General features: G+C 49.6%; 6 protein-coding genes and 1 long non-coding RNA gene across 25 annotated transcripts in view; 6 read left to right on the forward strand and 1 right to left on the reverse strand.

Moving 5' to 3' along the window:
* Nucleotides 1-2,135, forward strand: part of Aar2 (AAR2 splicing factor) — a 15,055-nt gene extending 12,920 nt beyond the window's left edge. For all 4 annotated transcript variants that reach the window (XM_075962760.1, XM_075962761.1, XM_075962763.1 and 1 more), the window contains one exon: nucleotides 878-2,135. In XM_075962760.1, coding sequence (XP_075818875.1) covers nucleotides 878-1,045 — 168 coding nt within the window. In that variant the 3' untranslated portion in view covers nucleotides 1,046-2,135. The remainder of the gene's footprint in view (nucleotides 1-877) is intronic.
* A 19,644-nt stretch (nucleotides 2,136-21,779) lies between these two features.
* On the forward strand, nucleotides 21,780-35,739 carry LOC142845151 (uncharacterized). The gene is made up of 3 exons (XR_012909805.1): nucleotides 21,780-21,822; nucleotides 34,199-34,430; nucleotides 35,590-35,739. It is a non-coding gene; the product is annotated as an uncharacterized LOC142845151 (long non-coding RNA).
* Nucleotides 35,740-44,018: 8,279 nt separating this feature from the next.
* Nucleotides 44,019-194,460, forward strand: Dlgap4 (DLG associated protein 4). Of its 13 annotated transcripts, XM_075962770.1 has the most exons (14): nucleotides 44,148-44,476; nucleotides 86,694-86,764; nucleotides 96,120-96,304; nucleotides 132,607-133,675; nucleotides 136,110-136,354; nucleotides 137,608-137,722; nucleotides 138,737-138,787; nucleotides 141,332-141,572; nucleotides 176,874-177,235; nucleotides 179,207-179,286; nucleotides 180,087-180,499; nucleotides 190,843-190,934; nucleotides 191,872-192,027; nucleotides 192,750-194,460. In XM_075962770.1, the coding sequence occupies exons 4-14, from the start codon at nucleotides 132,680-132,682 to the stop codon at nucleotides 192,966-192,968; spliced, it is 2,970 nt and encodes a 989-aa protein (XP_075818885.1). In that variant the 5' UTR covers nucleotides 44,148-44,476; nucleotides 86,694-86,764; nucleotides 96,120-96,304; nucleotides 132,607-132,679; the 3' UTR covers nucleotides 192,969-194,460. The 13 variants fall into 13 exon arrangements, with proteins under 13 accessions (XP_075818883.1, XP_075818886.1, XP_075818880.1 ...); XM_075962768.1 differs by lacking the exon at nucleotides 86,694-86,764 and having other exon boundaries at nucleotides 44,019-44,158; XM_075962771.1 differs by lacking the exons at nucleotides 86,694-86,764; nucleotides 179,207-179,286 and adding an exon at nucleotides 179,515-179,603 and having other exon boundaries at nucleotides 44,019-44,158; nucleotides 191,872-192,098.
* Nucleotides 194,461-220,942: 26,482 nt separating this feature from the next.
* Nucleotides 220,943-226,318, forward strand: Myl9 (myosin light chain 9). Its single transcript, XM_075962779.1, has 4 exons — nucleotides 220,943-221,080; nucleotides 223,568-223,776; nucleotides 225,089-225,250; nucleotides 225,683-226,318. The coding sequence occupies exons 2-4, from the start codon at nucleotides 223,593-223,595 to the stop codon at nucleotides 225,853-225,855; spliced, it is 519 nt and encodes a 172-aa protein (XP_075818894.1). The 5' UTR covers nucleotides 220,943-221,080; nucleotides 223,568-223,592; the 3' UTR covers nucleotides 225,856-226,318.
* Nucleotides 226,319-239,537: 13,219 nt separating this feature from the next.
* Nucleotides 239,538-258,422, reverse strand: LOC142844415 (uncharacterized). Its single transcript, XM_075962849.1, has 5 exons — nucleotides 258,108-258,422; nucleotides 257,672-258,040; nucleotides 255,822-255,903; nucleotides 247,452-247,497; nucleotides 239,538-245,139 (listed from the first exon to the last, which is right to left on the reverse strand). The coding sequence occupies exons 1-4, from the start codon at nucleotides 258,420-258,422 to the stop codon at nucleotides 247,469-247,471; spliced, it is 795 nt and encodes a 264-aa protein (XP_075818964.1). The 3' UTR covers nucleotides 239,538-245,139; nucleotides 247,452-247,468.
* Tgif2 (TGFB induced factor homeobox 2) lies at nucleotides 257,773-271,470 on the forward strand. Of its 4 annotated transcripts, XM_075962791.1 has the most exons (4): nucleotides 258,048-258,194; nucleotides 262,129-262,354; nucleotides 270,949-271,048; nucleotides 271,166-271,470. In XM_075962791.1, exons 2-4 carry the CDS (start codon nucleotides 262,163-262,165, stop codon nucleotides 271,468-271,470), a joined length of 597 nt encoding a protein of 198 aa, XP_075818906.1. In that variant the 5' UTR covers nucleotides 258,048-258,194; nucleotides 262,129-262,162. The 4 variants fall into 4 exon arrangements, with proteins under 4 accessions (XP_075818904.1, XP_075818906.1, XP_075818903.1 ...); XM_075962789.1 differs by lacking the exon at nucleotides 258,048-258,194 and adding an exon at nucleotides 257,773-257,855 and having other exon boundaries at nucleotides 270,949-271,470; XM_075962788.1 differs by having other exon boundaries at nucleotides 270,949-271,470.
* A 7,931-nt stretch (nucleotides 271,471-279,401) lies between these two features.
* The window catches only part of Rab5if (RAB5 interacting factor), a 9,743-nt gene continuing 4,685 nt past the window's right edge, over nucleotides 279,402-284,459 (forward strand). Inside the window, exons 1-2 of the mRNA XM_075962792.1 lie at nucleotides 279,402-279,702; nucleotides 281,137-281,240. Of these exons, the coding sequence (XP_075818907.1) occupies nucleotides 279,589-279,702; nucleotides 281,137-281,240 (218 nt within the window). The 5' untranslated portion in view covers nucleotides 279,402-279,588. The remainder of the gene's footprint in view (nucleotides 279,703-281,136; nucleotides 281,241-284,459) is intronic.

Here is a 284,459-nt window from a genome sequence, read left to right on the forward strand (position 1 = left end):
AATTTTCTTTGAGCTTGTGGTTGTCTTCATTCTCCTGTACATTAAATAAGTTCTGTTAGAATACCAGAAGTGCAGAATGCTAAAACATGGGTGAGCCTCAAAGACAGCCACAGAACAGATACTATATACTTCTTCTTCCGTGAAGTTCCTAGCCTAGTCAGATTCCTAGAGACAGGAAGTAGAAAGAGGAAAACAGAAAGAGTGTTGCTAAAAGCCATGGGAAGGGAATGTTAGGGAACTGGTGTTCATGGATAGTTTCCGCTGGAGAATATAAGAAGTTGGTGATGGTTGCACTATGGGAATGCACTTAGTACCACTGGCTAATCACTTAAAAGAGTTTAGACGGTAGCTGTATCTATTTTACCACAATTTCAACAATGGTAATGCTTTTTTAAATGAACATTAAAGACAGCTTTTAAGAGGAATAGAAGCCTCAAACTGGTATTCTGTGGCCCACTTAGAAGATGAGAGCAGCAATTCAGCCTTGTTGGCTGAGGGCCTGGGACTTTATGGGATTCAAGGGCTTATGTGTCTCCCCAAACTTATTTACACCACCTGGTATAACTGTCTTTTCTTCTGTGCTATTGCCCAGGTGCCTTGAAGATCTTAACACCTACCTCCCTGCCCGGGTGGGGCAGCAGTGATAACTCTGATGGCCTTACTTTCACAGGGCATCTGTGCCCAACATGGTAATTTTCCATTCCAGTCCCGTTCCAGTGTCTTCCTTCTTTGTTTTTGGGGGGTGCATAGCAGGTGTCTTGGGACTGTGCCAGCAGCAGCTGATCTACTACCTCAGAGAGCTGAACACTAGGAGGAAATTTCCACAGCTTTCTTGGCCCCCTGTTCTCAGGAGTAACTTACCCTCTGTTCTCTGCAGGTTTTCTTTTCTTCTGCCTGCAGCATTGCTGTAGATGCCACTCTGAGGAAGAAGGCAGAAAAGTTCCAAGCCCACCTGACTAAGAAGTTCCGGTGGGACTTTGCTTCAGAGCCAGAGGACTGTGCCCCAGTGGTGGTGGAGCTCCCTGAGGGCATCGAGACTGGCTAGCTGCAGATCTTCAACCAGGGAGACCCCTTCCCACATGGCTCCTCCCTGGTGTCTCTGCTCCTCCAGCCTAGTGGTTCGGTCAGGTCCTGCAGAGATGGAGCCAGGACTCCTCTTCACCAGTGAATACATTCCTTTGCTGCCAAAGCGAAGCACTGTGGTTCCCTTCAGCCTGGCCCTGGCGCTTAATTTCATAAAAAGGCCCTTGGAGAAGGTTCAGGTGAGACCTGCCCCAGCAACAGTCTAATTCCTTCTAGCAATGAGAAAATGAGCCCTAAGTCTAAAAGACTAGCTGCTTATTCAGCTGGTTAACAGGGGAAAGAAGAAACCTGGTCCATCCCCGTGGCCGAGGTGTTAGTGAATTTTTAAGTTAAATTTAGGTTTGAAGTTGAATGTGGTTTGTACAGGATTTTTGCCTGCTCCATGTGGAATGGAAGGAGATCCACCAGAAGATGGGCCGCTGAGCTCTCTGGAGCCAGCCTGGACAAGGGCAACAGGAAGATGATGCACTGAGTCTAACAAATGGTCAACTTCAGCTTCCTCCTGCCTAGAAGCCCTAGATCTCCCAGAATTGGCGCCTGGTCTTGGGGCTCCATTCTGAGACCTCTCACTCTCAAGTGGGAGATAGAAGCTTTCCACAGTCCCATTTTTCACTAAGGCCACCATGACTTTTTCTGGTAATGTGGAAATTCAACAGCAAAAAGAAAGGTTCTGTCCCAAGTTTGCCCCTTAGACCCTATTATCGGTGGGACCTTACTTCAGAGCCATGGAGATAGCTAGGTATTAACTTTCCCGGGCCTGTCGTGGGGCTGTCCTCAGTGCTGTCACATTTCTGGTGTTAGAGAGTCTTGGGGGCACACCCCTAGTGCTGTGTGGGCAGAGTTCTGCCTCAAGAAGAGCTCCCAGGCCCTCCATCCTGACCTCAGGCCATTTGCTGTGCCCTGGGATCCCAGTGACATCCTCTTCTGAGGCTCAAGCTCCCAGCAGGTCTATATGAGAGTCCTGCTGCTTAAGACTTTCGGTTCCTCTTGTTTCCTTGGAGATATTTTTCCAAGAGCAGAATGTACATTAAAGTCTTTGATTTGGGACTAATCCCCCTGTGTGAGTCTCTAATAACCAATCTGCCCAGTTTCCAAAGCAGCCAGCTACTGTCCATAGACAACACATGTACCTGCAGAGCTTGCCCAGGAGACCCGGCAGCCCGCGGTTTCTGGAGAAGGCAGGCAGACAGCTTTGCCTCTGTTTCCAGTGAGACAGACACACCCTGGAGCTCTGCATTAACCTCAAGTTTCACCTTGTGGGAAAGTGCTGTTCCCTGTCCTCAAATCCCACTCATCAGAACTACCTGGGAAGCATGTTCAGAGCACAGATCCCAAGAAGTGAAGTTCTGGTGCATGCTCAGCATGAATGAACCTGTGCCCAGGGCTGGGTAAATGTCTCTCTTGGTGGATAAGTGCTTGCTGTACACGCGTGAGGACCTTCATGTAAAACGCCAGGGGCAGCAGTGCACAGCAGTGATCCCAGTGCTGCAGAGGCAGGAGGAGCCTGGGGCTTTCTGAGCAGCCAGTCTAAGCAAATGGTAAACTCCAGGTTCAATGAGCGGGACTGTCTCGAAACCAAGTGGAGGGGCTGGAGAAATGGCACAGTGGTTAAGAGCACTGACTGCTCTTCCAGAGGACCCGGGTTCAATTCCCAGCACCCACATGGCAGCTCGCAACTGTCTGAAGATCCAGTTGCAGGGATCTGACATCTTCACACCAATGCACATAAAAAAAATAGAGTTAAACCATAAAAAATATTTAAAAAAAAAAACCAAGTGGAAAGTGATGGAAGACGACATCCAGTACCAGCCTCTGACCTACACACACTTGCGCACACACTACACATTCACAACCTCTGACCTACACACACTTGCGCACACACACCACACATTCACAAACACGGAAATGACACGTGTGGGGAAGGAGGCCCAACAACAAGCATTCTACATGGGCACAATACATAGCAGGCAAATCCACGGGGTGAAAGACGAGGAGCGGCGTGTACTCTGAAACAGCAGTTTTGGTGTGATGCTTGAGAAAGTTCAAATCCCCATCTTACTCCACGGGCAGTAGGGGCTTCAGTTCTCAGGGACACTCAGTTTCAAGTGATATTTTTAAACAGTAACACATACTTGATGCCTAGGGCACCTCTGGGGGAAAAATTGTCTCACATTGCCATTGTGAAGGTAGCACCTTGGAGTTGGATCGTTGCCCGAGTGTCCCTGTGTCTGTGTACAAGAGCAGCTGTTTAAGAAATACTGTTCTGTGCTCTCACTCCATCCTCGCGGCAGCGTGCAGCGCATCTGCAGTCGTCAGTTATCCCTGTTTGACTTGTGTGAAAACGAGCTCGAGAACATCACCTCTCCAAGGCCACACAGCAGTTAGTATTGGGGACAAGAGTCGAGCCCATGCTCGCTGGCACCCACAGCCCTCCATGGCTCTGATTTACCCGTGCTGCCCTTCTCTGTAGAATAGCCTTCCCTTCCACCCCTGACCTCAGGTCTAGGCCTTGGCTTTGCTAACTAGCTGCTGTGTGACCTTGGAGAAACTGGTTTGGGGGCCTAGGTCTCCTATAGAAGAGAGTTAACTTGAGTTTGGGGGTTCTGATACAAATTTTGCAGGGTCCTCCAAGTATTAAACGTTGGCCCTGTGTTATTTTACAAATTACTGAAGGGAAATTGCATTCATACAAGACAGCATGTCTGAGGCATGAAAAAAAACAGGTCTCTTGTTTGAAGCAGAAATGATTGGGTCTTTGCATGTCCTAATTGGCAATTCTCTGTGTTTGTCTCTGACTGTCTGTCATTCTTTCTCTTTCTTTGCACGTGTGTGTTTACATTTGTCTGGAGGTCAGAGGACCTTGAGGAGTCAGCTTTTTCTTAACCACCACGTTGGTCTAAGGGATCAAACTCATCCATCCTGTTTGAATAAAGAATCTGAAAACAAGTTAATTATTATTTAATGCTTGCGGTCTTTAGGGAAGAGAAGCTGATGGAGTAGAGTCACCATGGTTGGTCTCAGAGCTCTTTTCCAGTTTCAACACATCCAGAAGTGAAGCTGTTGGCAAGACCTGGCCTGGTTTTCAGGTCTCAGACATAGGCCTCCCAGGGTCTGGCTCTTATTTGCAAGGCTGGGTTATCCTATTAACAGAATCAGCAGCAGCAGTAACTTGCCAACCCCTCCTGCGAGCCTCATGACAAGCCCTTTCTCTGCTCCTCTCGATCTGATGTCTCACCACTTGCGCAAGGGAAGAGTCCCCTGCCATTGATGATTCTTACCATCAGTAATTACATCCCCGACGTCATCCTTGTGAATATTAATATTCCCAGGGCACTGTGACATGCTGGTCTCTAGCTAATCAGACATTGGCTTGCCTGAGGTACATCCCCTGCTGAATGACTGGAAACAGCTGAAGTCCAAACCAACACTAAATCAATCACACAAGCAGATTCAGAACAAAACATGATGGCAGTGCTCACCTGAGCTGCCAGGGAATCCTGGAGTCCTTCTAGTCCTTAATAGTCTCCATTTCCTGTTGACCACAGCCATCTCAGATCTCGTGTCTCCCTCCCCTGGGCAGGATTAGTCCATTGGACCTTGCTTGCTAGAAAGTAGCCAAGGTCTGGGTCCTGTGCTTTTCCCCAGACAAAGCCCTGGCTCCTGCTATGGACTGTGATATGGCATAAGAGCTAGAATCAAGCATGTCACTGGGGGCAGTTTGTTTACTGTCCTAGCCCTGCCTTTAGCCCCGTCCTTGCTGGCCAGGCCCTACTCCATCCTGGAACATTCTGGGTAGTTTGTGCAGTATTCTCTGACCCCAGGCTCCTGGGAGGTCAGACTCTATTAATAGGCAGCAGCTGCCCAATCCCTAGGACCTGTCCGAATCCTTGGGTCCCCTTTTCTTGGATCGTTGGCTTTTTCCTTCCCATCTGTCACTTCCACCAATGTTTACTGGATGCTGACAGAATTACATCTTGAAAGTTAAATCTGAAAGAATTGCAGGACCAAAGAGCAGGCGGGGGTGAGGACAATGTGGAAGAGGTGTGCCTACTGAGCATAGTGGGGCCCTGTGGAAGAGGCCAGAGAAACAGCCCACTCCTTATCCCGCCAACCCTTCACTGGTGTGTGCTACATCCCAGAGCATCCCCCCCAGTCTGGAGAGCAGAGAGGTAACAGTGTATATTAACAGTGAGACGTCTTTGGGCTGAGGGAGCAGGAGAAGAGAATTAAGGGTCCTAGCAGGGTGAGCAGAGATGCTATTTGAATGGGGTAATTTTGGAGCAAAGATTAGGAAGGAATAAGTGAGGTGGGAATGGTAGAAGGAATCAGGTTGCAGGGACTAGACTGCCCCTGGTTTAAAGGGCTGTTTGCTGTAGTTGAGGCATTTAGGTAGAAGAAAGACGTGATCTGACTTGTGTTTTGACAGCATTGCAAGCCCCTGTGTTGGACACACTGTGGTGGGAAAGGAATCAGGGAAATCTATGAGGAGATAGTGCCACCAGCCAGGTGAGAGGTGATCCTGGTGGCCCAATCAGTGCTGTTAGCACTCCGCCTGCTCTGTGTCTTGATTCAGTTACAGGAAGACTGGGCACCTTCAGAAGGCCAGTCACCCCCACTTCTCTGACGTCACAAGCTACAGCTTGTCTCTCTGCCCTCCCCGTCTCTCCATGGGCTCTGACAGCCCTTCTGATTCTCACTGATCCACGTGGGAAAGTGTCACAGCGAGGAAGTGTTGTGATGTCTATCCCAGGTCTGGGGGACAGGATGGTTCTGTTGAGAAGCACTAGGTAAGTCGGACCCCTGGAGGCTGTGGTCACACCTGTGTGGATATTCCTGAGGGGCGCTGAGGAAGGTCTCTTCAGGACGAACAGTTAAGAGTGGGTGCATGCTTCCTGGTCAGGAGCCACTCAGGTATTTCTAGCGACAGAGCTAGCGTGTGTTGGGACCCTGCTCACTGGACACTACACTGGGTCCTTTACCTGCTGTCCTCAGTCGAGAGACAGGGACAATGTCATCCTTTTGAGAGTCAAGCTTAAGTAACAAGGACATGTCCTCTCAGTCACCAGCCCTGATCACATGATCTGCGAGGTATCCACGGAGGTTCTGAGTCCACCAGCCTGATGATGTCTGTGTTGTCACTTGGAAAGGTGGTAGGCAGACCCATGGCTTCTTGCTCATGTTTCACACCAGACTCTATCCATATCTAGCCTGGTGGGCACACAGACTGTTGGAGGAGGCCGCTTGTTGGTTCCTGGCTGCTCAGTCCAGAAATAATCACACAGAAACTATATTATTTACATCACTGCTTGGCCCATTAGCTCTAACTTCTTATTGGCTAGCTCTTACATATTAATTTAACCCATCTCTATTAATCTGTGTATCGCCACATGGCAGTGGCTTACTGGGTAAAGTTCCATCTGGCTCCAGCGGGGCTACATGACTTCTCTCTGACTCCACCTCCTTTCTCCCAGCATTCAGTTTAGTTTTCCCCACCTAGCTCTGTTCCCCTATAGCTCTGCTATAGGCCCAAAGCAGTTCCTTTATTAACCAATGATATTCACAGCATAAGAGGGGAATCCCACATCACCAGACCAGACCCAAGAGGAGGGAACAGCATCAGACCCAGAGGAAGCACTGACTGCCCTGCTGCTGTGGACTTTGGGCTGCCAGGGGCTGCCTAGGCTAGAATGTCCTGGCACAGAAGCCTCTCCCTCAGACATTGTCCCAGAGTTGCTGGAGAGTTTCACAGAAGGCTTTTTCTTCGGAGAAAGATACTGCCTGATGAAGGAAGGATAAATTAGTTCTCTATTGCTGGGAGAAGACACTGTGAGCAAGGTGAAGGACGGGCTTACTTGGACTTGTGGTTCTAGATGGATGAGTCCATCACCATCACTCTGTAAGCAGGGAGGAGAGGGTGAACTGAGAATGACAGGTGGCTCTTGAAACCGCAAAACCCACCCCCAGTGACACACTTCCTCCTGCCACACCTCCTAAGCCTTCCCAAACAGTGCCACCGACTAGAGACCAGATATTCAAATGCTGGAGACCGTCAGGGACATCTCAGTCAAACCACCCCAAGGGGCTTCTGAGGGCTGAGCCAAAGGCCAGAGACCAGCCTCCACTGCCCCTCAACAAGGCAAGCACTGTATTCCAAGTGGAGCCGCCTGAGCTGGGAACAGGCTGTCGTGGTGACAGGCAGGAAGGGATTCTCTATCTGAAGAATGCTGTATGTTCTTCATCTTCTTGGAAAGGGACTATTTGTACATTTTTCTGCTGGTGCCTTTGCGTGGTTTTGAAAATACTCACCTTATAAATGCCCTTTTATTTATGTATTTATTTTTGAGACAGGGTCTCACTAAGTAGCCCTGTCTGGTCTAGAACTCATATGTAGACCAGGCTGGCCTCAAACTCACAGAGATCCCCCTGCCTCTGGCTCTGTCTGCCAAGTGCTGGGATTAAAGATCTACATCACCAAGCCCAGCATGGAATATCCTAATACTGTAAATATAAACACCAGTTACTTTGCAGTCTGTGACGTTTGTAAATACACGCTTTACCTCATGCCATGTCGAGCTTTCGCGTTTAATCTGATGTTTCCATCACTTTCGTGCCTACAAAGTTCATTCCTATCTCAAGATGAAAAGCACACTAACCTATATTTTGTTATAGCTTTCCCCAGTGTTCTTCTTTTTCTTTGCCACAGTGAAAACCCTGTCCCTACAGCCCTGCTCTATTCAGCCCAACTGCTGCCTCACACTCAGACCTCGTCTTCATTTTTCTTCTTCCTACATTTAGTGTCTCACATCTCCAGCCTGTCCTTTCCTCGGCCACCAAGGGCCTCTCACAAACCCCTGCCATCCCATTTATAGCCCAAGTCCACATGGCCAGCCCTTGGGACTGCAGCCTGGAGGTACACAGCCCTCCTGATGCTGTCTCACCTCTGAGCAGCTGCTCACATTCTGCTCTAAGTGGGTAACTACTCTACTGAGTGGAAGATCTAGCGCTCTCTCTTTCTCTCTCCTTCTCCCCTCTCCCTCCACCCATCTCCCCACTCCTTCTCCATTTCCCCTTCCCCTTCCCCCATGTTTCCATAAAGACCCTCAGAGTGTCCAGTATCCAGTGACTGCTGTTACTTCAGGCTTCCCAGCTCTCTTGACCAGATTAACTTGAATTGATTGTACAAGACCAGTTGGCCTCTTCCATGGGATGCTCCTTTTGGAAGGTGCAAAAAGACCTCAGCATCTCTTGGAGTTATGCCACTGAAAGCCTCCCAGCCTGTTATCTCCATAACAGAAAGCCCTGTACCTGAGCTGTGCTTGAGTCCTGCACAGAAGGAAGCTGAGCCAAGAGAGGGCCAGAAAGAGCTAACAACGTTGGAGCATCTGAATTCAGCCCTGTCCGCAGCCGACAAACCCAGACTCCCTTCTGAATGAGCCAATAGGATGCCTCTTAATTGAAGCCCCTTTGTATCAGGCTCCTGCTCACTGAACTCATCCCTATCTGTGTGGTGGAAGGATGGGGGCGATGTGGTGACGGGCACTCATCCAGCATGGCACTAAGAGGAAACTTCTCCCTCCAAGCAAAGGAACCTGACCTGAGAAGAGAGGTGAACAGGGATGAGGTGGGCAGCCTGAAGCAACAGTACCCACTGGCCATTCAGCGTGGAGAGAGAGCAAGAGTCCCAGCCGAGCCCCCCCGGAGGTTTGGCCTTCACTGCCTGCCCATCTGCAGAGTCTGAAGATGTCAAGAGTTGTAAGGCACCTGCAGCCAGTCTCACCCTATGCATGGTGAAACCGCAATCCCAAGAGGGGAAGCAACTTTGTTACGTGGTGACCATGAGTTATATTTCCTGCCCAAGCTCTCCCAGCCTGGACGGCTCTGCGCTGGCTCTGAGGGCTTAGTGGCTATTGATCTGCCGCTTTTGGCTATGCTATCCAGATGCTTTGTGTGCTGCCTGCCACACAGGTGCTGTGCAGCAAGGCAGCTGCTGCTGTTCCTGACCCCTGGAGGGAAGGCCTGTGGCAGGCCAGGCCAGGGTGGCCCTGGCAGAGTGCTCCCTCAATGCCAGCAGCAGACCCAGAGACACTAGCGAACTTTCCAGTGCTTGGGTGAGTCTGACTTCACTGCCCAAAGTGTTAGCCCTTGCAGCCAGGAACACAAATTTCGATGCCAACTGAGGTTCTGGGCAGGTGGGCAGAGGGCACTGTGAGGACAGGGAGGACACACTGCTGATCTCTATGCCACCCAGAACAGCCTGTTAAAGGTGAATACCTAAGAGCCTTTAGTTTTTCAAGAGAAGCTGGGAATCTGGGTTTTTATGTGAAACTTCTCTATTTTTAAATGTTGGCAATGAATTGAGATTTCTAAAAAAATTTAAAAAGCCCTGTACAAGCCAACCAAAACCTCATTTGTAAGGCAGTGGGTTGCTACTTTCTGCCTAACTCTATGCTCTTCCTGTAGCTTGTCCATCTGTCTGTCCTCCCTGTAGTGTCCTTGTTCTAGTTGGATCCACCCCTGGCTTGCCTAGATAGTCATTTGCTTCTGTGTGTGTTCTAGAGGCCTGCCAACACCACGGACAGTGGCCAGTGGTGGGGCGGGGCCTACGGGGCGGGGCCTTTGGGCGTGGCTAGGAGAGCAGGTTGTGTTCAATTTCTCAGGTAAGGAGGCTGGGAGCCAGAGAGGCGGCTCCACCCCCCAGTCCTCACAGAAGGATCTGTGGCACTCTATCCTATGCCTTGTTAAGCCATGGGCAAGCCCATCCTGCCACACTGGTGCTGCTCATCCCCATGTGACCTGAGAGAGGGAACAGGTGTTAGGATGTGAGCCCAGCCTTGTCCCGCTGATGAAGTGCCGGGGAAGTCCCTGAGCCTCTGAGGCTCGGCCTTCTCTGTACAACGGGAGTTGAAGCAGTTCTCAGGCAAAGCAGCAAGAGCCAGCCGAGTACAGAAAGTGAACCACGCATGAGGTTTACATATGGGTGACTAGGCTCGCTTCCGAAAGCCTGAACACAGGAGGCCTTGGTGGGGCTCCTAGGCTCAGCTCCTCAGCCTGTCTGTCTGTCTTCTTTTCTTCCTTTTTCCTCCCTCTTTCCCTCCCTTCTTCCCTACCTCCCTCTCTCTCGCTCTTTCTTTTTTGAGACAGAATCTCAATATGTAACTCTTACTGTCCTGGAACTCACAATGAGACCAGGCTGGCCTTGAAATCACAGAGGTCTGCCTGCCTCTGCCTCCTGAGTGCTGAGTTTAAAGGCATTCACAACCATGCCCAGTTCAGCCTGGTCACACTTTCTCAGGTCACACTGAACCTTAGGTACCTGTCTGAAGAGGATAGGAGAGGGCATGTTGAACTGGGCATTATAGTTCTGTGGGACCAAAGATAGACCAAGATGACAGACCCATCTCCCCTCAGTGGCCACTGGAGCAGCGCTGGCCATAGTGCAAGGGGCCAGGTCATGATTTGTCTCATCTGCTTCCTGTCCCCCATGGGGCAGATGGGGTCTCAAGGGCACTGTGTGAGAAGGGTGTGTACTGAAGCTCTCGGGATCACTGGGTGCCAGTGTGGGGAGGGCCCCATGACTCTCAGGATTCTCTGATGCAAGCAGTTGATCACAGAGCTCTTCCAGGGAGGTACCCAGACAGCCATGGCCAACAGAAGGAGTTGTCCAATAACCTGTTTCTCTTCCCTCATCTCAGAAATGGGGAGATGGACACAGACTTGGCACAGGCTATAGCTGAAGTCAGCCAGCAAACTTGTTCCAGGGCCAGAGTCCAAGCTATTCCCCATTCAGAGTGGATGCTGCTGCCAGGCTAGAACCCAGACCTACGAGGTAAGGCTGCCCTTGAGCTAGGACCTTCTGCTTTACCAGACGCTGCAGCCCTACAAGCATGTCAGAAACCTGAGCAATGAGAGCCTCCTTGCAGTGTCCCTAAAGGGGCTAGGGTTTCTTGATAAAACAGGAGCGTTAGCTCTGCCTCCACTCCCATCAACCTCCAGCTCCACTTTTAGAGCTACGTGTACCCCTTCCCCAGGAGCAGGAGACCCTTGTAGTGTGATGGGCAGAGTCAGGGTTATGCACCAGGATGCGCTGAGCTATGGCAATGAACACACCCTGAGTTGGCTCAGTACTACGGGGACGGGGCCTGGCTAGAATGAGGAGCTGTGCTTGTTTCATTTCTGTCCCACAGCCCCGAGATCTGTGCACAGATCAGAGGAGAATAAGCAAATGGTTGGCGAAATAACATCCTAGCGGCAGCTTCAGCCGAGCTCCTGTGTGTGCCAGACTCTTAGCATAGGCTGTCCGTCATTCCTGTAGCAGCCGTGTGCTATAGAGGGACCCACACCCTCCCATCACCTGCTCACCTCCCTGTGCAGCCTGTTTTTAAGATCTCTCTAGAGCCCAGGATTTCCCTCTGGTTTGAGACGGTTCCAGCCAGGATAGGCTTCCCCAGCATCCAAGACCAGGCCCCTAGCAGAATGGTTCTAACTCTGGGGGCTTCAGAGGGCAAGGCTGAGATGTGGGGTGAAGCCTTGGGAGTTCACCTAGAGCCTTCGGATGGTAAACACTGATGCCAAGACCGCCTCTCACAACAGATGAGCTCTGTGTTCTCAGAGCTGTGCATGTAAAACCCAGAGCCTAACGGACTTACAGACCTTCACTAGAAAAGCAGCCTATCTTGCCTGTGACTGGAAGTTGGTTTCCAGTTTTTAGATTGCAAACCTTTCTAGAACATTCTCCCCAAGTCATTCTCAGCAACAGTGTTAGCAGACCCAGTTCAAGACAGAGGAAAAGGGTGCCCAGAGATTGAAGGCCAATGGTTTGTGAGAACTCAGTAGACTTAGGAGCAGGGACCCAAGAACCAAGCTTCCTTCTTCAGAGGCTTCCATGGATCAAGGCCAAAGCTAGTATAAGACCTAATCCAGTCTGAGAGCTTCCTGGACGGGGGATTCAGCCCTGAACTGGAAGTGGGAGCTGTGGGAACTGGAGGTTACTAATTAACTCACCAAGAGCAGATACCTTTGCGAGGACTCTAGGACCTCCTGTGTCCTGGGCTCACGAGCACTCACGGCCATGTGCCGGGATCACAGGCACGTGCCACCATGTGCCGGGATCACAGACATGTGCCACCATGTGCCGGGATCACAGGCACGCGCCACCATGTGCCGGGATCACAGGCATGCGCCACCATGTGCCGGGATCACAGGCACGCGCCACCATGTGCCGGGATCACAGGCACGCACCACCATGTGCCGGGATCACAGGCACGCGCCACCATGTGCCGGGATCACAGGCATGCGCCACCATGTGCCGGGATCACAGGCATGCGCCACCATGTGCCGGGATCACAGGCATGCGCCACACAGGCACGCGCCACCATGTGCCGGGATCACAGGCATGCGCCACCATGTGCCGGGATCACAGGCATGCGCCACTGTACCGTTTTGTTGTTTTGTTTTCTTTTTCCATGACAGGTTTCTCCGTGTAGCCTAGGCTGTCCTGGAACTCCCTCTGTAGACCAGGCTGGCCTCAAACTCACAGAGATCCGCCTGTCTCTGCCTCCCAGTGCTGGGATTAAGGGTGTGCACCACCACTGCCTGGCCCACTATGCCCAGTTTTATGGGTTTGTTTTGAGACAGGGTCTCGGTACATAGAGAAGGCTGGCCTAAAATTGCCATGGCTCCTGTCTCAAACTCCCAAGTACTGGGATTTACAGGCTGTGCCTCGGGCAGCTCAGGCAAGCACAGGCAACAGCTGCTCACTAGCTCCAAATCCTAGCAGTTTCATGTTAGTGCATTCTCAAGCCACAGCATCCTGAAACCAGAAGCTCTTGGCAGCATATTTTAGACACCCTTCAGACCTCCAAGCACAAACCTTGGAATCTCGAGGCTGTGCAGAAGGCTTCGGAGACATCTGGTCCAGCTGCCTTTTTAAGATGGTCCAAGAAGCCAGGAGCTGCCAGGGGGAAGAGAATTTGGAGTTCATTCCCGTCCCATCTGAGAGAAGAGGAAAATGAGGCTCAGAGAGGGTGAGTGGATGGTGCAGGGATACACAGCAGGCCAGAGGGGGCAGTGAGTCTCTAGTCTTGGCCTCACAGGCTTAGACTTAGACTCAGCCTTTCTATAGAGGCCTGGAGGGAATGTGGGAGATGAAAGAGGAAGTATTTGGGCTAAAACAAGGACTTTCTGGAGAGTTGTTTTTGAAAAACCAAGCCCAAAAGAAAAACGGGAAAGCGGTGGCCTCCCTTGTTTTCTGCCCGCCTTCCTTTGGGCGCTCACTCTGCAGCTCTCACGGCCTCCAGCTCTGTTCGCAAGCTGCTGCCAGCCGCCCACGGGCTTCCTAAAAACGGTCTCTGCAAGCTAATTCCAGAGGGTGAATGGCAGAGAGTGCCCGTGGGGGGGGGGCGCCTCAGCTGGCGCAGGCGCAGGTGCAGGCCCCTCCCAGGGGCTCCAGCCTCCTCCAGCTGGAGGAGTACAAGGTCCTGCCTCTACCTCACAAGATCTGACCTCTTGATGTCGGTGATTTTCCTTCTTAAAAAAGTAACTTATGAAATAATTTTTAAGACATATTTATCATAAAATAAACAGAAAGGCAGAAAGTAAAGGAGCCTGCTGAATGAAGCAGCATCTAAACATCTCCAGGCTCTGGACCAAGCACATATACAGATGGGCGGATGCTGTACACGGATGCTGTACACGGATGCTGTACACGGTGTTCTAACGCCTGCTTTGCCTTGCAGTCACACATCGTGTACAGCTTTCCTGGTCAACAATTGCAGTTCGTCAACGTGACTTGCAGGGACTGTGGCATCCAGCATATGACTGTGCCTCTCTGTTCAACCAGTCTGCAGCACTGGAAGTGCCGGTGAGCGTCCTGGGATTGGAATTATGGGTCAGGGGATAGCTCCCCCGTGAATGTGCGCATGTGCGGCATAGCCTGTGAACTTCCCTTTTTATAGTGGCCATATAACGATTATGTAACGAAGAAAAGTCAGTCCGGCTCAGTGGTATCCACCTATTTGGGACACTGAGGCAGAAGGAATGTTTGAGCTCAGGAGTTCAAGCAGAGGTCAAACAACGTATTGAGACATTGTTGTTAAGAAAAAAAATGTTAGAAAATACCCATAAGGGAAAACCCATACATTTCTCTAAATCTTTTTTTTTTAATTTGATTTTTCAAGACAGTGTTTCTGTGTAGTCTTGGCCGTTCTAGAACTTGCTCTATAGAGCAGGCTGGCCTTGAACTCAGAGATCTGCCTGCCTCTGCCTCCAGACTCCTGGGATTTAAGGTATGCACTACCACTGCCTGGCTCATTTCTCCAAATATTTTTTTTAAGATTTACTTATTTATTAAGCATACAGTGTTATATCTGCATGCATGCCTGCTGGCCAGAAGAAAGCATCAAATCTCACTATAGATGGTTGTAAATCATCATGTGGTTGCTGGGAATTGAACTCAGGACCTCTGGAAGTAACAGACAATGCTCTCAACCTCTGAGCCATCTCTCCAGCCCCTTGTTTTTCCAAATCTTAATACTGAGATGTGGTTAATTATTCTGCTGTGAAAACTCCTCAGCATTTGTGTGTGTGTGTGCATGCGTGTGCATGCGTGTGTGTGTGTGCCCTTGTGCATGTGTGTGTGTGTGTGTGTGTGTGTGTGTGTGCAGGCACATGTAGCAGGATTGTACTATGCATACCTCATAAAACTTTGAACTTGAATGTGCTCAGGTCGGTAGATTGTGCTCCCGGCATCTTTATTGACTGCAGCATCTGTTGTGCCTTTACCCTGGCATGACCACCATCCTTGTTGAGAACTTGACTTCTTATTTTGCACAAGTATAAATAGTTCGCTAATGAACACGCTTGGAGAAACATCTTTGTTTTTGCCCACTCCTCTTCTTGGGCTCTATGCCTGTGATACAATGGATCAAGGAATATTTCTACTGAAGACCTTTCCTGAAGTCTGCCAGAAGTGTCCGTGACAGGCATTGGAACTGGGAGAACGAGGCTTCCGGCAGCTGCCACCCTCTGGCTGTGGCAGCCTGTTTGCAGTTCCCCCAGAACTCTCCCTTCTCGACCCGAGCGGCAAAGCTCAGGACAGCCCAGTGCCAAACGCTGTGCGCAGGTGTGATGACGAATGAGGCCAGGCAGATCCAGGCGCTGGCTGGAGACAGGCCCTGTGTTCATCAGACTTTGGCGCTTCTGTATCTTGGACTGTGTTCCTCCTGGCGTTCTTGTGTTTGCTGAGACCCTCTGGAGTCATCCAGCCAGTCCTCATGAGATGCAGGGATGGCAGCAAGATTGGAGCCCCCTTCCTTCTACCCCACACCTAGGGAGGCGTCTCTGAACAGCTCTCTGCTCCCCAGCCAGGTTTCCCCTCTGTCACTTGATTCCCCTCTGTCACTTGATTCAACCCGGTTCTCTCTCCTGGCCTATTTTCTTCCTGGACTCTGTTCTGGGGCTGGTGGTGATAGGGTGAGATGGGAGGACAATGGTGTGCTTCTCCCGCAGATGCCCACCCGAGCCCAGGTGTGACCACGGAGGCAGAGTAGCTTCATCAGGGAGTGTAGAGGGACTTAGAAAAAAGATTGAAAGACACCCTTGGGCCCTTGAGCCAGGGGTGGGCATGGAGAGCTTGGCACTTAACTGGGGAAGAATTAATAGTCAACACTTAAAAATCCCCAGTAGATGTGTGGTGCTGGTGTATTGAAATGTCCCTTGCTTTCAGTCCCAAGAGGCAGATGCTCCATTTCACAGATGACAGGCAGAGGGGAAAGTCACTAGTCCAATGTCTCAGCCAGCAGGTGGCAGAGCAGGATTTGGAGCCTGCGATTGTCACCTAGAACCACAATTTTATTCGGGCTTTCTATCTTTTGAGCCACCCTTGGCTTCCTAAAACCTCTCCTCTGGCCTGGATTGGGGCTCACCCTGTGTGAACTGAGAGACATAGCTCCCCCGTGAGCCACTGTCCGCATCCAGTCAAGCTCACTCCCCCAGGCCAGTGTCCCAGGAACTTTCTGTAATGAGTGTAAGCGCTTGCAAGGTGGTTCTGCAGGGTGAGTGGACAGGACAGTCCCCAGACAAAGGTGGAACACAGCTGAGCATAGCAGCCAGGAATGTGCTTCAGAGGGACCCGAAGTCAAGCTGGAGAGCCGGTGCCAGCTGCATGGCTCTGGGCAGGTCATCGCGTACCTCTAAGGAACCGTCTTCCCTGTGTGAGCACTGTGGATGCTGTCTGTGGTTACAACTGCTGACACCCAGGGGCACCATCGGGATCTGGCCCTTTCTGGTCAGAAGTGGCTCTCTCCCGGCTCCATGTCTCTGGATGCCATGGACAGACAGCCCGACAGTGTCTGTCCCCTCCAGGAGACCCAGGGAAAACCGTCCCTGGCCCCATTTTATCCCTGGCTGCTGTTCTAAGTCCCTCCCCTTATCACTCATCTCCAGGCTGGTTTTTCCCTCCTAAACTAGCTCTGTGTCTCCATAGGAACAGAGCAGGGGGATGGGGAGGGTCCTCCCCCACGGAAGGGAACTTCATCTGGGGGTGGCTGGGAGTGGCTGGCTGGCAGCGCCCGGTGGAGCTTCCCCCACTGCCCCCCCAGACCCCTCCATGAACAGCATGTTCCTCCGACTGTTATTTTTAATGCATTTATCCTGACGCTTAATTTATCCCGCATTGTGATCTGATTTAGCCAAGAGCACTCAGCACTGGGCCTGCATATTCATGAGCCAGTTCATTCATGCTACCCAGAGGATGTCAGGTAGGCAGCCATGGACAGAGGCCCGGGTCCAGGATCTCACTGCAACAAAGGCTATCGTGGGCTGGAGATTAAGTGCCCAAGCTGCAGCTAGGCATGCTATGAGTGCAAGGTACACTTCGTGTTTGGGAGTGCCGCTGTGCCCAGGCTCTGGAACCGAAGTGGTTTAAACCCTTTCCTTCCATGGTAGATGAGGATACATTGCCTCCAGCAGGAGAAGGGGTCAGTGTGCCCACTGGCCTTGAAGGATAAGAAGAGATCATTCGTGTGCAGGGCACACGGCTTCTTTTTTCTATGTTTACGGGGGTGTGTGTGGGTACAAGTATGTGCTCATGTATGTTCACATGCATGTGCAGGTCACAGGTCAACCTCAGGGCCACACACCTTGCTTTTTGACAGGGTCTCTCCTTGGCCTGAAAGCATGCAGGCTAGGCCAGGCCGGCCGGCTGGTGAACCTTAGGAATCTACCTTCCTCTGCCCCCCCACCCCCAGCATCAGGGTGGCACGGTGCGAGCATGCCCCGCTGTTTTCGCGTAGGTTCTGGAGAGTGCATGCAGAGCCTCACACTTGACAGCAAGCGCTTTGCTGGCTGAGTCATGTCCCAGCCCCACGGTGATTTGCTCGATACATTTCCCTGTCACCCCTACAGTTACTATTGAGCAGTGGTTCCTCGTGGGGTTTTGGCTTTACAAAGATAGAAGAAGATGGCATGAATACTTGGGAATCTGAGGGACTTGATGAACCCCAGGAGGAGAGAGCATCAGTTCCTCAGTCATCCCAAAGCGGATCCGAGGGCCCCACCTCTGTGTGCACACATAGCGGAAAGAAGAGAGCCCTTGCCTTGGCCTCCTGGTTACTGTATGGAAAGCGGCATGGGCTCTGCTAAGCTACCTCAGCACCAGAGGGCTGGCAAGAGCAGACAGTTTCTCCGTCTGGCATAATAGCCTTCAAGGGCTCAAGGCAGTAACAGGAGGTTAGATTTCCAAGCAGGAATAAGAAATCAGCAGCCACTCTTGGCCATTTACGGGGCTCCCATCCCTGTCAATCTTCATGACCATGGCATGAAAGAGCAGTTACTCAATTGTAGGTGGCGGGCCTGATATGCAGAGAGCCAAGGGCTGAGTTAGCCTGGCTAAGCCCATGGGCTTGTGAGTCAGAATACCTTTGCTACAACATTCTCAGGTGCCCTTTACCTGCCGTGTGTCCTCTGTGCCTCGGTGGCTTCACCCACATTTCAAGACCGCATCTTGTGACTTTTAAGTATGGCTCTAAGGTTTGCTGAGGCAGTCCGCACAACTTAGCCATGCTCACGGTGCTAAATGGTGCTCCTGAACCCACTTCCTCCTTCACATTCCGAGGAAACACTATCCTTCTAGACTTTCTTACGAGAACATGGGCTCCCTGAGGGCAGGGACCGTGTCTGTCTTGTTAATTGCTGTGACCGGGGTTACTTGGTAGTGTTGGCTGAGTATGACTGTCCGGGTAGTATTTGGGAAGCTACACAGTGCTAAATAGTAGATCTTATTCTCTGTCTTCAGCTTGGCTCATAAAGCATCCAAGAGACGAGTGTCCCCAATAGGTCTTAGTTGTCACTGCTGTGTGTCACGGTCCACCCTGCTGTGCAGACTTGGTCCTTAGGGAATTAGAGGAAGCTTCTGTTCACATGGATGCTAAGAGGTGAGGAGAGGAGGCAAGGAGGAGGCTGGGCTCCCGGAGCAGGTACCAGGACAGCTGCAGACTTTGCTTCCCCCAGCCTGGGGGGCCTAGAAAGCTCTTTGCTCTTATCACTTGGAAATCTTCAGCTCTTTAGAGACCAGGGGGCCTAGAATCTGCAGCCTGCCTAAAGTGGACTGGGACGAGAGGCTGCCACTGGAGACTCCCTTACACAGGACAGTGGTTCCCAACCTCACTCTCGTCCGGATCTGCAGTTTCTTGGAAGAGTTACTCAAGTGGTCCAAGAGTCTCCAAACGGCTGACCTCGAACACAGTGAGTCTGCTGCACCCAGCAGTCTCCATGACTGTCACCCCACCTCCTTGCTGGAGCTCACAGAGCTGCTGGAGCCTCTCTGGCCTGCACAAAGACACACAGGAGTAACTGATGAGCCAGTCACTCAGCTGAAGGCAGCCTGAGCACCAGCCACAGCCGCCCAGCCACAGCTGCCCCGCCCCGTGGTCCTCACCGTCTGCGTGGCTCAGTGTCTGGGACTCCACCCAGCTCTGCCTGAGTGCACTAGGGCTAGAGTATCCAGGACAGGGAACCCCCAACCTCCAACCCCCATCCCAGATGGCTGGCAGGACCGTCCCCTCTAGGTGGGACAACCATCTGTGGCAGTGGCTTCCACTTTTGCTTCCCTGCCTCTCCTGGCTTCCTCCTTCTCCCAAGTTCGTTAACCACTTGCACCAAACCCTCTCAGGGCCAGCATTTGGGAAGCCCAAGCTGAGGGCCTCCCCCAGACTCCACGCGCTGCCACTCCCACACACGTTCTTCTTCATTACATTTGTTTATTTATGTATATGGAGGGCACACACAGAGTGGCACTCAGGTAGAAGTCAGAGACCACGGGGAGCCAGCTGCACCTCCGCTCCTAGACAGGAGTCAGGCGCAGATCCTGAGCTGAGGACTCTATATTGAACCAGGGAGGTGCTGATTTCTCTTAGCAGTCACTGGGTAAGCACCTACTGTATACTGAAGTTGTTTTGTTATTTTATTTTGGTTTTGGTTTTTGAAGACAGGGTTTCTCTGTGTAGCCCTGGCTGTCCTGGAACTCACTCTGTAGACCAGGCTGACCACGAACTCACAGAGCTCTGCCTGCCTCTCCCTCCCAAATGCTGGGATTAAAGGTGTGTTCCAACACCACCCAGCTTGTATACTAAAGTTTTAAAACGTAAGTAAGAATAGGTGTACTGCCGGGCGATGGTGGCGCACGCCTTTAATCCCAGCACTCGGGAGGCAGAGGCAGGCGGATCTCTGTGAGTTCGAGACCAGCCTGGTCTACCGAGCTAGCTCCAGGACAGGCTCCAAAGCCACAGAGAAACCCTGTCTCAAAAAACCAAAAAAAAAAAAAAAAAAAAAAAAAAAAAGAATAGGTGTACTTGGCCTGGGGAGGTCAGAGCTTACAGAGGAAGAGAGATTTGTCAACCTGTAGGTGGAGGACTGAGGTGTGTTCAGGAGAACCTAGCAGGTGGAGCCATCCTTCAGACACATTGTTAAGCCCTTGCTGTATACAAAGCACTGTGTGGATGGAAGCAGTGAGCGGAAACATTTATTAAGCTCTGAGTGTGTGCCAGGCTGAGAAGATTCCTCCCATCTTTTACCTCAGGTCTTCTCATAAGAAGCCCATGAAGTGGGCGCCATTGGTGTCTCTACCACGTGGAAAAGGTCCAGAGGGTGACGTAACTTCTAAGATCACAGAGCTGGGAGTGGCGGTGCTGGGCTTTAAGAACCTGGATCTGTCACATTCCTAACCCCCAATACTATTTTTTCCCCTCAAATCAGACCAAGGTCTGTGGCTTTTGTCTTAGACACCCACTGAGTGAACCAGTTTTAAAGAGAGCAAGCCTTGGAAGCAAACCAGGCCAGGCTCCCAGCAGGCCTTCACCTGGGTCCAGCTCCTGTGGGGAAGCCCTGATCCTCAGCAGGGGCTGTGCCTGGCCTGTGACCTGCCTGCAGGAATACAGGACACCCAAAGTTGCCCCCATTTCACCCTGAAGGGTCAGAGAGGGGGCTGGACCAGAAGCCTCTTGTCTTTGTTCGTGGGTCTCAGATACGAACTGATTCAAGACTTGGTAAAAGCCCCTGGCTTGGACATGCCTCATGACCTAGCCAAAGGTCAAGAACGCAGGGCCTGACTGATGATAGGAGAGTGTTCTGTTCCTGTCAAAAATGGGGGACAGGCTGGGGCTTTGTTGGAAGGGTTCTTGCCTAGTGTACCCAAAACCCTGGGCTCTATCCCCAGCACTACCTAAAAACAGATATGGTAACACACACCTGAAACCCCGGCATTCAGGAGGTGGAGGCAGAAAGCTCAGAAGTTCGAGGTCATCCTTGGTTACATAAGTTAGATGCCAACCTGGGCAGTGTAAAACCCTGTCTCCAAGCAACGCAAGCACCTTGATGCTTAGTGGTAGAAACACACTATCCAGTGTGCTCACTGACTCAGTGGTCATACATTCGGGCAGGGCACAGTGGAAACCATGCTGTCATGGTTTCTGACCTGGGTAGACTCAGGGCCACAGTGACTTGATGCTGGAGTTAGTGTCTGACAGGTGAGACCTCAGCCGGGCTGCCAGTCCTAACGTCGCCATGGCCCTGAGGCTGTCTCTTTCTGAAGAGGGCTAGATTGAGCTTCACAGCGCGGTGCTTGGGTTACAAGCACCAGAGACCCAGGAGCACCGAACGGGAGCGGCATGGCCTCTATGACCTGATCTTGAAAATCACACGGCTACATTACTTCCACCATAGTCACGGCTCACACAAATGACGCAGATCTCCTCTTGGGGGGACAGCATGTAGAACTAGAGGTACCACTGCGGGCTTCTTTGGTCACGTTATTTTCCACAAATATAAACAACCACTGAAGTCAACAGGTGGCAGATGGCATCCAACTTGAACCATGTGGGTGAGCAGCTTCCTCAAGGGAGAGAGTAGCACCAGACAGGGCAGCAGTCTGGTTAGATGCAGTGTGGCTTACAGGTCACTTCCAAGATGTGGGCTACAGGACTTGAGGTGGCAAGGCACAGCTGCGCTGGCCGGAACAGAGCCTCGTGTGTTTGTCTGCCGGCTCCTCATCCACAGCCACCTACCTGACTACCCACCCACTCACTCATCTCGGCATCCTTTCCCTTACCCTGCCCCAGCTGCAGGCCTCGGTTAGTTCTGGTGTAGCTCGGTTGGCTCAGCTCTAAGCTGTCCCTCACAAACCTCACAGGATTACTTGAGTCAATCAGCCAGTGGATGGAAAGTTTGCAGAGCGGTCCCCAGGATACAGTAAGTACTCTGTGAGTATTAGCACCCGGAATGTTACTGCTCTGTGAACGTTTGCTATTCAGCAAATGTAATTTATTGTTATCATCACTGCTATTGTTATTCGTCTTCCATTTTGTTGTTTGTCAGGACGGGGTTTCTCCATGTGGCCCTGGCTGTCCGAGAATTCACTATGTACACACATTTCAGATCACACTTTGCTGTTCACTAAATGTGAGCCTTACCCGCTGTCTAACCTTTCCGGGTATTACATCACCAATTACAGTTTTTATTTCTGAAGCACGGCTTGCTCTTTGTGTAGTCTCCTGCTCCTTGCTCGTTGTGGCAGCTTCCTGTATTATTTCTTTAGACAGACTGACTGTATTTATTTTACACGCTGGTTCTCCAGGGCCCATACTAGAGATCTTGGGGGAATCTGACCCTTTGTCTTGTGTTTTTCTGTTTAGCTTAAGATGGCTTTTGTTTTTGGTATATGTATGTGTGGTGCTTTGAATTTAATTTTGCTTCCCAGTTAGACCTGTGCCTATGGGAACTCACTGAAAACCATGCTAGTATTTGGGGAGAGTTGATTTTGCTTCTGCTGGGCACCTGGGAATATCATGAACTTCATTTTCATGTTTCTCACACTTTCAACAATGGCACTGCATCTTACAAAAAGTTAAGGCCATAAGTCTCAGGCTAAGGAGTCAGCTCAGGTCTTAGCTGGAGAGATAGGATATTGGTGCAATGTTTGCCATGCAAGAGTGGAAAACTGAATTTGATCTCTCCCACTGATACCCTGACACCCCAGCACCAACGAAGCAAAGACAGGAGTATCCCTGTAGCTCACTGACCAGCTAACCTAACCTGTTTGGAGAGACTGGGTCTTAGGGAGGGACCCTGTCTCAAAAACAAAATAAACAACAAGAACAATAACAAAAATCCTGGGGCGACGTCTCGGTGGATGAGATCATTTGCTACCCAAAAACAAGGAGCTGAGTTCATATCCTCAGAACCCATGTAACAGGCTGAGGGTGATTTGTGCGCGCCTGTAATGCTTTCTTCTGGAATGGTGGGGTGGAGACAAGAGGTGGCTGGGGCTTGCTGGCTGCCAGCCTACTCCAGGATTTGTGAGAGAGCCTGTCTCAAAGAAACAATAGAGCAGGACACTCAGCGTTGTCCCCTGGCTTCTACACAAATGACATGTTAGACAAACAGGACTGTGTAGTATTGTCTGTGTGTGTTTCTGTGTGTATACGTGCATGAGTGCATGCACCTACGCACATATATAACATGCATACATGTGCACACACACAATGTGAACATCTTCTAGGAAATGACAGGTCAATCTCTTGTCTCCATATACCTGCACACATGCATACTCATTCATATACATGAACACATAAAGACATACATAATATATAAGACTTAAGAGCACAATTTGATGAATATTTGGCAAAGTATTTAAATTAGGCATCATTATGGGAAACATACATATCTCCTCCATCCAGAGAGGAAACCACTGTTCTAATGATTACTGGTTATGAAGTGGCATACAAATAGGACTGTGTAGCATTGTGTATATGTGTATTTGAGTGTGGACATGTGTGTATGTATATGTGTGTGAGTATGAGACCTGTACCAGCAGGTTATTCCGTGGCAGATTGCTGAGAGAGAGAGGATTAGAGAATGAGAAGAGAGGAACGCTGGGGTCAGGAGGCCTTGCCCACGTGATATCTTACGCCAAGCATGTTCCTGGTTTAAGACAAGGGGCTACGTTCCTTCTCCATACATCTGGGCCTCAAGGAGAGCCTCGGATGAATCTGGATCCCATGTGTTTATGTGGCATGTGACTATGTGTGTGTATGTGGATGTGTGTGTATATGTGCATGTACGTGTGTTTATGTGGCATGTGACTATGTGTGTGTGTATGTGGATGTGTGTGTATATGTGCATGTACGTGTGTTTATGTGGCATGTGACTATGTGTGTGTATGTGGATGTGTGTGTATATGTGCATGTACGTGTGTTTATGTGGCATGTGACTATGTGTGTATATGTGCATGTACGTATGTTTATGTGTCATGTGACTATGTGTGTGTATGTGGATGTGTGTGTATATGTGCATGTACGTGTGTTTATGTGGCATGTGACTATGTGTGTATATGTGGATGTGTGTGTATATGTGCATGTACGTGTGTTTATGTGGCATGTGACTATGTGTGTATATGTGCATGTACGTATGTTTATGTGTCATGTGACTATGTGTGTGTATGTGGATGTGTGTGTATATGTGCATGTACGTGTGTTTATGTGGCATGTGACTATGTGTGTGTGTATGTGGATGTGTGTGTATATGTGCATGTACGTGTGTTTATGTGGCATGTGACTATGTGTGTATATGTGCATGTACGTGTGTTTATGTGGCATGTGACTATGTGTGTGTATGTGGATGTGTGTGTATATGTGCATGTACGTGTGTTTATGTGGCATGTGACTATGTGTGTGTATGTGGATGTGTGTGTATATGTGCATGTACATGTGTTTATGTGGCATGTGACTATGTTTGTATATGTGGATGTGTGTGTATATGTGCATGTACGTGTGTTTATGTGGCATGTGACTATGTGTGTGTATGTGGATGTGTGTGTATATGTGCATGTACGTGTGTTTATGTGGCATGTGACTATGTGTGTATATGTAGATGTGTGTATATGTGCATGTACATGTGTTTATGTTGTATTTGAATGTGCTTGTTTATGAAAGTGTGTGGTGTGAAGGCCAGAGGTCAAGGTCAGGTATTTTCCTCAGTAGCTTCTCTACTTGGGTTTTTGAGACAAAGTCTTCTACTGAGATTGGAGCTCACTGATTTAGGTAGACAAGGGATTGTCTTTGCTCCTCAGGGCTGGGCTTACAGGCACACACACCCCAGCCTCTCGTGGGTGGTGGTCATCTGGATGTCGTCTGTCATGCTTGCGCAGTAAGCACTTTGTCTACCAGGCAGCATTCCTTATCCTGGCAATTGTCTGTGAGACTCACTCACGCATCTTCCATGGTGATAATTTGGCCTCCTCATTTCTGGGCACCGTTTGCTGCATGAGCATCCCACAGTTCATTCAAGCACTCTCCTGTTGATGGACATTTGGGTAGTCTCCAGGTTGTCACTATTACAAGTACAACTTCCATGAAATTCTGGTAAGACAATTTCTATGAGCATAGGACTTCCTCTTCTTGGGTAAATACCCAGGAAATCACCTGGAAATGGAGTCCCTGGGTGCTGGCTGGGATGATGCTGCCAATATTTTCTCAGGTGGCTGTGACATATTCCTGAGAATTTCAAGGGCTTTGTCCTCACTGGCACTTGGCATGGCCAACCTTTAATTCTTGCTATCCTGACGAGATTGTAATGGGATTTAACTGTGGTCCTGATTTGTATTTTCTGGTAATTAATGGCCCAGAACTGTTTTTTTACATAGGTCGGTGACACTGACAAATTTGATTTGCGCTCCCGTCTGTCCCCCTCCCCCTTTCCCTGAATTTGGAATTAATTGGAATTCCCTGAAAAAGTAAAGTAGCTCCCTTCCCCATCTATGACTCTCGCAGCTTTGCTGGGACAGTGGTGTGCTTCTCAGGCAATTAGAAGAAGGTCTGCTGTGTGGCATTGTCTCATTTCCAGAGCAGAAACCCCAACTGCAGCCGTGCCGAGCCGCTAACTGAACAGTTAATGGCATCTGCAAACATTTAACGAACGGCTCCTGCGAGCCCAGGAGGGGCAGCTCCAGGACACCACTGAGTCTGGGGCAGAGTCTCTAATGAAACTAATTGATATTTCTGCAGCAAAACACGTAAATATTCACACTAATTGGCATAAAATAGTTTCATAGTCATTGAGGTCAGATTTTTGCCCACATATGAATCAACCGCCAATTAACTGCAAAGGAACCTTCTGTCTACAGGGATCCTCGGGTTCCACGCTGCAGGGAAAGGATTGTGAGTCTGCATCAATGGCTTGTCCGTTCTGCAGACTCGGGATGACTTGGAAAATCCTGTCAAACTTTTGTGCATAGTGGTGACAATGATTTTGAACAAGATGGTCCCTTTGAGTTCTAGAAATCCATAGCCAAATTCAGAGAAATAAATGGCAGTGGCATGAGGGTCAGAGGTTGAAGGCCAGCCTCAGCTACTTGGTGAGTTCAAGTCAACCTAGGCCACATAAGACCTTATCTTAAAGACAAAACAAAATGACAGTTACAAGTGGCTAAGGGGTGTGGTTACTGATAAGTTGCAAACTGAGGTTATTGAAGAAATGGGGTTTCTGGTCCCTTCCCTGCTGGTGGTGGGGGTTTTGTCTTACCTGGGACCCTGTGTCTATATCTCTAAGCAGCCAGGAGTGGTTGATGTAGAGGGAGTTTGTAGTGGCACTGCGTGGTCCAAAATCACATGGCCGATTGCCAAGGTGGCTCCCCTCTTTCCACCTTGCTCATCCAAGCCCATCAGGTCACCACGCCTGACTTCTAAAACTCTCAGCGTTTGGGGTTTTGTATCTAGATTCACCATGAATTACCTTTTGTGTGGGAGGCCAGATTTCATTTTCTCGTATGGATATCTAGTTTGGCAGCTCTTACCCCCTCCCCCATTTCAGAGGAGCCAGGCTGCGGCTCTGGTCTGGGACTCTATTCTGCACCCTGACCTGTGGCTCTCTTTCTGGACTGTCACCTCACTCATCGACTTACTGTGGTTGGTTTCCTGTGTGCAAGTGTATGTGTGTGATGCACAGGTGTTTGCACATTCACATGCTTGTGCCAGAGTGTATAGAGACCACAAGTCTATGTTGTGTTAACTTCTGTTCACCACTTTATTTTTTGAGACAGGGTCTCTCTCTGAACCCGGAACTCATTGAGTGGCTGGATTGGCTGGCCAGTGAGCCCTTTTCTCTGCCTCCCAGCACTGGTATAACAGGCGTGTTTCATGCCTGGCATCCTAGGTGGATATTGCAGACCCAAACCCAGGTCCTCGGGCTTGCACAGCTGGCAATTTTGCCCTCTGAACCATCTCCCCAGCCTGCTGTGGGATGATCCTTCTGTACACTATGAATATGCATTATTCTCATTGGTTAATAATAAAACTGTTGGTCTATAGAAAGGCAGGATAAAGTTAGGCAGGACAATCAAACTGAGGACTCAGATGAAGAAGGGTGGAGTTGGGCAAGATGTCAGTGAGACAACCAAGAAGCAAGATGCTAGAGGATCGGGAAAGCCATGGGCCACGTAGCAATACATAGATTGATATAAAAAAAAGTTCATTTAAAACTAAGAGCTAGTTAGTAATAAGCCTGAGCTATTGGCCAAGCATTTTGTACTTAATATAAGCTTTTGTGTGTTTATTTGGGACTGGGCAGCTGGGACAGGAAAGCTCTGCTTCCGTCTACACCAGCCCTGACTGTATAGTTTGTTTGCATTTTAAACTTCATCTTGCAATGATAGTAGGCTGCATGTGAGCTGAGAGGGAAAACATACTGCTTCCATGTTTTCTTTACCAGCTGGCTCTCTAACATCCTATACACCCACAGCACGATATCACACCCAGGATGGGGACCGAATCCATCTACTGGCCTTACTCAGATGTGTCCAGCTTTACCTGTACTAGTTTGTCCCCAAGTATGCATGTGTGCTTCCTCCTGTTATCCCTAACCCCTGGCCATCACCAATCCATCCTCTGCTTCTATAATTTCAAAATTGCTACCTACGTGAGCATATAACATATGACTTTTGGGCACTGGCCTTTTTGAGACTGGCATAAATTCCCTTGAGTCACACGTGTGGTGGTGAGTGCATCTGTGTTTGCTCCTTTTTATTGCCAAGTAATATTTTTTCATTTTGTTTTGCCTTTTTTTTTGGAGTCAGGGTCTGATACTATAGCCCAGGATGACCTTGAATTTGTGGCCATTCTTCTGCTTCAGCCTCCTGAATGCTGGGATTACAGACACAAGGCAGTATTTGGCCACATATCCTAGACTTGCCTCAAGTGCTGTGTTCTATAGTAATTGTATGCTTACTTTTTTTTTTTTTTGGTTTTTTGAGACAGGTTTTCTCTGTATAACAGCCTTGACTGTCCTAGAACTCACAGAGATCCACCTGCCTCTGCCTCCCAACTGGTGGGATTAAAAGCATGTGCTACTACACCCGGCTTGCTTACTTATTTTTAAGAGATTTTTTATGTATGTGTGATGATGTATGTGTGTGTGATGATGTATGTGTGATGATGTATGTGTGTGTGATGATGTATGTGTGTGATGATGTATGTGTGTGTGATGATGTATGTGTGTGTGATGATGTATGTGTGTGTGATGATGTGTGTATGTGTGATGATGTATGTGTGATGATGTATGTATGTGTGATGATGTATGTGTGTGTGATGTGTGTGTGATGATGTGTGTGTGATGATGTATGTGTGTCCAGAGTCTCTTGCATGCCAACAAGCATGCTCGCAGACACTGAGCTGCAGTCCCAGCATAGGACTTGGTGGTTGGCTTTTTGTCTTTCTTTTCTTCCTTCTTCCCTCCCACCTCCCTCTTCTTCTTGTTTTTAAAGAGCTGTTTAGGTTCATAGAGAAGTTGAGCCAAAGATACAGTGTTTCCAATATTCAGTCCTTCCTGTGCCGATGGTCCCACTTTTTTTTTTTTTGAGACAGAGTTTCTCTGTGGTTTTGGAGCCTGTCCTGGAACTAGCTCTTGTAGACCAGGCTGTCTCGAACTCATAGAGATCCGCCTGCCTCTGCCTCCCGAGTGCTGGGATTAAAGGCGTGTGCCACCACCTCCCGGCTTTTTTTGTTTGTTTGTTTGTTTGTTTGTTTGTTTTTTGTTTTTCGAGACAGGGTTTCTCTGTGGTTTTGGAGCCTGTCCTCGAACTAGCTCTTGTAGACCAGGCTGGTGGTCCCACTTGTTACAACTGGACACTGATGCTTAGTTGACAGCCAGAACCCACTGTTTACTTGCCTGTCGCTGGGGTATGGTGCATTCTCTGAATCTGACAGATTCCTAATGACCTTCATCAACTATCAAATGAAGAATTTTCACTGCCCTAAAAGTACTCTGTGCTTGTCCAGTTCACCGCTCCCTCTCCCCCAGCTGCTGGCAACCATGGTTTTGCTTTCTCCAGGTTGGCATAGGGTTGGGAACATACAGCACAAAGCCTTCGCAGAGGGCACGCTTTCACTCGGTTATAGACATGCAGATTCATCTGAGTCCCCTTTTAGGGCTAGATCCCTTCCCTTCGGGCACTGAATACTGCGCCACTGATTGGCTGTGCTGTGTCTTTCTTACTCATCCCCCTCACTGAAAAACATCTTGTTTGCTTCCCAGTTTTGGCGGTCACGGGCTATCTGCAGTAACCATTCATGTACAACTTTCTCCGTGGATGTGTTCTTATCCCCTTGGGCTCATACCAAGGGCAGAGCTGGTATGAGTTGTGGGGTTACATCGTGCTCTGTTTTGTGAGAAGCCACCCAACTATCTTCCCAAAGTGACTTACTACTTGGCCTTCTCATCAGCTGTGAATGTTCCCGCTGCGTCACATCCTGCCAGCATCTGGCAGGAGTGTTTTTGATTTCTGTCACTCTAATAGACAGGTCTATAGAGGTAGACGACATTCTCATGGTGATTTGTAGTCACTGAACAAATACAGTGCTGAGCAGGTCTTGTGTACCCACTGCCTGCCATCTGTGTGTTTCGGGGGTGGGCAGTAACTGCTAAGATCTTTTTCTTGTTTAAAAACATCATGGGAGGGGGCCAGAATGGTGCACCAGGCATGAATCCTAATACTTGGGAGGCAGAGGCAGGTGGATCTCTGTGAGTTCAAGGCCACTCTGGTTTAGATGGTGAGACTCCACTCTCTACCCCACCCCACCCCCCAAAAAATAGGGGAAACAGTGAGATGACTCAGTGGGTAAAGGTACCTGCCCCCAAGTCTGACACCTGCGTTTGATCCTGGGAGCCAATGCGGTGGAAGGAGAGAACCAGATCCCTCGAGTTGTTTTCTGACAACCACATACTCACGGTAGTACACTACCCCGCCCTGTGCACATTAAATAAATAAATATAGGCCGGGCGATGGTGGCGCACGCCTTTAATCCCAGCACTCGGGAGGCAGAGGCAGGCGGATCTCTGTGAGTTCGAGACCAGCCTGGTCTACAAGAGCTAGTTCCAGGACAGGCTCCAAAACCACAGAGAAAACTTGTCTCGAAAAACCAAATAAATAAATAAATATAATCTTTAAAAAAAAATCAAGTTGGATTCAGCTAGGGGGTACTTGCTGTGAAAGCTTGGTGCCTTAACAGAGCCCTGGAATCTAACTGCTAATCTAATCTAAATTCACTTAAACTTTCATATGTATGTATGTGTGCCGAATGTCTCATACATCTGTGCATGCCTCTAAGTGTGAATGTTCATGTGTGAGTGTGAGCACACATGTTCCATGGGACACACATGGAAGTCAGAGGACAACCTTGGGTGTCAGTCCTTAACCTCCTACCTTATTTGAGTCAGGGTCTCCTGCTGTCCACCAATGCTAAGCCATAGCTGGCCCATAGGCTTCTGGGGATTCTCCTGCCTCTGCCACCAGTTTTTGTCATAGGCATCTTACGGTTACAGATATCCACTACCAAACCTGCATCTGGCTTTCCATGGGTTCCGCGGATGCAAACGCTGGTCCTGTTTCCTCAGCCCCTCAGTTCACCTTTATAATGTGAGTATTTTGCGAATTCTTTAAGACTTTCTCACCATACAACACCATCTTCGAAAACTTGTATTTTTGCTTCTTCTGTTCCGATTTGTGCATTCTCTTGTCTTATTTCATTGTCTGTTACGTAACACCGAGCACACATAATGACGGTAAGCTGTTAATCTAGAGGGAGAAGCATTCCATTTCCCGCTGAAAAGTATGATGTGGGCCATAGGGTTTCATAGATGCTCTTTATAAAATTCCTGGGATGCTAACAACTTTTAAATTATTAACAGGTGTTGAATTTTGCCAAATAAAAATTCCTACATTTCTTGAAATCATTACTTTTAGGCCATTCTGTTACAATGGTGAATCAGGGATGGTGAGCTGGCTCAGTGATTAACACTACCAGCCTCCAAGCCTGACAGCCTGGGCCCAGCATAACAGGAGGGAACTGACTCCAGCAAGTTGTCCTCTGACCGCCATGTCCCCTGAGTCACATCAATAAATACAAGTATAGCTCAGACTTTTTTTTTTTCAAGATACGGTCTCTCTGTACTGTAGCTTTGGTTGTTCTGGAACTCGCTCTGTGGATCAGGCTGGCATTGAACTCACAGAGATCCGCCTACCTCTGCCTCCTGAGTGTTGGGATTGAAGGTGTGCGCCACCACCACAGCCCGGCAACTTAAAAATTTTGAAGTGTGCCGGGCATGGTGGTGCATGCCGTTAATCCCAGCACTATGGAGGCAGAGTCAGGCAGATCTCTGAGTTCAAGGCTAACCTGGTCTACAGATCAAGATAATTTTATTATTTTAGAGTAGCTACTAAGGGTCCGTTCCCATCTTCTTGGGAAATGTTTTTCTTTAATCTCACCGAAGCCCAAGGCTGAGACAGATCTACCTCTGTGGGGCATAATTTCCAGAACATCTGCCCTTTCGATGGCATTATAGTCTTTCCTGAATCCATGATCTGTGTAGGGGGAATTGCTCACTTATTTGATTTTCTGCCCTCCGTGGTCCCAGACATGGTGTAGCCTCAGCATGGCATCCTTAACCTCAGTGGAGCTCCACTCTCTGCTCTCCTGGTTCTTCCTTGTGTCTGGCATGGATGGCAGCTTTATTTCTTTCTGCATAATTTTATGTATGTATGTATGTATGTATGTATACAATATTCTGTCTGTGTGTATGTTTGCAGGCCAGAAGAGGGCACCAGACATCATTACAGATGGTTGTGAGCCACCATGTGGTTGCTGGGAATTGAACTCAGAACCTTTGGAAGAGCAGGCAGTGCTCTTAACCACTGAGCCATCTCTCCAGCCCCGTTTCTGCATAATTTTAAAAACATTTTTCAGTGATTTTAGCCAGGCATAGTAGTGCAGGCCTTTAATCCCAGCACTTGGGTGGAAGAGGCAGGCAAATCTCAGAGTTCAAGGCCAGCCTAGTCTATAAATAATGAGTTTCAGGATAGCCAGAGCTACACAGTGAGACCCTGTCTCAAAAAAGAAAACAAAAAAGAAAAATTTATTTTATTTTTAATTGTGTGTGTGTGTGTTCACATGAGTGCAGGTACCCCAAGAGGGCAAAAGGGTGGTGGATAAACAGGCGCGGAGTTACACCCACCATACTGTGGGTGCTGAGAACTAAACCCAGATCCTCTGAAAGAACAGTCAGTGCTTTGCACCGCTAAGCTATCTCGCTAGACCTCTGTTAGGGGTTAGGGTTAGTTTGTTGTTTTTAATCTCGCATTTTACAATTCCGGGTTTCCCACCTTTGGACACTGTGCGTGGGTCAGTCCTTCCATCCGGGATGATTTTCACCCAGATACCAGCAAGGACATTCTTTTGTCCCCTTTACTCTTGTGCTTTGCAATGTTATTCATTTGTTCTGTTTTTGTTTTCATTTTGCTTGAGCTTGGTTGGATTTTTGGGAATGGTCTTTGAGATGGAAGTCTCGTGGAGTCCCAGCTAGCCTTGAATTGGCTATGTAGCTGAGGATGGCCTTGAACTCTTGATCCTCCTGCCTCAACTCCCCAAACTAGGATTCTAGGAATGCAGCAGCACAACTGGGCCCTTTGACTCTTTTCCTCAAACATTGCTTTCTCAAGGCCTTCTGCCTGATTAACCATCCAAGATTAATAATCGCCACGAACTCCAGCATCCACCACACCTCTACGTTTCTTTCTTTTTCTATTTATTTTACTTTTTGAGAATTTCATACATGTATACAATGAGATAAGACCAAATCCATTTCATTCCCCACTTTTGCAACAGGTCCCCCTCCAGCATATCTGTCTGTCTGTCTGTCTGTCTGTCTATTCTATCTATCTATCTATCTATCTATCTATCTATCTATCTATCTATCTATCTATCTATCTATCTATCTATTCTATCTATCATCTATCTATCTATTCTATCTATCTATCATCTATCTATCTATTCTATCTATCTATCTATCTATCTATCTATCTATCTATCTATCTATCCTATCTATCTATCTATCTATTCTATCTATCTATCTATTCTATCTATCTATTCTATCTATCTATCTATCTATCTATTCTATCTATCTATTCTATCTATCTATTCTATCTATCTATCTATCTATCTATCTATCTATCTATCTATCTATTCTATCTGTCTATCTATCTATTCTATCTATCTCCCTCTATCATCTATCTATCTATCTATCTATCTATCTATCTATCTATCTATCTATCTATTTATCTATCTATCTATCTATCTCCCACTGAGTCCAGTCAGTGCCGCTCATATGCACATGTCAGATCTAGTAAGCACATCACTCCCCACTTCCTGCTTTGTGTTTGCACTCACTTCCCTTTGCGAGATGCAAGCCAATGGGGACAGGTCCCTTATCTGCCCTGATTACTAAAGACTCCAAAATTCTTAGAACAGTGCCTGGCAAACAGTAGGTCCTCAATATTTCTCAAATTAGTTGAATAAATGAAACAGAATTTTCAGAAACTGGAGCCCTCCTATTGGACTGAGAGAGAAATAAGGATGTAGAAAAGGAAAGAGAGGTGCTCAGGGTCACTCGAAGAGGTGCTCAAGGTCACTCGGGGAGGTGCTCAAGGTCGCTCGGGGAGGCGCTCAAGGTCGCTCGGGGAGGTGCCAGTGCTGGGACCAGGACAACTGCTCTCTATCTCTGCCCAGCACTTCACAGTTGTTAGGACCAGGACAACTGCTCCCCATCTCTGCCCAGCACTTCACAGTTTTAAGCACACTTGTGTTTGTCTCCTTCAGGACCAGACATCAGCAAAGAAAGGAAATGTTCTTGGTGTCCAGGTGGGAAGGAAAGATGTGCAGTCCCAGCATGACTGACCACGTTCTGCTTCTGGAAGTGAGGTCCTCGCTGGCTTCCATCCCATGCCGCTCCCTGGCTGCCTCCTCCATCTCAGCTCACAGCCTTTCAGCCTCTTGCTTGGCCAAAAACTTGCCATTTTGTTGTTGTTTTGAGACAGGGTCTCTATGCATCTCTGGCTGTCCTGGAACTCACTCTGTAAACCAGGCTGGCCTTGAACTCACAGAGATCCCCTGCCTCTGCCTCCTGAGTGCTGGAACTAGATTTGCCACTTCTTAACTATCTACCCAGCGGTTTGCCAGGCTCTGTCCAGGGTCTCTTGGGTAACCTTGCCCACGCCATTGCCTTTGGTCATTTTTTTCTCCAGGCCCAGCCTTTCCCCCTCATTGCCCATTTTCTTGGCATTGTCTTACAAGGCTCTGGAGAGCGCGGAGACTCCTTGGGAACAGGAGAAAAACCTTGACTTTGAAGGCAGAGTACCAGCCTCACACGACTCCGAGCCTGACCTCCTGAGGAAAACCATCCCCTCTCATCCTGTCCTCACGCCCAGGAAAATCAGCTGACAGGTGACTCCAAGACACCTCTCACTGAAGTCCCAGGTGGGTTTTGAGGACCCCTTCCTGTGCCTAGACTTCCAGCCCTCAAAACCAGAGCCCCATTTCTGTCCTTTTCCCTTACCTCCTCACGGCTCCGACAGCGACTGTCGAGATGACTTCCTGGGCATCTCCCTGGCTTTGCCTTCCTCTCCCCACACCAGCCAGGTCTAGATCCTAGCAGCTCTCCTCAAGACACTCTCCATAGCCCTTCTCCCCAGGGCATCACCACCTCTCCACAACCTCACCCCCACCCACAGTCCCACCTCCTCTCCACAGCTCTCCTCAAGACACTCTCCATAGCCCTTCTCCCCACAGCCTAACCCCCCTACAGTCCCACCTCCTCTCCACAGCTCTCCTCCATCCTGGCCTGCTCACACCCTGTCTGTGTGCTGAGCCTCAGGCTGGCTCTGCTCTGATTCTGAGATGGATGCAAAGTCCTTTGCCTGCAGCAGAGAGGCTTTCCTGAGCCAAACTCCTCAGACACACTTGGACAGTGCCCCCCCCCATTCCCCATCCTCTTCTGTCTTGCCAGCCCTGGCCAGAAACCCTTCCCTTTTCTCCCTGCCTGCAGACCCCAGTAAGACCTGTCCTGCACAGTGTAGCCCAATAGCCCTCCATTATGAAAGAATGAAAGACAGGTACAATCTGGACCCACACAGTGCACGCCCATGTGGGCGTGGCTATAGAAATCTTTGTGAATTGCCTAGGTCTCCTCTAAAACCAAGATGTGTAGCTACTAGTAGGACCAACCAGAATGGGTGGCCCGGGATCCCCAGAGGACACACAGGTTCGGGCCGTGAGACTGTGGATGGGGCTCACAGGATGCTCAAGCAGGTGGGAGCTGAATGTCCCTCTACAGGTGTGTGTGTGTTGTGTGTTTCCCTGGTGACACTGACTTCAGGGCTAGCTTGAGAGTGCAGGGGCTAGAGAGGGCCTGTGATATATCTGTCCACAGCCTTTATTCTTCCATTTCCATTGCAAGGGTTAATGGCCTCCTGCACACCCACCCACACCCAGCCAGGTTTTTTATTTTTATTTTATTTTATTGGTTTCTTGAGACACATTTTGTGTTGTCCTGCGAATGGCAATTCAAGCAAGTGCTCTCTGCCCTTTGGAGCATAACTTGAGACAGTCTCCTGACTCTGCTACTTCCTCCGTTTAGGAGCAATTTCATGTTTACGAACCTTGGCTTTCTACTTGGACAATGGGATTTGTAAATCCAGCTGGGGCATTGGGAGGAGCAGCTGAAATGCCTCTCTGAAGCCTCATGGGAAATAAATAAATAGGCCTTCACTCTTTCCACTCCCCAACGTGTGAGCATCTCAAGGCAGGTAACCCCCTCCTCCTCCTCCTCCTCCTCCTCCTCCTCTTCTTCTTCTTTTCAAAGATTTATCTATTTGTTTTTATATATGCATTGGTGTTCTGTCCGCATGTATGTCTGTGTGAAGGTGACAGATCCCCTGGAACAGGACTTACAGACAATTGTGAGCTGCCATGTGAGTGCTGGGAATTGAACCCGGGTCCTCTGAAAGAGTACCCAGTTTTATTAAACATTGAGTCAACTCTCCAACCCCAAATATTTTTGTTCGTTTGGTTTTGAGACAGGGTTTCTCTGTGTTGCCTTGGCTGCTCTGGAACTTGCTCTGTAGACCAAGCTGGCCTCTTTGTTCTTTCTTTCTAAGATAGGGTCTCATGTAGCCTAGGCTGAGTTCAAACTCACTGATCCTTCTGCCTCTGCCTCCTTATGCTGGGATCATGGGTGTGTTCTACTATTCCTAGTTCATGTGGTGCTGTGGATTGAACCCAGGGCTTTGTGAATGCTAGGCAAATACTCTACCAATTGAGCTGTTCATGTTTCTGATGCCTGAGGAGACCTATTCTTATTTTAAACTGAGACTCCTCCCATCTCTACCAGCCTGGGCCTCCCCTATAATCAGGTCCACAAAGGTGTTTGGAATTACAAAGGAACTGGGGAGGGTGGCCGGGTCCTGGCCAGGACCTTAGGATTTGGGATGAGAGCTCTCTTCACAGTCTCAAACACATCTCTGCCTTTGGACACTGCAGATCCTGGGCCTGATTTGTGTGTGTTGAGACAGAAACAAGGACAGCAGGGTTACAAGGCTTTCTCTGCTTGCCAGGAGGTCTGGGCCCGAGCTCAGAAAGTGTGTGAAGGCCAGGCCAGCACACAGTAGGTGCTCAGAGTACAGGACTCAACCTCTCCTGCGGCTTCATTTCTCTCCTCCTGGTTCCCTTTCTTCTGTGTGAGAGATGTCTCCAAGGAAACCGTAGGAATTATTTTAAGAAAAGAGCTGAGGGCTTGGGTGGGAGCAGATGGTGGCTTGGGCATCTGGGAGACAGAGGCAGGCTGCTCTGGCCCTCGGAGGAGCCAAGGAGCCCCAGATGCCTCCGCATCCCGGAAAGTACCAGGGCAGAGTCTGGAGGCACATCTCTATTGGAGGGCAGAGGCCTTGACAGCGTGTTGGCCTCCCCAGGTGGCCCTGAAGAAGTGCCAGCCTTTAGCCCAGTGGCCTCTGTGTGAGCAGGAGGCCCAGGGCAAGGGATGGAACAGGAAGCGGGCGGCCTGAGGCTGAGTCCTGAATGCAGAGCAGCAGGTGTTCCTGTGCTGGGCAGAAGTTTATTAACTTGTTCACTTACTCATTCACCCTGCACCCTTCTTCCTCCCTGCCATCCTCTTCAGAGCATCCTTCTTGTGGGATTTTTGCCCCAGTCACACTGATGAGGAAAGTCAAGTATTGAGAAACAAAATGAATCCTGACAGTCACACAAAAATTTCTCTCCCAGCCTTGTCCTCATTTTTTTCTAGACCCCATCATCACCTTGAGCAGAGCCTTCCTACTCTTTGCAAGGACATGGAATCTGTCATGACTCATTCCCTGCTGACCTTCGCAACTTCTCCTTTATCTCCGTGATCTGTTGGCACTTGCCTCTTCACATGCCTTCAGGATGGAGCGTCCTCCCTGCCCTCCTCTGTGCCTCAGTTTACATCACTCCATGTCACATCTCTCCACACTGTGGGTGATGGGCTGGGGTCCCTCTGAGACAGCTATTCTCTCTCTAGTTTCCTCCAAAGACCACAAATGCCCGAGGCATCATCTGGATGGGTATCCGTGAAAATGCCGAATGAGCGAGCGAATGAATGAGAGGAAACACCGCGGAATTTCCATTCCGAGCTTCAGCTTGTTCTCCAAACATTTCTCAGGCACCTCCTCCATGCCAGGCCTGGTGCCAGCCCCAGGGACAGTGACAGTGACAGCTCAGCCTCAAAATCCACTCTGCAGTTTGCCATGTGCTTTGGCTGTACAAGTCGTAACCCCTGCCACGCAGATGTCTGTGCTCGTGTCCACCTTCCGCTCTTGGGAACTGAGGCCCAGTGAGGTGGGTTGCAGTCATAGCCAGTTGTACCATACCCAGGACTAGAGTCCAGGTCTGTTCCCGCCGTCCACACTCCTTCCGCAATGAGAAGATGGCAAGAGCAAGCAGAGGGATCCAGGCATATTGGGAAATGCTGGTGAACAGGAAGAGGATAGTCCTCGTCACCCGTGTGCTAAGAGAGATTTTACTCACGGTTTCAGAATCTCCTGTTGGTAGGCAGTTGAAGGTGCTCAGCAGGTAAAGTGCCTACCACCAAGCCTGATGTCCTCCCTTCCAACCTCAGAACTGACATGGTAAAGAACTGATTGCTGCAAGCTGTCCTCCAACCCCCCACATGCTGTGGTACACACACACATACACACGTACATGCACTCGCACACACACACACATACATGCAATTTAAGAAGAATCTCCTCCTTGCTTTGACTGAGCCAGTGGGCATGAAGTCACACAGATACAAGAGGTTTGATCCTGGTGGGTACCAAGTCTGACAAATTCTTCAATTTGAGAAGAACTTGCGGTAATCCTGAGCCTCAAGGAGCTATGTCCAGTTTCACTGTCGGCCTGAGTCCCCCTAAGCAGACCTCAAACCAGGCGCTTGAGTGTAGGTAGCTATCTGGGAGGTGATGGAGGTGGCCTGAGGGAGGGAAGAGGATGCGGAAGTGCAGGAGGGGTTAACAAATGTGCACTAGGGAGCAGGTGACCACTTCATTCCCAGAGCCACCTCTCCCAAAGACTAGAGGCTAGGTCTTTAGCTATGACTTTCCTGCAAGCTTTCAAAGCTTATTCCGAGGGGTGTTGAGCCCTCTGTACTCCCAGCTGTTCTGGGCTTGACCTGAGCAATCTAAACGCAGTCAACACGGCCAGGCAGAGAAGAGCGGTGATGTGGTCAGGCGCTGTCCACTGCCGCTGAAGCTGGAGTCCAGGGTTGGTGCTCGCCACAGTGTTCCAGACAAGTGTGTCTTTATTGTGTTTTCAGGTGAAGCAGGACCACCTCTGGGTGGGCGATGCTGAAGCCGTGGCTTGGAAGGTGAGCATGTGACGGGAAAGGAGGTAAAGGCGCGGGTGTCTCAGAAAGGAGCTGCAGTCTAGACCTGAGTCATGAGCTGTCACTAGGTCTGAGTGAGGGGAGCTCCAGGAGTTGCAGGGAGGAGCTGCCAATCCTGGGTTCCAAAGTTCAAGCTCTACTCTGGGTGCAGGGAGCTAGGCTGGGTTTCCAGCAGGGAAGCCAGAGACGTGCGCAGAACACTTTCTTGAGGGTTGACATGAAGGATGGATTGGAAAGGGGAGCCTGGGGCAGGAGATCTGGGAGGAGACTCCCTGCAGAAACCCGAGACCCAGGATATCCTGGGAGCTCCCCTCTTGTCATGTGATTGAATACCTGGTCCAGCCTGTGCTCTTGTGGGGCTCGCACTGGGCATTCTCCAGGACTATCTTGACCCATCTGGGCAAACCAGGCCTTGTTATTGTCTAGGAAGATCACCACTGAAGACTAGATGTTACCTTCCGCCAAGTGGGCTCCCTATTAGGGATATTTCCAATCTTGGGTCAGGCATCCTCCTCCAGAGTCCATTCTGAAGCCCATGGCTCTGGTGGGAGTTGGCAAGCTTGATGGCAGGAGTGGGGTGATCTTGGAGGGCTGGGGTGCCATCACCTGTTCTCTACCATGTTGGCTCCCTTCTGGTCTCTGGGCTAGGTCAGACAAATGTCCCCTTGTCTTGTAATTCCTGTACCTCTTGCTCGCAGACCCCTGGTTGCTCACAGTCGCCAGGCTGTATGGGGACTGAATAACCATCTCCCAAACAGGGCTGTATGGGGACTGAATCACCATCTCCTAAACAGGGCTCCATCTCCTCTCCTTACTTTGCATTTTCCTTAGACACGGTTTCATAGTGTAACATAGGCTAGCCTGGAAATTACTGTGTAGCCCAGGCTAGGCTAACTTTGAACTGCCTTGTTACTCCTACCTCATCCTCTCTAGTGTTGGGATGACAGATGTGTGTGTGTGAGAGAGAGAGAGAGAGAAAGAGAGAGAGAGAGAGAGAGAGAGAGAGAGAGAGAGAGAGAGAGAGGAAAGGAGGGAGGGAGGGGGGAGGAGAGAGATGTTATCTTGTTAGTGTGTAGGGGTGCGTGTGTACCTGTGTTGGATATCTTTCCTTAGTCATTCTCCACCTTCATTTGTTGAGATAAGGTCTCTCACTGGACTTAAAGCTAATCAGTCTGAGCGGGGCGGTGGTGGCGCACGCCTTTAATCCCAGCACTCGGGAGGCAGAGGCAGGCAGATCTCTATGAGTTTGAGACCAGCCTGGTCTACAAGAGCTAGTTCCAGGACAGGCTCCAAAAACCACAGAGAAACCCTGTCTCGAAAAACCAAAAGAAAAAGCTAATCAGTCTGTCTAGACTGGCTGACCAACAAGCCTCTGGGATCCTCCCATCCCTCTTCTTTCCCCCCACTTCTTACAGGGATCCCGGGGATCTGAACTCTGGTCCCCATGCTCACACAGCAGGCACTTCACCAGTGCACCCTCTCCCTGCCTTCTCAGATACACATGGAGCTAAGAGCCCTGCCTTCATGATGTGCGTTGGCGCAGGCATGGAGTTCAAATGGTCTAGAGCACCCCATATTACATGAGCTTCCTTCCCCGCGCCTCGTTTTCAATCTCATTAGTGTATGAGTATCCAAATAATATGCCTTTCTTTTCACTTGCTTATTGACTTTATGTTAACAGCTACCACATTGTGTAGGCTTTTGTCAGGACTGTTGATGAGAATCTGTTTATTGTGTGTGATTTTGATTCTGTCGTTCTACAGGCCGTGCGTATCTATACCGCTATTTATTTACTTATTGATTTACCCTCCCATTGGTTGCTAATTGGATTGCATTCAGGTCTTCTTCTGTATTACACACGGTGTCTGTGCACCTTCCTGGACACCTCCCACCTCCACTGCAGCCCTGGCTTCCCTAGGAAGTCATACAGACTCTCGGGTTCTGCATTTTTGAAAGACCCCTGAGGGGTCATGTTTGAGAAGTCATGCACATGGCACCAGAGAGTCTGTTGGGTCCCCATGGGTGTTCCAGCCTCCCCTCCTTCCAAGGGCATGTTAGGGCTGCCTCTGATCTTCATCCTCGCTAACTTTTGGGATTGTCTTAGTCATCTTTGCTTGTCCATGGGCAGCGACATCTGGTCATGACCTTGGTCCAGGATCCCGATATCTAACAAGGCATCATGTCCACCGAGTCCCTTTCGTGACCCCTCTGTTCTGTTTTCTTTCACTTAGCTCAACTCCGCCTTTGTGACTTCTGTCTTCTCAGCTGGAGGCAACCCCTCCCTGCAGGACTCCTTGTCACCGCCTCCAGGAAGCCCCCCTAGGCTGTTGCTCCTCAGCCTCACAGACAGGAAAACTCAGTGTCATTGTCCCTTCATTTCCCTCCTGGGAGCTTCACCTTCACCGAGGACCTTGTAGACCAGCATGACTCAGCCCTCCAGAGGTAAAAATATTCTAATTCACTTGCCATACTTTTCAGGAAATTTTTACATTTGTAAAGAGTCTGAATTGTTGATTATATATATAGAGAATGTGGTTTATACACAGGGGAGCTTCATCCAGTCATTAGGAGACGGAAATTATGTCCTTTGCAGGGAAGTAGGTGGAACTGGGGGCTAACATGGTAAGCAAAATAAGGCAGCCTTGGACAAGCAGCGTGTGTTTTCGCAGATACGGAGAATCTGCATTTCAATGCATGCATATTATACTCATGTGGCATGAAAACTGAAATGGAGAAGGGAGGCTGGTGAGGGAGGGAGAGGAGTGGGGGAAGGGAGGGGGAGGGGGTGGCGAGTACAGCGATGAAGTGTGTAAGATTTCAGCATGAGCCTATTATTTTGTATATTAACTAAAAATGAATTAAAATGTCTGCATTGCTGGTTTGTCTTAGAAAAATGAGAAGATCTGGCCTCATGGGGACATCTTTCCTCCATGGTGTAGAGTGTAGCAGACCCTACAGCTCACCCTCGCACCCTGTCCAGCCTCTGTGACCCCTCCCCAAGCATGGCTGTGATCTCCCTCAATCTCTCTCATCCTTCCCTGCCTCCCATAATCTCATTCCCACTCCTACTCAACCCCCCATCCCTCCCCTGCACAGCCTCAGCTGCCTCTCTGGCCTCTCCTGCCTCTTCCAGTCAGTGTCCATGTCATAAGCCTACTCAAGAACCAGCAACGACTCCCCACTCCCTTCTGAGACAGTGCTTGACTTCTAACAAGAAGTATTATCACAACATAAAAGAAATGGCTTACAAATGGGTAACAGCATAACAAACACTCATGCACACCCTCTCCAGCTTCAGAAATAAGTCATTTCAAGTACACTGAAGCCTCTATCACACTCCTGTCCCCTGACCCTCAGGCTACCACTTGCCAAAATTTGCTATTCATCATTCCAGTGAGTGTTTTTATACTTAGATTACATATGCATGTGTCCCCAAATAATACATTGCATTGTATTGTGTTACATGTTTTCCAACTATGTATCTGGCTCTTCCTGTCTGGAGCTTGCTTTTAAAAAAATTCATATATATATATATATATATATATATATACGATTGCATTGAACTTAGGCGAAGCTCACAAATCATAAAGTCCATCTCTGCATCTTCACAAGGCCAGTGTGGTTTTGTGACTCATTCTCACAGATGTTTGGAGGCTCATGGCATGGGGACAGCCTTTTGTGGTCACTGTTTGCCCAGGCTCCAGACAACGGCTGTTCGGGCTGTGTCCAGCTTTCCATCTATAGGCAGTGGTGCTGTGAGCGAGCATCGGTGAGCGAGCCTTTGGAGCCCCATTGGGAGGCCTACACCTGATGGGTTTAGCCAACTACTGCACAGCACACGGCCACTGTCCAGCCCCATCCGAGGACATCTCAGCCCCATGGAGCTCTTCCTAGTTACCGGGGCCCCTTGTTCTCTACCAACAGCTTTGTGAATCTACAGCCACCCCTCCAAACTGACCTCTCCTCTGCCCACCTTTGCCAGGAAGCCATCTCGGGCAACATGAGTCATGGTGTGTCTCCTCTGAGTCCTTAGCTGCAGTTTTTGGGAGTCCAAGTACACCTGAGCAACCCCGCCCCCAACCCCCACCCCAGGAGTGGGGAGGAAAGGGAGGCATGGGTGGACCAGTAGTGTGAGAAGCTGGTACATGAAATTGCTCTGGGTCTTGAGGGATGAGTAGGAGTTTGTCAGTGAGAGATGGTGGGAGGGCATTGTAGGCTCAGGGAAAGGGGGAAGGGTGGCTTCTAGGATAGGGATGTGAGGAGGGTGGGCAGGCAGGGAAAGAGAAGAAAGAGGGCAGCGAGGAACCTTGATTGCACACCTAGTATTCTCCAGAGACGGCTGTGTGGGAGCCAGGGGAGGAGGTGCATCCATTTGACACCTACTGAGAGCCATGATCCAGCAAGGAGAGCTTGTCTATATACTCATTGTCTTTTGGGTTTCTTAAGGAGCTAGATCCTGTGTTGTCCCCATTGTGCAGGTGGAAACACGGGCTCAGGGAGAGCCTCCAGGAGAGGTAGGACAGGTGCCCAGCCACGAATTCCATAGACGCGCGTTTAGCCAGGTACTGCTGCTCAAGACAAGGGTTCTGAAGGAAGCGGGTCACCGGGAGGGGGCACCCGATCCTAGAGGCAGGAATCTTATGGGGGAAAGGGGCGGTTAGAAGCCTGACTCCCGCGGGGCGACCCAAACCAGCCTCATCTTTTTCGAGTCTCAGTTTCCCTTCCTCACAGTGAGCGCAGCCACCGCCAACACACGTTCCTGCCGACCCACTCAACAACCCGGGTTTCCAAGTTCGCGCGCCACCGCGGCCCGCGCTGTGTACCCTCGCTCCGGTAGCCTGCCCTCTCTGGACGACCGGTCGCAGATTCCCAAGCGCTCGTTCAGCTACACACGCAGCGCTCGCAGCCGCGGCGCCCCTCCCCCATCTCGGGCCGGCGGCGGGGGCGGCGCGCCGGGCCCCGAGCGGCCCCCGCGGTCCCCCGCAGCCCAGGGCCCCCGGCCGGATCCGCGCCTGGTTTTGGGCGCAGCCGCGCGGCCCCCTCCCCCGCGCGCGTCTCCCCGCCCCCCGCCCCCTCCCCGGCGCTCTCGGGGAGCCGGGGCCGCGCGGCTCCTCCTCCCGCAGCCGCATCTGGGGCGCCGCGCCGGCCGGAGGAGAGGCATGGGGCGCCCGCGGGCCGGGACCAGGGCCGGGGCCAGGGCCTAGGCGAGCTACGCTAGAGAGAGCGAGCGGAGCGGAGCGGGCGCAGCGCAGAGGCCGAGCGGACCGAGGCGGCCGAGCGACGGGCGCAGGTGAGCGCGCGGGGGTGGCACGCGTCAAGACCATCCTCCGAGGCTAGACCCCGGGCAGCCCCGGGAACAGACGCACAGCGGTGGTGTCTCCTGGATTCTCCAACGGGCCAGGGCGCCGGGGCCTGGAGCACGATGCGGGCCGGCCCCTCCGATGCTGGGGTGCAGGAACCGCTCCCGGCCCTTCATCCGCAGGCGACTGGCCGCTGCAGCCCCCTCCCGGCCGCGTGTCGGTGCGGTATGGGCTCCCTTGCCTTCAGCCTGCCTCACGCTCGTGTCCCTTTCCCGGGCTCTCCTCTGGACCCGGCATCCGGGGAGGGGGTGAGCGACCCCGCGCCGCATCGCCCTCGCGCGCTCGCGTGTCCGGGAGGGGCCCGGCGACCCTGGCACCTGGGCTGGGGGGGGGGTGCTCACATGGCCACCAGAGTCCCCCACGTGCGGCGCCCCGCGGGAAAGAGGGCTCGCGTGCAGAGCGGGTGGAGGGTAGACCAGGTGGCTGCAGAGGCCAGCTGGGTCCAGATGTGCTGGGCCTGCTGGGAGGGGACATGTGTTACCTGGGCAAGTGATGGTCCCCGGGCCTCTTTGGGTAGAACCTGCCTTGTCGGATTCCCTATCCAGCCTTCATCCATCTCCTTTCTCGCGTTCTTCCACACTGCCCGTGTGGGGCTGTCACAGACTGTTGATGTTGTGTGTGTGTGGGGGGGGGGATGGAATGGGGGAAGGGTAGGTGGGTGGGTGAAGGCCAGTTTGTGGCGGAGGTACCCTGAGGATGGGGAACCCCACGCTTGGAGAGCTGCGCTGATGTGGGGGGTGTCCCAGCATCTCCACCTGCTTGAAAGTAGGAATGACAGAGGGGGAGGGGGCTGCAGTCCCCAGCCCTAAGGAGGCTGGACTGCCCCGCCTCTACTCCTGGCACCTCCAGTGAAGTGGGGGAGGGTCCGGGTCCTTCTGCCTCTGTGGTTTCACTTGGAGGAGGGCACTGTTTTCTGCAAGGCTAGAGGTGATGGCAAAGGCTGAACAGGGCCATGTCAGAATTCCTGTTGGAGGGGTCTGTAGAATTCTGTCCCTCAGGTGGCTACCTCTCTCTCCCCTACTCCTTTGGTATAGAGAACTGTGGGCTGCCTGGGCCAAGGGTGGCCCGAGGGGCCAGAGCCAGACTATTAAAGACAGCGGGACTGGGTGGGGCCGCAGAGCTCGTTTCCGGGCTGATGGCTGAGGCTCCAGTGTTAGGAACCGCTGTTGGGGGCCACCCTCCCCCTCAGCTGGGCTTCAGCGGCTGCTCAACAAGCTCCAAGTATGTTCCCAGTAGCTTCTGAAAGATGCTGTCAGTGCACGTGGGCCAAGCGTGTGTGCCTGTGTCTGTTGGGGTAGGGGTGGGATAGAGTGCGGGCATTCTCCTGGGGCTGGGGAATGCCCGGTGTGCCTGTAAGGGGTGTTCGTGAAGCCCTAGGCCAGGTGGAGCTGGGCTGGGCACTGGAGAGGTGGGCAGGGCCCAGACTCAAGAGAAAGTGACGGGTAGGCAGGGCCTGATGACTGAATTACAGAACCGGGAACCCAGGAAGCATCCTGCTGGTGTCAGACAGAGATGAGCTGCAGGTTTGAGGGCTGTGCCCCGGGCGCAGAGCTGCTTGGCAGCCGAGCTTGCTGATTTTGAAGGAAGCCTGCGCAGCACTTAGGAGCTGAGGGTGGAACGTGTACTTGGAGCTTCCAGAGGACTCAGTGACGTATCTAGTGTATCGGGGCACCCACTGGCATCTTGTTAGGATTTTGTGGCTCACAGGCGTCTGGCTTCATAAATGCCAGAGTATCTACACACTGAGGGATAGTGTCCGGTGCACTTGCTGCCTGCAGAGAGCAGGTGGTCCCTCCCTTCCCATACAGCTGTGATTGGTGGGGGTTCGTTTATTTGAAAAAGCCTTTAAAAATAGCCTTCTCGGACTCCAGTGCACTTCAGTATTTCCATTTAAACATTCCGAGATGCGAATGAATAAAATCTGAGTTCAGATTTTCTTTTTTGGGAAAGCGTATAGTTGGTACCCAATAAATGCCTGCAGCTCCCAGGATGAAGCCCATCCTCCTTTCCCCAGCAGCTACCTCTCAGCTGTCTCTTCTTCCCTCACCTCCCTCTCTCACTTTGGCTCTGGCCTCTCTGGCCTGCTTTCAGATCCTGGACTGAGTTCAAGTTGCCTTTAGCCTGAGGGTCCTTGAGCATGCTGAGTTCTCTGCACGCACCCCCACACCCACTTCACCTTCTTAACTACGCTCATCAGCCTAGCTTCATCCTAAACATTACTTTTAGAAGAAAGCATCCTCAATGCCCAGGCCAGTCTGTCTCATTCAACATCTCGGCAGCCCCAAGACCTCTGCTTTACTGCTCGTGTCTTGCACACCATTGGTGTGGGAGGGGCAGCGTCGCACTTCCTGCTAGCTTCCCTGTTTTTTATTTTTATGTCTTTGGTTTGAATGAGTGGGTGAGTATGAACTGGACCGTTCCAAGTGGAGGACTGGGCAATGGGCATGAAGGAGACTTAGCCAGGTCCAGTTGCCCACAAGACTGTTCCTATGAGTTCCTGCCTCCAGCTGGCTCTGTACACCCAGAGGCATTTGGCAGTCTTGTGGGAGTCATAGGTTTGTGGCCTCTAAAATCCCAGTGTGTCTGTGGGAGTCCAGAGGTTCTGGCAGAGGCTGAGGTCATGCTTGCATAGACCCTGCATCTTTGGGCATCCCTGTGACCCTGTTGTCTGGCATCTGTTCCTGTATCAGTTCATGTGTTCACATCAATTGCCTCCCTAGTTACCCCTTGTTGCAACTATGGGTCCTCTGGCTTGTCCCTCTGGTTTATCATCTGCCATTCCTTTTTTGGGCCACTAGTGTTTCCTGCTCCACTCAGTGCCCAGTGCTGTGTTAGGCTGGGGGACATAGAGTCAAGCCAGAGGAGGTCCAGTATGTAAGCTGCCTCTCGTCCTGTCCCAGGGACCCATGCTGTCCAGTGCTGGAAATACCCTAGAGGACATGTGCCGGTCTGGGTTTGGAGGATCAAGCCCCTGCCAACTGAATACCTCACTGGAATTCATAAAATCAGGAAGGCAGCCTGTGACCTGATAAGAGGTAACAGTGGTCCTAGGGGACACTGGTCGTGAAGGTTGACTGCTTCTGTGAGCAGTACAGGGTGCGGAGTGGGGCTTGGTCACTCTAGGAAATTTCAAGTACTGTGTCTGAACAGGCCCAGGGCTATGGTCCACAGAGTGATAGGCTTGGTGGTTTCTAGAGGTGAAGGGGTGAAGATGAGGGCTTAGGTAGAGACCAGACTGTTAGGTGAACTCTGACTGGGCACCTTTTGGGTAAGGCTGTTACCTAGCAGGGCTTCTTTTGGTGGAGGATGCCAAGTCAAATATACGCTCATTCCATTGGACTCTTGTGGCTGGCTGTTGAGCCACACTTGACTCCCTCTCTTTTGTATATGTGGTTCATGGTGCTGGTGGTGGGGTTGTTGCTGATTCTCTTTGTCCACCTACTCAGCAGTCTCCTGGCAACAACCTCAGGCCAAGACTGAAGCCTTTAGGGTATGCTGAGCACTCTGCGGTTTGCAGATGCATTTACTTTCCGCATTTTCTAGTTATCCCCTTAGTAGGAGCGGAGAGGAAATACCTTCACTTGACTGATGAAGAAACTGAGGTGCAGGGGCTGCCCATGGTCACTCACAGTGTGGAGAGTAGGCCCACAGTCCAGGAACCCCAATCAGTGGGCCCTAGGGGGTGGCCATTGTGTCAAGGCCTCCCTTGAGTAGATTGCACATCACTTCCTGAGCTGAGGAGCAGCCTGGATCCTTCTGTGCTGGGTTTCGCAATGCCGCCTCCTCCCCACCGAGCTAGCTGTCTGACGTGGCCTTTTCAAAAACCCAAAATGAATGGAAGCACATTTTGTTTGGAGAATTTTGCTACACCCCTCACCAGGGCTGGTTGCAAAACCAGGCTTGGGGATTCCTGCTAATGTTGACAATGATAATAATAATAACAGCCGTTATCAGCAGCTGACAGTTAAAAAAAAAACAAAACCAAAACAAAACAGCCATCCTCTTGACAGAACATCACTGACCACCTCCCAGAGCAAAGTATGGTTCTAAGCCCGCCGTATAGTAAGTACTGACTCCAGGCCCCCTGCGTCTGCCTCAGTCTCTACCACCCCCTAATCTTATTAGCCCCATTTTACAGGTGAGGAAACTGGACACGGAGAGCTTTAAGTGATCCAAGGCCGCATAAATGGCAAAGCCTTGATACTGCCGGTATTTGGATCTAAGTGAGTTTAGAGGTGTACCTTAGCCCATCATCTGGGGATCCTGAAGTTCCCATTCATTCGCCAGCAAGAGGTGGAGGTGGAGTGTCAGGTGTATGGGGATCAACTGTAGGAGGCTCCTTCCTGGCTTGGGGAATCCCATCATATACATTGGAGGTAGAAGCCCACCTGGTAGGCAAGCAGCCCCATGGCATCCCTGGAATTTGAAAGCATTAGCAGCTACCACTCTCAGTCTGACCATAGACTTGGTCTGAGCTCTGAATACTATGGTCACCATGACGTGGGGCTTACTGAAGGGGGCTGTGACCTGTCCTTAAAATTTCCAGAGGGTTAAGTAGGTTACATGATGAGAAGTGGCCACAACTACCAGCCACCGGGGAGAAGAAAGAAGCTATCAGCTATTTAGTTCGCAGGATCTTTCTGTTAAGAAGCAGACTTCCTCTGAAACAGAACAGCAGGCCCCTAGGGACAGGTCCAGAGACCCATCTCTAGGACTGGACTTCACACATGGTCAGAGGGCCATTTGGTGCTCTAGGGGGGTCATCATGAGAAAGCCCAGGATGGGGTGAGAGTCTGTGGTGTTACAGGAATGGAACAAGACCTACTGAGGCATAAATTGAGTGCCTACTGTGTACCCAGCATTGCATGGGGCCCCAGACATGATTAGGAAGCCATTCTGATTAGGAGGCACTGGGACACCATGCACCCCAAAGTTCTGGTCTTGGGGCTTTGAGCACTTGGCCTATTGGATTTAGGCATTTGTCTTTGTGGAGAGACAGGCTGCTGGTAGGTCATGGAGCCTTTTTCTTGACATCTGTATGGAGTGTGCTGTGTCCTTAGGGGACTGGGAGAACTTGTTGCTTTGTTGCTGTGTTTCCTGGCTCAGGACCTGGCACCTCTCTGGACTCCGTGGTCTCCATCTCTTTGGGGGGGAGGGCTAGGGTGTCATCTGAGTCTTTTTCAGCTCAACTCTCTGGCCCTGCAGGGGTGAACTAAGATGGACTTCTTTCCAGTAGGTACCAGGAGCCTGGTGTTATGTTCTCACCCTGACAGCTGCCTGGTTTCCCCGCCACCCTCTGTCCTCCAGCCCATGCGGGGTGGGGGCTCTTACTCCCACCTCCTGCAGGCCGACTGGGTGCTGTGATAGTGACGTGACCACGGACTGTGGAGCACAGCTTGGAAACGGGGATCAGGTTTGCTAAAAACGGGGGAAAGGTTCTTCCCACCACCCCAGCTGCCTGCCTGCCTCCCCCGGCTGTCGCAAAGCCCAACATTCTTAGCTCTGCTGGATCCCCTGGGTGCTGGAGCTCATTGGAGGCTCTGAGTGCCAGGTCTTGCTGGTCCCTAGGCTCCAGTGCCCTCCTTTGCTCAATAGCTTGTACTGTGTGGGGCTGGGCTCTGGATTCTGCAGCTTTGTAATGGCCCCTTTGGAGGCTGACCAGCTGAATGCAACCTGCCTGGGAGAGCGATGACTTCCAGGCCCTCAGCCACCAGTGTTTTCTATGTGTGAAGTCCATGTTGAGGGAACAGGGTGCTGTGCTCAACTCTGTTTTTGTCCAAGGAAACTGGGGCTCGGGGCTCGGGGCATTGAGTCAGTGGATGGTAGGGTAGGATTTGAACCCAGGTATGTATACCTGACAGTCCAGGCTGGAGAGGCCACCTGGCGACTGAGCTCCTTGGTCTTCTTTGGTCTTAGTTTCCTCTCTGTGTTTTGGGAGATGAGAGTGGTGTGGCTCGGCCTCACCCATCTCCAGGCCCCACGTGGTGCTGCTGTGGTCACAAGTACGGAGGTGTGAGCATCTCACATCTTGCCTTCTCCGGGACTTGCCACTTCTGGACTGCGAGGGATTCCTAGAGGACCGGGCACTTGTGAGACCTCCCAGGGACTGTGTGGAAATGGCAGAGGCAGCCAGCTCTGGGTGACCCTGGGGGGGGGGCAGTCCTGCTCAGGCCTGGGTCAAGCCTATTTCTGCCTGTGTGTGGATGTCAACAGACCTTCCAGGCACTCGGAGAGAGTTCGGTGTGATGGGGAGGTGCACAGGGAGGTAAATGGTGATCTGATGGGCTCTTGGCTGCTCCTGTTGGATGTCACATGTTCAGTGTGCTTGTACGTATATGTGTGGTATGTATATAGGCTGTTTGTGTGTAGTATGTGGTATGTTGGAGGTATGTGGGACGTGTATGGTAGTGTGCGTGTATCTGTAGCATATGTGTGATGTGAGGGGAGACGTGTTTGGCATGTATGTATGGTGCGTGTGTGAAGAGTGGAGAAGTATATGTAGTATGTATGTATAGTGTGTTTGTATGGGGGGAGTGTATATGGTGTGTGTGGAGGCATCTGCATGGTACATGTGGGCCATACGTGTATCTGTGACATATGTGGATGGGGTGTGCCAGCATATAGGGGATCTATATGTGTCGGGTGTGCATGAGAGACTGGCCCCACTCGGGCCAGGCTTTTTGTGTATTGCTGGATCCTTTCGATACCGAGACAGGGATAATGTAGGCACTGGCATCCCTTGGGGCTTACCTTCTCTACTCCTTTTCTTATTCCCAAGTATTCATTCAGTAAACACATGTCAAGTGCCTGCTCTCTGCCCTGAGCAGATGCTGGGCATACACAGTGAACAAGTGGCTTGTCCCTGCCCTGTGGAGCCATGATCCTCTTGGGAGGCCTGCAGTCATTACATAACCTGGATGAATGTAAACTCAAGGCAGTGACAGGCGCTGCTACCACGCAGAATACCATAGCTAGTGTTGGGCATCGGGGTGGGCTGCCCCTCCAGGAAGTGGAAAGCTGGGAAGGTTGGTACAGAGCCCTTAGGTGGGGTAGCATGGCATGCCGAGGATGTGGTCTGCAGAGCCCGAGGAGGAACTTGGTGTGAGTTTGTCAGCTGGACTTCACGGTCCTATTGACTGCAGGGAAGACTGTGGGCATGGAAAGAAAACGAGGTCCAGAGACGTAAAACCGCCTAAGTAGGACTGGAAACTTGACAGGATATGGGCTGGTATAGTCTCCCATGTCTGCCTCTGGCGCTCAGAGCCCTTGTCCACTGCCGAGTCTGCTCTCAGACACTTGAGTGACTCTCCTAAGGTGACCTGAGGTGTGGCAGCACCCTCTCTAGCCTTTTCTGTGTGGAGGCTTCTCCATGAAAGAAACTTGGGAGCCATAGATGTCTCCAGAGCAGGGCAGGCCCACAGTGCTCTCCTGGCCAGCGACTGCCAGGTTTCCCGGCACTGGCATGGGATGTTGGCTATCTGCCCACCTGCCAGGGCCAAGACCAAAACTGGCCAACCTCTGCTGACCCGGTCTGCACTTCCCTCTGCTGACGCCAGCTAGGGCAGGGGCACAAGCAGTGGGCAGCCTGGGAGTTGTCACCATGACCCACTGTGGCTCAAAATTTCCAGGAAGCATTTGCAAGACTGGGTTTGATGGATGGCGAGGCCATTCCCATAGGTGGCCAGAGAGGCAGCCTTCTCTTTGGGTCCCTCCTGGTGGGCCTAGGGTTCAACAATGAAGAGGAACTAGGGCTCTTCCTGCAGCCCACGGCAGCCAAATGCTTCCCAGACTTTCTTCAGGTCTACTCCCATGTCTCACACTCAGGCAATTTTGTCTGATTTAGGACCACACCCAGCCCCCACACGACAGTTGGCATGTTCTGTCACCTGTCTCTTGCAACCACCCTGCTCCTCCTCCATCTCTCCATGAGGACTAGGGTATTTTATAATATTCTGTGTCCCCTGCCTCCCAGCCTCAGCCTTTACTGTCCCTGTCACCCGGGAGGCCCTACACCTGTTATCTGAGGCTCAGCACAGGCCTCCTTTTCTAGGAACCCTACATTGTCTGTCCTCATGGGTCCCTGCACCCCACAGCAGGTTAGACTCTAGGGATCTCTGAGCATGCAGGGCCCTTGCAATCGGATGGTCAGTCTAAGCACCAGCAGGCACACAGAAGTGGTACCCGGGCACCGTGGAGCCTAGCAGTGTGCGCAGGTGCAGCTGCAGGGGAGAGGTGGAACGGTGGCACCTTAGTGGGTATACTGCGAGGTTGGCGTCACACAGCTGTCCATGCCCTTTGTAGTCTTAGGAACAGTACCCTTTCTGAGGTCAGCCCCTCTACCAGCCTAGCACCATAGTTCTTGAGGCTAGTGGGCTGGTCTCTGTCAGCTGGCCTAGAGGTCAGAGCTGTCTTTCCAACCTGGGAAAATCCAGAGTCTGAAGGTTTTTGCTTCTGGAAAACATATTTTCCAGAAGCAAAATATGTTTCTTCTTCCCTTTTTCCTTTTCTGTCTTGATTCCTTGAGTTAGTGACTTGCTATGAAGCCCAGACTGGCCTTGAAGTTGCTACATGACCCAGGCTGGCCTGGAACCCAAGGTCTTCCTGCCTCCGCCTCCTGGGTCTGGGATTACAGGCTTGTGCTCCCATACCTGGCTTCATCTCTTGTTCCTGTCCTGTAAGCCCGGCGTGTGGCCTGTCTGTTCCTGCAGCTGGTGTGTGCTCTCTGATGCAAACACCTGCTTGTGCCAAGGATTATTTTAGGCCTGGCAGGCATTCATCTTCAGCCCCAAAGGGTGACATGACAGTTAGGACCATTTGAAGCTGGACTCAGGGTACTAAGTTTGGTTCTGGGGAAGAGTGGTCTCTGAGGGTCAGATCTGCCTGTGTACTTGTCCACCATCACGAGGAGCAACCCAGGACCAATGAGGTGGGCAACAGTACTCCTTTGGTGGAGCAGGGGTCCTGGAAGCAGGACCTGTCCCATTCTGGGCCCAGGACCCAGTGTGCCCCCTTGGGAAGATGGATTCATTCATTCGTATGTATTTTCTCTGTCTCTCTCCTTCTCTCCCTCCCTCCTGCCCACCCCCTTCCCTCTCCCTTTCTCCTCCCTGCCTACCACCAGTCTCACTTCCTGGTTAGCTTTCTCTTCCTGAGGAGAGGGCTCTGAAGCTGGTGGTTGAAAGCCATGTTACACACGTGTTCTGTCCAGAACACCTCCAGGAGCCACCTGAGGAACTTAGTGGAGACCCCCCATGGCCAGGTCAGGAAGTGGCATGGCACCTGGACCAGAGCATGGCTTTGTTTGCCTCTTGACTGACTGGGCAAGGAGAACAGTGTCCCCTCAGGAGGAGAAACAAGGCAAAGGGAAAAGGTGGCATTCCTGAGGCCACCTAGCTGCTGCTGGTGGAGCTGGAGTTAGATCTGAGCCCATCCAGCCTCAGAACACTGCCCTTCCCAGGCTGAGAGTGGGTCGGGACATGGAGGCTGGCCAGGGAGACCATGGGCTTCTTCTGTGGGGTGCCCACAGCAGGCCACTTTTCCCCAACTGTTCTCATGAATAGGGGTTTTTGTTTGTTTTCTGGTTTTGTTTTAAGTAGAAAAAGCAAAAAGGAATGGAAAGGGGGTGTCGCCCAAGAAGCCTGGGAAACCATAGGCCGGGACTCCTGGAGGAAGCCACCAGAGCTTGCCCACCCGGAGGAAGTGAGGTGATGATGAGGATTTGTGGGCTCAAGTCTAGCTCAGCTCACCAGCTGCTTTACCTTGATCAGGTTACAGGAACAACTCTTAGAAAAAAAGGTCCTCTGTATATACCCCAAAGCCTTGAAGGCTTGATTCGTGAGTGAAGTGGGGTCCTGAATGCTGAGGTGCTGGGAACAGAACCTGCTGCATACAGGTGCATAAGAGACGGCTGATGTGCTCCTGTGCCCCTCCCCAGCCGTTGGCAGAAGGGCCTGGGCTGCCCTGAGAGACCAGCCTGAGAAAGAGAGCCAAGAGGTGAGCAGTGCAGGGTACTAGCAGAGAGAGAGAGACGGTGAGAATGAGCGCTGGTCAAGACGGGCTGGGGTCACAAGATTCCTGACTGGAGCCAGTACTCTGTACAGGGTATGATGTAGTGTGGGGCTCTGTAAGAGCTCCAAGAAGGAAGAGAATAAATTCTTGGAACCATCAGCGTCCCTACTAAGCATAGGAACCAGAATGCTTGTGCCTCCCCACCTCCAGGCCTCTCTGGGACCCTGCTGGAGTCCTTCCCTCCCCGAAATCCTCCTTTTTTGGACTGGCCTGGTTTGTGGATGGCCCACATTCCAGGTAGCAAGTTTGGGCAGGAGGGCAGACAGTGGGCCTCTGCTCGGAGGGTGTCTTCCAGGCCAGAGCTGTAAGTGATGGGGAGGTGGTCCCACTCTCCCACCACCCAGGCCTACCATGAGCCCCGTACTCTCTTTGGGCAGCCCACATTGGGGAGCAGATATATTCAGGCCACTTTCTCTGTTCTGTACAGCATCTGTGTCGACTGCACTTGACAGGGTAGGGGAGGCAGGGCTGGGAGCAGCCACACCTGGTACAGTGTCCCAGCTTTCCTGAGCTCTTAGCCAGGCTGCTGGAGGGGACACTGGTGGTGGCCAGTGTAACATGGTGATAGTTCCTCTGCCCATGGTGGGTGATCCTTTCCCCCGTCCCCTGAGGCTTCCTCTCTCTGACCCTTCGTATCTAGGTCACAAAGATGATCCAACTCTTTGCTCCCTGCCTGCTCTCCACCTCTGAGCTCCCCTGTCCTCTGTTCCATCTCAGAAAGCAAACACGCTCCCCTTCATGCGGCCTCATGGCCACTGTGGACCAAATGCTAGACACACTAAGGTAAGGTCCTCTGAGCTGATGAAATCTTAGTCCAGGAGAAGGCTGCCGCTCTCAGACTTCGAACCCAGGGACACCTGTTAAATAGGGGGAAGTCCTACAAGGGACACTAGGATGTGGTGGTGCCCAGGGTCCTTTCTTTGAGGAGTGGTCCTTGCTGAGACAGGGGAATTAAGCTGGGGTGAGCCGACACCTGGAGATGCAGCCTTTCTGACTGGAAGGACCTCAGGTGTGAAGACCCACGGTGGAGGAAGGGCTGGGCTGCTTGTCAGTGTGGCGAACTGGAAGACAGGCAGTGACTGGATCTTCTCAGATGCCAGGCTGAGGGGCTAGGTCACCTCACCTGGCCATGAGGAGCTGTGGGTGAGTTTTCAGCATGGTTATGGCCAGGTCAGGTGCAAGCGACTGGTCACTGCTTCCACCCGCTGCTCTCCGGGCTTCCCAGGCTCCCACAGCAGATGCCCTGGGCCAGGCTGTCCAGCTGGGAATCAGAAATAGCATGCACATGGCCTGCGAAGCGCTCCCCCTCCTCAGCGCCTTTCAGCTGTGCCTCCCGAGTCAAGGACGGCTCAGTGCTTGCAAGCTGGGTGACCTTCTCTCCCTCCCGTTTATTAATACACCACCCACTGGGGCTTAGGCAGAGTGAGGAGAGTGTGCGCTGGAGGATGGAGGACAGCAGGTTCTGGTCCCTGACAAGGGAAGTGCTGAGACTCAAATACTACCTGTCTACTAGACGGATGCCCAGGACGGATGGAGATAGAGTACCCACTGGCCGTCCCCTCCTCTTGCCACCCTTCATTGGTAGCAGCCTTCTAGACATCCCTACATCGGTCTGCTGGTGGGTGTATTCATTCTTGAGTTAGCTGTCCTGTGCCAGGCCCCATGGTAGACAGGAACCATGGACAATTAATGGCTGTTGGGAAACTCAAATTAGGCGAAGCCGTGATGAGGCTCAAGTTGGGTGGCAGTGGGAGCTGAGGGGTCAGCCTAGGGTCACAGAGGCTTCCTGGAGGAGGTAACATGGGATCAAGATGGCCACCCCTACAGAGGGGGCTCCATATGTACACATAGAAATGGGGGAAGCCCTGGTGTTGGGAGTAGGGGAAGATGGCGAGACCCAGTGAATTTTGGGCGGTGTCCGACAGTGGCATGCAGCCTTGAGGACAATTACCAGGGTTTCGGGTTTACGTGAGGCCTGCTGCCCAGATGCAAATCCAGATGTGCCACTTACCACCTGACTTCAAGTTACCTCAGCTCCGTGCCTCGGCTTCTCTGAGTGAGAGGCTCAGTGGCAGTCCCTGCTCAGGAGACCATTGTGAAGGTGGAAGGGCTTGGGGTGGCGCTGGGCTCGCGGCAGGTGCTCACGCGTGGGGTCGTGGATGATGTCGGCATTCTTTGTGGGTGAAGTGCAGATGTGCAAATGATTTTACATGGAGTGGGGTCATGTCGGCCCAGTTTCTCTGTAGCTGCTTTTGCCCCTGCATGAATGCTGTTTTTCAGTCCGAGATTCACTGGCATTTGTGAGTTGAGGCAGAGGCTGTGCGTTGTTTGCACTGACCCTGAGTGTCCTGTCCAGTGTGATGTGACCACCACACCCACTGGTTAAAGAGCCCCTGTCCTCTAAGCAACGAGGATTCTGTTCTAGACCTTGCAAGGGGAATGCTCCTTTTGTCCGGTGGCCTTTCCTGCTCTGTCAGGATAGTGGGTACCACACTGAGTGGATGTCTCTGCCTCACATCCGCTACTGCTGACAGGCTCTTGGATTACTTCCAGGTGTTGACTGTGTTCTTTGAATTTCCTCTGCATGCATTGAGTGTGCAGCCAGGACTGGGTTTCCCCATCACAGACTAACAGGCCAGCTTTGGTAGGTACCCCCATCACAGATGAACACATCAGCTTTGGTAGGTACCCCCATCACAGACGAACACACCGGCTTTGGTGGGTACAGCCACACAGTCCTCCCAAGCACCTGTACTGATACATTCCCTCCTGCAAAGTGACTTCTGCTTCCTTCATGCCCTCACCAACACTACTCTAGGTCTTTTCCCATCAGCTACTGACACACTCCTGTGTGGCTCGACCGCCTCATGCCAGGTCCCAAGTGATGGTCACAGTCAGTTGTTCCCATGTTAAAACAACAACAACAGAAAAGGAAACAAATAAGTAAAGGGTTTTATTTGTTTGTTTGTTTTTGTTATTGTTGTTTAGATAGGGTATTTCCATATAGCCCTGGCTGGCCCTCACTATGTAGACCAGGGTAGCCTCAAGCTCACAGAGATCCACCTGCCTCAGCCTCCCGAGTGCTGGGATTAAAGGCATGCGCCACCACTCCTGGCTAATAAGTAAAGTTTTGATAAGTTAATTAATGCATTTATTGATAAAAGAATAAAAAGTGAAAAAGCACCTCATAAAATAAACCTTAAAAAAATAAAGCAATGACAGTAAAGACACCCGGCAGTGGGTGAGTGGAAAACAAGCTGTGGAATATCTACATAATGGACTATTATTTGCTAGAAAACAAAGGTAAGTTACCAAGTTACCAAACTGGAAAAGGAAAAAAAAATGACAGGGAGAGACGTGTAACGTGATTGCTAAATGAAAGAAACCGATCTGAAGAGACTGTAACTTGTGACCACACTGTCTGTCTGTAGTTTTCTGGAAAAGACAGATATTTAGAGACAAGGCAAGATTAGTGGTTGTGGTTACTCTGGATGGAGACATGGGAGGGAGATTGAGGGAATGACACTCGGGAATTTCTAGGGTGGAGGGAGTGAAACTATTCAGAATGACGCTGCGGTGGAGGGGTCCACGCCACTCCACACTTGTCCAAACCTAGTGGCTGTGCCGCACAGAGGGCGTGGCCAGTTCCAAGGACTGTGAACTTGGGCTGTCAGCTGTAACAGCTACCGCACTGGTTCAGGGAGTGAGTTCTGAATGGGGGTGACTGTCAGGCTAGGGCATGAAACCTATGCTTTCTGCCTAGCACTTCTGTAAACTTAAATTTTCTAAAATACTGTTTATTTATTTAGGTCTTTTTGAGACCGTGTTTCTCTGTATAGCCCTGGCTGTCCTGGGATTCACTCTGTAGACCAGGCTGGCTTCAAACTCACAGAGATCCCCTTCCTTTGCCTCCCTAGTGCTGAGATTAAAGGTACCACCACCGCCTCATTTTAAACACTGTTTATTTAAAGATAGATAAAATGTCAGAAATAGTAAAAAGGAAAAAGACAAAACTGAAAATCAGTACAAGTGTCTGCTGTGACTCAGGGTTCCTGTGGGCTCATCCCTGTGGAGATTTTTTATCGCGTGTGTCTGTGCATGTGTGTGCATGCTGCAGCGAGCATGGAGAAGTCAGAGGACAACTGAGGAGAAGTGGATTCTCTCCTTCCACTTTGTGGATCCTGGGAATCGAACTCATACTGTCAGGCTTGGCAGCAAGCACCTTTCCTTGTTGAGCCATCTTGCCTGCCCGAGATCTTTCTTTTCCGTGGTGGAGGTGACTCTCTAGGAATACCGGTCTCACTTCTGTTTCCTCCTGCTGTGCTTGGTCTTCGTGGAAACACATCGCTCTTACTAAGCACGGCTTTTAGTGGCTCCACTCTTTCCTGGGGGAGGCGGTTTAATCCCGGTGATGGAGTAGGAGCTGTTGTGTTTGGGAACAAACCTGGAGATTGATAAAGCTACAGAGTCATGGGCTCGGGGCTCTGGGCATCACATCTGAGCAGAAGTGATTGAGAATGGCATCACCCTGCCGCGTGCGTGTCAGCAACTCAGTTTAGTTATCTCCAAACGGTGGCGAGAGGCTCTGCTGCATTCTGGAAATAAATGATTATGGATGTGTGAACAGATGAGTCTTCACATTTCAAGGCAATTTTAGAACCTTTAAGTTAAAAGAGCCTGTGAAGGTATGCAGTTTAATCTTTATTCCTAGCGTAACCTTGATTTATCCCTCTTTTAAAAAGCTTAGATTTAGGTATAATTGACATATACGTATTTAGAGATACAGAAAAGAAAGCTTAGATTGAGGTGTAACTGACGTATCATAGACCATACGTATTTAGAGATACAGAACTGAAAATACCAGCCACCACCCGAAGTTTCTTTGTCTCCCTGTGCAATCTTCCCCTTGCCCTCCTCCCACCCTTCTCCCGCCTGTCCCTCCCATCCCCCAAGCAAGGATTTGTTTGTATTTTCTAGAATTTTGTATGTGGAATGACACCCTATTGTGCTCTTCTTGACAGTCATCCTTCACTTGGGATCATGGCTGGAGATTAATTCATGCAGTGGCATCTGCTAGTAGTCCTTGCTTTTCTATAGCTCAGTAGTATTCCATTGTGAGATTATTAGAAACAAAACTTCTTATGGACAACTATAGCCACGTCTTCCTATGAATCTGTTTCATATCTAGAAATATTTCTGTTCTTAGGTAAATACCTAGAAAAGTGGCTAGACAACGTGGCAGGTGTGTGCTTAGCTTTTTAAGAAACTACCTAACTTTCCCAAAGTCACGTCTCCATTTTAGTTTCCCACCATCCGTGTGGGCAGGTCCCAGTTCCTCCTCACCCTCCTCAGCACTGGCTGAGGCTGACGAGGTCCTCAGCATAGCCTCACCAGCGGCATGGGCCACCTTTTCATCCACTGCGTCCTCTCAGTTGGATCTTTTCTCCCTCATTGCTTTCTTACGGAGGTCTGAGGGATCTTTTAGTATTCTGGGTGCAAGTCCTGTAAATGATACGTGAACACAGTATTTTCCCCTTCTGTGGCTTATCTGATCGTTTCTTTAAGAGCATCTTAAAGGAGAGGATTTTAATTTTGTTTGTTTATTAGTTTTTGTTGTTTTTTGTTTTGGTTGTTTGAGACAGGGTTTCTCTGTGTAGCCATGGCTGTCCTGGAATTCGCTCTGTAGACCAGGCTGGACTCGAACTCACAGAGATCAACTGCCTCTGCTTCCTGGGTGCTGGGATTAAAGACATATGCCACCACTGCTGATGGTTTTAATTTTGATGAAGCCCAATTTGTGAATTCATTTTCTGACGAATTGTATTCGATGTTGTTATGTCTAAGAATCCTTTGCCTAACCCAAGATTATTATGGTTTTCTCTACAGTTTTTTTTATAGTTTTAGAGTTTTTATTCATTTTTAAATTAATTTCATTTAAGCATATGGGTGTTTTGTCTGCATGTATGCCTATGCACTGTATGAATGTTTGGTATTCAGAGGCCAGAAGAGGGCATCAGATCCCCTGAGATTGAAGTTACAGATGGTGAACTGCCATGTGGGTGCTGGGAATAGAACTCAGGAACTGGAAGAGCAGGCAGTGCTCTTAATCCCTGAGCCAGTTTTAGATTTCATAACTATGGTCTTTATTTTAATTGTTCTGCGTACTGTGTAAATCTAGCTTCAGTTTCATGCGTTGCATAGAAATGTACCTTCAATCCAGTATTTGTAAAGTTCTCCTGGGGTTGCTGAGATGGCTCAGAGGATAAAGGAGCCTCCAGGCCTGACCACCGTGCAAGCTTGGCACTCACGTAGTGGAAGGAGAGAACCGGCTTCCTTATGTTGTCCCCGACCATCAAGCGCACACTCGGCACAGCATGCATGCATAAAATAAACAAATGTCTCTCCGATGCACCCTTTGTGATCTTTCCTCAAAGATAATATCCCCGGGGGGGGGGGGCTGGTGACTTAACTCAGGGGTAGAGGATCCTCTGCATGTACCAGACCTTTGGTGAAATTCCCAGCAAACAAATACAAATGAAACAAAACATGTTGGAGCGAGGAGGGGGGATTAAAAGTAAGTTATTTCCCCCTGGAGATGTTGATCATCTGGCAGAGCGCTTGCCTCGCTGGCACGAAGCTCTGAGTTTGATCCCTAAGCACCACATAAACCAGGCGTGGTGTCGCAAGAGTGATCCCAACATTTGGAAGGTAGAGGCAGGAGGATCAGAAGTTGAAGGTCATGGGCTCTAGAGACAGCTCAACAGGTGAGAAGCTTACTGTTCTTGCTGAGGACCCAAGTTCAGGTTGTGACACCCATGTTGCCTTGCAACCATCTCTAACTCCTGCTCCAGGGGCCTGATGCCCTCTTGTAGCCTACATAGGCAGATGCACACATGTGATCGTATACAGGCATACACATGTACACATTTTCTTTTAATTTCAAAAAAAATTCAAGGTCAGCCAGGTGGTGGTGGCACACGGCTTTAATTCCAGCACTCTGGAGGCAGAGGCAGGCGGCTCTCTGGGAGTTCAGGGCCAGCCTGGTCTACAAAGCAAGTTCCAGGACAGCCAGGACTGTTACGTAGAGAAACAAACAAACAAAAACATTAAAGGTCATCCTCAACTATGTAGTGAGTTAGAGGCCACACTGCGCTATATGGAATCCTGACTGAAACAAAAAACAAAAAAAAAACAGCTCTTCATGTGTATGTGAGCCTATGTCTGGCCTCTTGTGTTCCGTTGGTGTGTTGGTCTGTCTGTCTCAAGTGGTGTAGTTCTATTTGGACATCAAGCCCTCTGACTTTGCTGTGTTCTTTCTCTGTTGCTTCAACTCCTTTAGATCCTTTGCGTTTCCCTGTGAGTCTGAGAATTAATTTATCCGTTTCTACGAGTATCTGCTGAGATTATGGTTGGGACCAGTTTGACTCTTTGGATCTATTTGAGGAGAATGAGCTTGTAGCAGCTCAGAATTTTTTTTAAAAGTTTATTTTTATTTTATGTGTATGAATGTTTTGCCTGCATATTATTCTGTGCACTGCTATGTTCCTGTTCTCAAGAGGCCAGAAGATGGAGTTGAGTCCCCAGGAGCTGGAGTTGTGGACAGCTGTGGGCTGCTGTGTGGGTGCTGGGAACTGAACCCAAGTCCTCTATTGCTCTTACCTGCTGAGCCATCTGTCTATTCCAATACTGAATATTTTAACCCATGGGCAATATTTCTCACATTTTATTCAGATTTTATTTGGCCCATTTTGTTGGTGGGGAGGGTCAGACCCGGGCTTTTGCTTTGTTTTTAACTTCACGTATCTCAGTTTTCCACTGTTCTGTTCTTTCTCTCCTTTAGTTGTACTTTTGTGTGACTCTAGGTGGCACTCAGAGTTTTTTTTTTTATTTGCTAGTTCCTAGCCAGGATGGAAATAAAGCAAGTTTCGTGTTCTGCTCTTGTGTCTGGCTGAGTTCACAAGCTCTCTGTCTGCTGCAGCTTCTGTGCACGTGGGTCTGATTGCCTTTCCTCAAAGGCTGACCTTGTCGTCTGCAAGCCTCTGTCTTCCAGTTCAGTGGCTTTAGACTCAGTTACTCGCTCGATTCACTGGAACTTCCAGTGTGTTCTGAGCAGGAGAGGGGAGGGTGGCCATCCTTGCCTTGCTGCCTGTCTTAAGGGAAGAATCCGTTCTTCACCGTCCACTGGGACAGTGGCTGAGTGTTGGCACATACGCTTTAATTTTTTTTCTGTTCCTGGGCTGGAGAGATGATTCAGTGGTTAAGAGCACTTACACTCTTGCAGAGGACCTGGGTTTGGTTCCCAGCACCCTGGTGACTCAGAGCCATCCATAACTCCAGTTCCTGGGGATCTTATTCTTCAAGAGTGCTTCTGGGACTAAGTACATATGTGGTGCACAAACATACATGCAAGCAGAACGTACATACATATAAAATTTCAGATAGAAATATTTCCCAGGAGAGTATTATCAGCATTCCAGCAAGTTTGAGGCCAGCCTGGTCTACAAAAGTGAGTTCCAGGCCAACCATGGCTCCATAGTGAGTCTCTGTCTTAAAAAAAAAAAGAAAGAAAGAAAAAAGAAAAAAAAGAAAGGAAAAGAGAAGCTGGGCAGTGGTGATGCACGCCTTTAATCCCAGTGCTTGGGAGGCAGAAGTAGGTGGATCTTTGAGTTTGAATCCAGTCTGGTCTACAGAGTGAGTGCCAGGACAGCCATGGCTACACAGAGAAACCTTGCCTCAAAAGACAACCCTCCCCTCAAAAAAAAAAAACAAAAAAAAAAAACCAAAAACAGAAAACAAAAACAAAAGCAAAGCAAAACAGAAAAAAAAAAAACCAAGGCATTTGTTTGTTGGTGCGTTTGTTTTTATGAGATGGAAACTCATTCTGTACCCCAGCATGGCCTCAAACTCCATATCGACCCTCAAACTCCATATCGACCCTCCTGCTTCATCCTCAGAATGTTGGGGTTACAGGGCCACCACCCTCCTGCTTCATCCTCAGAGTGTTGGGGTTACAGGGCCACCACCCTCCTGCTTCATCCTCAGAGAGCTGGGGTTACAGGTGAGGGCCACCACCCTCCTACTTCATCCTCAGAATTCTAGGGTTACGGGTGAGGGCCACCACCCTCCTACTTCATCCTCAGAGAGCTGGGGTTACGGGCGAGGGCCACCACCCTCCTGCTTCATCCTCAGAGAGCTGGGGTTACGGGTGAGGGCCACCACCCTCCTGCTTCATCCTCAGAATTCTAGGGTTATGGGCGAGGGCCACCACCCTCAGTTCTGTGGCTCTCTCTGTGTGGAGCCATCCTCTTCTGAGTTTGCTGTGATGTTTGTCAAGTTGGAGCTTGCTGAAGGCATGTTCTGTGTCTACTGAGACGGTCTTATGGTTTTTCTCCTGGTGTCAGATGCTACCTTGCATCGCTTGATCCCCAAGCATGCAACCAACACTGCGTTCTTCACATGAACCCCATTTGATCACAATGCTATTCTTTTAGTAAAAGTTGAATTGAATTTACTGAAGCTTGGTTTGGAACTTTGGCATCGATGTTCATGGAGGATGTTGTTCTATTTTTATTTTTTATATTTGGAGATTTGAGGTCTGATCATTTATTTGTTGCTCTTAAAGACTTATTTTCAACTGGACTTGAAGTAGAAGCTCTCAGCGAGGACGGCCTACGTCTCCTGGCAATCTGTTCCGGTGTTTTTTTTCAGTTTCCTTCATTCTCTTGGCCAAGAGTTTATAGCACATTCAGCAGCCTCCTCGTTTTTCTTAGTACGTTGTTTCTCAGAGCATCGTGTCCAAGTGTGCTGTGCAGGATACATGGAGTAGGGAGGAACTGAGACGTAGGTGCTTTGGTCCTGGGCCTCTTACTGTCTTTAAGGACTTTGTAAACCATATTGACAGACGTCATCTTCTTTGAGAGCCTGAAGAGCTGTTGAATTCTGGTAGCTCTTTGGAGCCCCAACTTTGGAGGCACAAAAGTATCTGTCAGTCCAGGAATATCCTTCACTCCTTTTTTTTTTTTGTTTTGTTGTGTGTGTGTGTGTGTGTGTGTGTTGGTTTTTTTTTTTTTTTAAAAATAACCAAGTTGAACAGGGTGGTGGTGGCGCACAATCCCAGCACTCGGGAGGCAGAGGCAGGTGGTTCTCTGTAAGTTTGAGGCCAACCTGGTCTGCAAGAGCTAGTTCCAGGGCAGGCTCCAAAGCTACAGAGAAACCCTGTCTCCAAAAACAAAAGCAACTCCCCTCCCCGCAAAAACCAATAACACTCAGATTGGCGTCCATATTGCATGATGAGCAGGCTTGCACTTCCTCTCTCCAATTCCCCTGAATGTCCCTTACCCAGGGGTAAACTGACTCTGCCATGGGTCAAGACTCCTTGTTTGTTGTTCCTGCCCCTGATGGGGAGCACATAACCCTTCCATTCTTCGCCCCTAGCACCAACAGCTACTTCTGTGGCCATGGGTTTCTCAGAGAAATTATGAAGTTTATCACCTACTTTGTTGAGTGTGTGACATCCAACATCCGGAAAGGAGATATCCAGCGTCATCTTGACACAGCCCACAGTTTAGGAGGCACCCCAGAAAACCGGGAAGATGTTGCTCTTAATTTCCATTGATTGTGTTGCTTTTTTCAGTCTTGAGTATTGGGGCACCGTGCGATGAGGAAGAAGTGTTGTCCTTCACCCTTTTGAAAAATGCTTTCTTTATTTGTAGCTTATATGTGTGGGCATTTTCCTGTGTGTGTGTGTCTGTGTGCCACATGCATGCAGTGCCCACAAAAATCAGATGAGGCCATCCCACCCCCAGTGATGAGGTTATACACGGTTGTGAGTTCCATGTGGGTGCTGGGCACTGAATCTGGGTCCTCTCCGAGAGCAGTCATGCCTCTTGACTGAGCCTCTCTCCAGCCCCCTCTTTAATCTTTTACAAAAATCTACTATCTCTTTCAACAGTTGGGATTGAATGAGCTATGAGACCTCATTTTGGAGAACATTTTTCTTGAGTTTATTTATATACTGTTGTTTGTTTTTGAGGCAGAGTTTCACTGTGTTGCCCTGGCTGTCCTGGAACTCAGTCTGTAACCAGGCTGGTCTCAAACTCACAGAGATCTGCCTGACTCTGCCTCCCAGGTATTGTGAGTAAAGGCATTCACTACCCGTACTCGGTGGATTCTCTGATTTTTAAAATTAAAATATTTGAATTGATCCCTAAGATTGTACGTATGTATGAAGTGTAATGTGAAACCTCACTGTGTGTCCTTGTGCTGTATTCATGTAGGGATAAACACCTCTTTCTCCTTACACACAGGCCCTTCTGTAGGAGAGCATATTCTGCATCCTTTCTGGCCTTTGGAGACACATATGACTGTGACTGTAGACACCAGAGCTCCAGGGCATCATGAAGCTAACTCTATGGTGCACTTCTCCTCTAAAAATACAGTTCCCTTAACAAATACGAGACCACTTAGTTTATCAGCTTACAGGACCTTCAGTTGACTGTACCTTTGAAGAAAGGTATTCTGCTTAGGCCAGGTGTGGTGACCTTTAATCCCAGCACTGATCTACAGAGTGAGTTCCAGGACAGCCAGAGCTATATAGAGATCCTGTCTCAGATAAACAAACAACAACAATAACGAAAAACCAAAACAAAAAAGGGAGAAAAAAAGAAACTTGTCTTGCTCACTTGCTCATCTTTTTCAAAATATATCATCATAAAGTTGTTCATAATATTCCTTTGTTGTCATTATTTTTGGTGTGTGTGTGAGATGTGTGTGTGTTCATGAGTGGGTGCAGGTGCACTTGTACATGCATGTGGAGGTCGGAGGGCAGCCTTAGGTGTGGGTCCTCGCTTTCACTCCTGACTTAAGAGAGAATTTCTTCTCCGTGTTGTGAGCCAGGCCATTGACCTGTGAACTTCTGGAGCCGCCCCTGCTTCTGCCTCCGCCTCTCAGGGCTTGCAGGAATGCTAGAGTTACAGCCATTCGCTCTGCACAATCTGGAGTTACCCACCGAGCCATCTTCCCAGGCCTGGTTAAATAAAAGAACGCTGAATTCCTTTGCTTAGTGTCTGCACACGTGTGAGGTCGGTGGACAGCTTAAGAGAGCAGGTTTTCCTCCCACTGTCTGAGCTCTGCGGATTGAATGCAGGGTGTCTTGCTCAGCCATCATACAGGGGTGGGGAGTGGTATCATATTTAACACCTTACTGAGAGAATTTACATTAGCCGAGAATGAATGATGCTTGTCTGTAATCCTAGCACTGGGAAGGCAGAGGCAGGAGGATTGCTGTAAGTTCGAGGCCAGCCTGATCTACATTGTGAGTTTCAGGTCAACCATGGCTACGCAACAAGACTCCATCCAAATAGCGAAAAACAAATGAGAGATTGATTTGCATATCACGTGTATTCCTTCATCTTCTAATTACTCTGACATAATACTTGACCAAAGCAGTTGAGGAAGGAAGGGGTGGTTTGATTGTGTTGTGCTTTTGTCTACTGTGTGGGACAGGGCTCCTCTCATTGTTGTCCCCATGACTAAGAAGCTGTTCTGGCACTGTTTGCTGAAAAACTTCTCCTATTGAATTTCCTCAGCACCTTCTTTGAAAATTGATTGATCATAAATGTGAGGTTTGTTGTTTTCTCCTAGACTCTCAATTTTATTGCATTGATCGTCCTCCCGACGATCCACATGGGCTCGGTCACTGTGGTGCTGCAGTAAGTGTTCAGCTTTATTCCTCACTTAATATCTGCAGACTTTGTAGGCCGTCACCCGCTTCACTCCTTGTATTGGTAATTTGTGTTTAATCTCTTTCTCTTCCTCATTTTTAATTTCCCCTATCAGTCTAGCTATGTTTTAATGAATTTTATTGATCCTTTTGAAGAACCACCTTTTGGTTCCGCTGATTTTTCTCTATTGCTTTTATATTTTCTCTTTTATTGATTTCTATTCTGATGCCGGTTATTTCCTTTCTTTTGCGTAGTTCAGTTTGTTCTTTTTCTGCAATTTGAAGGGGACAGCTAGAGCCACTGATTTTAAATGTTTTTATATTCATGCACTGGGCATTTTGTGCTATAGCGCTTCCCCTAAGTACTGTTTGGATATTCTACACACACAATAGTGTATTTTAAAATTATGTGTACACATATGTTTTCTGTGTGTGAGGGTGCCCTTGGTGGCCAGAGGAGGCGGTTGTATTCTCCAGGAGCTGGAGTTACAGGTGGTTGTGAGCCATCTGCTGTGGGTGCTGGGACCCAAACTCTGGCCCTTCGGAAGAGCAGCATACACCCACAGCATGGAGCCGTCATCCCTGTCCACCCATTTTGATTTTTGATTTGTTCTGTTTCCATTTTATGCAATTCAAGATTTGTCATTTCCTAGCCGGGCGGTGGTGGTGCACGCCTTTAATCCCAGCTCTCGGGAGGCAGAGGCAGGCGGATCTCTGTGAGTTCAAGGCCAGCCTGGTCTACAAATGGAGTTCCAGGACAGGCTCCAAAGCTACAGAGAAACCCTGTTTCGAAAAACCAAAAAAAAAAAAAAAAAGGATTTGTCATTTCCTTTTGGTTTTCTGTTCGGCCCCTGGAGTGACTTAGAAGTATGATATTTAGTCCCCAAATATTTGAGGATTTCCAGGGATCTTTCTGTAGTAGCTTTAATTTAATTCCATTGTGACCAAATGCTGTATTGTGTGACTTGAATCTTTAAAAATATATTTTAAGACTTGTAATAGCACAGAATATGGCCTATTTCTGCAAATGCTCTATGAAAAGAATATGTAGTCTGCTGTTAGTGAACAAAATGTTCTAGAAATGTTACTTAGGCTAAGGTAGTTGAGAGAACTGTTAAAATCTTTTATCCTAGGGGCCGGAGAGATGGCTCAGTGGTTAAGAGCACTGTCTGCTCTTCCAGAGGACCCGGGTTCAATTCCCAGCACCCACATGGCAGCTCACAACTGTCTGAAGATTCAGTTGCAGGGGATCTGACACCTTCACACCAATGCACATAAAATAAAGTTTATTAAAAAAATATTTTATCCTACCCTTATTTATTTTCTGTTCACTTACTTTATTAATTATTGCAAAAAAGAAATAGAAATTTCCAACCCTTGTTGGGGATTTGCCTCCTTCTCTTGCATCCCAAGCCCCCCTTCCTCACTCTGTGTGTGTGTGTGCGTGTGTGTGCTTGTGCATATGCACGAATGCACTGCTGTGCATACCTATGTGTGCCCAGAGGCAGAGAAGGATGTTATTCCCTTGAGACAGGGACCTCACTGCTCATGGAACTCGGCTGGCAGCCAGCAAGCCCCAGTGATCCTCCTGTCTCCTCTCTCCACAGTGCTGAGGTTTTAGGCAGCCTTGTGCCTGTGCTCAGCCTTTTTAGGTGCAGTTTGGAACTCAGGTCCTCAAGCTTGCACAGCAAGTGCTCTTACTCCCCCCCCCCCCCAGCTGTCTCTTCAAACCCCAAGCACGTGTGGCTTGTGTATTTTGAAGCTTCGCTTTTAAATGCATAAATATTTGGAAACACTATTCCTCTTAATGAATTGACCTGTCGGTCATTATAAAATGACTTTGCCCTGAAAGATACCTTTTCTGATGTAACTGTAACCCACAGTGTTAACATGGTCTGTGGCTTCCCAGTATTCTTGTTTTGTTGTTGTTGTTAGTTATGTTTTGTTTTGAGACGATATCTAATTACTTAGCTCTGGCTGTCCTGGAACTTGGTGTTTAGACCAGGCTGAGATCTACCTGCCTCTGCCTCCCAAGTGCTGGGATTATAGGTGTGCGCCACCACTACCTGATTCAACTTGTTGTTGTTATTTTTAAAATATCTGTCTGTCTGTCTATCTATCTATCTATCTATCTATCTATCTATCTATCTATCTATCTATCTATCTATCTATCTATCTATCTATCTATCTATCCGTCCATGTATTATGCATGTAGTGCCCCTCCAGGCCAGAAGAGGACACCAGATCTCATTATGGGTGGTTGTGAGCCACCATGTGGTTGCTGGGAATTGTTCTTAACCGCTGAGCCATCTCTCTAGCCCCAACTTGTGTTTTTTAAATAAATCTCTCTTTCACTTTTTCTTACATTTGTGTGTATGTGTGCATCACGTGCATACATTTGTATGTGTGTGTAGTTTGTACACACACTCAGCACACACACACAAGTACATATACTTAGAGGTCAGAGGACAACCCAGGGGAGTCCATCAGTTCTTTCACACATGGGATCCAGGAATTGAACTCAAGTTTGGTCAGGGTTGGAGACAAGAGCCTTTACCCCCTGAGCCATCTCTTCTGGCCCATTTGTTGTTGTTTCTCTTCCTTCTCTTTCTCCCTTCCTTCCTCCCTCCCTCCCTCCCTCCCTTCCTCCCTCCCTCCCTCCCTCCCTCCCTCCCTCCCTCCCTCCTTTCCTCCCTCCTTTCCTCCCTCCCTTCCTTCCTTTCTTCCTTTCTCTATTTTTTTTTGAAATGGCCTTCTTACTGTGTAGTTCAGGCTGTCCCTGAACTCCCAATCCTCCTGCCCCACCCTCCTGAGTCCTGGGGTTACAAGTGTGCCTCACCACACACAGTTATAGTACATTTCTTATATGCAGTGTATAGCTGGATCTTTGGAACAACAGCAAAACTCTAATCTGAGAATCTTTGCCTTTTATTTGGAACGGTTAGACAATTTATATTTAATGTGATTGCCGATATAGTTAAGTATAAGTCTTTGATACAGTTCCTATTCCTCTGCCTTCTTTAGAGTTAATTAAATATTTTCATCATTCTGTTTATCTTTATGTGATTAGATATCACTCTTTTAGGGATTTGCTGTATGATGTGTGGCACACATTTTCCATGTCACAGCCTACTTTCAAGTCACATTATATTGCTTCGGATATCCTTGGAGAATGTTGAATAATCTTCCTCCGTCTCTCTCCTGATTGTGTTATCTTGTTATGCGTTTACTTTTATGTGTATTTTAATCACACTATATTGTTGTTGCTATCGTTACTATTACTATTGCTTTGGGTTTTTGGTGACTGTGTCTCGCATCCTAATCTAGACTGACCTGGAACTGCAGCTGTTGCTGCCTCAGCCCTGAGGACTGAAATTATAGGCATGAGCCACAATGCCTTGTATTGTTAATATTTTTGTCCAAACTTTCACTCATCTTTGACAAAGGGTTAGGTGATGATAATAATAATGCTCAGTAGTAGCTCATATGGCTGCCCCGCCCCTCCCTCTTCGTCTTACTGAGCCACATCTTCTCCAGCCCCTGCCTGTCAGCGTGAAGGGCTTTTAACATTCCTATCTGCGGACCTGCCGATGAAGGGGTGTCTCCATTTTTGTCTAGAAAGAGCCACTGTTTTGCTTCGCGTTTCAGTGTTATTTTCACTGGTCGGAGAAGTCTAAATTGGCAGGGGTTTCTCTTGCTGCGTTTATGTGTCTTCACGGGCCTTCTTCCTCGCACGGTTGGACAGGCATCCGCCGTCCTTATCTTTGCTCCTCACTGTGGCCCGGCTTCTTTCTCTGTCCACTTTCAAGGTTTTCTTGGTCACTGGATTTGAACAAGTGGATTATGGCTGATCCTGTATAATTTTCTTCATATTTCTTATATGATTATGTAATTCCATGAATTTAAAGGATTATAACACAATATTACAAATTAATTAAGTGTGACCCGAGAATAGAGAGACATGGTCAAGATCAAAGTTTGGTGGAGACACTTCTTGCCTCGGTTTCTCCGTCTCTCAGGTAGGCTCGGGGACACTGCACTCCGGGTCATTTCGTGTCCAGCTCCGACTTGTTACTAAGTCACTGGGCACAGTGGCAGAGTGGCCAAGGCGTCAGGTGGCTAGGTGGGTCATTTAACTTGGTCACTCAGCTCCTTCTAGGTCTCCTGTCCTGGCACAAGAGCAAGGCCTCCAGCTGGCAGGACATTGGACCCTAACAGATTGAGCCACAGATTCCTGTAGAGGTGAAACCCACACAGTGAAATGATGCTAATGCCCTTGGAGGGAGCCATTGTGCGCTTGCTAACCAGCATGCACAGCGGCATAGTCTAGCGCACCGAAGAATGCAGGAAATAGGCCTGCCTGACCCCGCGGGCAGGAGTATGAACTGAGGCTCTCCTGCTGTTGGTTTATTTATCTCAGAGCTTAAAACTCTGTGTTGGATTGGCTGGCCTGACATTTTCACCTCTAGGAACGCAGACACGAACCGATCCAGCTATTGGGGGCAAATAATTGTGAGTTGAAAATTGGTTGAGTCGTTAGCTCTGCCTGCGGAGTAGCCAGAGACTGGTACCCTTCTCTGTCTGAATGGTCTCTGTGTTTTGGGGGGCACTTTAATGTGTCACCGGCTTATGGTGAGGGTTCAAGGTGAGGCAGTTGTTGCAGACCAGATGCTCGGGCATGTGCAAAAGCAGCGTCTTCCCAGTGATCTTGGGTAGAAAATAAAAAAGGCTGGAAAGACGTATACCAGGATATAACAGGGACTCGCCCTTAGGGGGAATAATTTCATTTTCCAGGTGTCATTCTGTTTTTCTTCTCTGAGTATATATTGTTTTTGTAATAAGGAAAAAAATGACGAGAGCTGGTTGTGGTGACTTATGCTTATAATCTCAGCACTCAGAGCCTGTGTGGTCTGAGGATCATTGTGAGTTCAGCCTAGCCTGGGCTCCAAAGTTAGTTTCAGGTGAGCTTCTTTTCCAGAGCTCATCTTTAGAGAGGCTGAGGCGCCGTCAGAACAGGCAGGCCAATGGGTGATGTGGGAGGTCCTTCTGTATATGTGTTGCTTTTATTGGTAGATGAATAAAGCTGTTTTGGGTCAGTGGTTTAGCAGAATAAAGCCAGGTGGGAAATCTGAACAGAGATACATAGAGAGAGTAGGCGGAGTCAAGGATGTGCCACGTAGCTGCTGAAGGAGAAGGACCCAGAACCTTTCCAGTAAGCCACAGCATTGTGGCAATATACAGACTACCCCTAGGTCACATGGCAAAAGGCAAGAGATCCTTCCACCCCACCCCCAGGCATCCAGAGACTGCATTAGGATATGAGTGGAGAGGGCTGGGGTGTGTGGTGTCTGGCGGCAGAGTGGCTCGTCCACTGTGTGACCTCAGCCTGTCTTCTCTTCCTTACCTGCAAAATAGCCATGTAGTGGACCTACCCACTGGTGGCAGCCTCCGGACTCAACTTACTATCTTCCTGGACAGCAGTACTGGTTATTTATTTATTTATTTATTTATTTATTTATTTATTCATTCATTCATTCATTCATTCATTCATTCATTTATTATGTATACAATATTCTGTCTGTGTGTATGCCTGCAGGCCAGAAGAGGATACCAGACTCCATTACAGATGGTTGTGAGCCACCATGTGGTTGCTGGGAATTGAACTCAGGACCTTTGGAAGAGCAGGCAATGCTCTTAACATCTGAGCCATCTCTCCAGCCCAGTATTGGTTATTGTTACTGTCGTTAGATGACATTTCTATCATCGCTCACTATTGCTGTGATACAACCCAAGTTGGAGTGGGGGCAGGCCAGAGCCCGGCCCTGCTTCCCTCACAGGTGAGGCGTGTGGGAGAGCTAGCTTAGCTTGAGTGGGGAGTCCAACTCCCTGGCCCAGGTCCCCTTCCTGCCTGTGGGGGTGATCACATCTACCTCATGACTAGTAAGTGGGTCTGATATCCAACATACCAGTGCATCTGGCTACTGTCCACTCCCTGTCCTTTGTGGTTGAGCCATGGTGTTAGGGTTCAGGAGAATAGTCCAATAAGCCACCAGCTTGGTTCCCTAGCCTCTTCAAAGCCCTCCCCTGTAGCTCCATTCTCCCTTCCTCCAGCACTGGGAAGGCCAAGGAAGGCCGGGGGGGGGGGGCAGCATGGCAACATTAATGCCTCATTAAGTCCCTTTGCTCCAGAGTTGTAGTGATTAGACATACAGTCTGGGCAGCGGAGGAGCCAGGCAGGGGCACTTGGACTGCTGGACCCTGCCTGTCTGTCCCTGGGGAGAGGGATCAGGGAACGGGGTTTCCTTGGCAGCAGAGTTCCCCACATCAAGTGACGTGGCTGCAGAAACAAACTTGCTCTCCACTGCCCTAGCCATAGGCGTCCTTGGACGTTCACTGGACATCTACTCCACTGCCCTAGCCATAGGCGTCCTTGGACGTTCACTGGACATCTACTATGTGCCTTGGAGCCGGATGTTGTTCCTGTCCTTAGGGAGCCCTAAGAAAGGAAGTAACAAAAATAATTGGGAAATGGTTTAGTGGATAAAGTGCCATCAGGCAGGCGCGTGGACCTGGGTTGGATCCTTGGATTCATTTGAAATGCTAAGCACAGTGGTGTATCTGTCAAACAAAACAAAACAAACCTGGGGTGTGGGGTGGAGTCAGGCATTCCTTGACTAGTTAGCCTAGGCAAACCAATGAGCTCTAGGTTCTATGAGAGACCCTATCTCAAAAAACTAGATGGTAAACTAGTAAGGAAGGCACCCAGTGTCACCCTCTGACCGCCATGTGTACCAGGGCCCCCTCCTACACACACACACACACACTGATACTGTAAATACTGTGGCAGAGAACAGCAGGTTAGGAGGGATCTGCCTGGGGAAGGGGTGACATTTAAGCTGAAGTCTGAAGAGTTGACAGAGGAGCCGGTCTTTAAAGATCTGGACTCAGAGTGCAGGCAGAACAGGGACTGCCAAGGCCCTGAGCGGGGACGCTGGCCTGATTCTGACTGACATTTTCACAGGTGCTATCTTAGTTACTTTTCAATTGCTGTGACAAGACACCATGACCAAGGTGACTTACAAAAGACGGCATTTAATTGGGCTTGTGGTTTCAGAGGGATAGAGGCCATGATGGCAGAACAAAGGCATGGGGGCAGGAACCACAGAACTGCCATCTTGCTGTGCAAGTCTAAATCAGAGAGAACTCTGGGGCTGGTCTTTTGAAACCTCAAAGCCAGAGACACACCTCCTCCAGCACGACCACACCTCCCTAATCCTTCCCAAACAGTTCACCAACTGGGGACCAGGTATTCAGAACTATGAGCTTATGGGGCCCATTCTCCTTTAGACCACCATAGGTGCTAAGAAAGATTGAGCCTAGGAAATTAGGAAACAGAGAGCAGAAGGGAGAAGAAGAGGAACTTGGACACTGGAGCCAGTGGTGATGTCATCAATTTTGCTTTCCTGAGCCTTTTCATCCAGACAAGGTGGGTCCCCAAGGGGCTGGCCTGTCCCATTGTAAGTGTTGAAGTCAGTGGAGGTCTTCCCATCCTTTGAGCCTTTCCTTCTCCCATATGAGTAGGTCTCCAAGACCTTCCCCTAGACAGCTGAGCCCCGCCACCTGCAGCCCACTACCCTTTTATGCTCCTCCCACACACTCAGCTCATGCTTTCTTTCTTGCTATGCCAAGGATAGAACCCAGGGTCGTGTGCTAGGCGGAGGTGCTACCTCCCAGTCCGGCTCTCCCACTCAGGGCTCAGCTGTAGCAAGGACTATTTTTTTCATTGTCCATGGCTCTGTGTCATCTGAGAAAGAACTCCCTCGCTTCTGTACCTGAGGAAACAGAAGTGCAGAGGATACAAGCCAGAGTGGGCAAAGCAGACTGAGGTGGCCAAGCCCAGCCACCTGGGCTTCCTGAGCATCTGCAGGTATGCCGTGGCGTGTATTGAGTGCCTGCGTGTACCCTGTGCCCAACTGAAGACATGTCCAGGTGAGGAAGCTGAGGCTGGGAGGTCAGAGCTGAGCCACTGGGTCTCTAGTACCTTCTCTCCACTCCAGCCACTCCTCAGGTAGGGCCCCCAAAGCTGGTGACCCCAATTTCTCCAGCTAAGGCAGCTCGTTAGCATCTCAAAGCCTGCCTGCCACTATGTATATTCATGGAGCTTCAAAGAAGCCTCTCAGACAGGGCTCCCTTTTCCTGGAGCAAATTCCCGCCCTCTCGGAGGCAGAAACCGTGGTCAGACTGGACCCCACAATCCCCAAGAGGGATGCTACTTCTGGCTCTAAGGACTAAACATTTGTTCTGCCTGGTCAGTTGGGGAAGGCGTGGGGACTCTGAATGTATGGTCTTGTTCCATCCTGATCTCACCTTGGGGGCCATGGAGGATGAAGGTGGGGCCCCAAGGCATGGACATGCTAGGGTTCCCTGGCCACCGAGGCAGCCTGCTCTTCTGGTTCACAGTACTTGTGAGCGCCATGCCTGCTTTCTGAATGTTTGGAGCATTTTTAAATCAAGAAGTTAGGGGAGGGGTGGAGCCGGAGCCCAGTGCCTCATGGATGCTGAAGAAGCTCTCCACTGCTGAGCCACGGTGTTAGCCAGAGGGTTTCTAAAGAACAAGGGCTGAGGTAGTGAGTATGCTCTGCACCCACTTCTAGCCACCACACTGCTGGGAGCATCCCCCCTTCCTCTCTGCTCAGCCAGCTCCTTTGCTCCTCCTATTCTTCCAGGGATAGTCTCCTTTCAGGTAGCTCCTCTGGAAGGCCATACCCTCCTCTGTCCCTTTCCTGACACCACCAGCCCCCACCCCTGCACTTAGGAAACTGAGGCTCAGAGAGGTGGGTCTGTTGCCATGGCCACACAGTATGTACATGGTGAGGTGGGATTTGGTGCCTGTGTGGTTGTCACTCCCGGTCATCCCACTGCAGTTCCTGCGGGTTTCCCCCTGCTAGGGGCTGCAGAGGTATGGACAGGTGTCTGCCAAATAGGAAAAAACGCAGATAAAAATGCTAGGGACCAGCTTCTGACATCCTCACAGTATGGAGTTAAGGCATAGCCCCTGGGATCTACCTTTGGGGACCTGCCTTAGTGGGTATCCCCATCAGCATGCTCAAGAGTTGGGGGGCTACTGTCACAGGGAACTAGCTGTTTGGGAGTGGTGGCTGAGGGAGGAGGAACAGCAGGGAGAGCTTGTTGGCTGAGCAGTTCAGCAAGCACCACTTGAGAGCAGTTACTGTGTACCGGGCACTGTGCTAGGCCATGGGGCCACAGCTGTCAAAGCTCAGACCGGTTCTGCCCTCACAGGCTCCTACAGGGGTCAGAGAGCAAGCAGATAGGACTGCCTGAAATACTACAGTGTGGGAAGGGACCGGTGGGGCTTGGGAAAGGGGTGGGAGTTCTCAGAAGCTCTGGGGATGAGTTACTGAGCCTGGCCAAAACACAGGTGGGCTGTGCAGGTCTTTTCTGTGCAAAGGCCCTGGGTGAGGAGCTGGGCTCACTCAGAGGGTAGCAGGGAAGGTGGCATGCTGGAGGCCCTGAGGACTAAGGTCTTAGGGGTGGCGGTTGGGTTTGGTTTGTGCTGTGGTGAGGCTACTGTGGAGCACAGTTTGTGAGGGCCCAGGTGGACATGGAGACTCCACTAAGAGGGGAGCTATTTTTAGGGGTGGTAAAGGTGACCTAAATCAAAATCAGGGCTGGTGGAGGCGGAAAGGAGGTCCGCTGCACTCTCAGGGAGGAGGTGTTACTGGTTGGTGAGATGGTCTTGGGGGCTGGAGACATCTGGTGTCCACCTGCTGAAGAGACCCCAGCTCACCTCAGACTCCTGTCAGTCTGGGATTGACAGGTCTATTGGAGGTGAAAATCACACCTCCCTGAGAGCCAATAGCCCCCTGGGGGTATCGGAACACCAGGTACCCATTTTAATTCTCCCACAGTCTGCTGCTTTATCGGGTCCTATTTGGAGTTTTATTATTATTGCTGTTAATGGTTAGAAAAAGCCTTTTAATTAAAGCTGCAGGTTGGAGCTGCCACCTGAGCCCCTGGGGTGGGTGGGAAGGAGCCTTGCCTAGTCTTACAGAGCTGAGGCTTTGGAGCTGAGGTCCCAGGCTCCTGAGGGGAGACTGAGGTAGGGGGCCTCAGTCCTTCTCTCTGGGCAAACATCTTCCCAAAACAGATCATTTAACATTATTTCCTGATTTGAACCCTTAGCTGGGTCTTGGGTGCTCTGTCTGGTGAAAGCCATGAGCCTAGGGGTTGAGAGCTTGGATATAACTCACTGGCTGTAGGACCTGGGCAAGGGGCTTTGTGGCTGCTAACTCAGTTTTCTGTGCTTCCTAGAGCCATTAAAAACAATAAGGAGATAGCTTAAGGCTGAAGGCCGAGCACGCCACAGTGTCATGCCACTGTGCCCTGCCTGTTAGAAGTGCCCTGGGAATATTAGCTGCTGACCTGCGGCCTCCCTCCTTCTCCTCCTAGCCCAGAGCACTTTGGATCCTCTTCTCCCGTCTTTGAGCTGCCTCCACTGGAAAGCCCTCCCAGACTATCCCCAAGCCCTTCTTTCCCAGAGGAAATAAATTCCTACGTCGGACCTGAGCTGCCACCTCGAGTGACTGGCTAACTTAGGGGTGGGACACAAAAACTCAGGGCCTACAGGATCTGACAAGTGGGGTTGTGGGGTTGCTTGGCAAGCTCTTGTTTGCAGGAGCAACTCCTGCCCTGGGGCCAGGGCCATTCTCCTCCTCAAGGGGACAAGTGCTTTTCCAGGTCTTATCCTGAGTTCTGCCTATACCTACAGAACAACTTGTGTGTGTTACCCTGGGCTTCCTGGTGCTTCTGCTGCCTCATTCTCCCAGCCCCTACCCCCTTAACCCTCAGACATCTTTCTGTGCCCACTGATGCAGACGAGTGGCCGCCAAGATAACCCAGCTGACAGCTGTTGGCTCCCCATGCTGGGCCCTTCCACCTTCCAGGATATTTGCACTCTCTTGTCCCTCTGCCCTGGACTCACTGCTCCTCACATCCACAGGGATCTTTCCACACAGTGCTTGGCCTGAGTTCAAATGTCACTCACATGTATATTGCTTATGTCTTTACTCCAATGAGTAGAATACTGGCGATTATGCCGGTGTCCGGGGACAAGTGATTCTTAGCATGTGTCATATGGATGGGATTGCAGTAGAATTTGGTCCCACTGTCCCTGGGGAAGGAGAACAAGGGGCCTTTTTCTTCAAGGGAGGTCCCACCATCAACCTGCCTACTGCCTGCTGCCCTGGCTCTCGTTATGCCTAGCTCATCATCTAGTTATTCTGTGAGTTCATCAAGGCTTTTGTCTCACAGAAGCCAGCCTTGCTTGTGCTTCCTTCCCGCAGAGACACTTTCTTCTCCCTGGGACCCCTGAAGCATGAGCCCCCTATTCGTCTCCAGTGTCTATCTCTGCCCGCAATGCTTCCTCCTGACTGTTTAGTTACTGGAAGCTTCTGATCTTGGGAGTAAAAAGAGAAAAAGAGGGACTGGAGAGATGGCTCAGTTGGGAAAGGCTTGCCTTCTGCCTACAAGGACCTGAGTTTGAACCCCAGAACCCATTTAAAAATGTTGGGTGTGGGGCACACTTGGAACTCTGGTACTGGCGAGATTGGCAGGGAGATCCCTGGAGCTCACTGGCCAACTACTGTAGTCTGATTGGTGAGTTCCTCCTGGCCAATGAAAGACTGCCTCAAAGGAGGTGGGTGGTGTTCCTGCAGATAGCAACCAGGATTGTCTCCAGTCCCACCCCCATCCTCAAGCACATTTTTTTTTTAAGGAGGATTCATTCTAGGGGGCTGGAGAGTCTGAGATTGAGACTTAAAGTAGTACTTCCCCACCCCCTCCAGCCCTGGCTGATTGGGGACACCAAGTCCATTTTACAAGCTAGAAAATGATGCTTAGCAATGTGTTACTAGGGCAGGGGACAAAGTGCAGTGCAGACAGAACTCCAGGCTGGCTCATAAGCCCCCTGAGGCAGAGCTAGAACTGACAGGCATGACCACCCTAGCATCGTCCTGAAGAGGAGAGTAACTGTGGTGGGGACAGTGGTCACTGGATCAGGTGCCCACACAGCTGGGGAGGCGGGAACCCAGGGTCAGGTCAAATGGCGGTGGCTCTAAGGTGGCAGCAGCCAAGATGGGCCCCTCCATTTGCGTGGTCACCCCTGTCATGCTGGGTACTTAGGGTTCTATGCTGTCGCAGCTTTAAGAACTCTACTTAGCATGGGAACCCCCTTTCAAGATGTTTTAAGCCCAGACTTAGTGTGTGTCCCTGAGAGGGGGCCCTGGACCCTTGCCACCAGGCTGGTTGCTGTCTGCCACCTGGGCTAGGATTTAGAGGATGCTGACCCTGTTTAGTGGATTCCAGCCCCATCTCCCTTTATCTTCACCGTTATGTCAAGAACGAATGGGGCTTGGCTTGTCTGAAGAGGATGCTGAGGCCCTGAGAGGGGAGGGGAGGTAGGGAAGAAAGGGCTGGGAGTCTCGGTGGTCTGTAGCTGTGTGGACCAGCAGCTTATGTCCCTGATCCTCAGGGTCCCTGGCGGTCCAGGATGCTGTGGGGTGGGGCAGGGGCTGCAAGGGAAGCTCCTTAGGCTGTGTGACACACTGGAGCTGGACATATGTGGGGAGCCTTGTCTGCTGTGAGCTGGGTGCTGGCGGGGACCCAGCCATGAGTAACAGGGTGGCAGGGAGGCCCATCTGGAAGCTGCTAGAACGATAGTAAAAAACCACCAGTCATTCATTTAGTAAACATGTGTTGAATGTCAGCTGTGTGCAAGGCCCTGGGTAGCCTGACCTCTGCCCTCAGAAACCACCAGCCTAGGTGGAACCATCAAATAATTAAGTACAGCCAGGCAACAGAGGAATGCCCAACTTAGGCAGGGGGTGGGAAATCATCCTTGAGAAGAGTCATTTGAGCTAAACTTTGAAAAACACGTAACAACTACCCAGGTGAAGAGGAGGGATGGCCATTCTGGTCAGGGAGATAAGGTGGCAAAGATGCCAAGGCACAAGGAACATCCTGTGTGTGGTAGGAATGTGCCCCTAGCGGGGAACCTGAGGGGGAGGGTGGTACCTGCTGAAATGGCGGGGACTCAGCAGCCTCTGGAGGCTCTGCAGACTCCCCTAGAGTGGGAGCCCCATAGGGTCTGAGGTGTGTGTTTCAGGATGCTCTGCCCGACCCCTGCGTTAGGGAATGTAGCCAGCAGAGCCCTAAACGCAGCTGGGGACATCAGGGAGAACCATGTGTGTGGAGCTTGAGGAGAACCGCAGAGGAGCCTGCCTGGAGAGAGATGGGGCCCATTGATGGCTTTTGCCTGGGATCCGCAGTCCTGGCAAAGGTGTCAGGAGGTGACTAGTAAGAGGAACAGTCTCTGGAGTCCCCTCCTGCAGGAGATGCCTATTTCAAGCTGAGTGGAGGAGGAAGGGAGACAGTTGAGGACCAGAGCTGAGGAGGGGAATCTGGAGTAGCCAAGCATGTCCCATTTAGCATATTTGTGGTTGACTGCCATTGTGAATATATCTCCCCCCCCCCCCATAAACACAGGGAGCTCTAATTCCCAACCTTCTTCAGGAAATAGAGCCCCAGATTGGAGCCCTGATGTCACCTTACCCCTCTGGCTACCTATCAGTGTGTGCAGACTGCCCTGCCTCAGGAAACTTGCCTGCTTTGGAAGTGAAGACAAGACAAAAGTGGGGTGGGTGTCCCTGGAGCACCCACACACACTTGAGAGCTGGGTCGGGGCTACCCAACTGTCTTGTGATTCATTTCTCGTGGCTGTTCCCAGGGTGCAGGGGCTGTGTGATTCACCATCCCTGGGACATAAGGTGGTAGGATAGGGTGACTTTTGGAGGAAGCCGCTGGAGGTTCCTTAGAAGCCACCATACCTGTGTCTCTGACACACAGCAGCCTAGGCCAGGGCTCACTGGTTGGCACCTTGGCCATCCAAAGAAATGACTCCACCAGAGGTTGGTGTAAGCTGCCTGGCCAGGGCTGAGCAGAGAAGAGAGGGATTGCTTCTCAGAAAGCCTCCCTCTGCCCCTTCCAGTGGGAACCTGGGCTTCTGGGAGGACAGGCCCTTTTGGTAGCTGTCTGGAGGCTGGTGGGAAAGGGGCTGAGTACAAGACGAAGAGCTCCATTACTAGGATTGAGAGGCGGAGGGGGTGGCATAAGTAGCTGTCACTGAAGGGGTGAGTCAGGCACCACTGGTAGCATTGAGTCAGCCGCAGGGAAGAGGGGAAGAGACACAACCAAGGTCAATCCCAGCAGGGTGGGACCTGAGCACCTTTGACCTCCTTAGGCCCCCTCTGGAGTAGACAGCCAACCTCAGTGCTGGCTTCCTCTGAGGAGAGAGGGGTGCTCCCATCCATTACCCTGGTGTAGAGAGAGGCACTGAGGCTCCGCGCTGCCTGCAAGCCTCTCTCTTCAGATCCTTTGACGCTTATCAAGTCACAGCCAGCCATAGGGCCGGTGCCCAGCCATCCTCGCTCTGCAGAACCTGCTGCCAGTTCTTATCCTTTCTGTGACCTGTGGTTTTCTCTGACCCAGGCCCCTGTGGCACACATCACACCTGATCCTTTTACCAGCTTTGTCTACTCCGGGCCAGGAGCTAGGGGAATGTGTCTTGGTGACTGTCCAACCCCGACCCAGCAAGAACTCCTGGCTCTTGTCAAGTACATGTTGTGTGCAGGCAGGATGGCCCCACTCGCACAGGACTCTGAGCCCACGGTTACCCTTTGAGAGTGGAACCGTTCCCTCTCTTCATAGGTAGGAGAAGCCCCTTGACTCGAAAGCCTCTCTGTTCCTGCAGGAGGAGGTGGGTGTCGTCCGAGGCAGTCCGTCTCCGAGCCCCACACTCAGGTCAGTCTGTTCTGGTGCCTACTTAGGCACTTAGTAAATACTGGCTTGGCAAAGATGGGAGACAGGTTTTCTAGAGTCACCCAGTCAGTGGAGGAGGAGCTGGCCATCCTCCTACTCTGTCCTTCCAGGTACATTGTTCCTCTAGGTACATTGTCCTCAGAACTCAGTGGGCATCATGGCAGCCCGCCTCCTGCCAGCTGGCGATACGGACTCAGCTCCCTGTAGACAGCTCATCCAATCTAGTTTTTTTTCTTGAGAGCAGGCAGAGGGAGAACACTTGGTCAGGGCATCAGGACCAAGAGAGTTATTCCCCTAGGATTCTCTGGCCGGAAACTAGACCTCTGAGGTCCAGGGAGTAGGTGGGAACACCTGCAGAGTAGCCAGGAGAGTGGTCCTGGGCTCGGCAATGCTCCTTTCCTCTTCCTGAGCAAGATCTGCTCACCCAGAGGGCATAGTCAGATGCCTTTGGGCTGGGAGACCCCACAGACTTGCTCTTGCTGTGTTTTGCTGTGTTTGGAGCAAGCCACTCCTCTCGGAGCCTCAGATTCCTCTTTGAGAGTTAAGTGCAGTGTGGCTCTCTGTGCACCGAGGGAGGCTTTGGGGTGTATTCATAGGGAAGGATGGGGCCATCTTTTGGATTGAACTGAAGGGGTTGATGGACAGTTGAGGGTGTCCGGCTAGGAACCTGTCTAGGAAAAAGGGCTGGAGGCCTCAACCTGGCAGCTTTTCAAGCCTTCAACGCCAGGCCCAGCTCCCACCAAAGGCCCCATGACATCCTCGGTCCCAGTGATGTTGATTAATGGCCACAGCGTACATGGGCGCCAGCAGCTACCCCCCTCAGTGGAATCAGCTATGATCTATGGGATTGGGTCCCTCGGGGAGCAACCGTCTGAGCTCAGAGAAGCTCCAGAAGTGGGTCAGCGCTGGGCGGGGCCTGGGTGGAAGCAGCCAACTGGAAGGGAGGGGCTCAGACTGTCCTCTCTTCCCAGAGGTCCGTGGCATACCTAGGACTTCATGACAGAGGGACTTGGGACAGTGTCTGTAGCCCGAGAGCACTCACAACTGCTGGCAGGGGTGTTTTCTCCTCTGACTGATGGCAGGAACCTAAAACCAAAGCTAGTGTGTGGTACTGGATGCTTTAGACTTCAGGCAGCCAGGGAAGGCCTCTCAGCTGGGGTGACACCGGAGAAACTAAGGAATGAGAACCACTTGTGTGTCTGCTGGGAAAAGTGAGCCTGTGGTAGCACCAAGGACTTACATGAGCTGGTCTTTTCGGGGAAGGAAGAGTGAGGCGGGCCGGGGGCAAGTGGTGCAGGATGTTGAGAAAGTGTGAGGGACACAGTGCTAGGAATTGAGCAGGAATAAAAGAAGACCTTAAAGAGCCTTCTGAATCCCAATTAGAAGTTTAGGGGGATAGAGAGATGGCTCAGCAGTTGTGTGCACTGACTGCACTTCCAGAGGATCTGGGTTCAATTCCCAGCATCCACGTGGCAGTTCACAACTGTCTGATGATGTGGGATCATATCTATATGCTGTGATAACCACTAATGAATAAAGAAATTGCTTTGGACCTATAGCAGGGCAGAACTTAGCTAGGCGGGGAAAATTAAACTGGGAGAAAGGAGGTGGAATCAGAGAAAAGCCATGGAGCAGCCAGAGATAGATGCTGGAACTTTACCCGGAAAGCCACTGCCACGTGACAATACACAGATTAACAGAAATGGGTTAAATTAGTATGTAGGAGTTAGCCAATAAAAAGGTAGAGCCAACGGGCCAAGCAGTGATTTAAATACAGTTTCTGTGTGATTATTTTGGGTCTAAGCTAGCTTGACGGCTGGGAACCAATAAGCAGCCTCCCACTACAGTCTGAAACTACAGCTCCATGGGATCCATCACCCTTACACAGGAACACACACACACACACACACACACACACACACACACAGGCAAAACACAAATGCACTTAAAAATAAAAGTAAATAAAAAAGTTTAGATCTTGGGGAGGGGAGGCAGCAGCTCCCTCTCTGATTCACACAGGCCCCTCTGTCCCCCACGAGAGTGAATTGGAGGGCACTTGGGGGGACAGTCTGGAGAGGTCGCTGTTGCAGATATCCTGACAAACAATAGCAGTGGCTTGGGCATGGAATCTGGGGGTTGGAATCCAGACATGGCGTTCTTGTTGAAGCCACTCACTGGGCTCCCACTGGGCAGCCACTGATTTAAATGGCTCGGTCCCAGGCTCCTGTGCTCCTCACACAAGGCCAAGGAGTCCTGTTATAGAGGTGATACCACATGAGACAAATGTCCTCGATTCGCTCATGATCGCTCAGCTGGGAAGGAGCTGATTTTGGATTCCTCCCCACTTTTAACGCCTCCCTGGATCCCCATTCCACCCGGACCCCAAGGCTACACCTCTTCAGGGTGAAAATGGGATGTTTGAGGCTGCCTGGAGTCCCCACCTCCCTGTCCAGTGGATTTGAACCACATCTGTGTATGCATGTGTGAGCATACACTCTGCTCATCAGAGAACTGAGGACAGGATCAGGCTGAGAGCAGACCTGGGCCTAGAGCAGCATATCTGGGTTACATTGGGGTCTGGAGGGCCCAGCTGTGTGCTTACCTGGGTCTGGAGGGGCGCATCCCGGTGCATGCCTGGGTCTGGGGGGCCCAGCCTGGTGCATTCCCTGGGTCTGGAGGGGTGCATCCAGGTGCATGCCTGGGTCTGGAGGGGCCCAGCCCGGTGCATGCCTGGGTCTGCGGGGGCCCAGCCAGGTGCATGCCTGGATCTGGAGGAGCCCAGCCAGGTGCATTCCTGGGTATGGAGGAGCCCAGCCAGGTGCATGCCTGGGTCTGGAGGGGCCCAGCCAGGTGCATGCCTGGGTTTGGGGGCTCCCAGCCAGGTACATGCCTGGGTCTGGAAGGGCCCAGCCAGGTGCATTCCTGGGTCTGGAAGGGTTCAGCCTGGTGCATGCCTGGGTATGGAGGGGCACATCCAGGTGCATGCCTGGATCTGGAGGGGCGCATCCTGGTGCATGCCTGGGTATGGAGGGGCACATCCAGGTGCATGCCTGGGTCTGGAAGGGTCCAGCCTGGTGCATGCCTGGGTCTGGAGGGGCCCAGCCAGGTGCATGCCTGAGTCTGGAGGGGCCCAGCTGTGATGCTCAGATGCCTGTCAGCAAGAGTGCTAATAGGCACCATGTGGCCGCTAGCCCTTGGCCACAACTGACAAGTGCTGTCTCTAGGCCGTGTATGCCTCTGCCTTGACAGAGGACCTTCCAGTAGGGTAGAGGCTGCCATGAAGGGAGCTGCCAGCCTGGTGGCTCCAGCAGCATAGGTGGTGGTGGGGGAAGGGGATTCTTGCTCACAGTGCCAGGGAGCCCAGCTTGAAGTGGATTGAAGAGGCTTATTCTAGGAGACCTACTCTGGGAAGTTTTCTGGATGAGTTGTGGTAAGTCAGACAATGGAGAGGGGATAGATTTGATGGTTTTTAAGGCTGACTGATCTGAACTTGGCTCCCCACATCACTAGCTTTGTGAACTTGGGCAGCGAATTTCACCTCTCCATGAGCATTATTTCACAGGAGTGCCGGAAGGAGGGACAGAAAAACCCTTTGGGGGGAAGCACAAGAGTTAGCACCCTGTTCATGTCACCTCCCCAAAGCTCATCATCCACCACCTGACGGTGAGTCTGACCCTGGAGGCCTCTCCATCCGTTGTGACTGCCTCTGCACTCCCTTTGGGGGAACGGAGCCCCCACAGCTGAACTGCACACGATCTCTCCGTGTCCTCTACATCAGGCTTCCCTCCCAGTCTCAGCAGGCCAGCTGGTGCAGGGCAGAGCCTGCTCTTCGAAGTGTGTGGTTTCAGCACCATGGCCAGCGGCCAGCTGATGGAAGGGGTTGAGGGACTGTCCTTACTTGCTGTGTGGAGGAGGCAGCAGGCTCTGGGAAGGTCCCCAAAGCCAAGGGGCCCCTTTGCCCTGTATAGAGTCTACTGGACGTAGTGAGTACCTCCTGGGCGGGGAGCAGCCAACATGCCACCTCCAGGTCCAGACACTGCCACCCCCTTCCTAGGCCTTAGCATCACCATGGAAACAGTGCAGGAATGTACTCCCAAAGACCCAGCTCCAGGAAGCTCAGGCTGATGTGGCCTTGGGAAGCCCCAGTGCTGGATCTCATTGGGATTGGCTCTTCCCCCAACCACTCTACAAATGAGAAAATCAAGGCTACGGGGAAGAGAAGACAAGGTTCGCGGAATGTCCCAGCACTCAGGCAAGGCTCCTAGGTATCAGCCGACCTTACTGCTCCATTACATAGATAGGCATGTTGAAACAAAGTGGGCATCTTTGAGGACCTGCGCTAACTGCCTGGAAACCAGAACCTGGCTCTTCTCCCTGGATGTATGATGAATGTGTGGGGTTTGCCTCAGTATACCTGCTCCATCCCACTGTGGGTAGAGACTGAGGTCTAGGCCAAGGCTCATGGTCACAGCACATCTTGTGGACATGGACATAGTTGGCCTGGGTTCAGATCCAGCCCTATATGCTCTCCAGCTGTGAGGCTTGACTGCTTGTGTGTGAATCGGGGGAAGACGGGACCCACATCACATAATTCTTAGGAGGATGGACTCAGACAGGACAGGCCTGAGCTTCGCAGTCAGCAGTGGTGTCACCTGTTGTTAGGTCCTAGGTACCTGTGTGTGAGCACCAGAGAGCGGCAGAGTCACCTGCCGGGCCACCACAGGGGCTTTCTCCAGGCCCGCAGGACAGATTCCCAATCTGTTCCATTCTTTATTCTGCAGACGTCTGCTCCCCACCTGCATGGCCTGAGGACCTGCCTTGGAATTCGTTCTGCATTTGGGCAGGGCTCAAGGTACGTGCAGGGCTGTGACCCCACACTGGATAATGGGGAGACCAGCTGTCTATGAGGCTCAGGAAGAGCTGCTTGCATCCACAGGGCTGGTGGGCTGATGAGGCAGCCCTGAACAGGCCTCAACAGGCAGGCCTTGGTGGCTTAGCACCAGCACCCAGGCCTGAGCAGAGCCATAGGGGAGGCCTCTGGCATGCCATGGGATCCCACGGAGAGAATGCGGAGTGAGGAGGGTGCTCACAGCTGAGATTGGCAGATGGTGCTGCGGATGGAGGAGCAGAGCCCACGACATGGTGCAGGCAGGAGAAACAGGTTGTGCCTGGAGTGTGGAGTGGGCTGAGGAGCTGCAGATCTATGCAGAGGAGGTGGCTCATCTGCGGCGCTGGCTTACACAAGCCCCTTTGTTTTCTTGCTTGCTTCCCTGGCGTAGCTCAAGGAGTTCCAGACCTCCAGACCCCACCCTGACCCCACCTCATGCCTGCCATCCCAAGTCCTTGCCCACCTGCCTCTCTGTTCTGGAAACTGAGTCACAGTCTGACCTTGAAGTCTATTCCAATGCAGTGAGTCCCACACTGGGCAAGGGTGGGATGATTATGGGAGGCTCCGATTATGGGAATGAGTCTCCTTCTAGCGGGCTCTTTGGTGGTGCTGCTGAAGACTCTGAGGGAGAAATAGCAGGAAAACTTCAGAGAAGCTTGAGTGGACACCCTATCTCTGGGACTGTGACGTGTGGGGACCTTTGCCCCCCCCCGACCTTTCTTCTTTCCTCAACACCTGCCTGAGCGGGTGCCTAGGCCACTCTTTCTTGCCCTCACTGGACTCTGTGTGGGAGCCAGATGTGTGGACAGCACTCGTGGAAATTAGGACAGGAGCTTGGGAGGACTGAGTGGCCTGTGGGCAACACTGCCTATGCCCAGACATGGTCAAGGCTGTCAAGAGAGGTGGGGCCCTGACCTGCTGACCGCATGAAGTTAAGTGGCAGTGCTGGGTGGGGAGTGTGGCTGCAGTGCTGGGTAAGGAGGAAGGACTCTGCAGTGGCCATGCAGAGTGGCCATGAGTGGCCCCGGGCCGATGGCTCAGACAGGGAAGGGCTACTGAACACAGCCAATAGGATCTGTAGTCTCCTGTTCATTTGCCATTTATTCGGCAGGTAGGCAGGTACGTAGTGAGCACTTTTCCTGGGCTGGCCCTGGGAGCTGTGAAGAATGAGTCAGATGTGGTCTTCTCTGGCATAGGCTTCATGGTCAGAGTTTGAAAGGAACACTTCCATGGAAAAGCTGGGAGTCTCTGCCTGAGTGACAAGCCCCAAATAATAGCTTAAGCAAGGTGGAAATGTGCTCCCGTCCCACATCTGAGTTTCTTCCTCGAAGATATAGGGAGGAGGCCATCCTGTGCTGGCTGCCCCCTTACCCTGTGACCACGAGGCCTCCACCAAGATAAACTGCAGCCACCCAGCTGTGGATCGGCATCCCGAAGGCTTCCTCAGAAGCCTGCTTTCCCCACTGACCGCTGGCAGCTGTGGAGAGCAGCCTGTGAAGCCAGCAGCAGCAGGGTGGGAAGGGCAGAGCTCTGCTGGCCAGCGTCTGGGCAGGATGACATCATCCTTTGGAGGGCGCTCTGGAGCACCCCTCACTGGGTGCTTTCTGGAAATGCAGTTTACACACGGGTCCCCTTAAGTGCTCATCCTGGTGGGAGTCTATAGATTGACACAGTGTGCCACCAGCACCACAGCCCAGGTTTCCTTTGCCTGTTGGCAGCCGATCCCCACCCCCACCCAGGCCATTGATTTCTTTCTGTCTCTATAATTTTGCTTTTTCTAGAAAGGCCATATAAATAGAAACATGCAGTGTATATAAGCTTCTTGCCCTCGACTTAAATTTTGGGTGTTCATCTATGCACACACTGGATCTTACTGCTTTTAAGTGCTCAGTACTATTCCATTTTGTAGAGGTTACACACAAACACACACACACACGTGTGTGTGTGTGTGTGTGTGTGCGCGCTTGCACTCATATGTGAAGGCCAAAGGTTGATGTAAGGTTTCTAGATTAGCTGGCTAGTGAACTCCAGGGATCTGCCTGTACACTTGTCTCTCTCTCTCTCTCTCTCTCTCTCTCTCTCTCTCTCTCTCTCTCTCTCTCTCTCATACATGCATGCATGCATGCACACAGCTCTCTCTCTCTTTCTCTCATATGCACACAAGCGTGCATGCACACATACACACATGCACACAGCTCCGAGGTAACAGACACACTGCAGTGCCCAGCTTTTACATGGGAGCTCATGATCCTCATCTCTCATGACAAGCTTTTCACTGACTCAGCCATGACCTGTAAACCATCTCCCCAGATCTTTGTCTTGTTTTTGTTGTTTGAAGCAGAGTCTCAAGTGTCCCAGCCTGCCTTGAATTTGACACAAAGATGAGAATTACCTTGAACTTCTGATCCTTCTGCCTCCAGCATGGATTAGAACATAAACCACCTTGCCTGATTTTATGTAAAGCTGAGCATCCCAGGGACTCAGAACTTCGTGCAGTCTAGGCAAGCAGTCCACCCAGCCCCTGACTGGCTTCTAGAACGCAGTGTCTCTTGACTCAGACCCCAGATAGAGCGCCTTCATTCTCCGAGGTCTCACCACCTCCTTAAGTCTGCCACGCTGAACTCTGGGGTGCTCATTTTCCACAGGAAACTGACCAGGTACTTGGACTCACAACTGCACTTGGGGGAAAAGACCATAGTCTCTGGACTGGCAGGACAAGACCTTCTAGATGACTGAGTCCCTGCCTGTCTTTCCAGCCCTGTCCATTCCATCTCCTCAGGTCCCCTCGTTCTCTGGAGTCTACAGACTGGCTCCCCACTTTGCAGGAGTTTCCTTACGTGGCATGTGTTTTCCATGTTTGTTTCCCACCTGCCTACCTGGTGGCTTCCTGTGGCTCCTCCTGGGCCCAGGGGCAGAGAGCCCTCTTTTCCTAACTGTCCAAAACACTCCCCACCCCAGGCTAGCTGCTGGCCCCATAGCCTTGGGCTTCCACCCGACCCTGAGGACTGCGATCTCTGTTTACGTATCTGCCACCCCCATGGGATTGGGTGTTCCAGGGACACTGCCTGACTCATCTTGTCCTCATTGTGGCCCAGTTTGGGGCCACTTACGGAGTAGGAGCCCAAATGTTTGTGTTCAGGGCACCGTGTTCTCTGTATTTGCGCCAGAGCCCTGAGGAATTGGATGAGGCTTCACGGGGGCTGGGGTGGCTGTGAGGCACAAATGGATGAGGACAGATAAAAGTGCTTGGTGTGATGGTGTGAAGGGCTCTGACACTCAGCTGTGATCTGCCCTCTGCAGTCTTCCTTGGCTCCTCCCGAACACACACACGCTTGTCTCGAACAATATTGTAAGGTACGCCCCCACCACACTGTTCTGTGAACATTACTGTAAGATGCGCCCCCACCACACTGTTCTATGAGAACAAGGACCAACATGCCCGGCTCTTGACCACATCTGGCTCAGGGCAGAAGGCTACCAGTGTTTCTTGAGTGACCTTGGGCCGAAGACAAACAGCTAAGGGTGTGGCATAGCTTCCGGTTTGAAACCCAGCCAGTGGGTCCTGGTTTGGCTCTTTCTAGCAAGGCAACAGTATGTTTAGTGTATTGTAAACACCCTGGCAATGGGGTCTGAGGTCGAGGTGCCAGAGACCACCCGGCTGTGTGCTGCAGCCCAGTGTGGAGAATGTGTATCAGGGTATTTCTGTTGCACACAATCCTCCACTCGTGGAAAATGTGCATCCACGGAATGTGGGAATTTGATCATAGGGGACACTTCTAACTCTGGGGCAAGTCCTGGGGCTTGAATGTCACTCACCTGAGTTTGCTTCTGCTTAGTCTTGCAACCTGAGGCCACACTGCCCTCCCATGCAGAATGGGTGACCAGCAGCCTGCTGATCGGTGAGGAGTAGCGGAGGACGCTGGGACCTCTGGGATGGTGACACATGTCAGGATCTGCTCTGACTGCTGACAGGCCTTGCTCTGCAGCTGTGAGAGATGACAGGCATCCAGATCAGGCGCTCAGAGGGGAGCCTCCCCACCTGGCACCAGCTTCCAGAGACAGTTCAGGGCAATTGCCTCTGCTACTTCGAATCAAGGATAGTGGTGCTAGGCTTTCATGGCTGCTGGGGGTGGGGCTGGGGCCATAGTCGGTGGGTAAGCCTGGCTCAGGGCAAGGAAGGACAGAGTTTAGAGCTGGGACTGGCCTCTCGGCCCAGTCCTGGGCTCTGGACAGCCCATTGCATCCTGAACAAACAAACCAAACCCCACCAGTCATTGAGCCTTGGGATGGCAGCCAAGGCTCGGTGGCACCTCCTCTGGGCAAAACGTGTCACTGCCTGCCAGCTGACTGGTGGGCGTTCACAATTCTTCACAGCCATCCTAGCCACACCAATTGTGTGCTGAGATTGTCAAGACCTCAGCACAATGAGATATTTTGAGAGAGGGAAAGAGTTCATTTGCATACCTTTTATTGTTGCATAGTTATAATGCTACTTTATTATTAGTTATTGTTATTAATTTCTACTCTGCCTATTTCTAAATGAAGCTTTGTCACAGATGTGTGACCAGGACAAAGCATAGTGTACACAGAACTTAGTGCTCTCTGAAGAGTATACTGGAGGTCTGGGCGTGTCCACTGGAAGGGAGAGGAGGACAAAGCAGCTACTGTGCTGAGAGGAAGGAATGGGTGTGCAGGGACTCCTGTGGCTCTCACGTCAGATCTTGGGAAGAGGCACACAGGATTCGCCTTTTACATTGGAGCACTAAAGTCACCACCCCAAGGTCAGTAGCTACCACACAGGACTAGGATCTAAGCACAGGATGTGCGGCTCCGGAGTTCGTGCTTGAGGTACCAAGTCTCACTTGGTCCTCCAGGTACCTTTGGAGTCAGCCAGAGTGGACCGTTCCTGGCATCCTGCCCTCTGCCTGGCCAAGTTCCACCTCCACCCTGTGCCACGGGTTCCTTCTTATGTCTGTGCCTCCTTTAGCCCTGTTACCTCACAGGCTTCTTTATCAAAGTCCAGCTCTTGAGTGAGAATCATGAGACCAAGGATGGTTTCTGTTTCAGTGTTCATATTATTATGTCCAGTGAAGGGTTTAGCTATCAATGGTGGCCCTGAGGGCGGGCTCTAGGTAGCTGGGGGCAGCTTGTATGAACCTTTAAACTAGGAACAGTTAGCCTTTTGGCTGTGGCAGGAGCCCCACGCCACTCATGTCTTGGGAGGATCCTTTTACAGATGTGGATGTAGGGAGGCAGCAGGGCCACAAGAGTAACAGTGCTTGGAGCGGAGATGGTGGTCCTGCAAGATGGCTCTAGGAGCCGGATCACTTGAAAGACGTGCGGGAGTCTTCAGGAGAGGGACGGGTTCTTTTATGTAGAAGATGAGAGATGACGAGAAGGGACAGGCCAGCTCCTGGTCACTTGGTGGTAGCCTAGGAAGGTGACCAGGTTAGAGGGTGGTGCAGGAGGTTAGGGTCTGAGAGGAAGGTCATCCCAGGCAGGGTTTTATTCACATAGGGTGTGAGATGGCCACAGGGAGGCCTAGGACCTCTGAGGGGCAAGGTGGGCTGGAGAGAAATGTCAGGCGCCTGAGAGGGAGGCAGGGGAAACACGGAGCTCATCAGTGGGTCAGTGAATACTTACTAACTGGTACCTTTGTTGGTCAGCTCCAGTGCCAGCTGCTGTGTCTGTGACCCAGGGAATGAATGGACAGAACACTGACTTGGGATGAGGGTGGCGCATCTCGTGGGAGGTCCTGTGTGGTAACAACACTGCAGAGAATGGCAAGTCACAAGCTTGGGGGCTAAGAATTTTCAGTGGAATGGTCAGGGAGAAGCAGCATCTTGTATCCCCCTGAGCCTCACAGCTGCTGCCTGAGGGGCGACTTCAAACCACCTCCACCTTAGATATATCAGCAATGGGGCACAGAGAAGTTAAGAAATTTGCCGAGAAGACTGGGCAGGCCACACCTTTAAGCCCGATATTAGGGGTGCAGAGGCAAGCAGATCTTTTCTAGTTCAAGGCCAACCTGTTCCACGTGGGAAGTTCCAGGCCAATCAGAGTTCCACAATGAGACCTTGTGTCAAAACAACACAAATTTGAAGAAGCTTACCCCAGGGTCAACTCATCTTTATAACTGAGAGGCTGGAGTTTTACGCTGAGCCTCTGATCTTTGGTTAAAAATTATCTCTGTGGGGCTCTACTGCCTGCCCCATGTGCCCATGTGCATGGAGGCCTGGCTCGTTCACTCACTCAAGCAGTCAGTGCCAGAAGGGTTGTGAAGGAAGTGAGAGAATAAGACGTGAGGACATCTGGGCCACCACTGTGCATGGGAAAGGAAGAGCCGAGGCAAAGGCCCTGAGGCAAGTGCATGCCTGGTGTGTCTACAGAAGAGCGTGAAGGTCAGCGGATCTGGAACTGGGAGCAAGTGGGGAGGGAAGGCTGGAAAGGAGCTGATAGGGCTGCCTGTGGTGGTTGAAGGGTTGTCAGCTTGTACTTGAGGTGAAGGGACGCCCCGGAGGTTTTAGAGCTGAGGAGGAGTAAGATCTGACTCTAATTCTAACCTGGCAGCTCTGGCTTCTGTGCTGGGAGCCGAAAGTAAAAAAATGAGGAGCCCAAAGCCAACATGCATAATCCAGGCAGGAGCTGGGGTTACTCGGTGCATGGCAGTGGCTGAAGGGCTGATCCCCTGCAGCACCTCAGCCTGAACGTGGGAAGGGAGAGATGTCAGGAGTGACACCAGAACTTGGGCATTGGTGGCTGGAAAGACGGGGTTCTGGGGAGACAGGGTTCTGTGCGAGAACTTCTCGCCTCTGTTATTCCTGCTAATCCCTGGCTCCCTCCAGGGGTTGGAACTGACACTTACATGGCCGTCTCAGGATCACATGGTTAAGAAGGGAATGGAGCCACACCCTAGATCCAAGTGTGCGCTCTAGGCTTTGTAATTCTGGTTTAGTATTTCAGTTAGCAAGGGCCTACCAGGTGTCAAGTGCCATGCTGAGTGCTGGCACCAGCGGGTGAAGTGAGCTTGCTTCACTCTAGTGGCATCCCAGTCTGAAGGAGCAGTAGCACCCATGATGCTAGACATGGAGCCTAGGGATGGTGTGTTTAGCAGTGGAAAGGAACATCTCAAGAGGTCCTAGGCCAGCGGGAGCCCAACCAGTCAGACGTCTGGTGGCTTCCCAGAGCACACAGACCTCTGGGATAGAGGGCTTCTAGAAAGCACATTTGTGGGTTTTCCCGGTGGAAAACCAAGGAGGCCACAGGCTCTCAGATTATGGATGACCACCAAATTCTAGGCTGTTTGTTTGTTTGTTTGTTTGTCTGTTTGTTTTTTCCCCCAAAGGACTGAGTGGTTTTAACAGCTACCGAGCTGTAACTCACATGCCATGTTTCACTAATTGAAAGTGCCCTGTTGGATGACTTTTCGCTCATACATAGAGCTGTGTCTCCATCACTATAATCCATTTCAGAACCTCTCCATTGCTCTAGAAAGTGCTTCCTCCTCTCAGCTCATCCTCGCCATGGCTCTCGGCAGCCAAGACCAGAATTCTGCTTTCTGTTTCTACAAAGCCAAAGTCACCTGTAGCAGCCTACATCAGTGGCCCTGGGCAGTGTGACACCTTTTGTATGGAACTTTTTTTTTTATCTTCGCCTCTATGTAGATTATCCAAGACTTAAACAGTGTCCTGGACAGCAGGGGCCTAGGGCCTGTTACCCATCATAGAGAAGGGGAAATGGGGGAACTTTCAGCCTTCCCTCAGCAGGCAACCTTGGGAGATCCAAGGGAGCTTAGAGACCTCCAGGTCATGGTGGCCCTCTGCTGTTTCCTCTGCCTTCAGCTGTAATGCTGGGTGAATCTGGCTCCAAGTGATAACTTGGTGGGAATGGCTTCTTCCCCAGCTGTGTGGCATTGAGTGCGCTGTGGATTTTCACACCCCACAATGCACCGGGAGTCTTTCATTGCCTACTTCTGAGCTTTCCTCCTCTCATTGAGAATGTTCTTGAGTCCCACGTCTCCTTTCCAGCTTCCCAAACCCTTGCCAGTCCTGCCTGGTTTTTCTTGGCTGGGAATGTTCTTCCTCAGGGAGATGGGCTTCGTTGTCCTAGAACCAGAAGTCTGAGTCAGAGAGTGCCGTCCTGGCCTCATTGGTGACCAGTCTGTGCTCCTTAGCAAAGGAGTGTCAGGGCTCTGAGGAGGATTGGAGACACCCCCTCAGGACGCTCCCATCTACCCTGCCATGCTGTGTGCCTCAGTTTCTTCTTTTGAAAAGGAGGAAGTGAAGTCAGTTGGACATGAGACAGTGTGGGAACTGATTGTGGGAGGTGCCATTTCTGGGCAGACCCTGGGGAGAGTTTGAGAGGGTGGGTATCCTTGGGCCTGAGGTCCGGCAGATAATGAATATCCCAACATCAGCTGCCCTTTCCTTTTTCTTCCCATGATGTGTCCTGTGTCTTCTCCCAGGACTTGGTGGAGGGACTGAGTCCAAACCCCAGTTTAGCAGCTCAGATCTGGCCCTCATGCCAATGTTGCCTTGGTCTCTCAGTCTCAGTTTTGTGACCTGTAGGATGGGAGAGCAGAGGGCAGAGGGACACCGTCTGAGGCCTCAGGGTCAGCTAGCAAGTGCAGTGGAGTTTCCCATTAACACACACCGGGTGAAGAGTGCTTAGGGGAACAGACGCCTGCTCAGGCAAGCGGGGTGGAGATGCCTGGCATCCCCCCATCTCACAGGGAGGCACTCAGGCTGCTGGAACAGGAGAATAGCACCTCCCAGGGTCTTTCCCAAGGAGGTACCTTGTGCCAGCATCCTGCCTGCATTATCTTCTGAGACCTCCCAGCAGCTCTCAGAAGAGTACTCTCAACAAGAAGAGAAACTGAGGCTCAGAAAGAGAAAACCACCTGTACATTGTCCCCTCAATGAGTGAGGGACCAAACTGGGATTTGAACTCACAGTAGTATGACTTTGGACCCTATCCTAACTTCCCTCGTGAGGTAGGAAAGCGGGGAGGGGCTAGAGGGAGGAGCAAGCTGAGGACGGACTTGGGAATGTAGCTTCCCCACTGCTGGCTGCTTCCAGGGTTCTGTGGGCGGTGGGAAAGGCATTGTAAATATGCATGACATGCAAATCTACCTCTAAAAACAACGTGGGCCTCCCATGAGCTGGGATGCCAGGGTTCTCTGGAAAATACAGTGTTACACAAACACTTGGGTTTCTATGACAACTGTGCCGACTTGCCCCTTCCCAAGGGCTGGTCTGAAGGTGTCAAGGTGCAACACTCATTTCTGGCTGCTAATCAGTATTCCTCCTGTGTCCCGCAGGCACTGGTGCCACCCTCTGCCTGGAGCCCGGTGGTCCCCCTGTGTGACCAGGGTCCAACTCATGCCTCTGATGGAGTGCTGGAGGGATGTGTGTGGCGGTCCTCAGTCCCACACCCACTTCTGAGGCGGCATCTGCAGCATACTTGCCGGCTACCCTTTTTCCTGTGCACGTAGATCCCTGGTCGGTAAGTACAGCCACAGTCCTGGGCACCTCACCCACCATGGTGCTTGCCACTGTTGGGAAATGCCCAGCCCTCCCACTGCCAGCACCCACGAGCTGGCAGAGGGACCTCCACAAGAGCATCCCTGTCTGGGCACAATTTACAGTTTAACCAGCTGGGTGTATCCATCCTCCTGACAACTCTGGAGGTGGGCATGGTGAGGATACCCATTTCCCAGGGCACTGCCTCAGTGAGGGAGAGCCTTGCTGGGGATGGACAGCAAGCTCCACACATTTCACGTGCCCTACCCCTGGGTGCAGCTGCTCAGCACAGGTTCAGGAGGGGGAGGGGAGCAGGGAGCCTCGCTGCAGACCATTGTTTGACAAAGAGGCACTCCTCCTGCTCCAGCTCCACCTGCCTAAACTCACAGTGAGGGGCTGGGTCCAGCCCTGTCTCTGACTGTCCCTCCCCACCCACACTGTCTTCACCAAGCCTGGTTCCTCTGTCCTCCTTCCCACAGAGCAGGGACAGCCACCTCAGCCCCACATGATACTAGCCACAGTACCTGGCTCATTTCTCTCCTTGTGTTTGAACACCTTCCCCTGACTCCCAACCCTACTCCTGCCAGAATTCTGCTGGCGTAAGTCCAGTTCACAAGCGAGGAAACCCAAGGATCCCCAGCCACCATTCAGCCTACAGTACGGGACCCTGGATTGAAGTGGCCTCAGCTTCCCAGGGGCTAGGATCAAGGAAGGGAGTGAGGGAAGTGGGAACCCCTCATGATTTTTCTCACCAGACACCAGCATGACCCAGAAACCCATCAATCTTCTGGAGTCCCAGAAAGCTGCTCCAGAGGCCCCTCCTCACGGTCCCAGCCTCTGTGCTTCCAACTCTCCCATCTGCCAGCAGCTGCCAGCTTTCTTGATGAGATGGTTATGAGAAGGGGAAAGACTGGTAAATATGCATAATATGCAAATATCGAGGATAATATAAAAACTCGTGAAGTTCAGTGTCAATAATGGATATAGAGTGTCGTTGAGAACCAGACGCTGCACATTTGTGCGGTGCCAGCCTTATTGCTAATAACTGGAAAGGGGCCCCATTAATTAGTGCCCCCACCCCAGCTTGGTTCCCCCGGCCTGGGCCTGGTCTGTTGTATCAACCAGAGACAGCTGTTGCATTTGGCTGAGAAGCTGTCACCACAGAAGTGTTGAGGACATCGTGGTCTGAGAGCAGAGAGTGCTGTGGCAAACATGCTGGGTTTGCCCAAGGCCGGCCGGGTCTCCCTGAGGACAGTGTGTGTTGCAGGGCGTGGCCAGCCTGTGAGGCAGTGGGTATTTCTTGAGCACTTACTAGGTGCCTGGCATTGTGGTGAATGCCTGGCACTCTTTGGCATCTCCACTCAACTCCCCATGAGCTCACACAGGTCTTAGCTCCGATGAGCACTGCTCCGAGGCCTCCTCCGCCCTAGGGCAGATTCTGGAGATACAGCTGCCATTGCTCACAGTCCCCCTTGTGTGTGGCCCAGTGACGGAGAAGGGATTCCTTGGCACTCGGAGGGAGCAGCCGTCAGCATCACGTGGAAAGATGGAGGCCGGGGTGGCGCGAGGGAGGTGTTACTGCTGCGATTTTGCTAACAAGCTGGTTATTTAAGGAACTGGGAAGCCATCAGGGAACCGCTGTGCCTGGGCAGAGGCAGCTGGGAGGACAAGGTCCCCAGGGAATCGAGGTCAGGGAACCAGCCACACACTGATCAATGGATTGATTGAGTCTTGTCCGCTTACTGACAGGAGTAACAGTACCATGGAAGTCTGGGAAGAGATCCACTGTCAGTGTCAAAGCGGATCTGTGAGCTGGAGGGCGCAAGGGGCTTGGAGGGCAGCAGAGCTCTGACCGTGGGCCTGGGGGTGGCAGAGCCTTGGCCGGCGGTCACTCACCACACTGAACCTTTTGTCTTGTGCGTCTTCCTTGTGGTAGTGTATGTCACAGTGAAGTGCCAAAAAAGCCTGCAAGCTTAGCGATAGCAGCCATCATTTAGTGACACTAAAGTCCCAGGCTCCTTGCTAAGATTTCCCTCTGTTTTTAAAATATGTTATTTATATATGTATGTATTGTTTTAATTATTTATTTTGAGACAGGGTTTTTCTATGTAATCCTGACTGACCTGGAACTCACTGTGTAGATCAGGCTGGCGTCATACTCATAGAGATCCACCTGCCTCTGCCTCCCAGTGTCTGGGATTACAGACAAGTACCATCACACCTGGTTTATTTATTTAATCTTGCTGTGATGGAATCCAGGACCTGGTACCTGCTAGCTCCACCACCAAGCTACACCTCTGACTAGCACTGAACTGTTTTATCTTAGGAGATCTGCGCAGATTTTCTCACTTTACCCATTATAAAAAAGGGGCATGAGGAGGCTTCCAAGGGAAAGCTACTTGGCATATGCCTAGGGCTAGACAGGTGACTCAGGTCTCCAGAGCAAGGACAAGAAGTCAGAAGCTACCCCCGAGGGTCGGGGGCCTCTGTTTGTCTCTGCTGTGTTTGTGTCTCTTGCATGTTTGAGGTTTGGGCAGCTAGGCAGGTATCTATGGTCATGGGCAACTGGAAGACGAGGACCCTGACAAGGGCCAATGAAGGGCATTTGGTCATTTAACAAATGGTCCAGATAGGAGCAAGTCATCCTCAGGGATAGCTGGGAAGGGGCTGAGGAAGAGTCAAGTTCGCTTTAGGTAAAAAGAGATCATTCTGAGGAGGCAGGCTCAGACCCATTCTCTAAACTCATTGCCTGCAGGCTACTGTGTACTGAATCTATTACTTTGTCGAGCTCAGAACAACCCTGTAGAAATAGCATTGTCGCCCTGCTGGGCAGACGAAGAGTCTGAAGCCTTGAGAGAAGTGACTAGCTTGAGGCTCTGAGGGCTGTGCTGGTTAGTGACTGAGCACCCACTCCTGAGGATTCTGTATGGAAGCAAGCTGGACCCAGTGCTGAGGACCCTTGAAGAGTTTGAGCTGCATGTATCTAGAATCACACTCAAAGGCCGGGCAATAGGTCCAGCTGTTGCTGGGGACAGTCCTAGAACATGGCATGCAGAAAACTCTCCAAGGCCTGAAGCTGGTAGCCCACTCTTGCTGTCTGGGCACCAGCTGCAGACACACCCGTACATTCCAAGGAGGTTTACTGAGAACAGTTGCAGTCACCAGTACCCCCTCCCAGAGCACACCCGGGCTTGGGGATGGCTTGGTGTTAGGCAACCACCCACGTAAGTAGAGTGAGAGGGGACGGGACCAGCGCAGTGGAGTAGATTAACCATGCAGGACCACATTGTGACGTGGGACTGCCTTACAGGGCACAGCTCAGCCTTGCTGGGGCACCCTGGGTAGTGTTGGTAGTAGCAGGGCAATTGGGAACAAGCCACTTGTCCATCACCAGGGGACTAGTTAAATCTGCCTGCTGCAGCTGTACAGTGGCACCTGCTGCAGCGGTTAGAAATGGGGCCGGATCTAAATTTACTGTTGCAGAAAGAACTTCATAGTGTGTGATGGAGTTTTTTTTTAAAGAGGTTATAAGCCAGCATGGGTAACATGAGGCCATTTTCATCAGGTTTGCTCATTTCTAGAAGCTGTTCCCGTGCTTCCCCTGGTGCATGTGGACCTGAGGGATTGGGAAATCAGATCGGGCTCTGCCGCATTTCTATTCCTTCTTGGCTGTATGACCTTGGGCGAGTCACTTGCCTTCCGTGGCAAAGATGGAGAGTATCAGAGAGTGTTGAGATCCAGACAGGGTGGTATCGCAGGTGTTCACTGCCATGGCCGCTGTATACCCGTCACACCTGCCAGCCTCTTCCTGGGTCACAGACATGAGGCCCAAGGAGGACAGCATAGCTCTGTGCACAGGGCCAGCCAAAGCCCAGATCAGTAACACCCCCACCCCAAACCTTGTCCACTCCCCTTGACCTACTAACTTGCCTCACCAGTGAATACTGTCTCCAAAGAGGCTGCTGTTAGAGACATGTTGGCCCTGGAGCTGCCACTAAACCTGTCTGGGAAGACTGGCAGTGCCTTCTAGATGCCCAGAACCTTAAATCTCAAGCAGAGAAACTCCAGCTCAAGAAGGCAAACTTTTAAGAGGTGCGGGCTCTCTGTCATGAGATCCAACACATGCGAGCATAAGCATTTATTTCACAAGCACCCTCAGCCCCACCACACCTCCCTTGATGGTGGTGATAAATTAGAAACTACCCAATTATCTGTGAGAGATGGTTAAACAAATTCCGTCCAGCAGCCGACAGCATTCTCTGTACTGTGGAGACAGCACTGTAGATCTCTCCTTGTTGACATGGAAACATGTCCGTGGCACATTGTGGAGGGAAAAATAGATTAAAAAAAAAGCAGGTGGGTAAGCATGGGGGCTGTCAGGATGGCTAAGTGAGTGAAGGCATTCTCCAGCAACCCTGACCACCTGAGTTCAGACCTCCACACTACACACACACAGACACACACAGACACACACACATACACACACACACACACACACACACACACACACACACACACACGGAACTCACCCACTCAAGTAAATAAATATAGATTTTTGAAAAAATGACACATTGATCTCTGAGTTTGAGGTCAGCCTGATCTACATAGTGAGTTCCAGGACAGCCAGAGCTATATAGTGAGGCACTGTCCTGAAGAAAAACAATAAAAATGATACATTGTTGCAGGATCCCTGGATTTCAAGTCTTTTCTGAGGGCTAGGGCCAAGGTGGGAGGAACAGGGTACCCAATCAGAGACATGTCTGGATCCGGAAGGACAGTCATCAAACCATTCATAGTGATGTTCTCTAAGGTGGAGTGAGGGTGGGCTCTAATTTTGTTTTTACTCATTTCATCAGGATCTTTTTAGTACAAGTGACAGAAAACCCCTCCACCTTGTGACCAGGGTGGAGATGGGGGATTGTAACTGTGAAATTCAGGCTCTGCTGGATCCAGGGGCTCTGTCACCAGGACTTGACTGTTCAGCGGTGGCTCCTCTCTGTTTCCCCAGCTCTCACAGAGATGTCTGTCCGGAGGAGTCAGTGCGAATGGGATGTGCTCACCCCTCAACCAGTTGCTGTTGTTAGGGGTGCTAAGTGCTCTGATTGGCCACCTAGACCTATGCACTGCCCCCCTAGACTGATGCTCACCTTAAACTGTTACCTGTGGTAGCCACATGTGGTTATACCTTATATGTTTCTCCATTTATAATATCTGAATTCCCCAAGATATGTGACTTTTTTGTTGATTTAGGTTTTTTTGAAGTAGGGTCTCACTGTGTAGACCAGGCTGCTGCTGCTGATGGTTGTTGTTGTTGTTGTTGCTCCTCCTCTTCTTCTTCTTCTTCTTCTTCTTCTTCTTCTTCTTCTTCTTCTTCTTCTTCTTCTTCTTCTTCTTCTTCTTCTTCTTCTTCTTTCTCCTCCTCCTCCTCCTCTCTTCCTTCCTTCCTCCTCTCTTCCTTCCTTCCTCCTCTTCTTCCTTCTTCTCCTTTTCTTCCTCCTCCTCCTTCATTTATTTATTATTCATTAATTCATTCATTCATTTTGAGATAGGGTCTCTTTACATAGACCTGGATGTATTGGAACTCTTTCTGTATACCAGACTGGCCTTGAACTCTTGGAGATCCACCTGACTTGTCCTCCCATGTACTGGGATTAAAGTTTGTGCCACTATGGCCAGCACCTGTCTCAGCTTCTTAAATGTTGGGATTACAGATGTGCACTACTGCTCCTAGCCTAATGTGTGATTTTTTTAATAATCAGAAGAAAGAAGGGCAGCTTCCCCTAGGGTCCTGAGTCAGACCTCAGTGTCAGAGCCCATTGGGGCAGCCTTGTACTGTGAGTCAGAATGTGGGGACCTTTGAGGCTCCAGTGTCATTCAGGCGATGCCTCTCTCAAAAGGGAGCAGTCCTGGCTTCTAGGGTCAGCAGGTTTGGAGGAAGAGAAGAGAGCCCACAGAAGATGTATATAGAATCGGGAGGAATTAAGAGAATGTTCACAGAAGGCAGAGGAAACACTAGAGCCAGCCTAGAAGCAAAGAAGGCTTCCTAGAAGAGGTCAAGGCGCCAACAGTGAGGGAAGATCATAGCCACATGCCAGAGATCCAGGGGCATGCGTAGGTGCACAACCTTCAAATAAGAAGCTTCAGGCCCAGACCACAGCGGCCTTGAATGACAGAGTAGGTGTTTGCGTTTCATGCTGGAGAGACCATAGTGCCCCTCAGAAGGATAGTGTGGGAGAGGGGTGTGCCAGTCTGCAGGAATTGGGTCAACCACCCATGTGGAAAAGTAGACCAGGGACCTAAACACCTGCCAGGGGAGCCTGTATTTATCACTATCAGAACCCGTCTCCCAGGATACTTAGCAACTGTTTGCATACCTTCAGAGATGGGTAGCTCACTCCTTGTTCCTCCACTATGGGCCAGAAAACTATGTCATTGGACTAAGTCCCCAGTCTTGACAAGACCCGGAACACTGAGGGCTGGCTCCTGAAAGTCTGGCCAGAGGAAGGGGTGGCAGCCTGCACTTTCAGGTCGAGGCTTCAAGTTAACGGGACCTGGGTGTCCGCAGAGGGACAGAGAGAGAAGCACAAAGCTGAGTTCTGCCGAGAGTTCACAGGCCCCCTAGCTGAGAGCTTGGCTGGAGAGCAGGAGGGTTGGCTGAGATCGGAGCTCTGGCCTCAGTAAGTTCCTGGGGGCTTGGGCTTCCCTCTTCCTCACCATGGTCAAGGCAGAGGTAGGTGAGGGAGCTGATGGGATCTCAAACGGGCGAGCATGTGAGGGCCTGGTGGGAGGCAGGAAGGGAAAGTCGGAGGCCTCCGGGAGCCTGGGTGCCTGTCTCTGTTGAGAGATGGAAGGGTCTGCTCTGGGTCTGACTCTAACTTAGACCAGGAAAACCTTTAGGAGATAAAGAGTTCTTCGCAGATGGAGTAAGTGGGGTGGTAGGGGGCTCCCTAACTCTGGAGATATTTGAGTAGCGGCTGAACGGCAACCTGGAAGAATCAGTAGAGTACTGTGACCCTGCTAAGGACATGGGAGGTCCTTGCCAGCCTAGGTTCCGTGTGCTTGCTGTGAACCTCAGTTTCCTCATCTGCGACACAGGGTTAGCAGCAGTTCCTCTCAGAGTTGGTTGTAAAGTTAGAATGAGACCATTTAAGTCCCATGCACGTGGCCAGTGCTCTGAGAACGGTGACTCATTGTTGTGGCTGGCGGAAGGAGCCTTAGGGTCCCTGTCGGGCACTCCTGCTCACCGCCCTCAGGACCCACTTTCTGCCCAGTCGATGCTGCTGTCTCCGTCTCCAGCTCCCCCTCCCTGGGAGGTGGTAGGGATTCCAGACCCTTCTGGGCCCCTTTTAGCTCCACTTGAGCGAGAGTTGGCAGGTTGGGGCGTCGGGCGCCATCCGCCTCCCATATGCTTCCTGCTATTTAGGGGAAAACTCTCCTCGCATTCCTCCAACCACACGGGCTGACATTTCCAGACAGACGCTGGAACCAGCTCTTTGGGGGATTGGCAGATAAATTTGGCCCAGGCTGTTGGGAAAATCTTCAGCCTTGCTGGGGAATTGGAGCCCCAAGCTTGATGGCTTCTGTTCACTCTGAGACTTCTGGGCCTCTTGTCCTCTGTGGGGCTGCAGATTAGGGTAAAGTCTGCCCTGCCCAGCCTCCTCCCAGGAGAGCACCTAGAGGGCCAGGAGGCTGTGGCTTCCAGCCTCTCCTCAGAGGGAGCAGGAGGGCAGGCAGTAAGAGGCCCCTCTGTCACATACCACAGGCCACCTGGGTGTGGCTCAGCTCAACTTGGCAGGTGGCAGTCTTGGGACTAGAGAGATCAGAGCTCTAGACACTTCCCGTCTGTGCCATCTTCCAGAGTGGTACCACTTCTCTGAGCTTCCTTTAATTCATCTATAAAACGAAGCAATGGTAGGGCTTTCTGGTGAAGAGCCATGGGAAGGTGCTTGGCACATGCTGCGTGCCGAGTGCTCCATAAATATGGTTCTTTGTCATTACCGTCATTGTAGACAGTGACTCAGGAGAGACCAGAAGCTTCCCTTGTTCTCTGCAGCTGTGGCAGTGTGGGAAGTCCTAAGAGGGTTCACACTTAGATAAGGGACCCAGCTGCAGCAATGCAGGCATAAGAACAGATGAAGGTGCCACGTGACCACACCATGCATGTGGACCATGCAAACACATATACACACACCACCTAGTGTCTCATTTCACCCTGTTGAGTCTGGGACACCCAGCACTTGGTTCTGCCAGGAGGAATGGAAGAGAAAGGCTAGGCCTACCTGGAGGCCTAGTCTGAAGAGACCCAGTCGCAGTCACAGTAGGAAGCTCTGAGGAAGTGTGAGTAGTTCTGGCTGGCTGGAGTAGAAAGCGGGTAGCGGGAAGGTGTAGGCAGCTCGTCTGAGCTTCATTCAGCGCCTCCCAGTGGAGCGCCATGCTGGGCCTCCTGCCAGACACTGGTGGGAAGATGGGCAGGCCTCCTGCCCTCAGGAAGCTCTACATATGATCCATCAGCCAATAATGCCATCCCAAGCTGCCTGCATGGAACAGGGTCTCATAGGAATGGCAGTCTCCTGGTGGTGGGCACCCACTTGAGGCAAAGGTGTCAAGGGTGTCTCTGTATCCTGGCGATTGGGTTAGGGCCAAAGGACAAAGACAGAGTCACAAGAGTAAAAGAGGGAGAAACTGGAGCCCAACTCTGGTGGCCTTGAGTACTAGGCCTGTCATAAAGTCACTCTGGTAGCAGTTGAGGCTCCCCCAAGATGCTGTCTACAGGAGAGCCGAGGACCTGCGAAGAAGCTGTGTCACTGGATAGTAGTGGACTGTGGACCCGAGAGGAAGGAGCAGGCACTACATGGGTCAGAGTTTGAGTAGAAGTTTGGCACCTGCCGGTAGGCTTTAGAAAGAAGAGCCTCCTGCACGTGGTCGGGAAAGGGTGAGGCATGCAAAGGAGAGAGCAGGGGAACTTAGAGCCTGAACACAGCAGACTCAGGAAGCTTAGAGGAGAGGCTTCTACACTGCCAGGACCACAGGCAGTGGTGGCAGCAGCCAGATAGCTCCTGGGCACAGGCTTCGCAGACCGAGTGGCCAGTGACAAATGTTTTTGCTTTGGGGTAAAAATCATGTGACCTCTCTGAACTTTGCCTTTTCTGATACTGAATCCCTTGGGAACTGCATTTGGTTATATGTAACAGAAGAAAACAAACAGGATTTGTATAAAGACCCAGGAGGTTGTAATAAGAATCCAGATGGAGCCAGGTATATTATAGGCACACACCTATAATACCAGCACTTTGGAGGTGAAGGCTGAACCATTGTGAGTTTGAGGCCAGCTTGGGTTGTGTAACAAGGTCAAGGCCATTCTAAACTATGTAGGAGGACGCTGTGTCCAAACAACAGCAACAACAGGCTCAAAGGCTAGAAATTCAACAGAGCACTCACTCTGGGCCGAGTTTGATCCCCAGAACTACAGAATACCAGAAGAGATTGGAAAGAATGGAAGGAAGGAAACGGGAGAAAAGTCAGAACGAAAGGGACTACCTACCAGGCAAACCAGGGCCAATGCGGCAATTCAAAGGTCCAGGCCTCTGCCTTGCTTGACTTGTGTCTTTCGTTCTCATGGCCACAAAGTGGCTGTTCCATTTCTGTGTTGGATGTCTGAATCCTAGGCAGAAAAAAATGTCTCTCTGAGACATTTCTTTCTGAGCCTATGATTCTTAGCAGAAAGCAATAGACTTCCTGGAAGGCCCTCCCAGGAGGACTTGTGCCCACATCCTTTTTTTCCAGATTTGACTGTGTGGCCATCCTACCTGCAAGGGAAGCTAATGACATGGATATTTTAACTGGGTGCTTCTGTTAGGCAGAGGGGAAAATGGCTAGCAGGAAGTGCTCCTCAGGCTGCCTCCAAGACCCCCTAGGTACTAATGTTCACAGACGCTAGGCACCAGGGACAGGCCACCTGCCTGGGGAGAGCAGCACTTACCGCTGAGCTGCCAGTCATCTACACTCACCCGTGCGTGCCTCCACCCCCTCTACGGTGTTTCTGACAGTGCCCACAACCCATGACAGGACTCCTCTAGTGCTCCCAGTGTGTGGGGAGACAGGTGAGGTAACTGGTAGATGAGCCCCATTTCCACCACACCGTATAAAGGTCTGGGCGTTCATTGGAAGATGATAGCAAGATTGAGGATTTCTGGGCCACAGGCTAAGTGTTTGCCTTTGATGCCAGAAAGGTGTTCAGGGCAAGGATAACTAACGGTCATGAAATGGCTGAGGGGCCAGAGATGGCCTCAGTGGTGTGATGACTTAAGGAATAGAGCAAGACGCCCAGTGAGGCCAGATGTGTACAAAGAGAGGATGGCGGATGTTGTCTTAGGGATGTGGGTCCCCAGTCGGGTACCCCTGTAGGCCTTTCTGAGCTGCCTCCTCCATCTCAGAAACTTCAATGGGCAGATAGCAGCCTGGGAGCCAGACAGATTAGCACATACCTGACATTCCAACACCTTGGAATGGAGGCAAGGAGTGGCCAAGAGTTCAAGACCAGCCTCAGATATATGGCCAGTTTAAGAGGCCTGGGTTACATGGGACCCCAAAGCTAATCAAAGGCAGAACAAAAACAAAACAAGAACCAGGATGGGGCTGGTCGTGGTGGCACAGGCCTTTAATCCCAGCCTTAGGGAGGCAGGAACTGGTGGGTCTTTTGAGTTCGAGACCAGCCTGGTCTACAGAGAGAATTCAAGGACTGCCAGGGCTGTTACACAGAGAAACTCTGTCCTGAAAAAACAAAACACAGGCTGGGGAGAAAGGCTTTTGGAAAGAGAATTGGGAAGTCCTTTGAGTATTTCCACACTGTGGGGTTAGTAACCAGCTAGGGGGAATTAAGTTAGTTTTGGGTTACTAGATTTTGTCTTTTTGACCTCAGCTCTGGGCTCTGAGGATGCGCCACGCCTCTTGCCTTGTCCTCGGTGCTGACAGCCCAGGGCGTTGTCCGTGGTCCTGAAAAGGGGATTTGGCCCGTCCTAGAATAGGGGTGCTGTCCGTGGTTCTGTCTTTGGGACTTGTAAAGAATCCTGTCTGGGCAGCCTTTTGAGCACGGCACTGAGCGATCCTGAGACTCATCCGAGGTTAGATGGTGCTCTCGTCTCCGTCTTCATGAGCCCTGCAGGAGTTTGTTACGTAACTTGCCTCTCACTTCTAAACATCAGCCTGCAGGGGAGGGCCAGCGTTTAATCTCATTTCAGAGGTGAAAGGACAGAATCTTGAAAAACCAAAGGGACCCATGGACCACGTCTCTAGTCTTAGTTGCCCTGGCTGTACTAGGGAAGTTGCTGGCAGAGTCTCGGGGAGCAAGGGTAGAACTTTGTAAATGGCACTTGCATGGGTGACATTGGTCTTAAACATAGAAGACCGATACTGTTTCACAGGGATGGCTTGGGGGTGAGTGTCTCATGGCATCTCCCAAAAGCTGTGAAGTGGGGCCCAATCTCAAGTGTGCATGGGGGAGTGTCAGGCTGGAAGATTGCATGGGAAAGGATCCCTGTGTCCGGAACCCCTCCTGTGTACTGGATCCTGTGCCAGGTGCATGGTCACTCAGGGCCCTCACCTTACAGCCACCCTAGTGCAGAGTGCCTAGTTCCCTTTCTCAGACACAGAAGCAGAGGCCAGGGGCTTTGCCAGGTTACTTGCCTAAAAACTCTTGGGAAGACCTTGAGACAGAAAGCCACAAACTTAGACATCAAGACCAAAACGGACCCTGGATGTAACCCAGTCCAGTTGGAAGGAGGGGTGTGACCTACTAGGCTTGGCTTGGGTCTCCTGTCACCTATTTCCCCAGCAGCACTCCCTCCTCACAATGCCTAAGTTCTAGGGAGATAAGAAATTGTCGCAGGGGCTGGAGAGATGGCTCAGAGGTTAAGAGCATTGCCTGCTCTTCCAAAGGTCCTGAGTTCAATTCCCAGCAACCACATAGTGGCTCACAACCATCTGTAATGGGGTCTGGTGCCCTCTTCTGGCCTGCAGACATACACACAGACAGAATATTGTATACATAATAAATAAATATTAAAAAAAGAAGAAAAACCATTTAAAAAAAAAGAAATTGTCGCAGACTAGGTGTCAACGAGCCTATGGCTCCAATCCTGAATCTGCCTCAACTGTTCGGCCGGCCCTCTGTAGGCACATTTTCTTACCTCCAGCAGAAGCATGGAGTTGTCTGTAGCCTTCACAGTGGTTTAGGACAGGAAAAGATGGTAGATGGGGAAGAGCCAGCAGGAAGGAACCACTCCCTAGGGTGGTCCAGTCAGCATTAGAAGCAGACAAAGGCCCCAAACCCCAGACAGACTAGTAGCTGTAGCCTGAAAGGCACTTGGCATCCTTAGCTAACAGGCATTGCTTTGAGGAGGCTGACCTGAGCCATGGAGCCAAGTGTCCCTGTGGGGACTGGTGGCTGAGCCAGCCTTGGCTGCCCTGCCTCCTCAGTTCCCCCAATGGCTCTAAGCTTAATAAGCCCTGTAGGCTGCTGTCAGGCCTAATTAGGCTGTCCTTGGCCATCCTGTCTCCAGGGTCCTGTTGTGGCCATCTGAGGCCCTGGACATGACCGTGGCTGGTGCCCTTGGCAGCCATTTGGGTGTCTTGGGTGGAAGTAACTGCCTGCTCTCACCCGTGGCTTAGATCTGACTCCCTGACTTAGCTCCTGGACCCCAAGGTATGTCTGTCCCCTCCTCCAAGACCCCACTCTGGCCCCAAAGCCTAGCGCTATAGCAAATGGGGAGGGAAAGGGGAGCATGGCAGACCATAACAGAGAGTGGGTGGGGGTGGAGAAGGGTGACAGGGACTTAGCTTCCATCGCTGAGACTGAGGTTGCTTATGGGACCAAACTGCCTCACCCATACTCCTCTGAGAGCCTTCAGTAGCTGTGTGGTCAGCAGGACTGTCCAGGGAGTGGGCATGGCTGGTGGTCCAATGCGGGGCTTTAGTGTGGGACTGGACTCATGGTAGTGTATGTATCTGGCATGCTTTGGCATGCTGTCCATGCCAAAGGTAGAACCTGGGGCCTTGACCGCATTCTCAGCAGCACAGACCAGCAGAAGGAAGTGGGGAGGAGATTGAAGAAGGTGGGAGACACGGGTATTCTGTGTGGCACTCTCTCGAGCCCAGACTTGGCAGCTCTTAGACACATCGATCATGATCGGTTTGTTATCTTTGCATTTCACTGTGCTGTTCACGCACTTCCCAAGGGCAGCTGAAGTCATGGCTCGTCCGCTGAGCAGCACTCCCGGCTCTTTAGACCCCTCACTCAGCCTTCTGGTGGGCACTCGGACTCCGCTGTGACCACACTTCCCGCCAGCCTCCTTGGGAATGCGCGCTAGGCTTTGGGCGGAGGAAATTCTGTGTTCGTAAACACTGCCAAATTGCCCCACGAGGTAATTACGCCACTTTGCACTCCTGTGAGTGATATATCCGAGTTCCCACATCCTCTCAGCTCCTCGCCATCAGTTGATTTAACACTCTTTAATTTTGCCAATCTGTTGGGAGAAAAATACCTCCTTTTTATTCACATCGCCAACTATTAGAGAAGTCGAACTCCTCATTAGGTGTTGAGTGGCCCTCAGACTGCTGCAAAATGCCTGCTCATGCACTTTGCCTGTTTGTTTTTGTTGGTTTTGGTTTTTAATGGGTCACTTCACTTTTTCCTATTAATCTGGGAAAGGAGTCCAAATGAACGGATGTGAGTCTCAGCGTTTGTCACAGGCATTCCCGCTCCCCCTACCCCCAAATGTCACTTGTCACTGAACTTTGTGGGGTCTTCATTCAGAAGTGTGACATAGTGGTACCGTGACATGGAGCTCCTCCCCTCAGTTGACTTCTCTGCATCTTGTTGAAGAGGCCTTCCCACCCGAGGTCACTTTGTGTCCCTTTCCAATAACTCCAAGCTTCTGCTTCCTGTTTATTTTCATAACTTTGTCCTTGGGATTTGGGTTGTTTTGTTGTCTGCTTTATTTTGGTATTGTGAGAGAGAAGCGTGTAGCCCAGGCTGGCCTCAACTCTCTGTGTAGTTGAGGATGACCTCGGACTCTTCGCCCTCTTGCTTCACCTCCCAGTGCTGGGATTACAAGCATGCACCTCCACGCCCAGTTTATTCCATGCCGGAGACAGCGTTCAGGGCCGGACGCATGCTAGACAAGGACTGTGCCAACAGAGCTGCATCTCCGGCCCCGTATTTAGATCTGTCTTCTGTCGCTGCATGTGGTGTGAAATGGGATTTGGCTTTGTTTTCCTTGGGCCGGCCTGTGGTCCCAGCAGCGCTTATTGACTACTTGGTTCCTTGTGCTCACGTGGAGTAGCGTGTCTGTTGTACACTCAAGTGCCACATGTTTACGGATGGATTGATGGGAATGCTGCTGTCTCACTGAGCTCTTGGTCTAATCCAGTCCAATGTGTAATTGCTAAATCTCACTGTTTCTTCAAACAGGACACACTGGCATTTGAGGCAGAGTAATTCTACATGCTTATTACAGGTTCCTGACCCTCCCTGAACCCATCCTTTGTGTTCCATGGTAGTAGCAACTCTTGCAGGCATTTCCAGGGCTGCAAAGGCGGCAGCTCGCCTTGAGTAAGGACCACCACAGTGTTGCCCACTGTAGTCTGGTGTCCTCCAGGCTGAGCCCCCTTTCCTGCCTGGTCCTCCTATCCTGTGTTCTGTCCATTTGCCCTAAACAGGGTTGGAATCTTCAGCATGGCGCTGTCAGGCACCTCTGATGCAGGCAGCCCACCCACCCTGGGAGGAAGTGTTGGGCCTATCCTGAGTGGATGTCAGCCTTGATGTGACTCCCTTCCTCCTTGAAGTGTCCTTCATTGCTGTCAGGAGCAGACACGTTCCTCACATCTTCCTTTTCCTCTCTAGACTTTCAAACTCAACAATCCCAACTTCCTCTGATGTCCATCAAAGTCTTGGCTGCCGGGGGGGGGGGGGGGGCGCGAGCGTGGCATGTTTGAGCTGGAGTCGAACACACTGACTTCACATTCTTGTTCTCCTCCTTGTCAGCTGTATGACTCTGGGGAGGCTGACTCGCGTCTCTGTGCTCCTTGGTTCAGTGGCTATGCTAGACCTACAGATGATAAGGAGCGCAATGCGGGTCGTGAACTGAGCCTGCTCCATGTTAAGTGCTCTCTGTAACTTGGCGGTTGCTATTTTAGCGGTGGGCAGTTTGTCCCTTTTCGTCCTCTCTTTTTAGAAGTTTCATTGTTTAAATTAGAAAACCAAATAAGAGCTCAGGAAAAGAGTAAATTATGGCAGAAGTTTGATAAACCAAGGTTATTCTTTGCTAAAGGTAAACTGTGAATTTGACTCTGCACTTACCAGTAAACAAAGGAAATGGGAAACACGGATGATGTGGCATACATAATACTTGGTGCCCTTGAGAGGGAAGCAAGACAACTAATTGTTTAGGTTGTGCAGACTGGCTGTGTCCTTGGAGCCATCATATAGTGACCGCACTCACAACGGGGCTGCTACAAGCCTGGTCCCCAGAAGGTCTGAGGTCCAGAGGAGCGGTGACTCTGGAGCCCTGAAGGCAGTGACAGTGAGTGAGTGAGTGAGTGAGTGAGTGAGTGAGTGAGTGACAGAGCCTCAGCCTTTGGTCTCCCAGTCTGATTGGAGAGGCAGCCGGGACCACGGCTGTGTGGCAGAGTGGGCTCCGAGGTGAACTGCAGCCAGGGAAAGACCTCAGAAGAGGGTTCTTATCCTTGGCTTTGGGGGCCAGGCGCGGCTTCCATCCCTGAAGATGGCGAGTCAAGTCATGAGCTCTCCATCTGGCCCAGCCTGGGGAAGCAGCATCAGTCAGTCCAAGGCCTGGAGAGCCTTACTCAGCGGTGCATCCTGAGATGGGACAGTTGAGGTTTGGTGAAGATGGAGATGAGCCTAAAGTCACAGAGGGACGGAGCCTACAGGATCAAGGCCAAGCCTCCTGTCTCTTTGCAGCCTGTCCTCCCGCCCCCTGCCACACTCCTGCTCTGGGCTCTGACTTGCTTCCTGCAGGGTCATTAACCACCTACGGCCTGCCACGTGGTGTCCCCCTATATTTAACTCCCACGCTGTGACTTACAGAGGCCCAGAATAGCAGCCCCGGGTGGGGGCTCATCTCTCTGCTTTCCCGTCTAGTCTCCCTAAAGTCAAGCTCCCAGCTCCCACCCCAGGGAGAACAGGCCTGGATCCCAAGGAGTACTGGCCCACCCCTAAGAAAGATCAGTACAGCAAAGAAGAGAGGTCACCTGAGAGTCCTCAACATGCCATGCCCACTGACCCGAACTAAGCCCAGTTTGGCCCAGACTGAGCTTCAGTCCCTTTTCTAGTTGAGCCGTGACTTTGGTTCCGGACTGAGCCTTAGTCTCCTCTCTAGGTTGGACCTTGATCCTAGCTCTAACCTGAGCTCTGATCCTTTTTTCCTTTCTTTTCTTTTTTATTTTTTTAGTTTACTTACTTTATGTGTAAGATTTGTAGGTGCATGTTTTTCCTGTATGTATGCACGTGCACTAACATGTCTGGTGTGCACTGAGCTCAGAAGAGGGCATCAGATCCTCTGGAACTGGAGTTACAGATGGTTGTGAGCCACCATGAGGGCCCTAGGACCTGAACCTGGGAGCAACAAGTGCTTTTAACCAGTGAGCCATCTCTTCAGCCTCCCCACCCCCCTGATCCTTTTCTCTTGGTTGACCCCTAATCATTGCTTCCTGCCCACAGTTATGCCTGAAGGTTTTCCTATCAAAGATCAGCCCCCATGTCCTAGCTTTGGCCTCAGTGATCTGGGACCAGTAGTGACCATGGATGAGAGACAAAGCCACTGGCCCACCTGCCCTGGCTGTGAACTCCTCTGCATCCCCCACGGGATGCCAGCACTGCCAAGCCTGCTCCTCCTAATTGGCCTCCTATCTAATTCCCCGAGCCATGTGATTGAGGCAGGGCTGTGATATTTATAAAATCTGTGTCCTTCTTGATAAATCCAGCCATGGGGACCAGGTTCAGAGCCACTGTTTTCATCCTCTGAACCTAGGAACTTCAAACCACATCAGCCACAGAGGGCCCTCATCACAGTACACCTGTCACCCATTGAAGTCCCAGTGCCTGCAAATGGGCACCGCCCCCTCTCTGATGCCTTCTCAGACTCAGAAAGCTGTTTCAGGCAGCTAGAACCCCGCCTGAGTGGCAGGGGCAGCCTGAGGGTGACTCACCGTGGTCTCTGAGCGCTGGCTTCTTTGTCCTGCACATGGAGCAGAGCCCTCCCCCGCAATCTGCAGCACTGGGGGTGGGAAGCAGTGGGCGGGAGGGAGGGCTACTCTGGTGGCACATGTACCCAGCACGACCAGTGTCATTTGAGGCAGAGCCCTGCACTGCTGGTCTCAATATTTGACCTGTTTGAATTACCTAGAATTCTCAATTAACAGCAGGCCTCCCTCCCCCAGGGAAGAACCCCTCCTCACATTCTGTGGGCACCCCCTCCTTTGCCTCCACTGATGCTCGTGTTTTCCCTGTCCTGGGCACTCGTTGTCCTTTGGGGTTGTTCTTTGATCATGCCAGCATCTTTCTCCCTGTGTTTTCTGCCCTGCCACCAAAATGCTTTCCTCTGAAATGTTTGCTGCTGAGCCCTGTGCCCCAGGTTCCGCTGATGAGGAAGGAAAGCCCAACAGTCTCTGCTGTCACAGGGCTTTGGGCCATAACTTTAGAGTACAGCTTGAGTTCCCTTATTTCCTTCCATGTTTTGTGGGGGAGATGACGACAGGATCTCACTAGGTAGCTCTGGCTTGCCTGGAACTATGCACACGAGGCTGGCTTCCAACTCAGAGATCTGCCTGCTTCGACCTCTGCTTCCCAAATTCTGGGATTGAAGACTCACACCACTGTGCCTGCTGTGCTCCCCTGTTTCTTATTTGCTGTGACCTTGGGCAAGTTGTTTGAGCCTTCATTCTTGTCTGTCCTGTGGGTTACTGTGCAGAGGCTCTGAGGTCATATGTGGGTCAGGAATGAGTACACACATAGTCACAACCATGTCTGTGTGGGTTGGAGGGTGCGGGCTGTGCTTGGCGTGGGCTGGAAGAGACACCTACCTGGGGGGAAGGGGCTAGCCTGCCCTCAGGCGAATGTATCTCTGGGGGGAAAGGGGCTAGCCTGCCCTCAGGCGAATGTATCTCTGGGAAAAGGGGCTAGCCTGCCCTCAGGTGAATGTATCTCTGGGGAAAAGGGACTAGCCTGCCTTCAGGCAAATGTACCTCTGGGAAAAGGGGCTAGCCTGCCCTCAGGCAAATGTACCTCTGGGAAAAGGGACTAGCCTGCCTTCAGGCAAATGTACCTCTGGGAAAAGGGGCTAGCCTGCCCTCAGGCAGTTGTCCCTGTGGGAAGATGATATTGCACCAATAGGTGATCAGGTAGGCAGACACCAAGAAGACCTCATGAAGCAGGGACTGGTGTCTGGGGTCCATGATTGTGACAGAAACCTGTGCCCTTGTGCGCTGGGGGCTGTCTTGTAGTGGAAGTTCCAGAAGCTTTTCAAGTCTTGTCACAAGGGACCCTCCTCACTCCTGTACCACAGCCCATGACCTACTTAGAGGGCTGGGTTTGGAGGTGGGGCTAGGTGAGATGGACAGGAGGGTAGAGCTGGTGGCAACCTTCTGGCAGATGCCAGCACTCGGTGAAACTCAAGGCAAAAAGGATAGGAATAAACCAGCAGACTAGATTCAATGAATCAGACTGGGCATGGCCAGCCTGACCGATGGACGAGAAGAGAAAAAGCTATTGGAACAATGGAAGGGACAGGAGCTGTCACCAGGATGGCTATGACATCATAGTAAATCCACCCTGGGAGGAGCAGGTCGTTTACTCTCTTTCCATTGAGATTCTTCATATCACAAGACTCTTAGTGTAGTAGAAGATAGAGACATAAGTTAAACAAATGATTAACTGCTCTAAATAAGATAAAGTGGGGTGACATGGGTTCAGGGGTCACTTGCCTAGACCTGGAGGGTACCCAGGAGACTGCAAAGAGGCAACATTTGGAATAAGCCATGAATTAAACAGGTGTGCAGTCATGTGAAGGTCCCTGGCACAGCATGCTTGGTAGAGGGACAGCCAGTGCAAAGGTCCTGGGGAGGGAGGGGGGAGGGAGGGAGGGGGAGGGGGAGAGAGAGAGAGAGAGAGAGAGAGAGAGAGAGAGAGAGAGAGAGAGAGAAATCGGCATGTCCAAGGAAGGAAAGGGAAACCAGGGGGCTGCAGGCTATGAAATGGCATTGAGGATGACTGGGGTTCCATGGCCAGCATGGGGCTAGTTTGGGTTCAGAATTAAGGAGCAAGGATGGAATGGAACCACAAAACCGAGAACCTTTGGAAAGAATGACTGAACCAGAGTGGATGAGGTGCACCAGGGCTGCGTGGAGACCTGGCCTGAGAGGCCGGAGGACCCTGAGCCCACTCCTTTGCTGTGTGGTCTCGAGCAGCTTCCCTCTTGGACTCGCAAGTCAAGAAATGAACACTTGGGGACAGAATAAAGGGGATGCTGTGTTTAACTGGAGCCCAACCCTCCTGGGGCGGGGGAGGCAAGAGTCCTGGGGGCCAACTGGGACATGACCATGGCAAAAGTCCGCATAGTCCATTGCTGCAAAGAAAAGACTGACCTTGCCCCAATCCAGTCTGAAGATGGGACCATAACCCTCCAAGTAGCCCATAAGCAGTGTGAGAAACTGAGGCAGGAGGCTCCATGTGCCCTGTGGTTGCCACGTGTGCATTTTATACACATTATCCCGGCATCAACGGGTTGGGGTGTCCATTGTCCAGAGGAGGAGATGACCGACCCAGCATCACACAATGAGAGCACATTCCAACCCTATCACCGAGAACCCTGAGGCGTCTGGGAGCAAGCCCAAGGACTTGTCCCCTCTCAGGCCACAGCCTCTGCCCACGGCTCTACCGTGTCTGTAGGGAAGGCTGGCTCAGGGGGCCTAGCTCCCTATTGCCTATCACCCTTGCTCTCTTTCTCATCCTCTGAACCTGTGAGCCTTTTCCAGCCCCAGGGCCTTTGCATATACCGTGATGTCTGCCTAGAACGCCCCCTGCGTACATATCTTCATCCTGTCAATTCCTGCTCACCCTGGCACATCAGTTGAACAGTAACTTTCTACGGCTCACGTTGTGTGGCTTTCCATCCTTCCTGACCCCCACTTTCCCAGGGCTCTGGCTCGTGCCTCCACTCTTGTGTGTGACTGGCTGGGTACCCCTGAGATCACAGACCTCAGTTCTTAGGGTCCCTACTAGGCCAAGCACAGGAAATTAGGGTGCTGTTCTACGAGTCTGCCTTGTGGAGCTGTGAGGCTTTGAAGTTGTAGCCTGCCAGGGCTCCTAACGCCTGCCCCCTTCTTCCTGAGACGGACTTTATGTCCTCAGCTCCGTTGAGGGATGACGTCAATCCTTAAGTGGCTTCTGAGCTGCTCCAGGCTTGCGTGGGCTCTGGTGTGTGTGCGTGCACATGGCCCTGGGCAACGCACGTGTGCGCACGGGCCTCCGTGAGTAATTCCAGTGGTACTTCCAAACGCTGTCTCCATGGAGAGGCCGCCCCCACCTACCCAGCCCCAGGTGGCTGCCTTTGCCACCCTGCTGGCTCCCCCGCCTGCTCCTCCATGACCCAGATTCGACCTGCCTTGACTCCCACATCCCCAGGCCTCAGGCTTCTACAAGCTCAGGGCTGGGGGCCTGTCTCCAGACACACCCTCTCATTCAAAATCGGTTCTAGGTTCCAGCAATGCTTATTGAGGCCATGTGGAAAGAGGGTGGGTGCCAGTGGGTGGCTGCCTGGGTTGGATCATGATTCCTTCGCCCTAAAGCTAATGATGCCTCGCCTGAGGGAGCTGGAGCTCCGCTGTGGCCCTCAGAGCCTCCAGGAGCTGGCTGTCCTCTGTGTCCTCCCCATCACACACACGCATGCACGCACGCGCACCTGCTCCTGTCCTAGTTGCTTCACCACCTGGAATATTCTTCCGCTGTAGGTTGGAGAGATACTCCTGCCCAGAGACACTTTCCCAGGAAGCCTGTCCTCGCTTCCCTTTCGTCTGCTCCATGCCCAGAGGACATGACCAGTGACTTACTAGTAGATGAACGCTGAGTGAGTGCAGAGCTCAGCCGAGACGCTCGGCCCTCAGGGACACTAACCAGCCTTCTTGCTTGCCATAGCCACTCTCCATTGTAAACGCAGCATGAGTGGGTGTCATCGCGCTGGGCTAGAGTCCCTTGTGGTCCGTCAGCGCTGTGAGTTGGACATCTTTGGACAGGGATGACAGGCCTCCAGAGGCACGGGGTCTGCAGCGGCAAGCCCTGATGTCCCAGGGTCATCTGCAAACGCAGGGATCTCAGGAGTCCCCCTGAGATGGCATCATGTCCTGGGGACTCCTGCCCACTGTAGAAGGAAGGGGTTCTGTGCAGAGAACATAGAGTGAGCCCCAAGGCCTTCCAAGTTCACCCCCTTCCTATCTAAAGTTCAGATCTGCCCCCTGAAGATCCAGCAGGGCAGCGTGTGGAGTTGTTCAGCCAGCTCCAGGCACCTGTCCTCCAGGTCTGATGCCATTGCATCTGAGAGACTCCTAGAAAGCATGGACCCAGGGCCCCCAGCTCCCCTTGCATCACAAGCCCAGGACCATGGGGAGGTGATGTAATGTCCTTCTCCAGAAATTCCTGCCCCAAAGTAGTCTCCCCCAGCCTCAGTTGCTTCCCTTAACAAACAGCTTGGCCAGTCCTGCTGCCCTCCGGGGTCTGTGCACTCAGGTGGCTCTGAAGAGAGGAGGCTTGTGTGAGCTGTGCCTTCTCAGAGGGCGCTACCACCCTATGCCAGGAAGCTGGCCCATGCTCCAGGAAATAGGTGCTGGGATGAGAACCACATCTAGAGGGACAGAGAACAGCCACCTTCAGGCTCACACAACAGGGATGTACAAGAGGCCTGTTAGGTTGTGGCTTCAGAGGAGTTTGGATCAGGTTCTGAAAACATAAGAGGAGAGGAAGGTCCCTAAGAAAGAGGTGGGTCCCCTTGGCAGGCACATATGACCTCATGTTGCTCTCTGGTAGCCTGTGGCTCCAAGGCCAGTACACGTGAAACCACTCAAGAGCTTGTCAGGAAATGTAGTCTGCGCTTTCACCCAGTTCAGATGTGTTCCCGGTGACTTGGTGTGGATATCCTGTCAATGCTAGGAGCATTGACAGAAAAAGTGGACTGGGGAGAAGGGATGCTTTTCCAACTCGCCATCAGCACTCCAGCCGCCATCCTGGGCTGCCCAGCCACAGGGGAGTGATGTCCCTAGTGAACTGCAGGGACATGTGGACACAGGACCCCCTCCTCGCCACTTTTGCATTTATAGCCTTCCTTTCTAACGTTTGGAAGTAGACACTTACCGTAATGCACTTCAGTCTTTTTCTCTTAATGTCAGCACTGAGCTGTGCATAGCTCTCCAGGTTGGGCTTTAGCTATGTCCCACAAGTGATGTTTTCATTATCATTCACTCGCAAATATTTATTTTCATTTCTTATTTGGCTTTTTCCCTGACCCATGAGTTACTGTCAGTTTTTGAAATTTTTGGTTTGGTTTGGTTTGGTTTTTCGAGACAGGGTTTCTCTATGGCTTTGGAGCCTGTCTTGGAACTAGCTCTTGTAGACCAAGTTGGCCTCGAACTCACAGAGATCTGCCTGCCTCTGCCTCCAGAGTGCTGGGATTAAAGGCGTGCACCTCCACTGCCGGCTTAGGTTTTTGGAATTTTGGGTGTGTGTGTGTGTTTGTGTGTAAGTGCAGGCACACAGCACATAGACAGAGGTCAGAAAGACAACTTTAGGTAGTTCGTTTTCTCTGCCCCAAGTGGGTTCTGGGGATTGAGCTCAGGTCATCAAATTTGCTTGGCAAGACTTCTTAACTTCTGGGTCATATTACCACACCCCTCTCCATGTTCTCCCTATGTAGCCCAGGCTGCCCCTGAATTCCCGATGAAGATGACAGCACACACCACCACAACTGGCTTGTATTGTGGCTTTGGTATTTATTGAGACTTACTTTGTAGCTCAAAACGTGACCATTTTTTGCAGATGTCACATACTGGTTTGAAAAGAACACCTCTTTGCTCCATGGGGGATTAAGCAGTTTCTGTGTTCTTAAGGTGCAACTGTACTTCTATCAGAGAGAAGATCCAGGTCTGTGAAAGCTGAGGGAGAAGTCCTGGTAAATCTGTACTTCAGGGAAGGCCTCTGGAAAAAGGTGATTCTCAGAGATTTGTGTTAGCTGGAAAGAATGAGGGGAAGGGCATCCCACCCAGAGGGAACAGCACAAGCAAAGCAGACACAAAAGTTGAGAGTGAAGTGGAAACAGAACGGATCTTTATAGAAAGCCGAGGAAGGTGAGCTTATCTGGGCTGACAGAGACGTTATGTTTACTAGAAAGCACATCCCCACCACAGAGGAAGGTGTGGCAGGAGCTGTGAGCATCATAATGCCAATATGAGATAAAATTGGTACTCTCTAGCTGGCTGAGCTCGGACTGTAGCCAGGCTCCTGCTGGGCAGACTCATTAGTCCTCTCCAAAGCTCTAGGCGGTGTGTATTGTGAGCATCCGCAGTTTATAGGTAAGGAAACAGACACCAGAGAGTTAAGTGAATTTATCACCGGGCACACAGCTCCAGGTGGTAGATCCTTCACGTCCCTGCTCCGTCCCTTCCCTTCTTTATGCTGCTGCTGCTGCCCGGTGCTGTTATTCTAGTGACACATGTGGGTGGCACAGGTGGTACTGAGTCTTGAATCGGGTGTAAAGGGGGACATTGTAGAGAGTCCCCTACAAAGACCATTTTGGGGGGTTGAGAGCTACTATGACCCTCCTCCTTTGTTCAGATGGGGAAACTGAGGCTCACCTTTGTTCACATGAAAAGTGGGCAACAGAAGTCAAAATCTGCACCATTGAAAGACTTGTCTTGGTTTGGGGTAGGTGAGGCATGGGACAGGAGGAGGACTGGAGGGTAGGACTTGTGACGGAATGAAAAGGGGATACAAGCTTCTTTATAAGGGGCAGGAAGTGGGGAGCTGCTTTATTGGGGAACCAGAGTCCACGACGTAGACTGGAGACCTCAGGAAATCAGACCATCCACAAAAGGCCAGGCAGACTCTTCCTGCTGACCCCCAGCACACCCAGAGAACCAGCCCCACCCAGCCAGGCGGACAGGTGATAGGCACAAGGCACAGCCAGCTCCCTCTCAGCCCTGGGTGGCAGAGGCTGCCGCTCTTGAGAAAATGATGTGTCTGTTCCGAGAAACCAAATGCCCTACAATGAATCCAATTAGATTTCATAGGCACATGAAAACGCGATCCATCTTAAGCACACTCTGCAAACCTCCGGCCACAGATGAATATTTCATTCTGTCTCAGCAGCCAGAGCAGAATAGCTAGCAGCAGCCAGGACCTGCCTAGCAGGTGGGGCCACACGTCCCTATGGGAGGGGGAAGTCCAGCCAGGACCTGCCTAGCAGGTGGGGCCGCATGTCCCTATGGGAGGGGGGAGTCCAGCCAGGACCTCCCTAGCAGGTGGGGCCACATGTCCCTATAGAGGAGGGGGAGTCCAGCCAGGACCTCCCTAGCAGGTGGGGCCACATGTCCCTATAGAGGAGGGGGAGTCCAGCCAGGACCTCCCTAGCAGGTGGGGCCACATGTCCCTATAGAGGAGGGGGAGTCCAGCCAGGACCTTCCTAGCAGGTGGGGCCACATGTCTCTATAGAGGAAGGGGAGTCCAGCCTGTGCCACTTCACACTAGTGTGACCTCAGACAGTCTCTCTGGTTCCCAGATATTGCAGCGGCTCCTATCCTGATCATCCACCCTCATTCCCCGGGGCTGAGCATGGAAGTTCGTGTGCATTCATGTCACAGAGCCACCCTGGGTGCCAGCACAGTATTAGTGTTGAGGACATAGCCTTGAAAGAACAATGCAAAGGTCCTTTCAGAGCTCGTAACCCGGAAGAGGAAACAGGCATGGAAACAAGGACCGCATCAGACATGAGGGAGTTGTGCTGCTCCATGAGAAAGAAAAGAGAACTCCCATGCAGGTCCAGGGTCAAAGAAAGTGTCCCCAAGGTAGTGATGCTTGAACCAAGCTGCAGTTTCAGGAAAGTATCCTATGATACTGGCTTTGCCCATGCAAAAGCCCTGAAGTAGCAAAGCGCTTATGAGTTTGAAGAATAAGAAAGCCCCATGGCTGGAATCAAGGTGAGGGTTGGGTACCTGCTATGTCAAAGCTCCACAGATTGAGAAACTACTCCCAACTGCACATGAATGTGAAGGGGAGCCCCCTCAGCTCTGTGGGTTCAGTTTTCCCTTCTGCAAAATGAGACCTATTGCAAGTCTGTCACATGTGCTAAGGTGTCAGATGTCTGGTGGTCCTACGTCAGGGAGGAAGTAGGTGCTGTTATTACCACCACGACAGTAACTCACTGACTGTTAGTGCCACATCCTGCGGTGGCTCAGGGTAGCCAAAAGAGAAAGCACAGGGTGGGTGAGAGCCTAGGGCCTCAGCCTCTGAGACATGGTCTGCCAGGGTGTGCGGCCAGAAGAGGGAGCCAGACTAGATGCTCCTGGGTAATTGTTTTCTTTGTTCTGGGTATGGAATCCAGGACTTTTCTACATGCTAGGCAAGGGCTCTACCACTGAAATATATCCCCAGCCCTTGAGACAGGGTCTTACTGTGTAACCCATATTGGCCATGAATTTGAGGCCCTCCTGCCTTCACTTTGAGAGTGTTGGGATTGCAGGCATGAATAACCACACCTTTGTTATAGTGCTGGGCTAAAACCCAGGGCTTCATGCATGCTGGGCAAGCCCTTTACCAACTGAGCTACAACCTAGCCCCAGTCTAGGTAATTTCCAATGAACAGAAATGTATCTGCTCACTGTTGTGGGAGATAAGTTCAGTGTCCGAAAGCCAACCTCTGGTAAGGGTCTTCTTGGTGTGTCCTAAAATGGAAGGAGGATTGAAGTGGGGGCGGGGAGAGGGGGCAAGGGCAAGCCACAAAAGGGGTCTAGCCTTGGGTCCTACTCCCAGTAATGGCTATTGGAGGGCACAGACATTCAAACCATAGCAGGATGAAGTTTTTGTATGGCCCGCCCAGGATAGAGGGAAATTTTGTCCTCTATGATCCCAGAGGGCCAAGCCAGGACTTCCAGGGAATCCTCAGGAGACAGAGAGGCTGAGCTCCTAGAGGTGGAGCCAGCCTCTGGGGAACTACTGAGCCACCCCGCCCGTCTCTAGAGCACTCAAGCAAACTTACTTCTTTTCCAGAGATAGGAGGTGACTATCTATTGCTGTGTGATTTCCCCATCCAGTAAATATTTCTTACCTCTTGGCTTCTGTGGTTCTGGAATTTCAGAGCAGTTTGACTAGACAGTTCTGGATCAGGGTCTCCTGTTAGGCTGTGGTCCCATGAAGGTGGCATGGAGGCTCGAGGTCTGCTTCCAAGCTCACTTGCAGGGTGGCAGCCGGGTCACAGGGCTGTCTGAGTGAGAGACCAAGATAGCAGCCTGGCACCTGCCTGTCTTTATGACCAGTGTGGAAACAGGTGCTGTCATCTCAGGGGCTGGCACATCAGTTTCATCGTCTGCCAGGAGGGGGCGGACTAGAACAGGGTTAAGCCCAGGGTATGAGACCCAGTGGAGGCTGCCACAGGATTGGACAATGAAACTTTAACTGCACACCTCTCAGGGCCAAGTATTCCTGCCAAGCCTCAGTTTCCCCAGTGTACCCTGAAGGCCAGTGGTTAAAGCCAGAGTCATCTATGGGACCTCATGGTGTAGAGGCAGCAGAGGCTATGGTCACCAGAGTCCCCAGGGACACTGAGGTAGGCTGTAGATTTTCTTGGGGGGGGGAGGCACCATGCCTAGGTAGCAGAAATCTCTGGGTTGCATCCCCTGGCAGACAGGCTTTGGTGTCCACATGCAAGTGGAGGTCAGAGGTCAGCCTTGCTTTCTGACACAGTGTCTCTCACTGGCGGAGGCCTTCTGATTTAGGCCAGGCTCAGAGAGTTTCCTGTCTTCCTTCCCAGCATTAGGATGAAGATGTGCGCTGCTAACCCAGCTTTTTAAAAGTGTGGGTTCAGGGGATCAGACTCAGGTCCTTGAGCTGACATGACAAATACTTTACTCCTGACCCCTGGATGCTCTTCTGCGAGGCAGTCTGAGGGTTCAGAGTGTGATGAGGACCTGAGATCAAGGCCCACCATGATCTGACTCCAGGGGACTGTCCCTTTAGCCTCCGACCCCTAGGACAACCTGTAGACCCTCCGCATTCCCAGCACCTGGCTCCTTTGTCTGTGATTTGTCTGTGTTCTTCACTTTCATGACATGTCCTTTTATAGCAGGCAGGGTGGTTCACTTTCATGACATGTCCTCCCATGGCAGGCAGGGTGGTTCACTTTCATGACTGTCCTCCCATGGCAGGCAGGGTGGTTCACTTTCATGACATGTCCTCCCATGGCAGGCAGGGTGGTTCACTTTCATGACATGTCCTCCCATGGCAGGCAGGGTGGTACACACCTGTAATCCCAGCGCTCAGCACCCTGAAGTAGGGGTATCGTGAGTTCCAGACCAGCCTGGGCTACATTGAGACATCCTGTCTCAAAACATAAAACTAGACAGAAGAAGCATCTTCCTTGTACCCTCTTCTAGTGAAATCTTATTCAGTCTGGGAAGATAGCTCAGTCAGTGAAACGCTTGCTGTGCGAGCATGTGAACCTGAGTTTCGTCCTCAGAGCCCGTGTAAAGGCCACACTTGTAATCCCAACACTGGGGAGACAGAGGTCCAGTAGATCCCTGAGGCTTGCTGCTGAGTCAGCCTAGTGTGCCTGGCAAGGTCCAAGCCAGTCAGAGACCCTGTCTCAGAAACAAACAAACAAAACAAGTCGAGTAGTACCTAAGGAACGTGAGGTTAACCTCTGGCCTCCACACACATATAACCCCTACATATGTGTACACACACGATGGACCTTACTGACCCTCAAAGATCTGGCCGTACGCATCTCTTCTAGGGAGCCCTCCTGTTGCCTCAGTGAGTGCTAATCTTCCCCCACACCGGCTGTGTCTCTGGCTTTGACACTTCCCGGGATGTGTTTTTGTTTGCCATCTAATTGTCTTGAGTATTTCTGCCTCCTGCACTTGACCACAGGCTGGAGGGCTGGGACTGTGTGAGTCAGAGCAGGCCCCATAAAGGCTGGAGGAATTGAATTAAATGTGCTGGCAATGGCTACATTCTGACCATTTTGTTCTGTTTGCCAGCTTGACCTTCCAGGATGGTCCCTCAGCGGGGGCTAGAATGGGGCTAGATGAAACAAGCCTCCAGGGTCCGCCTACTCCTAGCCAGAGCTCTCAGCCAGACAGCAGGTCAGCATGCCTCTGTACCACCTTTTGCAGACCCTGCAGGCCAGCCTGGTGAAGTCCTGCTGAAAAGTTAGAGATAGTGTTCCCCTCCCTGAGCAAGGCACCAGGCAGAGGCTTTGGGAAATGGGTGGCAAATTAGATGTCACTGCCTGAAAGCTGAGGGGCATCATGAGGAGCATGGACGGCAGAACTGAAGTGCCTGGGTTCGAATCCTAGCCCTTCTCTGTGTGACATGTACAGGTTATTTTTCTGTGTCCCACTTCACTCTCTGGAGACACAACTCAAAAGCTGCTGTTAGAATCCTACTGTGTGTGCCATTTGCTGTGGACATGCAGGATGCAGGGGAGAGCACACCTCAGAAGAACTGACCTGCAGGATGCAGGGGAGAGCACACTTCAGAAGAACTGACCTGCAGGATGCAGGGGAGAGCACACTTCAGAAGAACTGACCTGCAGGACTGTGGGCTTCCTGCAGCTACTCAGCTCCTCTCTGTTGGGGGCCTGCTGACACTTTATGGGGTGTTCTGCATTTATACTCTCCCTGAGGCTCACAGATACCCTTTGGGGGTAGGGATATATATATATTTGGTTTTTCGAGACAGGGTTTCTCTATAGCTTTTGGTGCCTGTCCTGGAACTAGCTCCTGTAGACCAGGCTGGCCTTGAACTCCCAGAGATCCGCCTGCCTCTGCCTCCCGAGTGCTGGGATTAAAGGCGTGCGCCACCACCGCCCGGCTGGGAGATATATTTTAAGCTGAGCTAGGATACACATAAAATGTACCAACCTCTGTGTGTGTGTGTGTGTGTGTGTGTGTGTGTGTGTGTGTGTGTGTAGGCCAGAGAAAGTGTTAAAGCCTTTCGAGTTGAAGCTTTATGCATTTCCAAGATGCCCACCTTGTTACATGGGTGCTGGGATCTGAACTCTGGTCCTCATGACTGCAGCAACTGCCATCGGGCCATGTTCCAGCCCGTCTCACCTGCACTGATCATAGCCTTCTTTTTAACTTTCTATTTTAAGACAGAGTCTCACTAAGTTGTTGAGGTTGGCTTTGAGCTTAACTGTAGCCCAGGCAGACACTGAATTTTCAAGTCCATCCTTTCTAGCAGCTTCACTCTACAGTGGTGGCCTGGAGCACACTTCCAGTGCAGACCAGCCATCAGCACCTGCATTCCAGAGTTTCTCCTGAACCCCTACCAGCCTCACAACCATTAAGGCATCAATCCCCGGTGCCCTTTCCCAGCCCCTGGCAGCCACAAAGCTGCCTTTTGTTCTCCAGGCTTGCTCGGCCCAGGAAATTACGTGTCACGTGCCTGACTTTTCTCAGGCTCTGTGCCCGCTGTGGCTAAGTGTCGGGACTCCTTCTCTTTTGATGGCAGAATAATGCTCCACCATGCAGCAAGAGTCCATACCTGGTGGGTGAGGAGACTGTGGCCTTGAGAGGTACTTGTGTGAGATCCACACCTCAGTAGGATGGCACTCAGAACCTGTTCTTGCATGCCTTTGTCCCCCTGCCCACACAGGCTCATCTTGGCTGAGATCGTCACCTTCATTGTCACACAGAAAAGTGGGGTAGGAGAGGGGACCTGCAGCAAGTCAGCCAGCACCAGTGTCATGGCCTCCACAAGCACAACAAATACTTCTTCACTGTGGCAACTGAGGGCTGACAGGGAAAGGAAAATGATGAGCCCCTGCTCAGCTCAAGAGCTGTTTCCATGGTGACCTCTGAGCTTCCTAACCCCAGCACTTCCCAAAGGCTGAGGAGCATCCACCCCAGGGTGGATTATTTTGGCTTTAACTCCTCCTCTCTCCCAGTGAGCAGCCCAGCTCTCCCCACAGCCCGTCCCCCGGAGCTCTACCCCATCTGAATTCCTCATGCTTTTAGCAGCTCTTCACTATATCCTGTCCTAGGCTTGCTTTGTGCTCAGCTCCAGAGACGACACAGAAAATGACTCAGGTGTGTTCCCTTCCCTTTCGTTGCATGAGAGAGAAACACCAAAAACATAAGCCACTTTGAAGAATAACCAGAGGTACCTGGGGAGTGTTTTGAGTGTTTGGAAATCATTAAGGCTGGAGAGAGAGAGAGGACAGGACGGAGTAGAGCATCCTTCCTAGCTGTCAGTCAGCCAAGGTCTCTGAGGAGGTGATGCTTGAATGGGAACTTGAGGCAGTACTAGCAGCCCGGTATGAGAAGAGCTGAGAGGGAAACCACAGTATTGTATGGATAAAGGTCCTGTGGCCAGGAAGATTAGGGCACTGGCGAAATGCTAATGAGATTAGTGACTGAGTCAGCATGAGGAGGCTGGAGTTAAGCCAGAGAGTGAGAAGAGACCTGAGATCCATTTAGAGGAACCAAGTAAAGCAATTCTATCTAGAGTTTCCCAAGGATGTCTCATGTTGCCTCGCTGTGCCTGTGTTCAGTGTATGTAGGGGCTTACAGTTCCTACTGCTATCTCCTTGTCTTTTAGTCATCTATGAAAAGATGGGGCCTAAGCATGCCCACCCCCCATGACCTCTAACATCTCACCGGAGACCAGGCAAAGTTGGATGGGATTCGGTCACACTAGGGCCCTGCTGGCACCAAGCCTCTCATCCCAGGGACCCAGTATCCACGTCCTGGGCCATTGCACAGAGCCCACTTCCAGGAAAGCCAGGAGTCCCTCTGACTGTCTCAGAGAGGCCAGGGCCTTCTGCAGAGACACCGAGAGCCATGCATTCTAGCAGCCCTTCCCTCAGTCTTGTCCACCAAACAACTGGTTGATTGAATGTCACACTTTTCAGACAGTTGCTATGGACACAGACTCAGCAGGAAACACGTGGGACCTGGCACTAGTCTGGATCACTTAGCCATGAGAAGGGAGTTGGAGCCTGGGATCCCACTTCTTTGGGCAATAGCAAATGCAGGCCTAGAAGCCACACCCAGCTGCCCTCCTCCTAGCTTGGGACTTGAGCCACCAGAGCTGTTTCCTCCTCTAACATAATGTCTGCATGACAGGCCATTTCAGAGTCGGCAATACAGTAAACCTGTATGATGCCACACAGATTCTGAAGGTCAGGTCCCTCGGAGAGCTGCATCGTGTCACTTTGGCAGGTCTCAGCTCCTACCAGACTGGCTCGGGGCTCAACAGTCAGCCAGCTTGCCAAAAGGGTAAAGCAGGTGCCGCCTTGCCTTTCCCAACCTGGTCGGAGAGGCCAGATAGTGTCACTGCCACAATATCCTTTTAGTGACATGGGACACCCAGGAGAATGTGATAGGAGGTGGGGTCACACAGGTATGTTTGACCAGAAAGTTGGTACCAGCAACTAAAGAACACCCACAGCGCAGCATTCGCTATGCAACAGGGACTCCCTACCACAATCTGCCTGGGTTCCTGATTTGTGTCCCAAGACTTCCTGCCGTTCTTTCACCTCAGCCCCCTTACCTGCTGTCTCCAGGCTCTAGGCAGAGGCCTAGTGACAGAAAGGACAGTGACTCTGGTGTTCCGGCATGGGAATGATGTATCTGGTGGCACAGCCGAGAGGGGCTCCGGATGGTGTGGTTAGGGGTGGTCTGTCTGTGCAGGTGGCCTGGGGATCTGGCCTTGAAGAAAGTCAAGGAAGATCTTGTAGCAGACAGGCAGAGCATTTCAGACAGGACCAGGCAGGGAAAGGGGGAAGAAATCAAATTACCCACACCCAGGTCTAGAATGAAGAGCCCTTGGGGAAGGCAGGAATGAGACCAGAAGGCAGGCAAACTGGCAATCTGTCTGAGTCCAAGGAGTCTTGGAAGGGATCTGAAGCCTGGCCGGGTGGCTCATGCCCGATTCCAGTACTAGAGAGGATGTGGGGAAACTCCTGTGAGTTCAAGGTCAGCCTGGACTACATAGACAAGACCTGGGCTTAAAAAATATATAGGTGGAGAGATGGTTCAGTGGTTAAGAGCATTAGCTACTCTCTCAGAGGACCTGGTTTCAATTCCTAGCACCCATACAGAAGTTCAGAACTGTCTGCAACTACAGTTCCAGGGGATCCTGTTCCCTCATCTGGCTCCAAAGCAAAACACACACACACACACACACACACACGATACACAGACATACGTTCAGACAAAACACCCAGACATATAAAATAAAATAACTGTTTTGGGCCAAGATTTGCCTGTCTGAAGCAGTGGCAGTTGAGCCAGGCAGGGCTGTGCAGGTGAGAAGGCAGGCCTCCAGGGACATGGTGAAAAGGCAGGAGTCCGGGGACATGGTGAAAAGGCAGGATTCTGGGGACACAGTGAAAAGTCAGGACTCTGGGGACATGGTGAAGACACAACTGTTGAGGAAACATTTTCTCTTGAGCCCACTGGAGTGAGCGGAGAACAGCATGTCCTGGTTTCTGACTCGAGCTGGTGGGAGGAGCAGACGATGTAGATGGGGGCGGACAAGATGCAGGGCAAGACACCGAGGAAGCAGTTAGGTGACCAGAGTTCAAAGGGCACAGTGGGTTGAGGACCAAAGCGTAGAAGGACTAGTTAGTTATAGGTGGCCTTGTACACTAGGATATCAGCAACGACGGAGTGTGTGGAGAAGCAGCGTTCATTCAGTTCCTGGACTCGGCTCAGACAGCAGGGGGAGAGGTGGGAGCACAGGAGGGAGGATGTCCAGGGACACTGCCACACCAGCAGCACCAAAGCCCTGGCGGCCAGGAAGAACCATCTCCAGAGAGAGCTAGCCCGGGACTGTGCGCCATGGCCCGCTGCGAATGCCCCCCTGAGTGTGTGGTGGTTCAGCCCTGCTCACTTCTAGCGTCTCACCGCTCAATCACACCCTAATCCCCTGGTTGCCTCCCTATCTGCCTTACCATCAGGGCTCAGCAGTGAGTAGGACTTCCCACACCTTGCTAAGCTCCTCCCTGTGGAGCCAGCTCCTCTAGGGGCTGCAGATACATGCTTCACAAGAGTCCAGAGGGGCAGAGTGGGAATGGCTGAATGGTTAGAGGTTCAGTCAGTGTGGGTGTGGTTTGCCATGAGCAGGGAAGAGGGATCTACAGAACATTCTGGGTGAGGGAATGATGTATTCAGGTAACTTTTGCTTCTGGAGGAGTCAGGCTGGGTTCTGTCCCTGGCCTCCTCCCCATATAGCTCCCCCATCCTCGTGGGCTCCAGGATGAGGTATGGCAAGGCAGGGAGGGCCCATCCTGTGGCTGGTGGCTGGGAGCGAGTGGTAACTGAAGCCATGGAAGCACCACGGAGCCCAGAGGGCTCCCCAAGGCAGCAGTGTCTCCTTCCCCTGAGTTTCCATGAAGGCAATGAGGCTTATATTAATGAGAGGCAATTATGGGCACCCGGATGGGCCTAAGTATAGCTCATTGAGAAAGGCGGCACACAGCAGCCAGCTGCCTCTCCTGCAAGGCCACGGGTGCCTATTTTAAACCTCCCTACGGTGAAGCTCTGCCACCCCTGAGCTCTGGGCTGCTGAGGGGCTGGCATGCGGCAAACCCAGAGACCTGACTGAGAGACTCTGAGCAGACACTCAGACCGTCCGCACTCAAACCCCTGAAGTTTTAGAGAGTGGAGGTCAGCTTGAGGTCACAGTAAGAAAAGGCGGACCCAGGATTCGAATCCATTTTCAGCTGTATGCCAGCACTCCGCCGTACTGGAAGCATCCTAGACCGCGAGGCGTGGCCTGTCCACAGGAGCACAGTGAATGGCGGGGTGGAGAGTGTGGAATGGCGGTGGTGTGACCGACAACACAGCCAGCCCTCGTTGTAATCTCATAACCTAGGCTTCCTCTAGGTGCCACTGAGGAGGAGACAGGCTCAGGGAGCTGATTTAGTCAATGCCAGGCCTTCCCCAGGGACACACTGATGTGAGATTACGTCAGGGTCCACAGGAAACCGATGGGCCCGGTGGTGTGGGTGTTCCCTGGGAGTCTCTAGAAAGGCTCTGGAAGAGGCCAGCACACAGAATCAGGTTGAGGGAAGAGTTGGACCTCAGGGCAATCCCAGTCGAGGCTCTGTTGATCCCACAGGGAGCGCTGAGTAAGATCCTGGAGGGGTGTCTGGAACAGAGACAGGGGCATTGCGGTGGTGAGCAGTTGTTAGATTCAGGCGGCCCCGGGGACAGAGTGGAGCCCTGCAAGGATTTCCGTCTGACTTAGAGCGATTTGTAGTGGGAACTTGGCTGTGAACTGCAGCAGCTGGTGCTCTTGGCAGCTGGAGCTGAAGCAGTCAGTGCAGAAGGACATGGGGCCACCAGAACACACCATGGCCACAGCGAGAAGCCAGGCATGGTGGTGAGTGCTTGTGATCCCAGCACTCAAGAGCCTGGGATACCAGGGTTTCTCATTCCTCTGCTTGGGTGGGGAGAACCTGGCCTGTCTTCCAGGAAGTCATGAGCACTAGCAAGCCGCCATGCTGGGGGAGGAAGACCAGCGTTAACAAAGCTTGATCAGAACTGAAAAGGAGGAAAACTCACCAAAAACCTGGGAGAGAGGCCAGGCGGTGGTGGTGCACACCTTTAATACCAGCACTTGGGAGGCAGAGGCAGGCGGATCTCTGTGAGTTCGAGACCAGCCTGGTCTACAGAGTGACAGGACAACCAGAGCTGATACACAGAGAAAACCTGTCTGGGGGAGGGGGAGGGAGGGACAACCTAGGAGATCTGGGTTTGATTCCCAGAACACACTTAGTGGCTCAAAACCGTTTGTAGCTCTAGTTCCAGAGGATCTAATGCCCTCTTCTGGGCTCTTTGGGCACCAGGCATGCATATGGTACACAGACATACATGCAGGAAAACACTTGTATACATAAAACAAAAATAAATAGGTCTCAAAAAGAAAAAAAGCCACAGAATGGGAGATTGTATTTGCAAGCCGCATATCTGATAAGGGCTTAAGGTCGAGAATGCACAAGACTGACAAACAGCTCAGTGGTACTCAGAGGACGTCAGTAGACGTTTCTGCAAAGGAAGCAGAGGAACGGCTCAGAGTCACGGTGACAGATGCTTGTCGTCACTGTGTGTGAGGGAAATGCGTCTCAGCCACAGTGAGAGTAGGCCACCACTGTATCATCCTAGGTAGCAAAGATGGGTGGGCCTGTGGGCTTATTGGCCTCTCTGATGTCAGTGGTCCCAGCATCCAGCCCAGAGGTCACATCTGGGGAGGGACAAAGAGTTTACAGAGCATGAAGATCCCTCTGCTAAAGTAGATCTGGACAGCACTGTCTTTGGCCACAGGTAAGGTAGGCCCTGAGTAGCCCTGCTCTTTGGAAGCCTCTCTGGGCCTAGAAAGGGCCTAAGACAAGGAGTGCTGAGGAGGCCAGAGGAAGTGCCTCACAGACCCTGAGAGTCCCTGTCTAGATGACTCACACCTGCTTCCAAGGCATTGTGGCATACTCCCTAGAAACCCTCCTTAGGCTTAAGGGTGGCTGTTGGGGATGGGGTGGATAGCGCTTTGGATGGGTGTCCGTGTGTGGCACCTCATGGTGAGGCAGTCGGGGACTTGAAGAATATGAGAGTAGGTAGCTCCTTGCCCACGTTCCGCTGTGTAAGTGGGAGGAGTCCAAGAACTCGGGGTCAGAACTTGGCTTTCCAGGTTCCCACGAACACCTTTCTGTTCAGCACCGAGAGGAGAGTGTGCTTTGCTTCACATTTGGCTGGCTACCGCTGTCGCCTTGAACACATGGAGACTCTGCTGTCCCCTCTGGCCGAGGACCCCTGTCCAGTGTTGATGCGTGTGCAGCAGCAGTCATACGGAGGACAGCGAGCCTCGATGTCAGCTCTTGTCCTTGGCCCCGTGATGGCAAGGGCAGAATTCTTGCCTTCAGCCATCCTCAGGCCCTCCTCGTCCTGCTCCCTGCCCTAACTAGTCCAGTCCAGTTGACCAGCTGACCACTCTTTGTCTTTTCTCCCCAGAACAGCTGCTGCCTGGGATAGGTGACCCGGGCACCCCACTAGGGCACCGGCCCCTGCCCCACGGGCTGGGATCATGAAAGGCCTCGGTGACAGCCGCCCCCGCCATCTGTCTGACAGCCTGGACCCACCCCACGAGCCCCTCTTTGCCGGGCCTGACCGCAACCCCTACCTGCTGTCGCCGACAGAGGCCTTTGCCCGGGAGGCCCGCTTCCCTGGGCAAAACACACTGCCTGGAGATGGCCTCTTCCCTCTCAACAACCAGCTGCCTCCACCAAGCAGCACCTTCCCCCGAATCCACTACAACTCTCACTTTGAGGTGCCCGAGGAGAGCCCGTTCCCTAGCCATGCTCAGGCAACTAAGATCAACCGACTGCCTGCCAACCTGCTGGACCAGTTTGAGAAGCAGCTGCCTATCCATCGGGATGGTTTCAGCACCCTTCAGTTCCCCCGGGGTGAGGCCAAGGCCCGGGGTGAGAGTCCGGGCCGCATTCGCCACCTGGTCCACTCTGTCCAGAGGCTCTTCTTCACTAAGGCACCCTCGATGGAGGGCACCACCGGCAAGGTGGGTGGCAATGGCAACAAGAAAGGTGGTCTGGAGGACGGGAAAGGCCGGAGGGCCAAAAGCAAGGAACGGGCCAAAGCTGGGGAGCCCAAACGGCGAAGCCGCTCCAACATCTCAGGCTGGTGGAGTTCAGACGACAACTTGGACGGTGAGGGCGGTGCCTTCCGCAGTGGCCCTGCCTCAGGCCTGATGACTCTAGGCCGCCAGCCGGAACGCACCCAGCCCCGCTACTTCATGCACGCCTACAACACCATCAGTGGACACATGCTCAAAACCACCAAGAACACTGCCACCGAGCTGACCGCCCCGCCACCCCCGCCTGTTCCCCCTGCCACCTGCCCCAGCCTCGGAGTGGGCACCGACACCAACTATGTCAAACGTGGCTCCTGGTCCACTCTAACCCTCAGCCATGCCCATGAGGTCTGCCAGAAGACCTCAGCCACCTTGGATAAGAGCCTACTAAAGTCCAAGTCTTGCCACCAGGGCCTGGCCTACCATTACCTGCAGGTAGGGTAAGGGTGGGGCAGGTAGGGTAAGGGTGGGGCAGGTAGGGTTAGGGTGGGGCAGGTAGGGTGAGGGTGGGGTTAATAGGTTAGGATGGGGCAGGCAGGGGAATGATGGGGCAGGCGGCTGTGACTTGGAGTCCTAGCTGGAGCCCGATTCACTGGTGAGGTTGCTTCATGCTGTGCACTGCTTTGCTCAGCTGTGCGGTCGGAGGTTGGAGGGGCTGTTAATGAGAGAATCCCCTGTGCTCGCATGTTCTCAACAGGCGAATTAAGTAGGCCCTTGGGAGCCCGGCCCCAAAGAGACTGAAGTATGCCCCTGCCCTTTAGGTGACAGATCTAGAAGCTATACCATCTCACACTCACACACACACACAACACCTGGCATTCTAATGGTCAGCTTCCTGCCACGCCCGTGAGACTGGATACTTCTTGAGGACACATCTGGTGCACCCATGTGTTACCCAAGCCCAGGACAGAGTCTGGTGGGGAGGAAGTGCTCAGAAAGGGTAGATGGGCCACATAGCTAGGAATAAGTACGCAACAGTCCTGAGGACCAGGAACAGATGGGGGTCAATGTGGGTGAGGGGCAGCCTAGGGCCACCAGCCCAGAAGCCTGACACCTGGGGTGGGCGAGTCTTGCCCTTTTCACATAAGGGAATTACTGAGGAGCTCACGCAGTGAAACCTCATGGCCTGAGAGCAGCCAAAGGCCTAACTTCGGCATTGCTGTTCCACGGTGGGGTGGGGCAGGGTTCTGCGTGGCGGGGTGTGTAGACAGAGCCCAGTGGTAGACGTGACAGGTACAGATCACATGTGGAGGGAGCTGCTCTTATAAGTAGTGAGCACCTTGTCCCCAGGGTGTGCAAGCACAGACCTGGCTGGCATGAAGAAGTCACATCAAATGCATTATGAAAAGATGAACTCCAAGGTGTGACAAGGCCCAAGTTCTTGTCATTCTCTATAAAACTCCAGGGACAGTGAGACTATGGGGGAGGAGTAAGCTTTTGCAGTAGGAAGAAATTGAAATCTAGGCAGCCTGTTAAACGTATGTAGGGGGTTTGTGGCTGTCAGTCTGCTTCTTTAGTCATATTGGGTCCAATGTGGGAAATGCTTCCAAGACACAAGGAGAGGACTCTGGGCCTGGGCTTGTGCTGCCTTCTGGTTGAGAGTGAGCAGGTGGGTTGGCCACAGTTCTGAGCAGGGATGCTCAGGACCCCATTCTCCGGGGATGGTGTGAATGCGGGGTGGACCAGCTAGTGATTCAGGAGGGAGAATTCATGGGTCCTGATGACTAGCTGGCTAGATGGTCAGCTTGGGTTTGTGAGAACGCTGAGAGAACCCCTGGGAAATGGTCAAGGGTACAAGAAGAATGTGCTACCATCGGGTCGTGCTGATCAGGGAGTGTGCATTTGAATCCCTGGTAAAGGGCCTGCTTTGTGCAGAACCCTGTGAACCCTGTGTGTGGTGGCAGTCTTATGACATGTGTGTCCAAGTGCAGTGGTTGCTGGTGTGAGTGTGAGCAGGGTGTGCCATGTGAATCATCTCTAGGTGCACATTGGAGGGGGTGTGTCCTTGAGGAGGTGTGAAACCTGCTGGGAGTGTTTGCTGAGGACCCAGAGACCAGCCCAGGCACGTGCTGCTGAGCGTATTAGATGCATACATAGGACAAGGCTCGAGCTTCTTAAGCATGTAAATGCCAGGATGTACCCAAAGTGACCATGTAGCCAACGGTGTGAGTCAAGGGACCAGAGAGTGTATGGAGACTGCACACCCCACCCCAGAGCAGCTGACAGTGATGGCCATGGAAAGGCAGTGGAGTCCCCGCAAAGCCACTGGGAACAGTGACCAGAGATGCCCTGCAAGCTGTGAACTGTACTTACCTTTATCACAGCCCTGTTCTGTGGATGGGGGTTTCTCACCGGAAACTGAGCCGTTTTCCAGTTTACCGCTAGCAGGCTCTCTACCTCAGTTTCCCCATCTAGAAGAAAGAATGTTGATTGACTTCACACTTGTGTTGCTGTCCTAGGGTCTCTGACTCCAGGTCTTGGGGTCTCTCTCTGTGGGTGACTTCCCTCCACTGGGTCTGGCTTTCTCACCATAGGTTCCTATTCCACCCCTGGAGTGGCACAAGTGAAGAGATGGGACATAGGGTGTGCCTGTAAGCATAGCTGCCGCGAGGCCATTATGATCTCTGGAGTGGGACAAACCCAGTTTGAAATGAAAGCGGGAGAAGGACTTGCTTAAGGCCAGGCAGCGTCTACAGCCCAGGCAGTCTTCTTGATTCAGGCCTTCCTGATGCTGGGTGATCAAGGACAAGAAAGCTAGCACAGGTTCAAGTTGCCAAAGTGGAAGCGGGTCCATGAGGATCCGTTTTCTGAGTCTGGAAGCCAGACTGACTGCTACATTCCCTCTGAGTCCTGTCCCTGGATATTCCAGGTGCCCGGCGGGGGTGGAGAGTGGAGCACCTCGCTGCTGTCCCCTCGAGAGGTGGAGAGCTCAGGAGAGGGGCCCATCCCGTGTCGGCGCATGCGCAGTGGCAGCTACATTAAGGCCATGGGCGATGAAGACAGTGATGAGTCTGGGGCTGGTAGCCCCAAGCCTTCACCCAAGACTGCAGCTCGGCGGCAGAGCTACCTGAGGGCCACGCAGCAGTCTCTGGGAGAGCAGAGCAACCCACGCAGGTGAGCTGCAACCCTTCCGGGGTCTAGAACAATAGCCCTGATGGAGCCCCGCCCCTTCGCGTATGACACGCCCCTTGGGAGCCTGAGCTATCTCCCTTAGTGGGAACCCTGGCCTGACAATATTTCCCTGAGGAAGGCCTTAGAACTTGAATGCTAATCTCAGACCAGCTGTGTCCCCTAGGTGAACCTCACACTTGCACACGGTGTCTCTTGGGAGCCTGGCCTTCCCCCTCTTTTGCCACCCTAGGAGAACCCAGCCCTGCAGGCGGAGTCTGCTTCTCAGCCTCAGGTGAACACCTCCCCTGTAAGGGCTTCTTCGTGCTTAGGCTGGCCCTGCTTGCTAACACTTGTTCCCAAACAGTCTCATCTACAGTTAAGCTCTGCCCATAGTGAGAATTGGGGTGATTGGTTCAGGTAAACTCTGCCATAGGAACCATATGAATGGATAAGTTTAGTCCCATAGGGAGTTGCCCCAGGGGTACTTTATCCACACTTCATGAGCAGAGCCCAGGCTTTGGTGAAAGGATCAGTCATAGCAACGGTTGCCGTCTGTTGACCTTGGCCTTGCTGGCTACCATGCTTGCCCTGGTGCACTTAAATTCACACCCTGAAATCTTTATCCCAGCCCCAGCAGTGTGTCACTCCCATTCCATAAATGGGGTTCATGAGATGGGAATATGAGGTGGCCTTTCACCAGGAGCTCTCTACAGAAAGCTGGAGTCTAGCCAAGCCCATGTCAGGACCCCAAACTGACCAAGGCCGTGTGTTGTTTCTAGACTAAGGCAGGGTGAGATAATGGGAGAAAGACTGGCAGACTGGGCCTGCAGGGTAGGTGGCAGGTCCTTACCCGGACATCATAGTGGTGTTGAAACCTTTTGCGCATTTATAGGTAAATACCAAGGCTAGGGGTCTCTACCCACTTTTGTCTATCTCTGGAATTGCTCCAAAGTTTCAGTTTTGTAAACTTGTACTAGGCAGCTTGGCCACTAGCTTAAAACAGTCAAATGCAGGCACGTTCTGCCACCTTGAGGCCACAGTGGGCATAACAAGGGCCGCCTGCTTGCCACAAATTTTACTAGGTCTCCCAAAGGTGGGAGTTCTCCCTTTGCTTGGAGCCCCACCCCCTTGCCCAGGCTGGCGGTGCCTCCACTTCCCCTGCCACTGAATGATCTTGGATAGTCTTCTCCCTTCTGGCCTCAGTTCCCCAAGCTAAACAATAAACGGGCTGAGCCTTGTCCCCCTCTGTCACCCAGGAGTCTAGACCGTTTGGATTCAGTGGACATGCTGCTGCCTTCCAAGTGCCCCAGCTGGGAAGAGGACTACAACCCCATCAGTGACAGCCTCAATGACTCCAGCTGTATCAGCCAGGTAGGGGTGACTAAGAGGTCAGGCGGCTTGGCGCATTGCTGCCCTCTGTCCAGAGCGCTGTGTTCAGCTGCCTCCTCCATGTCCCAGGCTTGGCTCAGATGTTCCCTGCTCAGAGAGGCCTCTCCTGGTCACCCTTCATACGGTAGTCCTCTATGTTGTCCACAGACCCTGGAATTATCTTAGTTTACTAACCTGTATGTCATTCTGCCTCGTGAGACCAGGGGTCTCTTTACATACTGTCTGGTTCCCTGTAGGTCCCCATCACCTCGCCCAGCACTCAGCCAGGCAGAGGCTTTCTTAGTAGGCATGGCATGCCTTGGCTCACCCATCTTACCTGCTCTCTCCTCTCCCGGTCTCCCTGTGTCTGCCCGCTCCCATTTTTCTCTCTCCCTCTCTCCCCTTCTCCTTCTTCCCGCCTTCCCCTCCATCCCTGCCTTTTATCCCCTCATTCACTACGTTTTCTCTAGGTCTCCTTGTGTCTCCTCCTCCATAGTTCCATTTTTTCACATACTCTTTCTCTATCCCTGCCTGCCCAGATACCTGGAAAACCTTTACCCTTAGTTATACAGAAAGATAACTGAATCTGCCATATTGGGGGGTTCCCACAGACTTCACCCACTGTTCCATGTCCAGCCCAAGTTCTCTTCTAATTCAGGCTCCTCTAACTTTTTCTTTTCCCCAAACTTCACCCCTAAAAGGTTGAATGTCATAAGCTGCATAGGTAGCCACAAAGTTGCATACAGCCCAGAAAAGGAAGGGCCTGGGTATTGTCTCTGATCTGTGCTCTGGCTGAGCTGCCTGCCCAGGTGAAAAGTGGCAGACAGTGCACCCGTGGTACCAGGAAGAACAGAGAGTGCACATCCTCAGTAATGCCAGCCCCAGAAGTGAGCTTCCCATCTCCGAGGAAACCAAGCAAAACCTCTCTGAACCAGAATCCAGCTTGGGTGGGGAGGAGTCTGAGGAGCCCAAACCAGGCCTGGCCCTCCTGTAACCCACACCCTCTTTCTCCTGCAGGTTTTTGGACAGGCTTCCCTGATCCCCCAGCTGTTTGGCCATGATCAACAGGTCAGTATGTTGCCACTCTTGTACCCCAAATCAGATGGCAGGACTGGGTCTTAGGCCTCCAGGCTGGACAGGTCCGAGCAGAGCTGCCGTTAGAAAGGCATCCTCAGTAAGGATGGAATTGAGGTGCACATCGCTGTCCTGACTCTCCACTCCCTGTACCGCCACCTCACTGTGGCTTAGTTTGTCCTGAAAACAGGGAACGCATGAGCCAGGCTCTATGGGCAGACAAGAAGTCTCTACAGGGCAATGGAACTTCTCCCTAATGCCTTCTGCCTCCCCCTGAAGCCTGGGTCGGGCCAGGAAGATTTTAGTTTGAACAGGTTAGGGGCTGTGAGGTGTTCTCTGCCAGGTCCAGGATCCCCTAGTTTTCCCCTTTCCAGAGCCCCAGCAGGACCTTTTAGTATGTGGGGGTGTTGAAGTGAATGTGGAGACTTTTTAAAAATAACTTATTTAACTTTATTTTATGTGCATTGGTATGAAGGTATCATATGAGATCCCCTGGAAGTGGAGTTACAGACAGTTGTGATCTGCCATGTGGGTGCTGGGTATTGAGCCCAGGTCCTCTGGAAGAACAGCCAGTGCTCTTAACCACTGAGCCATCTCTCCAGCCTCCAGTATATTACTCTTTAAGGGGTGCCCTGTAGGCCAGGCAATTCCTCCGTCCTGTGACTTTCATAGGTGTATGGCAAGCATCTGGCATTAACATGCAAAGCCCCACGACAAAGCCTGTACACAGGGAGCATTCAGAGAGCCTCACACAGACTACTTGACAGCTCCTAACAGTTTGGGAGCATCTGAGCAAACAGTTATAAACACTTGTTCATTCCATACAGTCACCCGAGTTATTGGGTACAGGCGACTCTGACCCTGCTCAGATGATGAGTTAGCTCATGTAATCTTGGTTTTGTTGTTTTGAGCAGGGTCTCATATTTCAGACTGGCCTTAACCTTCCAATGTAGCCTACCTACCCTTAAAATCCTTATCCTCCTGCCTCTGCATCCCAAGGACTGAGATGGGCAGCGGCAGCCAGCTCTCATCTAGTCCTGTCTGCTTTCCAAACTTCTTCCATTAGGGCATAGTTCCAAAGCAAGACCTTGTTGCCCTGGGCAGTCAGAGGCTCTCAAAATACCTCAGTTTGCAATGCAGCTCTGAAGGATAACCGATGCTTTCATGCCCTCTGTAGTTATATCTGGGGTATGCCCATTGGCCTGATTTTAACTTAGCAGACTATCCAAGAAAACTTCCTGCAGTGGTGGCCAAATGTTCTACAATCCATGATTGTCCATGTGGCTTTTGACCCAATGAAATATGGCTACGATGGCTACCAAACTTTATTCAATTCTAATTGATTTAAACCTAAATGGCATAGTCATATGTGGCTCATAGCTACCATATTGGACCTTTCCAAACATCTTAAATTGCGTGACAGGTGATCTAGGCATTTGACCTAAAGGATTCACAGGCCATTAACTACCCGAGTCTTTTCATTTCGTGCAGACAAGGAGAGAACTTAGAGAGCACAGGGCTTCTGGGTTACGCCAGCCCAGATCCACCTTCCTTCCACAGGATACTCAGTCCACTGTGCCTCCTCCTCTAGCTATGGGTCCCCAGACTTCACCTGGTGCCCATCAGTGGCCAGCTGACTCTTTAGTTTATACTGCACGGTCCCTAGCTACCAGCATAGCCTGAAATTGGAGTCAGTAAGCCCTACCAGAATCTTCAGAGTGTTATGTGTGGTGAGGCCCCTCTGTGCCACACCTCTAGCTTCCAATTTGCAGGATCCTGGGTGATCATCTCTGGAGGGATGCTTAGGAACTGTGTACATGAGGCTGAAGTAAATTTGAGATGGAAAATGTACCCACAACCATTTTCCCCATTGTCCTGGCAGACATCAGTTATCCTCACCGCCACTACCCTCATTCCGGTCCTATATTCTTCCACAAGCTACTGCCTCAGCTCATCTCTAGCCTCTGCCTCCTCTCCAAACCTCTCCCCATTCCACAGCATCCGCTAGATCACTATTCCGTACACACGTAGCTGGAGCCCTGGCTCGGCTCTTCCCTCACCAGGTACCCTTGACAGATATCTTCCTTTTACTAGCCCTTGAGGGTTTGTTTGGTTTGGAGTTTGTTTTTGTTGTTATTGCTGCTGCTGTGTTTTTGCTTATAGAAGTTAGTAGATCATACAGTGGTAAATATCCACCACACCTAATAAGACTCCCATTACAACATTTAGGGCAGACATTACTAATGGATCGCAGCCTTCTTTCCTACTGAACTCAGGTGTAATCATAAACTCTTTCGGTAGATTAGTACAACAAGATTTAATCTTGTTAACATCCTGTAATATTCATTGTAGCTGGGGAAACTGAGGCCCACGGAGGTAAGGGAACTGTTTACTTAGGAGCCTATCTGCACTGAGTGAGGTGGAAGGAGGAGAGACAGGCCAGGAAGCGTCAGGCAGAGGAAACCTCCAGCCCTGAAGCTGAGTAGACCAACAAGGACTGGCAAAGCTGGCCTCTGATGCCTGCCTCTGTCTGGACAGGTCCGGGAGGCCGATCTGAGCGACCAGTATGAGGCAGCGTGTGAGTCGGCCTGCAGCGAAGCTGAGTCCACGGCGGCAGAGGCGCTTGATTTGCCGCTGCCTAGCTACTTCCGCTCGCGCAGCCACAGCTACCTGCGAGCCATCCAGGCAGGCTGCTCGCAGGAGGAGGACAGTGTCTCCCTGCAGTCCCTCTCCCCACCGCCCAGTACCGGCAGCCTCAGCAACAGCCGCACTCTTCCGAGTGAGTACAGCAATGTGGAAGAATTAGTACTTTGTTCCATTTTGTTGTTGTTGTTTACAAGGAGAACATGGGAAATGTTCATTGGGCAGCCTGGGGAGTTGCTGGGGAGGAATCCATAGGTCACCACAAAAAAAAAAATGGTGGAGAACAAAGGTGGCCTTGAAGCCTAAACAGGTGGCAGAAACAGACTGTCCCCTGGGCAGATGATAGAGAGGTCTGGAACTCTGGGATCCCTAGCTGCTTTCTGCATAGAGCAGCCGCCTGCTGGTAGGTGAGGTTTACTAAAAGGAAAATACCGCTTGGGATTAGCTGTGCAGACAGAGCTATAGGGAAGGCAGGCACCTTCTGGGAAGGCAAGAAGAGCATAAGGAAGGGTTAAATCCACTTCCAGCCTTCCCGGGGGGGGGGGGGGGAGAGTTCATCTCTCATATTCAGTCAGGATGGCCTGGCCTTCTTCAGATTGTTTGGACTTCTCTAAAGATGAGAATAATAGGAAGTCAGACCAAGGGGAAGCACAGTACAAAGTCTGGGATAGTTGAGACGACCTTCAATGTACTCTTCTAGCCCTTCTTCCTAGACCCCATTTTCCCATCTCTAAGGCAGACCCTAGAGAGTCCTAGGGTCCTGAAGACTGTAGGAAGCGCACCTGCGCTGCTCTTACCAGGCACAGACCCTAACTAAACACCATCTGCAGGGGTGTGATAGGTAATTCTGTCACAGCTGCTTCTCTGCCTCAACTCTGCCCCTGTGTGATAGCCGGGCAGTGGGGTTGAACTAAGGATAGCTGCTTCAGGTGCTCAGCTGCTGTGTGCTGTCACTAAGTGAACCCGAGGCCCACAGATGTACCCAGTAAGCAACATGCTGATTAAATGAACTGGTCTTTCAGGTGTCAGAGCAGAAACAGTGGTCCCTCTTCACCTCCCGTATCCTCTGCAGCTGTCCCATCCCACCTACTGGGTGTCCATCAGCAGATCCCTAAACTCTGGCCACTTTTACAACTGAAGGAAGAGGCTTGTTTTTAGATATTAGGGATCCAGTCTAGTCTGCTCTCAGAACTTCAGACCAATTTGCCCAAATCTCATGCAGCTGCACCGGGCTCCTGCCATAGCTGGGAAACCCTGGTGGGGAGCTAGGTGTCGTGGCTGGTGTCTTCTCTGGATCTTGCTCACTGTTGTTGTTGCTGGTTCTATTGCTTCCGGGACTCTGAACAACTGAAGCCATAGTCTGATCTTTTGTCCTGTCTGGAAGGGACTTCCTGGTACCTTCTTTCTTGGCATGAGCAATGCTGCTTCCTACTCGCCTCAGCTTCTCCATTTGGTGGTCCTTCATCCCCACTTAGCCTTTTTGCTGGGCAGTTTGTCCTAGGACAGAATCCTCTAAGGACAGCTGCAGCTCCACCCCACCCCATGACATTTAACCTGTTGGCAAAGCAGCCCAGTTGGCTGTTGGAGTGTGGAGTATGGAAACGCCCCGCTGGTGCCTTCCTTCCAGACCTGCTGTCGTGCAGGCAGACCAGCTTCCCACTTTAGAAGTCTCCCCAGCTGGAGTGGAGGCTGCCATTCTATGGCTTTGGGATTCTTGGATCTGGAATCCAGGGAGCTCTGCCAGGCTGTTCCAGCACTCTGCTGCAGTTCCATGGGAGTCTCAGGTAAGGATCATACTCTCTACATTCTCGTGCCCCTTGAGAAGTTCTTAATGAATGAGATGGGCTTGGAAGAACATACAGCGTCCACAGAAGTTCACTGCAGATAAACCCTCACTCGCCAGTTTCCTCCAGCCCCCATTACTCATGAGTGAATGGATCAGAGATGGCGTTGAGAGCTGTACACCCCAGAACCAGGTGGGCCCCTTGGTGGCTGAGCTCTTGCTTCACTAACACTGTGGAACAAACACAACAATGGACATTGCCAAGTTTGTCAGGCTCTCATTCTTCTCCTGAGACCAAAGGTCCTCCAGAGATCAGTGGTCTAGGCAGGATGTGTTCATCTCATGAGGGGGGCCGAAGGCAAGAGAGCAAGCCTAACTACAATACAGGCACATCCAAGGCCCACATCAGCAACAGCCACTGGCTAAAGCAAGTTGCATAATTGAGCTCAGTCAAGGGTGAGGACCCCTCACTACTGTAGAGAAGACTGTGTCCCTATGGCAAAGGGTGTGGACTTAGAGGGGGTGAAGGATTGGTGGTAATAGTTCAGTCTGCTCTGTTCCTCATGTGAATTCATGCCTCTCTCATGGAAAACACATCCTACCCAAGGTCTCATAAATGTTTCATGCAGCCACTGTGTCGAGATCCGTGATTTGTGCCCGATCTGGTTGTAGCCCCTCAGCACCTGTGATCTAAACTTACCCATGTTATCCTCCCTGTAGCACAACACCCTCTTCCCCAATGAAAACTTGACTTAGCAAATAAGGACAGGCTAACTGCCACTCATACTCCGTTCAGAAAGGAGAGACAGGGATTCAGAGACTGACTGACTCAGGGTGAAATCCTTCTGGTCAACCTGAGGCACATACTTTGAGATAGGTGAATGAATATTCCTGAAGATTTCCTACACTGAGAATATGAACTCTGGGCTTCAGCCTGCTTTCTTCCTAGAAACAATAGGAGGGTACATCTACTTTAGCTGAAGCTGATTGGCTAGCCCAAACATATTTAATTTAATTAATTTAGTTTAATTCCATGTAACTGTTTGTGCCAAAGTCATATCCACAGCCATATTTGAATTAGGCCTCTATTTAATTATTCTTACTTTGGGCACACCAAGCTTCTGTGGGACCACCCACTGAGCTTTCTGATGGCTCCTTTGACCACCCGAGATGTTTTTATTTATGTATCTGTGTATGTGTGTGTGCCTGCTTTTCTGTATATGTACATGCATACAGATAAACATAATGGCTAGAAGTGTATGTGAGTATGTCAGATCCCTTGGAACTGTAGTTACAGCCAGCTGTGAGTTACCCAGTGTGGACACTAAGGAACCAAACCCATTCTCTATGAGAATGGCAAGTGCCTTTTTTAAAAAAAAAAACAAAAAACCAGGGTCTTTATTATGTAGCCCTGGCTAGCCTGAAACTCTCTATAGAGAGTAGACTGGCCTTCAACTCACAGAGATCAGCCTGCCTCTGCCTCTGAGTGCTGAGATTAAAGGCCTGAACCACTGCACCCAGCCTGTGTGGTATTTTAACAGGCAGTGACTTTGGTTTGATCTTTATCCCAGGCTATATCTTAATTTGGGAATGATCTACTGGCTGGCGGCTGAAGTTGACAGATTTATTTTCCAACTCAGCAAGTTCTAGGCTCTTCCTATTTCCCCTAAGTATTACTGACAGATTGGCTGTTTCTTTTGTGAGGTCTTCTCTCTTTTAAGTCCTCATCCAAAGGAGCCAGCTCTTGCCCAAGTATATCTGCTCACTTAAGTCACTGTAGGTGAATTTCACGGAGAGGTCTGATGCACACAGAACCCAGGAATCTTTTTCAAGCCTCCTCTAACAGTTTGCTCGTTATTTCCTCTTGCTTGGTCCCAGAGCCGATGTGATATATCTTGGTTATTATTGCAGTCACACTTTCTGCTTTGTGCACCACCTCAGTGCTGCTGCAGAACAAACAGTGGGGAGCAACAATATGTACTGATTCATGAGCTTGCAGGTCAGCTGGCTTGGCTCCCTGGGTCCAAAGGCTGTTCAGGAGTCAGTGTCCCAACGAGGCCATGTTCTTCCCATGGCGGTGACGGAAGGATAGGAGGACAACCTCATTTTGTAACACATTTCAAGTCTCTTGGTTTCACATCTGCAAATAACCAGTTGATCAGAGCAAGTCACTAATCCAAAGCTGATGGCACAGAGCTTTTGTGAGCTATAGCTAAGGGCATGATTACAAAGAAGAACTGAGATATTGATTCAATCGCAGCCCCAGTATCTCCATCCTTCTATCCATTTATCTATCTAGTATGACAATGGGTTTGGAAGGGTGACTCAGTTGGCAAAGTGCCAGCAGTGTGAGCATGAGGACCTAAGTTGATCACCAGTACCATGGGGGAGGGGAAGCCAGGTGTGGTAATATGCTTATCTTAGTGTTTTATTGCTGTGACAAGACACCCATGACCAAAGCGACTCTTTTTTTCGGGGGGGGGGGGTGGTCTTGACAGAGTTTCTTTGTATAGCCCTGACTGTCCTGGAACTCATGAACTAACTCAGACCTGCCTGCCTCTCTCTGCCTCCCAAGTGCAGGCATTTAAGATATGCACCACCACCACCTGGCTCAAGATGACTCCTACAAAGGAAAACATTTAATTGGGTTTTATTTACAGTTTTTGAGGCTTAGTCCATTATCACCATGGTTGGAAGCATGGTGGCACAAAGGTAGGCATGGTGCTGCAGAAGTAGCTGAGAGCTTTACATCCTGATCCTCAGGCAGCAGTCAGAGAGAGACAGAGACAGACAGAAAGACGCAGAGAGAGGGGTGCAGACAGACAAACACATTTGAAACCCCAGTGACACACTTCCTCCAACAAGGCACGCCATCTAATAATTGTAATCCTCTAACAGTTCACCAGCTAGGAAGTAAGTGTGCAAATCCATGAGCCTATGAGGACCATTCTCATTCAAACCACACAGCCTTTCATCCTAGCCCTGAGGAGACAAAGACAGTGGATCCCTCACCAGTCAGCCAGCCTCCCCAAATTGGTGAGTTTCTCAAAAATAAGGTAAAGACTGAAAATGACACCCAACATATACACATCCACCCACATGTGCATGTTCACACACATGAATAAATGTGTGCACACACACAAACATCTGAAGACACATATATACTGGTACTCACACATTTCCATGTGTACACCTAATTCAACATACCCCTGCACAAAGTACATGCCTGTGCGTCTCCATCAACGCTCACCCCCACACACCTGTAGGGAAGCATGCCTTAGTAGACTGGCACCCCAAGTTTTCCCATTTGCCTTCGCTGTAGGTCCCACAGTGACTGCCACATATCTGCTCCTATTTGCCCTCTGCTCCTCTCTTGCTCAGCAGGTAAACTCACCTGCCACCTAGGAAAACCAAAGCCACCAAAATTTCAGGTCTCTGGCCAGAGCTGCAGCTGGTCCGTGTGGTAGTTTTGTGCTAAGTTAGGAAAGGGCACTGCTCCTCACAACCCTTCACTCCCAGCTACTCTAGTCACATGATGTAGTTTCTACTACGATTAGGATAAGGTCTTTTACTTCCATCTGCCTAAAGTTTGTCATAATAATTATATAATTCAATTATGTCTTTATTGTGATTTGAACCCCGAAGGCACAAACTAGGTATCCTTTTTCGTTTTGTTTTGCTTGTTTTTTGAGGCAGGGTTACTCTAGGTAGCCCTGGCTATGCTGAAAACTCTGTAGACCAGGCTGACCTTGAACTCACAGTCCCTAGTGCTGGGATTAAAGGTGTGTGCCATCACCTCCCAGCTGAAACGGGGCATCCTTAATCAGTATAAAACTTGTACAGCCATACATGGCAACTCTGTCTGTAATCACCTGCCTCGCCACAGACACACAGTCACTGTCTCCTACTCAGAAGGGTCCCCTCCTTCCCACCCTGCCCCCCTGTGTTACTGAGAGGCGTGTGTAGCTCTTTGTCTCCATCCTGAGCACATGTGCTCGCAGGCCAGATGCAGGCAGGTGGGAAGATGTGGGTGCCGGGTGGATATCGAGGCAGTGGGCGCCCAGCAGAACCAACTGCTCTGGAGTGGCGCAGGCGGGGTATGTAGCTGCACACCCACCACTCACTGCTGGCAGCTTCCCAGCTCTATTGCCAGCACTGCCATCTCCCTCCCCCTTTCTGACCCAGTTTCCACATTCCAGAAATAACTCTGGCAGGTGACTGGCAGGCGGGGTCAGCAGTGGCTCAGCTGCCACTTGTATATGCCCCTCCCCAGCCAGAGGACACCAGGGAGGGGACAAGAGGGCCGTGACATGACCCTTTGGTCTGCCTCTGATCCTGCCTCTCCTCTTTTTATGCCTCTGAGAGGATGCAAGAACAGTGACAGCCTCCCTCCCATCTCTTCCCTCAGCTCCCCCGCCCCAATCCCTGCCTTCTGTTTCTCCCTCAACCCTCTGTTTCTCTTCCTTTCCTTCCTCTCAGCTCTCAGTTTTGGGCTTTCCCCTCCTCCTTTCTGTCTCTTCCCACTCCCTCTGAAAAACATCACACAGATTCAGAAGCTGAGACGCCACACAGGGACCTCAGCAAGTGGCGTGGGGGTGGGGGGGACTACTGTGTAGCATCCTGATCCTGCCAGTAACATTCTCTCCATCTTTAAATGTGAACACAGGGGAGGGGCACACACTGACACCTACCTAGACTTAGGTTCATTCTCTGGATAAGTTCCAGTCCAGAAACTGTTCCTGCTCCCTGCTAGAGGCCCAGAGCTCTTGTTTCAAGGCTGCTGCGTCACTCTGAAAAGGCACCTGTCCGTCCCTGGGCCTCATAATGGTTATCTACACCCTGGGTGCAAGGATTGGTCTTATCTATGACCATCCAAGTCACAGGTTTCTTTCCCTCTTTTTGTCCCTTCTCCCATCCCTCGGAACTCTTCTGGCTTCTTTGATTCCTTTTCCTTCCCCTGCACATATTCATGGGAAGGGAGGCAAACAAAATTCCTCAGTCTTAGGTGGTGGTGGTGGTGGTGGTGGTGGCGGCGGCGGCGGCGGAGGCGGTGGCGGCGGCAGCGGCCGGCGCCTTTAATCCAAGCATGCAGGAGGCAAAGGCAGCCAGATCTCTGTGAGTTTGAGGCCATCTTGGTCTACAAAGCAAATTCAGGGACAGCCAGAGCTGCTATATAGAAAAACCCTGTCTTGAAAACTCAAAGCCAAAAAAAAAAAAAAAACCAACAAAAAAAACCAAACAAACAAAAAACCCACCAATAACAAAAATCCCTCAGTCTTGTCTCCCAACCTTCTCTACCCCAATCTCTGGTTATTCCACTGCAGATCCCTGCCAGCTCAGCCCATCCAGTCCCCAGAGTGCCAGGCAAACATCCTCTAATTTGTGTGTTATTTCTAATCCCTGGAGCTAAGGGTTGAGATTTAATCTGAGTTAAACAGATTAAGTGTGCCACCATGAATTAATGATGTCCGCTATGGCCAGAGTTACACATTTACACATACCTGCCATTCCTAACTTAATCCGGTTACATACATACACACACACACACACACACACACACACACACACACTCAAATGGGGGTGAGGTGGCTCACCAAGCTGCTGCAACCTAGATGAAGTGTCATAGTCAAGGTCACTCAGCAAATAGGTCAAGGAGATACTTCTCAAAGCCTTGAGTTCTTCATTGTGCCGTGGGGTTAGGAAGGAAGCAACCCAAGGACTTGACAAAGAGCAGGAGAATCATTTGGCAAGATTAGAGACTGCCACAGTGGGAGGGGACAGTGGCCCTGACAGGGCCATAGGGTCGGAGGTGGTAGGATTCAGGAGGCCTTTCCCAGAAGAATATCAGAACTTCCTACTGCTAAAATAGGCGCTTCCCCTGCCTGGGTAGAAAACAGACAGGCTTGGGTTCTCCTAGGTTTCTACTGTGCCCTTGTCCCAGGCAGTCCTACGTAGCTGAGTGCCTACAGCGTGCTGAGTGCTCAAATTATCACTCTTCAGTTCATACCTGAGGGCTGAGGAGCAGAACTGAAACATTTGGGTAAAACAAGAGAGGGGCATCCTGTCACCCTCAGGAGGCAGAGCAGTGCCGCAGTTCACTTTCCACCACTGTGACCAACACCGTGCCAAAAGTAATTTAGGGAAGAACAACAGGTGTATTTCATCTTACCCTTTCATGTCCATCACAAAGGGAAGTCAGGACAGGAACTGAAGCAGAGGCTGTGACTGGAGACTGTTTACTCGATTAATTCTCTCTGGCTTGCTCAGCTATAACACAAGGAGCCCATTGAGGGCTTTTAAAGTTCTGCTTGTGGCCTAGCAGTTTTTGGTTTCTCCTCTTCCCCATCGTGGGCTGTGCTTCTAAAGTCTCAGACTCAGAGATTCGCCTGACTCTGCTTCCCAAGGGCTGGGATTAAAGATGTGTGCCACTATGGCCATCTAAGAATCTTAACTGGGCTTTCATTTTTTAGTTTTTCTAGACAGGGTTTCTCTGTAGCTTTGGAGCCTGTCCTGGCACTAGCTCTTGTAGACCAGGCTGGCCTCGAACTCACAGAGATCCGCCTGCCTCTGCCTCCCGAGGGCTGGGATTAAAGATGTGTGCCACTATGGCCATCTAAGAATCTTAACTGGGCTTTCAGAACCCATTAAGGTTCGGGCTGGTTGCCATAGTCCCCCTCCCTGCTTTCCTGGGTAAGCTTTCTCTACCCCTGTTCCAGCATTATTGCATTGCAGCCCTGGGGAAGGGGGGGATCAGTCAGGTCCATGCTGTGAATTTCAAGTATTGATGGAGTTTCAAAACTGAAGCTGGGTGTAGTGGCGCACGCCTTTAATCCCAGCACTTGGGAGGCAGAGGTAGGTGGATCGCTGTGAGTTTGAGTCAAACCCAGTACAGGACAGGACTATATAGAGACCCTGTCTCGAAAAAGCAAAAGGTGGCAGGGGAGGGCGAGAGGGGGATGTGGGAAGCTGCCAGTTCTGGGCACCTGGGACAGGACAGCAGGTTCTATCTGGAAAAGGAGGACCCTTTACCAGGAGAAGCCCAGGCTCCCGCAGGATCTGAGTCCTGCCTGCCAGCCCTACACCTCAGACTTGGGTCCAGCCAACTCCACTCTGCAGGAAGACTAGCCTAACTTGGAGCTCCTGGTCAAGGACCCAGTCAGTATGCCAAAGGTTCCCCATACATGCCTTCCAGGAACTTAAAAGATCACCACCACCAGAAGTGTGCTGAAGTTCCTCTAGCACTAAGGTCTCAGACTTGGTGAAGTCCAAATTGAAACTTCCCATGAGTCCTTTTCAATCCAGTGAGCTGGATTCAGAGGGTCAAAGACTTCATTATGAAAGTTCTGTTTCTGTCCCCATTTCTTCCCAGGGGGCACATGGGACCTATGCATCCTAAAAAGAAAAGGGGACTTGCCCAAGGTTATACAAGGAGTGTGTTACTGAGTTTGAAGGGTAGAGGTGAGATAAAGAGATCTCATGGTGGCTTGGCTTGGGGTGTCAGAGCTCATCAAGAACTTACTTTTTTGCCTTTTCCTAAGTGAAGCATTAAATGAGAGTGAATAGCACGGCCAGCTACTGCTCTTAAAGTGCCTGGCATCAAATGAGCTTGTTGCTCTCTTCATGCAAGAGGAAGACGTCCACTGGAAACAGTGTACCCCTTTTCATTCCTCTTAGCCTTCCAGAAGATCCAGATTCAGTCAGCAGCAAGAATCTCTGCCTGGTAGACCTGGTGTAAGCAGTGCCAGGGTCTGCACGAAGGGCACTCAGGGAAGTAGGAATGGGCTTGGATAGAATAGGTCTGCTTCTGTCACATTTTACAGAGAATGGCGAGACACGCAAAGATTGAGCATCGCAGCTAAGGTCACAGGTGTGATACCGAACCCATCCTTAGGATCCTTGGGAGCACAACCAGGGGTGGAAGGAGGAGCAACTAGAAACTGCTAGTCTGCTGAACAGCGAGGGCCTGCGTGCAGGGCGAAAAGCCCACAGTAGGCTCCCTCCTCAGCTTCAGTTTCTCAACCCACAGCGAGGAGTCGCCTCCAGGGTGAGCCCGCACGGTCACCCGGCCACTCTGCCGGCTGTAAAGAGCGTGCGTTGCGTTCCAGCTGGAACCGGTTTGGCGGGGAGGTCCGAGAGGGCGGAGCCCCCCAGCTCGGGCATGCGCGAGCTGGCGTGGGCGCGCACTCCCTTTCAGGGCAGACCGGCCAGGGCGTGGGCCGCGCGGTCCACGTGCGCGCCTGCGCAGCGGCCCCGGCTGCGCGCGCCCCCTGGCGGCCCCGGAATCCCGGGCGACGCGCGCGGCTGACGCGAGGGGCGGGGCCGGCGCGGGGCTTTAACCCGGAGGCCCCGCCTCTCGGGCGTACAAAACCGGAGCCTCGGGCCGGGCCGCGTGAGGGAGGAGGGTGAGTGCCCGCCACTGGCCGCAGCTGCCGCCAGTCCGTCCGTCACTTCGTCCGTCTGTCCGACCCACGTCGTCGCCGCCGCCGCCTCCTCCTCAGCCCGGACGCCCGGGGCCCGCCCAGCGCCGCCCGGAGCAGCCGCGGCCCCGCGAGGAGACGGGCGCCGCCCCCGCCCGGCCCTGCCCTGCCCTGTCTTCCCGTCTGTCCGTCCGTCCGCCCGCCCGCCCGCCCGCGCTTCCGTCCTTCTGTCGGGCCGCCGGACCTCCGGCCTGTGTCCCTGCTGCGCCCGCTTTGTCTCTCCCTAGCTCGCTGTCTCTTTGTCTCTGCCCTCGCGCTCTCGGCCCCTCCCTCGCTCCGGGATCTCGGGTCCCCTTTCCCAGCGCTCCCCTCCTCTCTCACAGCCACGGGTTCTGGCACCCCCATTCTTCGGGACACCTCCTTAGATCTTTTGGGGGCCTCTCCTTCAGAACACGCTCCACTCCCCCAGGCCTCCTGAGCTTACCATACATCCGCCGGGAGTCCTCCTTGATTCCTCTGCTCCTCATTCTTGGGGGTTGACCCCACCTACTCCATATTTCCCCAAGGGCTTACCTCTTCTCCGGGGCCTCCAATATCTCTGCCAGAACCTTCTACATCCCTTAGCGGTTTCCTTGAATCTCCAATATCTACCCAGCTCCCTAACTTCCGAGCTTCTCTGCCTTACCAAATTTGTCCGCTGTGGCTGTCACTGCCTTTCCTTGTTCTCCTAGCGTCCCACTTCTCTGGACCCGGTCCCCCGTCTTCCTCTCCCTGCCTGTCTTCTGTGCATCTGTGTCAGTGGTCTCACTGCTCTGTCTGGCGTCTGAGCCTGCACCTCTGCTGGGGGGATCTTGCCCCCCTGCTTCTCTGCCCCGACCCCCTGTCACTCCTCTCCGCTCCTTGTCTCTCCCTCTCCCTTTTCTGTCTCTGCCGGGTCTCTGGGTCTCTGACCCTCATCCGGCCCTCATGGCTTTGTGTCTGGAGCTCTTGAAGCAATGTGAGTGGTGGGGTGTCCGGGTCGGGCCGGGCGGAGTCATCCCGCAGGCTGGCCGCGGCCGAGGCTCCATGGGGTTGGCGCTGGGGCAGGGGCTGGCGCTGGGGCAATGAGGCTGTGGGGCCTCTAGACCGTGGGAGAGGGGGACAAGGATGGTGGGGCCAGACTGTCTGGCGAGGAGGGGAAGGGGCCTTCCTGCTCCGAGGCTTCTGCTTTAGTTGCTTGAGTGTGTGGAGGGCTCCCTGGGCTGGGTATTCCTGCTGGCTTGGCCCTGCATGGCCTGGCACTTTGTGATTGCTTGTGGGCAGGCCTGGGCTATTTTGGAGCCTACCGCAGGATGTGATATCACTTGGGCGTTTATTTAGACCCAGCTGGGGGTGGGGGCTGCGTTCTTGCCAACTTGAGTAGTGAATTTTGCAGGGAGGGGGCGTGGCCTCTTAGGCAGCTGGGCTTTTAGGGCTGTGGTCAGAACTTTCTAGGCTACCCTGAGTGGGCAAGTGTGCAGAGGTCTGTGAAACTTGGTCTTGCTAGGACCAGGACCTGGAGAGGAATTGACCTTACTAGGACCACCCTTGATTACTATTTTTGGATGTCTTCAACGCTGAATTCCTGGTTATACCAGCTTCAAGGGGTTTGACTTTGGATGAGACCCTTGTATCTTTAAGTCTGTTATCCCATCTGTAAAAGGGATAATTGGTGGTGGGGTGTCCAAGAGTTGTCATGAAGATCAAATGAAGCATCTGTAGACATGCTTTATAAATGGTCAAACTGCCTTTCTTTAAACAGCCCCAGGGAGAGTACACAGCTGTTACCTGTAGAGCAGAGAGAGCTCCCCAACTCAAGTCCACTCCCACCCGTTAAGAAATGTGTCCACTTTTCGAGAATCCCCAGTGCCATTTGGCTCTTCTTCGGTCTGTAAAGTGGGTGTGCCCAGAGAGGTGCCTGTGCTGGGGAACTCTTGGATTTTCTGTGAGCCGTCCATTGTTTAAAGATGAACCCTGCTTGGATAATGACACCTGGAAGCCGCATCAGCCGGTGTGTGGTGGTGAGCCACAGCTGCTTTTCTCCGTGGTGGACAAAGATCCTAGTTAAAGGTTCTGCTGAGACCTGATGTCTGCTGTCAGGGGCTCTAGGATGTTCTAGAACCTTGGAACAGGGAGTGAGACCAGCTTTTGTAGTCCCCGTGTCTTACAGGTGAGGTCGGGAAGAGTCACCTGCCCCTGGTGTATAGCATTTGCTAACACCCATGGTCTTTTTCTGTATGCCTTGTTCTAGGCACAATCCATGGGTTGCTTGCATTTGGGAGATAAGAGGGCTTGATACCTGGCCCAAAAGTGAAGAAGTAAAATTCCGGCCCCCACGTCTCAGGTGGTGACTCTCCCTTGAGTGTCAGCTTCCTAATTAAATTGGAATAACGAGTCTTGTCTTAAGACTGATTCTAAAATGATAGAATCTTTAAAGAGGGGTTGCAAGGTAGAATGCCAAGGTTCTGTTCCCAGTTCTGGTGCCAAACTGCCACGTGACAGTTGGTCTCCTGGTGGTTCTCTGCTCTTCCCTCTAAAGAATGGGGGGGTTGGATGGCTCAATCTCTTGGGGTCTTTGCATATGAAATTTGAGGTTCTCAGGCTACCTGTGCATCCTTGTGCCTGCCTTACTATTTAAAAGTATGCCCGATCACAGTAAGGAAGGAGAATATGCTGAGTGCTGCCAGCTGTGTACTAATGTCAGCTGTGGGGTTTGATGGGAGAGGTCCTGTGTGGGTTGGAAGGGCTTCCAGGAAGAGGTCGTATTTGAGCTAAGTCAGCATACCAGACACAATCAGCCCTTACACAGGTGTTGCAGAGTCTCATTTAATGCTTGTGCTGTCTTGGGCAAGTTACTTTCTTTGACCTTTAATTTCCTCGTCTGACTCTGAAAAATCATTTATATCATAGAATTGTGATGAGAATTAAGTGAAATTTTACATATATAAGTAAAAACCTGCACACAGTAGACATTCATTAAGTGTGAGCTTTTCGCTCATAATAGCTGGGTCAGTTTTTTCTTTATGAGAACAAGATGTCCCCGTCTTTCCCCTCACCCTTGTGGTTGGGGTCCAGGTAACATGGAAATTACCTCGCAGTGTCCAGGAGTGAGTCGTAATAGGAGTGCTCGTTCATCTCCAGGGCCTTGGGAGGCATTGTGAATCCACAGCTCTTTCCTGACCATTGCCCCTCACAACAGCCAGAAGCCAGTGAGTGAAGAGTGCGGGACCCATAGAGGAATGTGGACCCACTCAGGGTCTTGCAGCATGACAATGTCCGGGCAGTCTTAATCTCCTGACTTTGCCCATAGCATTGCTTCAGAATTTGCTGCTTCTGCCTGGTAGCCTGTCACTCAGGCTGCCTGTTCTGACACCTGTTCTGCTAGGGTTTGTTTGACATTTCCCAGTCTCTGAGCTCATCTCACATTTAAAGACTTGAGGTGGGGCGGGGACTTGAGTCATCACCCTCCTGGCTTTTCATCTTGAGCAGCAAGCAGACACTTCCCCAGTGCCACTGCCTGATGTAGATGCCACATGCCTTCAAGTTTTTGCCCCAGTTCAGTGGACTTGGGAAAGGATCTCTCTGTCTCTTTGTCTCTTGGCAGAAGGTGGCTGGGGTGGATCTGAATGTAGGTTCTTCACTCTCCAGGGCTCCACATCAAGAAAGAAGCTACTGCCCTGCTAAGCTTTTACTTAGGCCTTGCTGCCCCTCTCTGGTACAAACTGTTGTTCCCCAAGGTTGCCTACACTGTCAAATCCCTCTGGTCTATGAAGCCCCACCTGGCCCCAGCTGTAAGCTCAATTCTACGTTCATAGACTTGCCTAAATTGTGACTTTAGCAGGTCACTTCATCTGTGCTTCAGCCTCCTCATATGTAAAATTCTGGTTCTTCATCTTTATAGACGTCAGTTTTCCTGAGCTCTAACCCCAGACTTCCTCATTTGTCAGGTCTAGGACAGGAGTAAATCCTGTGAAGAAGTCTGAAGTTGAGAGCCTGTTGGCTGCGCTCTGGGGAAAGCTGAGCTGGGAGTAGCTAGCTCTTAGTGATGGGCTACTCACGCCTGTTGTCTGGCTCTGGACTTATCAGTAGTCTGTGCCTTGGTTTTCTTTCTGCCAGAGTAGGATAGAAATGCCTGCCTTGGGTGATCCCTTGAGAAGTGATGGTTACTACTGTCAGCCTTGTTTGGGGCAGGCCTGGTTATTTGTGGCAGCATGTCACCTTCCAGATGAGCCTTCCTGGCAACAGGCACTGTCAGGGCAGACCAGGCTAATGGCTGTGGAATGGAACACCTGAGCAACAATGAAATCCAGTCATCAGCAGCAATTTAATGAGGTCGATGAGAGGTTCAGTGTGTGAAGACTGCTCAAGTTCCTGGGTTTCCCAGTGCTGGCTGGCGCTGCCTTTCCTGACTCAGCTCGGGCTGGATTCTGCTGCTTTGCTTCCCTATCCATTCTGGAAGATAAGGCTGCTTTAAAGACAATAAAACTGAGTTTTAGAGCTAAAAGATGGTTGTTTCTTATTACTTCGTAAGGAAGCAAGCTTGGGGAGTAAGAAGGACTAGAATCCCAGAATGAGGCCGATGGAGAGCCAGGTTAGACCGCTCTCCTAGTCTCCTCCAGGCCTCTTCCATTCCTGCAGTGGCTGGCCTAGTCTGAGGATGGGTGAAATACTTCCTAGTGGTTGAACTGGGATTAGCTGGGAGCTGACTTGGTGTTAGGAACCCGCCCTTACCCAGCGGCCTGCCCTCTCAGCCTGGACTGGCTTGCTGAGAGCAAAAGGGGAAGAACAGACAGACTAGTCCTCTGCTCCTGGGAGCTAGGGGCTGCTGATGAGAAAGACAAGGCCTGCAATTATGAGAGCCTGTGTGACAGTCTGTAATTAAGTGGCTGCTGAGGAAAGGCATTGTCTGAGAAGGAAGAAGTGAATGTGAGCCAGAGGAGTAAGAGCCCTTTGAGGGGGTTGAATTGGCAGAGGCAGAGGGTGGGGCTGGCATTCTAGAGAATGACTTGCTAGAGGGCGGGGTTGGAAAGTTAAGTGTGTGTTTGGAGAGCTGCATATGGTTGCTGGTTTTGCTGATGCCTCAAGGCTCTGATTGAAAAGTCCAAGGGATCAGTAGGCAGATTGAACATCAGTAGAGTAGCAGAGGCTTTGGGGAGTCCTGGGATACTGGGAAAGCACCACTGTAGGACTCTTTCAAGATGGTGATTCAGACTGGCTAAATAGGAATAAATAAAAATGACTGACAGGGAGGAGGCTCTGCTGCACCCAAAGGAGACTGGAGGATGAGGTTAGGGTGGGGCCTATGAGAAGAGCAGATGGGATAAAGGCTGTGCTCCCTGAGGAGAGCCCGGCAGAGACTCCAGATCCTGGGGAGGATATGTGTTGCTGGTGTGGAGAAGGAAGTGGCACTCTGAGCACACTCCTTGTGCACCTGCCTTGGGACAGGCTCTGTGCCAGGGCCTCCATAAGCAGCTTCACGGATCTGCACAGCAAGCCAGAGGCAGGTGGACTTATCAAATTCCGTTTTACAGATAAGGGAAATGTGGCTCCAGCTCAAGGCTGGCAGGCTTCAAGCCTTGGCTCTTCCCACAGTTCAGTCCTGCTGCTTAGTAGGAAATCTCTGCTGTCAGGGACCAAGGGATCCTGAGACAAGGGGCATGCAGAGCATAATTTAAATTTCACAGAGCTCAGTTTTGTGAAAACCTAGCTTGTTCCAGGCCAGCCAGAATGAAACCTTGTATTAACAAGAGAAAAAAAGGAAAACATTTTTACAGAACCACTTTCCGAATATCCTTAAGGTCAGAGTTGAGTACCGGCTTAGAATTTCTGTAAGATGAGAAGATCTAAGGCACTAAGGATCCTTACACCCAGAGCTGTGCTGCTTTTGTGTATGTTCCCTCTTCTGGGCCAATTGGAACTCCCAGCTAGAGTCAGTCGCTCACAAGATAGAAAGAGACTTGTAGCAAGAACCAGATTGAGCCAGGGTCCAGATTCCTAGGCTGCAGCACAGGGAAGACAGGAGAGACTGGTACTTACAAATGGCAGCTGTAGAAAGCATCAGTGTTGGTAGCTGGCATGTAGCCAGAAAGTTGATGACCTGGCCAGGATCTCCCAGCTAGTCGTTCCCCTCTTGATGTTAGCACTCTCATCCCACCTCAGCCACCATGCAGTGGCATCCCTCCAATCCTTCCTTTGTTACCAGTAAACACCTTAGCATCCATGCGCTAGTCTAATTAGGCAAATAGTCTCTGAGTCTAGCTGTACGCTGGTATGACTGCAACCATGCTTTTCATAACAAAATCTTAACAGAGTTTGTTTAAAGGGATTTTCATGCTTCTTGGGAACAGAGGCAGCCTCAGAAATGTCATTTAGACAGTGGGCTAGAGTGACCTGTGCTGTCCCTTTCAGCTATAAATACTTGTCAGGTGCAGGCAAAGAAACTTTGAGTCTCGTGTGTGTTCATTCTATTTTCTTTGCAGCACAGTATTCTGGATCTTTAATGTCTGTCTAGCCTGATTTGCTTTGCAAAACTTATCCATTGTCACCTCAGTAGACCTTTATATGACCCTAGGAAACCTTTGCAGTTTTATCTGTTTATTCCAGAAGAGAAAACTGAGGCTCAGTCATAGAAAGTGACTTGAGCAAGGTGATTGCGTGAGCTGCTCATTGATTCAACAAGTTTTTTTTAAAGATTTATTTATTATGTATACAACATTCTGCCTCGATGTATGCCGGCATGCCAGAGGAGGGCGCCAGATGTCAGTACAGATAGTTGTGAGCCACCATGTGGTTGCTGGGAATTGAACTCAGGACCTTTGGAAGAGCAGCCAGTGCTCTTAACCTCTGAGCCATCTCTCCAGCCTGATTCAACAAGTTTTTATCATGATGTCACTGCGCATCTGGCCGTGAGCCAGCCTGGGGAATATATAGTCTTCCTTGGAGACTTAAACTTTAGAGTATGGCAGCTTCAGAGTGTAGTGGGGTCTGCCTTCGAGCTGCTGCCCTGGACTCTTTCACTGCAGACCCCTCTGACTTGGACCCAGGAATCCAGAATTGCAACCTGTGAACCCTAGCCTGGAACATTAAGGTAACTCTAGTCACAGTATAAGTTTCTGCAAACTGATCTTCAAAACAAAAAAACAAAACAAAAAATAAACCATAAAAGGTTTTCAGTAATGCCTGCATTATTAATGGGAAGGTAAGGAAGGGTGTCTTCCTAGAGGGCCATCTGCTAGGTTTCATTAGTGGGAAGTCACCCAAGGACTGATTGATCTCCCCAAGTTTCTGGTCTGACTTTTTTTCAATCTCCAAATATTTGATTACAGTGTGCACAGGTGTGGAGCCCTATAGCCATGTGTAGAGCTGGGGACCCACCCTGCCTCCTTTAATATTAAATGAGATGAGATAAAGGCTGGTCCTGGGGGCCAAGTCAGGAAACATTGTGACCCACCCCCTCAATTCCCATGAGTAGAAACCAAGCCTGGAAGAAAAGGGACTTGTTACAAACACATGGTGCGTGAAATAGCCTCCCTTCTTCAGCTAGCCTGACTTCATCTCCCTAGTCCTTCCTAGTAAGAACCTCCTTCTTGCCCCACAGGTTCAGCAAACACAGCCCTCTTCAGAACCTTCCTGTGCCTCAAGGCTAAGATTATTCTTGAAGTCTGCCTTGACACACACACCTACCACCTTTTCATCACACCCCAGAGTCCAACATCTAGGCTGCCTCAGAATATACTCAGAGATAACTTCAAGATAGAGCTGCCTGAGGGCTGGAGAGATGGCTCAGGGTAAGAGAGCTTCCTGCTTAGAGGATTCAAGTTAGGTTCCCAGCACCCAGAGATAGCTCATTACTGTCTTCACTCCAGTTCCTGGGAATTGGACACTCTTCAGGCTTCTGTGGACATACACACACAGACACACACACACACACAAGAAAGAGCAAGAGAGATTTTTTTTTTTCAAAATCTTAAGCCAAAAACTCTAGGCTCCTGGGCTGCAGGAAGGTGCCTCTGTAAAATTTTCTGGAATTAATTTTGTAAAATGTATGTCTATATATTTTTAAATATGTGTGTGACTATAAACACACATATATTCACATATATGCACAATTGTACATGTATATGCTTTAAAATTCAAACTTTCTAAGCACGTGTACTCAGTGAAAACACTAGTGTGTCTCTAACCTAGATGCATAACCACTGCCTGGACTTGCTGTTTCCCTCAGAAATCCTCTGCACACTTGCACAAGCTCAGTCACTACAACACCAACAGCTGTGTCAGTAGCATGCCTTTCTGTCATATCATCTTTGCTTGTTGTTCTGTACCTTGCCTTTTTCACCTGTCTGTCTCATGTAGCTTTTCTCTTTGGACACACACAGGTCCGTGTCCTCCTGCTTCTAGTGGTTGTGTGACTCTCCATCTATGTAGCCCACCAGTTGTCTATCGCGTCATCTGCTCAGGTCTTCCCTGAGTAACTGTGTGCAATTGTAATAACAGCTTTTCTTATAAGCCAAATATCTGTTTCTGAGAGTCTGTACACTTCGGTGTTTTTCAGATATTTCCAAATTACCAAGAAACAAAAACACCACACATTTTTTACCATTCCCCCTTTTTTGGCAGGTGAGAAGCTCAGACTAGCCCTTGAATTCTTAATCCTTCTCAAGTAATCAGATTGTAATCATGCACCACTACACCTAGCTGGAAGTGTTCACATTTGTAAAGTACCCCAATCAGATTCACGTTCATTTCCTTAGTTAAGAAACCACTCTTGCCATGGTTGTGTACACTTTTGATCCTAGCACTCAGGAAGCAGAGACAGGTGCATCTCTGGAGGCCAGCCTGGTCTGCGTATTGAGTTCCAGGCCAGCCAGGGTTACCTAGTTAGACCCTGTTGCAAAAAAATAACAAAACTCCACTTTCCTCATCCGGCCTATAGTTTTACATTGGAGCAAGGCCTAGAGAGGGGAAGAAGTTGGCCAGTGTCACATAGCTGCCCTCAGCCAAGGAGCTGCCTTTCACTATGTCTGGTGGAAGGAAGTAAGCAATGAAGGAAATAAGGGGTGGGGGCCGCCGCATAGGAGTAGAATCAAGACTGGGTGAGTGAACTGTTATGGATACCTTGGTCTCTGTGTGTTATGTGGGTCCAGGAGGAGGCCTTTTCACTGCCCATCAGGAGTTTCCCTGTGTGCTATATTTGCCTGATAGCATCAAGGGCCAATAAGCTCCTTCAGATATTTCCCTTTGCAGGCTTGGTCACTGTACTCCTGCCCCCTCCCTCTCTTGAGTGTCTGGTTTCCTCATCTAAATGGTGGGGAGACCTGTAGTTGCTTTTCTCATGCTCCCTGGGCTACTGGGAAGATCTGGCAAACCAGTCAGTAGGGAATATGGTAAAACAGCTTAGAGTGCAGCAGTCCCAGCCAGATAGTTCATGTGACTTTGGGGACCTCAGAGGGTCTGAAGTTGGGGCCAACCCTTAGTGGGCTGCTGGCAGGCCCAGCAAAAGGCTGGTCAGCCTGCAGTTCAGCAGTCCAGGGCAGCCCTTGGTAGTGGTGTCTTTTGCTCTGTGCAGTGGGGCCAAGGTTGTGCTGAGCTTCCTAAGTTTGTTCTGCTCCAGGTTGCTGGGATCTCCACAATACATGTGGGACAAAGGGCTCAGGTGACAGATGCAGACAGGTAGTCAGGGAGATCACAAGGCTGTCTCTGTGCCACCTATAAGGTGGCCCCCCAGATAGGTCGTCTCTATGGCTCCTTTTTAACCCCCGGTGACTGCGGGATGAGGAAGGCAAGCTTCCACATTTAATTGGTAGGAAAGCAGAGCTGGAGAAACTTAGACCCTTACCAGTCAGAAGCTGGGGCTCATCTCTCCCAGGCCTCAGTGCTGCCTGTTTCCCACATTCTGTTGTTTTACTTTGGGTTTAAAAACCAAAGTGAAAGGAAACAGCAAAGCAGGAAGCAGCCACTGCAAACCCTGCCTGGCTGCGAGGGCATCAGGGACCTGTGCAGAGCAGGCCTCACTATCCCTCCTGGGTCCCACCCGTGTTCCGGAGGTCTGGTTCGTGGGTGGGGCCCAGTGGGGAGAGGCGCCAGGCTATACACAACGGTGGCGCCCTGGCTAGGCAGTCTGGGAGTGGGCCAATAGGACGGCCCTGGTGAAGTCAGTTCTCCCGGGTGTGGTCCCCACATTAGGCCCCCCAGGTGGAAAGCTACTGCCTTTTAAACACCCCATTCTTCCGGGGCAGGGCTGAACAAGAGCTGGGTCTGGGATGGCCTGGGAAAGAAATCCAGCCTTGGAATTCAGCTTTTACAGAGCTGTTCACTCTTCCTAAAGGTAAGAGCAAGTACCCACCTCTGCCTTGAAGCAGTTTCTTCTCAGGATCAACTTGCCTGAGAGCCCTTTGGAGTTCAGTTCATCCATTTTCAGATGGCTTCTCACCTCTTTAAGTCTCAGGTTGATGGGTGGCTTCCAGCTAGCTTTTCCCTGCTCAGAAGCTCCCAGGGTCTCCATTTGTTTCTCTGCAGAGGGTGGGTCCTCCCAGCTCTATTCTTCAGTGGTATGGATTTGGGTTCCTGTATCTTAACACTCAGGTTTCTGGTATGAGTTGGTATCTACTCCCTGAGGATACTTGCTGAGCAAAGATGTCAGAAAGCCCTCTGTTGAAGGATTATATTGATACTTCACATCCCCGGGCAACACCCTGTAACACAGAAAGGCAGAGCGTGGTGATGGGCCCATACCCCTAGGTTCAGGCAAACCTGTAGTTCAGACCTATCAGGTTCTTGGCTTACAAACACAGTGGCTCTTTTCACCTGATTGGTCTCACCCTCAAGAGAAGAGAGGAGTGTAATGAGGAGGCCGAAAGACTTAAAACACCCAAGACTTTGTCCCCATCCTGGAGAGGTATCAGCAGGCTGGTGAACTATTTTGGAGAGCAGCCATTAGCTGCCTGTTTGCTAGTAAAATGGCTCTGGTTGGGGATCTGAAGGAGTCGAGGACTCAAGGAGAAGGGCTTTAGTTCCCCCAAGCTGGAAGGCACAAATAAAACAGAATTTTTAGGGAGCCTAGGGCAGGCTTTCCAGATGTCAGGATCTGCTCAGCTAGAGAGATCTGTTCTGGGGAAGTATCTGGCTCTGAGAGCCGGGCCATGTCTCTGCAGAGTGCTCATCTGGGCAGTTTTCTTCTGTGAGCTATGATGAAGAGCCTGTTGTGCATGAATTCCAGATTCTCCTGGAACTTTCTGCTTTCCCAGGCTTCCCACGCTTCATGACGTGGCAGTAATTCTGCACAGGGGTGTGGTCAACAGTCAGGAGGTGTCTGCTACCTGTGCCAAGGCAGAAGGGATAAGGGGTAGGGCTTGTATGACAGTACCCTGGGAGCTTATTCGGCAGCTGTTAGAGTGGGAACACTCCAGAGAGGGCCGGTTAGCCAGCCAGCTGCTCCCTCCTCAGCCTTACCTCCACTCTGCTTTCTAAATGTTTATGCACTGAGTACCAGAGGCTAGCAACAAGGCAGGAGGGCATAGAGAACCAGGCTGACTTCAGTCCAGCTTGGGGACTCTGTCCAAGCAGATAACAGATAGCCAAGATATCATATGATGTGTTAAGAGGTTGAGAGAGTCAGACAGGTGCTGAAAGGAACCTATTTGGGAAGCTTGGAGGATGTCACTGGGGGTAAGGAGGATGGGGACCCTGGGGGGGGGGGGTGCTTGCTAATTTCTAGGGACCAGAAGAAGGGCTGGGCACATCTAAATGAGTAAGTAAACCTAGTTAGCTCTGAGGTGAGCAGCGTTTTTTGCTTCCTGTGAGAGCCCAGGGTCCTGAAGTGTACTTGTGCAATGATAACAGAAGAAAAGTTTGTCTTATTTTCAAGCCAGGTATGGAGGTACATGCCTATGATCCCAGCACTGCAGAGCAGCCAGAGACAAGAGGCACTCTTCAAGTTCAGGGCCAACCTGGTTAACATAGCAAGTCCTAAGCCTGTCACAGTTACACACTGAGACCCTACTTTTAAAAACAAAATAAAAATGAAAAATACAAAAACTTGCAGATCTACTTACTGTTTTTCCTAAGTCATTATCATTTCAGTATTCCCACATTATTGGTAACTTTCTTTAGTGCACTACACACTTTGTAGTGCCCTGTTGCTAAGGGAGGCAGGTGCTGCTTTCAGTGATGAAGGAACAGAGAGGTAACGTAACTTGTCCAAAATCATACAGCTTAGTCAGGAGTTGAAGCCCTGGTTCACTGCTCTTTCTACCTGACATACTGCCTTTGATTAAGAAAGCCAAAACAGACTGTTTCTGATTCTTTTTTGGCAAAGTTGCCATCCCCAAATGAGCATTTTAAAAGTTTAGGTATAAGAGTAATTCTAGGGGCTAGCAAGATGGCTCAGAAGATAAGTGTACTGTCAAACCTGATGACCTGAGTTTGATCTCTGGGACCTACTTAAAAGTGGAAGAGGGCTGACTCCACAGAACTATTTTCTGACCTCCCTTGCTTGCTCACACACAAATAAATGTTTTTTTTGTTTGTTTTTAACAAGGCAATTATGTTGGAGCAGTAGAATGAGAATAACTTCTGTCTCGTGTCACAGTGGATCTGTAGGATGTTCTGCTCTGTCTTTGAAGTGTTTTCCTCTGCACATTTGAGGCTGTCTTGCCATTTCCCAGGGTTCTGTAGTACTAAGAGATATCACTGCCCTGTATACCTCCAAGCTTCGTATTCTGTTTGAATTCACTGGCTGTTTCTTAACTTTGAGGAAGGAAAGGCAGAGTACGAACCAGCACCTGTTCATAAATACATCACTTGGGTTAGTAATGGGCATGAGCCCAGCCTGAGGCCTGAGTGCACTCTAAGAATTCAGTCTCATAAATCAGCAAACAGATGAAAAAGAGTAACAAGCCAAGTTGGAGATTCAGGCCTAGAGTTTTAAATGTATATTTTTGTGACTTTGGGGTGTGGGATGAAAAAAGTCATTTGGAACTGCAGAGTGGGGCTCATGGTAGGAGCCCTTCACCTGCGTGTACTGTTCATTACTCCATTTCTCAATTTATGAAATTTACTACTTCATGCACACAGCCCAGTGGCATTAGGTGCATTTTCACCATTCCACACTCCTCCCGTCTGTCTCCAGAGCGCCTCATCACCCCAAAGGGAAACTACACATGGACCACTCCCTACTGCCCTACATCTGTGTCTGATTTGACTAGTCTGGGTGCCTCATCCAGGAGCCCACTTTAAGAGAGAGAGATTTGAAAAGTAGGGTGCAAGGGGATCTGTGAATAATTAGCTCCCATGGTGGTGACTAAATCTCCTTGCACCCTGCAGAGCTATTTGTGTACGGCTGGGTTCCAGCAGAACTGGTAAAGGCCTGCTGCTCCCTGGAAGAGTGTCCTCCCCAGAGTCTGTGGAAAGCCTGACACACAAATACCTTTGTGGGAGCAGAATCATGAGATGGGGAGGGCCCCAGATATAATTCTTCAGTTGTTTGCAGTAGGATCTGAGCCATGTCTATCCCTCTGTGTCAGTGTTTCCTTTGGGAAGGGACAGTACTTTCCAGAATAAGTTAAACAAAATATAATGGACTTATCTTTTCATCCTTAAGAATGTAGCTCAATATCCAGATGTGTTACATGCAAAGTAATCGGGGCTCCTGGTTTCTACTTTGTGGAAGTGGTGGCGTTTAAGAAGTAAGATGACTTGCCCAAGTCATATCGTATAACTCCAAACTTGACTGAAACCCAGCCATGCCTGCCCTTTGAATTGTCCCTCTCTGTATTTTTTTGTTGACCAATCTTTTGAAAACCTGGACTAGGGAGCAAGAAGCTGTTTTTCTATCTTGCTGGCTGTGAGACATCGCCTTATAAACTCCTGGATTGGTCGTACTGATGGGAGTGTATGGGGTGGGGTAAAGATTCTGGTAGGAGATCAGGGACGGTGACTCTGCCATAGGAATATCATCCTATATTATTTCCACAGTGATCATTTTCCCGATCCTTATCCTTGGCAGCTGTTGTTCATATTGGACCCAATACAGGTAGCTCAGTCACAGCCTTCCCACTGAGCAAGGATACAATTTTAGGGTCCTTCTCAACACATGAAAAACCAGTCCACCAGGTGTAGCATGTCCAGTAGGACCTGTGTCATCCCCAATTTGGGCATTTTCCTGTGTTTCCAGATAGGTAGCAGTCCTAGGAGGGGAAGGGACTGTTCAAGAGGCAAGTGATGTCACAGGTCTCTTTGTGAGAGTAGAAGGGTCTAGCAGGATAGCCAAAAGCCTTGGGACAGTGTTGGCAGAACACCTCCTAGAAGGGTAGAAGCTTTCAGGTACCATCTACCTTCTTGAGGTCCCTGGGGTGCGACCTGGGTTCTGAAAGCACTCTGCTATCATCCTGCTGTTGTTGGAAGGGAGGGCAAACTTACCTACCTGTCTTGCCAGGTGGTGGCGCACGCCTTTAATCCCAGCACTCAGGAGGCAGAGGCAGTTGGATCTCTGTGAGTTCGAGACCAGCCTGGTCTACAAGAGCTAGTTCCAGGACAGGCTCCAAAGCTACAGAGAAATCCTGTCTTGGAAAAAAACAAAAACAAAAAATTCAAACTTACCTGTCTTGCTGACAACAGCTGGTATTTTTACTATTTGTGAAACTGGATGCCATGAAGTTGGATTTTGACAAATACTGCAGGGCTTATACTTAGCAGATAGAACATGACTTGCTGTGTAATGCTGAACAGATTCCTCAACCTCTCTGAGCCTTGATTTTTTTTCCTTAGCGGCATAAGGGAAGATGGTAAAAACATCTTAAGGGGTCATATTATAAGATTTAGTTCAAGAACCTCATACTGTGACCTTTGAAAGCAATCTTCCCAGATGTCACCGTGCTGATTTCAGAGGTGCTGGGAAGGTAGCTCAGGTAAGAGAGGCTATAGGAGCATGAGGGAGAGACACAGAGATGACACTATTCCTGCACCTCTGGCTTCTGCCCACTATGGCACTTCTCTGATTCTGTTACCTGTGTTTTCCTAGGCCTGAGATGAAGCCAGAGGAATGCAAACCACAGGTCTCCATCTACAAGAAACTCGGGGTCTAAAGACAATAAATAGGCCAGCAAATCCAGAATGGCATCAAAGGCCTGTATTTACCCAAACAGGGGTGCTGGCCTGGGAGCAGAGCCTGGGTGGAACCTGGGGAGACTGCAAGGTGACTCTGAGGAAGGAACACAAGGGTGCCCTCCTTCCTAGAAAGGTGTTGCAGGCAAGGATAGTCCAGGGACCTGGAGGTGTGATTATTGTGACTTGACAGAAATAGTATACTGGGAAAAGGTGGAGGGATACCAGTGCCAGCAGTGCCCTGTGTGGGCACAGGGCCAGGGGACTGAACCCTCAGCCTGGCCTCTGGCCGGTAGAGTTTCTAGAGTGCCTGGAATTGAGAGGCAGCTATGTGGGCCCCTGAAGCCATTATAGTGACAGTTTTTCAGTTGCCATTTCATCAGAGTGAGGGGTGTGAGTCCAGGGAGCCCAGGGCCTGCAGTGAATGGGGCCTGACCAGGAGTTCCATACCTCCAGGCAATTTCTGTGGCTTATGACCCAGCATAGTGGATTAATATCATTAATTAGGGATTAATTAGGGATGGGGGAACTGCTGTCTCTTGATAGGCTCCTGTCTGGGAAGTTTAAGGACCTCACACTGACTTTTGGGCACTGAAGAGAGACATTTCACCAGTGCTCTTTCCTGCACCTCTGTCTCCTGCCCTCCGCAGCTCCTCTCTCAGATTGGGCCTACAGGGCCACATCAGAGATGGGGTCCTTTGTAAATGTCAGCAGGACTCTAATGTTGGGATTACAGGTGTAAGTCACTACCCCCAGCTGCCATTACTTTTTCTTCTTTTTTTTTAAAGAAATATTCATTGTGTGCATGTGTGTATGCACACGGATAACTTCAGGGGTCAATTCTCTCCTTCCACAATCTGAATTTCAGAGATTGAACTCAAGTTACCAGTCTCGGGAGTAAGCACCTTTACCTGCTGCTCTGTGACCTTTTAAGAACCAGAACCCACTTCCTGCTCCCTGATGTCACCCCACAAGGTGATTGTATGTGTCCCCTCTACAAGTACTTCCTGGAATGGGATAAATTGAAACTTCTCCCTGTGTGGATTGCCCATTGCCAGGCTCCAGCGTGACCATGTCCCTTTCTCAAGAAAATGCCTATGTCATCTGAGTGTTGCCCAAAGTCAGGGGGCCAGCCTTCCCTGACCTGGGCCTTCCTCTGGCTGTGAAGCCTGAGACATGTCTGTGGTCAGCCAGAGTCTCTAAGGTATTTTTCACACACGCTGTTTTCTTGTGTCTGAGGAGAGCCCTCTCCTTCCAGGCCTGTCTGAGAGTTGTGTCTGCTGACCTGAACTGAACTCCTGGTTTTCCCTATTTAGCCCTGCATTCCTTTCATCCCTTTCTCAACTGCCCAGGGTTCTTGGCTTCTGCTTCTGTTACCCAATACACCACCTGTCACTCCAGGCACAGTGAATGAGCCTGTTGACACCACCTTTCTATTCTGGGATGCACTTGGTCATTCAGAATAATGAAGAGAACCCAGCAATTGAGGTGTATGGTGCCTGGCAGCGTCTGGCTTTGCTCATTGGATTCAGAGCCTGCAATGGCTTATGAAAAGCCTGGGTTTTGTGACCTGTTGCTGAGGTTTGATGTCAGCACTCCAAGTGAGGTAGATTTTGAAACTCTTTCCGAGCAGTGCTTTGTAGGCGGGGCTCCTGGGAAATTAGCAGCCAGGTTGACAAGCTGTAGCCAGTATTTGAAAAGCTAGGGCTTATTGTCTCCATCCCCTCCCCCACCTCCCACCAGGGCAGGCAGACTGTACATATTGAAGGTTGGCGCTGGGCTGGAGTGCTGGCATCTTGACACTGTCTTCTTACCAGCACCTGTTCATGTGGTTAGAGCTATGGTGCACAGTAGGAAATTTGTGGTTAATTCCCATGCTCAGAAACTGTACCTCTTGTTTTAGTACTGCTGGAGGTGATGGTGATGGGCATAGAGCATTCACTGTGCTAGGGCTCTGAGGAGAACTAGATGATTTGTGGGCTCAGCACATGGTCAACAAGGGGTTAATGCTGCCCCTTCAGATTGCTCATTGAATGCAGTGGTGGAAATGAATTTCAGGAAGCACTCCACTTGGGTGCCTGGGCAGGGAATGGGAGTTAGTGAGGATGAACAGGTCAAGGATAGAGCAGGAGAGGGAAAGCTCAGGTTGGTGGGAGGAGAGAAGCAAGACTCTGTAAAGTAAACTTTTGTCCTAGAAGGACAGAGTTTTGCTGGTGGGGGGAAGGGGGAAATCCCCAGACTTCTGGAGGGTGGCAGGGTCACTTCTCTGGGAGAGCAAGGCTAATGTGAGGGAGGAGAGGATTCAGATCCATGTGACCCATTCCACTTGAGATGGCCTTGGACCTCCCTGTGGCCCTGCCAAGTGCACTGTGGCTGTGGAGACAGTAGTCTGTCTGATGTGCTGTAAGATTCTCTGATTGCAGCCCAGCTCTGAGGGATTCTGTGGACATGGAGGAGGGTTGAGAAGTCGAGGACCTTACTGAGAGGAGGCTACTCTTTTCTCTCTTGTCCTCTTTCCCAGCCCCTCTTCACCTAAAATTTTGCAAAGCTGTGCTCTGCTCAGTGTCTGTCCTGCTGTACCTTGGCCCATCCATCCAAACTTTGTGTCTTCCAGAAGGGCCTGGTTTGTCTCCCAGGAGGTATGCACACCCTGTTTTGTTCAGAAAGCATGGTTTCAGGAGTGGTAGTGGTTCACCCCATGAACAGTGGAAAACACCCCCATGTCATTACCTCGACTCCCCCACCAGACCATTGAGTATCACACCCTTTCTGTGGATGGTCAGGGCTATGACTTCTTTATGACCCCTCACGGAGTGATATAGTAGGGGCTGTGCTCCCAGCCCTGTACTTTCCATGTGTGCTCCTCTGTGAAGTGGGGGAGTAACAGACAGAGCCTGCCTCATGTCTTGGTTTGAGGATTTAGTCAGCTACCATATAGTGGAAGTCAGTTCTTACTGCTCATGGTAATTATGTTCCCAATGAATACCAAACCCTGGCTCCTGTGTGAAATACAGGGTAACACTAAGTCTCTGGTCACAGTTTCTCCAGTCAATCAGTACACTTATTTCATGTGTGATTCCACTAAAATATTCATTATTTAATATAAAATTGGTTTATTAATGTTGAACTCATGGCCAAGAGCAGTATGACTCATGCTTGAATGAAGTGTATCTAACACATTTTTTCCCATGAAACATTTCTTGCCCATGGACACTGGGGAGCCCTTCTTCTGTAGTTCACTTGGGATTCATTTAACAGACTTCCAGAAAACCATGAAGAGCGCAGCAATAAACAGCATGAAAAGGGCTCCTGCTGGCTGGATGAGAGCCAGCATGAGAAGGCAGTGTCATCTCTATCTGTTGGGAGTGTGTGCTTGAGACATACATGTCAGAATGACCATAAAAGCGCCAGGGTTTGTGCTTAGAGTTGATGTGAAGAATCCTTGAACATGAGGGTCAGCTCATCTCTGGAACTCTTACTAAGGCCTGACCTCGGTTCCCCTCACCGCCATTATCTGTGGGAGTGCAGCATAACTTCTGAGCGGGCCAAGACCAGGGCCAGCTCCTTGAGCTTTGTAACTGTCACCTGTGTGACACCTTTGTAACTTGTTGACTTCTGTGGACACTGAGGCCCAAAGCAGGTGCAGATACAGAGTCCCTGAGTGGGACTGGGTAGGTTGGACCTTTGAGATTGAAAGGTCTCATAGTGCCATAGGTTGAATTCTTCCAGGGAGCAGGATGGAAAGGGACAAGAAGTGTAGAACAGGAGGCAAACCCCAAGGAGCAGGAATGTGTGGGTGATGCAGGTGAGGGTAGCTGTAGATGGAGACAAGGGTGGGAAAGCAGTTGGGGACGCTCTACTCTGGAGCAGCCCTTAGGTACCCTGTGGTTGAAGAGCATCTCGTGTGGTGCCTTGACCCCTCCCTAATACGCAGGGGATCGTGGGACCTGGAGAGTACTAGCCTGAAAGGTGTTGTCAGTCCAGTGTTGTTGACTTGAGGCACCTCAAGGGAGGTGGTGCTGCTACACAGCAGCTGTCACCAGGATGGTGGCTCTGAGGGTAACCTGTCCCTGATCCTGGCTTTACTGCATAGAATTCTTTCCAGCTTCCCTACTTCTGAGGTGGAGACAGGAACGAGAGAGAAGCCTGGGATTGAATTGGTGGCATCTTGGAGCGGTTTCTGCCATAACACACGGAGAATGTCTGTTCTAGCTTAGGATTGGCAGCCTCTTGTTGAGTAGGAGCAGGAATGAGATCTTCAGGCCTAGCAGCACCACTAGAAGGAAATAAGGGAACTTGAGTCTGAGGTCAGCCCTGTCTACTCATGTGGAGCCTGGAGCTGGGTGGCCTCCTACGATTCTAAGGTCTGTTCCCTGTTTCCTTCCTGTCATCCATTCCTTGAGGTGTCTAGGGCCTTTCTCCTCTTTCTTCATCATGCCCCAACAGCCAGCAGCCTGAGGAAGCAATGGCCTTGGGATCACCTAGCCCAGCTACCAAGTGAAACACTTGTAGAAACTAGCTTCTTGGGGGCTGCTGTGGGCTTCCTTAGGAGATGGAGTCCCAGCTACCCTGAGTGTCTGATGCTCTGTCTAGCTAACAGACACTCTGGCTTTAAAAAGCAGAATGTGGAAACATTCACCTGACCTGGCAGTGGGTAAAATCTTTAATATTTTACTTTTTGAGACAGTCTCATTGTAACCCCAGCTGATCTTGAACTTGGTATGTAGTGGAAGTTAGCTTTGAACTCCTGATCCTCTTGTCTGTACCTTTCATATGGTTAAGTCATACACAGGTGCCACTAAACGGTGCCTGCCAGATGAAATCTTGAAGCAAAAAGGCAGAAATGAAGTACTCTGGTCACCTACTTCAAAGAAATGAGGTTTTGTGTGCTGAGGGACAAGGATGCTAACTACTTTGAGACTGTGTTGCAAATTGGCTTCTGCCTTGGCATGAGGGGCGTGCATGGCTGAGTGGTGGGAGGGAAGCATGTGGTTGGGGTATATATGAATCATCATGCTGTGGCTTAGACTCTTTGAAGTACAAGGGTCCTCAGACAGTTATACTGAAAGGGTGCTCACTCCCAAACTTCTCAGGGAAAGTCAGAACTTTCCAGTAATGAACCAAGAGTTAGGTGGTGAACATTTAAACTATGTTGTAAACCCCGATACCAACATCTCGGGGGGCAGGGAGGCAGCAATCAATCGTGAGAAAGCAGAGCTATGCTTCTCAGTTCTAACCTCTTAGGTCTCTAGGCCATTTGCCTCCCTCTGAAGTTGATTTGATATATGGTACCTTTGCAGCCTCTAGGCTAGGCACTGGACACCAACACACAAGCACCATGATTAAACATGAGCACAACCCTAACCCTGAGTGTTGCAGTTGATGGAAAGAGGGAAGACACAGGGTGGAGGAGCTGATAGGCCAGGAAGTACAAGGATGGAGAAAGGTTCCGTCTGGAAGAGGCATTTGTAAAGACACTTGAAAGTGTGGTATGTTTAGAGGAGGCACACTGACAAAGTGGGAGGAGTGGAAGCCATAGAGAAAGGTTAGTGGGGACCAAAACAGGGTCCTGAATCAGGAAGGCTCTTAGAACCTTGAAGACTAATGTGTTGGGCCAAATCAGTACGTGCAGATAATGGATGCCAGAGGCTGGAATCAATTGTCTTCTTTTATTGCTCTCCTCATTATTAAAATAGACTTTCCCACTGAAACCAGGACTTACATTTGAGCTAGACAACAATCCCCTGGAATCGGTTCCAAATTGAGTCCCAGTGTTTGCTGAGCAAGCCCTTTACCTACTGAGCCACCTCCTCACCATAAAAAATTTTATTTTTTAAGGTTTTGCTTGGTTTGGTTTTAGTTTTTTTTTTTTTTTTTTTGGTTTTTGTTTTTTCTGATATAGGGTCTCTATGTGTAACAGCCCTGGCTGTCCTGGAACTCTCTTTGTACCAGGCTGGCCTCAAACTCCCAGAGATCCTCCTGTCGCTGCCTCCCAAGTGCTAGGATTAAAGGCGTGCGCCATCATGCCTGGCTAATTTTAATATGTATATTTTTCTGTTTGTGTGCACGCACACACATATGTGCAGGTGTGGAGACCAGAGGAAGGTGTCAGGTGTCCTGTTCTTTTCTCCTTATTTCTGTGAATTGGGCATGCTGGACCGGGCTCTCTTATTTTTGTTGTTTCATTTTTTTTATTACATTTATTTAGTGTGTGTGCACATGTTACAGTGTGCGTGTGGAAGCCAGAGGACAACTATGGGAGTTAGTTCTCTCTTACATTTGGCTTTAAGCATCTTTACCCACTGAGCCACATTGCCAGTCTGGGTGAGCTGGAGGCTATGAGCCCTTCCATTCTCTTGTCTCTCCTACCCCTAGCCCTGAGGTTACAGGAGCATACATCCATGCCCAGCTTTTATGGGGTCTTCATGATTACACAGCAAGTAATGTTACCCACAAAGAAAGAGGATGTCACTCTACTCTGAGCCCTTACTGGTCTGGAACCCACTGTGTTAGCCAGGCCTACATAGAACTTAGAGCATCCCTGAATTCAAACAGGTTCTAGGATTACGGTATGGGCATGTACTTAGCCTGAACAAAAAAATCTTAATTTTTGGCAGTTGTAGAATTTGGGTAACAATAATGAGGTTCATTTTCTTATTCAACAGCTGTTTATTGTCAGCCTTCAGTCCTTGAGTCATTATCCTGAGCCTATGCCAGAACAGAATTCTCACTACTGCCCCTGGCCTATCGCAAGTGACGAGTGAATCCTTAAAGGTGGGAAAGGTGACAAAAGAAAAGGAAGTGACACTTGAACACACAAGGAACAGTTGTGGGAGAGGTGGCCAGAATGAGGTGTTGGCAGTAGCAAAGGTCAGGCTCTAGCCTCTGTTCACATGAGAGAAATGAGAGAAGTGTGAGGTCAGGGCCCAGTAGAGGTATGCCTTCCCCCTAAGAAGTCCCAAGTCCTCTCTGCTAGTCTTAGCCCTTATTTAGCTGGGGCCTATATCCCAGAGACAAATCCAAGATAATTCATTTTTTCTGTTATCTGTCTGTCCAGTCCTTACTGCCTTTGGTCTAGCCTCTCACACATTCACTCTAATGCCAGGATTCAGGCCTCTGTGTTCTTCAGGCAGACCCTGGCCCTTTGTAACCCTGAGAGGTAGTCTAGAACTCTCCTTTCTTGATTCCTGGCTGTAGTAGAACCCTCATCTCCTCATCCTGGGAGACAGCACATTTTTGTGACCACCATACATAGTATCTGTTCCACCATACAAATGATGACAAGGACCCTGTCTAGTTCTGAGTTGTTCCCTCCCCTTAAGAGGTGAGTTCTTGGCATTTTCATAGTATTGCTTTCAGTGTGCCAATCTTGGGCATAAACCCACCACCACCGTCACTAAAACCTGCTTCCTCTGGGACTTTTAGGCCAGGCATTCCCATTCCTGAAAGCCTAGTAAGTCAGCCCTGTCTGCTGTGCTCTGGTAGCATTGATTTTAGTAATTGCCCTGTATGTTCATCTTGTTATGGAACCCTCTTTCTCCCCATACTAGTCACAGACCCTGTAGCTGGGAACTTATGAATCTGACCTAGTTCCTCTTTCCTAGATGCCAGTAGGACCATTCCATGCTGGGCCATGCAGAGCCTGGCTTCTGTGATGTAGCCAATGTCATCATTCCTTTTCTGCAAGGTGACTGCTTCACAACTGGTGAATGGCAGAACAGGATTTGAACCTGGGCTTGTCTGGTTCATGCTGCTTCCTGGCTTTTGGACCCTTACCAGAATAGAATAACGTGAGACAAGCAGGAGAACTCCTGCCCTCAGTCACAGTGGTGCATCTATCCCAGAGTAAGAGTGTAAGGCGGGGATGCTTTGAGTTTGCCAAGGACTGTGTGAATTTGGTGTGCTGTTGCCAGTTGGAAGTACCAGATAGATGAGGACACTGGAAAGCCCAGAAAGCAAACTCCTGCCCCTAAAGTCAGGTCTCTGCCTTCAGTCTCGATCCTTCCTGCCCTAGCAGTAGGATCTGGGCTTGGATATGCCTATGCCTCTGTGCCCAGCTGGGAGGGTGCCAAGGCCTGGGAAACAGTGAGGTGGGCTGCACAGTCCAGTAAATGTGGTTGCCACTGAGCACTGCTAACTCTGAGCACATTCTCCAGCCTTTCTGAGGTGCATGTACCCATCTGTAAAGTGGGTATGATTGATACCCCACCTTATAGAGCCACAAAGCCAACTTTAATCTGTCAGCCTGTGTAGTAAAGCCTGCCCCTCCTCCTACCTCTCCTATGGTCTTTCTTTTAACCCAGAAATGCAGCTATCCCCCACATCCTCAGTGATCTTAATTTAGTGACAGAGACTGCAGGTGAGTGTATGCGAGGAAGTCCTGTTTCCTCCAGAGGCCTGAGCAGAGCTGGGAAGTTTGAGAGTGGGAAATAAGAACTGAGTGCAAACGCTTAGGCATATCACCAGTCACCAGTCTCCTGGCCACTGCTGCTTTAGCAACACTCGTCTTAAGTTTTAACTCACTTGATTGCAGGTTTATGTGCAAGAAACAATAGAGAAGGTAACCTGTATTGCCCTGTAGCCAGTTTCCATGGATCTTACACCGGGATGCTGGCAAAGACACAGACCACCCGTCTTACAGATTTCCCTGTTAGTGTGCTCATTCTTGTCCATGTTCAGTGAGTGCAGTTTCTTCTCATGCAAGTTCTTTTAATGATGCCATGGTCGCGGGGCACTGAGCAATTCCATCACTGCACGTGTGTGGGAGTTCATTTTACTGTCTTCCCTCTTGTCTTCCCCATTGTCTTCTCCCTGGGTATACCCTCTGCCCTGGCAGTTGCTAATCTGTTATCATTTTTAAAAAATCTGGTCATTTCAAAAATGTTATAAAAATAGTCATTCACTGTGAAACTTTGAGGGATTGCTTCACCCACTAGGCACAAATGACATGAGATTCATTTAAGTCGTCATGTGGCTTTATTCATTTCTTCTCACTCCCTAGTGTACTCCATAGTATAGATGTGCCACCGTTCAATCACTTAGCTACTTGTTTTCAGTTTCTGGGCTTTACAGAGAGAATTGCCTGAACTTGCATGCGTATTTCTTTATGCTACTTGCCTGATTATTCTTGCTGAGTTGTGTGATAATTGCATGTCTGATTTTATAAGAAAATGCCAATCCTTTTTCCAAGGTGGTTGTATGTGTCACTCAGTTTCTCCACAGCCTTAGTGTTTGATTGTGCCACTTTCTCATAGCCATTCTATCAGGTTGTGTAGTGGCATTCTCTACTGGCAGATAGAGGGCTTTCTCCAGCCTCTGTGGCACTGGGCCTTATTTGTGGATTGTTATTGAGTGGGTACCATCTCTTTGATGAGTAACCTCTACTCCCTTGGAGGGGCTGGCTTGGGTCCCTATAGGAGAGGGCACTCAAGACCTGGATAGGGGCTTGTTTGGTGTGCCCTCATAGGAGAGGACACTTAGAAGGAAGGACTGAGAAAGGTCCCTGTTGAGATTTAGCACTGCTGGAGGAATTCATCTGGTTCCAGACAGTGCAGCCTAGGAAGCGAGCACTAACCTGTGCTGATGTGTGCCCTGCTGCTGCCAGCCCCAGCTGACTCAGACTTTTGGTAATGCCTGTTTTCCTGAATCTTAGCAGGAACAGATAGAAGGATCAGGCATGGTGGAAGCTTTGTAGGAGTAAGTGGGTGAGAATGGCAAAGTGTGATTTTTTTTTTTTTGTCAGATGGGCAGAATGTTCACACAGAAGGAGTGGGGAAGGAAAGTAGAAAAAAGGCTAAGAAGCTGCAGGACCCAAAGGGTCACAGAGTGACCTGGGGAAGGCAAGATAAGTTCCTCTGTTGTTACTGCCTCCTCGTGACATTGGTCATGCTTTGTCACAGCCTTGTGGAGAGCATCTTCAAGTAATATTGCTTCCCCACTAGATTTGGCCTTGCAAGAGGGTAGACAGGACCTATGCACCTGTATTGGTCATTGCTGTGTGTGACTCTCACTGTTGCTTCAGAATCCTCTGGTAAGGTCAGAGCTTGGCCAAGTCAGGCAGGGCCTCTACGGGTTAGAGGCTTCACCTTCATCTTGCCCTCCTCTTGCCCATCTGCAGGTTCATCATGCCTTGTGGCTTATAAGAAGACCCCACCACCGGTCCCTCCACGTACTACATCAAAGCCGTTCATCTCAGTCACTGTCCAGAGCAGTACCGAGTCTGCTCAGGACACCTACCTGGACAGTCAAGACCACAAGAGTGAAGTGACAAGCCAGTCCGGCTTGAGCAACTCATCAGATAGCCTGGACAGCAGTACCCGACCACCCAGTGTGACACGTGGTGGAATCAGCCCAGGCCCTGAAGCTCCGGAGCCACCCCCTAAGCATGCAGCTCTGAAGAGTGAACAAGGGACACTGACGAGCTCTGAGTCCCATTCTGAGGCCATCCCCAAAAGGAAACTGTCGTCGATAGGAATACAAGTAGGGGTCCTTTTTGCTTTGTCTTCCGTCCACTCTGTGCACCGGCCTGTGTGTAATTACATCTAGTGGAGGCCCACTAGGTCTCCCAGGAAGAAGTGTTTTGTTTGTCTATTTGGGGGCATCTGCCCCAAATGGTCCAACTAAATTTTGCCTGTAGCCACACTCGCTTGTATCCAGCCACCCATGCTGTGGGTCCATAGCTGTGGACATGTTTCTGATCCTCTAGTGGGTTGTCCCAGTGAATGTAGTTACACTCAGCCAGCAAGCTCCTGTACACTGTTTGCTGTCCACTGTCTGTCTGTCCACTTCATCCTTTGCCCTGCCAGAAAATCCATGGGAGGTGGGGCTGGTTTAACAGTTCTCTAATCCAAGGTCAGCTCGATACGGAAGCCATGGCCCCGCTTGGCAGCGGGAGCATCGTGGAGCATAGACGCTGATGGGCTAGAAGCCTGGGACCAGGGCCCTTGAGCCATGGGGGTTGTTCAAGGGGAACTTGACCCAGAGCCCACTCAGGCCTTGGGGACAGGTAGGTCTCTTAAAGCACCAGACCCATGGTGAAGTAGGAAGTGTGATGGCAGTCTCTATGCCTCCCTTCATAAAAAAGGGTCCAGATAGGCAGGACGGCCCTGTGGCCCAAGCCCCAAGTTCCATCTAGAAGCCAAATCTATTGTATACTTAAATCCACGGTATCCAGCTTACCTTCCACTGCCTGGCAGTACCCCGTTTCAGGTGTCTATCTTCTGTTAGCCGAGTGAGGCAAATTGAGCTCAGCCTTGCAGTTTCTAAGAATTGATCCAAATCCAGAGAGTCCTCTGCTAGCTGCTGAACCTCCAGACGACAGTAGAAGGCAGTGAGGGAGGCAAGGCCAGCTAAGTAGAAGATGGGGTCAGGAGTGTGGGGAAATGGAGGACCACTTCCAAGCCAGCAGGAGGGTCGACAACAAGGTGAGATCTATTGCAGCAGCATTAGGGCTACAGGAATGTCTCTCCTCAGCAGCAGGAGTGAGTGGATGCGATCAGGTTGACGATAAAACACTAAAATGTAAAAGGAGTGAGGGATGCAGAGGGAGCCTGGACAGAACAAAAAATGCTGACAGTTCCTTATCTTTGCCTGGGTTCCCAAGAAACGGCTCTGGCCTTCCACGTCCGTCCTCCCCCCACCTCCCACTGTGTACTAAAAGGAAGTTGGACAGATCCCCCTGGCTTCCAGCTGAGTTTCTTCAGGAGTACCAGCACTTGCCCCCATGGCCTCTTTTGAACATAGAAGTTGCCCAGTATTTGACCCTTGGGCCTTTTTGACCACCATGTCTTTGTTTGGGAGGACCACCTCCTTGTTGGCCAAACCAGATTCTCTTCCCCTCTTAGAAGGTCAGGAGAAGCTTTGAGTCCTTTAATGAGACTGTTACACTTGGGGAAGGAACTCTGAGAGCCTTCTGAGCACCTCCTTCACCTGACCCACTCTGTCACTCACAGTCTTTGGAGACAGCTGTGCTTCCCGAGCTGGCTCTTGCCAAAGAAAGTGACTTTATTCCTATTCCAGAAAGCTGTTCTGACCCCTGAGCCTAGAACCCCAGCCCCTGAGACTTTCTTCCCAGACTGACACCTCAAGCCCCAGGTCCAAGTGTGAGCTCCCCCTTGTATTGGAGCCTTGATGGGTGGGCTTAGCTGGCTGCTCCATGGCTGGGCCCAGGGCATGAGTGTTGTCATATTTCCTCCCCTTTACAAAGCAAGTATGACAAGTCCAGGGACAGGATCCCATAGCATCGCTGGCTCTGGGTTCTGGGTTTGAGAACTGCTGTCTGTGATTGGCACTGAATACAGGTGCTCACCAGTTCCCCTTCCAGGCCGCAGCAGGGTTAGGGGAATTATCTTTGCCTCCAGACAGCCCTCGGCTTCAACTACACCAGATAACGGCTGTGGCTTTGTGTGTGTTCTCTCCCGTCGTCCTTTTTTTCTCTCTGATCGTGTAAAGGAGAGGACTAGAAGGAGCGGTTCCCACCTCTCGGAGGACAACGGACCCAAAGCGATCGATGTGATGGCGCCCTCCTCAGAGTAGGGAAAGCCAGTCATCTCCATCCCCTCCCGCCTCTGCGCGAATGAGCAGTGCCCGGCTTAATCTGGCCCTGCTTGGGCCCATGTGCAGTGTCTGCATGCCTCGTGTCTGTCCGTCACATGTCTGTTTGCGTCGTCCCACTAATGTGAATTTCAGCAGCAAGTGTGGTGTTTGTTTTTATTCTTGTCTTTGTCTCCGTGCCGTTGCTGTCGTTGTCCTTCAATAAGGTTGACTGCATTCAGCCAGTGCCAAAAGAGGAGCCCAGTCCCGCTACCAAATTCCAGTCCATCGGGGTTCAGGTAGAGGACGACTGGCGGTAAGTTGGACAGAGGTGTGGTGGCTGCTATCCCCTCTCCTCTCCCTCCCTCCGCCCTCACCTCTCCCCGCTCTCCCTAACCCAAGCTGGGTGTGGGTGTGGGTGGTGGCTCAGGTGTGGGGGCTGGGCAGGGCAAGCGGGTGGACACATGAGCACTTGCTCTAGACCAGTCTCCCTAAGGGGAACAAGCCTGGGCTGGGCTGTAGCCCCCAGCTCCCCTGATGTTGGTGGTCTTCCTAGCCCCACTGCAGTAAACAGACAACCTTATGACCTTGTCCTTGTGTGTGTGTGCGCGTGTGGGCATGGGCAGGGTGCCAAGGGCTGAGCAGAGAATGAGCGGGGGGCTGTGGGACCCGCTTCAGGCGCATGGTGAGCAGATGATGCATCCGTTTCTCTGTCTCCCCGTGTGTCCAGGTCAGGTGGCCTCTGGTTTCTGACCCTCTTGGTGACTCACTCCTTCTTGTCCCCACCCTGCCCCCACAGAAGCAGCGTCCCCTCTCACAGCATGTCCTCCCGTCGGGACACTGACTCCGATACCCAGGATGCCAATGACTCCAGCTGTAAGTCATCTGAGAGGAGTCTCCCAGACTGTACCCCACACCCCAATTCCATCAGCATTGATGCTGGCCCCCGACAGGCCCCCAAGATTGCCCAGATCAAGCGCAACCTCTCCTATGGAGATAACAGCGACCCTGCCCTGGAGGCGTCTTCGCTGCCCCCACCTGACCCTTGGCTGGAGACCTCCTCCAGCTCCCCAGCAGAGCCAGCCCAGCCCGGGGCCTGCCGCAGGGATGGCTACTGGTTCCTGAAGCTCCTTCAGGCAGAAACAGAGAGACTGGAAGGCTGGTGCTGCCAGATGGACAAGGAGACCAAAGAGAACAACCTCTCTGAAGAAGGTGGGTCTTACAAGGGTGATCCCCTGGGTATCTGGTGTCAAGCCAGCCTCAGAGCTTCTCAGGGAGGAGCATAGGCTCTGTTTTTGCCCTTTTTTGTGAGCTTGCCTCTGGGTGTTCATTCTTTCCACCTGCCTAACCTGACCTCTTCCCTTCATGGACATTATGGTGATTATGGTGATTGTAGCTGCCTGTGGTGTAGGCTGTGGGCTCAGCAGCACAGGATCCCAGATCAGTCGCCTGTTTCTGATCTTCATCTCTAGCTGCATAAGCACCTTGTGAGGACTGACTGTGGGAATTAGTGGAAAGGCCCTGATGAAGTGCTGGACACAAAGCTGCCACCCTAATTACATCTTCCCCACTCTTTATTGAGTGCTTACTGCCCACCAGGTACATCTTACCTGGCCCCAGCAGGAGGAAACTATACATGCAGAGACAGAAGTTTCTGCTTTTCCACTTAGTTTCTGTCAATACTGTGCATACTTAAAAAGAAAGAGGCTAAGAAATGGCTTCTGGCAAGGATTGCCTGCAGTAGTGCTGAGCTAGCATGTAGGAGGTCCTGGGTTCATCCACTAGCACTACTGAAACAGAAGAGGATAATGGGAAAGGGACTGGTGGTATTCAGGGAGTCTGAATCAGGGCATGGCAGGTGGAGGCAGCCTCTAGGAACCTTTAGGCCATCACCCTGTACTGACCAAGTTCTGCCAGAGCTTAGCTTCCCAATTTGTTCCTAACTGAAGATTAAGGAAGGACAGATCTTCAGAGTACAGATAGGTTGTCCCAGTGGCCCTGATGATATATTCTGAGGACACCTTTGATGATTCAGAGGGCGCTGGTGGAGTCTGTTTTTACTGCTCTTTGTGCCTGTTCCCAGCTTTGATGTCACACCCACCTTTGGGGCAGGGAACTCCTGAGGTGTGTGAGGCGTGTACCTGATATATTTAATAAGGATGCACCTTTAAAAAAATCAAACCAGTGGCAGAGATCAGAGAGCCACAAGTGTCTGACAGAAGGCAGCCAGCTCGTGCTCCAGTGGCTGTGCCCTGGCCTGTTCTGCACATTTATTCTTTGTAGTGTGATTGCGTTTAGTTTCTCTCTAAAATGAAGTCACTAAGTATTGATTTCTTAGGGTTTTCTACTTTTCCTGGTTCCCTGGGTCTGTTTCCAGCTACAGTCCTTCTCCTGTTCTTCAGCACTGCCCTTGACTCTTCCCCATGGGCACTTCGCGCTGACTGCGTGGTCTTTGTCCCACTTTTCTGGATTAAACTTTATTCTGAGAGCACTTTGTAGATGCTCGGCATGTCCTTCAGAGCTCACAGTTGAGGTGTAAAGTTGAGACTAATCCAGTGTGTGCGCGCACGTGTGTAACAATGCGGGAACTAAAGCGTGATGACTAGGGTCATGTTCTCTCAGCACCTTAGAGGCACTGTGTAGGCTTCCATTGCTTGTGATGGAAAGTTCAAAACCATCCTGCTTCTCTGCCCTTGGACTTTATCCCTGAAAGCTTTCAGGATCTTTACTTTCTGGTGAAGCCTCTTAGCAATATGCATGAAATAGATCTTATTTGTTGTTTTGCTAATAGTTAACTGGGCATGCCTGACTTGAAGACTTGGTCTTTGGCTCCATAGAACTAGTCTTATATTAATTTTAAAAAGAAGAAGAAAGAAAGAAAGAAAGAAAGAAAGAAAGAAAGAACAGATGTAGACAGGATTGATGACACACAGCAATACCAGCACGTGAGAAGCAGAGGGTCACTTGAGAGGTCAGCAGGGTCACCTTAAATTTGAGGCCAGTCTGGACCACTGTTGTAGTTTCTTTTTTCTGTTGGCTGTGATGAAATACTCTGAGAAGGGCTGACAAGATGGCTCACCAGGTAGTGGCACTTGCCACTGATTCCAACTGGCGTGTAATCTAGGACTCATACAGTAGAAGGAAAGAACTTACTCCTACACGTTGCCCCCTGATTGCCACACGTGTGCCGTGGCATACATACCCACACACAGCAAATAAGCAAATGTAACAAAACAAATTAATGCCCAAATGCATTTGGGAGGCAGAGGCAAGTGAATCTCTGTGAATTTGAAGTTAGTAAATGGCAATTTCAAGGCCAGCCAGAGCTTCATAGTAAGACCCTATCTCAAAAAAGCAAAACAAAACAAAGCAAAAAAAAAAAACTGACAAAAGCAACTTAAAGGAGAAATGATTTATTTACACTCACTCACACTTTCAGAGCATGGTCCATTGTGACAGGAAGTCAGGGGCTTGCAGCGACTGGCCTCTGCACATCAGGAACAGAGTCATGAATGCTTGCTGCTGGTCAGTTTTTTCTCCACTTGTTAATCTAGAACCCTAACCAGGGAATGGCTTACCCACAGTGGGTGGGTCTCTTAAACAAAAATCCAGATAAACCCCCACACCATGCCAGACGCCATCTTCCTGGTGATTCTACATTCTGTAAAGCAGACAGTTAATTCCAGCCAGCACAGCTACCCAGAGACACTATGTCCATAAAACAAAAATGTGGAGTGTGGTGGCATATGCCATGATTCCAGCACTTGAGGCAGAGGCCAGGGGTATTACTAAAGAGTGAGGCTAGTGTGGGTTGCAGAATGAAATATGTCTCAAAAAAGCAGACAACCACGCCTTTCTCACTTGTATTTGTTCTGTTTCTTTCTCCTTGAAATTCTCGTCAGGTGTCAGAGTTACTGGGTTGATTATCTCACCTTTTCTTTCTCCCCCAGAGTTTTGCTTTGTAGCCCAAGCTAGCTTTGAACTCAGTGTGTAGCCAAGGCTAGTCTCAAACTTTTAGCCTACCAAGTCCAGGACCACAGGAAAGCACCATCGTACTTTGCCTTTCCTCTTCTCTCTGCATCATGTATTGTCTTTTCTATGTGTTTTTGTAATTTTTTATTTCTTTCATTTCTCAGTTGCTTTAGTTACTTAATATTACCTCCACCAACCCATACCCCGGCCCTGAGCCTTCTTGAAATATAACTTACCTACTATAAAATCAATCCTTTTGCAGTAATAACCCAGACTCGCATGTAGTCACTCAGGCCACCACTAAGGTTTACCCATGTTGTGGTGTGTACCAGTACTTCCTTTGTGTTGCTAAATAAATGTTCCATTTTTATGGATGTACTGCATCTTGTTTATGCAGTGCATCAGTTGGTGGGCATTTGGATCGTTTCTGTTTGAAGGCTTTTATGACTAGTGCTACACTGAACTGTACTAGTGAACTGTGAAATTGAACTGATGTACAGTTTTAGTGTGAGTCTGTACTCATTCTTTGTGTATATATACCCAGGAATGAATTGCTCTACTTTTTTAGAGTAAGCTAAACTATTCTCCAAGGCAGCTGTATATGAAGCTTCTCATTTCCTGGTACCTTTTAAAGTTTAGACAGATTCTCACTGTATAGTACAGGTGGGAATTTGTGGTCATCCTGCTTGGTTTGCCTCTCCAGTATTTTTGTTTTGTTTTAGTTTATTGAGACAGGGTTTCTCTGTGTAGCCCTGGCTCTCCAGGAACTTGCTCTGTAGACCAGGCTGGCCTCAAACTCACAGAGATCCACCTGCCCTTGCCTCTCGGTGCTGGGATTGTGTGCCACCACTACTAGGTTCTTTTAAAGCTTGCCTAGAACTTAGTATGTCACTCTTCCTGCCTGTGCCTCCCAAGTGCTGGGATTAAAGGTGTGTGCCACCGTCACCCGGCCTCTCCCAGTACTTTTATGTGGTAGTCATATTAGTGGTTGTGATAGCTCACTGTGGTTTTGGTATATTTCCATGGTGAAATATTTGGTATATTTCAATGTTGATGATATCTTCGTGGGTGCTTATGGGGTTTTTCTTAGACCAGGCTATCTTTAAACTCACAAGAGAGCCACCTGCCTCTGCCTCCCAAAGTGCTAGGATTATAGGTATGAAGCCACCATATCTGGTCTGCTTACTGGGTTTTTGTGTTCTTTACTAGAGAACTCTGTTGACATTAGTATATCAGGCTGTCCATCATATGCTTATATGACTAACCAGCAGGCTCATTTCTTTGTAAGATTTTACCCTTGATTGATGAGTATCGCATCTCCTTTCCTTCTGAGACATTTATGTATATCTACTTTCCTATGTTCCTGCATTGCCTTTATTTCTTTAGGTTTCTTTTTTTCTATTTCTCTTTAGGATTGGAGGCTTTCCTGGAATGTCCAGTGAACTTTAGTTATTTTATTCCTATTTAAAATGGACAGCTTGATGGTGAGAGCAAGAGCTGTTGTTGACCTCGTAGTAATATTTAAGTCCATCAAGAAACGTAAGGAAAAGGAAAGTGGACTGGGGTGTACCTCATTAGAACAAGTAGAGCACTTGTTCAGCCTGAATGAAATCTTGATCCCCAGCACCACACACACAAAACAGAAAGAAGAAAGGGGAAGCCTGAAGCCGGGCGGTGGTGGCGCACGCCTTTAATCCCAGCACTCGGGAGGCAGAGGCAGGCGGATCTCTGTGAGTTCGAGACCAACCTGGTCTACAAGAGCTAGTTCCAGGACAGGCTCCAAAACCACAGAGAAACCATGTTTCGAAAAACCAAAAAAAAAAAAAAAGAAAGGGGAAGCCTACCTCTTAGAGTTTGCACAAGCACATTCCATGAGTGAAAATATCAGACCAATAAAAATAACAAAAGTCATGTTGATGTAATAGCAATGAAGAAATGATTATAAGTGCCAGCATAAGACTTCTCTAATAACATGATGAAACCTACTTTGAATAATGTCTCCATTAATATTCATTTGAATACTTGTTTTTCAGTTCTTTTTAGTATATCCCTAGGAATAGAATTGCTGGCTTTTATTTCTCTCTCTAGCCCTTTTTCATAATCTTACTATGGCAAAATATGTGTAACATAAAACTTGCTTCTGTGTGTGTATGTGGTGTGCTGCAGGTGCACTTAGCCTGTGTGCACACATGTGGAGGTCAGGTTGATGTTGGGCTGTCCCCCTCCATTACTTCACCTAATATTTAAAATTACATTTATTTATGCATGGAGAAGGGGGCATGTGCCAAAAGACAACTTGAAGGAGTGGGGATTGAACTCAGGTCAGCAGTCTAGGAACCAAAGCACCTTCAACAACTGAACCATTGCACCAGCTCACTAATTCCGTTTTGAGACAGGATCTGACAGTAGCCCAGACTGATGTTGTATTCACATCTTGAGTGAATTAAAGATGGGCAATATCACAGATGGCTCCTTTGCCTGTTTTTATAATGATTCTTAGGATTTCTATTGCTGTGTTTAAAACTCTGACCAAAAGCAACTTAGGAAGAAAAGGGTTTATTTCAGCTTACAACGCCATCTCTCCTGTCCCAGGACCTAGGTTTGGTTCCTAGCACCCACATGACAGCTCACAACCATCTGTAACTCCAGTTCCAGAGGATCCAATGAATGTGCATGGTACACATACAACTCAGGCACACACACATAAATTTTTAAATTATAATTACAAAGGAAATCAATTAGACTAATGTGAAGTTGTCGAGACTGAACATGGTACATGTCTGTAATGCTGTCACTAGGAGGCTGAGGCAGAAGGCTCTGGAGTTAGTTCAAGGCCATCTTGTGCCATTTAATGAGACCTTGTCTCAATATTAAACTTATAGTAGCGTGTATTTGTTTAAGGCAGGAACAAGATCCATCAGTCATTGCATGATTGCTATCAGTTTGAAGTCATGGTAACCATAAGGCTTCAGTGCTCACAACTGAAGCCTCTGCGAGTGGTGAGACCACTATTAGGGACAGATGCTAGTACTGCTGACATGAGTCCTTGAAGAGCTTTTTGGGTAAAGGTCACAGTAAGAGAGCAGAGAAGGAATGGATCTAGGCTGAGGGCATTGTGGGCATGTCTGTGTTGTTCTGAGCACACATGTGAGAGAAGGGGTCGTGCAGGAGCCAACAGCAGTGCTGGGGTGTCATGAAACATGTGTTTGGCAGAGAACACAAGAGCTGCTCCCCCAGGAGGGAGGTAGGCTGCATCTGGGAACAAGCCCATCAACCCTGAGTGAGGAATAGGTGCTGACAGCCGTGTAGGTGATGGGGTGCATGGAGGACCAAAATCTCCAGGCACTACCCAGTGAAGCTGAGCGTGGGAACCTAGCTGGATGGCGCCTATGAATCCAAAGGGCTATTTCATGATAACTTTGTTTTCAGTGTATTTGCTGCACACTTTGGACCTGTTTCTGTATCGCACTACCTGCTATAAAAGGTTGAGTTTGTCCCAACACATGCCCTTAAAATTCTGATTTCCCTTTGTGTGTGTGTTGAAGGAGGCACAGCTGCAGAGATCAGAGGACATGTAGCAAGCACTTTACTTACCGTGCCATCTTGTCAACCCTGCTTTCTTTGCTTGTTTTTGAGACAAACTCTAATCCTCCTGCCTCAGTCTCAAGTGCTAGGATTAAAGGTATGTGCCACTGTGTAGTGATATTCTTTTGTATTTTAATAAATAAAGCCTTCCTGAAGATCAGAGAGTAAAACAACCACACTGGTCAGCCATACAGACCAAGCACTGGTGGCACACACCTTTAATCCCAGTAGCCACACTATTTAGCCATAGAGGCCAGGTGGTAGTGGTGCACACCTTTAATCTCAGCACTAGAGAGGAATATAAGATGGGAGGAGACAGGTTTCCTCTCAGTCTCATTCTGATTCCTGGAGGCAGGATTGCCATTTCAGTCTGAAATAGAGGTAAGAGCTAGTGGCTGGCTGCTTTGCTTTTCTGATCTCGTCACTTGTATTAGTTTAGTAAAACACTGATTGGCCAATAGCCAGGCAGGGCAGCCAGACTAAGAGAATTCTGGAAAGAAAAAAGATAGAGTCGATCACCAGCCAGATGCAGAGGAAGCAAATGAGAATGCCTTACTGGGAAAATATACCAAGCCATGTAAACATAGACAAGAATTATGGGTTAATTTAAGTTGTAAGAGCTACTTAATAATAAGCCTGAGTGCTAATAGAACAAGCAGTTTATAATTAATATAAGCCTCTGCTGTGTCTCTGGGACTGAATGGCTGAGGGACCAGTGAGACAGAAACTTTATGCTACAACACTGTGCTTGACCTTTTAAGTCTGGACACCAGGTCTGAGTGTTTCAAGGAAGACCTTGAGCTTGTGGTCTTCCTGCTTCAGCCTCGCCTCTGGCTTGGATTGTAGGCCTGCCTTGGCCCAGCTTTGTTGTGTCTTGATGGGATTCTATACAGTCCTAACACTCGTGGTGCTGCCTCGTGGACTGGTTTTTCAGACTGTGTCTTTGGTTTTCCATTCTCTTTTCAATGTTGCTGCCTTGTACATACACCCATCTTCATGTCTGTGTGCTGAGTATCTTACAGTCCTTCATTGCTGATTTGGTTGTCCCTTTTAATAAGAACTGGTTGATTTTATTTCAGAATTATACAAGTGTAGTTCCTTTCCAGTGTGGTTTATGTATACTTGAGTTCCCCCCCCCCCCCGATCAGTTTGAAGTCCAGTTTTGGAATCCTTCTTGGCATAACAGTAAGCAACGTTAGAATTTGTTTGTACCATTGCCTTTATGTATTTCTGCTACATGTACATGTAACACTGAGGAATATGCATGCCACTTCCTTTGGCCTGATTGTGAAATTTGTATTAAAAGCCTACTGTGTGGTATTTAGTCTTGATTGTTTTGTGACACAGGGTTTTACTATGTCACTAAGGCTAGCCTTGAACTCAGCCTCCCAAGTGCTGGGATTACAAGTGTGCATCACCACACTTTTTCTTTCAAACGTGGATTTGGTTTTTTCATATTTTTTAAAAAGTGTGTGTGTGTCGGAGACACGTGTGCCATGTGTAGGTGTGTAAGTCAGAGGATAATTTGCCAGGGGTGGTTCTGAGAATGGAGCTCAGGTTATCAGGGTTGGGGAACAGGTATTTTACCCACTGAGCCATCTCCTGGCCCCTGAAATGCTTTTTCTTGAGCCCGGTAGTGATACACAGTTGTAATCCCAGGATTTTGGAGGTAAAGGTGGGATTATCAGGAGTTTCAGGCCAGGTTACACTACTTAGCAAGTTCAAGGTCAGCCTGGGCTACATAAGACCTTGTCTCAAATCAAAAGCAGAAACAAAACCCAGCCATTGTTACTGAGACCCAGTAGTGTTATATTAACACCTGCATTTGTGTTTCGTTCATTTTGTTGATCTGAACTGCTCAGCAGTGTGTTCCTTTCTCCATCTGCACCACTGGTATACAGCGGATTTTCTTTTTTTTTTTAATATTTATTTATTTGTTATGTATACAATATTCTGTCTGTGTGTATGCCTGCAGGCCAGAAGAGGGCACCAGACCCCATTACAGATGGTTGTGAGCCACCATGTGGTTGCTGGGAATTGAACTCAGGACCTTTGAAAGAGCAAGCAATGCTCTTAACCTCTGAGCCATTTCTCCAGCCCCTACAGCGGATTTTTTTGCTTTCTGCTCTGGATGTTGTTTCTAACAACATGATTAAGACATAATTGATAATTGAACCGTACAATACCATTGAGCCATACTTGAAACAAAATTCACCCCTTTACCATACAGTTCATGAAGCCTTATTTATCTGCATGTTTGCCTGCACACCAGAAGAGGGCACCAGATCTCATTACAGATTGTTATGAGCCACCAAATGGTTGCTGGAAATTGAACTCAGGACCTCAGGGTTAAGTGCTCTTAACCTGAGCCATCTCTCCAGCCACAGTTCATGAAGCCTTATTTACAAGGTCATCTAGATGTCATTACTACATAATATACAATATTTTAATCACCCCCAAAAGAAACCTCTACCTATTTAGTCACTACTTTTGTGGCAAGCCTTGAATTTGTAATCCTGCCTTAGTCTCCCACGTAAACATCACAGGTAGAGACTGGACAAACACTTAGAGGTTAAGAGTACTGACTTCTCTACACAGAGGACCTGGGGTCCGTCTCTAGCATTTACATAGTAGTTTGTTTTATTGTAGGCTTTTTTGTTTTGTTTTTTTGTTTTTCAAGAGAGTTTCTCTGTGTAGCCCTGGCTGTCCTGGAACTCACACTATAGACCAGGCTGGCCTCAAACTCAGATCTCTGTCGCCATTTGTATTAAACAGTGTTGCTGTGTGTCTCCAGACTAGCTTCTGGTTCTCCATCCCAAAGTGCTGAGATAGCATCCTCCATTTTTTCTTACTCTCTGACTAAAAAGTACTTAAAGTATTAAGTGTTTGTGTATGTGATGAGGAAGATATGGAGGTCAGAGGGCACCTGGTAGAGTCCACTCTCCTTCCATTTTTTTTTTTAATATTTATCATGTATACAATATTCTGTCTCTGTGTATGCCTGCAGGCCAGAAGAGGGCACCAGACCTCATTACAGATGATTGTGAGCCACCATGTGGTTGCTGGGAATTGAACCCAGGACCTTTAGAAGAGCAGGCAATGCTCTTAACCTCTGAGCCATCTCTCCAGGCCCCTCTCCTTCCATCTTTACACGGGTTCCAGGGCTGGAACTCGGTTCATCAGGCATATATGACAAGTGCTTTAACCCACTGAGCCATCTCTACAGCCCCTCCCTATTTCTTCTTGAGTCCATGATAATTTACATTTCTTTTGAAAAAAATTTCTCATTTAAGCTGCTTCTAATTTAGTGCTATAACATTTCCTTAGAAGTGGGGATACGGTTCTGACTGCAGCAAATAAAGTAACCACCGGTCTCTGCCTCCAAGTGCTGGGATTAACAGTGTGAGCCACTATGCCCAGCTTTCTTCTGACTGTCTATAAGGCAAGGTCTCTCACAGCCAGGAAGACCTCAAACCCTTGCCTCTGTGTCCTGAGTGCTGGAATGACTAGCACTGCCCTCGTCTGTTTACATTTTCCATAGTAAGAATTGGTTAGCCGGGTGGTGGTGGTGCACACCTTCAGTCCCAGCCTTTGGAAGACAGAAGCAGGTGGATTTCTGTGAGTTTGAGACCAGCCTGGTCTACAAAGCAAGTTCCAGGTCTAAATGGAGAAACTGTCTTAAGAAAAACAAAAAAACAACAACCAAAAAATAAACAGTGGGTTAATGTATAAATAAGAGCCCATTAGCTTTATGTATATTATATACACACATGTATACATGAGCTCCAGTTCTCTCCACCCTAGCACAGCCTATGTTCTATTAACAGTGGAAAAAATATATATATACACACACACATATATATATACACACACATATATATATACATGCATACACACACACGTATGCACATGACCCTAGTCCTGCCTTCCATATGTCCATGCCTGGCACCTGTCTAGCACCACCATGTATGCTGAGCTGCTTTCTCTACCTCTCTCAGTCTTAGGAAAAGTCCTCAGTGCTGTGGGCAGTGCCCAACTCCTGATGTCCCAGAAATTCCAGCAGTTCCGGGGGCTCTGTGAGCAGAACTTGGTGAGTGACTCTACCTACAGGGCTTCCAGCCAGCCCTTGGCTGCTCTGCCCAGGGATCCCCTTATAGCCTGTGACCTCTGCACAGAGGAGGTGCTGCCATCATGGCACTATAAAGATGGTGGCAAGTACACACCATGTCCAGTCCAGGAAGGGCTGAGGCCGTCCTCCAGAAATAGAGCATTAAACCTGGTATAAAGCAACCACATGAGAGTGTAAGTCAGCTGACCAGTTGCGCCTGACTTACTTATATTTAGTCCATCCTATATCCAAGAGGCTGCTGAAGGTTAGACCTAAGATCTTACCCCTGCACCAGGTGGGTCTCCTCCCTTGCTGAGTCCCAGACAGCCTGTCCCAGGGTTAGAGTCCCCTTCAACAGATGGGGAGCATATGTTCCCAGGGCTATCCATGATCACAGCAGGCTTGGGCCTGCCTTCTTCCTGCCTCCCTGGAAAACACTGCTCAAGAACAGACCACCCTATAATGAGAACTTGAGCCAGGCGGTGGTGGCACACACCTTCAATCCCAACAAGTGATCTCTGAGTTTGTCAGCCCGGTCTACAGAGTGAGTTCCAGGACAAAGCTCCAAAGCTGCAGAGAAACCCTGTCTTGAAAAATCAAAGAGAGAGAGAGAGAGAAAAAAAAAAAACTTGTCCTGCCTAGCACAAGAGAACATGTGCCTTCCTTACCACAGCCCTGTGGTAGTGATCCTAGCAATGTCCAGTCACATGTCTGCAGGGCCCACTCATGATGGCACTGCTCCCAGGGACCCCTACCATTGGTGCTGGCCATGACCAGAGCTGTCTTCATTCACTCACAGATCCTGGCCTGGCCCTTCTCAGAGTCACACCCAGTGCCATGGCCAGAGGCCCATATGTGTGATGGGGGAGATAAGATGGATTCTGCCTTGCTGCCCCACTGACCCCCATCTGTCCCACAGAACCCTGATGCCAACCCCCGTCCAACAGCCCAGGACCTGGCAGGGTTCTGGGACCTGCTGCAGCTGTCCATTGAGGACATCAGCATGAAGTTTGACGAGCTCTACCACCTCAAGGCCAACAGCTGGCAACTGGTGGAAACCCCCGAGAAGAGGAAGGTGAGCATGGAGCAGTGCGGAGGGGAAGTCCAGGGACAAATTCCTGGTCGACAATAACGCTGCCCACATCGGTCAGTGCTGCTTGGCTCCCTTCTCCCTGTGTCGTCTTTGAGCTGGGGCTCACGTCCATCACTTTGCGGGGTCCATGCCTGGCATCTGTCCAGCATGCTGCTCACTGAATAGTGGAGGCTGTCCCCAAAGCATGCCATCGTGCTCTGCATGTCTAGTAAGGGGGGGTCACCAGTGCTAGTGGAAAATGCAGAATGGCCCTTCTGGGACCCTGCTGCCGGGAGCACTGGGGTCTGGTTCCAGTTCTGCCTCTTTGTGGCGTCTGTGAAGCTTAGATGGCCTCTGTGGAGTGGTAGAGCCCAGGGGCCTGTCGTTCTCACGCAAGGACAGCATGTGGAATATTACGGGGTAGAAAGACAGTTTCTGTCTCGGGTTCCTCCTAATGGTTCAAAGCAAGGGTGGGAACAGGTGGGATTGTCCTCTCCTGCTAGAACATTCTAAGTCTTAAGCTTGCTTTTGCTCCTAAGCCCTGTGCTACTCCCACTATCATTGCTTCTGTGGCTTTCAGATTCTAATATGTGTTGCTTGTGCCAGTCTGGTTTGGAAATGCGGGATGGGGCAAAGCCAGCTGCTTGCATTTAGTAAGGGCCAGTGCCACACAAAACGTGGCACCTTTATTTTATTTTTGTTCCCTCCTCGCTGTCTCACTAAAGGAAGAGAAGAAACCACCTCCTCCGGTTCCGAAGAAGCCAGCCAAATCCAAGGCGGCAATGAGCCGCGACAAAGCCTCAGACGCAGGGGACAAACAGCGTCAGGAGGCCAGAAAGAGACTCCTGGCAGCCAAGCGAGCAGCATCTGTGCGGCAGAACTCAGCCACAGAGAGTGCGGACAGCATCGAGATTTATGTCCCTGAGGCCCAGACCAGGCTCTAAGGCCACAAAGGAGAAAGCACTCAATTTTAAATCATTAAAAACTCAATGCAAATGGAACAGCGTTTTCTCACCCTTTAGTATGGTTATTATCTCTAGAGACCCTGAGCCAACTTTCCAATTGACACAAACAAGGGCTCACAATGTGGCTTTTCTGGGTCCCTCTAAGCTTTAGGTTATGAAGACTTGACTCACAAAAAAATTTTAAAAAATCAAAAACCACAATCTAGACCCTTTTTCCTTTGGGCTGTCACAGCGGACCAGAAGACGACTTGGGCAGCCCTGGCCTCCAGTTTGCAGTCTTTTTACTTGCCCTGTCTGCTGAGAATTAGCTTGTTTACAAGACGACGACAGTCCAAGGCAGCCTTGGGCCCCTGCCATGTCCCTCCCTTCCCAACATCCCACAGCTTTTCTTTTCCCTTCAGAGCTCACACGGGTCACCATCGAGGCCAGTAGCTTTCTGGTCCACACCCTTTGGGGCTGAGGGCATAGAGGACAAAAAGAGATGGGCAGCATCCCTCCCTCTCCCCACCCTCCCCGCCAAGTGCCCACACACTGTCGGCCCGCGCACACAGATGAGGTGACTGTCCTCCGCTGCCACCCAGCAGCCTCGGCAGTGTCAGGCTGGACTGGCCTCTGAGCAGACGAGGAAAGTGCTGGTCCTTGGAGCACATGTGGGGGAGCCATGGTTACCATGCTCCAGCCCCTTTCTTCAGCAAAAGAAAATTTAGGACTCCCAAGTGGCTTCCAGGGGGTTGTCTGTCCTTGGCCGCACCTTCGTCCACTCCCCCCGGGGCAGGTGGCGGTGTCTGTACGTATGTGTACATATGCACATAGACCTTAGAGTGTATATTTAATAAACGCCCATCTGCTCACCCAAGCCCACCAGCGCCGCTGCCATCGGCTCTCGGGGTACCTGCAGGAGGCAGGTGTGTGAATAGCATATATTTTTACATGTACTATATCTAGGTGTGTGTACAAGTGTGTGTAAAAATAGACCTTGTGTGTAAGCAGCCTCCCTTTTTCGGTTGTCCACCCAACCCATCAGCCCAGCCTCTACAGTTTTTTTATTCTGTTGTAACTTTCATCCCAATCTCCCCTGTCCCCCACTCCTGTACCCCTATTCCCAAGGTGTTCTGAGCCCTGAGCTGCAAAGGCCTGGGCCCACAGAGCAGGATGGGGAGGGCAAGGCTGAGTCAGGCCGCCTGGAGGGGGTGGACCCAGCAGGCAGTTTGGCATACTGGGGGCTGTTCCGTGCTGTGGGTATGGCTCAAGGGCACTGGGGACATCATCTTATCTGGCGCATGCTACAGGGGTCCCCTAGGTGAAGCAAGGCCTGCTCTGGGGGCCTGTTCCAGCTTGGCCGCCCCCTCTGTGACCTTGGGCAAGTCACTTGACCTCTGTGTGCCTCAACTTCCTCCTCTGTAAAGTGGGGTCAGTCCCTGCCCCTCCCTACCTCACAGGCATGTTGTGAGAATAAATGAGGTAACGTGTACCAAGGGCTCATGGCATTATTGTAGTGTGCTGGGCTGCGCTAAGGAGTATGGCAGCAGATGCTACAGGAAACCCAGCTAGGGCCCCCTCTCAAAAGGCAGCTCTTAGGAGACAAGCTGTCTGGAGGGCATCGGTTAACTTCAGCTGTCGAGTACCTTCTCTGTGAGCCTGGGCAGTCAGCTGAGGCTCAGTGTTCTAAGGGAGCATCGGAGCAACACACTTCCTTCGTGGGTACCACCACAGAAGCGAGGAGGCGGACAAAGACCTGTCCATCGGTACAACACACTTCCCTCATAGGTACCACTACAGGAGCGAGGAGAAAAAGACCTGGCCTCCATACGTTTTTCAGTGGTGCCCTCAACAATCTGGGCCACCCAGTGTACTGCTGGGAATGTGTTCTGCTGTGCCTGGGGAGTGCTGCATGGGCTGCCTCAAAGCTCACCAGGAAGCCAGTGTGGCGTGGACCAGTGTCAGTCTGACGTGGCAGGAAACATGATGTGGAAGAAAGGGGTTGCACGGAGTAGTCCAATCCAGGTGGAAGAAGGCCTGGGTATTGATGGACAAGACAGGAGGGGAGGTAGATGCAACCCACAGTGGGGTCAGAACATAATATTTAAAAGGTTCTTGGGCCGGGTCCTAGAACCACATACTTACTCCTCCCTTGACCCAACCCATCTAGGAGACCCCAACCCCAGGGAAACAGATTCATCCCCACCTTTTCAACAGTTTGACCCCAGCTGGACCGTGCTGGGTCTGCATTGCACTTTTCCTTCACCTACCCCAGCCAGGGGGATTGAAGGGTAAGTGGTTTCCTGTCATGTAGGACTTAGCTTGTTTTTGCATCCCACATATAACCAGCCCTTCAAAGATCTAAGCGAATGCTGAAAAGCCAAGCTAGCCATGAGGGATAGAGGGCAGATAGCTGCCTGATGACTGCCCTGGGCCCAAGGACTTGGAGTGTTTGACTGCAGCATAGGAGCCTGGCAGAGCCAGCCTGGGGAAGGCTCTTGGAATCAGAAGCATACAGGGTGGGAGAGTCTGTGCAGATGTGGGGCTCTACACCTAGACAGCCTAGAAAGCAGGTTCTAAAGGGAACTCTCCAAATCCGCCTGCACCTCCTGAGAACAGCATTTTCTGCCCTGCCACAAAACCCTCAAGCAAACGGTCCAGATAGCTCGCCCTTACCCAGGGTATTTGGAGCCTAAAATACCCAACATCCTGCAGGTGGCCCAAGCCCTGTTCCCCTTGATTCGCCCCTGTCCACTGGAGTCCAGTTAGGGCCCTTGATGTTTTAGTCACCAGCTTTTTCTAGTCGGAAGAACCCCCAGCAGCTGTCCCCCTTCCTCTTGGTTTGTGACGGAGATCATTTTTGAGTGCCCAAGCAGCTTACAGGCTGTCCCTCGGGTTTGGTTTTTGAGGTCTCACTATGTAGCCCAGTCCTGACCTGTGTTCTGACTCTGCCTCCCAGGTGCTAGGATGGCAAGCATCCATCACCCTGCTTCTCCTCTTCTGATGGGATTCAAAGCAGTTTTGACAAGACTATGACTTAGATGATGTCCCACCTCCTTTGAGCTTGTCCCAGCAGGAAGCACTTGACACTTCTCAGAAAGGCTGACGGCAACTTCCTGGAGGAGCTGGAATGCCTCTGGCTTCTGTGATTCAGAGACACAGCGCTCTCCTGAAGGCTTTGGGGAGTGGGGCAGGGAAGCCCAGGAAATCAGATGAAGCACCCCAGTGTCCTCAGAACTACCACCCCCGAGCTATAGATCTGAGATATTACCCTTCGAGGACCCCAAAGTCCCCCAGAGACTAGCAGAGTCCTCACGGAGTGACTTAGGAGCAAAGAGCGTGGTAAGAGCTGCATAGGGACCTGAGGACGGAAGACCACGTGGGTAAATATAGTAGAAGACTGACAACCAGGGCAGCTGCAGCAGTGGCGTACGGTCTTACCCAGGATCTAGGGTGTGTCTGCAGCCCCGCTGAACCTGCCATGATACAGGCAGACGGAACTTTTGTGTGGCCCTCTACTGAGGCCCCTTCACATCCTGCCCTCTTGCCAGGGGGCTGTCTCCTTTCAGGCACATGGTCAGTGAGAGCACCCTGGACTCTGCCCTCTCCCCACACTGTGCCTTCCATCTCTTCCCTCTGCTCTCGAGCTGGACGGTGAGGCCTGGGAAAGCCTTCCCTGCACTTAGTCTAGGCTAGCCTGGCGCCAGCCTGTGTTCCGTGCTTGTGCAGACTTGCTTTGCACCTTCGTCACTGCTGTGGTGATTTACATGTGACAGACGTGACTTCCTGGCCCGACCCAGGAGACAGGAGCTTCTGAGGCAGGGAGGCAGGCTCTCCTACTGACTCAGAACCCACCACGGAGCCTCGGGGTCAAGGGCTCAGGGGTGAAGCATTTGCCTAGCACATACTAGTCACTGCCAGGGGGAAGGGGAGGAAATGCCAGGTGTGGTGGAAGACAGCTACAGTTGCTCGGGAGCCAAGGGAGGCAGCTGCTTGAGTTCAGGTGTTAGAGGCCAGCCCAGGCAACATAGGCCTGTCTCAAAAATGAAAAGCCTGGCGGTGGTGGCGCACGCCTTTAATCCCAGCACTCAGGAGGCAGAGGCAGGCGGATCTCTGTGAGTTCGAGGCCAGCCTGGTCTACAAGAGCTAGTTCCAGGACAGGCTCCAAAAAGCTACGAAAAACCCCTGTCTCGAAAAAAAAAAAAATGAAAAGAAGGCTGAGAATGTACATCAGTGGCAGAGTGTTTGCCTAGTATGCACAGGCCCTGGATTCAAGTCCCCCGCCCCAAAGAACTACCTAAATGACTGACCTGGGGGAGAAGGGACAGATACTTTATCAAGATGGCAACCTTCATCCTGGGCTTTGAAGCCAAGTAGGAAGCTCCAGAGGCTGTGGAGGACTCCGCTAGCAGAGGCAAGGCCAGTGCTGCTGCTCAGACAGGCTGCGCTGGGAAGGCCTTGAGTGCTAGATCAGGAGTAAGGCCTGCAGCAGGGCCTGCTCTAGGCAACAGAACCCTAACCCCTGGCTCCAGCCTGTCTGGACTGGTTCCAGCCAACACTACAAGTTGTCTCTGAGGCATCAGCAGACTACACCTCAAGATTCAGTAGGGAGTACCCAAGAGAGGCCCTATCATACAACAAAAGTATATGCTCAACTATGTTCATGGCAGCATTGTTTGTAACAGCCAGAACCTGGAAACAACCTAGATGCCCTTCAACGGAAGAATGGATGAAGAAAGTATGGAATTTATACATACTAGAGTATTACTCAGCAGTAAAAAACAAGGACTTCTTGAATTTTGCATACAAATGGATGGAAATAGAAAACACTATCCTGAGTGAGGAAAGCCAGACCCAAAAAAGAGGAACATGGGATGTACTCACTCATATTTGGTTTCTAGCCATAAATAAAGGACATTGAGCTTATAATGCATGTTCCTAGAGAAGCTAAATAAGAAGGTGAATCCAAAGACAAACACATAGGCATCCTCATGAATATAAACCTTCATCAGGCGATGAAAGGAGACAGAGACAGAGGAGCACCGGACAGAAATCTCAAGGTCCAAATCAGGAGCAGAAGGAGACGAAGCACGAGCAAGGAACTCAGGACCGCGAGGGGTGCACCCACACACTGAGACAATGGGGATGTTCTATCGGGAACTCACCAAGGCCAGCTGGCCTGGGTCTGAAAAAGCATGGGATAAATCCGGACTAGCTGAACATAGCGGACAATGAGGAATACTGAGAACTCAAGAACAATCGCAGTGGGTTTTTGATCCTACTGCACATACTGGCTTTGGGGGAGCCTAGGCAGTTTGGATGCTCACCTTAGGAGACCTGGATAGAGGTGGGCAGTCCTTGGGCTTCCCACAGGTCAGGGAACCCTGATTGCTCTTCGAGCAGATGAGGGAGGGGGACTTGATCGGGGGAGGGGGAGGGAAATGGGAGGCTGTTGCGGGGAGGAGGCAGAAATCCTTAATAAATAAATTAAAAATAAAAAAAAATCTGTAAAAAAAAAAAGATTCAGTAGGGAGTCTGCTAGACCAGCAGCCCGCACATCTAAATCTATAGTCCGCACTTTGGGTGGGCGTTGCCTTAACTAGGTGACCACAGTGTACACTGCCAGCAACGGGGACATCTCTTTGGCATTCCTGACCCGATGCACTGAGAGGCACAATGTAATCGGAGACTACGCATTCATTTCCCAGCCACCCAGACCCGAAAAATCGCGCAGAAACTATATTAATTACAGCACAGCTTGACCAACGTTATTCCTACCTGACTCTTATATCTCAAATTAACCCATTTCTATTAATCTGTGTATCGCCAGAAGACCGTGGCTTACCGGCAAGGTTCTGGCGTCCTACTTCGGCAGCTACATGGTGGAAAGAGAAACAAATTTGCTCTACTTTCCACACAGGTGCTGTGGCGTGCACGCCCACACATCCACAAACAAGCAGCTAGCTCAGCTTTCCGCACAAGCTTGATAACCTGAGTTCAATCCCCAGAGCCGAGGTGAAAGGTGAGAGCAGAGAACCAGTTCCGCAAAGCTGTCCTCTGACCTCCACACACACAAATGACACACTCACACCCACACACACATCCACACGATGAGACACAAATGACACACACCCACACACACATCATCCACACAATGACGAGACACAAATGACACACTCACACCCACAAACACATCATCCACACAATGACGAGTAAAAAGAAAGAAAAACAGGGTAGGGCCAGGCAGAGTAACACACATCCTGAATCCCAGCACTTTGGCAGAGGCAGGGAGATTTCTTTAAGTTCCAGCCCAGCCTGCTCCATATAGTGAGTAATAGGCCACTCAGGGCTACACAGTCTTAAAAAAAAAAAAAAAGTTTTTTTTTTTTTGTTTTTTTAAGTAATAAACGTGTTCCCAGAAGCTACCTGGGAGAATACACAGTAGCTGGCCTGGGCTTTCCAAAAACATCAGTTGAACAAAAGCAGGCCATTTCTGTCCCAAGAGGTTAAAGGTAGTCCAGCAGAAACAAAGTATTTGATGAAACATAACACACTTGTGCAAACACAAACTCTCAATCAACTAGGGATAGAAAACTTCCGAGCTGGAAAGAGCAGCTGCAAAAAACCCAGATACATGAAGTCTGCCCTACGACAGACATAAAAGCCAGGCATGATGACACATGCCAGTGACCCCAGCACTTTAGAGGCCAGGAAGTGAGACTTTCAAGGACAGCCCCAGCTACATAGCAAGTTGGAGGCCAGCCTGGGCTACATGAGACTCTCAAAAAAATGCGGCAACCACCACCATAAAACTCAGGAATAGGACAAGGATGTCTCCCCTCCTCTTCCCTCTTCTGTAACACGGAACTGGGGGGTCCAGCCAGGACAACTAGGCAGGGCAATGGTTTTTATATTAATGTGAGTAAGTAGCCTCCAGGTTGGAAAGAAAGAAAATTACCAAAACTACATCTATCTCTAGATAACATGATTTTCTAGATAATATGAAAATCCCGAGGTTATCTCTGAAAGAACTATTAAGTGAGTGACTTGAGGAGTTTACTAGTGCAGCAATATAACTCTCTCAGCTGGGTGTGGCAGACATGCCTTTGATCCCAGCACTGAGGATGCAGATAGGAGGCCCACCAAGTCACCTCTATACATTACTGGGAATGATGCCTTGTCTCAGACCCTACTTCCTGACACAGCGTACCTCTAAAGCTTCCAGACTCCCCTACATGGTAAGAGCATCTCAAGACAGGAACTCCCTCACCAGGAAGACATGCTTAGCGGGTTAGCGCCTCCAGCTCCACCCTGCAGACTCTAGGAGCTAAACAGGCTGAGGGTAAGTTAAGCACCAGTGGTTTGGTCAACTGTATCTATGTCACAGGCCTCCATAAGGAACCCTATACAGGTGAGGGCTGGCTGGCATCTGGGCCAATGAACAACACACGCAATGCTGAGAGGACAGACACCTGGGGAGCCCATGGCAGCCCCGCCTGCCCTCACCCCCAGTGCATTGCCCTGTACATGTCTGCTGGGATGTCCCAGCTGTGTCTTTTAGAATGTACCCATTCTAATGTATGGGTACAGCTGGGTGATGGTGGCACATGCTTTTAATCCCAGAACTCAGGAGACAGAGGCAGGAGGATCTCTGTGAGTTCAAGGCCAGCCTGGTCTATAGAATGAGTTCTAGGATAGACTCCAAAGCTACACAGAGAACCCTGCCTCAAAAAAACAAAATAAAACAAAACAAATGTATGGGTACTTAACTCGTTTTAAAAATGAAGGATAAAGTTCTAGTCCTTAAAGGCTATTATTACAAACTGTTTAGGATAATTAAAAAATACAGGTTAGTAGTTATTCACTTGGTATAATCAAACTTATAGTCCTGTTAGGTATGTTTTCAAGGTTAAACAGATATATTTTAGATAGATAGGTGATCTTCAAACACTTCATAGACCAAAGGATATGGCATTTAAGATGTTTTAATAACATTAGGCTTTTCATAATAGTGAAACACGTCTGCTCCTGGCAAAATCAATTTACCTCAGAAAAAGATGACGGGCATTGAAGAACCTCCATATAGAATTTGCTTTTACTGTGGCAAAGTTAGCCACTGGGCAAGAAACTGCCCCTGCCTCGACTCCTGATAGTATAATGTCATAATTGGACAAGAAAGACACAAAAGAAGATGACTACCAAAATTAACCACAGCAAGGTAGGATAATTCTTCAAAATTCCTACTTCACAAAAATGTCTGGCAGATATTCTAGGCCTATAGGCTGAAGATAGATGCCCAATGTTGCAGAGGAACCATGGCTGATTGTCCAGGCAGCCAGATATTTTTTGTTGTTAACTTTAGAAGTTACTTGCTTTGCACTCCTTGTTAACTCAGGCAATATTTTAGCCTTCTTGGATCTCTGATGGGATTAAACTAAATATTTATACTGTTTTCTTTGTTACCAAATTCGAAAAAGAAACTAAAAAGAGATGTAAAGTTCATAAGTTTAAGAGACATAAAAGCTTCAGCTGTTTATCTAAGAAAATGTTTTAAGGTATAAAAAGATATTTTTATAATGGTAATAAAAGTAATGATAGAAAATGGTTTAGGTATAAAAGTTTAGATTCATCAAGATGGGTTAGCTAATAGAATACTTTCTCCAAATATGCCAAATACAAATGGACTAGACATTGTGAATATAATTCTTACCTGATAATTGTTCTTATTGTATATAGTTTTACTATGTTAGAGTTAAAACCTTTCCTTGTCATTTAGACAAAAAGGGGCAAATATTGTGGGATATTTGTACACTGTGAAGATGTATTGCTATGATTGGTGTAAATATATGATTGTATAAATAGCTGAATGGCCAATAGCTAGGCAGGAAGAGGTGAGGCAGGACTTCTGGGGACAGAGAGAACTCTGGGAAGATGAAAGGCAGAGTCACCATCCAGATGTAGAGGAAACAGGATGGGAAGTACAAAGAAAGGTAGCACCACGTGGCAGAATGTAGATCAATATAAATGGGTTAAGTTATAAAAGCTAATTGGGAAAAAGCCTAAGCTAAAGTCAAACTTTCATAATTAATAATAAGTCCACCCATATCATAATTTGTGAGCTGGTGACCCCCCCCAAAATCTGACTATACCACATAGATTCTATCATATTTAATCGGCCAAATTTTATTAAAGCTACAGCTGACTACAGACCCTTGGTTGGGTTCAGGACTACCCATCACTGAAGTCAGGAGGGTGCTTTTAAAAGCAAAACCCACAATTTCTGCAGATGTGAGAAAACACCATGGATTCCACAACATGGACGTGAGATGATACCTTGAGTAAAGAGATTGATTCAGTTAGAGGCCTCAGCTTGTCTCTAGCTCTCTGGCCCATATTCTTTTGAACTAAGGCTAAAGTCTCTCTTATAGCTCTTGAGTTATTTGTATAAAAACATTTAGAGCCACACAGAGACCTCCTCCTTCAGAAGCACTGTATCTGACCCGCTACGGTTCTGTGAAACCATCTCTACCAAGTAGTCCACTTGCTTTTCAAGTTGCCTTATACAATCTTTGTATGTATTTTTTTTATGTCCTGGTCCACTCTGGTGCTCAGGGTTCTGAAATTCTAATCATCAGATATGATAAGACACTTAGGAATTTTTAAATGAGGAATTAAGATATAAAAAGTGGGGCCTGGAGAGATGGCTCAGAGGTTAAGAGCACTGGCTGTTCTTCCAGAGGTCCTGAGTTCAATTCCCAGCAACTATATGGTGGCTCACATCCATCTGTAATTCATTTGGGTTCCCTCTCCTGGCATAAAGACAGAACATTGTATACATAATAAATTTAAAAAAGAAAAATTTATAAAAAATATATAAAAGGGGTAATCTTTCACATGTTAAGAATCAGGAATATCGCCAGGCGGTGGTGGCGCACGCCTTTAATCCCAGCACTCGGGAGGCAGAGGCAGGCGGATCTCTGTGAGTTCGAGACCAGCCTGGTCTACAGAGCTAGTTCCAGGACAGGCTCCAAAGCCACAGAGAAACCCTGTCTCGAAAAACCAAAAAAAAAAAAAAAAAAGAATCAGGAATATCATAATGTAGGGAATTAGAACACTGTTGCTATGGATAACTTACAAGTGGAAAAAATAATGTTGATCATCATGATTATCAGTTTGGTAATGCTAGAAATATTAAGATGAGCCTCTCCATTGACTCAAATAATTCCAATCAGACCAAATTAGACCAAATAAAAGATGCCCACGTTCAATAAATGCAGCAGTTCTGGGTGGCCATGACAACATGGCAAGGGGGAGAGAGAGACCACGCGCGTTCCTTTGCTGGGCAGCACCCTAAATAGCCTGTGGGAATGGTCCTGACCCTTCCTGGGGAGGGGTCAGCTCTTATCAGGCTTTTCTGGAGGTGGAGTCCAGACTAAGGCAACTCCCAGGCCAGGGGCTCGAGTGACGCTTCCAATCATCCCAGGCTCCTTGGACATAGGGGTGTTGGGGGCTGGGGTCTCACTTTTGACCAAATAGGTAACTCATATTTTATCCTTCAAATGGTTTGATAACTGTGCCAAAAGTGATAATTTGATTGATAAGATACAAGCCTTAGAAAGACTTACTATTGATAAGATACGAGTTTTAGCTGGGGAATGGTGGCAAACACCTTTAATCTCAGTACTAGAGAGGCTGAGGTGGGTGGATCTCTGTGAGTTCAAGGCCAACTTGGTCTACAAAAGCTAGTTCCAGGACAGACCCCAAAGCTATAGAGAAACCCTGTGTACAGGGTCAGAGAGAAAAATTAAATCCATCTGTGACTAACATGGCAATGAATTTATGAGGACATAATTTGTTGCAGCAATGAAAAGCACAGGTTAGCATTCCTCCAGTTTCAGAAACAAACCATAAAATAAACAATGCTTCTGAGAGAAATAAAAGGTATTATAAAGAATGGTCACAGACTGTTCAAGTTGTACTTGAGCAGGGCACAACAGCTGATGATCTTTCAAAGGTACCAACAGCCCTACCTTTAAAATAGTTAACCAACAAACTGTTCTGGGTGGAACGGTGACCTTTGACATCAGAAAAATTACAGGCATTAGAACAAACAGATGGAACAGGAGCAGCTATATGTTCAACATATTGAAGAATTGATCTGTCCTTGGACTTCTCCTGTACCGATCATTAAAAAGAAATATGGGGGAGGGGTGGCTGAAGAGATGCCTCGGTTGAGAGCACTGGCTGTTCCTCCAGAGGATCCAGGTTCAATTCCCAGCACCAATGTGGCAGCTTGCACCTATCTATAGCTCCGTTTCCAGGGGATATGGTATCTTCATGCAGACATACATGCAGGAAAAACACCAATGTACATTAAAGAGAAAGGAAGGAAGGAAGGAAGGAAGGAAGGAAGGAAGGAAGGAAGGAAGGAAGGAAGGAAGGAAGGGAGGGAAAAAAGAAAGAAAGAAATCTGGAAAAAAGGAGAATGTGAACAAGATTTAAAAGCCATAAATAGGTGATTCAGCCAATGGGCTCTTTACAGCCTGGAATTCCCTCAACTTCTTTATGACCTAAAGGATGGTCCATTATAATATTGATTAAATAGGTGATTCAGCCAATGGGCTCTTTACAGCCTGGAATTCCCTCAACTTCTTTATGACCTAAAGGATGGTCTATTATAATATTGATTTAAAAGACTGCTGTATAGTATACTTTTACAAGAACAAAATAGAGAAAAATTTGCCTTCACAGTGCCTACTTATAATTTCCAGCATGTTAAAAGATGTTCATGGAAAGTTCTTCCACAAAGGATATTTATACAACAGTCATTGGAAACAGTTTCCTCAATCTATAATTTGCCTTTATATGGATGGTATCTTACTAGCTGATTCAGATGCAAATACCTTAGAAAAATGTTTAAAGGAACAAAGAAAATTCTGCCTCCTTGGAGTTACAAATTTGCTCCTGAAAAACTACAAACTATTGATTGCCTAGGATATAAGATGGGCTTACAGAAAATTCAACCACAAAAAGCACAAATAAGGAAAGATCAATTACAAATTCTTAATGACTTTCAAAGATTGCTGGGAGATGTTAACTGGCGTCAGCCCACAATTGGATTGACAACTCAAGAATTAAGTAATTTATTTCAAACCTTAGAAGGTGATAAGGACTTAAATACTCCACGAAGATTCTAAGTTGAGGCTGAGAGAGAACTGGCGTTGGTAGAAAAGAAACTAGAGGATGCACATGTGGATGGCTTGGATCCAGAGGGTGACAGTATCCTGGCCATACCACCCTCCCTGCATTCCCCTGCAGGAATTCTTATGTGGAGAGAACAGAATATTTTAGAATGGATACTTTTGCGATATAAACAAAGTAAAAAATTAAAGACCTATGTAGAAAAGGTTTCTGAACTGATTCTGAAAGGAAAATTGAGACTTCATCAGTTAACAGGAATAGACCCAACAAAATTATCATACCTTTTTACTAATACTGGAATTTCCGTATTACAGACAGAAAATGAATACTGGCAAACAGCTTACAGTAATTTCTTGGGAAACATTAGCCACAAATATCCCAAAAGCAAGAGACTTCAGTTTATAAAAGAACCAATTGGATCCTTCCTCACATTGTACAGGGAATACCAATTTCGGGAGCCCCTACATTCTATACTGATTGAAATAAATCAGGAAAGGCAGGATATAAGTCAAAGCCCAAGGTTCTTATGATTCCATTCAAAAGTTGGAATTATATGCTATTCCCATGGTATCTTAGATTTTCCAGAACCTCCTAATATAGTTACTGATTCTCAATATGCAGAAAGAGTTGTTTTACATATTGAAACCGCTGAGCTTATTCCAGATGATTGAGAATTAATGTTATTTATTTAATTAAAAAAGTTAAGCCAGGCGGTGGTGGCGCACGCCTTTAATCCCAGCACTCGGGAGGCAGAGGCAGGCGGATCTCTGTGAGTTTGAGACCAGCCTGGTCTACAGAGCTAGTTCCAGGACAGGCTCCAAAGCCACAGAGAAACCCTGTCTCAAAAAACCAAAAAAAAAAAAAAAAAGTTAATTAGAAGCCGGTGGTGGTGGTGGCGCAGGCCTTTAATCCCAGCACTCAGGAGGCAGAGGCACAGATGTCTGTGAGTTTGAGGCCAGCCTGGGCTACAAGAACTAGTTCCAGGACAGGCTTCAAAGCTACAAAGAAACCCTGTCTCAAAAAAAGCATTAAAAAAAAAAAAGAGTTGTGATCATGGCCATGGTGTCTCTTCACAGCAACAGAAAACCCTAACTAAGACATGAGCTTCAGGCCAAGGAGCCCCTGTCTCAAAAAATAAGGTAGATAGCTCCGAGGAAATTGTTGGTGGAGTTTTTTGTTGGGACCACTGGCTCCTCAATAAATGCACAGAGACTTAATTATAAATGCTTGGTTGGTAGCTTAGGCTTATTACTAACCGGCTCTTACAACTTACCCCACAGTTCTTATCTATGCTCTATCATGTGGCGGTAACTCCTTTTCAGCACAGTATATTCAGTTGCTTCTCCCCACGTCTCCTGGTGATTACACCCCCGTATTCCCCATGCTCTTTTTGTCTGCAAGTCCCTCCTAACCTTTTCCAGCCTAATTATTGGTCAGTCAGCTCTTTATTAACCAATGAGAGTAACATGTATTCAGTGTACAAAAGGATTGTTCCCCAGTAAGAAATAGAAATCATCCCTTGTAGATAACACATATCAGACCCTGTATGGTTCTACCAGGCCCTCTAGCACAAGGTAATGCTGAAATGTGCTTTAAAAAGCCTCCGAATTTTCTATTTATTTATTTATGCAATATTCTTTCTGTGTGTATACCTGAAGGCCAGAAGAGGGCACCAGATCTCATTACAAATGGTTGTGAGCCACCATATGGTTGCTGGGAATTGAACTCAGGACCTTTGGAAAAGCAGGCAATGCTCTTAACCGCTGAGCCATCTCTCCAGCCCCAAAGCCTCAGAATTTTATATTAAAAACATGTTAATAGCAAGGTTTGAAGAAAGATTTTTCTTGGCATCAAGCCAAGGAAATTATAAGAAAATGTTCTCTGCTAGTTCTTTGTATAACCAAACTCCAGTACCTGCAGGAAGTAATCCTAAGGGTATTCAAAGAAATGAAATTTGGGAAATGGATGCGTTTCATTTTGCGGAGTTTGGAAAATTAAACTATGTGTATCATAGATGCATATTCATGATTTCAATAGGAAACAGCTATGAGTTCTGAGAAGGCTGATTCTGTAATCACACATTTATTACAAGTTATGGCCATTATGGGAATACCTGTGCAAATTAAGACTGACAATGTTCCAGTATATGTCTCTAGTAAAATGAAACATTTTTTGCATATTACAATATAAAGCATATTGCAGGTATACCATACAATCCTACAGGACAAGGAGTTGTAGAAAGATCTAATTGCACTATAAAAAATATAATTAATAAACAGAAAGGGGTAATAAAGACCCCCAGAGATAAACTGCACAGTGCTCTATCAGCTTTACGTGTTTTTCCTTTTTCTCTTTTTTTTTTTTCATTTTGTTTTGTTTTTCAAGACAGGGCATCTTTATAGCTTGTCCTGGAACTCGCTCTGTAGACCAGGCTGGCCTCACACTCACAGAGATCCACCTGTCTCTGCCTCCCAAGTGCTGGGATTAAAGGCATGCGCCATCACAACCTAGCCAGCTTTAACTTTTAAATGCTAATGAAAACAATGACAACTACAGAGAGACATTAGATAGCAGGAAAAATGCTGAACTAAATCAGGCTACTTTAAGGGTGTGTTGACCTCAGAATGGAAACTAGGGTATGTGTTACCAGGAAGAGGTTTTGCTTTTGTTTCCACAGGAGGAGAAAAGCTATGCATACCAACAAAATTGATAAAGATTAGATCTGAACATGAGAGACCCCTTGATTAGGATAGGCAATAGTTCTTCAAGCAGCATGGCAATTCAACCTGACGAAAAGGAAAACTCCTCAGAGTTAAGGTTGGGGCAGGGTTTTGTTTGTCTTTCCAGGAAGATACAAGCATCTGACTAAGGAACTGAAAGATCACTGGACAAATGAGACATCTGATGAAGAAGAGATCTGACGAATCATCCAGAGAAAATGCCCTATGAGAAGAGTGGTTTGGCCTAATGGTATAGCACAATTCCAATAGGATAAAAATCTCATCAATCTTCCCCAAATGCTTGTCTCCACTGTTCTCTACAGAATATAAGGCAAATGGTCTTTTTGTAGTTCCCATGTAATCAAAAACTAAAGCTGGCTTTGGAGTTAGAGCAGAGCTCTCTCCTTCTCTAAACCCAAGCATGCTTGTTAAAGAAAAATCCAAAATCTCTGCCTCATGTCAAAAGATGCACCTGGTATGGGGCAAAAGAAAACCCAAATTATTAACTATTCTATTGCCACTAATCTCATAATTCTTCGGTTTTATTTTGACTCTTTATTTTTTATTTATTTATTTATTTATTTATTATGTATACAATATTCTGTCTGTGTGTATGCCTGAAGGCCAGAAGAGGGCACCAGACCTCATTACAGATGGCTGTGAGCCACCATGTGGTTGCTGGGAATTGAACTCAGGACCTTTGGAAGAGCAGGCAATGCTCTTAACCACTGAGCCATCTCTCCAGCCCCCTATTTTGACTCTTTAAAACTTCTCTTTAGGTATAAATACCTCAAATTTTATTTTATATATATATACATATATATATGTATATATATATATATATCACCTGTCATGATATTAATCATCATATAGAGTACTACTGATTCTAGAAATAGGCTGCATCTAGTTTCCTAGACATGATTTCAGGCTTGAGGCTGAAGCAGGTAACTAGTTAGTAACTAAGTTTGTGTACCCAACATGTATTTAATAGATTGTGGTCCTTTAACCCTCCAATATCTGCTGTATATAACATTTAATTTTCACGAATTGAACCATGACGATTCATAACAGCAACCTCTGAAATCTCTCAAATGATGTTGTGGCCCAACAATGATGAATATGGTAATGCCACTAAATTGACAAACAGCATCCAAAGATCAGCTCTGGACTAAAAACTGCTCGGGACAATTTCAACATGGTTAGCTTAGCTGGTTCAACCTTACAGACCACCCCAGTCAGGCCTTCAGATGAGCCCTACACTTTGCCATTACACCCAAACCTGACAACAGCTACCTCCCCCAGGACGTGACCATTATCTTAATTTCCTCAGGGTTCCCTAAAGATGCCACTGCTCCCCAACAATGGGAAATGATTTTAAGAACACAATGTCCACTTTGACAAGAGGTGGAGTGGGTGGCTTTTGGTCATTTGGTGGATGTTTGCCATGGCTTAGGGGAGGTGGTCACAACTTGTTGTTGGTCATAGTCAGGGAGGATAATAAGCAAAGGAAATTGGATTCGGGGATCACATTCTGAAAAGAAAATGGGTGATTTTAGATTGGTATAAATTTTGTATATTAATATAAACTTAAGGTTATTTTTGTTGTACTATATATGTTTTTACTCTTGTTTAAGGTTTTTTTTTTTTTTTTTTTTTTGGTTTTTCGAGACAGGGTTTCTCTGTGGTTTTGGAGCCTGTCCTGGAACTAGCTCTTGTAGACCAGGCTGGTCTCGAACTCACAGAGATCCACCTGCCTCTGCCTCCCAAGTGCTGGGATTAAAGGCGTGCACCATCACCGCCCGGCCTGTTTAAGATATTTTTGTATGTTGATACAAATTTAAAGTTATTTTTGTTATACTGCATATATGTTTCTACTCTTGTGTAAGGTATTTTGGGATATTGATACAAATTTAAGGTTATTTTTTTTATACTGTATTATCTGTATTTCGTGTTTAAGGTATTGTACCTAAGCAGTTCATTTATAAATGTAAAGTCTAGACCTTGAAAGCTATTTAGGATAAGAAAATACAGGTTAGTAGTTAGTCATCTATAACAATCAAACTTAGATTCATGTTGGTATATTTTTAGGGTCAATCAGAGAAATATTTTAAATATATATGGTCTTTAAACAACTACAGAACATGGCACTTTCACTGGGCAGTGGTGGTGCACACCTTTAATCCCAGCATTTGGGAGGCCGAAGCAGGTGGATCTTTGTGAGTTCAACGCCAGCCTGGTCTACAGAGTGATATATATATATATATATATATATATATATATATATATATATATAATGTTTTAATAGCATAGGGCCTTTCATGACAGTGGTGAGCCATGTCTGCTCCTGGCAGTACTAATCTACTTCATAAAAGGATGATGGCTATCAAATAACCTTCATATGGAGTTTGTTTTTTCTTCTTTTTTTAAAAATATTTATTTATTATGTATACAATATTCTGTCTGTGTGTGTGTGTGTCTGCAGGCCAGAAGAGAGCACCAAACCTCATTGCAGATGGTTGTGAGCCACCATGTGGTTGCTGGGGATTGAAGTCATGACCTTTGGAAGAGCAGGCAATGCTCTTAACCACTGAGCCATCTCTCCAGCCCCTGGAGTTTGTTTTCTTTATGGCAAAAGCTAGCTATTTGGGCAAGAAATTGCCCTTGCCTCAACTGCAGCTGCTGACAGTGTGCTCTCCAAACAGGACAAGAAAAACACACACACACACACACACACACACACACACACGACTGCCAAACTTTGCCACAACAAGGTAGGACAATCCTTCAAAAATTCCTGCTTCACAGAAAAGTCTTGTCAGATATTCTAGGTCCATAAGCCAAAGATGGATGCCCTAAGATTTCAGAGGAACCTCAGAGTGGCGGTCTAGACATCCAGATGTCTCTGTGGTTTCATAGTTTTGGAAGTTGCTTGCTCTGCACTTCCTGTTTACTCAGGTAATATATTCTTCTCAGGTCTCAGATGGAATTGAAGACTAGATAGTTTTAGTTACATTCCCCCCTTACTCATGATAGGAAGTAAATTAGTTACAGAACTTTGAACGCATCAAGAGATGATAAAATATTTTCTCTAAATTAGCCAAATACAATGGACTGGACATTGTAAATGTATTTCTTACTTGGTAATTGTTCTTATTGTATATACTTTTGCACTGTAAGAGTTAAAACCTTTCGTTTTTATTTAGACAAAGAGGGGGAAATGTTGCAGGAAAATTATCCATACAGCCAATCCACTGTGCCAATAAAGCAACCTTGAATCTAGGATGGAGTCAGTAATTGGTTGACTGGGATTAGCCATAAAGTTCTTGGAGGGCTTGACAGGTTGACTAGAGAGGACAGGAAGAGACTTGGAAGGAGTTCAGGGGAATTTCTGGTTCTGAAGTTTCCAGAAAATGGGGAGAAAGGGTCAGCCAATTGCTCCATTTTCCTTGGATTTCCAGGTCTTCATCTCATTTATGACTTCCAAAGTTTTATTATACTAGAACAAACTAGGTAATTGTTTCATCTGGCAGCTACTTCAACCAATCACTTCAATTTTCTATGAATGTCTGGGGCCAACTGAGTCACAAAGGCAATTTTAAAAGCCTGCCAGTTTTCTGAGACATTGGGGTCAAAGGGAGTGTATATCCAGTAAGCATAACCGAGGTGCTCCAGAAAACCCAGTTTTCCTGATTCCTCTGCATAACTTTAGACACCCTGCAGAGGTTGGTTGGCTGCCTGGCTGCTGCTCTCAGTCCAGTTAGTAGGGCCCAGTGATGGGTGTCCAGTGCTCCCTTACATTAAGTTGGTGTTGAGATTCCACCATGCCCCAGGGCCTGCTATAGTTGTGGACTTCAGTTAAGATCCATTCACTTTCCTCAGAGCAGATTACCCATGCAGACAAAGAAGACAGAACACAGGCATGTGGTGGCCACCTTCATTCACACGCCTAAATCCTGCCCAGAGGGATGGAGTTAATGATAATGACCAATCTCCCCAGAACTCCACAAATGTCCAGACCCCAAAATGCTCAGCTGTCAAGTCTTTTCCCAAGCGAACAGCCGCCAGCCATTTGACTTTCATTTTTTGCTTAAGTTTGCAGGGGCCTCAGGCTCCCATGGGCCTCTGAGAATGCATACAATCTTGACCCTGTATTTGGGCATATCCTCGATGGATGACCTTTCAATTTCTGGCATCCACAAGCCTCCAAGTCCACAGACCTCTCGCATTGAGGGCCTATGTTGGACCATCAGCTCTGAGTCAGGGGTCTCCTGGGATCTCACTGGGGTCTCCAAATGTTAGATAGTTGATGACCACAAAGAAAATCAAATTTTAAATTAGCCAAATTTTATTAAAGCAGAAGCTCCCAGGCAGTGGCAGTGCATGCCTTTAATCCCAGCACTCAGAGGCAGAGCCAGGTGGGTCTTTGAGTTTGAGGCCAGCTTAGTCTGCAGAGCAAGTTACAAGACAGCCGGGGCTACACAGAGAAACCCTGTCTTGGAAAAACAAAACAAACAAAAAACCTTCAGCTGGCCAAAGACCAGGGTCAGAACTGAGGCCCTGACTGATGCCAAGAGGGGATTTTTAAAGGCAAAACCTACAACTGCTTAACTTCTACCAATGTGAGAGAGCACTGTGCATGGCTTGCAAGTGGCAATCAAGCAAGTTTACAGAAGCCAAGATATGCAGTTAGCTCATCATTTCACAACGGTCACATAGTTTTGGGAAAAGGGCGAAGGGGCTTCAGTGGTCCATGTCTCCTGATATAGCTTAACAGACTCAGCTTCTTGGACTTGTTTAACGGGCTCGGGTTGCTGGCAGGGCTGGCCTCGGGCCTCTAATATGGAGTTGTTTTAGCTGCTACACAAAAGAGATCATTCAGGGGAGATGAGCACTGGCTGCTCTCCCAGAGGACCCATAGATGGCTCACAATCATCCATAAATCCAGTTCCAGGGGATCTGATACCTTCTGCTGGCCTCTGTGGTCACCAGACACACATGGTACACAAACATACATGTGGGCTAAACATCCATACATATAAACTATTTTTTTTTCATATAAACTAATTTTTAAAATTAAAAAAAATTACAGACAAGGGAAAGAAGTAGGCTAATGGCAGATCTTCACCTGCCTCAGCTCCTCCAAATCCAATCCCCCAGTCTCACCCTAGCTGTGCAGCAGACCACCTGCTGATACCTCTTTACACCCTCCATCCCATCCCCAGTGGATCACATAGATCTTCCCCTTCTAACATCCCTCCCCCCCACTCATTGCTTTATCCCAGCCCCCCACTTCAGGAGGGACTCCCTGGGAATCCACAGGCCACTCCCATCAGGGGAAGCAATCAGGCTAACTGCAGACCTTCGCCTCTTCCTCCAGTCCTCCAAATCCAATCCCCCAGTCTCAACCCCAGCTGTATGGCACACCTCCTGCTGTGGCCTTTCCTCACTCTCTGCCCCACTTCCCAGAGGACTGAGCAGATCTTGGTGGCACACCCTGCTTCCCTCCCTCCTGTGAACTCCCTCAGTGCCACCAGTCCATCCCCAGTCCTAAGTGTCAGCTTCTGCAGTGGTTTGGATTGTAATTGGCCCCCATAATCTCATAGGGGGTGGCACTATTAGGAAGTATGGCCTTGTTGGAGGCTCTGAGGTTTCCTATGCTCAGGATACCACCCAGGTCTCAGTTCGTTTCCTGCAAGAAGATACAGCTACCACTCCAGTACCATGTCTGCCTGCATGCCACCAAGCTCCCTGTAATTGATGATAATGGACTGAACCTATGAAACTGTGAGCTAACTGCCCCAATTAGATGTTTTCCTTATATAAGTTTTTGTGGTCATGGTATCTCTGCATAGAAAAAGAAACCCTAACTAAAATAGTTTCCAATACTCCCCCCCCAAAAAAAAACCCCAGTGACCATATCTGTCAGGACCCTAGAAGAATCCCCTAGACAGCCACCAGATTCTCCTAAGAACCAGAGAGGAAACAGAAGCCAAACAAAACACCCACCCAACAAAGACCAGATATCAGCACTTAGAATTACCATCTCCCCAACCCTAGATGCCAGTTTAGCAAGCAGGGCAACATGTCTCCACTAGAGCCCAGCAACCCTACCTGAGTATATTAACACAGCTGGAGCACATGAAATAGACCTTAAAACAACCCTTACAAATATGACAGAGGTCCTTAAAGAGGAAATTAATAAATTCCTTAAAGAAATCTATGAACGGGGTAGATGGAGAGAATGGGAGGAGGGGAGGGAGTGGGAACTAGGATTGGTATGTAAAAGGAAAAAAGTAAGCTTGTGTTTTTTTTTTTAAATAAGAGAACTAGAAAAAAGAAAGAATTTTCTGTGTCTTTAACCTGAATTTCTTCTCCTTTCTCTATACTATTATCTTCAAGAAAATCATAGAAGAAAATTTCCCTAACTTAATGAAGGCACTGCCTTTCCAGATAGAGAAAAGCGTACAGAACACCAAACAGACTGGACCAGAAAAAGAAAGTGCCCTGTCCACATAATAACCAAAATACTAAACATACAGAATAAAGAAGAATATTAAAAACTGGAAACGAAAAAGACATCTAAAGGCAGACATATTAGAATTACACCTGACTTCTCAACGGGGAGTCTAAAAGCCACAAGGGCTTGGGCAGATGTGATACAGAATCTAAGAGACCACAGATGCTAGCCCAAACTACTATATCCAGCAAAACTATCAATCATGGGCTGAAGCAAGGGCTCTGTAGTTAAAAGCAATGGGTATGGGATGGAGAGATGACTCAGACGTCCTGAGTTCATTTCCCAGCAACCACATGGTGGCTCATGACCATCTGTAAAGAGATATGGCACCCTCTTCTGGCATGTATATGTAATATGTAAATATATTATATTTTATATATATATAATTTTTTTAAAAAAGAGCATTGGGTGCTCTTTCAGAGAATCTGGGTTCACTTCTCAGCATCCACATGGAGGCTTTCAACCATCTGGAACTCCAGTCCCAGGGGATCTGACACCCTCTTCTGGCCTCCTGAGGCACCAGGCACAACAGTGGTGCACAGACATATATGCAAGCAAAAACACCCATATGTATAAAACAATGGTAATAATGATAAACTATCAATCATGATAGAGGAGAAAATAAGAGACACAATAAAACCAAATTTAAGCAGTATCTATCAACAGATCCAGTGCTACAGAAAATGCTAGAAGAAAAACTTACAAAATGGATGTGAAAACAGGATCCATCCTTCTGCTGCATCCAAGAAACATACCTTAACATCAACAGACTTCACCTCAGAGTAAAGGAATGCATAAAGAGATTCCAAGCAAATGGACCTAAGAAACAAAATCGACTTCAAACCAAAACTAATCAGAAGAGATAGGGAAGGACATTATATACTTAAAGGAAAAATCCATCAAGAGAATATTGCAATTCTTACATCTTAACATAAACACAAAGATACCCAAGTTCATAAAAGAGACAGTCTAGGGGGCTGGAGAGATGGCTCAGAGGTTAAGAGCATTGCCTGCTCTTCCAAAGGTCCTGAGTTCAATTCCCAGCAACCACATGGCGGCTCACAACCATCTGTAAAGAGGTCTGGCGCCCTCTTCTGGCCTGCAGGCATACACACAGACAGAATATTGTATACATAATAAATAAATAAATATTTTTAAAAAGAGACAGTCTATAGCTTAAATCACATATTGATCGTCATCCATCGAGAGGAGGAGACTTCGATACTCCACTGTCACCAATAGACAGGTCATCCAGACAAAACAGAAATGAAAACATGCTGGACTAACTGATATTATAAAACAAGTGGACCTGATGCACATGTATACAAATATTTCACTCGGGCTGGAGAGATGGCTCAGCGGTGAGAGCACTGACTGCTCTTCCCGAGTTCAATTCCCAGCAACCACGTGGTGGCCCACAAGCTCCTGTAATGAGATCTGGTGCCCTCTTCTGGCCTGCAGGCAGGATACTGTATAAATAAATAAATCTAAAAAAAAATTTTTTCGCTCAAACACAGAAAAATTTACTTTCTTATACCTTCTTCTTAGCACCTCATGGAACTTTCTCCAAAACTGACCACATACTTGCACACAAAGCAAGTCTCAATAGACAGAAGAAAACTGAAATAGCATCCTGCATCCTCTCTGACCACCATGGATTAAAGCTGGACACCAACAATGATAGAAACAGAAAGTTAACGAAATCACGGCAATGCACGAATCACCACTGAACGAAAAATGGTCAAGACAGAAATTAAGAAAGAAAGCAATGACTTTCTAGAATTGAATGGAAACAAATACAGAACATACACAAGGTTGTGAGATGCAATAAGGTGGTTCTAAGTTCATAGCACTAAGTTGCCAGCATAAAACAATGAAGACATGTAGTGGTGGTGCACTCCTTTAATCCCAGCACTTGGGAGGAAAATCTCAGTGAGTTCGAGGCCAGTCTGGTCTACAGAGTGAGTGTCGGTACAGGTTCCAAAGCTACAGAGAAATCCTGTCTTCAAACACCCGCCCCCCCAAGAAGGCAGAAAAAAGAAGAGATCTCATACTAGTAACTTAACAACACACCTGAAAGCTCTAGAACAAAAAGAAAAAATCATACAGGGTGGTGGTGGTGCACACCTTTGATCCCAGGACTCTGGAGGCAGAGGCAGGTGGATTTCTTGAGTTAAAAGCCAGCCTGCTCTATGGAGTGAGTTCCAGGACAGCCCAGGCTACACAATGAAATCCTGTCTGAAGATGAGAGAAGGGGAAGGAGGAAGAAGAGGAGGAGAAGGAGAAGGAATAATAATCATACCCAAAAGGAATAGACAGCAAGAAATAACCAAACTCAGGACTGAAATCAATCAAATAGAAACAAAACAATACAAAGAATCAGCGAAACAAAAAATTGGTTCTTTGAGAAAAATCAGTAAGACTGACAAACTTTTATCCAAATTAACTAAAAGGTGGATCGAGAATATCCAAATTAACAAAATCAGAAATGGAAAGGGGGACATAATAACAGCCATTGAGGAAATCCAAAGAACCACAAGGACATACTTTAAAAGACTTTCTGAACAGAACACGCTTAGCACAAGCACTAAGATCAACAATAAGTGGGACCTCATGAACTGAGAAGCTTCTGTTTGACAAAAGGACACTGTCATTCTGATGTGTAGCAGCCTACAGAATGGGAAAACATTTTTTACCAACCACACATCTGATAGCTAATATCCAAAATACATAACTCAAAAACAAGTAATCAAGAAAACAAATAACCCAACTTAAAAAAAATGGGGTACAGATCTAAAAAGAATTCTCAAAAGAGGAAACTTAAATGGCTGAGAAACACTTAAAGAAATGGTCAACATCTTAGCCATCAGGGAAATGCAAACCAAAATTACTTTAGGATTTCATCTCCCACCTGTCAGGATGGCTAATATCAATAAAATAAGTGACATCTCATGTTGAAGAGGATGTGGAGTAAGGGGAACACTCCTTCATTGCTGGTGGGAGTGCAAACTTGTACAACCACTGTGGAAATTATGGTGTTGGTTCCTCAGGAAGATGGGAATCAATCTACCTCAAGATCCAGCTATACCACCCTTGGGCATATCCCAAAGGACGCTCCGTGTTACCATGGAGACCTTGCTCAACCATGTTCATTGCTGCTCTTTTCATAGTAGCCAGAAACTGGGGTGGAGGGCAGATTGATCTCATTAGGAAAGGAAACTGGAAACAACCTCGGTGTCCCTCAGTGGAAGAGTGGATAAAGAAAACATGGTACATCGACACAGGGGAGTACTCTTCAGCCGTCAGGAAGAATGCCATGGAATTCACAGGTGAATGGATGGAACTAACATAAAATCACTCTGAGAGAGTTGTCCCAGACCCAGACAGTCAAATATGGTTTGTATTCACTTACATGTGGATACTAGTCATGAAGTCAATGATAATCAAACTACAATCCATAGAACCACAGAGATTAGGAATAGAGCAAGGGACTGGGGTGCAGGGCAGATTGATCTCATTAGGAAAGGAAAATAGAACAGATATGGATGGATTGGGGGGCTGGAATGGGAAGACTGAGTGAGGAGGGGAGAGGGGATGAGGAGGGAATAGAGGGAGAGGCAGCTAAAATTGGGGGCCATTTGAGAGGTTTTTTGTCAGATAGGATCTTATTCTGTAGCTCTGGCTATCCCAGAACTCGCTATGTAGACTGTGGAGGCCCAAAAAATGTGAGCCTACTGCCACCTTGTCTGACAGAGTTGGGAGGTTGCTTAAAATGGCTGACAAGCATAGCTGCACGTTTTGATATTAAGAGAGCTCATACAAGTAGATCCATTCCATCCTGACAGAGGTTACCTGGGGTGTGGCTGCCTTCAGGATACCCGGTCTAGGGTGGCTTCATTGCCTAAACAACAGAACACTAATGACTTGATGGCTTGAAGTGTTGAATTAACTGTTCAGTTGTCTTTTGTATCATGTTAAAGTCTCCTTCTTCCCCTTTTGTATTGGGGTATAAGCGTGTGTGGAAATTAAATAGGGGCGATGTCAGTGTTCACTGGAGCGCCTTCCCAGGCTTTCTCTGGTTTCTGTCCCATTATTTTCACACGCATCTTCATATTCTTTACTAATATTCTAAATTCTCACACCCCCACCCTGTTAAGAGGCTTTTTTGTGTGTCAAGGCAGGCCGTTGTCCATAGACCAGGCTGGCCTTAAACTCACAGAGATATGCCTGCCTTTGCCCCTGAGTGCTGGGATCAGAAAGTGTATGCAACCACGCTTATCTCAATGTCTGTGTGCATGTGTGTGCATGTGCGTGTGTAAGAAGTTAAAGATGTCACTCACTCCGTAAGAGTGCTTGCCTAGCATGCAGGGGGCCATGGGTTTGAGTCCCCAACATTACCTATACTCTTAGCACTTGGAAAGTAGAGTGGAAGTGGAGAAGGAATTCAAAGAGTCCTCAGGGGCATGGCGCCTGAGACCAGTATGTGCTACAAGACCATCTCAATATGTGTGTGTGTGTGTGTGTGTGTGTGTGTGTGTGTGTGTGTACACATGTATATATTTATAATATGTATCACCCCATACATACACAGGCCAGCCTGGTCTACATAATGAATTCCAGGATAGCAGGGGCTATGTAAAGAGACTCAGCCTCAAAAAACAAAAAAACAAAACAAAACAAAAAAAGCAAAAACAAAAAAGAACTTTTAAAAATTGTTAAAATGACAAGTATCATATGTATTTTATGTATGTGCCTCCCACCCACCCACATACACACACACACAGATTGAAAACCATGACAACAAGCCCCGGACCAGAACAAATTTCCATTTCCATGCAAGATATTACTGGAATACAAGTCACAGTTGGAATACGGGTCATAAATTAGATACCTAAATTGATGTTAAATTTTACGATTCTGATAATTACGCTATCAATATGTAAGAGACCCTTCCTTTTAGGATACACTAAATATTATATGTACAAAGCGGTGAAAGGCATGCTTTGTACAGTTCTCTGTCGAATGCTGGGAATGCGTATGTACTCGGGAAGGGCCAAATGTCAGCTGGAGAATCTCAATGAAGTCAGTTTTCTGTACAGTTCTTGTAACCTTACTGTATGCTTGGAAGTAATGGAAAAGAACGTTTCCAAAAATTAATACATCTGAGATGAAATGGATCTCTCCCAAATCTTCTCTACCCCACCCACTTTACCCATCTAAGCTCTCTCCAGCGGCTCCCCCGGAAATCCTGGGACCTGAGAGGAGGCTCAGTGGTGAAGGCACTTGCTGCCAAGACTGACGGTAGGAGTGGGCTCCCCAGACTACATACGGAAGGAGAGAACTGACCCTGCAAGTTGTCTGCTGACTTCCACACTAACTCCTTCACAAATAAATATAATTAATATATTTTTAAATTCTTTTTTTTTTTTTTTTGGTTTTTCGAGACAGGGTTTCTCTGTGGTTTTGGAGCCTGTCCTGGAACTAGCTCTTGTAGACCAGGCTGGTCTCGAACTCACAGAGATCCGTCTGTCTCTGCCTCCCGAGTGCTGGGATTAAAGGCGTGCGCCACCATCGCCCGGCATATTTTTAAATTCTTGAAGCCAACTTTCTCCCCTCTCATTCCAGTCATTTCCAAGTCATATTGACTGAAGCACTGAGATGTTTCCAGGGCCCCTCCCCTCTCGCCCAACTTCCTGCAGCCCCTTGAGCCTCAACCATCACCTCCTCCACTTTCTGTCCCTCTCCTGTCCTCAAGTGTGCCTTATGCTGTCTGTCCCCTGCACTGAAATCCATCACCCTTTCCTTTGTGACTTTTAGCATTTAGCTAAGTTCTAGTTCAGGGATGTGTTTCCGCGTGCTGTTATCTAATGTTGCCCGCGACAGGTAAAGCTGTTAGCTTCTGTTTATTTAGATAGCCTCACTCCGCAGCACAGATTGACCTCGAACCCCATGCTGGCCTTGCAGAGCGACGATAACTGGCGTGGAACACCATCTCCTCTCAATAGCTCCTCGCTGGTCCCCAGTGTCACCCTTATTTCATTTTAACCCAGGTCACTGAACCCTTCCGCTCAGAACCGTCCCACGTCTTGGAAGTTGCGCACTTCTCTCCCTCCCAGGGCTCCTTGGGCAGATGCATCAGTCGCCCCCTCGCAGGGTCAGGCAGCTATTTACAAAGTAACTGGATGCTGGGAAGTTCCCTAGGGAACGTGTGATGGCTGCTGCTGTAAGGACTATCCTCGGTTCCCACTGAAAAAAGACCATACTTGGCCTAGTGAAAGCCAGCCCTCCCTTCAGGGAGCCTCTGGGACACGCTGGGGAGGGGTCGGAGAGCTGGGAAACCCTCAGGGCTCCACCCTTCTTGCCAGTCTGGACACCTCACGCTGCTTCCATGCCCCAGCCTGGGCCGACCCTGCCATAGGCAGCGATGAGGGGGCCTATTCCAGGAGCACCCCATCTCCCAGCCTGCAAGCAGAGACCTAATAAGGCCGGGCTGGCAGCCGCGGGCCCTGCCCCCCACTCCACCCCCGCGCATTCTTCTGCCTTGTAAGGCCTGGCCATCAGCGGCCCCACCAGCCGGGTCTCCGCCCCTAGAGCTCAGAGCAGTAGCCCCAGCATCAGCCAGCCAGCTCCAGCAGCACCGCCGCACCGTCCAGGACTTTTCTTCTCTGCAGCAGGTGGGAGATGGCGCAGCTTTTGGGCAGCTACAGTAGGTGGCCAGGCCGAACCTCACCTGGCCCTCAGAGGGCTGTGACATGGCGTGCAGAGTGGTGTGGGCTGGGGTTGCTACCTTGCTCGGGTCCTATCGGTACCCTGGCTCACGACTGAGCAATTGAAGGTTCTACGCCCCGGAAAAGTGGTCTTTGGGCAAGGAAACGTGTACAGAGTGTCCTTTTGCTAAGGAGCCTCACACACCAAGCCCAGAGCTTCAGGCTAACTGCCCATACAGGTGCCGGTGAGGGAGAGGGATGGGGTGCCCTGACCCAAGAAACCGTGTCAGAGGAAACTGAGCCCTGCAGGGCTCCGTTCACCTCCAGAACACAGGTTTCCTTTTCCCCACTTTGCAAACCCCGGGGCAGGAGACCGGGATGGTGACCCTTACACCTCCTGCTGCCTATACCCCAGTGCTGTGTGCACCAGACAGAACAGGAGGTCTGGGTCCCTGCTCCGTCTCAGCCCTGCAGCTGCCCTCGTTCTTCCAGGGATATGGAGTACTTGGTCTCTCATAAGCCGGTTCAAGAGCGGAGTGGGGCATCTGGCATTGCCCAGCTATGGGGATAGTAATAAGTAAGGGGCCTGGGCGTCACCTGTAGCAAGAAGTGGTCTAGTCATGGCCACGCCAAGTCCCAGCTGTCTGATCCTTGGTGTCTAGGACCCAAGAAAGGGGGAAAATATGGCTTCAGGGTTAAGGCCCCAGCTTAGCCCTAACCTTGGTCACTCAACCAAATCTAGAAACTGCCTGGCCACAGCCTTTGCCACCCACTGCCCCCAGCCTAACGTGGTGTCCTGGCATCCAACCCTCTCATGGGCATGCACTTCCCTTTGTGTGTATATTGGGGGGGGGGGGCTGCCTCTCATGAGTGCTAGGATAAAGAGGGCAGGGATACAGGTGGGTGTGGCAGCAAGCAATAGAGGAGCCTAGCAGACAGGAGGGGCTCCCATCCAGCACTGACCAAGATACACCAAGGCCTGGTGTTTGATGGGCGCCCACTGGGCCTTACAAAGCTAGAAGCTCAAGACTACAGGCGGGTGCAGCCTGAAGACCTGCTGGAGCTGACCAGGATCCCAGCTGGGGCTGGGGGGTTGGGGTGTGTGTGTGCATACTACAGGCAGGGGTGGAGGAAATAGTGCATAGGCCCCAGGCCTAGGGGGACAGAGGGCAGACATACTGGGGCCTTGGCTAGTTGACGGGAGGCAGACACTAAGTCTTGAGATGTATGGCGGATTCAGGCTGAGTGCTTTCCCTGGCCTCAGTTTCCCTATCTGTACAGCGGTGGTCACGCAACCTCTCACTACAGAGTCATCAGCGAGCCTGGTGCTGCAGACCGCACTAGCGGTAAGGAATGAAGGAGTTTGCAAACATTGTCAAGATAAGGGTGAAGACCAGCACCCTGGGGACTCCAGAGCTCAGCTGGAGGACGGAAGGCCTGGGAATGGCTGTAGAATGCTAGCGGTCACCAGGATGGCCTCTCATCAAGGGGACACAGTGTGATGGACCAGGATCAGCTAGAAACTGGGAGAACACACTGGGGCCTTTAATGCCAGGCTGGGGGACCCAGGTTTGCTCTGGGTGTGTGGGGGGGGACGACGACACAGACCTCTGAAGGTTTTAAGGAGACAAGTGGAGGTCTGAATTTGAAAGGGATGGGAAGAACTGGTCCAAGGCCAAAAGGTTACTTCTAAATGGATCTAGTTTCAACTTGAGCGATGGGGGGCCAGGATGAAACTGTTGCCACCTGGGACCAGTCAGGCTCCCTGAGGAGAGCAGCTGGGTTCCACAGACCAGAGGAAATGGGAGGGGGGGTGACAGTGCAGAAGATGGAGAGGCTGGGAGGGCAGAGGGATGGGGGGAGCAAAGGGATGGAGAGGGATGGGGGATGCAGAGGGATGCAGAGGGATGGGGAGGGCAGAGGGATGGAGAGGGATGGGGGATGCAGAGGGATGCAGAGGGATGGGGAGGGCAGAGGGATAGGGAGGGCAGAGGGATAGGGAGGGCAGGGGGATGGAGAGGGATAGGGAGGGCAGAGGGATAGGGAGGGCAGAGGGATGGGGAGGGCAGAGGGATAGGGAGGGCAGGGGGATGGAGAGGGATAGGGAGGGCAGAGGGATAGGGAGGGCAGAGGGATGGGGAGGGCAGAGGGATAGGGAGGGCAGGGGGATGGAGAGGGATAGGGAGGGCAGAGGGATGGGGGAGGGTAATATCAAGAGTACTGTGCTGCTGGCCAGCCCCCTCCTAGTAGGGCCCTACCTCCCTGTCACTGTGAGGTGATGGTCACACGCTATCAAGGAATATTGTAGTAGACAGTACACCTTCATGGTTGGCACCAAGCCAAACCCAATGTTTCACCCAGTCCTAGCAAAATTAGTTCTTTTTATTCCCAGCACCACTCCAGGGACTCTCTAGACACTAAATGCCCATCATCATCCCACACCGCTTCCTGCAGGGAGGCCCCAACACCTGAAGCCAAGATGTCCAGCAAGAGGGCCAAAGCCAAAACCACCAAGAAGCGGCCCCAGAGGGCTACATCGAATGTCTTCGCCATGTTTGACCAGTCCCAGATCCAGGAGTTTAAGGAGGCCTTCAACATGATTGACCAGAACCGTGATGGCTTCATTGACAAGGAGGATCTACATGACATGCTGGCCTCTCTGGGTGAGTAGGCCAGGTGGATGGGGACCTACGTGGGGCGGAGAGAAGGGCTGCTTGGCACTTACAGGGTGCTTCCTGTAAAATGAGACCTGCGGTGTTACCCTACAGGTAGTATTGCTCTGACTGCTCACTTAGCAGAGAGAAAGACTGAGGTATGGAGCAGGTCATCACAGGGATCTGAACCCGGACAGTGCTCTAGTCTAGATCTTCTCAACATCTCAGAAGGAAAAGACTGTTGTGGGAGGAGGGGCAGGTCCCCAAGGGTTAAGAGCTCCTTGGAGCATCCTATGATAACAAGGTAAGGGACATGAAGCTCAGAGGGACAGGGCCATAAAAGTGCCCCCTCTTGGTCAGGCAGCACCTTGTGTTTAGGGCTTCACATCCCTGAGACGGAATGGGTCTAAATAGCCAATAGGCACAGAAAAACACGTGCCTGTGTCTGATGGGTCCGTGGATCAGATGTGGTTGCTGGTTAAAGAACAAATTAAAAAATAGAAAGGGAAGCAAGTAAGACAATAGCAAGCTCTGCAGCCATCATCCTAATTCTCCTTGCAACCTCTTGGGGGCGGCAGTGAGAGACTCAGAAAGAACCTGCAATCTGCCCAAGGTCACACAGCAGCCTGGTGTTCAGTTAGGATTTCAACCCAGCAGAGACTGCAGCATCCCCGAGCAGTGCCGTGAGACCATTAGGACCACTGACTTAGCTCACAGTACTAAAGACACAGGAAGCAGAGGCACAGAGCTAGTGTAAGTCCAATGCTCCCTGATTTAACCACTTCTGAATCATTGCCGGAATTCGGGGACAGACTGCCTGAGTTTAGTTACTGTGTGCCAGGCAGTGGCACAGGGGTGGGGGTTGGTCTCACAGTGGAATGGTGGAGGAGCCAGGGGCTTGTGGCATTCCCTCATACCTTGGTTTTGGTTGTTTCTGTGTTTGGTTGTTTTTTGTTTTTGTTTTTTTGAGACAGGGTTTCTCTGTAGTTGGTTTTTTTTGTTTTTTTTTTTTGGTTTGTTTGTTTTTTTTTTTTTTGAGCCTGTCCTAGTACTAGCTCTTGTAGACCAGGCTGGCCTCGAACTCACAGATCCGCCTGCCTCTGCCTCCCGAGTGCTGGGATTAAAGGCGTGGGCCAGTTTGTTTCCTCACACCTTTAAAGCAGGCAGGGACAGGAACTGGGTGCCCAGAAGGCAGGAAATCAGTCGCCTGGCACCTGCTTCCCAGCCTACAAAGTTCACTGTGGGGAGGTCACTGGGAATGAGTTACCCATGCTGGGGACAGAGAGCTAGGAACAGCAGCCCCAATGCCCACGCACCACAGGGAAGAACCCCACGGATGAGTACCTGGAGGGCATGATGAGTGAGGCGCCAGGACCCATCAACTTCACCATGTTCCTCACCATGTTTGGGGAGAAGCTGAACGGCACCGACCCTGAGGATGTGATCCGCAACGCCTTTGCCTGCTTTGACGAGGAGGCCTCAGGTCAGTACTCACTGGAGACCTGGGCTGGGGAGGGGCTGCAAGGGTGCTCTGTGCCTACAGGGGACGGGACCAGCCAGACACCACTGCCTCCAAGTTCCCAGTGCCACGTTTACCCAGGCTTCCCACCTACCGACTGCACCTGTCGGCCCACGACACGCTGCTTTAAACCTTCCAGAAAACAAACCATGCCATTTTTGACCCCAGCTTCTGTGACAGCAAATTCTCCCTGTCATGAAGCCACAGTCTCTCTGTAGAGCTCTTGGCTCTGGGCCCCTCCGGATCTCTCTCATCCATGCCCTTTTCCCTCGAAGTGACTGGAGACCAGAACAGGGTCTTGCAGCCCTCTCTCCCTGTGACATCTCAAGGGCCGGGACGGGAGGCGTTGGTGTGGGCAGAGCCTGCTCTCATTGGCCTTGTCGTGCCGTGCCCCAGGGTTCATCCATGAGGACCACTTGCGGGAGCTGCTCACCACCATGGGCGACCGATTCACAGATGAGGAGGTGGATGAGATGTACCGCGAGGCACCCATTGATAAGAAGGGCAACTTCAACTACGTGGAGTTCACCCGCATCCTCAAACACGGCGCCAAGGACAAAGACGACTAGGCTATCCTTAGCTTAGCCCAGACCCTACCCTAGTCACTTCCCCAGCACACACACACTACCCTTCATGAGGAGTTGGGGTTCTGGCTCCCAGCGCAGGAAATGAACCAGAAGACCCACAGGGTGAGGCAGGGGGGTCTGCCATGGCCTCAGGCACCTAGAAGGGATCTCTTTAAGGAAGAGCTGCAGTGGGGAGGGCAGCCAAGGGTGGGGCTGAGGCAGCTGAAGATGGCCACCCTGAGGCGTGCCCTCATATTCCTGGGCTGCCCTGAGGAGGAAAGCACCCCGGTCTTGGTGTTGAACACTAATTCCCAGCATCCCCACAAAGGCCCGCACACATTTCCCATGTCCCTGTGGAGGATGACAATCAGCGAGCACTATGCCTGTCCGGTTTCCAGAGCACAAAGGAATGTACAGAGGGAGACTGCCGGGGGAAGCAGCCTCTAATACAAGGCTGAGCACTGCCGCCGTCTGTGTGTGTGTCGGTGACTGGGGAAATCGGGGACCGTGTCCCATCACATCCTTCCCTCTCATCCCAGCGGCGGCCTGACGCACCATGCGACTCTGTCCAGGGGAGGGCTCAGGGGTCTGCCAGGTACTGAAGCCCCAGAAGTCCCCAGTCCAGGGGCTGGGTCCATGCTCAGCTGAGAGCAGATTAGTCAGTAGAAGAGAAGCAGTCCTCTGAGAAGAAAGAACAGCGTGGTGAGACCCAGGGAGTCACCAGGGAGACAGAGGGGTTTTGACCATTGGGGGTCAAAGGTTAAGGTCACAGCCCTCAGGACTAAGGCCTGATTTCCAGGTTATGTCATTCTTCTAGAGAAGCTTGAAATTAAGGGGGGGCTCTAAGAACAAGGAAGAAGGGCTGGAGAGATGGCTCAGAGGTTAAGAGAACTACTGACTGAAGTTCCGGAGGCCCTGAGTTCAATTCCCAGCAACCACATGATGACACACACCCATCTATTATGAGATTTGGTGCCCAGAACACTATATACATAATAAATTTTTAAAAAAGAACAATGAAAAAGAGATTAAGGGGGCTCTAAAGATTAAGGGGGCTCTAAGAACAATGAAGAGATTAAGGGGGCTCTAAGAACAATGAAGAAGAGATTAAGGGAGACTCTAAGAACAATGAAGAAGTAGGTGCCCAGCGGCTCAAGAAGTGACTGGTCACCTGCCCCAGCTGCCTCCCTCATCCTGTCCAGTTCCAGGAAGCCACAGGGTCCAACCTCTACCCCAGCATATGCACATACACACCCTATTCCGGCACACAAGGTAGGCAGGGCTGGGCCGCCACTACATTTGAATGATGGGGTCACTGACCACACTCCCTACAGTGTAAGGGGAACTGCCTGGTCTCACCTAGTAGTCTATGGATGAAGGAGGGGGCCTCACATGTCCTACCTGACCCCAGCAGAGGCCAGGGATAGGTGTTGGATCCAGAGTGGTCCATGCAAGGCAAGGACAGCACACGAGGGGACACCAACCCAGCCTGGAGGCTCCATCTGACTACCAGCCTCAACCCTCCTCTGTAGCAGGAAGCCAGATGCACACACTCTCAGTTTCAAAGTGAAATTTGAGACAAGTTCTTGGTCTCAACTCTGGATGGGACCAGGCCTGGTAAGGTCCAAACCAGCCCCAAACAGTGTTCCAAACTCAGGCCCAGCCCCACCTGTAACCCTGAGTGGCCCTTGGCCTGGTACTGGGCAACACATTCTCTTGCTAAACCACTGAGGCACCAAAGGCCTGCTATTAGTGCCTTCAGTTTCTAGAAGGCAGGGAGCCAGGCATGGTGGCTTGCACCTATAATCCCTGCAGACCAAGGCAGGAGGATCATCACAGGTTTGAGGTCAGCCTGGACTACAAAGTGAGACCTGATGTCCGGAGGGCAAAAAGGAGACAGAGTCATCTCAGGAAGACATCTCTCTGGGATCCCACGTCCGGCCTGGACAAGGGGGGTCACGGCTTTACAGCTGTCATAGGGCTGAAAGGTCGCCAAATGGGGCAGGGGTGGGGAGTGGGGGGCCAGGGGTGGAGTGGGGAGGCAGGGGGTGGGGAGTGGGGGCAGGGCAGGTAGATACTCTGCAGAGGCTGGAGTGTAGGAAAACCAGGCACGGACCAACGCAGCCAAGGCCTGCAGCAGCAACATGCCAGCTCCGCAGCTGAGAGGAAGATGGTTTCTCATCCCATAAACTGACTTAAGCAACTTTACAAGAAGAAAAAAAACCTAAGCAGCTAAGGAGAGGCAGAGGTAAAAGCTCATAGAGACCAAAAGATGATCACAAACTCAGGGCCAGCCTGGGCTACAAAGGAAGATTCGTGTACAAATAAACACAAGTTAGTGAGTTTTATCTTCTCAGGTGACAATTAGCGAAAACAGGGAAACCTTCTCAGAACTAGAACTTTCCAAGTTTTGCATGAAGCCCAGAAGCCACAGATGAGAAGTCGGAAGACTAACGACTATACCATCAAAAGCCAGTGCCAGGGGAGCAGTAGCAGCGGAGTGAGGCCAGCGCTGAGGGGTGTGGTCTAGCTTGGCGCTGATGAACAAAGTCACTGAAATGTAACAATCGTGGCTACAATTTAAACACGGTTCATGGCTTTTCCTCAAACTCACTGCAGGCATTAAAGCCAAGCCAAACAAACAAAAAAAGGATTATTTTCTGCAAACCTTTTTGAACTTTCACTATGCTTTTAAATCCTAAAAGAACCAGATCTCTACTTCAGAACAAATTACAATCTACTGAAAAGCATACACTGAGAAGTTATTTATTTCAGCCTTTGGTGCAAGGGTAGACAGGCTAGCCTCAAACTCACTATGTAGTTAAGAAGGACCTTGAACCCCAGTGGTGGTGGCACACACAGGCAGACCTCTGTGAGTTCGAGAGCAGCCTGGTCTACAGAGTAAGTTCCAGGACAGCCAGGACTGTTACAGAGAGAAACCCTATCTCAAAAAAAAAAAAAAAAAAAAAAAAGCCCTTACTCCTCCTGCCTTTGCCTACCAAATGCTGGGCCGATAGGCATGTACTACAGAGTGTGCATGTACCGCTCTAAGACACGCATGTGGAAGTCAGAAGACAATTTCCAGACTGGGTGCTCACCTTCCACCCTGAGGCAGCAGGGTCTCTTGGCTCTGTGCTGCACTGTAAGCCCAGGCTAGCCCCATTTCTTCCAGCCACTTCTTTTTGTCTCCTTTCTCACCACAGGAATTTAGGAACTACAAAAGCACACCTAATTTTTTTTTTTTCGAGACAGGGTTTCTCCATAGCTTTTGGTTCCTGTCCTGGAACTAGCTCTTGTAGACCAGGCTGGCCTCGAACTCACAGAGATCTGCCTGCCTCTACCTCCCAAGTGCTGGGATTAAAGGCGTGTGCCACCACCGCCCGGCCACACCTAATTTTTTTGTTGTTACTTTAATATGGGTGATGGACCAGCCCAACTCCATCTCTAGATTAAAAGTCATCTTGTTACAAGATCAAAATAAGCTTTTTCCTGTTTTCAAGTTTGGATTTGACCAAGTCTTGACTAATTTTCTGGAATTTGACATGTTCTATTTGACATGACCTATAACCTAACATCCACCCTGATAAGATGTTTTGCCAAATAATTTTGAGATGTTTTGCCAAGTTTCTATGTAACCAAAAACCATTGGAAATCCTCTAGCCTTGCAGTTTTGGGGGCTATATAGGCCCCACTTTTTCCTATGTTCAATGCTATTTTCTCAAACACTGCTTTAAGGAGATAGCCCTGTGTCTTAGGTAGGGTTTCTATTCCTGTGAAAAGACACCATGACCACAGCAACTCCTATAAGGAAAACATTGACTTGAGGGGGTGGCTCACAGTTTGAGAGGTTCAGTCCATTATCATCATGGTGGGGACCCTGGCAGCAGGCGGGCAGGTGTGGTGCTGAAGGAGCAGCTGACAGTCCTACATCTTGCGGGCAACAGAAAATTGACTCTCATAACTTTTCCAAGACCCACTGAATACGGCATTTAAAATGTTTACAGGAGAAAGCTTCCTGTGATAGAAGGCGATCCTAAGGTCTCCAAGGAAGACAGCTGGGGCGCAGACCGCGATTGTAGTGACACTAACCACTAGGGTAAACTGCTCCAAGCCTTGCTTTTGGCCAGGTCCTGCAAAAACTGTGGAATTATTGGGTTGACTGCTCTTTTCTGCCTAAGTCAAGGTGGATCGATCTCCCCAAGTTCCTCATCCACAGGAAAATCTCTCAGACCTTCTGTACCTGGGAGCTGAAGGCACATGCTCAGTGCTGACCTGTGTTGATACATGAAGACTGACCTCTGCCCCCAATGAAATCACCCCTGGAGCTTAGGGTAACCGTCCAGGTAATGGCAAGTCTCTGCTATTTTAACTGATAGACAGGCCATTTGGATTCTCCTTCCTGCTCTAATGTGTCCTTCTCAGATCTCTGATGGTATTGACAGCTAACTCTAGCTTCTTCAACTTAGCACCAGGCAAGGTGTTTCAGTTAAAACCCAGGCTTACTACTCTAGAGCTATTAGGTCACCTGACAAGAAAGGCAAACTCACAGGCAGGATGGTCATACTAACAGCTTCACATGGAAGGATAAACAGGTCTTAGGTGTAACTTTCACTATTTAAACGAACTCGCTTTGCAAAGACTGTTCTTAGTAATCAACCACTGTGTCTAATGGGAGATAACTGGATAAAGATTTTAAGTTTTGTATGTTGTAAAGATCTAAAAACAGTTTAATATAAATGCAAGTTATAAACATCTGAGGCTATAAAAGCTTGAATAAACTGTAAGGTTCTAAAAATGATTTAAGATATATAAATACAGGTTAAAAAGGTATAAAATGATCTAAAAAAATTCAGATTTCTTTCTCCTTCTATGCTATTGTTATATGGAGATTTCAAAAGTCCAGAGTTTAGCCGGGTAGTGGTGGTGTACACCTTTAATTCCAATACTCAGGGAGGCAGAGGCAGGAGGATCTCTGTGAGTTCGAGGCCATCCTGGTCTACAGAGTGAGTTCCAGAACAGCTAGAGATACAGAGAAATCCTGTCTTGGAAAAAAAAAGTCTAGAGTTTTACATTGATCAATGGAATTCTGATGAGCATATCAATCTCAAGTTCAGTCTCCTTTGCTTGTCTTCTAAGGACAGGCCCAAAGATACTTCTTATCAGGCTAAAAACACTCCTGCCCCACCCTCTGGACAGAGGAAAGAGTGTTTGTGCTTTTGAACCTAAAGCCTTAGCTTCCACTGTGACTTGAAGGCATGCAGCTAGTCCAGTCGTTTTACAGATACCTGTTGGCAGCTTTTTCTACAATGTGAATTTCAATATTAATTATAACAATGGAAACAATAATGTATCTAAAACTTTGATCTTTTTTTATTTATTTATTATGTATACAATATTCTGTCTGTGTGTATGCCTGAAGGCCAGAAGAGGGCGCCAGACCTTTTTACAGATGGTTGTGAGCCACCATGTGGTTGCTGGGAATTGAACTCAAGACCTTTGGAAGGGCAGGCAATGCTCTTAACCACTGAGCCATCTCTCCAGCCCAACTTTGATCTTTTTTATAAACTTAAAGGTTCCTATAAACTTCAGGAAATCGCAACTTGAACCCAGCTGGCACAGATCAAATGGACCCCAGATAAGGACTCGTGAACCCAGCTGGCACAGATCAAATGGACCCCGGATAAGGACTCGTGCCAGCTCAGTCAACACCTATGCCTATCACCTGTTCCTGAGGAGAAAGCTCCAAATGTAAGATTTCCCCTTAATTTCCTTAACTTTAGCTTCCCTAGGGTATATCTGTCTCTGTAGACTTCTTGGCTGGTAGACACCATCAACTTCATACTACAAACTGCCGAGTCCTGCCTAGGCTCGGGCTCAAATCCTGAGATGGGGAAGGGGCATCGGCGCAAGGAAAAGTAGGACCAGCTGACGGACTGCACACAGGCTGTCCAAAGCTTGAGCCACCTTTATTTATACTTTAACAGAGCTTGTTCTACCACGTTTACATCAACAGTTTTATTTCTATTTTTGACTTCTAAGAATTACATCATAGACACTGTGGGTCTCTGTCCTCCTCAGGGATCGTTGGCCACAGGTCCACAAGAGAAAAGGGAACAGACACAGCAAGCAGGGATTAGACAGCTATGAGTACGACAGAAAGAACCTTCCAGAGTCAGCTTCAGTGAGACAGCTCAACTTTATTCCAGGGAGAAAGGGATATATAGACAGGGATGGCAGCTGGGGCATCACCCATTAGGTGCTCATAGCGTGTTTCATTTGCATTTGACAGCTCGGTCCTAGAGCGGAACACTTAGTGATCATAAGGGCCGCAAGGGAAGAGCATCTGCAGGGAAAGTGTCAAAGGTCACGCCTAAGATAAGTAAACCAGGCCAGACTCAGGGACAGACTCCAGATAAGGTCAGGCAAAGAGCAGGAAGCCCTACTGGAGGAAGGGAGGCTTCCATTCTGCTCAGAGAGCTGTCCCGACATGGAGGATTGCCACTTTGGCAGCAAGACCTTCCAACAGTCTTCAGAAAAGCCTCCCTTGTTCCCCTTTATGCTTCCCCAAACATATTTTACCATCCCCTACATAACCTCATTCTAGACACATAGTTCAGCATTTTTTTTAAAGCTTCACTAAATTTGAACCAGGCATAACACATGGCAGCTACTTGCAGTTTCAAAGTTAAAGGGTTACAGACATGAGTATATTTTTCTAAGGACAACGATACTCAAACCCAAACAATTCTTTTGTGTAAGTTACGCTTTGATATAGTTCCCTGGTCTACAAGAGGACCCTACTTGTCTCATTCTTTCTGTAAAGGGCGGACTCCGATAAGGAACTTTTCCCATCCCACCATCCGGTTCTTCTTCCACCAGCGTAAGCTCCTGTGTACGGTAACCGTAGATCCGCCCATCCCACAGTTTGCACTGCAGTTTTTCCTCTTGCCGCATACCAGGTCCCACCATTGATCCCATATGCTTGGTATCCAGGGCCCCTAACCTCAACAGCGGGCACTGTGTGTCCCCGAGGCCTTTGCCCTTTTCTGTGTTTGCATCGCCTTAATCTCCTTCCCAGACTGTGAGGCGGGGCTTATGTTCCAGGTGCTGTCTCCTCATCTGTGCCAACATTTCCTGCCACTACTGTTGTGAGTCCCTTTCTCCACAAGGTGATGCTATCTACCTTCCCCTTAGAATAATTATGATAGCCTCTACTGAGTCAGAAAAGCTCCCAGGATTAGGAGTTGCAGTTAATAATTCCAGATAAGAAACCTGAGAAGCAGTAGCCCTGTGCTACGCCTTAAGGGAAGATATTCAAGAAAGAATGGAATTTCCAGGAAAAAATTACAGCTGTCGTGTGACTGACAGAGTGAAACTAAAAACGGCCACAAGAATCACCAACATAAGGAAAGAGAAAAGAGTCTGCAGGCTGCAAATCCAGCTGTGTCCTGAACTGCCCTGAGGGCCGCTGTCCTTGCCAAGAATAGACCCTCTCTGCAAGATTTGCTTCACAGAGACTTGTTGGGCAGGCAGGCGTTCATACGCTGATCTGCACGGCTCCCAACACATCCAAGTGGCTACAAAGCCTGGACTTGCTGAAAGCTGATGTGAACAGTCCAGCTGATGGGAACAGTACAGCTGATTGACAGCTCCCTGTTTCTTTAGCTGGGTCAGCAAGCCAGATGCTTCTGCTGAGTGCCCCACTGCCCAAGTCACCTCCCAGCCGTTGGCTATCATTTCAGTCCCAATTTCAGCTGAGAAACAGTTACAGAAGAGAATCTATCTCCCCTTATCCTCAACAAAGGCTGGAGGTTAGGGCCTACGTAAACTCCCTGGCAAAGGATACAAAATGCCCACTGACTCCCTCACTGTCAGAAAGATACCTCTTAAAACCAAATAGACCACAATCTATCAAGAGATAGATTCGTTAGCTGAGATAGTTCTGCAATATGATAAGGAACGTGACTGTTCCATGCAAAGAGGAGAGGACAGCTTTAGGAAAAATGCATTATTACTCGGGAGGTAGAGGCAGGTGGATCTCTGTGAGTTCGAGGTCAGCCTGGTCTACACAGTGAGTTCCAGGACAGGCTCCAAAGCAACAGAGAAATCCTTTATTGGAAAATCAAAAAAGGGGGGGGGGAATAAGATGTATTCTTTCTATACTAATCAATCAAATGTAATTAGAGACCCTAGCCATGATACAAATTTTGTTTCTTGACAAGTAAGAAATACTAAGATAATACCCCCACCCCATGCTGGCATCACCAATCCACACAGCAGACAGAAAAAACTGTTCCCTAACAAGGATTTGAAAGGGACACTTTAGCCAAGTGGGAAACGATGGACCAGTCTGACTCCATCTTAAAATTAAAAGCTATCTAGTTACAAGGTAAGAATAAATTCATTCACGTTTTCTGTAAAACTTAGGTTTGCCCAGGTCTTGACGCATTTTCTGGAATTTGACAAGTTTCCATACTCTATACACTAACCTCCACATTGATAAGATGTTCTGCCAAGCAATTCTGAAATATTCTGCCAGGTTCCTACATAGCCAAAACCCCTTGGCGATCCTCTAGCCTTGCAGTTTGGGGCTATAGAAGCCCTACTTTTTTTCCTCGCAGTTTGGGGGCTACAGAAGCCCTACTTTTTCCCATGTTTAATGCTATTTCCTCAAACCATGCTTTAGGGAGATCGCCTGGTCTGACAGAAAATAAAGCTTGCTTATGTTGACTAACAGAATCTGGGAACTGGTCTTTCCTCCTGTTCAGTGGATTTACATGGGTTCTGGGGATCAAACTTGGCCTCGGGCTTGTGGCTAACACTTGACCCACTGGGTCATCTTCCCTGGCTACCAAGAGAGCTGGAAGCTGTTGTTCCTCCAAGATTCAAACATTCCACCCTACAAGAAGCTCCTTAAGCGAGAAGGGGAAGCATTCAAAACAGCTGCAGTGAGTCCCTGAAACTGGATTCACTAGATTCCTCCCCGCTAGAGTAAGCGATAAAAACTGCGAGCCCCTGGAAGGAAGGTAAGCCGCTAAGCTTCTGAGACTAACCAAGCTGCAAAGCGAAGTCTGAGACCAGCTGCTTGGAACAGACAGACCAGCTGTGAGCTGCCAGGGACGTTTAGACCAACTGAGGCACCCGGAAAGGACGCTATCCAACCTGCTGAGCTTCCTGCGAGCTGTGCAGTGTGCTCCAGGTTCCCAGCTTTTGTCATCTGTCACCCCTGCTGGAGTAGGCTTTGTTGATGCAGCTGTCTCTAAGTTGTTGCTGCTCCTGTAAGTAACCCCAATAAACTCACTGGTTCACCAGGCTGGACTTTGGTGAGACCTGTACTTCTGTCTGTTGTGGGTTCCCTATCTGGGGTGAGTAGATGTGTGTTGGGTGTCCCCAGGAAAGCTGTGTCACACAACAGAAGCCAGTCTGGGCTATGTGAGACTACTGTACCTCCATGGTTGGGGCCCAAAAGAGCTAACAGAACTCACAAACGTTCCAGTCTCTCTAAAGACGATGGTATCTGCCAACATTGTCAGAGACCCTTAAACAAGGAGGGTCAAGAGCCCAGGACCAAAGCACCCAGGGTTGAGAGTCTTGTTGCTCCACATGTCCTGTAACACAAACTTGGATGTATAGCTCTGAAGAAACAACCCTGTAGAAAACAGTAAGTTTTTGGCCAAGAGAATCCAGGAAGTCAAAGAAAAACGTTGGTGGGGGTGGTGGGGAGTGAGGGGTGGATTGGGGGGCTGCAGAGATGCTCAGCAGTGAAGAGCATTGGCTGCTCTTGCAGAGGACCCAGGTTCAATTCCCCGCACCCACACAGTGGTTCATTTCCATCTATCTATATCTCCAGTTCCAGGGGATCCAGTACCCTCTTCTGACCGCCAAAGGCATCAGATATGAACTTAGTACACATACATACAGACAGTCAAAATATTTACACATAGGGCTGAAGAGATGGCTCAGAGGTTAAGAGCATTGCCTGCCCTTCCAAAGGTCCTGAGTTCAAATCCCAGCAACCACATGGTGGCTCACAACCATTTGTAATGGGGTATGGTGCCCTCTCCTGGCCTGCAGGCATACAGACAGAATATTGTATGCATAATAAATAAATATTAAAAAAATATTTACACATAAAATAAAGTGAATAATTTTTAAAAATTTAGGATAAACGCCAGGAACAGAGTACCAAAAGATGTAGGTTATCCTCGCTGAGAGTTTTTACCTCTAAGCCAGAGACCAGTCAAAAATAAGAGTCTTTTTTTTTTTTTAGAGAGTTTCTCTGTGTAGCTTTAGAGCCTGTCCTGGCCCTAACTCTGTAAACCAGGCTGACCTTGAACTCAGAGATTCTCCTGCCTCTGCCTCCCAAGCGCCTGTACTGCACAGCTATAAGAGTCTTTAACATGAGGAAATAAATGGTCAAGCCTTGAAGAAAAAGAGAGAACCTGAAGCCAACATGGATCTCCCGAAACTCCTGGGACAGCCTTGCGATGCAGTAACAAAGAAATTACAGGCATGGATGGAGTTCAGAAGGAGCAGGAGCCTGCAGGGACAGAGCTAGGCAGTAGAAAGAACTCACTTGCCCGGCCCCCTGCTCCAAAACAACAAAGAAAAAGAAAACAGGGACCTAAGCCACTTCCTTAACTAACGCCCACCCTTACCGGCTCACACAAGCACCGAGACGCCTCCTGAATTCACACACAAGGAGGAGCAAAACCTTGAAGCCAGAGGAGCACAGTGAACAGGATAGAACTGGGGGGCGGGGGGACTTAGCGCGCTGGCCTGGTGCATGTCGGGTAAGTGCTCCACCATGGAGCCATCCCACTGTCCCAGGCGCTTAGATAATCTTTGTGAGGCTCAGGTTTCATCTATAAACCAAAGATCTCTCTCAACGGGTACCTCACACAGCTGTTAGCAATACTAAATGAAGTATATTTATTCGCCACAACTGTGGTGGTTCACGTTCAACCCCAGCACTCAGCAGGCCGAGGCAGACAGATCTCTGTGAGTTCCAGGCCAGCTGGGGCTACAAGGCGAGATTCTCCCCCGACTCCATCTCAAAAAAATAAAGCAAGCACGAAGGAATATCCATTTAGGACTGGCAAAAAAGTAAATGTACCGTGGGTTGGAGAGCTGCCTCAGTGGTTAGGAGCACTGGCTCTTCCTCCAGGGGAGCCGAATTCCATTTCTAGCACTCGCGTGACGGCTCCTAACCGTAAATACAATTCCAGGGGAACCCGAGGCCCTTTTCTAGCCTCGGAGGGCAAAAGGCACACGTGTGGGGCATAAGCCTACACGCCGGCAAACCACACATACACACTAAAATAAATGTACAAGGATGCTGGAGAGATGGCTCAGTGGTTAAGAGAACACACTGCTCTTGAAGAGAACCAGAGTTCGATTCCCATCATTCACACGCTGGGCCGCTCAAAATTACCTGTAACTCCAGCCCCAGGAGCAGCTGATGCCTCTGCTTTCTGAAGGCACCACTGTCAGTATGGCACAGACCCACACACATATACATAAGTTAAAGAAAGTCCTTTAAAAAAGTGAAACTCACCAACAAAACCCGGTCCAAAACAAAAGGCCTCTGTGAAGAACAGTCATCCTAGGTAGCAAACGTGCTGAATTGGCCGGCAAAGGGCGGTGCAAAAGACGCGTGCGGGTAAGAAGGACCCGGAGCCGCACACCTTTAATCCTAGCACTGAAGGCTGAGGAAGGAGGGGCAAGGCTGAGGAAGGAGGGGCAAGAGTTCAAAGCCAATTAGGGTTACATGAGACCCTGCCCCCAAAACACAAGGATATTACCAGACGTGGCCACTAGGTGTCAGCCAAGGACACTGCATAAACTGGTAGCCTTGGCCACAGAATTCTGAGCTGGGTTGGTGCACCAGCTTCCTCTTTCGACTCCAGTCCTAGAAGAACCCTATCAGAAATTCTCATGGTCCCCCACACTCTCTCAGAGTGTGACGACAAGAGGTGGTACCTGCTGTTTTCCCGCATGCCCCCCATACCACGTTCTGTCTTACCAAGGGCCCAAATTCGGAGCCAAGGCCTATGGGCTGAAACAATGATTCCCTTCTTAAATTGTTCATGCCAAGTGCTTTGGCAAAGTAACACAAAGTCTGACTAACAAAAACTTGACACTAAAGACATGAGGAAGACACCACTGGGATGACCTGATAACATGATCCACCAAGCCCCAGACCCGATCCGTGGTGAGCATTTGGAACAGCTGGAACTGCGAGCCAGAAAAGCCAGAGTGTTGCAGACACATTACATTCTGTCCATGCCCTGAGACTTTGTAGGAAGCTGAGTTTAAAGGTGAGGACATTCCAAGTCACCCCCGCATGCAGGCTGTGGCCCTGTCATCCAGGTCCACGGAGAGAATACAGAGCAAAGAGAGCAGAGCCCCCAGAAACCACCCACCAGTCGGAAAAGCCTGTGTAAGGCCGGGGACAAGGAGTTACTGATAGTGAAGCAGTGTGGAAAATGTTAGGGTCCGAAGATCACCCCACAAAGCCCACCACTCACACATGCAATCCACACAAGGAGTGCTGCCCCACATGTAACAAAGGCGCCCCCTGGGCCAGGGACTGTGGGACAGCAACTCCAGACGGGGCACCCCTCAGCTAAAAGGAGAACCCCCTAGGGTGTTTTGGACACTGCACATTTTCCCACACCCTCCCATGATGACCATACCTCTCGATGGGCTGGCAGTGAAGGGACTTGGGGACCCTGGGGTACACACCACCATCATTTGGTGTAGGAGGTCCTTGTGTTTATGTGTTGTTTTCGTTGGTTAATGAATAAAGAAACTGCATTGGCCTTTTGATAGGGCAGAACTTAGGTAGGCGGAGAAAACAGAACTGAAGGGCAGAGTCAGAGAAGCCATGGGTCCTCCTCCATCCTCACTGCAAGTTTAGACCCAGCTTCTGTCTATCATAAGCATCAACTAGAAGGGTCCATGATTGACAGGGGAAGAGTCAGCTTTAGCCTGGAGGCTGCTCCATCCGTGAGCAGGGACATGTTTGGAAGACTTTTAAGTTCTTCCTTCACTCCCTGCCCCCATTCATCTTTGGTCCCCCTCTGCAGTCTTCAGGTGGGCTCTTGTCTTGAGGTCTCAACTGTGTGAGGGTTTAAGAAGATAACTAGCTAGAGCTAGATTTAGTCTTTCTTTGATCTGATCCTTCCTCATTAGTCTTTTCTTTATATTGGGAACAGAAATGCTTACCCTACCATTGCATATTGGAAGTACAACTTTACATGGGATTGGAGCCTGTTAAATCTCAGAAGAGACACTGAACTTTTGTACACGGCTGGCAAAAAAAACACCAAAAGATGTTGGGGCAGGCTGACCTGTTGAACAGTTGTCATCTGAATAGGGGAATGAGGATTAAAAAAGAGATAAAGATAGAATCAGGAGGGCTCTCAATACTGTAGCAGCCCTGAGTTTATTTCATATAGCCCTTTTATACCCAGAGCAAAAGACTTCCTTACCATGGTTGAAGGAACAAATAAAAAGCATAATCACCTCCCTAATTCACAAGATATCTAGAAACCATGCCTTTGGCCAGACATCCTGCCACGGACCAGCTCAGGGGAGGCACTCATACCAAGGGAGAAGCAGTATCTTGGTACACAGGAAGGCACAAGTTCGGCAAATGACAGACACAACACACAAGGAAGTAGTTGAAATCTGCTGCGATTTTACTCTATTCGTGTTTTGATTATATAGTATTCAAACAAAGAACAAACCAGAAGGTCATGTGTCATTAGTTGGCACAGTATGAAAGCTTCTTTTAGTCACATCAGCGATTTATAAGAAAAGCGTATTATCAGGGACAGGTGTTAGACATAAAACATCCTTAGAAATCTTGTCCTTGGGAACGAACGTAAACCTCAGACAAGTGGTCTCATCTTATGAATAGAAAGTGTCTCATTGTTATCATGGCCCTTCCTCTTTCTAACCCTTCATCTCATCTAGTGACCAAATATGCCTAACAGCTCTCTGCAACAGTTGAAATACTTTTTTGTACCTCCTTATGCAGCAGACACCATGGGGGTTGGGATCTAGCAAGCCTACCCATTAAGTTCAAAGTATAACACTGTCCATCAACATTAACCCATCTATTCCCTTGCTTATATAACCTGTGCATGACAAGGGTTCTGCTGTAGTCTTATATATTCCCATACTGTGCTTCCCTATCCCAGAGCTGTTCTTGAAGAGATAATCCTTGTCTTGTAGATAGACTACCATTATTATAAAAGAGATTATATCCCGCATAGCCAGCTACTCAAGAAACCCATCTATGCCATCTGCCATTGACCTCCAGGAAGCCTAGTCACATAGGACACGTAGCTCCCATCCAGCATGACATGTCATGTCACACAGACGACACTGGAGTTGTGGTATGGCAATGTTCTACAATCTGGCCGTGAGGAGCAAGAACAAGCTTGAACTCTCTGACCTTAAGTCAAGATGGAAGTCACTGTGGACTCCCATAATTCTCCCTTTAATTTTTTAATTCCAGACTTGCCCATCACCGGTACACACATTCTACCATGCGTGTCCTGTCGTAGGTTGACTGGAGGCAAAAAGATCTTACCCATCTTTGACAACCAGCCTCTAGAAAATTTTAAGTGAGGATGCGGAGATTAACTCCATGCATCTCTGAATCCTCTTTCCACTGAGAGTTCACCAGTAACTCGATAATCACAGGCAAGCAAATAATGCCTAGCAATACATATACTCCTAAGGCTTCAATACTTCCCAGTAAGGGAGTAAAGGATGACCAGGTGAAATGGCTTTTTAAAATTGCTCCAGGATGTCTTTAGCAGTTTTAGCTGCATCAAATTCCAAATTAGCCTTTTTAATTGAACCAACTCTAAGAACTCATTTCCATTATGCCAAATTCCTCTCAAATGAGCTCTAACCTCTTTCTATCCAGTAACACTTTCATTGTGAACAGAAGAGATAACATTAACAGGTTAACAACATAATTCTAGTATGAGTATTAATAATGGACACACAATTGGTTAAATTACAAGTCTCATAGTTCTGATTCATTCAAGGGAGAAAAAATGGTTTTGTGGTGGGTGAGGTATGAGCAACTCCAGAATTCTGAACCTTTTCCTTACTCTAAAATTCAATGAATTTATGACCAACTTCCAATGATGTTTGAGCTTTTCCAGTTCCCATATACTGAATGCCAGCAGCAAAACCTTTATCCCACTCCTCCTAGTCAGTTGGGGGGGAGGGGGGGGCTCTTCAGTACCTGCAGTTTGGTTTCCCAACCCGTCCAGCACATATTTCTCAATTCCAGTGATAGTACACTGAATGTGTGTACACTGAAGACACACATTGCCTCCATAATAGTGTTTAATTGCTCCACTGAGTCTGTTTCCCGCAGAGGGGAAACGTCTGAGGCACCTGTTCACTGGGCCTTCTATTTCAACAGCGATGAAAACTATACTGGTAAAGGTGACCTCCGCATACCAAGACAAAGTGTGGATAAACAGCCAAACACTCAGCCGCAGATTCATTGTTGGAAAAAGATAGGCATTCCTTCTCCAGGTCCAGAGGTCTGGTCGATCAAAAAGATAGGCATTCCTTCTCCAGATCCAGAGGTCTGGTCGATCAAAAAGATAGGCATTCCTTCTCCAGATCCAGAGGTCTGGTCGATCAAAAAGCAGGAATCATCAGCCGTCACTGTAATCTCCTCCCCTTCCTAGAATGCAGGATGTAACATCAGAGGATGAGGAAACAGGGTCAGAAGTCTCACTCCAACTCCTCTGGGGGAGCATCAGCAGCCACAATATCATGAGGGCAGGTACTCCTCTGTTCCACACACACCACACCAAATGCTCAGGCAGACATCAAGTTTCCTTTTCTTCCTGTGAAAAAAAACACAAACATGCCCTCGACCCTATATCAAAGCAGGGTCAGGGTTCTTCCAAAATACAGTGCAAGATTTTTCCCATTTCACCTCAGCAAAAGTCACTTGAGTGCCATCATGCCAAAATCTATCCGTGGCATCTGCTCACGAGCACCCACATTCAAAAAATTGTAAATAAAAAGGGCATAATTTATACATTATGTGCTGACTGAGGATATAACTCACTTTTTTATTAAGTTGTATCTTAGATTGCCATGCGATCGGTTCAATAGTACCTCATCCTTGAGGATTGTAAGGAATGCCTGTTTTATGCTCAATTTACCATTGGGAAGAAAACTGCTGAAATGCTTTACTAATATATACCGATCTATTATCCGTTTTTATTTTAGGAATCCTCATATAGGAAAAACATTTTAAGCAATGAGCTATCACCAGTTTGTGCAGTGGCCATCAAGAAACTTGAATAGACTGTCATTTGCACATACTTTAGTTTCCCCAAATTCTGAACATGACTAACATTCATTTGACATAAATGATTACGAACAAGGCCTCAAGGATTTACCCCTAAGAAGGCACAGGCAAATACTGTGGGCATATATCACATTCCTTTACAATCTGGTGAGCAACTTCCCTGGTAAGATCAAATTGTTTTCTTAAATTTCTGCTATTATGATGAGGAAGGGCATGAGACTGTTGAGTCAATTCTACCTGGGACAAGGCGGACCATTTGTATTAATATTATCAGCCAACGCATTACTGTCCGCTAGAGGGCCAGGAAGATTAGAAAGAACCCAAATATGACCCACAAAGCAGGGCATTGTTTCTTCCTAACCCCAATCAGGTAGGACATCTGCATTGGGGCTATACAAATACATTCCCATTTGGCTCATAACATCTTGACCCCACAAATTTACCAACAAGTGGGGGAAAATGTATGGTCGAAAAGCTCCTTCATGACCTTCTTCATCTTTCTAGGAAAAGCCCAATGCTATTTTGCTCAGGACTCTGAGTCTGGCCAATCCCTTGCAGTTGTGTAATAGAATCCATCTTTGGCCACACTGAAAGCTATTGACTGGCAGTAATAACACACATCTGCACCAGCATCTAGAAGGTCAGAAAAGCTCTTTCCATTTATAAACAAAGTGAGTTCTGGGCACTGTGGACCAACAGGCATCAGATGAACCAAATCTAGCCTCTTCTCTCTTGAAACTTGATTTACTGTTTACACTTGGGGAAGTAAAATTAATTGTGCAGATTTTAAGCCCTTCTTTACCACAGAAATTCGATTAGGCAAGTGGCTCATAACCTTGATTTCTCCTTCATAATCAGCATCAATAACACTGGGAGCAACAAACCCCCTGTGTGATGGTACTACTCCTCTCCATCAATAACCCTACAGTGCCTTTTGGTAAAGGCCCATAAACACCAAAAGGGAGGGTTTGCACGCCCATTTTGGGAGTTAAAACTGTGCAGAGCGAAGAACTGAGATCCAATTCTGCACTGCTGAGGTACCATTTCCTTGCAGAGGAACAGACTTCTGAAGCACCCCACAACATTGTCTCGGGCCCTGGGGCAAGCCCCTCTGCCCCCTTCCGGGCAGTGGATTCCCATGGGCGTCCTTCTTTGATCTACATTCATTAGCCCAATGTTTTCCTCTCTTGCATTTTGGGCACAATCCGGGTTCCTTCTTCGTCCCAACACTTTTTCTCTTATCAGGACACTGCTTGACCTTGTGCCCCATCCGGCCACACCCAAAGCAACTTCCAGAAGAGCCCACAGCTCTCCCTTTTCTCAGGCCTTGATTTCTTTGTTGGAAGAGAATATCCTTAACTGTTTTTCCCTGTAATGCAGCAGCCATAGCTAACCCCTGAGTATATGAAGGCCCAATATCTGAGCAAAGTCGAATATAATCAGAGATGTTGCCCTTGTATCTATAAGGTCTCAAAGCAGCCTGACAGACAGCATTAGCATTTTCATAGGCCAGCACTTTGACAAATCTATCTTCTGTAACCCCAATTAACCTGCTTGTTGCCTCCCTCAACCTAGAGACAAAGTCCTGAAATAATTCATCGGGTCCTTGTCTTATTTTTGACAAGTGCACGGTGCGCATCCCAGTAGACGGAAGCCTATTCCAGGCCATCTTGGCAGCCATCTCTACCTGGGCATACGCTGCCAGATCAAAATTTAACTGCTTATCTGTTGTCTGATAAATGCCTTCTCCGGCAAGCATATCAAAAGTAATGGAACTTTGCTGGGCCTGATTTCTTGCAGCTGTGGCTTCACATTGTTCCATAAATTCAGCTTTCCACCATAGGTAATACTCTCTTGACAGGCAAGCTCTGGCAATCAGTTTCCAATCCCCAGGGGTCAAGATCATTATAGTTATGTCTTCAAGCAGACCTATTGTAAAGGGTGCAGTGGGCCCATAGAGAGAGCATGCCATTTTTAATTCCTTGAGTTGTTTAAACAGAACCGGCATACGCACCAAAATAATATTGCCCTGGGCATCTCGCTGCTCAATCACTTGGAACATCTGAAACCCTTGCACATCCTCCCCTCTGCTAGCTGCTTCTTTAACACTAGCTTCCAGGGGAGACATATGACTAACAGTGAGTGTTTGCCATACCCTGGGAAGTCTTTGCACCACAGAAGGCTCCCCAGGCGGATCTAATCCAGCCAGGACAGTAGGAAGAGGAGCGTCCTTCCGAGAAGAGACTTGCAGACTCTCCAGTTTTTGTGAAAGGGAAACCACTAAATCCCTCAAGCCCTTCAGCTCCTCCTCAATCTCATCACCAGGTTTCTGTCCTTTGACATTCACAGTCTGAATCTGGGGAGGTGAAAACTTCTCATTACTGTACCCAGTGCGTTCTTCCTCAAACTCAGCTTCAACAGGATCAAACTGATCATCATCCAACAATTCTGTAAAGGTGTCCGCATCCAGGGGCTCCTTCAGCAGCGCAGAGGGTTTTGTTTCACTTTTAACTGTTTTAGGAGGAAACACCTTCTGCCCTTCAGGGTGCAAATTCAAACTGTCCTGGATAAGTGCCCACAGACTGGGAGCACCAACTGAGACCTTTCCAGGCCCATGCTTGTTAGAATGCTGTTGGATTTTTGCTCCAATTCTCCTCCATGTGTCTGCATCCAAGGTCCTGTGCTTGGAAAACCACGGGCACACCTGCTCGACAAACTCTAAGAATTCTTGTACTTGCTGCTGCTCCACTTTAGCTCCTCTGGCTTTTAAAATATCTTTAATCAAATGTATAAACAGCTGTCTACTATTACCCTGCTCCATGTTTACAATTTTGCTCCAATCACTTGCAGTGTTCTTCCTGAGGTTCCACGTGTGGGTGCTACCTATCAGGACCAGTAAGCTTGTCAAACTGAATAGGGGACTGAGGATTAAGAGACAAAAAAACAGAAGACAGAATTAGGACTCTCAGTGAATATGCAGCAGCCCCAAATTATTTTCTCACAGCCCTTTTACATTCAAAGCAAAAGATTTCCTTAACATGGTTCAAGAAACAAACAGGCATACTCATCTCCTTAATACTCAAAAAACCTAGAAACCACACCTTGGGCCAAACATCCTGTTATCTGGTCTTGAGGAGCGAGAATAAGCTTGAACTCTCTTACCTTAGGTTTAGATGGGATGGAGTTACTGTGGGCTCCCACAAGATTAAAAAGATGTTGGAGGCACTTGAATATGAACTAAATGTATTTTGCATAATAAAACTGCCATGAGTTTTTAAGGTAAAATATGATTTAAACATGAAATGTCTCCCAATCAGGCTTATGTATTGAATACTTAATCCCCAACTAGTGGGGCTAGATTCAGGAAATCTTAGGAGACAGTGGAAGAAGCCAGGTGGTGGTGGTGCACGCCTTTAATCCCAGCACTCAGGAAGCAGAAGCAGGTAGATCTGTGAGTTGAAGGTCAGCCTGGTCTACAAGAGCTAGTTCTTCCAGGACAGGTTCCAAATCTACAGAGAAACCCTGTTTCAAAAACCAAACCAAAGGAGACAGTGGAAGTAGGTCATGAGAACACAGCTTCAAAGGTTATCTATCCTTGGTTCCATGTCCCTTTTTGTCTACATCTGCTATGTGAACCTTAGCCTCTTACTCCCAGTATTAACAGAGTCAAGGACTACAAAACTGAATGTCTGTAATGACTTCCTCTGAGAGGGAGAGGGAGCAAGAACAGAGTCCAGCCCTCAGTTCTCAAATCTGCCATGTCTGCAGGCCCTCGACCTCTCCCTCTTGAATGACCACCAGCCAGTTTGAAGACCAGACTACCAGCTGCATCGGATCTGTACCAGGGCTCCCACCCCTACCTAGCACCTGGGCTTTATGTGGATCACCATGATTATTCTTTCTTTAAAATCTACATACAGGCTGGGCGATGGTGGCGCACACCTTTAATCCCAGCACTCAGGAGGCAGAGGCAGGCAGATCTCTGTGAGTTTAAGGCCAACCTGGTCTACAAGAGCTAGTTCCAGGACAGGATCCAAAGATACAGAGAAACCCTGTCTCGAAAAACGAAAACCAAACAAACAAATCTACATAGAGAAACATTAGAGCGTTTGAGTCATGTGATATTATGAACAAAGCCCCCTGACAAGCTTCCGGTTTCTCCCCAGCAAAGCCTCACACCTACCCAAAAGACAGTTTAAAAAAAAAAAAAAAACAGATGGTTGTGAGTCACCATGTGGTTGCCGGGAATTGAACTCAGGACCTTTGGAAGAGCAGGCAATGCTCTTAACCGCTGAGCCATCTCTCCAACTCCCCAAAGGACAGTTTTAGGACACTTGTCTTTGTCTTAGTCATGACAGCACCCTGACCAAAACCTTCTAGAAGTTTCCTGCTCTAAGCATAGATCTAAGTGTTCTTCACCTTTGAGGAAGAAACACGCTTTGGTTAGACAGGTGGCTCAGTGGTTAAGAGCACTACCTACTCTTCCACAGGACCAATTCCCAGCACCAGTCAACCCTTAACGCCAATTACAGGGATGCCAATGCCTTCTTGTGCCCTCCTTGGAAACCCACCCACGTACATGCATGCAGGCACATACAGGCACAGCCACCCCTTTGGGGGAAAACAAAACTCAGATCAAAACTGGTCTTCACGAGAGGAATTCAGAGCTGGAGAGATGACATGGAGGTTCTTGCAGAGAACCCTAGTTACACTGCCTCTATCCACATTAGGAGGTTCCAATCTGCCTGTGCATAACTCTGGCTCCAAGGAACAATACTCTCCTTTGGTCCTTCTAATATCAATACACTCATGGCATAAAAACATACAAATACACATAGATTAAAACAAACAAACAAAAAAATGGACTCTTAGAGGCTAAGAGAACTGGCTGTACTTTCAGAGGCTCTGAGTTCAATTCCCAGCAACCACACAGTGGCTCACAACCATCCATAATTCAATCTTGTCCATCTTCTGGCCTGCAGACAAAACACTGTATACATAATAAGTAAATAAATTTAAAAAAAAAGTCAAGTTTCTCAAAACAAATAACCAAACAAACTCAGTCAGGCCTGGTGGCACACACTTTTGATTCCAGTTCTGCAAAGGCAGAGGCAGGCAATTCTGTGAGTTCAAGGCCAGCAAGACCTAAAGAGACCCTCCACCAAAATAAGTAAATAAACAAAACCTAAAATTATCAAAAGGGTGTGCAAAAGAGATAAAGGGAAACTCTTACCTTAAGAGACTGTCTATTCAGATGCAAATCTTTAGGATGTCTCCACCTGGGGCATTGAGAAAGCAAAGTCATTAGTCAGCAAAGGAAGAGTGACCCTGCCTAAGCACACAGCGCCCGTGGCTCACTGCAGACACACTTCACCATCTATTAAATTTACAACCAAGCCGGGCGGTGGTGGCGCATGCCTTTAATCCCAGCACTTGGGAGGCATAGGCAGGCAGATCTCTGTGAGTTCGAGGCCAGCCTGGTCTACAAGAGCTAGTTCCAGGACAGGAACCAAAGCTACAGAGAAACCCTGTCTCGGAAAAACAAAACAAAACAAATTATAATCAAGAGAATTTATTATTACTTTGTCTTTGTCCCAAGCAGTTTTAGTTTTCTTTTTTAGAAAGGCTCTCTTGCCATGTGGGCTGACCTCGGACTATACAGATGAAGATGATTTTGACTGGATTCTCTCGCTTCCACCAGCTGAGTGCTGGGGTTACTGGCACTGTGCTGGAAACAGAAGCTGGTTCTTCAACACCACCAAGTGAGCTACAGCTTTCCTGCTGTTTTCTTTCTGAGACAGGGTATTACATAACTCTGAATTCATGATCCTTCTGCCTCGGTCTCCTAAGCTAAGAGTGCCTATCTTTAAACAACGTCATTTTCCCACCTAAGTTCATAAGGTCAATACCTTGTTCTTCAACCCAGACAACCACCTTCATTTTCAGATTTGCTTTTCCTAGAGTTTTATTTGAGAGGGTCATACTGTTTTGCAACCAGCTTCTTTAGCCGTCCATAACCTGTACACATTTTCAGGGTATTTTCTCTCCTATGTGCACTGGAACACTTCCTCTGCCCTTCATCCGTGGGTCGTTTATAGCCTGGAGTCTCCTATGACTAGGCTTCTATGAACACTCTTGTGTAGGCATATGCTTTGACCGACTTGTCTGTGGTGCTTCCTGCCATTCCGTACAAACAGCTCTCTGCTGTCAAAGTGACTTACTGCTGAGCACCCCGTTTCCCGTGAGACACACACACAGTGGTCTGTGAAACATGACTGCAGTCACTGCAGGAAGCCATAAATGTAAGCAGTAACCCTGACCACCAACATTCAATAGTGCAATGTAAAAATGCTGTGGCCCAGTTCTCTGTGGGCCAGTGGGGCCACTGTGGCCGTGGGTAAGTAGCCCTGGTGGGTGAGGGACAGGGATAGGAGTGGAAGAGAGAGAGAAAGGGGGAGGAGGGAGGCTTGTCTCTTAAAGGGACAGGACAGACCATTACAAATAGGGTAAGAGCTAAGCATTTTTCTTCATTCACTTATTTACTTATTTGTTTGTTTGGTTTTTTGAGAGTTTCTCTGTGTAGCTCTGAAGCCTGTCCTGGAACTCAGTCTGTAGACCAGGCAGCCCTCAAACTCACAGAGATCCGCCTGCCTCTGCTTCCCAAGTGCTGATAATAAAGGCTTGCACCACCAATGGCCAGGCATTTATTTATCTTTATTCTGATTTTTTTCAAACAAGGTCCCATGGATTTGGCCTCAAACTTATATAGCTGGGAATGATATTGAACGTCTCATCTTCAAAGTGCTAAGAGACTGTCCAAGCACAGACGACTGGTTCTGGAGTTCATGCACGCCAGGCAAGCATTAAGCAAGGGCACTTCATTCCTAGCCCTGTATTTTTTTCCCCTCTACTGGGAACCAAGGGCCTCTCACTCACACTTGAGGCGAATTACCTGTCAGGACAGCCTTGGGAGGAAACAGCATTGTTATTCCCAATTCCTGGATGGGAAGGACCCAAAGTCCTATTCAGGGTCTACCAAAGTCCAGGTACAGCCTGGGACAAGAACTTTAGGAACTGGTTGAAGCCTTCCCTGAGTTTGCTGGAAGTGAACTCAATCAACATTCATGGGCTTTTTACACCTTGACTTCAATTCTGCTCCCATAAATAATCCAGATGGCCAAGAAATGCCATTACCTCACCCAACCTAAGCAGACAGGCACAGAGACCCCTGCATGGCGACTGTGGAGGAAGACTGCTTGAGCACGCAAGTTCCAAGCTGGCTTTTCTAAAACTAATAAAAATACAAACACGAAAACCAAAAAAGGCCCACATGGATAGCCAGTGGGATCTTGCCTGGCTGAAGTTACTCCCTGAGCCCCCCCCCCCCAATCACTAACTTTGGCCAAGGAGGACACTAGAGCCTGAATCTCAAGGGCCCAAGGGAACAATGACAAAAACAGTAAATGGCTCTGTGGGGGGCAGAGTGTCTGCTCCAGGGAGGCAGGAGGCTGGACAAAGAAGGAAGACCGGAGCCAAGTGACAAGGAAATGGGTCTCCTGAACAGGAGGGTACTGGTTAGGAAGGGGAGGTCTATTAGGGTTAAGAGTTAAAGGGTTGGCAAAGACCTGAGGACATGCCCTGGAGGCTGGGCTGGCGGAGTGAAGAGGAGCTAGGACCTAAAAAAGCCCATCTGTTTATATTCCATTTATTTTTATTTTGTGTTTGCTTGTGTGTTAGGGTCATGAGGGACCTGAGGTCAGAGGACAATTTAAGAAAGTCAGTTCTTTCCTTTCACCATGTGAGTCCCGGGATCAAGTTGGTAAAAGGAATCTTTACCGTTAGCTGTCTCACTGGCTCCCAATCTGTTTAAATACCATCTTCTCCCACTATTTAGAGCACGAGGAAAGGGTCACTACAACAAGAGATAGAAGTTTAAAAACTAACTAAATGCACCTGCCAGGTGTGGGACACATGTTTTAATAGCAATACTTAGAAAAGATCAGCAAGAAGACTGGGCTACAGAGCGAGTTCCAGGCCAGCCTGAGCAATTAGTAAGACTCTTCTCAAAACCCAAGAAAGCTGGTGTGGGAGCCGGCTTGTTTGTCAAGAATGCGAAAAGCCCTATGTTCACTCTCCAGTACAGCACATATAAAACCAGGCTTGGGGCAGGCGTTTACAGTCCCAGCTCTTGGGAGGTGAAAACAAGGAGGAAGAGAAACTCAAGGTCATCACTAACTAAGGGTCGGGGCTAGCGTAGGCTACCAGTAAATTCCAAGACTTGGAGGCAGAGGCAAGAGGAATGCCTCAAGTTCTAAGCTAGCCTTGCCTACATAGAAAGTTCCAGGTCAGCCAGGTCCACTCAGTAAGATCCTGGTTGAAGGAAAAAAAAAAGCAAAGAATAAATAAAACAATTTTAAGCAGAGCTTTGTGTAGTCAGACTGCACTTGCTCTAAAATTAGAACAAATGTGACTACTTAAAGTAAAAAAATTGCATATTTTTTAAGCCAGTAATAGTACATGCCTTCAGTGGGGCACTTGGGAGGTTGAAGTAAGAAAATCCTGAGTTCGATGCCAACCAGGATTAAAGGCAAGGCACTATCTAAAAAGGAAAGGAAGCAGGCTGGCAGGCGTCTACCACAAAATCTCAGAAAGCAACGAGTATCATCATCACCATTCCTGAGACAGTCTCGTTTATGGCTCTGCTGGCCACCAAAGATACACCCTCAAGTCCTCCTCCCAGACCCAGCTCATAGGACTATCAAAATACTCCTACACATCTTTTAACTTCTTTTGGGGGTCATATTTTCATATCCTCATTCTCTCTCTGCCCTCCCTTTCCCTTCTCTTTCTGCTGACAATGCTAGAGACCAAACTCAAGCAGTTAGGCACACCTTCTATTCCACAGATGAAGCCTCACCTTGCTGCCCAGCTGGCCTGCACTCCTCCTTCGTCAACCTCCTGAGATCAAATCACAGACACACACATATAATCAAGCCAACTGGACATACTTTTAATGTCCTATGATGGTTTTATAAGATTGTGTTATATTGAGGCAGTGAAAATAATTCCACCTTTTTTCTACCCTTTGTAATTGCATGTGTAACTGTGTTCCTAGCAGAAGAAAACTTTTGCTTTTTAGTAATTATTGTGTAAGAACAAAAGTCTAGGGCTGGAGAGATGACTCAGTAATTAAGAGCATCTGTCTGCTCTTTCAGGGGACCCGTGTTTGGTTCCCAGAAGCCACATGAAGGCTCACTTAGGTCTGGAACACCAATTCCAGAGGCTCTGAAGCCTTTTTGATCTCTGTGGGCACTGCATGCACACAATGTATAGACATGCACGCAGGCAAAGCAGCCATAAGCATAAAATATAATAAATCTTAAAAAAGGAAAGAAACCAAGTCCTAGAGTGAGTGGGTGGGCTGACACATGCCTGCAATCCTAGCACTTGGGAGAAGGCGGACAGTCGAACTTCAAGTCCAGACTAAGTGAGTGACAGCCAATCGCAGAAGTTTTGTTGGGTGTTTTTGGTTGAGTGTCGAGCTCCCCTGCCCCCAGGACAAGTTTTTTTTTTCCGTGTAGCCCTGGTTGTCCTGGAACTCACTCTGTACACCAAGCTGGCCCCAGACTCAGAGATCTGCCTGCACCTGCCTCTCAGGCGCTGAGATTAAAGGTGTGCACCAGCACCACCATACCAGGCAAGAACTTTTCAAAAATTAAACTCTAAAGAAAAAAACATACCTCTTCCATTTTTATTTGTATTTCATGCCTAGAATAATTTTCTACAGATTGGTTTCTAAGTCAAACACTCTTAAATTATTTTTATTTTACTTTTAATAATTTATTTTTATTTTATATACACTGGTGTTTTTGCCTTCACGTATGTATGTATCCTGGAGTTACAAGCAATTAGTTGTGAGCTGCCAAATGGATGCTGGGCAATGAACCCGGATCTTCTGGAAGAAGTGCTCTTAACTGCTGAGCCATCCCTCCAGCCTCTCAAACTCTTTAAAAAACAATAACTGCAGCCTCCATAAATAAGTCAAAACTAAACGTGTTCCTAACTCAAGCTTTGGCTAGTTCAACAAAAATGTCCAGGGCTGAATGAAAGCCACCAAGCAGAAAAGAACACCAGGAGAGAAATCACAGCAGACAAAAGCAATGGCTTGAAATGGTTACAATGAAAATTTCTAAACAACCAGAGAGCCAAGGCCAAGTGGTGGCACACTACCCGGACTGGATGGATGAAGCCCCTAAAAACTGTCTCACCAAAACCTAAGAGGGCAGCTATTGCAGCATCCAGTTCATCTTGATGATTACAATAGCCATAAAATATGTTACAGTTTCAAACAAACAAACAACAACAAAAATAAATAAAAGCTTTCCCAAAGTCACTTGAGTCAGCAGTGTCCTTACAGTAAATACAAAGGTCAGCCTGTCACCGCTATCACCCACATTCAGTGGTTTTCCACTACTCTACCATCTATGTACCCTTTGTACTCCTTGGTCATACAATGAAAGGTGCTTTAAGATAGAGGATAAAGAATAGGGTTCGGGGGCACAGGACTTTAAACTCAGCACTGGGGAGGCAGAAACAGGAAGACTCTGTTGAGTTTACCCTGTATAAAAGAAAACAACAAACCCTCATAAAAAAACAAAGACAGAAAACTACCAAGATTCTTACTGCAAGCTGTAATCCAGGTTAAATGCCAGAGGCAACAAAGGACCAGTTACCACAAAAAGCCATTAAGAAACGCAACGAGGGTGCCCGGAGGGCAGGGGCTAAAGGTACAGCAAACACATGCAAGGCCCAAGCTTCCATCACCAGCACCACCAGGAGAAAACAATAGAAAAACAACAATAAAACGAGTTGTGCAGGCCCGCAGTATCAGCACTAGGGAGGTAAAGAGGCAAGAGGTCCTCTCCTACACAGCAAGTTCAAGGCCAGCCTGGACTGTAGACTCTGTGTAAAACTACGAGCACTTACCCTCCAAAAGAGAAAACTGTGCTATTAATTCTCTGACTCAGGAGCCTATTCCTACTTGACTTCTACAGTCTTGCTGGGGGTGCTGACAGGCACGAGAGAATGCCACAAGGCTAGAGCCAAAGAGGAACACGTGCTTCTCTCTCAAAGGACCGAAGTTGCATTTCCAGCACCCACATCCGGTTGGTTGACTGTAATTTAGCTCTGGGGAAATCAAGTCTTTTCTGGCCGCCATGGTCACTGCACTCACATGCACAAACCCACACTCACACACATACACACATTTTAAATAACAAATAAAGGTAAGTGAAAAGTTTCTGCGACCCGATAAACCTCTCCGCCGACACAATAATCCGAATCAGACCAAGTCAAACCAAATTAGAAACAGCCCAGGTTTAAAATCAGAGCAAATCAAACCAAACTAGAAATAGCCCAAGTTTAATAAATACCAGCGCTCCCGGGTGCCTTTGAGTTCCTCAGAGAGAAGAGAATGGAAGACCGGAAAAGCACGTGTTTGTTCTCTGGGGGGGGGGGGGCAGTTTAAATACCCTGAGGGGGTGGTCTTGACCCTCCCTGGGGAGGGGTCATTGTTTGGCGGGCTTTCTTGATCCTCCCTAGGGAGGAGTCATCGTTTGGCGGGCTTTCTCGGGGGTGGAGTCTGGACTGATGCAACTTCCAGGGGAGGGGACTTGGGAGGAAACTTCCACCATAAACCATAAACTCCTTTAACCTCAGCACTCAGGAAGGCAGAGGCAGGGGGATCTCTGAGTTGAAGGCCAGCCTGCTCTGTATTCCAGACAGCCAGAGCTATATATATATAGTGAGACCATGTCTCAAAACAGCTTTCTCTAAATCCCTTTAAGGTTTATTATTGTGTGCATAGGTGTTTTATGCGCATGCATATCCATGCACATGCATGCAGTGCTCCCGGAGGCCAGAAGAGTGTCAGATACCCTGAAGTGAAATCCTGTCTCAAAAAAAAAAAATCCAGTCTGGTCTACAAGAGCTAGTTCCAGGACAGGAACCAAAAACTATGAAGAAACCCTGTCTCGAAAAATCCAAAAAAAACAAAAAACAAAAAACCAAATAAATAAAAGGAAGAAAGAAAAATTAAATAGGGGCCCAACACAATAGCTCACTGGTAAAGAAAGGGATCTTGACGCTGAGCCTGGCAACTTGAATTCAGTCTCCAGAGCCCTGCGAATTATGTTATGACCCCCACATGCACCCAAACACACTAAATACACGCAAAAAATGCTTAATTAAAAAGGGGCTTGCATGTGGCTTGATGGGAGAAGACTTGCTTGCATGCAGGATCTGGATTTCACTGCGGCACCAGGGGTGGACGCAGGGAAATTAGGGTAAGTGAAGACCCAACAACCAAGTGAAAGCTAACCGCCCGTGACTGACCAACAGCACAGCAGACTCTTAACACGCAGTTCAGTGGAAATCCACAATGAGATAAAGACAACCTCGGTGTGCGCCACAAATCTCAATCCTGAAGATCTCTCCTTCCAGGGATGCAGCTTCTCCATCTGTTTTTGTTCTGAGACAGGGACTCCTGCTCTATAGCACTGGCTCTCAACCCCCTTGGGGCTGCATATCAGATTATTTACATTACTATTCCTAATAACAATAAACTTGCAATATGAAGTAGCCATGAAATACTTTTATGGCTGGCAGTCACCACAACATGAAGAACTGTATTAAAGGGTCATAGTGTTAGGAAGGCTGAGAACCACTGCTCTTGAGCTAGGACTGACGTTGAACTCACGATTCTCCTGCCTTTACCTTTGGACTGCTGGGATTACTGACCTGCTTCCACACTGCCTCAAGAACTGTGAAGGAAACCAAGTGGATGGCTTCCTTTTTTGGTCGTTTTTGTTTTATGGAAGTACTGGGTATTGGCTTTATGCATGAGCAGAGCCCCAACCCTAGATGCAGCCTTTTTTTTTTCTTTCCTCCTTTGAGACAAGGTCTCTCTATGTAGCTTTGGCTGGCCTGGAACTCACTAAGTAGACTCACAGAGATCCACTTGCTTCAGCCTTCAAGTGCTGGGATTAAAGGTGTGCACCAACACGCCACACACACACACACACACACACACACACACACACACACACACACACGTATGTATCCACACACAATATACATGGTGCTAGGTTTCAAATTCACGTGTGTTAGAGAAGAGTGCATGTGACAAAACTAGATGAGAGCCAGGTGTGCAGGACACACAGAGTCCTGGCACCCAGGTGTGCAGGGCACACACAGAGTCCTGGCACCCAGGTGTGCAGGGCACACACAGAGTCCTGGCACCCAGGTGTGCAGGGCACACACACAGTCCTGGCACCCAGGTGTGCAGGGCACACACACAGTCCTGGCACCCAGGTGTGCAGGGCACACACAGAGTCCTGGCACCCAGGTGTGCAGGGCAGACACAGTCCTGGTACCCAGGTGTGCAGGGCACACACACACAGTCCTGGCACCCAGGTGTGCAGGGCACACACAGAGTCCTGGCACCCAAGATGAAGTGGAAGAGCTTAAGCCCAAGGATTCCAGATTAGACAAACATAGCAAGACTAGCCATCTTATTAAAATAATAATAACAACAGTAGCTTACCATCAGGCATGCTGAGCCATGTACAGCGTGCTGTCTGGGAGTCTGAAGCAGAATGTCGTGAGCTTGGGAGTTTGAGGCCAGCCTGGGTAACAGTGACATTTTGTCATAAACCAAAACACCAGTTGGAAAAAGTTTTCTTGTCAAAATTATCAACAAGTCTGGCTAAAGCCCTTCTAGGCACAACACTATAACCATATCTGGCTTAGAGCACACAGATTTACACCGTGACATTTTTCAGTGGCTGCCAATAACCATCCAGATCCCAGGAAGAGCACCCAGCCGTTGGAATCTTCCAGAACAGAGCTGTGGAGAATCACCTCAGGCAGGCTTTAGCTTCGCAGTGACGCCGCCTTAAAAACATTAAAACCCAGTGGGATCCCGCCTGGTGTAGCAATGCACACATGTCACTCTGTATTTACAGACAAGACTGACCCAGCAACTGTCAAGTTCACGGTATATTTAGGCTTGGGAGTTTGTTTATGTGAAATCCAGACACAGAGCCAGACTCCCTCACAGCAGCCAGGTACCCTTCCGCGAGGGTCAGGGAGACCTCAGAGCTCTGCCGCAGCTGAGCAGACTTGGGAATACTGGCCTAGCAGGGCTTCCACTGATGTAATCTGTGGGGAGTTCTGTGTGCTTGCCCCTGGCCACCAGGGGCTCCTGCTCCAGAGAGAAGAGATGGCTCTCTTACCTGCTGCACACGCTTAGCAGCTAGGAACCAGGTCTCATCTCCACTTTCCCTAGAGGTCCCTGCCTCCAGCACACTGCTAGCCTAGTGGCCAAGGCCCATTAGGTTTTACCTTGTTTACCCAAGTTTCCCCACTTCCTTCACTGTCTCACAGGTCCATGGGTGGAATACCACTTAGCCAAGAAATTGCTGTGCCCATCTCTGGGTTTTGGCTTTTCCGTTGGTGAAAAGGAGGATCCTGGGAAATGTCAGCGACATTTTAGAAGGACAGCAGCGTGGCATTGCTGGTAGATTACGTTTTCAGCCAGACTGGCTTCCATGAAACTTAGGATTTCACACTCATCACCAAAGCTTAGGGCTTTCTGGGAGGAAAACTTAACTTTTGCCCCCAAAGTTTCTGCGACTAGAGTACAATTAAAAAAAAAAAAAGCAAAGCTGTTGCCGGATGTTGTAGGGACAATTGTAGTTTCTGTCGCTTAGATAGCGGAAGCAGCTGTACAGATCACAAGTCTGAGACCAGCCTGGGACCCCAGCTCAACAGTAAAATAATGATGGTAAGATAATTAAAGAAAAAGAAAAACGAAAGGCTGTTCCAATGCTGTTGGTACCAGCACAAGGGTCTCAGGTTTCTGGGCCTATTCGACCACAAACCCAGAAAAGCCCTCTCTGAGCTGGAGTTAGGGCCCGCCATACTTAAGCAGAGTCAAGAGACAACCGACTGTCGGGGAACTTGCAGGCAAGGAAAGCATGAGGGAAAAGACACCAGCCTGGACCGCTGGAAGAGTCTGGGCTCGCCTTCCGGCTCCATCTAAGGCTAGCCACCAACGGAAAAGCTCGGGCTCCATCATGAGACCCACCTGGGTAAGGGCACCGGCAGGTGTGTTAAGGGTCGGCACCCAGAGCCTAACTGCGCACACCTCCCAGTGCGACTCGCTGGTCGCCTCAGCCGCGCTCCTGGGGTGCAGGCTGCACCCGACCCGGCAGACCCTCGGCGCTAGGCCCTAGGCTTAGGGTTTTAGGCAAAGTGCCTCCCCCCACGCGACCCTACGGACTGACAAACCCACAGGTCCCCGAGCAGCTGGGAGTTACATCTCTGCAGCTCCCGAGCCTCAGTTTCCCCAACCCCACACGGACAAGCACCCCGAGGAGGGAACGAACTTACAGAGGTCCGGGGACTCGCACCCTTTGTGGCCCGGCGGCGCCCCACCCCCAGCGAGGCGCACACAGTAGGCGCTCCGGAAACGCTCTCCGAAAGGAGGAGCGGGCCACTTCCTGCCCCCGAGCTGACTCCTGGAGTCCGGGTCCCACCGCTCCGCCCCCGGCCCGGGCCCTGTGGCATTCCTAAGGTGGGTGGGCGCAGGAAGGAGGTGCCGCGGGCCCGCCCCCTCCGGCGCGTGGGAGGGGCAAAGCCCCCCGGCTCCGCGGACCCGCCCCCGGGGGTGGGCGTAGCTGGCCACGCTCCGCACAAAGTTTGTTTCTGCCTCGGGGCGGTGGGGGAGGGTGCGGCGGGCGCGGTGGGAGGAGAGGGGATCTGACGTCAGGTCGCGAGGTGCTTTCCAGCCGCGAGCTGTCAGGCGGGTGTCAGACCCGGCAGGTACGCGGCGCGCTCCCCCGGCGCCCCCCGCCCCGGCCGGGCCGTCCAACACCCCATCGCGGCCGCGTGGGCCGGAAAGTCGCCGGGGAAGGTGAGTGCGGGGCGCTGGTGGGCTGGGGACGAGGGCGGGGGCGCGCGGACAACTTGGAAAGTTTCTTGGGGCGGCTGGGCGGGGGAGGGGGCGTCGTCCCGGCGCGTGCGACAGTGGGTGTGTGAGCCCGGGGGTGTGAGTCCCGACCGCTGAGCTCTGGCGCGGGATGTCCGGGGGAGTGGGTTCTTTCGGGATCTTTTGGGGGGAGTCGGCTCCCAAAGATCCCATCCTGGGAGAGAGCGGCCGGTGCCCCGCAGCGGGGTGAGCGCGCGGGGAGCGGGTTTGTTTGGTTTCAAAAGTGCACGTTGCTAACCGCCGGCTGCCCCCCCTCCCCTCGGCGGCCGAGCTGGACCGGGGGCCGCCGAGTGACAGCTGGAGGTGGGGGCCGCGGGCGGGGCCCCAACGAGGAGGGCTGGGGAGCCCGCGCGAGTTCCCCTTTCCTTTGGAACAAAGGAAAGTCTGTCTCCGAGGCATCTGTCACTCCCGGGCGGGCCAAGACTGTGGGACGCGTGGGGCTGGCGACGCGGAGAAAGTTTGTGCGCGCCGGGACCCCGGGGCCAGGCGAGGGGCAGTCGAGCCTTCTGCGGGGGCTGTGCGCGTCCCCGGTGCAGGGGGGCGGCCAACATGGAGTCTGGGCGCAGAGCTGGGGGGGGGGGCGGCGCGGAGGTTGGAGCCCAGCCCCCTCTCTTCCCCTCCCCCTCCGGGCCGAGTTCGGAGCACAAAGCCGAGCGCGCACGCTCCGACGGCCCCGCGCCCCAAGAGTCAGCCTGCGCGAAGTACCGGGGAAGGGTTTGGGAGCCAAACTTTTTCCTGCCCCAGAATGGACACGTGAGTTGTTTTTTTTTTTCTTGCAGAGTTCCCCCGGGCCAGGTGGCGGGCCGGCAGAGGAGCTGTTGCATGCTTCGTGAATCTGGAGGGGGCGGGGAGTTATGAGGGGTGAGGGTGCCTTGAGCGCGGGCCGAATCGGTGGCGCCCCATGAGCCATGTGCTCTGCTGCGCCTGGGCCGCGGGGGAGGTTGCGCGCTTTGTGTGAACCGCTGAGAACTTCAACCTCAGTGTGCGGCCTGGGGGAGAGAATCTGGAGCTGGGAGAGTTGTCAGAAAGTTCCTGTGGGAGTGGCTGCAGCAGATGGTGTGGTGGGAGTATGTAGGAGATTGCTTGGGGTGCAGGGCCCAAGAGGTGCAGCCAATAACCCAGTTAGGGTGAAAGCTGATGGATGGCTAGTATGATGACGTGCGTGCTCCTCGGTCGGAGAGATCGTGGGTGGGCAGGTCACTTGGAGTTCGTGGGTGGGCGGGTACAGGAGTTAGGCTAGTCTTAAGAGTCGTTGTAGTCGTTGGTCCTAGGTATGGAGTGTAAATTGTGTGCGTTCGTAAAACTTGGGGAGCTTGTGGGATGTGAGCGATGGGTCGGGTCGGTTACTTGAGCACTGTTAAACTTGCACGGCTAAAATCGAGGCATTACTGGGATGTGTTTGTATGGGAAACCTGCAGGCGAGCTTGGGGTGCAGGATGCAGAGGTGGAAAAGTTCCCTCTGAGGGGTCCTCCTCTGGCCTCACACTGGGAACTCTGAAGACTGGATTCTTGGCTGGCAGCCAGAGTGGAATTTGTAAAGATGACCTTCAGTAAACTTTTCACAACTGCCAGGGCTGCATCCCTGAACTGCTGTCCCAGCTGTCCTGGTGACTGAAATGCAATGTCTGCTCTCAGAAAGCAGACCATTTGTGATACTTTGAGAAACAGTACCTCTGAGCAGTGCCCGGTTCGCCTCCAGGTGGCCTGGCTGAAGGTAGACCCTTCCCTCGAAAGTCTGGCTTAGCCAGCCCAGAGATCTGGGCTCAGGCCCAAGTCGAGGAAACAAAACCTGAGCGATGCCAGACTCTGTTGGCTAAGCCTGCTGGGGAGCAGTTAAAAGGCAGAGAAGGGAGGAGCCTTGAGATTCTGGCACAGCCATGGCCTAGAACTTGTGCTTTTAAAATGTAAATTTCTTTTGCTTTTGTGAACAGGAACTTTGGTGGAGGAGCAGCTGATGTGAGCTATCTAGGCAGAAAACTTCCTTCGTTGAACAGGGAAGGAAGGAGGGCTTCAGATTCAGAGAAAGGAGGACACCTAACTAGGATCACACAGCACAGCAGAAGCTGAAGCAGGGACCAGAGCCACACCTCATTGCTCTGGATCTGAGACCCAACCCCCCGGAGAGGGTCTAAGAACCAATCATAGGAATGTCTCACTACTCCCTGCACTCCACAGTAGCTGGCCGCAGGACCATCGTGAACAGTTTCCAGGCCTGCCTCTAGGCCTTGGAAGGAAAACTACCCGATACTAAATACTACTTTATAATTTTTTTAGTATTTTCAGGTTTAATCTTTCTTTTTTGTTTTTTTTTTGTTTGTTTGTTTTTTCAAGACAGGGTTTCTCTGTGGCTTTGGAGCCTGTCCTAGAACTAGCTCTGCAGACCAGGCTGGTCTCGAACTCACAGAGATCCGCCTGCCTCTGCCTCCCGAGTGCTGGGATTAAAGGTGTGCGCCACCACCGCCCGGCCCAGGTTTAATCTTTCTAAACTTTATGTGTATGAGTGTTCTGCCTGCACATACGCATGTGTACCTCAGGTCAGAAGAGGACACCTCATCCCTGGAAGTGGATTTATGGATGATTGTGAGCTGCTGTGTGGATGTGGGGAAGGCACAGCCCCAGAAAGTCACTTTTAAATAAGAGCAAGCTGGGGGGGGGGGGTGCTGGAGAAATGACTCGGTGGTTTTAGAGCACTTGTTCTTGGAGAGAACCTGGGTTCAGTTCCCAGCACAGGCACATGCTCACAACCATCTGTAACTCTTAATTCCAGAGGATCCTCCTCCCTCTCCTGGCTTCCCAGAGTACTGCATCTGTGGTGCCAGGCATATACTAGGCAGAACATCTATATGCATTAAAGAAAAGAAATAAAACCTTGGGAGGAAGAAGGAGTAGAGTAAGAAGATAATATTAATCAAAGAATATTATAGTATATAAAATTTTAAAATAAATAAAAACAAAGGCTAATGCCTTTCTGTCCCCCGAGCCCTAATTAACTGCTAATCCAGCCATGTTGTAGCAAGCACCGAAGTGTACTCTCTCTTTTCTAATTATTTGTTTTACATGTATGAGTGTTTTGTCTACACATGGGTGCACACAGAGATAACAAGAAGGCATTGAATCCCCTGGAACTGGAGTTACAGATGGTTGTGAGCTACCATTTGCGTGCTGGGAACTGAAGCAGGTCCTCTGGAAAAGTAGCCAGAACTCTCAACTGCTGAGCTATTTCTCCAGTCCCACTGTACTCCTTCTTATGACCAGATAATTCATTTGTCCCGCCATCTGTTGAAAGTCTTGATAGTTTCCACCTTTTGGCCGCTGTGAACATTTGTGCACAGGCGTCGGCATGGCCCCGTGTATGTGTTTGAATTCAGGGTCATGTGGTAACTCCTGGTGCCTTTGGCAGCTTTCTTAATCTGCTCCCTCATGTATAAAATGGTAAGTTTCTCCTGTCCAGGGGCGCAAGAGGTAATAGTAAGTTTCCAGGACAGCCTGGAAAGCAGAATTCGAGCTGGGCATTGACAGTGGGGGGAGGGGGAGCAGAGACAGGATCATGATTTCAAGACCTGCCTGGCCTTTTAGTGAGACCCTGTCTCAGTGGAACTACAGTGGAAACTGTAGTCCTTTAGAGTCCTATTCTGTTTTTAAAGGAGGTGCCACACGTTTGAGTAGTCCCTTTCTTTGTTCCATGAATTGGCATTTAGTGTTCGTCCTTCCTTGCTCAGCTTTGCTGAGCATCCATCCTTGCTCAGGCTATGGTAGTGTCCAAAATTTGGAACTCTGACTCGTTTTTATGCTGGTGGATTCGTTAGGGGACAGGCTTAAGTGGTAATGTTATTCCCATCCCCTTTGTCACTTGCCCTAGGCTCCCCAGAGGTCCAGCCTAGCCCCTAGGCACCATGTCGGACAGCGACCTAGGTGAGGATGAAGGCCTTCTGTCACTGGCTGGCAAGAGGAAGCGCAGGGGGAACCTGCCCAAGGAGTCGGTAAAGATCCTCCGGGACTGGCTGTATCTGCACCGCTACAATGCCTACCCTTCAGAGCAGGAGAAGCTGAGTCTCTCCGGACAGACCAACCTCTCGGTGCTGCAGGTAAGACAGGACCATGCACTAGTCTCTAGCTCCGCCCTTGCTCCCCTGTGCAGGAAGATGAGAACACACAGTCAAGTGGGGTCACTGCAGCTGGACTTGGCTGTTGGTCTTCTGAAGGGATAAGGAATTGTTACTAGTGCCATTGCTGACCTTGAAGGTGGGAAGGTGCTGAGCAGCTGAGATTCTATGCAGCCCACTATGCTATGACTTGATTGCAGGACAACAGGGTTCTGCAGTGTGCTTAAAGATTGAATTGAAGGGACTGAAGAGATGACCAGTGGTTAAGAGCACTTCCTACTCTTCCGTGGATCCAAGTTTGATTCTGCACTGTTATCAGCCTGCTCCAACTGATGCACCGGTTTCTTGCCTCTTGAGGCTCACATATTCCCATGAATATGTGAGCCTTTTTGTTTGTTTTGAGACAGGGTTTCTCTGTTTAATAGTCCTAGCTGTCCTGGAACTAGCTCTTGTAGATCTGGCCAGCCTCAAACTCACAGAGATCTGCCTGCCTCTGCCTCCCAAGTGCTGGGATTTAAGGGGTGCGCCACCACTACCCGGCTAATTTTGTCTTAATAATAATAAAAAAAAATTTTTAAATTGAGCTGGAGGTAGACAGATTGGTACATACCTATGATCCCAGGAAGAAGAGGACCCTGATGTTTCTCTCCAGTGCCTGGTGGAACTGTTCGGAGGAACAGATTTTGGACTGGCTATATAAGAACCTTTGTAAACAACACACAGGCCACACTCGAGATGTTTGCTCTTGAAGTAATGTCTCTTTTTAGTTGTCCTGTTGACCCACAGAAGGCTTTGCTCTGTTTCCATAATGCTGACCTGCTCAGGACCTTACCTCCCTAGGAGATCATGCAGTGGGCCCTTGGCCTGGCACCAGGGACTTGTCCCTGTCGTGCTGGCTTCCCAGTTCCTTTCCTGAGCCCGTAGCTTTCCTCCTGTCCTTTCCTCCTTTCTCCAGCGCGCTGGCTCCCTCCTTCCCTCACTCCACTCTGACCTTGCTACTTCCCAAGCTTCCCAACTCTTATTCCTCCTTCCTTGAAAAGGCGTGGTAAGCTGTCAGCCTGCAAAATTCAGCCTAACCTAGTGGCTAGCCCAAGTCTGTCCTGAGACCGGGTCTGGATTCTTAAAGGGCTGGTTGGCATCCTACCCCTTCATAAGAGGACTCTGGCCCTTAGCCAGGCTGCTATTGTCTCCCTCGGCCACATTTCCTCAGCTGACAATGGGAAGAAGCTTGGAGCATTCTCAAGATTTCCAACACCGTTTGGGGTGCTTGCCTCTCCTCTCGTTCTTGTACTCCAGGGGTTCATAGCCAGGGCACTCGGCACCATGGAACATTTGATATTTACATTCTGGGCTCCTTCATTGGGCCCAGCTCCTATTTCTACCATACCTTAAGGAGCATCTAGTTTGCAGGGGGAGGGGGGCTGTGGGGTACAGATTGATGATTCCTGGGACAAAGGCAGAGGAGACAGGGTAACGCAGAGATTGGGGTCTCCCAGTAGGAACCCCTGGGAAGTGGCTTTGAACTTACAGGCCCTAGAGGCACATAGGCAAAAACAAAAGGCCTGGAACTTGAGAGCAAAACTGCCTAGACAGTCCCCTGGTCCCCCTGCCTCCTGCCTTTATCCTCCAGTCACAGAACTACAAATCTGCTCATGCCACACACAGGGACCCCACTATCCTCATGGGATCCAGACTTCAAAGCACCCCAGCTTCCTTTTCACTTCTTCCTGGGTCTGGCGCCTGGTCATGAGCATCTGGGCACATTTGTTTCCCCCCTGGCAGGGTGCTTGTCTTGCGGACGCTCTGGCCTGCAGCCTGTTTTGAGTCATTGCTGACATCCCTATGCTCCTCACACCTGTCCTGTCAAACCACTTGTCAACTGTATTGGAACTGCTTCTTGTCAGGGACACTAGTTCTCAAACCTGAGGGATGTCCTGCCCCTTTTTGGGAAATTGGGCTGAGTAAAGCACTTGCCTAGCGCACCAAAGGAACAGGGTTGCCCAGCATTGCATGAAAGAGCTGTTCTTGCGGTCCTGCCTCTCCTCAAGATATTAGCTTAAATCATTCTTACTATGTCCTAAGTGTGTACAAATACAAAACTGACTTAAAAACGTTCAATTTTGTTCTCATATATAGCTATAAAACTAATTTTCCAAAGTAGGTAAACAAAGAGCAATGAAATTTCCCCTAACTGCGCTGTGTATTCTGCCACCTGCCCCTGCTGTGTCATTGACATGATGCACCTACTCATGATCAGCATGGAGAGAAAAATCAAAACATACTTGTAAAGACCAGTGGGTTCCCTAGGACCGCAGCATCCAAGTACAGGGCAGGGATCAGCCACTGGATCCCAGTGAAAGATGCCTACACTCAACCCACATTAGCCTCAGAAGTGTGCTTCTCAAGACTCAGCCTAAAGTACCTGTGTGAAAACTGTCAGCTCCTGGCTCCCTTTTTCAGAGACTTGATCCCATGCGTTCCCTTGTCATCGCTGACAGATCGCCTGTCACTCAAGACAAAAATTCTATGGCTCCTGCCAGCCTAACTCCCATCACTTGCCTGGTTACTATAGGTCTCTCTGACCCACATTGGTGGCCGACTGTGTACCAATTACCACACTCCTTACTCTGACCAGGGAACCCCAACCTCTAAAGAAGTCAGGTGTTTCCACAGAATTGGGGCATTCAGATGGCAGAGTCCCGAGGGGGTGGGGAGCCTTAGCTTTGTTGTTATGGCTCCACCCTGGGTGGTTTTGATCCTTATCTGTCTGGTCAGTAACTGTGGCTGCAGAAAATGGAATGTTCAAAGAGAAAATGTCGTAGCTCCTCAGTCACAAATCCCCGGATGTCCCTGTCCGTATTCGCTTTCAAAATGTCCTTTGCTCTTAAGGAGGTTTCCAAACTGCCACTAAGCCACAATCCTTGCCCCAAAGGAAGAGAACTCAGATGCACTCACCACTGGCCCCAACAGGTATCTGCAGCTGCCAAGCTGGTTTCTTCTCCAGGGAGCTTCTCTTTTGATTGTCTCTTTTAACTTGCCCTGGAGCCATGCATTAGCAAGTCAATGAGTCATGTAAGTAAATGGTTTGCTGGGTTTTGCCCTGAGCCAGGCAATTGGGAGACAAACCCTAAAGAAGATCTCTTGTGGAGGATTTTCACTGGTCCTTTTGACAGTTAATGCTCCAGTTATTGGTTGGACTCCTCCGGGCTCCTGTTTACTGGACTGCCTGGAGGGTCCCAGCTTCACCACCACCTGGTCTGCACGGGAGGTCTCTGTATGCTGAAGGCAGCCAGGCAGGCTCCTCCCTACTAGGCCCTCCCTTCATTTCAGACTCTCCTGAGCAGCAGGCCCCCTGGTAATGCCCTTGGGTAATAGAGGAGCCTAAGTGAGCCGGATGGAAGGTGTGGCCTGAGCCCCAGTACAGGCAGACACTGTATGTACTGTCCTCACCAAGCTGGGGCTTCCACAGGCAACATGTCGCCTGTTCCCAATACCCTTTGGTGTATTTTTTGAGCTTCTATGTGACATTTTTCACTTGAATAAAAGAACTGTCAGCACTCATGAGAACAGGTTACACCAGGGGAGAAACGGATGTTCCTAAGCCTGGATAACAGCTCTCTGAGGCCCTTGTTTAAAAACATGAAAACATGTATTGTCAGATGGAGGTGGTGGCTCACATCTGATCTCCAGGAGGATTGCCACGAGTTCAGGGTGGCCTGAGCTATAGAGACTCTGAGGAGGAAAAATGGACGTAGCAAGTTCTATGGGCTACATAGTGAAACCCATCTTTAAAGAGGTAGGTCGGTAGGTAGGTAGAGACAACAAAAACAGCTTGTCAACTCCACCTCGTTCTCCCTGCCCCAAATCCATAAGCCAGATAGGAAATAGCTATTCCAACAGATTTTTTTTTTTTAAATCTCTTCAAGGAGTAGGTGTGTAGGGCAGTGGTAGGGCACTTAACTAATATGCATGAGGCCCTGGGTTCAATCCCCAGTACTGGGGTGGGGGATGGTGGAAGAAATCTATGATGAAGGGTTGAGCGTGTAGAGCTTAGTCAACAATCACAGAGTACTGCCATGAGTTCCCCGCAGATGTGCAGTTCTATGGGACAGGAAGGCAAAGCGATAGTCTACCATGCATCGGGGTGCAGGGGAGGGGGGTGTCCTGGGACTGTGCCCACACGGCTACTGATTGGTACCCAGAAAGCCTTCCTACTTTCTTCACAGTGATATTCCTCCCAGCTGTGCTAGACAGGTCACCAAAACAATCCCTGTTCCCTGCTCCCTCCACCTCACACCAGAGGTAAAGTTAGAGAGATGCATGGCTCCTATTACAGATGGCTGAGGGAGGCAGGACTAGGAAGCAGGTGGGCAGGTGCTGCCCTTGGTGGGAGAAAGGGTCTTAAGTTCACTCCCTGCCACTGGCCGGTCATATTGCAGCCTTCAGACCTGAGACCTACGGGAAAGTTACTGGACTCCTAGCAATGGCTACCGCTTCAACAGTGGAGGTCGTCACAAACCCCGCGTCATAGACTGGTGATGACCAAGTGAGCAGGTCCGTGTAGAGCTGAGGTTTCATGCTAGAACGAAGCTCTTAAGGCTGTGAGAATTACTTCGCTGTCCCTGTGGGGGACGAGCAAAGAAAGGGACCTCTAACCAAGAGGGCGAGCATCTCAAGGCAGTGCGACTGGGTACATCTCTTCATCTCTACTCCCTCCTCTAAGGCTCTCAGGGTGAAGTGGCTGGGAAGACACCGATGTTAAAGGTGCTTAAGCTTGTTTCTCCTACCTTCCTACCCAGCCAGCAGGGCAGCCCACCCGGCCAGTGTCTGCCATTGCCGTCCTACTGTGTCTGTCTACGTGGGTGTGCCTGGTGACACTGGTAAAAATCCTCCTCAGGGGCAGGCCCTCCTGAAGGTGGAGCAAAGAGGGAAAGAAGGGCCACAGGTGCCTGTCTCCAGTCAGCCTGACAGGGCTCTTCTGTGGGATGGTGTAACTTGCCAGCTGCGCCTGCTGCAGATCAGTCTCCAGCACGGCTAGACATGGCAGAGAGCCCATGGGAAAACTACACCCAAAGGCTTCCTCAAGAGACTACCAAGAAAGAAGCCTGATAGCAGGGACAGAGATGGGTACAAGAGCCTGGGTCTCTGGTCTCCTACGTAGACAGTAGGGAAGTATGACGCATTGGTGCAGCTCTTGGGAAGTAAGAAGAAAGCTTTCCTACTGACCCTTCTTTCCTATAGCAGCTGGTACTTAGTACAGACTCTGAGTGTATCTGCTGACCAACTAACAGGACAACAGGATTTAGCATGTAAACCTCAGTCAGACCACATGGTGTTCCCAACTAGTGAGGTCAGCCCTGCCACCAAGAGCCCACCATTTTCCATGTCCTCTCTTCCTTGTCGATTTTGTTGTTGTTGGACGTGGGGTTTGTTGAACTTGGTTGTTTATTCTGCCCAGACTCCTGGGCAACACACATTCACAATCTGTCCATTAGTCCTTTTGTTTGAGGCAGGGTCTTATTAAATAGCCAAGTGGACCTCAAACTCGACCAGAACTTCCTACCACAGCCTCCCAGTATTGGTATTACAGGTGCAGACCATCTCAGCTGGCTTCACTGGCTCAGTGGCCTTCTAGCATTTGCTACCGTTTCCCCAGTGCTCTATGTGATTGGTCCTGGCCTTAATGACACTTTCACACAGATCCCTTAGCCTTGTCTCTCTGATGACTAATATTGATTTTAATTAAGGAAGGGTTTGTTTTTATTGCTCATAGTTGCAGGGGCCTGGTTCGTGGTCACTTGCTCTTTGTTTCTAGGTTAGTTAGGAAGCGGTGGCATTACAGTAGTGGGGGGGGGGGCGTTTTATGGCCAACAGGAAGTAGTTAGAGAGGGATCTCTTGGGTTTATATACTATTCCTTCCTGTTTCTGGGTCATTCACCTATTTGTTTACTACCATTGCACAACCAGATAGATGTTAGCACCTCAGGGCAGGGGACACAAGTGTTCTATGGCAGCCCCAGCATGCACCAGTGACTGCCTGACACACAGTAGGCAAACAAATGATGTGAAAAGAAGCCCTGAAAGAGAGCAGGGAAAGGAGGGGGCTCTAACCCAGCTATTCTAGGCCCTGCAGCAGCTGGGCTCTGGGTCCTGAGACAGATATGGAGAGACATTTTTCTGCCAGGTGGGATCATGGTTCCTGCCTCACTGAGCTTTAAATCTGCTCGCCAGGGAAACTGGAGACAGCCCAACCCATTTCATGGTTAGAAGGAAATCCTATGCACTGTGCTGAGTGAGTGGCGGCTGTTGGAGAACTCTGCCTTGGAGACATGGAGCCTTGCACCTCTGTCCACCAGTAGGCGATAAAGCATCCCAGAAAAAAGGGACTGTGTTATGTAGAAGGGATAGAGTTGTTTGGAAGTTTGATTTGGTTTGGTTGTCACAGCTTATCTGTGCAGCCCTGGCTGTCCTGGAGTTCAGATCTGCTGCCTTCGTCTCCAGAGTGCTGGGACTAAAGGCTGGCTTGTGTGTTTTGTTGTTTTGTTTTGAATGAGCAGGGCCCAAAAAGCTGTTTCACATGCTCACAGCAGAAGAGTAGGAGGGAATGGTTTGGAAATGGGGCAGGAGGGCTTTAGTGCCTGGCTCAGGAATCTGGACCCAGGCTGGCAGTGGGAGACAAACAGCCTCTTTCTAGCTGGGATCGCCAGCCATTGCCCTTTGCAGAATATTACACCAGCCAAGAGGTCAGAAAGAGAACCATGAAGCTAGGAGTGTTTTGTTGTTGTTTCTCGAGACAAGGTTTCTCTATGTAGCTCTGGTTGTCCTGGAACTTGCTCTGTAGATCAGGTTGGCCTTGAACTCAAAGAGACCCACCTGTCCTGAGTGCTGGGATTAAAGGCATGTGCCACCAGCGCCCAGCAGAAATTGGGGGTATTAAAGAGTCTTAGGCTGGGGATTAGCGCAGTGATATATCACTTGCCTAACATGAGCAAGACTGTGGGTGCTGACAGGGCAGCCTACAGGCACCTTGAGCTTTGTAGCATGTCACACCATACCACAAGGGGTAGCAAGCCTCATGGTCCTGGTGTTGCTTGGAAACTCCTTCCTCTCCCTGACAGCTCCCCTGGTATCCCTGTGTCCCTCTGATCTAGAGCGGCTCTATAGGCTGAGGAGTAAGTCACTCTCAGCATCATTCTTGCTATACCTGCCTACATCTGGCCTGGAAGCCAGTTTCTAAACGGATCAAACCTTTTCTTCCTTCACCTCTCCTAATGTAATCTGAACTACCATCCCGTCTCCGCTTCCAGCCTGTTGTCTACATAATAGGTCACTCCTTTGCTTAAACCCTTCTGTGGGGTCGGTAAGGTGGCCTGAGGGTTAGGGTTAGTAAGATGGTCCAGTGCACAAAGCCTGGTGACCTGAAGTTCAATGCCTAGGGCTCACAAGATGGAAAGAGAGAACCAGCTCCCACAAACTGTCTTCTGAACTCTACAGGCAGATGATGCACACACTCAAGTGCGAGTGTGCGTGCACACGCACACATTGATTCAAAACACAAAACTCAAGCAGGATGGTTACACACCTTTAATCCCAGCACTTGGAAGACAGAGGTAGGTAGAGCTCTTGAGTTCAAGGCTAGCCTGGTCTATAGAGTGTGTTCCAGAACAGCTACAAAGTGAAACCCTGCCTCAAAAAAGTAAATAAATAAACACAACTCACAGCTCCCTTTGTTCATAGAAAGACTAAATCCTCACGCTAAGAGGTGACCTCCAGTAACCACACTGAGCCCAGCCACACATGCCTGCCTTCAGCAGTGTTTTCATAAAGTACTCTACGGCACTGCTCCTGCTCCCTACCCAGCTCCCATTTCAACGCTTGCCTTCCAGATTTCCTATTTATTTTGAAATAGAGTCTCATTATTTAGCCTTGGCTTTCGTGGAACTTTTATCTAAACAAGACTGGCCTTGAACTCCCAGAGTCCCCCCCCCCCTCGTGACTCCTAAAGTCTGAGATGAAAGGTGTGTCCGGTCACACCCATCAGCCTTTTAGATTCAGCTGAAGAGCCACTTCCTCAGAGGCTGTTTCAAGTCCACACCACCATTAGCTTCCTCAACACCACTGCCCCATCCCTCCACTGGCCAGCATCTTGTCTATTGTTTGCTGCTGTGTCTCGGTATCTGGAACAGTGAGCGCTGTAGAGCTGTGTTGCAGGGTATTTGATTGTGTTGTGACATCCCAAGACTGTGTTACTTAACAAAGTTAACTTTGAATCGGGGCGGAGCCAGCAACTCATTAACAAGAGTTAGTGATGGAGAATATGGAGGACCTAGGATTGGAGAGTGGCATAGGGAGAGACTTGGAGATCCTTGGCTTTTTATTGAGCCCCTTTTTGGTCTGGGAAGTGCAGAGAGATCAGCAGGTCACTCTTTCTTGACTTCTTGGATCTAGCAGGTTTTCGCTCCGATATCTGAAATATCTGACTCCTGAGTCTTTACTGGTAATAGAACAACTCAGATAAACATTACATAGCTGTTTTGAATGGAGCTAACTGATGAGTCTCTTAACACTTGTTTTAGATATGTAACTGGTTCATCAATGCCCGGCGTCGCCTTCTCCCAGACATGCTTCGGAAGGATGGCAAAGACCCCAATCAGTTCACCATTTCCCGCCGTGGGGGTAAGACCTCTGATGTGGCTCTCCCCAGGGGCAGCAGCCCCTCCCTGCTGGCTGTGTCTGTACCGGCTCCCACCAACGTGCTCTCCTTGTCTGTCTGCTCCGTGCCGCTCCACTCAGGCCAAGGTGAAAAGCCAGCAGCCCCCTACCCACAAGTGGAGCTGGAATCCCCTAAGGCTCTGGTGACCCCTGGGAGCACGCTCACCCTGCTGACTAGAGCTGAGGCTGGAAGCCCCACAGGTGGACTCTTCAATACGCCGCCACCCACACCCCCAGAGCAGGACAAGGAAGACTTCAGCAGCTTCCAGTTGCTGGTGGAGGTGGCGCTGCAGAGGGCCGCTGAAATGGAGCTTCAGAAGCAGCAGGGTCCGGCACCCCCATTACTACACGCTTCCCTTCCTCTAGTCTCAGAAAATGCCAAGTAGGCACCTGCTACCAGGCGGCTTGAGGTTCAAGCCAGCTGTCCCAGGTTCCTGGTTCACTTCCCCTTCATACAGAGGGCTATCTATGGATCACTGCCAAGCATCGGGATCATCTGTCCAGAGGTCTTCAGCAGAGAGACAGCAGCTGGTGTCTCTGCACTGTTACGGGGCCTGTGCTCTGCTGACTGCATTCCTTCAAGCTTCCTATCGGAGGAGACAAAGGCACCAGAGCCAGGCGTGGTGCTGCTGCTGCTTCTCCAGAGAGCCCTGGGACACCTGCACTCCGACCCGCTTTCCTAGGCAGGCTCAGGAAACCTGCCAAGTTCAGACTTGAGCTGGGTCCAAGCTGCCCCTAGGCTGTGCCTCTTTTGGTCAAGCCAGGTGTGCGTGCACATTCCAGCTTACTCGAAAGAAAAGGCCCAGCAGATGTCACAGAACCGACTTCAGTTGAATGTTTAGATTTTTGCTAAATTGTTTCTTTTCTTTTTGCTGTGCTCTGTCGATGGCAGTAGGTAGCCCGGAAGCACAGGTGTGGGGAGAGAGCACCTTATGCGATGGAGCTTTATAGACGGGTGATCTGCCGCTGCACCGGGGTGATTGTATAAGGGACCAGCAGAATAGCTGCAGCTGTGCTGAATTCCAGCTGGAAGTGGTTGTTTGAGTCTTGGTTTGGATTACTCTATTGTAAAAGACAGAAGAAAAATACCTACAGGTGTTGGATTATCTACACCAGGCACAGAAGGGGATAAAGCCACAGCCAAATCCAGCTGAACCAGATAGCCATTTAGACACATCAGAGATGGATGATAAAACCCAGAGACATACTTGTTTTTATTGTATTTTGGGGTGGTTAAGCTAGACTGAAACAGCTTTTGTTTTCTCTCTCTCTCTTTTGGGTGTCGTCTCCCCCTTCCCCTTATTTTTTTGTAGCCTGTTTGGAGTCATTCAGGAGTTTGGCCAGATGTCGAAAGCACCAGCATCTCCTGCTTTGGGAAAAGTGAGCCATCTGCTGGTCAGGAGGCCCTTCAAACATGCCACTGTTCACAAAAGTAGCTGGGACCTTCGTGGGGAAAGGGGCCCAGCACCTGGGAGCGGGTCTGTTTCACCTCCTTTCAAATTGGAATTGCAAGGGCCTGCCTAAATTTCCCAGGGAAACAGATCACACGTGGTTTTGATCTCTTCCCTTCCCTCCCTTTTTTACTTTGCTGTTTTGTTAGTTTTCAGCAACAGTATACCCCATCTTTATATATCTTAAGAAACACTAATCCTAGGTTTTTATTAACCAAAATATTTGTGTTCTGAATAACCAGAAGATTTGAGAAGCCCTTACTGTAATTTCCTGACATTTACTAGGTTGTAAACACAGAGAAGGGGCTCCTGGGTGTTCACCGACTTAGAGTGCTTGTCCCAGAGAAACACAACACCATTCTGGCCTTTCTAGGAAGCCCCCTGCCACTCATAGGCTTCCCTACCTCTCCTGAGTGGCTTAGCCTCATCCCTTGCTGTGCAAGTGGGAACTGAGAGATTTGCTCTCTGTAGGGGATTGCTTTCCTAGGCTGGATCTCTTGCCTCCCTCCAAGAGATCTGGCATCCTCACCCCCTCAAGGCACTGCTGGGGAAGGATGAACATGGCAGCTTTGTAGAATTCGCTGTTTGCCCACTTGTACCCCACTGTCCGTGAGCCTAGATCCCGTGATTGCTGCAGAAGGCCTACAGTAGGGTGATACTGGGATGAGCGGGAGTTTTCTCCCCCACAGTGCACTGAGCAGGGGAGGGGGGAGGGAGCCGTGCTGCTGACATATTCTGGCATTCCCCCCTCCTGGAATAAAATGGGGCATCTGAGGGGTGGGACAGTCTCTGCTTAGGTTGCTTGTAAAGATAAATCTGGAGAAGCATGGTTGTCCCATTGAACAATATTTGAGCAAAAAACTACTGTAAATAACTGGTTTTTGTCTTTTGTCAAATAAAGTTGTTTGTTTTTATTTTTAAAGTCAAACTGAATTCTTTTTAATTATTTTTGTTTTATGAACTTTGGTGTTTTGCTTGCATCTAATATCTGTGTGAAGAGTTGGATGCCCTGAACAGGAGTTAGAGTTGCCTTGTGGATGCGGGGGAATTGTATGTACCCAGGCCCTCTGCCAAGTGCAGCCAGCGCTCTTGACCACTGAGCCATTTCTCCAGCCCCAAACTGAATTCTTGATTGGACCCACTGTGCTTTTGAGACAGAGCAGTCACTAAGGTTTTTGTTGTTTTTTTCGAGACAGGGTTTCTCTGTGTGTAACCCTTGCTATCCTAGAACTCGTTCTGTAGACCAGGCTAGCCTCAAACTCAGATCCACCTTGCCTCTGCCTCTGACCAACCACTACTACGTCTACTCTTCCTCTGACCAGCTAGGTTTGTGCATTTCCTTCTGATCACAGGTAAACACTGGGTTGCTGAGTGATGAGTAGACTTGGGAGCTGGCGCATTTGTTCCCGAGTGAGGAAAAGCATATTGCAATTTGATAATGCACACAAAGAAGCATGTGTAAGGTCTGAGCACATCTGCTTCAGCCCCAGCTGAAGTCAGGGTGACTTCCACTTCCCTCTGTGTCAGCCTGTAAGTTCCACTTGCTCCACCAGCTCTGGGTGCATTTTGCCACATCTAAATTATAATTGTGCTGTAAAGTATGAAAGCCAACAAGAGTAGTAAATGGCTCTGCTGGGTGCCTGGGCCTCTGCAGTGATTATCTTAAGTCTCTTGCTTCAGGGTCACTGAGAGACAGCCAGACGCAGTTCATGTAGTGGTGAGTGGCTAACCACTGCCAGGCATCCAGCTATCTTTATCTTCAGTGTGGGCTGCGAACTTCTACAATCTAATCTACTGGCTGGTTGGGGGTTTTTTTTTGTTGTTTTTTTGTTTTTTGTTTTTTTTTTAAAGATATTTTAGATTTATTTCATGTGTAAGAGTGTTTTGCATGCATGTGTGCCCCGGAGGTTAGAAGAGGGTGTTGGGTGCCCTAGAATTGTAGTTACAGGAATTGAATTTGGTTTTCCATCACCATGTGGGTGCTGGGAACCAAACTCAAGTCCTTGGCAAGAGTAACAAGTGTTCCTAACTGCTGGGCCATATCCCCAGCCTTGGGTTTTTGTTTGTATGCTTTTGTTTTTTGTATTAGACTCTCCTGTGTGAACACAGTCTGGCCTTGAATTCATGATCCTCCTATATACAAGGTTAAAGAACTGAACCCCAGTATTCACCAGGGCCTGTTATCACCCCCAAACTAGACACTGAGGCCCAAGAGGAAGAAGTAAACCTCAAAAGAGATTTGTTTTTGCTGGGCATAATACACTTCCAGTACTCTAGGAGTAGAGGCAGGAAGATCAGTGACTCCGAGGCTAGCCTGGGCTACATAGCAGGATGCTATGGCATCTGAAGAGTAATGTTCCGTGTTGTTGTTTGGGCCTGAAATGTCCCCTGAAAACCCTTCAGTTAAAAGCTGCTGGAACCTGATGGGCTTTTGGGAAGGGGCTTTTTTTCCCCCCAGATCATGAAAGCTATAATTGATTAGTTGATGGGTGTTTTTATAATTTAGTGGCATAGGGGAGTAGGAACTAAGAGGCGGGGATTAAGTAGGTCCCTGGATGGGCCTGCCCTGGCAGAGTCTATACCGTGGCCCCATCCTTTTCCTGTTTTCCTTTCCCTTCCTTGCTAGAGTACAGTAAATACCTTTGCTCCCCCTTAAACCTCTAGTCAGGCCCGAGCCAACATAAAGCATCCTTTAAATGATTTCTCAAGGACATTGGCCACGGTGATGAAAATGTGACTGCTAACCCCGAAGAGGAGCAGTGCTTAGGATGGATCCACTTCGTGAGGAGAAAGAACTTCTATAAATACTTTTCAAAGAACTAAAACCAAAACTGCTGGGAGCTACAGATGTAGCCTGGTTGGTAGAGTAGCTGCCTGGCATTCATGACGCCCTGGGTTCGATCCCCAGCACTCACAATGGTGACATAGTCCAGGCATGGCAGCTCATAGCTGTAATCCCAGAACTCTTGTAGAGTTGACAATCAGAATTTCAGCCTGTGACTTGCCTGAGTGTGTAAAGGTGCTTGCTGCAAAGCTTAATCACCCCGGTTCAATTCCAGGGGCCTGTGTGAGAAAAAGATCTGACTAGAGATTGTCCTTTGCTCTCATGTATTGTGGTACATGTGTCCCCCTCCTCATGCACACAAATATAACTTAAAAGTTGAAAGTCATCTTCAGCTATATACCCAAGTTGGAGGCTACTGTTTTGTTTTTAATCTTACTATGTAGCTCAGGCTAGCCTCAAACTCCGGGTCCTTCTGCCTCAGTCTTCCAAGATACTAACTACATTGGTCTTTTACTGTGTGTTGGGAGGGAGGGTTGGGATCAAACTAGAGATTTCCCACCTGCTAGGTATATGCTTTACAAGTGAGCTATAACCCAGCCTCCAATCTTAACAGTTAAAAGATAAAGGAGAAAAGGTCTTCCAGGTGGTGTTGATGAACTTTAATCCCAGCACTTGGGAAGCAGAGGCAGGCAGATTTCTATGAGTTCAAGGCCACCCTGGTCTGCAGATTGAGTTCCAGGACAGCCAAGGCTACACAGAGAAACCCTGTCTCAAAAAAACAACAAAAAGATCTTGGGGGCCAGAGAGATGGCTTAGCAGTTGAAAGAATACTGACTGCTCTTCCAGAGTCCGGGGTTCACTTCCCAGCACCCACATGGCAGCTCACACACACCTGCCTGTAACTCCAGTTCCAGGGGACCAGACACCTTCACATAGGCATACGTGCAGACAAAACACCAATGCACATAAAATAAGAATAAATTTAAAAAAAAATATAAAACTGGGCAGTGGTGGCAAATGCCTTTAATACAAGTGCTCAGGAGGCAGGGACAGGAGGATTCTAAATTCAAGGCCAGCCTGGTCTCCAGAGTTAGTTCTAGGACAGCCAAGGCTACTCAGACTCTGTCTCAAAAAAACAAATGGATGGATGGATGGACGGATGGATATAGACAGACAGATGATAAATGGATCCTCCCTGAACTGTCTGACTTCTTAGCCCTCAGCAGTCTATAATGACCAGAAGGCCACCTTCCTGGGATTGTCACTTAAATCACTACCCTCTCACCCTTGGGCTCCACATCATAGACTGAGCCAAAACTACGCAATACACAACTACACCTGGACTTCCCTGGCTTCATCACTACATAGCATGGGCAGTCGCTTTCCCCACAGTACGCAGGTTTCTGTGATCTGTCAGTGTATCTGAGGCCAGCTGAGCTTACCTTCCTCTCCAACCTCACTGTAAGCCGTCAGGGACACGGGCATTCAGTGGAAAGGAAACAGTCACGGTTGAGACCATATGTTTGGCATGCTAAAAACCCCACACCTTACAAAGACAAATTGTGCTCTACTTCCAAATCTGTCTCCCATCCTCAAACCTGTTTTCATCAAGTTCTTGCCCATCTTAGACCACCCAAGATGTTTATTTTAACCAGATGGATGCCCTGGGATTCAGCCAGATCCCTCACTTCCTAAGATAAGAAAGCCTAGAGAGAATTCAGAAAGGGAACCAGTCAGTCTCACGCATGACTCACATACCTTCTAGGCTAGGGCTTACCAGGACTGCCAGCTAGGCTTTGTCCAAAAACCTGAAGCACAGATCAGGTTTCCAGCACCTTACTTAACATCTAATTTGCTGGTCACCTTGAGCTACACGGCAGATCCTTCCGACCACAAACCTTCAAAAATGTCTCAGATTCTTATGTAAAATTCTTATGTAAAAACAAAATCTATTAAATCTAAGAATTAAAATTGAACTTTACAGTCTATAACACAAAGAGTTGATGGTTTTTTTCCCTCCTGTAAAAGCTATTTGCAGGAGTTTAGGGTTGGGTGTGGTGGAATGATCCTGTAATACACTGCGGATATGCAGGCAGGAGGATCAAGCGTTGGAGGCTAGCCTCAGCTATAGTGAATTTGAAGTATGGACTACATGAAACTTTGCCTCACTAAATAAATAAATAAATTGTCCTGAACATATGTAGATCAGGCTGGCCTTGAACTCACAGAGATCCACCTGCCTCTGCCTCACAAGTACTGGAATTAAAGGCATGTGCCACATTAAAAAAAAAACAGCTGAATCTCACGCTGTAGCTTAGGCTTGTCTTGAACTCCTGATCTTCATGCCACCACCTTCCAAATGCTAAGATTACTCCAACTTTGAGCAATCCACATGGACACATCTGCACATGCATACACACACTCACACAAACATACACATAAATAAATAAAAAGCTTGGGGGTGGGTAATGAAACAGTCTCATTATGTAGTCCTAGCTGCCTCAGAACTCACTCTGTAGTCCAGGCTAGCCTTGAAGTCACAGAGATAAACCTGCTTCTGAGTGCTGGGATTAAAGGCATGGACCAGCACACATGGTAAAATAAACTTTTAAGAGTATACATAGGTTGGGCATGGTGAGGCATGCTTTTAATCTCAGTTCCCTGGGGAGTCAGAGGCAGGTGGATCTCTGTAAATTTCAGGCTAGACTCGTCTGCTATGGGCTACATAGTGAAAGCCTATCTATAACACACACACACACACACACACACACACACACAGAGGGAAAGGGGATTGGAGAGATGGCACAGTGCTTAAAAACTCTGGCTGTCTTCTGAGGTTCGATTCCCAGCACCCGTGTGACCGCCCACCACCATCTGTAACCCAGTTCTAGGAGATATGTCACCCTCTTCTGGGCGCCAGGTGCACAAAGTGGTGCATAGACATACAATGCAGGCAAAGCACCCATGCCATGGAATGAAATAAATTATAAAAACAAAGCAAGTGAGAAAATCATGGGTTTAGAGTCAGATAGACCCAGAGACGACCCAGTGAATACAGGCTACTTTGCTGCATAAGAGTGATGTTCCTTGATCTACTGGCTTAGTAGTAACACACTGTGTGGGGGGGTTGTTTTTGTTCATTTGAGACAGATTCTCTCACTTGTATGTTAGGCTAGCCTTGCTAGGTAGCCCAGGCTAGCTGTGACACAGGATCTTGCAGGGTAGCCAGGCCAGCCTAAAACTCCTGCCTGGGCTGCCACGGCATGGGATACCCCAGAATGAGTACCTCTGTACAAGTTCGCAGGGGGTGCAGCTGCTACCGGCCGCCCAAAACATACTCTGTGAAAGAGCAACAACACACAGCGAGGGCGCAATACATATCCTGACAGCTACTACACCTACTACTTTTCTACGTCCCCTGCCAAAGTTCTCTGTTGGTTCCAACTTGCCTTATCCTTTGAAAAGCATTTTTCCCCCTTGGGATCTTAGCCTCACGTTTGTCAGAAGAGCATGCTGGGCAAGCTGAGTTGATAAGTTATACAATTTTTCCCCCTTTTGAGACAGGCCCTGCTATATAGCCCAGGTTGACGTGGCCTGGGACTCACCATTCTCCAGATGGTAGATAGACTCGAGCCATTGCCAGGCGAGGTAACTTTATTTTTTTCCATAGTCATGACGGTGGATGGCGAACAAAGTCTTGAGTAACTTGTAGGTTTGGGGCAGAACTCACAGTCGCTAACTCCAGCTGGGCAGCGTAGGGCTCCAGGGGACCAAGGACCTGGCTCTGAAGGCGCGCAAGTAGCAAGGCCCCTTCTACTGGGGCTCAAGGGGACGAGCCGCGACTCATTCGGCAACGTCAACTTCGGCTTTCCTCAGTCTCCACAGCGCCTCCTCGAGGTCAGAGCGCCTCGGCGCTGCGCTTGTCCCTTCTCGCTCACCCTACCTAGTGCCTGATCGAAGCTTTCCGTCACTTCCGCTCAGCGGAAGGCGCTTGCGCCGAGGCGTCGCCAAACTTTAGGACAGAGGGCTGCGTGGCTGCCGATTGGCTGCGTGCGCACGTCGTAGAGGGCACGCCCCTCCCTCCGCGGCGCCTGCTCCGTGGAGCTAGCGAGCCGGCTGCTTGGCAGAGCGAGAGGCTCCTCGGCGTGCCCGGGAGCTCATTGCTTAGACCGCCGCTGCCCCGCGCGCTGAGACCCGCCATCCCAGACCCGACTCCTTTTGGCTCGGCCCGCGCGCCCCAGGCCCGGGTCGGGCGGCGCGACGGGAGGATGAGCGGCGGGCGGCGGAAAGAGGAGCCGCCTCAGCCGCAGCTGGCCAACGGGGCCCTCAAGGTGTCCGTGTGGAGCAAGGTGCTGCGGAGCGACGCGGCCTGGGACGACAAGGTGCGGAAGGCCCCGCGAGGGTGAGGGTGCGGGCTCAGGAGAACGTGTCTGGATGTCCCTCGTCCCGGCCGTGGGAGCGGGGAGCGGGTGGCGAGGGTGCCGGGGTGCAGCGGAAGAGTGCGGGCCGGAGCGAGGGGAGCCTCGTCGTCCTCCGCCGTTTGCCCTGCAGGATCCGGAGTAGTGAGAGCTTTTGAAGACTGCGAGCGGGCCGGGTGCGGAATCCCCAAAGTGGGTTTAAGTCTGCACATCGGGAGGGGTGGTACATTCCCTCCTCGATTGGATGAAAAAGACGAGATGCCCCGTGAGAGCGGGGTCTCAGACCACCTTAGGAGGGTGGGTGTTAGGAAGAAGTGTCGCTGGACGTAGGTAAGAAGTGATTGGGGACTTCACGATGCTCTCGCTGGTCACCTTCAGAGGATCTGAGCGTGGACGCTTCCCACGTTTGCCCCATTCTGTGATCTCGAAGACTGTCACCATGCAGATTCCAGATAGTTTGAAAAGAATGTTGTATTTGGAATCCTTCCGTTGTTTGAACTACTGAAGTTGGACTTTCCCTCAGTTCCGGGGGCGGGGGATGGGAAGCACTTCCTGAAGGTGCCCTTGGCCTGCCCCCTGCCCTGCCCAGCTCTTGCAAAACCTGCAGAGTCTTTATGATCTGCTGTGTCATTTTTTTCCTTCTGCTGCTTCTTCTATGGTCCAAGGACTGGTGTTTGGAGTCCAGGGCAGTTCACAAACCACCAGTGTTCTTCGTGCACACGCCTGAAGCACTCCGCTTTCCACACCACCGTGCTTTCCTTCCTGGGTGGCACAGAAAGGGGTACTGAGACTAATAGCCCCCCGCCCTGGACTGTCTAGAACTTGCCTGGTAAGGGAAGAGTTACCAGTGGCCAGGAACACAGTGCCCACATTCCCTGCCTTCTAGCAGCCTCTTTTCAAGAAGTAATGGTTTCTCTAATCTCCTAATGTCTAAATACATTGTCTTTCACCACACCTTAGTAGAACTCATGACAGAACCACATACGGGGGCTAGAGAGATGGCTCAGAGTACTGCTTACTTGGGCAGAGAACGTGGGTTTGATTCCCAACACCCACATGGTGGTTCACAATGGATCCAAGGCCCTCCTTCTCCATCCAGCGTCCATGGGCTGCAGACACACATGCATACATTCAGGCAAAACATCATACATACCAAATAAAATGAACAGATCAAAAAAGAATCACATACTAAGCTGGATCGTAGTGGGACACGTCTTTAGTCCAGCACGCCACAGCCACGGCCTGGCTTACATAGCAGATTCCAGGCCAAGCAGGGCTACTTAATGAGAATGTCTTGGGGGGAAAATAAAGAGCTATTTAATAAACTTTCGCTACTTCATCTATAGCTGTTCTGTGGCAGCCACTCCAGATAATGTATACATTGTGTCTCTTTTATAGGATGAATTTTTAGATGTGATCTACTGGTTCCGACAGATCATTGCTGTGGTCTTGGGTGTAATTTGGGGCATTTTGCCCTTGCGAGGCTTCCTGGGAATAGCAGGGTAAGTCTCGGGTATCTCCCCCTCTTGTTGTTTTGTCTGAGGCGGGATCTCACTTTGGAGCTTAGCACGTGGTGGTTCTCCTGCCTCTGCCTCGTAAGCAGCTGTGTTCAGGACCCTCATTCCTATTTTTATTTTTGTAAGGGACAAGGTCTCATGTAGCCTGGGTTGTCACTTGAACGCCTGTCCTCTTGCCCCGACTTCCCAGGTGCTGTTGATGCTTACAGGCATGTGTCAACACACTTTACTCCTGGTTTCTTTTCAGATGGAGGCTCCATTCTCCTTATGACTGGCACCGTGTGCATCTGACTGCTGAAGCAAAGTCAGCATTAGCATTCCTAGGCCTGGGGCAGTGTTCATTAGCTCTCAGGCCCAGGAGCATCTCACAGCAGGCTGCTGTCCTGAATCTGGGCCAGTCTATGCATTCGTGGGTCTATCGTGACTCCTTGCAACAAGTATTCTTAATTGTGGCCTGGCCTTGGTGCCTGTACTAGTTTAGGAAGTAGAGGACCTTTGTAGTTGATGACCATTTTTTTATGCTTTGAATTTTGCCGATGTATAGCTTTTGGCTTTGGGCAGGAATTACTCTCAGGTCCCTACATTTTAAAAGTACCACCTTCACCCCCACTCCAAGTAGGAGGCTTGGCCTTGCTCGTTTTACTTCACTTCTGGGCAATGGCAACACCCTGTGACCCTGCTCATGATGATTCAGGTTAGCAAGTTACTGAATACAAGCCTGTGCCCATGAATGCATTTGAAAGACTTAAAACTCCTAAGGAGGAACTGTGAGCAAGCTCTTCTGCAAGTGAGGAGACTTGCCTGGTGTCTTTTTATCCAGGAATACAAGTGAGCACTCCTGTGTCTCACCCCTGCCAATGGAAAGCCATGCTGGCTGTTCGAGGACTGACGGTGTTTCTTACCAGTTTCTTTAGAAAGTGAGGCATGAGTATGCTTCAGAACCAGATTGGAGAATTTCTTTGACAGTACTAACCCAAAAGAAATATATAGTAGTCCCTCCTGCTGACAGATCTATTCAAAGACCCTCAGTGGATACCCTCAGCCAGTTACATAGCTTTTAGAAAGTTCAAGTTCTAAATGAGGAGTTTGGCACGATGGTGCATATCTCTATGCCTAGGAGGCTGAGTCAGGAGGCTTTCTATGAGTTATGCCAACTGGGCTACATAGGGAGTTCCTGGCCAGTCAGTAAGGGATACGGAATAAGACTGTCTCAAAAAAACAAAAATACATTTTAGGCAGTGGTGGTGCATGCCCTTAGTTCCAGTTTTATGCGTCCACTCTGATAAGGTCATGCACAACAAGACGAGCGGTGGTGCTCACCTTTAAACCCAGCACTCAGGAGACAGGATCCGTCTGGATCTCTGAGTTCAGGGCCAGCCTGGTCTATAGAGTGAGTTCCAGGACAGCCAGGCCTACACAGAAAAACCCTGTCTCAAAAAAAGAAACTAAGAAATTTTTTTCAAATTAAGAATCATGAGATATTAACAATGGTAACTGATAAAATAATTATATCAATATGCTGTAATAAAATTATATGGTCCTTTCCTCTCTCAAAATACCTAATTGTTTTATGCTCCTCCTGCTAGTGATAATAGGAGATATTTGAAGAAAGTACTTCATGGCTTTTATGGTGTATCCAGGTTGCTGGCATCGCTATTCTCTAACTTTGAGGCCATTCCTAAGTAAAGCCCTGATACGGTTACAGTCTGATAACCAAGCCCCTGTGTTACTGAGAGGGAGGGAGCACATGCAGCGTTAGGGTGCTGGACGGAGGGGTGGTGCGGTGAAGCAGGGCAGCGTGAGATTTCACACACTGCCTGCAGCAGCCTGTAGTTGAAAATTGGGCATTTCACCTACATGGTACATGACATGTTCATTTCTGGAACTTCCCATTTGTCCGTGTTGATGGTAGATAACTGAAACCACACAAAAAGTGAGCAAGAATAAACTACTTACTATTCAGTGCCTCTTAGCTAAAAGATTTTCTACATTTTTATACTGAGCAATGCACTGTACAAGGAAACCAGTAAGAGGCCATGCTGTGTATCATCTTTGTTATTGTTGTTTATTTTTTGTTTCTCGGGACGGGGTTTCCTTGTGTAACAGTCCTGGCTGTCCTGGAACTCACTCTGTAGACCGGGCAGAACTCAAACTCACAGAAACCCGAGTGCTGGGATAAAGGTGACGCCACCACTACCCTTCTTGCTGTGCATGGTCTTAATGGAGTGGACGTGTAAGACTGTTTGGGGTGGTAGAATATCAGACCTGGGGTTCATACAGCTCTTCCTAGGTAGGACAAGGTAGAAAGATAGAATAGTGTGAGCTAAGGAGAAGGCAGGTAAGAATAATGGAAGAGGAGCTTGTCCTAAAGACCAGAGTAATTGGAAGGCCACAGTGGGGAAGAGGCGGTGCGACTTCAGAGCTTCTGCACCTGTTAGTCTTAAGGGATTTCCCCTTTGGTGTATGGTTCATGCGCATGGGTGCCATGTGTGTACATTCAGAGGCTGGGACAGGATGCTGGTGTTGTCCTCTATTTGTGCAGTGTTGCCTTGTGACAGAGTCTCTCACTATCCCAGGTTGGTCTGGCTGTCTGCAGCCCCCAATCCTGGGATAACAGGCATATGTTGCCATGACTGGGCTTTTTATGTGAGTGGATTTTTATGTTTAGAGAACCAGAGCTCTTAACAACTGAGCTTTTACCACAGCCCTTAAAACATTTTTTTAAATTTTGTTTTTTAGATTTATTTTTATTTTATGTGCATGTTTTGTCTGTGTGAGTATGTCCTGGAATGGGAGTTACAGACAGTTGTGAGCTGTCATGTGGGTGCTGGGAATTGAACCCAGGGCCTCTGGAAGAGCAACCAGCTCCTAAAAAATTTTTTTTTATTACACTCTTCATGGCATATGTATGGCAATTAGAGAACTGCTTACAGGGGTTGGTTCTCACTTTTCACCATGTGGATTCTTGTGGTTGAGCTTGTGCCAGGCTGGCTTGGCTACAAATGCCTTTGTTCACTGTGGCCCTCCTGTAAGGTTGTGTTGTGGTTTCTGTTTTTGAGCTCTGGCTGTCCTGGAGCTCACTCTGTACACCAGGCTAGTCTTGAACTCACAGAGATATCCTGCTTCTACTTCTCTAGTGCCATGACTGAAGGCACGTGCCAATTCCTGGCCCTTCTGTAGCATTCTGAAAGGATTTCTCTGAGA

This window comes from Microtus pennsylvanicus, chromosome 2, assembly GCF_037038515.1.
Source record: "Microtus pennsylvanicus isolate mMicPen1 chromosome 2, mMicPen1.hap1, whole genome shotgun sequence".
Taxonomy (NCBI): Eukaryota; Metazoa; Chordata; class Mammalia; order Rodentia; family Cricetidae; genus Microtus; species Microtus pennsylvanicus.

Coding starts and splice junctions, on each gene's coding strand:
- Myl9 (XM_075962779.1), top strand. CDS start 223,593: ATGTCCAGCAAGAGGGCCAAAGCCAAAACCACCAAGAAGCGGCCCCAG. Junction 223,777..225,088: donor TGACATGCTGGCCTCTCTGG/GTGAGTAGGCCA, acceptor CACGCACCACAG/GGAAGAACCCCACGGATGAG. Junction 225,251..225,682: donor CTTTGACGAGGAGGCCTCAG/GTCAGTACTCAC, acceptor GCCGTGCCCCAG/GGTTCATCCATGAGGACCAC.
- Dlgap4 (XM_075962765.1), top strand. CDS start 132,680: ATGAAAGGCCTCGGTGACAGCCGCCCCCGCCATCTGTCTGACAGCCTG. Junction 136,355..137,607: donor GAGCAGAGCAACCCACGCAG/GTGAGCTGCAAC, acceptor TCTGTCACCCAG/GAGTCTAGACCGTTTGGATT. Junction 190,935..191,871: donor GGCTCTGTGAGCAGAACTTG/GTGAGTGACTCT, acceptor TCTGTCCCACAG/AACCCTGATGCCAACCCCCG.
- Tgif2 (XM_075962789.1), top strand. CDS start 262,163: ATGTCGGACAGCGACCTAGGTGAGGATGAAGGCCTTCTGTCACTGGCT. Junction 262,355..270,948: donor CCAACCTCTCGGTGCTGCAG/GTAAGACAGGAC, acceptor CACTTGTTTTAG/ATATGTAACTGGTTCATCAA.
- LOC142844415 (XM_075962849.1), bottom strand. CDS start 258,422: ATGGGATCTTTGGGAGCCGACTCCCCCCAAAAGATCCCGAAAGAACCC. Junction 258,041..258,107: donor GCGCCGGGGGAGCGCGCCGC/GTACCTGCCGGG, acceptor ACCTGACGTCAG/ATCCCCTCTCCTCCCACCGC. Junction 247,498..255,821: donor ATGGCTCAGCATGCCTGATG/GTAAGCTACTGT, acceptor TCAATGCCCCAG/GTGGAGACATCCTAAAGATT.